The 251,928-nt window shown below is 38.4% G+C and overlaps 3 protein-coding genes and 1 long non-coding RNA gene across 9 annotated transcripts; all 4 read left to right on the top strand.

Annotated features, from left to right (window-relative positions):
• The first annotated feature begins 8,337 nt into the window (after nt 1–8,337).
• On the top strand, nt 8,338–175,090 carry LOC117435483 (growth factor receptor-bound protein 10-like). Of its 4 annotated transcripts, XM_059012780.1 has the most exons (18): nt 8,338–8,642; nt 16,801–16,931; nt 58,148–58,269; nt 79,184–79,277; nt 112,805–113,021; nt 114,609–114,750; nt 148,950–149,106; nt 153,657–153,772; nt 154,270–154,344; nt 157,799–157,936; nt 158,825–158,935; nt 159,503–159,601; nt 160,541–160,618; nt 161,340–161,456; nt 163,697–163,763; nt 168,156–168,243; nt 168,342–168,435; nt 173,414–175,090. In XM_059012780.1, exons 3-18 carry the CDS (start codon nt 58,210–58,212, stop codon nt 173,558–173,560), a joined length of 1,800 nt encoding a protein of 599 aa, XP_058868763.1. In that variant the 5' UTR covers nt 8,338–8,642; nt 16,801–16,931; nt 58,148–58,209; the 3' UTR covers nt 173,561–175,090. The 4 variants fall into 4 exon arrangements, with proteins under 4 accessions (XP_058868763.1, XP_033914572.1, XP_033914571.1 ...); XM_034058681.3 differs by lacking the exon at nt 16,801–16,931 and having other exon boundaries at nt 8,338–8,637; nt 58,148–58,260; XM_034058680.3 differs by lacking the exon at nt 16,801–16,931 and having other exon boundaries at nt 8,338–8,637.
• Nucleotides 33,518–38,189, top strand: LOC117973457 (uncharacterized protein K02A2.6-like). Its single transcript, XM_059012779.1, has one exon. The coding sequence runs from the start codon at nt 34,327–34,329 to the stop codon at nt 37,789–37,791; it is 3,465 nt and encodes a 1,154-aa protein (XP_058868762.1). The 5' UTR covers nt 33,518–34,326; the 3' UTR covers nt 37,792–38,189.
• An 847-nt stretch (nt 175,091–175,937) lies between the features above and the next one.
• Nucleotides 175,938–182,268, top strand: LOC131715709 (uncharacterized). Its single transcript, XR_009315365.1, has 2 exons — nt 175,938–177,659; nt 177,771–182,268. It is a non-coding gene; the product is annotated as an uncharacterized LOC131715709 (long non-coding RNA).
• A 12,760-nt stretch (nt 182,269–195,028) lies between these two features.
• Nucleotides 195,029–233,227, top strand: LOC117435476 (aromatic-L-amino-acid decarboxylase-like). Of its 3 annotated transcripts, none has more exons than XM_059012777.1 (14): nt 195,029–195,116; nt 197,092–197,332; nt 198,021–198,134; nt 201,053–201,172; nt 205,422–205,556; nt 212,590–212,733; nt 215,639–215,705; nt 216,363–216,457; nt 220,678–220,745; nt 223,244–223,320; nt 224,577–224,596; nt 229,079–229,177; nt 229,778–229,879; nt 231,926–233,227. In XM_059012777.1, the coding sequence occupies exons 2-14, from the start codon at nt 197,132–197,134 to the stop codon at nt 232,124–232,126; spliced, it is 1,443 nt and encodes a 480-aa protein (XP_058868760.1). In that variant the 5' UTR covers nt 195,029–195,116; nt 197,092–197,131; the 3' UTR covers nt 232,127–233,227. The 3 variants fall into 3 exon arrangements, with proteins under 3 accessions (XP_058868760.1, XP_058868759.1, XP_058868761.1); XM_059012776.1 differs by lacking the exon at nt 195,029–195,116 and adding an exon at nt 196,738–196,851; XM_059012778.1 differs by lacking the exons at nt 195,029–195,116; nt 229,079–229,177; nt 229,778–229,879; nt 231,926–233,227 and adding exons at nt 196,738–196,851; nt 225,087–229,072.
• Nucleotides 233,228–251,928: the final 18,701 nt, after the last annotated feature.

The raw sequence follows: 251,928 nt of genomic DNA, 5'->3' as shown, positions 1-251,928 counted from the left end.
AATAATAATAATACAAATAAACATAGGGGCAGGGAATACCCTGTTGTACATTTATAATAAAAAGTGTACTACCAAAAGCCTTAAGAATTTTCTTGGGACTACAAGACAGACTACTAGGCTTTTAGTTAGCTGTTTGTTTTAAACTATGTGATGCACACTGTTGATTATTGAGAAGAAATACTGGGGAATGGCAAAAAACAAAGTGTTCAATTTAATTTGAACCCTTCAGCGTAGTCATGTGAATTTCATTGGATAGCTTATCTCCAGACCAAAAATTACTGCAAAGCTGTCTTTTTTCCCCCACATACTTTATAGATGCTGGTAAATCTGAGAATCTTTTGTCATATTTTGTTTTTTGAGTCAACTGAATAATTAGTAAGGGAAGCTGGGAGTTTTGCACAAACTATCCCACATTGAATTGATAAACAATTGAGTGCTAGAGGATTTTTCAAGGAGACAATAATGGGTAAATGGAATACCACCCAATATTGCACAAAGTGTTCTTGTGATGAAGAGAGAAAGAATCAATGTTGTAAATCTCCCTCCCGACCAGAATGGACGCTGTGTATGGTTGGTAGTACACTTCCCTATAGGCAGACTCGAGGGTGGGCAGAAACAGGACGTCGGCCATCTTGGTGGAGGCACATAGCTGTCAGTACACGAAACGACTCACATACGATCAGCTGCGGGCCAAGCAGCTATTGGTAACACTGGGACTCCAAGCTGATTGCAGGGAGGAGTTGGGTAGTACAAAGGGGATGCAGCTACGCAGGTACGTTTCCTTACGCTGAGTGTTCAACACTAAGCAGCTGGAGCCTGCGCTTTGTTTTTGTTTGGAAACGCGTCATGAAAAGTGTCATTATATTTCTTATTTAAGGAATGTACCTTTGTTCCACCAAAACTCTTGGGAAAATGTTACTATTTGTAATTGTTATTCCAGTAATAGTTAATCTTGCCGCATTTCACAGGATTTTGAAAAGCAAGTATTTACAAATACGAGGTAAGGCAGGCTCAAATGTTTTTTTTTTTATTTAAATACTGAAAGAAATAATCAACTTTTTTTTTTTTTTATAAATTTAGTCGTTGCCAATTATTTTTATTATTTTCTCCCAATTTGGAATGGCCAATTATTTTATTATGCTCAGCTCACCGCTTCCACCCCTGCGCTGACTCGGGAGGGCGAAGACGAACACACACTGTCCTCCGAAGCGTGTGCCATCAGCCAACCGCTTTTTTTCACACTGCGGACTCACCATGCAGCCACCCAAGAGCTACAGCGTCAGAGGACAAAGCAGCTCTCGGGCAGCTTACAGGCAAGCCCGCAGGCGCCCGGCCAGACTACAGGGGTCGCTGGTGAGCCGAGGACTCCCTGGCCGACCTAACCCTCCCTCCCCCGGGCGACGCTCGGCCAATTGAGCGCCGCCCCCTGGGAGCTCCCGTCCTCGGTCGGCAAAGGAATAGCCTGGACTCGAACTCGCGACGTCCAGACTATAGGACGCATCCTGCACTCTACGCAAGTGCTTTTACTGGATGCGCCACTCGGGAGCCCCTAGAAATAATCAATCTTATGTTACTATGTTATGTTAATGAAGTAAAACTCTCCTAATCCATTCAAATCTTAGAATAATGGACTATACTGTAACTTTAATCTGGTTTATTATTAAATAGTATAAACCCAGATAGTTAAGCACATGTTTACATATATCTAGAAAATATTTGAAAGTACTGTTGTGGCAGGGCTGACGCTCTGCACTTGTAAATAGTATGTGTGGTGTTTTGTTATAAATAAAGTGTTGTATATTTTGAAGTTTGACAGGTTAAAATTGGTTAATTGATTGCCAATTTGGGAATGGCCATTTGTATAAAACAGTAGCCGGGAGACAGCTTCCTGGGTTAGTTAGTTGAGTGAATGGACTGTGAGCAGATTGTGCTCCCTGTCGCTGCACTGTGATAGCATCGCTTGGGGTGCTAGCTTATTTTGTTTAATAAAAGTGTGTGAAAGCGCTGAACTGTCTGCTGTCCCAGCCACTAACCAGCCTGGACTGAAACTGATTAGCCTGATCAAAATGGTTTAGAACTTGAGTCATATAATTAACAGTTGTGTTGAAGATAATGGGTTGCTTAGAGATTCTAGTCCAAGGATCAAAAGGACAACTCAATAAACATCCCTGATCAGTCCAAGTATGTACATGTTGTGTCAAGTTCTAGACGTCTGTGTCAAGGTATCGACCATCTTCAAATCAGAGCAAGGACCAAGAAACTTCAAACACATTTTCCTTAGTTTAAAAAAATGAGACTATGGGGGGAAGTTAATCCTAATAAATTAACAGCTGGAAAGTATAGAAACTTCCTGCTCCTGACTTCCTCGACTTCCCAGTAGTTGATCAATGTAAACATATATGTTACCATTCAAAAACGGTTCACTTTTATTTAACTGCTTAATATGGCCCTGTAATTTACCAATAGTATCTAGGTATGAAATACCGTACTGCTGGCCAACATTTAAAAATTATATCATTTATGAAATGAGTTGTGGTGACATTTTGCCATTTAAGTCATTTTCATGAAAGTTAGCGGAGGCATTACTGCTCATAAGTATAATTGTTGCCAAACCGCTTTCGAAGAATGTTTTTGTGCAAAATCACCTTGGCAACTTATACTAACCATTTGAAAAAGCCATTTACTTTAATTCTAAGGTGTTTTATTTAGCAACCTGTACAGTACAATAATTTGTTTGTGTACTCATGGAACCCACACATTTGCTTCAATTAGCAGGTGGGGGCAGCTACTTTTGCACCCAAGACTGCATAAATAATGATGTTTCATGAGGAACAGTATCAAAAGTGAAGACGTTTCTGCAGATTTCCACCCACCAAGGAAATACCTCCACTACGCTCCAATGCCTCCAGAGCCCGCTCCTTCTCCACCCTTGCTCCGCAGTGGTGGAATGACCTTCCTACAGATGTCAGGACTGCCCAGTCCCTGACCACATTCCGGTGCCTCCTTAAGACTCACCTCTTCAAACAGCACCTGTAGAACTCCTCTGTTTGTATCCTGGGACACTATCACCCTTCATTTAAATGTGCTTTATTTTGCTCTTATCTGCCCCCTATTTTACTGCATTTAATCCTGTACTTCAGAATACTGTAATCTGCCAAGTGTTTAACCTGTAGTATTTTGTATTTAATCATATCCTGATGTAACTATCACTATTATCTGCTGTATTATTGAATTGTGGTTTGTCACACTTGTACTTTGCTTGAACAAAAGTTATTGTATTTCTTGTTCTTATTGTATTACTTGTATTGTAACACTTAATGTATTTGCTTACGATTGTAAGTCGCCCTGGAAAAGGGTGTCTGCTAAGAAATAAATAATAATAATAATAATAATAATAAATACAGGCACTAAATGTACCAACCAGGCTCCAGATTATCTAACTGTTTCTTTACGTGTATTACACCTTTTCTCCCAACAATGTTCTCACGTTGAAAATGTTGTAAGATACACATATTTAGTCTGGTCTGCTTTTCTACACAACAGCGTTTCCATAGTAGCACATAGACACATTTATCTTAACCTTATCAGTAATTTAGCCTGTAACATTACACTAATTATTATTTGCTTTGCAAATGTTATCATTTAAAACTCTTTGAAAGAGGCTCTTGAAGTCATTCATCCATCAGAGTACATTTTTGTGACCCTGTTAGCTGAGTTGAAATCAGCACATAACAGTAATCAGCCCACAACAAAAATGGTATCATTTGAATTTCATTATGGGTCACTGAATTGTAAAAGTGTAAAATAAAACAGATTTTTGTATCTGATTATATGCTACAAAACAGATTTTTTACATACTTTAATTAAAGTTGAATTCCTCTTTTCTAAAATTCTACAGTATAAGAAGTTACACATGGAGGGTAGAAAATACAGTATAAGATTATTAATTGTTTTATTAGTCCCTGATCGATCTACATATATGGGTCCATTTGTCATAGAGCATTTACATTCCCAAGCTAGACAAGTTAATGTCTTGTCAACATTGTGGCGTCAAACAAGTTATTGTACGGTGGTATTCATAGAAGGAAGCAATAATTTAAACATTTAAACATTAACTACGAATCAATACCTTAAATCATCAATACATTTATCACTACCATGTAATGCAAACATGTTAAGTGGAATATATATATTGACATTTGCGTCCTGGACATGAGACAGACAGATCTGCAGGCAGATTTTATTGCAAGCTTCTTCACTATGGTAATCAATTTCTGCCAGTGAAGGTTGCAGCATTTCAGCTTTACCTTTTAGTGGCTGTCAAAGCAATAGGGAGTTGTGTAGGATCCAAGACACACTGTGCCCCTGCATCTGTGTAATGAATCACTTGTAGATAAATCCACACTTAAAAGCAGGCAGGCTAGGTTGATCAAGAAAAGAAAAGCCAAGGTGATTATTTAAAAAAAAAAAAAAAAAAAAACACTTTATTTGGGCAAACATTTAAAACGTACATGCATGTACAGGTGTTCCACAATCTAGATGTGAGTCAGGAAGTAATCCTAACACTGAAAATATCTTTGTTGTAGACAAGAGTTTGAACTTTTTTTTTTTTTTTTCAAAGATAGTACAGTAAGAACTTTTTTTTTCATTCTTTTTGTTACGTTACCAGTTACCATTAACGTCATATCTGGAAAAAAAAATGTTTTGTTCAGTTTTTAACAAAAGTGACGTTTAAATTATTTGAGCTAATCTGGCTCTCCTGAGGTAATGCTGATTGAACACGTGTTACATGAGAATTGAAGCTGACTACTGTGTTACAGCTTCAGATTTCAGAGACAATATTTGACCGTATATAGAATGTATTCTTGACTCGGTTAAAATCATTGAGAATCTGAGTTAAATTCTGGTACCCCTAAGGGATGGCTTGGAGCTCACCCTGAATATATCTTTACGGTATACAAAGTATCCTACAATTGAATTCTTTATTTATTTATTTTTTTCTCAAGGGTAAAGAGGCTAAATAATGACCAAGGCCAAGGCAGAATACATGGATTCACATTGTATTTTCCAAATGTTTTTTTTTTTTTTGAGTGGCCTTCAAAGTAAATTTTTAACAGTGTTTAACTTCCTGTTTTTTGTTGCATGGAGTTTGCAATACTTCTGAGTACAGTACATTAGGTTCCAATATTGAGTTTTATAAAAACGGATTTATAAACATTTATAAAAAAGAAAGGAGAAATCTATATAGTTTCTAAAGATTTATGAACATTTTTTTAGGTATAACCTTCCACAACACAAAATAGTCCCTATGAACTAAAAATAATATTCAAGTAAAACATTTTCTTTTTTTTTGTTTCAGTAAAAGCAATAACCTTTCTTAATTGTATATCTGTGAGCCCTTCCTGCATATTCTACTTAACATTGATGTAATTTTCAAGAAATGCGTTGCTGTGCTGTTCTGATTTAGGAAAATTTAGGGGAGGGGATATGTAAATGTCCATGTCTGCCGAGTAATTAGGAAAATAAATGACTCTGAATATCGTGAGGAGTGTTTCATGCGTTGCCATGGAGTTTTAAAAAACTTAACACGAAATAATAATTAACTTGTTGTTGCGCATGTTTTATTGTAGGAATGGACACGGAACAGTGTTTGTAATATAACCACGTTGCTGTTTTATTTATGCCGTCTACAGAGTCTAGAACACTGACCGCATGATCTCTCAACGTGCAGTCGCACAGTCACACTCACTTACGACCACACAGCAAGCACAACACTCTTTCAACAACATCCGGCAACACATATTTTAGCAACGACACAACATTGACTGATTTCCATAGTATAACAAACAGAACCGTCAACTAAACATCAAACAAACGTAACAACGCACATTCCGAATTATCACGCATTACTTGTTTGTGTCTTGTTACCTTTCCAACATACATATGCACACACACACGTATAAAATAAAACTTCTAAGTACAAATTTGTTCTACTTAAAAAATAGATATGTGTAACAACTAGAAGTTTTATTTAATTAAAGTAGTCTATAAATGTATGAGTTTATTAATCTATCTATAATGCTTCATACCAATATTGCTTAGATAATGAAGCTTCTACACACACAGTACGGTATATAACAAAACGAGAGAAATTAGCAATATTTTCAGAAGGGCTTGCAAAACTGGACTTTGTATGCAACATTCATTTACAAAACCTTGTAAAAATTACCTTTAACATGCAGTGGCAAATTGAATGTTCTGTAACTTCCAGGCTCCAAAATACTAAATATTGGTTAAGTAACAAAAACACCACTATAGGCATTTCCCAGTATGAACATTAACTCATTTACATTTTAAAATGTAAATTGGGGGAAGGGAAGACCCTTACTTCTTGCTCTTTCACTTCAGTTAAAGCTCTATATTCGTACCCACAATTCATAAGCACTAATGACTTACTTGTCCCAAATCTAGCAAAGAACCCTCCATAAGAAACTACCACTGAGGAGAGACTGAGAAATGTTGTTAGCAACTGTGTGATGATTACTCCTATCATAAAGAAACTGTTAAAAGTGTGTGTACAAAATGGCAATGTTGTGGACATTTAAATCCACTGGAAGGGCAACACCATAATTTATATCTATAATGTGCTCATTCCTAGCCATATATAACACCTCCAAAAGTATATATTATAATAATCAGATATTACTTATGATCAGATTATTATTAAGTACAAGCACTGGCATCTAGATTCACCTGATATACAATCATATCAGTTGCCTATTGGCTAGTGATTCAAAGACACCTGTTTTATTATACAGTACATAGTTTTAGGTTGGTTTACATAATATATATATATATATATATATATATATATATATATATATATATATATATATATATATATATACACATACGTATGTATTGTGCAACTTTTTTGCGCCAATTTTGTGAATGAAAAATAAACCTGTTGCAAAACTGGTAAATTTAACATACCATAACAGTATATTAAGTACCTGTGCTGTTTGATTCTAGTTTTGTAAAGTTCAGTTTTATTTTCCTTACAATGTCCGTAATTAGAAAGCTGAGCAAGCTGCTTTACAGGTGACAGCATTGGTTCTTGTCACGCTAGATATAAAACACAACACAGAGAAATGCCAGTTATATTTAGACTGCTAAACGTAAATCCTGCTGTCTGCAGATTACGCCTGTACTATAAATGTAGGATAAGGCAGTTGTTTATGTGTAGGGGAAATGGCCATGACAACTCAGACTTGTGTATGTGGCAGTTTTAAGGAGCAAAACATTGGATGGTATGTGAACCCATCATTAAACTGTGCTGTTACAGATTGTAAAACTGAACTGAAAATAATATATAAAAAGTACATTCTGTACAAACTGTTTGAAATCAGTGTCAAATAATAATAAAAAAAATACTTGTGTTTAAAATATGTGCATAATGTTTTGTAGTTATTGAATGGTATTATTATTATTATTATTATTATTATTATTATTATTATTAGTGTATTGCAGTGTAAACATTAAGTCTTTGATGGAGAGTCCATGTGGAATATTATTATATTAGTAGTAGTAGAAGTAGTATTAATTAGTACTATTTAATAATAGTACAGGGGCAGCAGTGTGGTGTAGTAGTTAGGGCTCTGGACTCTTGACCGGACGGTTGCGGGTTCAATCCCAGGTGGGGGACATTGCTGCTGTACCCTTGAGCAAGGTACTTTACCTAGATTGCTCCAGTTAAAACCCAACTGTATAAATGGCTAATTGTATGTAAAAATAATGTGATATCTTGTAACAACTGTAAGTTGCCCTGAATAAGGGCGTCTGCTAAGAAATAAATAATACTACTACTAATAATAACAGAATTGAGTTATGGTAACATTTACTGTAACTGATTTTGAACTGTACTTTGTATTTATGTAAATCATTTGGTCCCTGTATGCTGAAATAAGTGACTGATATTTTTTTGGGGCTTTAATAAGTGTAAAGTGCTGCAACAGGCATAAAATAAAAACAAACCATAATGGATGTGGTGCCACACCAACTCTTGGGTAACACATTGTAATGATCTGAATAATACCAAAACAACAAAACCACAAACAAAACCTGGAATTCTTACCCAAAGGGTTACCAAGCTACCTTTACAAACGTTTTAACATTTTCAACAAAACAATCTGCTGTTTAATCATTTTAACTGCACTTGAAAATGTCATATTCAAAACGTCACTACTGGTTGCGGTATCAATGGTTTCGCGCGAGAAAGAGCTGGAACAGTATTTCAGGGAGGGGAGAAAAGCGACGTGAAGGTTGTTTTCAGGCACTTTGGTTAACAGGTTAAGGAGTTTGAGCCTTTGGTGGGTGGAGTCTGCGATAGATCGTCAGTTATGCGTGAACAGGGGGAGGTGGCAGCGGTGTAGGTGGAGTTTCTCTTGTGTTGATTAGTCAGCTGAGCGGAGAGCTTGGAGCCTGCGTTTTGGACGGAGAATGTGCAGAGCAGGAACCTGAACGAAAGAGTTCAGCAAGAACGTTTAATTCTGTTCGGGGATTTCAGCTGGAGCCTTGCAGTGATACAAAATTACGTTTCATTAAGTGTGTTCTTTCCAGCAGACGTCGGACTGTGAGGTAAGGTTTTTTTTTTAGCTGAAGCGGCTGGCTTTGTTTGATTCAATGATAGTCTAATCCATGGAGTTGCACTAAATAATAATAATAATAATAATAACAAAAAGTTTGGTGAGGCAGGGGTTGTTTAGCTTGTTGTGTGGTGATGCAAGTTAATGTATATTGTATATGTATATCTTGTATACTAAATTAAAGGGGAATGCACGCTATCTAGGTACGTGCTGTGTGTGTACCTGTTACTTAAGGAAATGAAAGCTTATAGTATGATATTTTTGTTTAAAACTTTGAAGGATTGATAATAAACAAGGTTCAGTGCCGTAAGCAATATCTAAACACCATGTTTAAAATGTTTTTTTTTTTTATTATTATTTTTATTTTTTTAGCTGGATTTGTATGTTTTTCTGTTGGGGTAAGTTTATTTTGACAGAACGATATGCTGAACTTTAGAAGCTAACAGTGTTTAGAGCTTGCTGTGTTGTTGGGGAAACTACTGTGTCATTGGCTAGCTGCAGTCTACACACCTTCTTGGGTGCCCAAATGCTGTTCAGCAAGTGGCTATTTTGTTAGTCCATTATTTCCTGCATTTAAATTGGGTGGAATGTTTTTTTCCCCACATCTCTTTAATATTAGTCGTTAAAAAAAGTACGCATTTATTTATTTATTTAGGTATATACTCTATTACTAGGGTTGGTAATTAATGTGTACCGGTTCTCCATCTTGTCTGGTTCTTATGTGTCATTTATTTTTTAGAACTCTGCCACATTGTACTTATATTAAAGTATTGCATACAAGTGTGTGAATATCAGCTTCACCTGTGTATGACCTAGCTAGCTTTTTAAAAACGCACATATTTTTAAATTACACTTTATTTAAATCTTCGGATAAAATATTTGCTTGGGGTGGGGTAAGACGTTTTTTCTAGTGCTGCATGATTGTAAGTACTGAAGCCATAGCTTTTCCACATGGACTCTCAATCAAAGACTTAATGTTTACACTGCAATACACTCAATAATAATAATAATAATAATAATAATAATAATAATTGTTAAAATAGCGCACACTGTTATATGGGATTGTCAATTACGTTCCGAAATGAATCTTGGTGTATTACTGGTATCGCATTTAAAGTTATTGGAATTCTACTATTTTGTGGAAAACCAGTATGTTTGCATTGGTGTTGCTGAATCGGCTGTTTTGCACTAGCACTCTGCAGCAGACATCGTTCTGATTAATGAAGTGAAATCTATAGCATGGTGTACGTGGGGATATAGAAGTTAGAGATCTTGTCTTTAATTTTTTTGTAATACACTTCCAGAAGGACCATATCACCAGATTAGTTTTTAAGAAAAGATGCAGTATCTGACATGGATGCAGGACCTTGCTGTTTTTGAACTTCATCAAAACGATCAGAGGAATGATTGTCATTTTATAATAAAATCATTATTATTATTATTTATTTCTTAGCAGACGCCCTTATCCAGGGCGACTTACAATTGTTACAAGATATCACATTATACATTATTTCACACTATACAGATATCACATTATTTTACATACAATTACCCATTTTTACAGTTGGGTTTTTACTGGAGCAATCTAGGTAAAGTACCTTGCTCAAGGGTACAACAGCAGTGTCCACCACTGGGGATTGAACCCACAACCCTCCGGTCAAGAGTCCAGAGCCCTAACCACTACTCCACACTGCTGCCCTAAAAAAAATCATCTTTGTGCAGGTCACAGTGTAATGGCTAGGGTGAGTTGCAGTTTACAAACAACATACTGTCCCCACAGGGTACCCATGTGTAAGAAAGCAATGCAGATATGTTTTTGTTTGTGCATCATATCTTGCTAAAGTTAATGTTATATGTATGAATGGATCAATCCCTTTACCACACCCAGCCTGATAAAATATGCATACATTATTGTATTATTTATTTAAAATGGGTGAAAATGTAAAACTTACAAAAACTCTAACTGGTACCTCCTTCAAGATATTATAGCAGTAATACTGGATTCGGGGAGGGCCACATTCAGGAATGTCTACAGTCAACACTATCCAAGGTTTAAAATGAATGACTTTGCTCTTGCTATTGGCAACATAGACAGTTGAAATGCACTGCTTGAGTGATTTGAGACAAGGTTTTATGTCTTAGTGTATTTTTTTTTTTTAATCGTTTTTCAATTGCAGTATAAAAAATGTTGTTCTCCTTTCCAGTTACACACAGTACAGTTGGATAATATATTTTTCTTTATGGTAAATTGGATCGCTAACTATTGTATACACTAGTGCAACATTACATAAGCATTAACTTAAAGAAAGGCAACATTGCTGTTTGGAAAGCCTAATCGGGGTGATACATTTAATTTCAGATTAGAGTAATTGCTGCTTCAGTGTAGGAGTTCTGGACACCAGCTAGGTTTATCTTAGCAGCGCTGGAAATAAGACTACAGTTTTCAGCCATTTCAGGTTTTATTACACACCTCTGGGAATGCATTTCTCCAGCGACATGGTGTGCAGAGGCGCCTGTCTGTCTCAATTACATTTTTACTATACAATATTGAGAACGCTTGTCCCAGTAGTGATACTGAATGGTTTCATTTTGTATTACAGATGTAGTGGGGTGGAATAAGAGACTCACAGTTCAAGACTGCTGTAGGTCTTTCTGCTTCATGGTAAAAGCATTAGCAGGGGTTAGATATTTGACACCATGGATATCTTTGCTACGACCCCACACAGTCAGGCACAGTATTTGATGTGGTCAGAAACAAAGTATCTGACAAAGTATTCATGCTAGAAGGCACAATTAAGTTTCCAATTACAGCCAAGGCTACTGGAAAATAGTGTCAAAATAGACAATGCGAGTATTGGAAGAAGTAAATGAATGAACAGTCTACTGCAGATACTTTGCTTAAGTTCCCATTATGCTGAAAACGTTTTTGGAATAGAGTTCTAAATATAAACTTCATGTACTCTTGTACGGAATGTGCATACTTAGTAAACATTCTGGTGGTGTGTATTCAAGGATATGCAGTGTACTGTATGCTACTGCCTGTGCTTTTCTCTCTCTCCTCTATCTCATTAAAATAGAAGTGCAATGTGCATGAATGTTGGCTATAAATATCAAACTGCATTTAAGGGATTACTATCCAGTTAAACCATAGCATTATGGATTGGTAAAACTGTAAGATTGAAGCATCTTTGTGTATTATCTACAGCAATATGAGTTGTAAATGTCCTCTTAGTATTTTGGCAGGGGATCATATTATTATATTGACCCTCATTTAAAAAATCCTGGCACAAACCCCTACATGTTTAGAATATAGCCCCACTTTGCTTGTCTGGGGCTTTGCATTGCCCTCTTAAATGTCAGTTCTTTAACTCTTGGCCCAGTACCGAATGTGATTTTTTTTTTAAAAAACTATAACTAAAACAGTTTTGCAGGAATGCTGTTTTTTTTTTTTTTTATAATGTTGGTACTGGATTTTTTTTTTATTTTATTATTTTTTTTTTTTATAAATGTATTGCACAAAAGTTTAGAACAAAACTGGCACATTTCCAACAAAATCCCTTGTAATTCCAGCTAGGTGGTTTTCTTTCCTTTTTTTTTTTTTTTTTTTTAAACCATTATAAATATTCACGGACAAAGTCATCATGACTGATTGAGACTGTATTAATGTGTACACTAGAGGAAATCGATATGGATTACATAATGTATTTCTGATTAGTGCACAGACACTCATGGCTGTGTATCCCCCAGCAACAGATATGCAGTGCAGGCATCTGTATGTCTGTATGCAAGTCACACTTGGGACATTTTAAGTATATCTAAAACGGCAGATCCATTTGTGATAAAAGTTCTACTTTAAGAGTATCCAAATATGGGGATGTATGTGTCACCCCCTTGGGGTCCAAAAGTCACTAAGGCTAAGGCAAAGGTCGTTCGCATCTGATAAATGGGGCGTTAGGTGGGCGCAAACAAGTACTAACAGACTTTGCTCTGTAAAGTGATTTTGGTACCATGTTTTGCCCCAAGTTTTTATGCCTGCGCTACCACCAGGTGTCGGCCGAAAAATCTGAATTGCAGATTTCAATTTACCGAACACACGTTTTTATATGGATTTTGAGAATTTTTACGTACCTGGAAATATTTCAAATCATAAGGATAATGAATGAAAGTGAAATATGAAAATGAATGCATCTAGTGGCCTGTAGCATTACAGTTACGACAAACACGCATCCCCTGGTGGTTTCCTGGAAATGTTGCTATTAGATTAGCTAATTTAATACTAAATACTTTATTAAATAGAAACAAAGATGCCATCTCTGTTTAGATTACGTTTGTAGTTTTTACATAGATACCTTCATCCAGCATTTATTTATCATGTTTGATGTGCGATCACCCAGTATCGGACACAAACTTTCCATTGTTTTTCTGTTATACTTTACAAAAAATATGTTGAGTTTAGGAAAGGGAGGACATGCAGCTGCCATTTTGAAAGGGACGCAGTCCTGTACATTAACACTAGAACCATAATGTGGGTCATTTTTGACCCATACATTTTTAAACTGCTTCATTATGAAAATGAAAGACATACTATCGGATACAACTCCAAAAGTTTTATTCATGAACATCATATCTAACATTTGCATCACAGAACCACCATATTTAAATGGAAAATTAAACATAAAAGGCTTTATTTTCAAAATGAGCGCATATACAGCACAACTACAAACAGTGAAAAAATATAATCAAATATACATTTCAAAAGAAACAGGTATGTACATATACTCATTTACAGGTGTAAATGGGTATATGTACATTCAAAACTATAAAACTGAAATCATTGTTTCTAATACTACATAAAAAGAAAATATAACGCTACTTTCGGTATGACGGCTGCATTGTAGTCTATGGAGCGTACGTGTCTGCCTCCTGACTCTGCATCCAGGAGCTGTGTTGTAAACACAGACGCAGTTCCATTGAACACTATTGTGTAAACTGGTACATACAAACCTGTAAAACCAAAATATTTTTTTCTAAAAGTAATATAAAAAGAATATATAACATACGTTTTATATTTGGCACATAAGTTGTTATCCTACCTTTCATTTCATTTTGCTGTGTGCATCTGAGTGCAGCTTGCCGTATTACAATCAAAGTGAATACTTTCAAGATTAAATATTTCCTTCTGATATATTCCCAGTTGCATTTCTGGAACAAAACAAAGGATTGATGTCTCCCAGGTACATTGAGAAATAAAGCATAGTCTATTTTCACTGAGTTGGCATCTTGCAGTTGTACAAATCCACAATCCACTATCACTGTCTCGTAGTCAGTCTACAAACAAAGAAAGGCTTGAAATAAAAAAAAATTTAAAAAAACACCTGTGCTAGAGGAGGAGATGGTATGTCTTGTTTGCTGCATTTCCAAAAAAATAGAATGTCTCACGTTATATTAAAAAAAAAAAATATATATATATATATATATATATATATTGTAATGCATAGGTCAAATTGACCCACGTGGCGGTTCTAGGTAGAACTGTTGATAACTCAAAAATGGACACAGACTCACTTAACATTTTTTACATTCCATATCGTACAGATACAGAGCCCTAACCACTAGTCCATACTGCTGCCCTATATATATATATATATATATATATATAATATTTTTTTTAACATTCGTCAAAATTAGGCCCTTAGATTTTTACACTTACATTTTACATACAGTTTATGTAGGTCATGGTGATCTGCTTTTTCAATGTACTATGGCTCAACTCCTGTTTCTTACACCCGTGGTGGATGTATGTTAACACTATTTGTTTGAATAGTGTTTGCTCTGTCGGCATACGTGGATGGAAGCACATCATGCCATGAACAAAAGAAATTCCTGAAGACCTCCGGAAAAAAGTTGTTGATGCCTATCAGTCTGGAAAGGGTTACAAAGCCATTTCTAAGGCTCCAGGGCTCCACCGAACCAGTCGGAGCCATATTGTCCAAATGAAGAAAGTTTGGGACAGTAGTGAATCTTCCCAGGAGTGGCCGTCCTGCCAAAATCTCTCCAAGAGCAAGGCGAAAAATCGTCCAGGAAGTCACAAAGAACCATAGAACAACATCCTAGGATCTGCAGGCCTCTCTCGCCTCGGCTAAGGTCAGTGTTCATGACTCCACCATCAGAAAGACACTGGGCAAAAATGGGATTCATGGCAGAGGAGCAAGGTGGAAACCATTGCTCACCAAGAAGAACATGAATGCTCGTCTCAAGTTTGCCAGAAAGCACCTGGATGATCCTCAAGAGTTCTGGAACAATGTTCTATGGACAGATGAGTCAAAAGTGGAACTTCTTGGCCGACATTGGCCCTGTTATGTCTGGCAAAAACTAAACACTGCATTCCACAGTAAGAACCTCATACCAACGGTCAAGCATGGTGGTGGTAGTGTCATGGTTTGGGGATGCTTTGCTGCATCAGGACCTGGATGCCTTGCCGTCGTTGAAGGAACCATGAATTCTGCTCTGTATCAGAGAATTCTACAGGAGAATGTCAGGCCATCCGTCCATGAGCTGAAGCTGAAGTGCAGCTGGGTCATGCAGCAAGACAATGATCCAAAACACACAAGCAAGTCTATATCAGAATGGTTGAAGAACAAGAAATTTAAAGTTTTGGAATGTCCTAGTCAAAGTCCAGACCTAAACCCCAATGAGATGTTGTGGCAGGACCTGAAACGAGCAGTTCATGCTCAAACTCACAAATGTCACTGAGTTGAAGCAGTTCTGCATGGAGCAGTGGGCCAAAATTCCTCAACAGTGCTGTGAGAGACTAATCAATAACTACAGGAAGCGTTTGGTTGCAGTTATTGCTGCTAAAGGTGGCGTAACCAGTTATTGAGTCTAAGGGGGCGATTTACTTTTTCACACAGGGGCACTGGGTGTTGCATAACTTTCTTTAATAAATAAATGAAATATGTATGACATTTTTGTGTTATTTGTTCCCTCAGGATCCCTTTTTATCTAATATTAGGTTTTGGTTGAAGATCTCAATACATTCCGTGTCAAAAATATGCAAAAATGCAGAAAATCAGACAGGGGGAAAATACTTTTTCACGGCACTGATATATATATTAGTGCCATGAAAAAGTATTTGCCCGTCTGAATTTCTGCATTTTTGCATATTTTTGACACTGAATGTTATCAGATCTATATATAGTGTGTGTGTAATATCATAATTTTTTTAATCTTCAATTCAAGAATCCTCATGGTTCCTTCTGCAGATCTGTTTTATATATTTGTCTTTTTATCTACTATGAAATCTGCTGCCTTGAAACCTGACCTGAAATGCAACCCTTTACTGTAAGTTTGAGTAGGAATACATTAATGGAAAATCTTGAGTTGAATACAAGATTATATGTGGTTTTTGGATAACCTCAAAGCCAATTTGCAGTGGATATTGTTTTAGTGCTTTTTCTCCCTTGCTTGTTGTTATTTGAACTTCCTTGAAAGAATGTCCTACTGTACGTTTTCACTGGCTGAATCAGAAGTTTGCTAACCTGCTGACCTGGGTTGTTTGCTGCTTTGGCAGTGAAGCTTTGTTTTCAAGGCAAGGGGGATGGGTTTAAAAATGTGAAGAACTATTGAAAAGCTGCTTCTAGAGGAGAGTTTTTTTTTTTTTTTAATTCTCCCACCACACAGGAGTGATCCTTGTTCATTTAATTAAAAATAAAATAAAACATAAAATAAAATGTGCACAGCAGGGAGTTGAAAAGCAACATTGTTCTTAAAAGGGTGGATCTTTTTCTTCTTTCTCTCTTCCGTTTACACATTTTAACCCCCCAAAATTGCACCGACAATTTCTATTAATGGCTGAATTCCATCTCTCTGTCTGTGTGTGTGTGTGTGTGTGTGTGTGTGTGTGTTTTTTTGTAAATTGAAGACAAATCTGGCCTTTTAATGTGATGGTAATTTAAAACAGAAAACAAACACTGATTTCTTTTTATTTCATACAGGATGTGTATTATGCTTTGTCAAATTAATCTTGTGCATACTTGGCTTTGATAAATATCTGAATTTCTTTGAAATGCATGTTGTCATCTGACTGTAGACTACAGATTGTAAGTAATTGTTTTTTTTCCATTGAATGTATCTGTTGCTTCTCATTTAGGGAGAGAGTTGAGTGGTCCAGTGGTTAAAGAAAAAGGCTTGTAACCAGGAGGTCCCCGGTTCAAATCCCACCTCAGCCACTGACTCATTGTGTGACCCTGAGCAAGTCACTTAACCTCCTTGTGTTCCGTCTTTCAGGTGAGACGTAATTGTAAGTGACTCTGCAGCTGATGCATAATTCACACACCCTAGTCTCTGTAAGTTGCCTTGATAAAGGTGTCTGCTAAATAAACAAATAATTTGTAGATGCTTAAAACATTTAGACCCATATGCAGAAAAGATGGCTATAATTTCCGGTCATTAAAAATAAATAACAATTACTGGGCGGTATTTAGCATGCGATTCTATAGAACTACAGCCTGGTTATTTTCCAGTAATGGTTTTAGATGTGGTTTACCGTCGCAGATTTTTACAGAGATTGTATAAAACAAAATTGGTGCTTGCTGTTGGAATCGTTAAACGGGGCTTCTTTGTATAAGGTGTGTGTGTGTTGCACATTAACAAATACTTGAACATATACAATCGCAGCACAGAGATATTAAATGTAATCCTGGGATAACCTTCGCATGCATGTTGAATGTAAATGTAGGCATACTTTTGTGTAATCTGTGACCTAAAATATTGATTACTTATTTATCTCGAAGAAACTGTTTTCTCCTGGGGAAAAAAAAAATATATATATATATATATATATATATATATATATATTAATATAAATTGTGTGGACTGGTGCTTGTACGTGTAGAAAAATGTAATTGTATGTAAAAATAATTGTAAGTCACCCTGGATAAGGGCATCTGCTAATAAATAAATAATAATAAATAATGGTGAATAGTATCCATTCTTCTGTTTGCCTACCAGACAGCAAAACTAACATTACAAAGATCCAGGATTCCAGCCACCCGCAGTGTGCTTCAACTATAAATGGTATGCAATAACAATGTGACATCAACTTTTGAGCACCCTGGTACTACTTCCCAAAACCTGAATATATATTGAGTTTGACTTACTTGCTCCAGTGAAGCTGTCCTGCTGTGTTTTTATATACCTAGTTTTGCTAAACTAAATTCTTGGTACAATACTGTGACAGAAAGACAATGATTCTTGTTGGTAAATCTCCCTCCTGACCTGTGATGGCGCTATGTAACGGGAACAAAGTACTCTGGACTACTTGGCCTGACGCTTCGTTCCGAAGGTTTAAAAGGAAGTCGGTCATGTAGAAAAGAGACGGAGCTTCGGTACACTAACTCATTGACCTGGAGGGGAAATGATGTGGCAGCTGCAGTGACGGTATAAATAGGGGTCGAAGCAATGTTATCTGTTCCTTTTGTTTTGGTTATTGTAAAGAGACCCGGAAGGACCTGTGCTTGTTGTGGAAATAATCGTGAGTATTTTGTTTTGTTCTGTCTATTTGTTACTTGTATCACTAGACAGCTAACACGTTCCGGAGCAGTCGCCAGAGGCCAGAACAAACCCAGAACAGCACTTCACTTGTCTCGCAGTAACTTGTATTGTACCACAATCACTAATTCATGCACTAAAGGGACTTGTGTATGTGTTGTGTTTTACTGTGGGGATACAATAACGGGACTTATTTCGAGACCAGCTTGGGGATTATAAACGTAAGTAATACACGCCGCTGTATTACTTACCAGCATTATTATTTACTGTTTGTTTTGCCGTCAGGCACTGGACAAAAACAAATAAAAAACAAACCTTTGCACCTGGATTACAATTGTCTGTCTGTTCTTTAATCACCTGCACCTGCACACTATTAACCACTTTGCCACAGGTACACATACAGAAATTGAAATCTACTCATGAAAGTAGCACTGAAATTACATTTTTCAGGGAACAAATATCAATCTTGTAATGTAACTCTCTGAAGCTGAAAAGGGCTAAAAATGTTCCAATTCTTACACAGACAACATTTCACAATTGTGTCAGACCATAAGCAGCTGACAGACTTGTTCGGCGAAGACAAAACTATTCCACCTATAGCTTCAGCTAGAATCCAGCGTTGGGCCTTGATGTTCTCATCTCCCGTTGCCCGATTCTTCAACTAACACACCTGTGTCACAAGAGTTAGAGAGGGTACACCTCTTGGACAATGGAAATAACTATTGCCCAAAAATCACATTGATTTTATTAGAATTGTTAAAAATAAAGTAAGTGTGTGTGTGTGTGTTTGTCTCCAGGGGTGGCCAATTTAAAAAAAAAACAAAAAACAAAAAAAAACTTGCTGTTCAAGGTACAAAATGCTAGAAAAATCTACTTGTCCTTCTTAAAAATACTTCCCCCTCCCCGTCGCACAAAACACAAAAAAAAGTAGAATGTAACTTGTAGGAGGATTTTGGTTTAATTTAACAGTGAACACAATCACTTGGTGGTTAACAGGGGCGGATCTAGCCTTGTAGCTTGACTGGTTCACTAAATTCTTAGATACACAAAAGGTTCCCTGTGACGTGACGTGACCTCACCTCAACAAATTTATAACATACTTTAAGGAAATGTTTCTTTCAGTGCAGTTTGGAACACGTTTGCTAGTACAATTTAAGTAACATACTAAGGGTAAAACTGTAATAAGCAATAATTGGGAGTTATTCAAATATAAAAATAGCTTCTGTCTGTTTTTTCCACTCTTTATAAGCTGGATTCAACTCCTGATGTACAGGTGTTTTAGTTTGTTGCATCACAGACACACAGTCATTGCCAGCTATTACTGCTGCTTTGTGGAATTCTGATTTTCTTTATGTTCTTTCAGTTTTGTAACCCCAGATTTACAAAGAATGTGTGTTTTTCTACCAAAATACATGCAATATTTATAGTAGGCTCCGTCAAATGCTACAGACAATGTTTTCTTTTGTTTATTTCTATGATATATTTATTTTACTTAATAGTACTATACTTATAACGGATTGTTGAATGCTGCATGCTGATTTGATCCATTAGTGTTCCAAGCCATTACAATATCAGCACAATGTCACGATTAGGAACTACTTAGGAACAATGGCAAATCACTGTACCTGTGCTAACTATGTATCACAGCGCCACCAAAATCAAAGAAAACACCTGTCAAAATACGTGCTGTCATGGAAGATACTGAAGACATCAAGGTGTTTTGTCATATCTTCCAGTTTATATTAATTTGCACTATGAACCAGTTTGCTATTTTAAACCCCATGCTGTTTTGGCATTTTATTTGTAGTAGTTTGTTTTACCGGATTTATGGTTGAGATTATATATAACAAATTAATAAACAGGAGAGAAGACCGTATCCTCAGTGGCTATCACAGTGTTACCGAGATGCAGGGACACTGCAGCTCGTGCACAGTAGAACGTTTACTGAACAAGTATTGTGAGGGAGCCCCCTCACATGGTAATGTCTTTATAAAGTGTGCAATGCATTTGTACTATTTTAAATATATTCCCTGACGTTGTTGTTTTTATTAAGTCAGCAGAAAGCCGTGCTCATGTTTGTATTCTGTGTACACATTTTATAATAATAATACGTCTTGAAAACAAATGCAATACTTGCAGTATTTAGTTACTGATCATGCGCAGTGGATACTGTGAGTGTGAGTGCACAGGGTAAAAAAAATTAACTCAATTTTTATATGTGTGCTTTATAGATATTTGTATGAATATTTAAAAATATAAAAGTAAAAAGTACAAAATTATTTCCACTTATTTAGGGCGGGCTCATTTTGGAAAAGACAAATCAGTTAGCTTGTATTCTCTATTTTACTTCACTGTGATGACAATAAACAAATAAATACATAAATAAATCATATGACAGTGCAATATTATGAACTATCCACACAGCACGAATTAGCACAGCTCTTTCCAGATTTTTTTTTCTTTTAAATTAGGGGTGGGCAACGATATGAAAATTGTACATCGATATCGTGCCAGTATTTCGATATCGATAATATCATAGTCTTCCAAAAACACAGAAAAATATAACCACAATTGCAATATGAAATGTATATATACTTTAACAGATATTTACATATGAAAATAAATAACTTAACTTACTGTAACTTCATGGTGCTTTGCTTCACAATATCCGTAGGGAAAAACAAGGTATTATTGTTGTTTTACTATTCCATCATCAGCCACCTCAAAAACGAAATATCTCTATACTTCACTGCGCAGACTTTAGAGTTGTTTATCTTTTAGTTAATCCAGAAGTAATTGAATCTTTACTCACAACACCTCTAAAATATTAAGCACGTGTATGTAATGCTGAATTTCACATTATTATGAGATGTTTTGAAGTTTTAAAAGTACATCTCATTTAGAATACCAAAAGTTCCAATTTTAAAAATACATTAATAGAGTAAGTAATCACACAAACAAATGCAATGAACCATTGACTCATGCACATATCTCAAAATAGTGGAATATATATATATATATATATATATATATATATATATATATATATACACACACTACAAGTCAAAAGTTTTAGAACACCCCCATTTTTCCAGTTTTTATTGAAATTTAAGCAGTTCAAGTCCAGTGAATATCCTGAAATGGTACAAAGGTAAGCGGTAAACTGCCAGAGGTTAAAGTTTAGGTTACCAAAAACTGAAAAATAATGTACATTTCAGAGTTATACAAAAAGGCCTTTTTCAGGGAACAAGTAATGGGTTAACAACTTACAGTTGTTCTGCAGCAATGGAAGTAAATTAAGCCTTGAAAGTTGATGCTAACAATTCCTACAGGTGTCCCAACTTTTGTTGATTACTTACAAACCCTCTGTCTGTATAAAAGCAGTGTTGGAACAGACTGTGTTACTACACCCTCTTAAGCATTATTTGGACAGTATTGTACTGCAGGAAGTAGTATAGTGCTCTCATAATGGTGAGAAAAAGGCAATTAACAAAGGAAAACAGACAGACCATTATAACCCTTAAAAGTGTAGGTCTTTCCTTTAGAGAAATTGCAAAGAAAGCCAAGGTGTCAGTGAGTACAGTTTCCTACACCATCAAAAGGCACTTGGAAACTGGAGGAAACTCTGACAGGAAGAGGTCTGGCAGACCCAAAGCCACAACAGAATCAGAAGACAAGTTTCTGAGAGTCAACAGCTTGCGTGATAGGCGGCTCACATGACAACAGCTTCAAGCACAGCTTAACACTGGTCGAAGTAAGCAAGTCTCAGTTTCAACTGTGAAGAGAAGACTTCGAGCTGCAGGTTTGACAGGTCGAGTGGCAGTAAGAAAGCCATTGCTAAGATGGCAAAACAAGAAAAATTCCATGATTTCTTTTTTATCTCCAATTGTTTATTTGTTCTATGCTTTAATTTCAGAGTACATTGAGACATTAAACTGTGTAAATTTCAATAAAAACTGGAAAAATAGAGGTGTTCTAAAACTTTTGACCAGTAGTGTATGTATGTATGTATGTGTATATGTATGTATATATATATATATATATATATATATATATATATATATATATTGTAACACGATTCGCACTCACTTGGGTTCGTGCCCCTTTAAAAATACGACCCAGCACACAGAAATGGATTTTCTTGCGCGGTTGCGCTAATTTTTTAATAAAGACAAAAATAAAACAAATACACAAAATAAACACCTAGCTCCTCTTGGAGCACTAACTAACACACGGGAACACCCTGACTAACACGGGACAGCTACGCTGTTTTCCCGTCCTTCCAAAACCTCAAACTTAAACACACTGGTTTGACACCGCACTTACTTTTTCTCTGGCTACTCGGAGACAGAGCACCTCTTCTGCCTCCTTCTACTCAGCAGCCTCGAGCAGACTGCTTGCTCTCCTTTTAAACTCCCGCACCTGGACCTAATTTTTTAATAACGCCCAGGTGCGGATGATAATTAACAATAAAACAATTAAACTAAACCATAAGCAAATTAAATGAAACAATAAAGCAATCAATACGGTGCATTCTCACATGTTTTTCTTTCTTTGCAGGGAGGTTTTAACCCCCTCCCTGCCGTCTCTCACAACCCGCTATATTACAATATATATATAATAGATATATCTATCTATCTCTATCTATCTATCTCTATCAAATTATTTAAGCCGATTTTCCTGTTATGTGTTTGTTTTTAGGTGCGTATCCCTTTTTTAAAAAAGAGGTTGTGGATTTGTTGTTTTTCTTGATTTATAGCTGTTGATGTTTGAAATACATTTGCTTATTGGGTTCTTAGAAAAATAAATACCAATCAATGGAATAAAACGGTTAAATAATACTTGGTTTTTGCCTACGAGACTAACAAGGTATGCATGGGGTTTGTTGTATCTTAATTAAAAATAAACTTGATTATACCGAGTTTGTCTCTATAATTATGAATGAGCACACTGAAAGAAATGGAACCGAATGGTCTGTATTTTCCAGAGAAGTGCCTAATTGTATGAACAGGATATGATTGCTGTAGGTATTGTGCCTAACCTGCTGACTGTGTTTGTTTTTACATGACTGGTTGTACATCCAGAGCAAATAAGTTTAATTCCCATTTCACATGAGCAGAACCCAAGTTTGTTTTAGCTTGCTTAAAATAGTTGTGATAATTGAGTAGTATGCTTGACTTGCTCTTTCAGTGGGGCTTAAGATAAGATCACTTGAAAGGAAGGAGGGGCTTCTTCAAGTGAGAACCTCTTGCAGTCCTGTATGAGTGATACAGTATGTGAACATCAAGGCTCTCTGGTATGCAGGTACCCGTGTCCTTTATGCACGCATGCTTTATCAAGACTCTCGGGTTTACAGTTGTCTGTCACAGGCAGCCCCACCATGGATTTTTTTTATTTAAAAATAAATCAATTAAAAAAAAAGAAATAGAATAATCATGCAGGTGATGTCTTCTTGCTGACTGCTTCCCAAGCATAAGCAACTATGTTTGCAAGACGTTAGCGGTTGTCTATTTGGCAGGACTTCACTTCTCGCTTTCATAGAGTTTAGGCTTCTGGTCCGGAGAGCAGAGCATGCATAGTTTGCAATATTGAATAAGCAAGTTAGTTCGAGGAACTCGGTAGAAAAACTAAATGCATTCTGATTTATGAATTCAAAACCCTGATGTTTTTTGCAGGGTAGCCTTTCTTTTAAAGTTACTCGATGTTGAAAGCGTTAAAGCAAGCTTGAGTACACGCCGAGAGGTTGACAAATCGACTTTTTTGATTGTCAGTATGTACAACAACTTTATTTCCCTCTTCCATATTCCCCTTTGAGGCAATTCATACTTGTCTTCACTTTACACAGCTGTTGTGACAATCCTGTCGAGTCAGGTCAACTTATTGGATTACATTCATTTTAAAGTTTGTCCCTCTCATGGAAAGCATGTACTTACCAAATTTAAGTTGTTGTTCAACTGTTTAGTTTGGCTTGGTTCAGAGGAAATTTGTGTGTATATATGTGCACATGCATGCATGCATACATACCTACCTACATACATATGAAGTTTAAACACATACTGTAAAGTGGTCAAACATTTAATAATATACTATTCGTATAACCGGTTACGTGACAAATTTCACTAAACGCATATTTTAATGTGTTACCTTTAGTAAATTATCATATACAGTAGTCAGTTGCGTATTCGACTGCAGTGGTGCCAGAATAAGGCAGATGATAATATAAAAAAGAAGGGGTTTGGCAATTGCCTCCCAAGCAGTTTTTCTAATTGGTGCAACAGAAAGATTAACACTAGGGCGGGTTTTATCCTTGGTTGATCTGGCGCTTCAGTGGCGCACTCTGTGTTCATGCTGTAGTTGGCGTGGTATAGTACCCAGTCCACGTGGTAAGAGTTATTGACAAGCATTTTTTTCTGACATTTGTTATATTTAGGGCTTCTGATTTTCGGTTTTAACCGATACAAAAAAAAATGAAATCGGTGGGTAGTCAATAAACACCGGAAAGCACCAGAAAAACTGTGGAAATGGTTAATCAATTCATGTTGACTTTACCGTATTCCCATTAAAAGATAAAACCGACTACAAAAATAATAATAAAAACATTTCCCAGTGCTGCTGGACAATGTCCCGCCTTCCTGACTTGCATCTATCATTCAGTGCGTTTACATGAGCATAAGAATTCCGATATTTTTCGGAAAACTAATTCCGATATCAAAAGTCATGTAAACACAGTGTTCGGAAAATGTATCGGAATATTCCTTAGGTCAGTTTTCGGAAAACAGCTCCTAGAAATTTCCGATTTCAATTCCGAAAACGAACCAATTGTATATCATATAAACGCACTTTTCGGAAAACTTCTTCTGATAGCGTACTGCATATGTGCAAACTTTGACCTGTCCGACATCATCAAAAAGACATAAAAACAGGCCTCTAGTTGTTTTTTCTCTGGAAAAAGGCAAGAAAACCATTCAATTGCTGAGAGAAGCCGGATAAAAAAGGGTCTGTATCTGGGCAAAACACATAGCCCTGGCACCTCGGAGATAACACGGACATAAACAAACAAGATAGCTGCTTCTGCATCCAGCGCTCAAAGAATATCAAAGACATTTGCAGAGCTTTTTGAGATGTTATAGTAATAAAATAATGACTTGGATCGCATTATTTAGGAGTTTGGTGATAAAACGAGTGATCAGGAGATTATTTATCAGTATGCACGACTGTGAAGAGGTATGTGAAAAATACAGCAAACAATGGGTGGGGCGAGGCTGGAGATGCAGTGCCTTTTTAAACCTGTTTTACTGTGAAAAAAATATTTTTAAACGTCTAAAATAAACTGGACCGCAAAGGGTTAAGGGGCTGAATACTTCTGCAACCAGTACATTTTAATTTTGTACATTTTACGGCACCTGGCAGCCATCAATTCCTTTGTTTTGTACAAGGAATGCACCAGGGAAAATATCAGTAGGAGAGGTTTCATCTTGAAGCTAGCCACAGTGCTTCAGCAGAAACATTTCGATCAGAAAACTGCAAAGCTGCAGGCTGCAGCAGCTCAACCTGGACTCTTTGCTGCACCAAATGACACACGCAAGTGCTAACGCATGTTACTTTTGTTTTTACAGTTGTGTATGTACATATATCTGTTTGCACACTACTTTGTTTATTTTTTTTTCATTTTTTGAAGTGGTGCTTTATATGTGGCAAGTTAGAAAATAAATCATTTTATGTTTAATAGTTAATTTTAAATACGGCGTTTCGGCTGTGCAGATGTTTAATATGATGTGCTTGAATAAAACTTTTGAGTTGAATTGGATAATTTGTCTTTCATTTTAGCATTGATGTTGTTTAAAATGTACCGTCATAATGACTGCTGGCGGCGGCTTCAGGTATGTGTATAACTGCGGCGGTTCTAGTGTTAACATGGTCATTTTTGTGGTGCATATGTAGAATAATATTGTCTGGCATTAGGTTTGAGTACTCAAAATTAACACTCGAGTACTCAAGCACTAAATTACTCGAAATTCCCACCCCTACTCATCGTATTACTAACCCTTTTATATGCTCTAAGAATATTCACCTACAATCCCGCCTTTTCCAGACTTCTAGAATAAGGTTCTGCATTATCATTGAAATTTCTAGCACCTTGTAGACAATACTATCATAGCATCAAAGGGTATGAATACTTTTGAATTGGCATTTTTGGAGTTTTGCAAAAAAAATTATGAATTAACTGCAGACATCTATTTCTTGTAACTTTTTTTTCCCCTCATCCACAAAAGCAAAACTTGCCACAAAAGCAAAACTTGCTACAAAAGATTTTTCCTAAAATTCTTTGAGAAATTTCTAGAAATTACACATTTCCATTGGGGTATGTAAACTTATGTATGTACTGTATTTCAAACTTATTTTTTACATTCAAACTAGGTAATCGTAGGGTATATTTCATCAGAGTGAAAACGTTATTCTCAATTTATATATATATATACAGTACTGTGCAAAAGTTTTAGGCAGGTGTGAAAAAATGCTGTAAAGTAAGAATGCTTTCAAAAATAGACATGTTAATAGTTTATATTTATCAATTAACAAAATGCAAAGTGAGTGAACAGAAGAAAAATCTACATCAAATCAATATTTGGTGTGACCACCCTTTGCCTTCAAAACAGCATCAATTCTTCTAGGTATACTTGCACACAGTTTTTGAAGGAACTCGGCAGGTAGGTTGGCCCAAACACCACCTTCTGTGGATTTAGGCAGCCTCAGTTGCTTCTCTCTCTTCATGTAATCCCAGACAGACTCGATGATATTGAGATCAGGGCTCTGTGGGGGCCATAGCATCACTTCCAGGACTCCTTGTTCTTCTTTAAGCTGAAGATAGTTCTTAATGACTTTCGCTGTATGTTTGGGGTCGTTGTCATGCTGCAGAATAAATTTGGGGCCAATCAGATGCCTCCCTGATGGTATTGCATGATGGATAAGTATCTGCCTGTACTTCTCAGCATTGAGGAGACCATTAATTCTGACCAAATCCCCAACTCCATTTGCAGAAATGCAGCCCCAAACTTGCAAGGAACCTCCACCATGCTTCACTGTTGCCTGCAGACACTCATTCGTGTACCGCTCTCCAGCCCTTCGGCAAACAAACTGCCTTCTGCTACAGCCAAATATTTCAAATTTTGACTCATCAGTCCAGAGCACCTGCTGCCATTTTTCTGCACCCCAGTTCCTGTGTTTTCGTGCATAGTTGAGTCGCTTGGCCTTGTTTCCACGTCGGAGGTATGGCTTTTTGGCCGCAAGTCTTCCATGAAGGCCACTTCTGACCAGACTTCTCCGGACAGTAGATGGGTGTACCAGGGTCCCACTGTTTTCTGCCAATTCTGAGCTAATGGCACTGCTGGACATCTTCCGATTGCGAAGGGAAGTAAGCATGATGTGTCTTTCATCTGCTGCAGTAAGTTTCCTTGGCCGACCACTGCGTCTACGGTCCTCAACGTTGCCCGTTTCTTTGTGCTTCTTCAAAAGAGCTTGGACAGCACATCTGGAAACCCCTGTCTGCCTTGAAATTTCTGCCTGGGAGAGATCTTGCTGATGCAGTATAACTACCTTGTGTCTTGTTGCTGTGCTCAGTCTTGCCATGGTGTATGACTTTTGACAGTAAACTGTCTTCAGCAACCTCACCTTGTTAGCTGAGTTTGGCTGTTCCTCACCCAGTTTTATTCCTCCTACATAGCTGTTTCTGTTTCAGTTAATGATTGTGTTTCAACCTACATATTGAATTGATGATCATTAGCACCTGTTTGGTATAATTGTTTAATGATACACCTGACTATATGCCTACAAAATCCCTGACTGTGACTGTGCAAGTGTACCTAGAAGAATTGATGCTGTTTTGAAGGCAAAGGGTGGTCACACCAAATGTGGATTTGATTTAGATTTTTCTTCTGTTCACTCACTTTGCATTTAGTTAATTGATAAAAATAATCTATTAACATGTCTATTTTTGAGAGCATTCTTACTTTACAGCATTTTTTCACACCTGCCTAAAACATTTGCTCAGTACTGTGTGTATATATATATATATATATATCTATCTATCTATCTATCTATATATATATATATATATATATATATATATATATATATATATATATATATATATATATCAAATCTGTGTCTGTGTACCATTTTGAATGGTTTTAAGCATGTGCTAGACCAGTAGTGGTGTGCTTGTAGTGTCTGACAAAGTACTATATATATACATACACACACAATATACTTTTAATTATGTTTTACTGCTTTTTTATATATATTAAAGACCACTAAGGATGAAGCACCTACTATACTGTTTATCCCACTGGAGGACCAATTTACAGGGGATTTCAGTTTTGCAGGCTCAGTTTAATGCCTCGTAGTTTTATAATGTGTGACCTAAGAAAGCACAAGGCATATGACATTCTTGGAAGAGTGCAACATGTTGCAATCACATGCAGACCCAAAGCAGTATTGTAGGTTTTGTTTCAAAACATTATAGTACATTGGGATTGGCTAAAACTTGAGGTGGATAAAATGCACAAGTCCAGTTGTCTCCCTCGTGTACACACAATCTCCAGACTACTTCACAGAAAACACTGAAATGCTTAATCTTTATTCTTTAGCCTTTTAAGATGAAGTTTTTTTCCCCTGGTAAATTTGTTTCCCAAATCTATCCACAAGTGCCTGCTTAAAGTATTGCTGTAGTCGCTGCCCCTGACCTGTCATTTTTTTTACCTGTTTATTGTACCTCATTTGGTTCATTTTAAGTAGTCTTTGCCAGTCACTCCTGTTTCATCCAGATCGGTTTTCTGCCTCTCTCCAACTTCATGATCCAAAGTCTTTTAGACTGGATTGTATAAGTCTTGCAGAGTTCAGGTTCTCTCTGCAAATGTTTCCAAATATAATACTTGAGTAATATAGCCATGCTATCGTTGCAATACTCGGGCACAACCCTAACATAATGGCAGTACTGTATGTCTTTCATTGGGTTAGATAAGTGAATAAGTAATAATTATCCCCTGTGAAGGGGGATATAGTGGAGGTGGTCCATACATACTGTACATATATCTTGCATCAAATGTTTCCATATATCTGGAGAACAGCTTATCGAATTGTCATTATACTTGGTATTAACGTTATTGAGCATAAGTTATTCCGTATCAGATTCAGGGGGTATAGGGGGTGTTTGTCTATCAATATTACAACAAACGTCTGCATATATTTGGATCATTATACTTGGTTATTTCTTAAAAAAAAAATTCCATGATCCCATAAATGATCATTGGTTGCCTGAAATGTTTGATTAGTTTTCAGTGTGGCATGTTCCTATTATATATATATAATATCTCTCTCTTATATACAGTAGCTATTGCTTGCCAAAATGTTTGACAAATTGGGGAGGGGGAGACAAATACATATAATAAATACAAAGCTATACAATTTGCTTTAGGCTCTTAGAAGTAGAATATGTGTACAGTAAAATAAACACCTATTAATTTATTAATCATAATTTAAAGGAGTTGAGTTGTTTATGATGAATGTTGCCAGAATCAATAACACATTGACATCCAGCAATGGTATCTACAAAAAGCTGCTGCTCTGAATTTGTAAAGGCTATCTTTAGAAAGATTTAAGAACTCTTAGAGAGTGGATATAAAGGGACCTTGCAGCTAACCCTAAGCAAATCAGCACTGTTTCATACAGGTCAACATTGCTTTGTGCCAAGACATTCAAGCCAAGTCTGTGATGTGTACATTCGTGTCGATATTGGAATTGTGCAGCATGATGCGTAACATGTGTCGGCTTTCACTGTACACGTCACTGTTTTGATACTAGACGTTCCAAGCTATAAATAACTGTGCTATTTTAGACAAGGGTCCAATTAGGAAGAGATGGAAAATGTATAGCTCTCCAGAGGCTTTGCTGCAGTCTTGTGTGATTCACCTGGACCCTCAGGAGGAATTTAGAGTGCTAGGTACAGCTTGCAGTTGAATGATTTTGTGATCAGTGTCACCTCATGTATTTGCGTTTCTCAAACGCTGTTTAAGTTCAGTTGGTCAACAGAGTAATTTTATTGTTAAATGGAAGAATTTTAAGAAGCAGCTAAAATCGGTATGCAACCCATTTCGTTGATTACAGGGGTGTGCAATTAAAAAAAAATGTATTCTCGCCGGTCTCAAACAACAATGACGGACAGTTTGGTCCGCCCTCACAAATATATACAATGATAAGAACAACAATAAAAATAGAAATAAATCCATACATAATATAACACAGCGGAGAGGGGGTTAAACCTCCCTGCCAAAAAATAATAAAAAAATAACGTGTATTTTGTTTAGTTATTTGTATTGATTTATATTTGTTAATTGTTGTATTATTAATTATCCCCTGCACCTGGCTATCATTGTAAATTAGAGCCAGGTGCATGGTATTTAAAGAGAGAAGCCAGTCTCTTCAGGGCTGCTGTGTGAAGTCAGACTATGTGTCGTAGTACTGAAAGGTACTGTGTGAAGCCTGTTTGTGGATCATGTTTTTGTTTTGTTTGGTTTGCTTTAACAGGTAAACAGCTTATCTGTCCTGTTTTAGTTAGATTCCTTTGTTAGTAAGTGCTCCAAAAATGAGTTAGGTTTTTGTTTTGTTTTCATTGATTTTGTTTATTAAAAATAGCGTAACTGCGCTTTAAAAACTAAATTTCTGTGTGTTGGGTCTGTTTTTAAAGGGGCAATGAACCACCAAGAGTGCAGCCGGTTCACATTAAATAAATATCCACAAGGAGAGGGCACCTCGTCACAATGACACAAACAAAAATAATAATTAAACTAAAGATTCAAACTCTGTCAAACTTTTAGGTTGGGGATCACTAAATGACACTTATGGAGACATTGCTGAAAAAATGAATTGGAATACATTTTAAAACCTTTTTTTTTGCATTCAAACTAGGTAATCGTAGGGTATAGTTCATCAGAGTGAAAACGTTATTCTCTTAATCTTCAGATTCTCAGCTGTTTAGAAAGGTATAATACAGTATACTTTCAGTGGCTATTTGTCCTGATACACAAGCTGAAAGTCACGTTAGGTCAGTTAGAACTCAAACTGGTAGAAAGTTAACCGGAGCGGAAGGGTTAAAGGATTGGTTTCTAAACTAAACTATATTACCCAGAAGAACGGCAAGGACGCTTGTTTAATACATTTTGGTTTCCTTTATGGCCACTGGATAAAGAGAAATGAGGTATACCAGGGAGGAGTTGTTCTATTGAAATAATTACTGGTATACCTGGGACATTGAATTGTTGGGAATGTAGAATAGTGATTGCAGTGGGGGTGGGGGTCCCAATATTCTTTGTGCCCCAGGACCCCAAGGCCCCAAGAAGTCTTAATCTGCCTCTGCATACTGTATGGCTCTATATTTACATCTGAGATGGTGCCTTTTAAGCCACGGCCACTATAGTGCTTCAGTGCTGGCATAGCTCTTCACACAGGCCATTAAGACGGGTTCTGTCCCGTCTCTAAACTACCTTGTGAGGGTGGTTCAGAGGCGTCAAATATATACAGGCTCTGAGCCATAAAAACTAGTCTGTGAAAAGGGCTCTAGCCCCTATAGAAGTTTCTGAATGCATTTCATTCTAACCTTGTGCTTGTTATGGGATTATGAGGACCTTCTATGTGCCTGCACGGGTTGTTTTGGTACTGCAATTGCTGTAGTTTTAGACCACACATTTTCACTGATGTCAAAAGCACAGACATTAGAATAAAACAAGAAGATCTAAAATATACAAGTAAAGTACAATATCTGTCATTACATTTTTTTTTTAAATTACAAAGGCAGTTACTAGGAGCCTGGGGGTCCAGCTGGTTGGAAAGCAATGCTTCATAGAAGTTGAAGGTGCTTGTGTTTTAATCTCTGGGTCCCCAGCTTCACAAAACTGCACGCTGCAGATATCCCAGTTTTTTAAATAGCAAATAGCTTTGTGTCATTTAATTGTGTGAATGGCTTGCCTTTTTATCCCTTGTCATTTTATGATATATTGCAATTGTTCTGTTTTTTACTATAATTTCCCCAAAGATTTGACTAACTGGTATTCAGTTTTAGTTAGGCCTGCTGGGTTCAGAATCCATCTAAATAATAAGCACGCCTTCAACCACATGGCTGCCAGTGCACCCAAATACCAGTGCACACACAACGGTTCTCATAATAGTGTTAAAAAATAAATCTATTTTGATGCAGTAGTTGTATAAACCGTTCTTTACATATATGCAAAACATTAGTGTGGAAAATTAGGCTTTTTTTAAACTATGGTTAAACTATGTATGCATATCCTTTCCAATTACTAGCGTTGGTGCCAGCTTAAGGATTGCTACCTGCCCATATACTAAAGCAGAATTTCCAGCTTCAAAACAGAGCATGTTGGGAGGGCCTAATCACAAGAAAGTTACAGTTCTTTTTTAGGTATTTATTTAATTTTAAAGTTCATGTTGTTGTGACTGTGTGCTTATTTATTCCTTGAGAAAAATTGGTGCGAATTGATATAAATCACTATATATAAATGTACACACACACATGATTATATGTAGATAGAGTTTGAGATAGAGATAGGTAGGTAGGTGATTTCTGATGATCCTAGTTTTGTAAAAGCAAAGCATATGACTTTGGCTCCACTTGATCTGAGGAATTCTGAGGTCTATTGTTTAAAACTTAGTTCTACTGCGTTTAAAATTGGTGATGGGATTTTAAATACAGTGCACTCCATTTTTAAAAGAATCGCATAAAAACGATTGGATTTTTATAAGTGGTTGGTTCTTAAGTGGACCGATATGATTACAATTAACAAAAGTGTGCCTCCGCGCATCAGCAGTTTAAATACAATATACAAATGTCAACATTAAAAATAAGTCCTCGTGGGTAAGCAACTTGTTGTACAGTTACGTTTGCTCAAGGCTGCAAAATCCTATTTTACTATAGTATACTTGACGATCGTCATGTCAGGGTGCTTAGTTTAACTGCCATGCAGTGTTATGTGTAATGACCTTTGAATTAAAATGGCATTACAGTATTTTACTGTCTGGACTACCACTGCATTTAAGTATCTGTGGCTTACTTACTTATTTTCAGTTGCGATGCAAATCTCAGTTTTTCACTAAGCGGAGATGCAAAGCTTTTTCATTCTGTTTCACTGTACCACATCGCTTTCACAAGGTAACATTTCCATCCAGTTTCAAACCCAAGAATGTTAACTATAATGTATACATGTGCACAATAAAGTGCAACAGCAGCAGTAATTAAAACAAAAATAGCTGTTATGTATTGGATTTAAGAGTGTTAGTTATTTGCTGCCACCTACTGGTAGTATTAGCTTAGCTCACTGAGCAGGCGCAGTCTTCCGTGTATGTGATGCGGGAACAATAAAGAAACTTTTGTTGAACCAGAGCACCGTGTCCGTATATATATATAGATATATGTATAACTAAATAATAATATTAATGTTATTAGACATAACATAAAGTGGCGACGAGGATTCGTTTTAAGTTACTGGACAGCTGCCGGCAATAATTGATTCGCTACAGTTTGTCTAAATAACTTTCAATACCCAGACGAGTGACGACGGCTACATACAGAAGGAAGAAATGGCGGCAATCATAGGACGACTCGACTGCTTCGATGAAAATACAGAAGACTGGAACACTTACATCGAACGTTTTGAACACTTCCTCACAGCAAACGACATACCAGCAGAAAGGCGAGTAGCGGCTTTATTAAGTGTGATTGGGGGTAAGACATACAGCCTGTTAAGGAGTTTAATAGCGCCCGAAAAGCCTGGTGCTAAAAGCTATAATGAAATAGTACAAACACTGCAGGAACATTTTTCCCCTAAACCTCTGGTAATAGCCGAAAGGTTTCGTTTTCACAGACGTAATCAAGAAGAGGGTGAGTCTGTGGTGCAGTATATAGCAGTGCTAAAAAAATTAACAGAGCACTGTGAGTTTGGCACACATCTTAATGATACATTAAGAGATAGATTGGTATGTGGCTTGAGAAAGGAAGCGATCCAGAAACGTCTTTTATCTGAAGCTGAATTGACGTTCAAAAAAAGCAGCAGAGATTGCTGTATCAATGGAGACGGCTGCTAGAGAATCTCAACAACTAAACGCTCCGCCTAATATAAATAAGCTCACGTTGACACGGAGAAGCAAGTCGGTTAATAATTGCTGGCGTTGCGGGAAGGATACCCACAGCGAAATGGAGTGCTGGTTTAAAGAAAAGGATTGTCGTTGTTGTGGCAAGAAGGGTCACATAGAACGCGTTTGTAGAATGAAAAAGCATGAAAAGGGGAACGCGCATAGTAGCAAGCTGAGGAAGAAAAGTGTGCAGTACGTGGAAGTAAATGAGTCAAGTGATGATGCTGATACAGATACCGAATTGGCTTTGAATGTGCTTACTCTTAAAGGTGAAACGGCCAATATTTGGGTCACACCAGAAATTGAGGGAAACCCTTTGAAAATGGAACTGGATACTGGTGCTGCAGTGTCCTTGATATCAAAGAAAATGTATGTAGACAAGTTAAGTAATTTTCCCTTGCAACATACGAACCTAGTGTTGAAAACTTATACTGGAGAAGCAGTTTTGCCCAGTGGAAAAATTAATGTACAGGTGAAACTCAATGGTCAGATGGAGCTACTGCAGCTATATGTTGTTGAGGGTGATTACCCACCTTTGTTTGGTAGGGAATGGATTAAGAAAATGAATCTTAACTGGCAGGAAATAAAATCCTTAACTCAGCCAAGCAATTTGGAAGCAGTTCTGATTAAGCATAGCTCTGTATTCAGAAAGGAACTTGGCACAATGAAGGGAATTGAGGCAAAGATAATTGTGAAACCTGACAGCAAACCAAAGTTTTGCCAAAAACGCACGGTACCATATGCAATCAAACCCAAAGTGGATGCTGAATTGACCCGATTGCTAGAAAATGGAGTAGTGTCACCAGTGCAATTCAGTGATTGGGCAACACCGATTGTACCTGTTATCAAGAAGGATGGCACCGTGAGGCTATGTGGTGACTTCAAGGTTACGGTAAACCCTGCTCTGTGTATTGAACAGTACCCAATCCCACGCATCGAAGATTTGTTTGCTTCTCTAGCGGGAGGTCAGTGCTTCAGTAAGTTGGATTTGTCCAACGCCTACTTGCAAATGACGGTGGAAGAGCAATCTAGAAAGTACCTGACTATTACAACACAGAAAGGTCTGTACTGTTACAACCGCTTACCTTTTGGTATTGCTTCAGCTCCTGCATTGTTCCAGAGGGCCATGGACCAAATATTACAGGGACTGTCTGGTGTTCATTGCTACCTTGATGATATACTGGTCACAGGTAGAAATGAGATTGAACATCTTAACAATCTGGATGCTGTTTTGCAACACCTGGAAGAGTATGGCCTGCGTGTTCAGAAGGACAAGTGTGAGTTTTTTAAACAATCATTGGAGTATCTGGGACACATCATTGATGCTACGGGCTTACACAAGTCACCTGGAAAGGTTAAAGCTATCGTGGATGCGCCTGCACCAGAAAATGTAAGCCAGTTGCGATCATTTCTAGGACTGTTAAACTATTACAGTAGGTTTATACCTAACCTAGCAACCATTCTGAGTCCACTAAATGCGTTATTGTGTCAAGGAAAGCAATGGCAGTGGACTAAGGACTGTGAAAAGTCATTTAAGATGGCTAAGGAACAGTTAGTGTCATCAGAGGTTTTAACTCACTTTGATGGAAACCTTCCAATTACCCTTGCTTGCGATGCTTCACCATATGGAGTGGGGGCGGTTATTTCTCATGTCCTTCCTGGTGGAGAAGAAAGACCAATTGCGTTTGCATCCAGGACTCTCAGTAAGGCTGAGCAGAAGTATGCACAAATCGAGAAGGAGGCTCTTGGAATAGTATTCGGTGTACGGAAATTCCACCAATACTTATATGGCAGGAAGTTCACATTATTCACAGACCACCGACCCCTCACAACCATTTTTGGTCCAAAGAAGGGAATTCCATCATTAGCGGCAGCCAGACTGCAACGTTGGGCTTTACTGTTATCTGCCCATACATACGACATTGAATACAGGAAAGGCTCCGATATTGGGAATGCTGATGGACTGTCAAGATTACCATTGAAGGTGACACATAAAGACAAACCTGACACAGTCGACGTGTTTTATTGCAACCAAATGGAACAGCTACCAGTGAAATGTGCTGAAGTGAGAAAAGAAACTAGAACTGACCCTACACTGTCTCAGATTCTAGAGCAAGTCTTAAAAGGCGGGCTAGAAGCCAACCCTGCTGTAAAGACGCCATTCTACGCAAGGCGCCATGAACTGTCTGTGTACCAAGGGTGCTTAATGTGGGGTATCCGTGTTGTCATACCTGCAAAGTTAAGAAGCAGAGTATTGGATATGCTACATGAAGGACATTCTGGAGTAGTCAGAATGAAGGCCATAGCAAGGAGTTACATCTGGTGGCCTGGAATAGACACACAAATTGAGGAGAAGGCAAAATCTTGTACATCATGTCAACGTGTCCAGAATATGCCAAGTCGTGCACCACTCCACCCATGGGTATGGCCAGGTAGACCATGGCAACGTATTCACATTGATTTTGCAGGTCCTTTTAACGGACAAATGTTTCTCATCGTGGTGGATGCTCACTCGAAGTGGCCTGAAGTTTTCATACTGGAATCCACCACTGCGGCGAAGACTATTCAGGTGCTGAGAGGACTATTCAGTCACTACGGTATTCCAGAGCAGCTTGTAAGTGACAATGGCCCACAGTTCATCTCTAGCGAATTTGAAGCATTCTTGAAAACGAATGGCGTAAAACATATCAGGTCTACCCCATACCATCCAGCAACGAATGGTTTGGCTGAACGCTTTGTTCAAACCATGAAGCATGCACTCAAGTCAGCGAAGGAAAGTGCAACTACTAGTAAAAAACTAGATAATTTTTTACTTGTGTATAGAAATACTCCTCATGCAACAACAGATGAATCTCCAGCAATGTTGTTTTTGAAACGCAAGCTGCGCACACGATTGGATCTGCTAAAACCAGACATGTCTTTACATGTTGAAAAGAATCAGGGGTTGCAAATAGCACAACGACAAAACAGTGCGAAGGACAGACAATTTCAAGTCGGTCAGGCAGTGCTGGCACGGGAATATCGTAAGGGAGATAAATGGATTCCAGGAGTTGTTACTGCCAAAACTGGACCTGTCTCATACACTGTGGATGTTGGACCTGGAATGTCTTGGAGACGTCATGCTGACCAGCTACTGGATTGTGTTGGCACCCATCTGAATGAAGATCCTGCAGCAGAAATATTACCAACCCTGACAGAGCCTATTGAGGTTTACACAGCATGTTCACCAACTGCAAACACAACTTCCAAGGGGGTCATTGAGGCTGAAACCAATGCTAAAGAACCTTTGTTTCCACCTTCAACGAACCAAGATGTACACATGGCAGAACCGTCACCAAATGCTGTCGAGAGACGCTATCCTGTTCGGAGTAGGAAAGCTCCCAACCATTTGACTTTTTAATTATCGGTACAGCGTAAATAAATAAATAGTAAAACAACAAAGGCTTGCATGTTAAAATAGTTCAGTAGTGTATAGAGAGCAAGCCAGAAGAAGGGGGCAGAATAATCCCCTGGCTAGCTTGAGGCATGAGGCAGTCCACCCTCTACCTCTAGTTATGTAGATGATTCAATTTGTGACAACAACATTTAACAGGAAGGAAATGTTATGTATTGGATTTAAGAGTGTTAGTTATTTGCTGCCACCTACTGGTAGTATTAGCTTAGCTCACTGAGCAGGCGCAGTCTTCCGTGTATGTGATGCGGGAACAATAAAGAAACTTTTGTTGAACCAGAGCACCGTGTCCGTATATATATATAGATATATGTATAACTAAATAATAATATTAATGTTATTAGACATAACAATAGCATCTTCAATATAAGATATTAAAAGTGCTTAGTGACTTGCATACAAATCGTTCATCTTTGGTGGATCCCTAAGCCGTCAGAAGGACACACCGCCATGCTTTCTTCACAAAATCCTGAATGATATCTAGTCTGAACTCAATTTTGCGAGCACGTTCACACTTGATTGACAGTATGGCTGCATCTTCGTCCAGGCTGTTAGGCCTCCTGTTCAGTTCTTGTGAAAGGACATCGCTTTTGGCCTGATTTTCAGGAGTGAAAAAATAGTTGAATAGGCTGCTTGTTTCTCAGCCCCAATTCCCCCCCCCCCCCCCCCTTTTTTTTCTTCGTACGTGACGAATCATACGTTAGGTCTGTCGCAAGCACACGCATTGCAACTATTATCAACATTCAGCCAAAACAAAAAACTACGAGTTTTGAAGTTTAGGGTATGATTTGAATGCCAACAAAATCATAACGTAGAGTTAGAAATTGGTCAACAAATATTGTCATGACGTCATTCGAAGGATAAATGTTTTGACAATTACATTTTTAATTTAATTTATTAAGCTCTGTTCGCAACCCCCCCTCCTGTCAAGAGATTTAATCTTACATATTTAATTGATACAATTACCGCATCCGTCTCATTTTTAAGTTTGTTTTATTATTATCATTATCCAAAAAACAGCATAAAAATCCTGTTTTCCTATTTTTGTATTCTTTAAAGTTTTATATACAATCCTGCATTGTTGTTAAATTGTTTGAACCAACTGCTAAATGACAATGGAGTCAGTTTATTACTCGCCTTACTGCATTAACAATTATCAGTTTCCTTTACAATTTCGATTACTCAAACTTCTGTTTTTTCATTGCCATTTTAAATAATTGTAAATTCTCTTAATAACTCGAAATTGCCTAAATAAAACAAAACATTCACTGAGTAACGGTTATAGCCTCCATAATTGTAAAAATATAATTTTGCTTTATTTCATGGGTTTGCAGTACTCTGTCAAAATTGACATGTTGTTGTTGTTGTTGTTGTCGTTGTCGTTGTCGTTGTCGTTGTCGTTGTTGTTGTTGTTGTTGTCGTCGTCTAGCAGAAGAACTACTAGAAAGTGTATTTTGAGAAGTGAAAGCTTGTTTAGCATGCAGGTGGTACAGCAGACTAGATGCACTTCTGTGATACTGGAGCTCACTTTGACGGTAGGTACAAGTAACCCTCTTTCTAGCCAACGAACCGTCAAAAAGTTAAAATAAAATAAACGTCCCATTCACAAGTCCTTCAGTTTTAATGCTTTGCTACATAATGAGGTTCTGTGTCTAATTTTGTATTCAAACGATGACTACACTCATTCTATCCTGGCATGCACTAAAATGGTGCTGCAGGAACAGGACATTTAATTACGGTATGCTAAGAAGGACAAGACAGGAGTGTGATTAACGTGCGTTAAAAAAAAAAGAATCTCCCAAAAACTTAACACGTTAATCGCAGAAGTTATCAGTGATTTAATTGACAGCCCTAATATCAATCTTTTATTCTTTTGGCCATAGCTGTAAACATGGGTCCTGTAAAAATACTGGTCTGTGAAGCATAACAAATTTTTGTCTTGGATGTTTCACATTGCTCGGCAAGTACTCCGGGGGTGTGAATCACATGTCTGCAATGATACGTTTAGCTATGTGTGGCATGTATTATTTACTTTGCTGCACTGTACATGTGGTTCTGCTGGCTTTAATTTGATAGGTCAGGAAATGTCAAGGCTTGTCAATCAAGCTTTCCACAAATATAGGGATATCTACAGTCCTTCATTTGTAATGAGAAAAGTGCCAGGGCACAAGCAAAGATTTAATTTTGAAACTTGTGACTTTTGAACATGCGTTGGTATTATTGTCTTCATACACTCTCCTAAGTACTATGACTACGACTAATACTACTACTACGACTACTACTAGTGTTTACATCCACGTTCTAATCTATTCTATGTCATATACAATGTAGTAGGCCTAGCTTGTGGATTTGATTTTTTTTTTTTTTTTATTTTTTTTACTGATTTTATGTTAATTTTAATACTACAGAGTTTTATACTAGTTCAGGCTGCCGTACACAGTATATACAGGTGTCTGAGATAGATATGGTAAATAGAAAGATACTGGTAATGGTATACAATAAGGTTTCTTACCTTAGTCATGTTTTCAGCATATGTCCCTCTTAATTTGTTCCCAGATTGTTTTTCAATAATGACCAATTATGTTTTCTTTTTTTTCTTAAAATGAATATTACCACCATTTTCTCTCTCTTTTTATATATAAAAGAAATGTAATCCAAAAATTTCAGTCAGACTTGTTGCTGTAATAGTAAGTAAAGCACCTGAAGACACTTCAAACATGTCATGTTTATGAACATCAATTGGCTCATTGCTGGCATTAAAATAAACAGGAAAACCTAAGAAACACATACCGGTTTCTTATTGCTGGCATTACAATAACAATACAAAATATTAAATGGTTTAGTTACAATCCAGCAGTGTCACTTGAGAGTAATCCTATTTACAGTAGTCCACAAATTAACTTTAGCATTTTACTGGAATTACAGTAACCAGGATAAAATATTAACACTTTGATTTAAAAAAAAAAAAAAAAAAGTGTGTTGATGACTTGTTGCTCTACACAGGCTCATTGCTGTGTAATCACCCGATTTTTGGTCATTTTAAATTGTTCCCCTCCAGTACTATTGTCACGCAGTCTGTGAGGAATAGATTGCTTAAACCGGTGTTTCCCAAACATTGATTGGTGACCCAAATGAAGACAGGAATAATAAACCCACGACCCAAAACTGTTAGGTATTTTCACTTTAAATACTTAACCAATCAAAGCGACGGTTTTTATTTGTAACTACACTATATAAGCATTCAGGCTTTGATAGTTTTACAGGTTGCTAAAATGTTTGCTTTTATCAAATTCATTATTTAGTACAAAATGGTATTAAACTAACATAGCAATTTAAAATTGTGTTGCAACACACTGAATACCAGTTGTAATTTTCAATTCAACATCAAGCATTGCAAACGTACCGACAACCTGTCAAAGATTAGGCTAGCCACTACTGACAATTACTACACTACACGTTACCTACATGCAGTTTCTGTATTTTTGTTTAATAGTTGCAACTGAAAATGCTGCTTAACACAGATAGGTGGTGGTGAATGGCAGTAAAACTGAAATTGCCTTACCAGCGAGTTCTGGGTATTTGCCTACAGCAAGGAGCCACAACTTCAGAGGTAAATTGATAAATGTATGTACCTTTTTATTGAGAGGTCACATGACTGATCGATGAGCTGTGACTCCAGTTGGTATGGCAAAGAGAGATTTGCTACGTCCACGGCAAAAGGATCAGCAACCCAGCCGTACTCATCATGTGAGTTTCTAGGAATGCAGTCCGGAAACTTATCCTAAAGGGCTTTTAAATGCTGGTCAAATACCTGTTAGGTAATGGAGACATCAAACTCCTCGTTCTTTTCAATAAATTCAAAAAGTGGGAAAATTTCATAATGGCATTCTGTCATTTGTTTCTGCCACAGTTGCAACTTTACTTTTGAATGCCTCAATTTTGCAGTGCTGCTCAAAAATATTACCACCTTTTCTCTGCATTTCTAAATGTAATTCGTTTAGGTAACTGAATAAATCTGCAAGGTGTCCTAGCTAAAGAAGCCAATTTATTATCATCAATAAAATCAGCAAAGGGGTGCCTTTTTCAGTGAGGAAGGAGCGCACCTCTTCTTGAAACTCAAATAGAGGCTGCAGCATCTTCCCATGGGAAAGCCAATGTATCTCAGTGTGCGTTAATAACTTTTCATGATCGGCTCCTGATTCACAGTACAAAGCCTAAAAGCAACATGCATTTAAAGCACCGGTCTTAATGTAGTTCACAACCTTAACTGCTGCATTTAAAATATCATGAAGTTCAGACATGTCCTTACAGGCCAGAGCTCCACGGTGTAGAAAGCAGTGGAATTACTTAAGTTTTTTTCTGTAGCACTGGCGCCCAGGATTTCACTGCACATGTTGATTCCTGCTGGTAATATTAGATCCTCAGAAATTGTGTGCTGTTTTTTGTTTTTTGTTTTTTGCAATATGCATTGCAACCAGGTAGGATGCATTCATCGCCGCCTCTGAAACAGTGACCAATTTAAGAACATCTTGCTGTTAAGCTAATTAGTCAGCTTCTGGAAAAACTTGTGTCCGCAATCTGGATGCCGTGTCTCAAGATGCCACTTCAATTTGGATGGCTTTTGTGAGCCAATACTACACAACAAATGACACACTGAGTACGCGGCTCATCCTCGTTTCCGATGTAAGAAAAAACAAAGTTAATATAAGAAGGTAGGTAATTGCGAGAATTAGTTTCTTTGAGCTGCAAGTAGGATTAGATGTTCTTTGTTTTGCATCCATTTTAACAACGGGCTGTTTTCAAAATCACAACGCAAATAAAATGTCCTCATATGTTTTATTTTCCAGTTGATATTTAAAGCAGAAGACTGGTGATTTAAAAAAAACAAAACATTTTTTACATAATTACTGCTAATGATTTATGTTTTAATATTTATTTCCATTATGAGCACAAGAAGTTGTATAGTGAAACAAAATCTTAATAGTGAGCACTGAACGTCATATTTTGTAGATTGTTTGGCGACCCATCGAAAACATTGCTTTGACCCATTTTTGGGTCACGACCCCCATTTTGGGGAATGTTGGCTTAAACAAAAAATTGTACTGAGTGTGTGGGATGGTTTCATCTCTCGAAATATGAATTGTGTATCGGTTATGTCAAATGAATGGTGTATCGGTTAAACAGTGGATGATTGACGTCTAAACTAGCCTTTAGGGTTTCTCTGTGTTTTTTTCAGTCCGAAGTCCAATTAGTAAACTAAAGTCTGTATTATATTTCGGATCATACTTTAAAAAGCAACTCATGATGGCTACAACGTTTAGGGGATTTTGGCAATCTCGATCTTATTTTCAACAGTTATTTTCGCAGGCAGTAAATATTTTCATTTTTAAATATCATATGGGAGGTACTGAAATTGAAGAAGGAATCTATGAAAAAGATCTAGGAATTTGTTGTATTGACTTGTATACGATCAATCGAATGACTGCAACACTGAATAGGAGCCCACCATCCTCCATATTGATACAGAAAATGTTTTAGCTCTGTCTTTTGCTGAATTTTTTTTTTGGCCCTGTCCACACTATGCCTTTTAAACCGTATTAGTTACCTTTTAAACCGGCTTAACCGTGCCAAATGTGATTTGCATCCACACTACGCAGCGTTTTAATAACGTACTTGAGAACCAGACTCACTACCACCGCAGGAGGACTTGCTATCAGTGTACACTCCTCAATGGGTATTCATTTTAATGCCTAAAAAAAAGTCTGTTATACTAGTGGGGAAAATAACTAACTAACAAAAGCACAACGTTTAAATTAGGCAACTGCAAAAATGAATTGCAAGTTAAAAGTAGGATCAGGATGAACAATTCACGTGAATTGTCAGCTCTGTTTGTAATAATTATGGGGACCAGAATTAGATGTAGGCAAGATATGAAGGTAAAAACAAAGATTGTTTTGTAATTCACAGCTTTTTTTCTGAGTTTAATTATGAAAACAAAATCGGCTCAATTTGTTTTAAAGGGATTTCTTTTTAGCAATATGCACCATATTATTAATATGAAGCATACCACATTTATTTTAAAGTAAAATACAGTGCATGGTGGGATACTATCCTATTAATTTCCACTGTTCATTGTGCTGCTAGGAACTGCAACTGAACTATTCCATTAGTGTGTGGGTGCATTAAGCCTGACTAAACATGAAACAGTACTTTTTAGTGTGGACGCTTTGAGCTGGGTTGATTAGAACAGTCTTGAGTACGGTTCTCGATCGATTATGTAGTGTGGACAGGGCCTTTGTTGGTGCAGCTGCCATGTTGAGTTTCTGCTGAGAAGCGCGAGTGACGTCACATGATTAATGAACTCAACTTGGCTGGGTGCAGTGCAAAAAAATGTGTGTGTGTGTGTGTGTGCGCAACAACCAAGTTACTGTACCACTATGGATAGCAAACTGTTGGTCTTCCTTGTTGTCCTTTTGACTTTCTAAGCCACGTGCTTCTAAAATCACTCGTATTAAATAAGCAGGCTGCAACTGCTCCCCCAAATCAACTTGGCAGTGTTGAACTTGCTGTATTGCATGTACAGAGTCAAGGGTTGTGTTTACAGAGAAGATAGTTTGACATGATTCTTTTTGATTTATGACACTTCAATGTATTCCCCTGGAGTCTAAACAGCAGCCTTCTGTGGACTGGGCAGTGACTGCATGGAATTTTTTTGTTCCCGTAGAAGTTGAGCCTGTCAAATGATTTGAGAGCATGGCATAATTCAGCATATCAATGTTAGTTTTCAATTACAGGAAACCAGCAATTGCAAATTGAAAGATCATCGCAAAAGTAGATGTTTTGTTCTGCTCATTTGATTGTTTTACAGTATTCCTTGATACATTAGAATAATCTGTATTCTTGGAGATGGGTACCTGCTGTTTTGCTTACAGTATGCTTAAAGGAAACCTTAAGGCCTACGATTTTACTGTAGTGTTCAGGTTTATATTTAAAAGTTTTCTTGTTCTGGACTGTAATGTTCGAGTAATTTCTCACAGAATGGGAAGGGGAAATTAAAATAATTACAAATGTAAATTTCTCTTAACTGCTCATGGCTGATGAAATCGTGTTAGCTTTGTATAATTAGCACAGGTATAGCTTTGATTTGTAAATGCAGCAGGCATCACTTACAGTAAGGTGTGATCAGCCATATGATTCAGTGTTATTTAAAATGCATGTGAGCACATCCAGACTAAGGAAATTCCTAGATGACTTATTTTTAAAACTTCTTATATATTTCTGCCGACCCCTCCCCCCTGTCATTTTTATAGCCTTGTAAATGTGCCAGATGGAAACTTCAACAGGCGCCTGTGACCTGTTGGAACAGAATACTGTTCATGCTGCTGCCTTCCAGGAATAATATTCATAAGCCAGATGTCTAACGTGAACTGCAACAGTATCTATCCGTTAATTTCAAATTTAGTGTTTATACCAATAAGATGAAAATAAGTAGATGACAGTGATCACTCGGTTCGGTGAAGGATCAGTCATCTACAGATGAGCCTTAATAACCTTGCTGAAAATGCTGCAAGATTCCTGGGGGGGGGGGGGGCAGTTCTGGTAGATGAAGGTATTAAAGAATGGTCCAGGCCCTGGTACTCTCCCGCCTAGACTACTGCAACTCCCTCCTGGCTGGCCTCCCTGCGTCCGCCACCCGTCCGCTCCAGCTCATCCAGAACTCTGCTGCCCACCTGGTGTTCTCTCTGCCTCGCTTCGCCCACGCTACTCCACTACTCACACACCTCAAAACCTGGTTCCCTTACTTGTCATACGCACATAGTCTTACTTTTCAGTGTGTTTACTGACTGTTTTGGCTACATTCATCAGACACATGTTTGCAGTTAGGGATGCAAGGGTTCTTTTATTACTCTCAACCCGAAACTGATCCAGATACTAACATTTTCAGAAAATTAATAACAGAACTGATATGGACCTAAGAACTTCCGACTGCCCACACTCATTCGCGGTATCGCAGTGGGTGTGTTTTTTTGCAGAGCACATTCTGAGCAGAACTGTACAGCTTCGGCATCTGATTTTGCTAGTTTATTTCAAAGTGTGAATTTTGGTGCCATTCCTCCTCTCCCCTTCAAGTAGAAAGCATAGGCAATATTCCTAGAAAGCAGAAAGACGAGGATTGGTTTTATCCAGTAATTGTATTGCACAATATTCTCAGTGTGACTGATTTGTTTGAAAGGGTGATGTGTTCTCTCTTGTATAACCATAATTCAGCTTTATTAGACGTGATGTCTTGTGTGACAAGTCTGTAATTATTTGACCTGAGAGAACCTGTCATTCATCTACCATTTGGACTGACTTTTCCCTTTATCAGCAATATATATTATATCCAGAGTTGTAATGACTTGAGTCATCAAATGACTTGACTCGACTCGAGTTGTTGTCTTTGATAAAATCAATATCAAACTTTTCATTTTCAATATGTGCAGCCCCTCTCTAACACACACAGTCATCTTGTCATTTTGCACATAAACAGGTTCCTGACATGGTTGTTAAGACCATTGCTAAGGAAATAGAAAACACCTTTCTAGTCTACAGCACTGTTCTGTGATCATAACGTCACAAGTAGCAGGGAGCCCCGGAATCAAAATGTGTAGACGGGAAGCTAAGAAAGATTTCTGATCACTGATCACAGAAAATCCTGAAGAAAATTAGTGATTTTTGAGTTGCCACAGACATGAAAAAAACAAAACAAAAGCAACATGGAGAGTATAAAGTACCTGCGGCAGTGGAGTTTGCTTTTAATAATTATACAGTCGACCGGGAGAGAAACAAGCAGGCTGCATCCTGCCAGCACTGTAAATCGACAATATGAATAAACTGCATTAAAAACACAGCACAGGTAACTGCCACTAATTTATACCGGTAGGTTTTCTAGTTTTTTTTCAACGGCTAAAATGAGAATCTGAATTAATTAAAAACCCGGGCACAATGCAACAGCTGTATTTTACCAAAATGAGTAGTTAGTCAGTCAATATCTGATATTAAATATATATTGTAAACGGATTGCACTCACTTGGGTTCGTTGCCCCTTTAAGAATTTGACCCAGAGACGAGAAATGGATTTTTTCCAGCGCTCACGCGCTATTTTTTTAATAAACACAAAAGTAAATCAAAATACACAAAATAAACCCCTAGCTCTTTCTGAGCACTAACTACACACGCAGGAACCTAACTATCACAGGACGGCTACGCCGTTTCCCTGTACCACAAAACTTAAGCACACAAGTTTGCACTGTACCTTACTCGGGACTGCCAGGAAGCAGAGCACTCCTTCTGCCTCCTTCTCTTTAGCAGCCTCGAGCAGACTGCTTGCTCTCTTTTTAAACCCCCGCACCTGGGCTTAATTTCCAATAGCGCCCAGGTGCGGATGATAATTAACAATAAAACAATTAAACAATTGAACAAAACAATAAAGCAATCCAAATCAAAACAGAGCATTTCTATAGCAGGGAGGTTTTAACCCCCTCCCTGCTGTTTCTCATAACCCGCTACTTTACATATCCCCCCCCTTGTCTTTACAAGACACAGGCCACGAGACGGCCACCTCCTCCCCTAAAACATAACCACCCACCCTCAAGTCCACAAATGTCCCTTCTTGCCCTCTTCCACGGGCAGGCTTGAGGGTGGATCGGTCCACGTCCCGGCTCAGCCAGGTAAGGACCGCGCACCGGCGACAAGGGGACCCAACGGTTCAACAGGGGCGACCGGAGCGTAGACCGTGGCACTGGAGGATGCAGCAGTGGGCAGAGATCTTCCCCTGGGAACCGGCGCAGTGATGTCCGATCACCCAGGGGAAGCGAAGCAGCGAACAGGGGGAGCGACAGCGACGTCTGGCAGCAGCCCAGCGACGTCTGGGTGCTCGGGAAGAGCGGAGCAGGGACCCAGGGGAAAAGCTGTGGCCAGTGCTGCACACTCCTGGGCTCAAGGTCCAGCGCAGGAAGGTCCGGGAAGACCGGCCGGGTGTCCTGGAGCAAGGGGTGAGGGACTGGACGCAGCGGTGCCGGACTGGACCGTAGGGGCGGTGGTCGGGGCTGTGGTGGAGGTATACTTTTCACCTCCCCCCTGGGCTCCGGAAGCGGCAGCTCCTCCCCTCTAGGCTCCGGAAGCGGCGGCTCCTCCCCTCTGGGCTCTGGAAGCGGCGGCTCCTCCCCTCTGGGCTCCGGCAGCGGCGGCTCCTCCCCTCTGGGCTCCGGCAGCGGCGGCTCCTCCCCTCTGGACTCCGGAAGCGGCGGCTCCTCCCCTCTGGACTCCGGAAGCGGCGGCTCCTCCCCTCTGGACTCCGGAAGCGGCGGCTCCTCCCCTCTGGGCTCCGGAAGCGGCGGCTCCTCCCCTCTGGGCTCCGGAAGCGGCGGCTCCTCCCCCCTGGGCTCCGGAAGCGGCGGCTCCTCCCCTCTGGGCTCCGGAGGCGGCGGCTCCCACGCCTGGATCAACTGCTCTAACTCGGTTGGCTCCCGCTCTTGAGTCTTTGGCGGTGCCAACCCCATGTCTATCGCCCATCTCTCAAATTTTGCGGTCTGCTGTATTTGAGCAGCAGTATTGCGGCTGATCCTCGCAATTAATTCCTCAATGCTTTCCATTTCTAGGGTCGTAGGGGCGCCCACACACTCTGACACCAAATGTAAACGGATTGCACTCACTTGGGTTCGTTGCCCCTTTAAGAATTTGACCCAGAGACGAGAAATGGATTTTTTCCAGCGCTCACGCGCTATTTTTTTAATAAACACAAAAGTAAATCAAAATACACAAAATAAACCCCTAGCTCTTTCTGAGCACTAACTACACACGCAGGAACCTAACTATCACAGGACGGCTACGCCGTTTCCCTGTACCACAAAACTTAAGCACACAAGTTTGCACTGTACCTTACTCGGGACTGCCAGGAAGCAGAGCACTCCTTCTGCCTCCTTCTCTTTAGCAGCCTCGAGCAGACTGCTTGCTCTCTTTTTAAACCCCCGCACCTGGGCTTAATTTCCAATAGCGCCCAGGTGCGGATGATAATTAACAATAAAACAATTAAACAATTGAACAAAACAATAAAGCAATCCAAATCAAAACAGAGCATTTCTATAGCAGGGAGGTTTTAACCCCCTCCCTGCTGTTTCTCATAACCCGCTACTTTACAATATATATATACAAAAAATGCCAGGGCCAATTAAACACAGCAGAAAAAGCACTGTTTAGGAGTTTTTTTCATGTTTTGTTAACACACAAGTAAAGGTAATGAATGTATGGAAAACATTTCCAATAAAAGTAAATAATTTGGGAAGTATTTGGTGCTCACTATTCTCTTTTTATTTAGGCCGTGTGTGTGTGTGGCTGGATGTATGGATGTATGTATGTATGTATGTATGTATGTATGTATGTATGTATGTATGGCTGTGTATTTTATCTATTTATTTATGGACACCATATCTCCTTAAGGGAGTTGGTGCTTTGTAGCTATTTTTAATTTTCCATTTAAATCCAATTCTGAATAAAACATTGTTTACAGTACACATTTGTTAAGCTAATGCAAACTAATAAAAACTTCAAACATCTGGAAGTTTACCTAAACTAATATTAGGTAGTCCAAGGTCACTGCTAATCGGGGTCTGTGAAACTAGAGGTTGATGTTTAAAGTCTTACTAAGGCTTAACTTATTTTTTCTTTCTTTCTGGTCACGTCTTATACTTTAACATACATATAAATAAAACTTTAACTTGGTTTTATGTATATGTATGTTAAAGTATAAAACTTGCCCAGAGAGATAGTTTAAAAGATTAATTTGTTTTGTACTTTTTTTTTTCAGTACGGTATTATGTTTTGTTATGCCATTAGGACTCCAACAGACACCTTTTTATTACCTTTTGTGAAACGGTATCTGTTACTTTAAAAATAAACGTTATTTTATATAGCGCCTTTTAAAAGCAACATCTCAAAGCGCTTTTACAAACAAACAAAACAGAAAATAATAAGTCATAAAAATGCCCTTCTATAAAAGTAGGTCATTAAGCTAGATTTAAAAGCATTAAGAGTGGCAGAATCCCTGATCTCTTTAGGAATGGTGTTCCAAAGTTTTGGAGCATAACAACAAAAAGCCCTATCGCCCACAGAACGATCAGAACAGGAGTGATATGATCCCTTGCACGTGACCTTGTCAGGATACGAGCTGCTGAGTTCTGAACATGTTGTAATTTGGACAGTGTAATTTGGACGTTACAATAATCAATCCTCGAAAAAACAAATGCATGAACCAGCATTTCAGCTACAGAAGCAGAAAGCATTGGTCGCACCCTAGCGATGTTTCTAAGGTGGAAAAATGATGCCTTAACAGTATTCTGCACATGAAGTTCAAAAGTTAATCCAGGATCAAAAATAACTCCCAAATTTCTCATTTTGGATCTAAACTCAAGCATAGTACCATCAACTGACAAGTTTACAGCATTGGTTTTACGGAACTGGTGGGCAGTGCCTAGCAACATAACCTCTGTCTTGTCACAGTTAAGATGCAGAAAGTTTTGTGACATCCAATTCTTAATATCAGAAATGCAATCAGCAAGTACAGAGGCAGCAACATCAACATCGGATTTAGTATGCACATACATTTGGGTGTCATCTGCATAAAAATTATTATTCAGGCCATGTAATCTTTAGCATGTGACCAAGGGGAAACATGTAAATACTAAATACAGTAGACTACTAAACTTTATTTTTCTATTTGTCTCCTATGTGTTAAAACCTTGAAGTAATATCTCAACGTGAAATTAAATGCCACCAAATTACCTTTCATGTGGTTAATGTATCTGAAACAAAACTATAAGGGAGTGTCAGTGTTAAGAAATGAGAAAATATTTAGATATGTTCTTTGTTTTGTGGTATCATTCATTAAAACATCCAACCCAGTTGAGCACAGAGAAAGGGGTCTTTATACAGTGGCAAAATGTGCTTATAAATAGATCAAGGAATCTAATTCACTAAAATGGAAAGACGAAAACAAAGCAGAAACCGTGGACTTAATGGTGAACATAAGTGGGGCAAGTGTGACCACATTATTGTGCATCCTAATTTTGTATTGAACAGATTTTTTTATTTTTATTTTTATGTATAGATTGCTAATCTACTCTAAAACTAATTTCGGAACTCAAAGTAACTCGACTTGAGTCTTTACTCCCCAGTGACTCGACTCGAGTCCCAATTTTGGTGACTTGTTACAACTCTGATTATATCCTCTTGATAGCCTTTTGGCTTTAAAGTATGTGGCAAGAGTTGGTGAGTCAGCCTTCACTGCTCCTCCTACATCAAGTGCATGTTTTGAGACACGTCAACATGGGTGTCCTGGCACTGAGTCAGGCTTGCTGAATACAGAAAGCCTGTATTCGTCCGTTCGTTTTACTTTTTTTTAATTTGTCACATTACAACAAAATAAGATCAGTACTAGCTTGCATGGAGTGCTGTGGACAACCTGTTTAAACCAACGTGATGTAAATGCTCCCTCTTGATTACCAGAGCAGTGTGTTTTAGTGTAGGCTGTTAACCTTTTATTTCCCACCCTTTTTTAAATGGAGTTTGTTCCGCTTTGACCCCTTGTTCAGTTATATTTTATGACGCAAGAAGCAACTGACGTTTTTAGATTTCATCTTGGTACCATATTTTTTTTTTATTTTTTTTTTTATAATTGTTAGTTTCATTTTAGAAGGTTTGCCGATTTCCTGGCATGGAAGTTTTTTCAAATGCATCCATGCATGATCGTTAATTTCAGCCAATTTGAGAATCCTGTCCTAGCTATTTTTGTATAGATTCATACCTTGAAATGAAAGGAATCAAGAGTATTGCTGAGGGATCTTTATGAAACTGTGCATACTTGTGGGGAAATTATATGAACCAGGGAATGCCATAATTTAATATGGAAACTAGGGGCTGTAATGTAACATAATGCAAATTTGTGAGTTGAGGCAAGTTTTGATATGAATAGAATAATATGTAGGTCAGAATTGATTACCAAACAATATGTCTCAAGTTGGTTTGAGCTGTAATGCACAAGTGGCACAACCACGAGTGCATTGCTATCTCAAAACCAACAAGAGACTTATTTTTGTGTGGTAATATATTCTGACCAATATTATTTTTATATATGTTTCTTACCACCTTTCTTAAGCTGTTTTTGTTTGGCTGAGTTTTTTTTTTTTGTTTTTGTATAACTGTGATTGGGCTGCTGTATAAAATTCTGCATTCATAGTTATGTCTGAGATGACATTCGAAAAGTCTTTTTCAGGTATTTGGGGAAATGCTCTCATTTCTCCCACTGAACGCAACCACGACTTTGTGAGGTTTATGTGAGTAAGTGCTTTTCTTTATTTCATTTTCTTGCTCTTTTTTTTAAATTCTGTTATTGGCGTGAACCTCTTTTTTCCCCAAATTGTCCATATCTTTGTTTTGAATGTAGCCTATTGTCCACTTTTACACAGGGCTTGTTCTAATTAGTGATAAATGTACCGACTATTGACATTAGGTGGCACTGACTGCACACTGAAAAAGGTGATGACATAGGAAAGCATATAATATGAAAAAAATTGTAGTTGCGTTCATACATAAGAACGTATCATACCAACGGTCAAGCATGGTGGTGGTAGTGTCATGGTTTGGGATGCTTTGCTGCATCAGGACCTGGATGCCTTGCGATCATTGAAGGAACCATGAATTCTGCTCTGTATCAGAGAATTCTACAGAAGAATGTCAGGCCATCCGTCCGTGAGCTGAAGCTGAAGCACAGCTGGATCATGCAGCAAAACAATGATCTGAAACGCACAAGCAAGTCTACATCAGAATGGTTGAAGAACAAGAAATTTAAAGTTTTGGAAATGCCTAGTCAAAGTCCAGACCTAAACCCCATTGAGATGTTGTGGCAGGACCTGAAACGAGCAGTTCATGCTCTCAAACCCACAAATGTCACTGAGTTGAAGCAGTTCTGCATGGAGGAGTGGGCCAGAATTCCTCCATGGCGCTGTGAGAGACTAATCAATAACTACAGGAAGCGTTTGGTTGCAGTTATTGCTGTTAAAGGTGGCGTAACCAGTTATTGAGTCTAAGGGGGCATTGGGTGTTGCATAACTTTCTTTAATAAATAAATGAAGTATGTATCAATTTTTTGTGTTATTTGTTCACTCAGGGTTCCTTTTATCTAATATTAGGTTTTGGTTGAAGATCTGATAACATTCAGTGTCAAATATGCAAAAATGCAGAAAATCAAACGGGGGAAATACTTTTTCACGGCACTGTGTGTGTGTGTGTGTATGTATGTATGCATGTATGTATGTATGTATAATATATATATATATATATATATATATATATATATATATATATATATATATATATATATATATATATTAAAAATTGACTATTTTGACTTAATGTAATGGGGTGACGGTACCACCACCCACAATCGCTTTATTTTCTCAAGAAAACTGAGTTATTTAGAATGCAGGAAATACCAACTTGCTTGTGTTCACATGTATAAATATGTATTTTTGTACTGGATACTACACTCAGATTGCAAATGACTAACAGGTTGTACATACAAGGACTGACATTCACAAGACAAGCTCATGACTGACCACCTAATACTACTGCTCCCTGAATTATTCAATAACCGTTTACACCTGGAATCAATTTATACAAAAATACTTATTTAACATTGATTGCATTTACAATAAAGTCATATAATTTTACATGACACATGTTTATTCTCAGTTATACGTATGTGTTTAACCTGCATAAATACCGTCTTTGTTTACAAACACGATCGTTAAACTATTGTTTACTCATTATTATCATTGTCATTATTATTCTCTAGTCCCTAACCATTAAGTAGACTGAACATCAACATTACCCCTTCTCTTGGAAGATTACTGAACATATGGCTATAACAACAACATGCACCATGCATAAGCTGCTGTTCTATCGTCAGTTGAATAACATTAACAATAATCACAATAACAGGCTTTGCAATATTACAGTGAAAATAATTGTTTACACTTTCAAATTCTATGCAGGTCAAAAGCTTACCAGTGCCAACTCAGAGTGTCTTAATCATCCGGATGGCTATTGTAAAATAGAACTGCAGCATTCTCCAGCCAGATTGTGGAGAGACGCTGGCACTGTGCACAGAAAAGAATCCCAAGTTTGGTGTTTTATGTTTCCTTTCATTCAATTTATGTATAGTGCTTCCCATGTGTTATACAGTTGTCTGTCTTTGAGTGCAATCTACAGCCTTGCTGCTTGAAGTACAAAACAGCACATTACCATTGACATGAAATTCATCCTTGCCAGACTTGTTGATCTGAATTTTATGGGTGATTTGTTATTATTTTCAGCATTTTTGAACAGCTCTGGATACTGACTGAAGTAAACTGAAGCCTTATTCAACACTAAACAGTTTTATAGACGTGTATGTTTACGTAAATTTAAAGCAAAGTTGCCTGTGTTAATAATAATAATAATAATAATTATTATTATTATTATTATTATTATTATTATTATTATTATTATTATTATTATTATTATTTATTTCTTAGCAGACGCCCTTATCCAGGGCGACTTACAATTGTTACAAGATATCACATTATTTTTACATACAATTACCCATTTATAAGTTGGGTTTTTACTGGAGCAATCTAGGTAAAGTACCTTGCTCAAGGGTACAGCAGCAGTGTCCCCCACATGGGATTGAACCCATGACCCTCTCGTCAAGAGTCCAGAGCCGTAACCACTACTCCACACTGCTTCCCACTACTCCACACTGCTTCAGTTAATGTTTATATATGGTACTTGTATGGATTTGTATGGATCAAACAAACAAAAAAAAGCCTTGCATGTTTTTTTGCCCCTCCCCAAATGTGAAACAAAAAAAATCATAGAAAATCAGTTTTTCCGTGTAATCGTAGAAAATCAAATTGGTAATGTGATATGAAAAGGCAGCCTAAGTCTGCTTTGCGTTCATTGTGTAAAGGATGGCCCTGGTCTGGGATTGCAGGCCCTGGGCCACATCGAAATGGCGGCCTAAATCTAGGCCGGAGAAAAGGCGGCCCTGAAGCAGCCCTGGGCTGCCTTAAATTGCAAGTGTGAAATGGGGTCTATAGGGCTTCTGTAGAAATGGCTATGAAACACACAATCCTACATTCAGAGGGTGCATAGGGAGAGGATTGATGGCTGGGTTTGCAGACCCTGCTTATCACTAATCCTGGGCTACCTGAGTTACCTTAGGTCATCCAGATAAGATACTAGTTAAAGGGCATTAGCTGACCCTTGTTTGCCTACATGACTTGGTTATTAAACATCATAAAGAACTGTTAAGCCCTACAGTGTTTTATGCATTTGTGTGTTTGCATGTAATTTTTTGGGGGAGGGGAGGGAAAAGAAGGTGAGCTCAATCGCACACAGCTTCAGTGAGTCAGACCTGAGGCGAGCGGGGGAAACTGCGCTGAAATTCAATAAAATGATTGCTGATTTAAAAAAAAAAAAAAAAAATTAACTTTTGCTTATAACCTTCACACAGAAATGATGCACAGGCTTGACTATCAATAGTGTTCAGCCGATACGATGGATCGATGCATCGCCTCAGCCTTAGAAACTTTCATGTAGTTTGTTGAACTTTCTCAGTGCAGGGATTGTACTGTAACCCCCATACCCCATTTCAAAGCAGGCTTTTCCTCAAAGATTTATGTGCTGGTAATCTGTAAAATAAATACTGCAGGTGTCAGAACTGAACAAGATGAAGAAAAGGCATGTGTGCTCCTGTGGCCCATGATCTTGACATACAATTCAAGCATGACATTTTAAAATCCACATTTTTAATAGTGGATCCTGCATTAACTCATTATGTACCATGGTTTTAGGTTGGGATTTGTCTCCAATACTGTCCCCGAGCAAATTACCTCCTGGTGCTACGCTAAACTGTAACATGGCTTTACATGCATAGCCACATGAGGTGGACACTTACTGTATAGTGGAGGGCTCGATAAGCCGTCAGTATATTAAAGCCTGATTTCAGGTTTTTACAAAAGATTAGGGTTCATTCTCCACTGTAGCGCCTCATATAATTATGGTTTTTAAAAGCAGGTTTCCATACAATTAAGGACTTTCACATGGTCCTATTAAACTTTCGTATTGCAGAAAATGACCTGTAAAAAAATTAATAAATTGCCATTAGTAAGCAGGGGATGTTTATCATGCATTATATGTAAAGTGATATTGGGATTGGGATTAGGTGCACAGGAAGTACTCTCTGTCCAGACCGTCTACTTTTTGTTTAACTAAACATTCGGAAATCTGTGCCAGTGGTTAAAAAAAAAAAAGAAAACTGAACCACAGATACAAATGTGTGGTGGTTTTGGTGTTGTTGTTGTTGTATTATTATTATTATTATTATTATTATTATTATTATTATTATTATTAGGGGGACATGCTGGACACCTATTAAGATTATTAGGCTTTCCGGCCCAAGGATGGGAAGCCTGTTGCTGTTGCTGTCGCTGTCGCTGTCGTTGTCGTTGTCGCTGTTGCTGTTGTTGTATTATTTCTTTCCGGCCATGTTGGATAACCTAATTAACACACAAATGTCTTCTCCAAAACCTCTAATCTGATCGAAGCAAAACTTGGCATACATGATCCAAGTATGGTTCTTTTAAAGTTTGCCCAAATGAAGTTGCTACAGTAAAGAAACATGGCTGCCATGGGCCATTCAAATTTCAGCATTACGCTAATTGCATATACAGTACAACCTTGCCATAATGCCCTTCATTATAACGAACCTTCGGCTATAACAAACCTGCCCCCTTTACCTCAAATTAAAAAAAAAAAAGATAATAAACATACACTGTTTTTTGTACTGTGTTTTAAATTATTTAACAAATAAGATAAAGCAAAGGCAGAATACTGCACACATGAGACGAACAAGTACATGTAATTCTACATTTATTCACAATCTCATCTCATTAACTTACTCCAACAGTTTATCGTTCATCCTTTCGCTATAATAAACCCCTTGATATAACGAACAAAAGGATTGGACCCCAACAGGTTTGTTATAGCGAGGGTGTTCTGTATTGCGTATAAAATGAACACCGTTGAACAAAACCTCTTGAAACTCTTGAGGCCTATGGGAATTAATATATGCTCTATTAAAAAAAAAAAAAATAATACCTTGATATTGACCTTGACTTTTTTGACTTAAGGTCAAATGTAAAAACTAACTTAACTCCTTAGAGTGTAGATAGGATCATGGTTACTATGGAACACAGATAGGAACCCATATGGGCAATATTCAGAAATTACCTTGATTCGTGATCTTTGACCTCTCCTTAAGCTCAAATGCAAAACCAGCTTATAACTCCTTACAGATATAGGAAACCATATGGGCTCTATCCAAAAAATTGCCTTAACCCTTGACCTTTGACCTATGAAGTTTGTTAAAAGTAAAGTTGCTGCGTCAAAAAACATGGAGGCCACGAGCAAATCAAATTGTAGCATATATTGTATTGTTATTTATTTCTCAGCAGACACCCTTACCCAGGGCGACTTACAGTTGTATACAAAAAATACATATCAAGAATTACAGTACAATTAAGAGCAAGATACAAAATACATTGACTTTAGTCCTAATTAATCTATTAATCAATGCTACAATATAATATAGTCTTCAAAGTTCAAAGACTAGTAGAGGCCAATGGGATGCTATGTATGCCACAGGGGAAATACGGTCATAGGTCACATTGTCTGCACTTGGCCCCGGTCTTTTTTTTAAAAATTTTTTTTTTAATTATTATTATTATTATTATTATTATTATTATTATTATTATTATTATTATTATTATTATTTATGTATTTATTTGTATTTGTTAATGTTGTGTTACTCAAATAGCAATGCATTCTTAATGCCATTAGGTTGTAGGCTACTCACTGATGGTTTGTGTCTGGATAGCAAGATGCTTTGACAGGTACTAATTACAGTTCATATTGGTATGTCAGTTGGACAATAAGTGGTGTCTTGCGTTTGTCTACAAGAATGTGAAACAAAATACTGCAGTGTTAATATGTTACTATTGCTCTGTTTATTACTGTTGGCATTTAAAAAAAACAGAAAAAAACCCCCACTGACTTACTAATATACTTTGAGTCCTCCGATAACACTTTTATTTATGGTGTTTGTGTCCAGCATGAAGGCACGCTGTGTGAAACTAAAAATGTAATGCTGCTTTTCATCTGTTTGCAGGTTTTTGGTTGGTGTCTAAAAAGTGGATGTAATTTCTTACAAAGAATTCGTGAGAACACAAAATGGCTTTAGCTGGCTGTCCGGACTATTTTCTACACCATCCAAACTACCAGGTGTGCCAGGTATTTTCTTTTCATGAAGAGTTATGCAATAGTCTGTTTTTTATTTATTTATTGCCAAGTGGGATTATCTGTTGTCCGAACTTCGTTGTTAATCATAATAACTATGGTTTGCTTTATGTCCATATGTAAAATATTACATTTTTTTTATTGTGATTCAGGCATGGCATGAAGAGCAAGAAAAGCCTTTCTAAAAATGGTAAACAAGAAGAAAGTAAAAAAAAAAAAAAAAGAAAATTCTGGTAACCCCCTGTAACAGGGTGAGGAGCCCTGTACATTGATTTGTTTGTTTATTTTTAGAACGGGGTCTCCCCCTCCGCCCCTGTGCAGTGTTATTTTGTATTTGTTTGTTTTGATTTATTTGTATTTTATATGGCAGCGAGGCGCCGTGTGTTTTTGTATTTATTTAAAAATGTATAACGGCGAGAGACATGCGCTGTATGTTTTGTTATTGTTTATTTGTTTTATTGCATTTAAATAGGACAGCGTAGCAGAGTGGTGTGGTTTTGTTTTGTTTTATACTGTTTAGTAGAAATTTAAAAAACTCGTGCAGATTGTGGCCGAGGGGTAAAAGAATAATTGCCAGCTAGTTAAACCCCTCGACCACGGTATAAAAAGCCTGCAGCTCTTGGTGGGTGTTAGAGTGGAGAGAGCGAGTGAGAGGAGCGAGAGAAAAACAAAACTAAAAATTAAATATGGATCAGTGCAGGCTACAGCCCAGCCTGACCTGTATTGTTTAATATTTTGTGTTCGAGATTTGTTTTGTTTGAACATTTTTATTTCGCTCTGTGAGCAAGTCTTTTTGTGTTTAAACCTTTTATTTATTTTTGTATTTAAGTAAAACTGTGCCGCCTTTAACTGCAGTACTGTTGGTGTCAGTATTTCCCTTCCTGCTTCTGTCCTGACGTCACCGCCCAGCCACCCTGTCACACCCCCTTTTTGTATTGAGTAACAAACTTGCAAAATTAGAAGGAAAATGTCTTCTGCAAGTGAAATGTACCCAAGTAGTTTGAGGGTAAACAATTGGAATTGAAAACAAAGTTAACTGGTTGGAATATTCTGCGAGAGACTACGTACGTACGATAGACTGTGCATAGATCCAACCAAACAAGCGGAGTGTGGCTTCACTCTGAACTATGAATTGAAACCAGTAACACAAGTTCTCAAACATAGATTGAATACAAATCTAGCCAGCCAGTTCATCTGTTGCGATTTTTATAATTGTGGTTCATTCTAAAGAAATAAAATAAAATAGAAATTACTTCGTCCATCATTGTATGCAGGCTTCCAATGATGTGGCATCCCAAAGGGAATGTGGTTTACTTGGTGAAAAGGTTAGCGCTTCCCTTTTTTTATATAACTCCTATGTTCTCAAATCCCTATGTCCTCCTTTTTTAAACAGAACTTACCAGAGCCTCCTAGCCACCCTACTATTTCTTCTTTTTTTTCTTTAAACAAGCTGTGACCTTTTTGTAAATAAAAGGCAGAATTGGCCCCTTTTATACTCCTGTTATATAACTCTAGTTAATGTTATGGAACTCTGGGACTGTGTCCAACTCCTTGTAGCTTTTAAACTGGAAAGTCCAAGGGACATTTGCAAACTACTGTATTGACTAGTTTTAGAAAAATGTTCGCCTCTTCCTTCACATATGAACTTTGGAAAGTTAAAATATGTAATGGTAATCCAGTGTATTAAAATTCAACTGTTTGTTTGTTTGTTTGTTTGTTTGTTTGTTTTAATTGAATTGTTTAAGAAATACCATGCATGGTGAACTAAATCATGTTGTGCCCAGAAACATTTGGCGGGGTTTCAATTCAGTTTAGAAACTCCAAATTCTCTCTCCATTGTTGAGAAAGTGAACACTACAGGAAGTGTGCGGCCAAAACATGGTACAACTTAAAAGTGTGGTAAAATCTTCTTCTCACACTCAAAAGCTGCTCATATTTTTGCATGGAAACAATATAATTACCTTAACATGAAGACAGTCTACAAACAGAAAATAAGAAATGCACATTGCTTCAAGAAAATGCGGGTCATTCATAAAACAATAACATAACTTTTAACCATGTGTAAACCAATCATTTCACAACATTCTTCATAACATAGTATACAAAGATGTCAACCCTCTCCACAGGTTCTTAAGTTAACAGTCCATGGGGGTGGTATGTATGCTTAAGAGGCATATTGCTCCAAGTGTGCAGACAAAACAAAAACAAAAAAAAATAGGTAATGCTGGCAGGCAAGTTTTGCGACAGTCCGAATGAAATGTCCCACAATTTGATAAGTGCCAACAAGCCACATTCCGATTCTTGCTCAGTGTGCAACATTAAGGCATGGCACCCCACATTCCAATTAATGCATAACGTCTTTGAGAAAGTCCAAGAATTCTAGAAAAGTCCATCTCCTTGAAAAGAAAACTGTACAAGTTTCACAGTCCATGACCCAAAAAGGAAAAAAAAAATGTTCAACAGCAGATCCTTCTGCTGCCCAAAGATAGGATGCACCACTTGTCCATTGTAGTAAGGATAAGGGCGTCTGCTAAGAAATAAATAATAATAAATAATAATAGTAGGCAGTTGTACCTATTGAAAGCTTTTAGCATGTGGAAACAAGATCAAGTTATAACACACATACATTATGCTGTTTAGTTATAGGGCTGTGTTTGAAGGTTTGTTCACTAGCCAGGGATTCGAAGATTGTTTTAAACCTTCGAAGGTTCGTCAGACGCCACTGAAGCACTGTGTGTTTGTTTTTTTCCCCCGTTAACAGAAATTGCTTGACAATATGTGAATACCATAAATCACACATTAAATGTCACTCGCTTGCAAACTTCAATCTTTTGATTTGTATAATGTATATTACGTAAACAAAAGTTGTTGTATTATAATCCGCTACCAAATCATTATATGTAGTATAATAACTCTTTATGGTGCTGCTGCCGTGTATGGAGCAGGGTATAGTATCCAAAGCACTGGGTCGGAACGGTTGTAGTTCTTCAGTACAATATGTACTGAATATAGTGTACAAGACAGTGTAAGAGAAGTGCTATGATAGAATATGTTTGTAAAATACAAAATATACACTAATAATTTTAATTTCGAAAACTGAGCACAGTTTGTCCCTCCCCCCCTCCAGCTCTATGTTATCCAGAAGCAAATCTTTAATTTCTTAATTCTCCATTTCAACAGCAAAGCGTTGTATAGCGTAAGCTGTATTGAAAGAAATGTCTCGAAACCCCTCTGCTGTTTGGGATTTTTTTGTTAAATGCCCAGATGACCAAAAAAAAAGTTGAATGCAAACTGTGCAAGCGACTTGTATCATGGAGATAACCAAATCTCTGGGGTCACTTGACACGCGTAAGTTTATATTATTATTATTATTATTATTATTATTATTATTATTAGAAGTAGAAGAATGTGACTGATAACCTGCTTGAAAGCTTTGTTTTGCCTCAGTCTGCTGCAGTTGTACAATGCAAGCTTACTGTATGTATCGCAAACATCTTCAATTACATGTAAATAAACGTGTATTTTTTCAATTTAAATTATAAAAACATACTTTACTGTTCTAATATAATAATTTTTAAACTACATGTGAAATGTTTTATTCCATTTATATGGATTACCAGTAACATAATAGGATTTTCAATCAAATATAAAAAAGTAGCTATGGTGACGTCACCAGTAAATTATGCAAATGAGTACCATCGACGGTTCGAACCTTCCTTCGGTAATGTGTTCTGGACCTTCGAAGGTCAAAATGTACACTTCGTTGCAGCCCTAGTTAGTTACATACTTTTATACTGCCATTCTACCAAACCATTTGCATTAGTGCAAGCATTATTTATGCATTGTTAAGAACAGCAATACCATATTTGTACAATCCTTTGAAGTTTTTTTTTTTTTTTTTCTTGCTTTGTCACCTTCTCTTTTTATTATTTTTATGGCAAGCCTCAAGCATAACACTCATAATAACATCAGTATATTGTGATTTACTGTTTCTTTGGGGTCTCTTTGTCACAGTTGGCTCTCACTAATTTTCTTTTTACTCACTGACCCAAGGGATGGTGATTTATTTGATATACTATTAGGAGATATCATACTAACCCCACTAGCCTGATCTCTGGGAGGGCTCTTTGGAGTCTGTGGAGGGCTTTCAGGTTCTCCATTCTCTCTGTGACACCCCTGGTGGGTCAAACAAAGACGAAAGGTTCAGATCAGTGTCAGATGGGTCTGGATCAAGTACTGGTGGTGGAACTTCGATCAGGCTCCATGCCTCAGCATCTCTGAACACCCAGACAATATCCAATGGTGTTCGAGCCTTATAAGGTTTGAACTTGTCATGATGCACAACCTTTACTTTAGCCTTGAGAGCCTTTTTAATGCGGTAGACTAGGTCGTCTAAGTGACCCAGTACAAAATATGGCCCATCATAAGCTGGCAGGAATTTGCGAACCCCATTTTTGACACGTTTAGTGCCTTTTATCAAATACCAGAAAGCATCCCCTATTTGGTACATAAACTGATGGGCTCTCATCATATTGTTTCTTGGCTCGCTCTGAAGCTTGGCCGAGGTCCTCTCGAGCTATCTGGTGTGCTTGTTCAATTTGCTCCCGTAGCTGTATAACATACTCGGGTTCGGTCATGGAAGACTCATCATCTGATAGGTCTGTCACTAAATCAATGGGCTCTGTGATTTCATGTGCAAGGAACATCATGTTAGGTTCCATGCCTGTAGAGCTGTGCTTGGTGGCGCGATAGGCAAAAGGAATCATGATATCCCAGTCAGAGTGGCAACATTCAGCTGTAGTGGCCAGGATCTTCCGCAGGGTGGCGTTAAATCGTTCCACTTGGCCGTCGGATTGCGGTTGAAAGGGTGTGATCCACATCTTCTCAATTCCGAGTAGTGCACACTTGAAAAACATCGGACTCGAAATTGGAGCCTTGGTCACTGTGCAGTGTATAAAGTGTGCCAAACCTGCTGACTCACTTGAACAGTCCCCATTTGGTGCTTGTGGGAGTTTTAGGAGGCCTGGCTCTGGCTGCACAGCTGGCACAGGTCTGACACCATAGTGTGATGTCTTCACGCGTCTTATACGAGTAGTATTGGGTCTGTATGTGAGATAGGGTCCATTTCACACCAAAATGTCCCCCAACAGGACCATCATGTATGTACCATAACAGTTTCATGGAACACTTTGGGCAAAATGACCTGCGGCTGAAATTGGGAGCCATCTTGGAGTAGAAAAGGTGAACCATAATGTGCCATCTCTTAGTTGCAGTTTTTTCCATTGAGTGCAGTATGCCTTACTGGCTGGGCTAAATAGAGATGTAGTAGACCATTTAGGTCCCCCCCCCTTTGCTCTTTTAACTTCAACACTGGTCCAATATCTGGGTCAGTTTCCTGTGATTCTCTTGACTGTTCAATAGTCCATCCACTAAACCAGTGTTTGAGGGTTCACCAGTGGGTTAGAAACTTTTGGTTGTGCATATCAGTTGAATGTTTGCCTCCACAGCATGGTTACAGGAATCCATTACTGGACAGCTTGAAGACCCTGTGGAACTTGAATCCTCAGTAGTCGCTTCGCCAGGTCCTTCCACCCCCACTAGACATGGCACTGATGACCTGGAGATCATGTGTTCTTCAACCGGACAGTTTTCTGAGAAATTCAAGTCGCACTGAACCTCTTGGTCGTGGTACTGCTATGTTGTCTGGCACCATGCTTGGCAAAGTACAGGGACAGGACTTCAGACAGGGTCTACAAGACATGCTGTCGGCATTTCCGTGATGACATCCTGGGGGGTACTCGATTTCTGAAGTCGTACTCGCCAAGCTTCTCGAGTCAGTGAGCAAGCTGCCCTTCTGGTTCCGCCATGCACATTAGCCAGCGCAGGCTGCTATGATCAGTTCTTACTGTGAAAGACCTTCCTAGGAGGTACTGTCTAAACTGAGAGGTGAATGCTACAACTGCGAGAAGCTCCTTATGGGTTGTGCAGTAATTCTGTTATCCTACTACCGTATGCCAACACGTGTTCCTCTCCCTCCTGGACCTGGGAGAGAACATCTCCTATTCCATAGTTACTTGCATCTGTGCCCGGAATGAGGCCATCACCATCTTGGAGGTAACTTAAGATAGCGGCAGAAACTAGGCAGTATTTGAGCTTGTCAAATGCCCCCTGGCAGGCATAAGTCCAGACAAATCAGGCATATTTCTTAGTCCGTGCATGTAACTGCTGGGAAAAAAATCCCTTACAAATCTTTGATTTAATATGATAAGACCAACAAATTAGTGAACTTCTGAGACCTCTTTCAGGGTAGGCCATTCTTGGACTCTCTGAACCTTTTGGGTGTCAGTAGCAATTGCCATCTAAGTGACAACATGCCCCAAGTATGCGACCTGTGGGCAAAAGTATTTGGCAGGCTTGAGTTTTAGGTTAGAGCCGCAATGTCGATCAAACACTTGACGCAGCCTAGTTAACATCTTCTCCTCCACACTGCTCCCAAGCACGATGACGTCATCTAACTATACTAAACACATCGGTCCCGCTAAGACACTGTCCGTTAGACGTTGAATTCTCGCCGGCGCATTGCAGAGCCAAATGGCATGACATTCCATTCAAAGAGACCTTTCAAGCTACAGAAGGCGGCAGCTTTACATGCCTTGGGGGTCAGCTCCAACTGCCAGTACCCCGATGCCAAATCCAATGTGGAGAACCACCTGGCATTGGATAATGTATCCAAGGTGTCCTGGATCCGTGGCAGTGGGTACGCATCCTTAACTGTGCAATCATTTGTACGTACCATCACTATTGGTGAGGCCCAATCGCTATTGCTTTTACGTGACAGACCAGCTTCTAAGCTCTGTTCAATTTGGAAATCTGCATCCTGCTGTTTTTCTTTGGCCATGCGGCATGGCTGCTGCTTCACAGGTGGCCCCTCCACTGCCTGAATATCGTGTTGCACTAGGCTGGTGTGGCCCAAGTCTCTCAGCCCAGTGGAGAAAATGTCAGCATATGCTTGGAACAACTGAGCTAATTCTAGTCGTTCAGAGTCTTTTACCACTTCAGAAATGGGCAGACACACAGAACTCAAATGAGAGGAGGCCATTCGGCCCATCTTGGTCGTTTTTGTTGTTAGTAGCTTATTGATCCCAGAACCTCATCAAGCAGCTTCTTGAAGGATCCCAGGGTGTCAGCTTCAACAACATTACTAGGGAGTTGGTTCCAGACCCTCACAATTCTCAGTGTAAAAAAAGTGCTTCCTATTTTCTGTTCTGAATGCCCCTTTATCTAATCTCCATTTGTGACCCCTGGTCCTTTTGTTTTTTTTTTAGGTTGAAAAAGTCCCTTGGGTCGACATTGTCAGTACTTTGAATTTTGAATGTTTGAATCAGATCGCCGCGTAGTCTTCTCTGTTCAAGACTGAATAGATTTAAATTCTTTAAGCCTGTCTGCATACGACATGCCTTTTAAACCCAGAATAATTCTAGTTGCTCTTCTTTGCACTCTTTCTACAGCAGCAATATCCTTTTTGTAGCGAGGTGTACAGAACTGAGCACAATGTTCTAGATGAGGTCTTACTAATGCATTGTAAAGTTTTAACATTACTTCCCTTAATTTAAATTCAACACTTCTCACAATATATCCAAGCATCTTGTTGGCCTTTTTTATAGCTTCCCCACATTGTCTAGATGAAGACATTTCTGAGTCAACATAAACTCCTAGGTCTTTTTCATAGTTCCCTTCTTCAATTTCAGTATCTCCCATATGATATTTATAATGCACATTTTTATTGCCTGCGTGCAGTACCTTACACTTTTCTCTATTAAATGTCATTTGCCCTGTGTCTGCCCAGTTCTGAATGCTGTCTAGATCATTTTGAATTAACTTTTCTGCTGCAGTGTTGTTTGCCACTCCTCCTATTTTTGTGTCGTCTGCAAATTTAACAAGTTTGCTTACTATACCAGAATCTAAGTCATTAATGTAGATTAGGAATAGCAGAGGACCTAATACCTCGCTCCATTTTGAGGTTTCTCCTCTAATCGGTACTTTCTGTTTTCTACATGTTAACCACTCCCTACTCCATGTGCATGCATTTCTTTGAATCCCTACTGCGTTCAGTTTGAGGATTAATCTTTTATGCGGGACTTTGTCAAAAGCTTTCTGGAAATCTAAATAAGCCATGTCATATGCTTTGCACTTATCCATTGTTGATGTTGCATCCTCAAAAACATCAAGCAGGTTAGTTGCACGATCTCCCTTTCCTAAAACCATGCTGACTGTCTCCCAGGGTACTGTTACCATATAGGTAATTTTCCTTTTTGGATCTTATTATAGTTTCCATAAGTTTACATACAATGGGAGTCAGGCGTATTGGTCTGTAGTTACCTGGTTCGGTTTTGTCTCCCTTTGTGGATCGGTATTACGTTTTGCAGTTCTCCAGTCTGTCGGTACAACCCCTGTGTCAAGAGACTGTGTTGCATGATCTTGGTTAGCGGTTTGTAAATAATTGTATTTAATTTCTTTGAGTACTATTGGGAAGATCTCATCCGGCCCACTGGATTTGTTTATTTTAAGAGCTCCTAGTCCCTTTAACACTTCTGCCTCTGTTATGCTAAAGTTATTTAAAACTGGATGGGAACAGGTAGTCATGTGGGGCATGTCCGTATCTTCCTTTGTAAAACCTTGTGAAAAGTAATTATTTAATATATTTGCTATGATTTTGCCATTTGTATCTCTTAGACATTTTACCTCTTTTGAATGTTCTCGTGCTGTTATAATATTGGAAAAACTTTTTGGAATTGGTTTTAGCCCCCTAGCAATGCTCATTTCTATCTCTCTTTTGGCCTTTCTAACTTCCTATTTGATTTGTGTTTGCAGTTCCAAGTACTTTTTCTGTATACTTTGTTCTTGGTCCCTTTTTAAATGGTCTGTAAAGTGCCTTTTTTCTCTAAATATTTTTTTTATTTGATCTATTAAATAATTTTGTTTTAGATTTTGATTGGTCTACTTTTGGGATGTAATTGTTTTGCGCCTCTAGTACTACATTTTTAAAAAACAGCCATCCTTTTTCTGTGGATGTTTTCTCTGTTTTACTCCGATCTTCTTCTGTTAGTCTCTGTTTAATTCATTCATAGTTTGCCTTTCTAAAATTGTAAACCTTAGCTTTAGTCATTACCAGTTTTAAAAAGCACTTCAAATGTGACCACAGTTCGTGCAATGCGAACTACATGCACCCTAGGTTCATAGTTGGGAGCAAAGCAAGACACCATTTCTCCAAACAATTATTCTCTGGTCCCTAAAATCCAAGCATTCTCTAGACTGTTCTTAAAACGGGTGTCCTAATATTGCTTCAGTACTCTCTGCAACATCTGCTACCAGAAAATTGACACTTATTGACTGAGTTCCAACCTGAATAGGGAGATTTACTTCCCCCACCACTACAACCTTGGCATTACTGATGCCCTGCAGGACTCTCACTTGTGACTGTTCAAGGGGAGGCTGAAGATCAGTGGGTATCCTGTAGTAATATTGGAGGGACAGACTTTCTCCGTGCATCACTGTCTAAAAGAGCACAAACTTCCATGTCATAAATAAGTATGCGAATACACATTTTTCAGGCCCTTGACCTTTTAACTGTGAGGACAGTATCACTCATCCTATAATTTTGTTTTAGGCCACTGGGCACATTCACCCCATGCTGTGAATTACTGTGCGGTTTACCAGTTCTCCTTTGGTGAATGGCATTCACAGTACTTATGCCCCACCCCAGAGCAGTTGTGGCAGATAATCTCACTCCAGCCCTTTTTCTTGACTGTGAAATTTCTATTTTGGTATTTTGCATTCTTCTTCTCTGTCTCAGATTTCAAAAGCACAGATTTGTGTGTTTTACAATCCGACAAGGCACTCAAATCAGTTATATTGTGTTCACTGTTTTGTTTCTGTCAGAAAAGTCTCCTACATTGTCCTTGTTCTGCGCTCAGATTTGCCCCTTTTCCCCTAACTGAATAACACTTCTAGTAGCTCTTCTAGTTGCTTCGAACCTGTGCACTATTTCATAAGCCTTAGCCAAACTATGTGGCCGCTTTTCCAATAACTTTTGCACCAACTCCTCTCCCAGCGCGTTCATGAAATTCTCAACACTTATCGCATCCTGGTCAGTTTCAGAACGGTCTGCATACACTATAGAAACTTTCTCCATAAACCTCATCCCTGAGAACATGTAGTGCTATCCCAGGTTAACAGATTCTTTTGGCGTAATTCTATGCCAAGAGCAGCAGCATGATCAAAAAGGGGACCATAAGCAGATTCAGTCTCCAAAACCATTCGCTTGTAGCTCCACTGATCAGATCTGGGGTTTTTGTGCACAATAGAACAACATTACTAGGCTGCTGTAATCAAACAGTACTTAAGTTGCATAGCCATAGTTCGTTTGGATCAATAATTGGCCTTTGCACAATTTTCAACGATCCACTGCCGTCAAATTGACCAGGCCGAAGGGTAGGAATTCTCTCCTTTACATGACGAACATTCGCTATCGCTACTACTGGGTGATGTATCATAATGGACCCACCTGAGTTGCTTAGTGCATGATCGTGACCTTGGGTAATCAATGAAAGACTCCTCACGACAGCACTTGCCCACATCCTGCTCTGCCCCAACTGGCTGCAGGTACATCTGGCCATGACTATTTCCGGCAACTCTTTCAGTAAGTTGCTGACCGCCTGGCGTTTATGGTTGTGAATGTTTCAGGCACAGCAGGTGACAGTGTCCTGGTAATGTAGTGGTGTTGATCAACAACTGTACTGCTAAATGGCTTCTGCAGTAAAAATCTCACACAGATACAATTACCTGCGTAGTGTTCAGAGAAAGAAAAGGATTAGTATTAGCATTAAGATTTGCAACTGAACACTGCAATGATTCATAAACTCCTGCAAAGAGCACATTGCTTCCATACACATGGCTTCCAGCCATTTTGAAAAACGGTAAGACAGCCTGTACTGTGTGCAAAAACATTTTTTAAACAAAATTACAGTGCACAAATACTAACCAACCAATTTAAACGTGCATACTAATATCCTGGACGAACCTTTCCGTCCTATTACCTTTAATAAAACCGATTTAGGGACCTGATAACTCATGCAAGCCCCAAGGGCCAGAGCAGCAGTTATACGCGTACTGTTTAACCACTTGGGGGTAACCCCTAAACAGCAAAATTTATTAGCTGTGCACAAACATGGAACAAAAATCACTCCAAGGTTTATAACTAGATCAACAGTTTATTATTGTTGGTCAGGATAAATGCACCACAGCATTCACTACACTCTGGTTACAATGCACACGATAAGCTTTGCTGACACGTTTGGCAATCCCATTTAATTAAATCATCGTAGCTAAACATTCCAGTTTCAAAGACATGTCAGTAGCACACTACCAGCAATCCTTGCACAAAACAAGACAACAATTATGATTTTCCCATCACTTTAACTCTTTATAAGAGCTTAAAACCTGAGTGTCCTACCACAACCAGGTCTCCAGCAGAGAGCACATGCTTTTTATCAGCACTTCCCTAAATATCAGTATAATTTACCCAGAATGCACTTTCTTTTTTTTTTTTTATAAATTTAGTCATCGCCAATTATTTTACCCCGGTTTTCACCCCAGTTTAGCATGCCCAATTAGTATCTGTATCCCCGGCTCACCGCTCGCAACCCCCCCGCCGACTCGGGAAACGGAGGCTGGAACACGCGTCCTCCGAAACGTGCTCCTTCCAAGCCGTCATTTTTCGCACTGCAGATCCACAGCAATGCCACCAGACCTATAGTGCCGGAGGACAACACAGATCTGGCGGCTCCGCTGCAGAGCCACAGGCGCCCTATCGGCCACAGGGGTCGCTGATGCGCGGTGAGCCGTGGATTCCCCTGCCGACCTAAGCCCTCCCTACCCGGGCAGCGCTCAGCCAATTGTGCGCCGCCCCCTAGGAACTCTCGGTCACGGTCAGCTGTGACATAGCCTGGACTCGAACCTGCGATCTCCAGGCTATAGGGCACATCCTGCGAGGAGCGCCTTTACTGGATGCGCCACTCGGGAGCCCCTCAGAATGCACTTTCTTAAAGGCACAGTCTGGTAACAAAGGGAAGCCTTTTTTTCCCAATGTTTTAAATCTGAAACCAATCCTGTTTGCCAGAATGTACCGAGTTTAAGCTCAATGACACACATGCTTTTTATTTCTTCTCCAGTGATTTGTAGAAATGTAGTTTTATCATTAGTATTAATGTTGATTTTGCATTGTAATAGCCATCAGTTCTATGTAACATATCAAAGTTGTGCTTTTTGCTCGATTTTTTTTAAAGCTGTTTTTTGTGCAAATCCAGCAGTGATACTTGGCAGTATCTGTTTCCTGTTCCTGGAAGCTCAAGTCTGTGTTCTAGGATTTCTGAGAAATCAAAGTTCATACTGTGGTTTTACTATTTAGCAATCGTTGTAACAAGTTTGTAATTGCTTGGATGAAAAGTATTTTACATTTTTTTTAAACTTTTACTGCCTGCAGACTCTATTTATTGCCATGTATTTGAGGGATGTGTAGGTTTCGTGCAAACTTTTGAGAGATTTTATGGATCCAAATATTTTAATGTCTGGCTGATAAGTTTCACAATAGCTCATGCTGGCACTGGGAGAGGAGATTGGGGTAAAATGATACACATCTGACAAGACTGTTCTGCAAATCTGTGATAGTTTAGAGTTAACCCACAGATTCACATATTTTTAAACACTATATATAAGCTACTTGTCAAGTTTTCATATTTTCTTGCTGTTCTCTTTACTTGAACCTGGCTCCTGTAGTTTGTTTCCCTCTAAAAAAAAAAAAATGCAAAGACTGCGGACATCAAAGCGTCCACCAGAAACAGAAATATATATATATATATATATATATATATATATATATATATATACAGTGTATGTGTGTGTGTGTGTGTGTGTGTGTGTATATATATATATATATATATATATATATATATATATATATATATATATATATATATATATATATATATACACCATTTGAGCTAAATATATATATATATATATATATATATATATATATATATATATATATAATTTGCATCTCATCCCTCTAAAACTTACAGGTACCATTTAATTTGTTGTTATTATAAAAGCTGGTAACGTTTACTGTAGACTGATTTTCATCGCTGGTGACATCTTTGTATCCTGTATGCTTGTGGCTGTCGGGATGCACTAGTATAGCTGTAGCATTACCTGCTGACTGCGTGAGGTTTTTAAAACAGTTCTGTACATTTGCAGACTTAATTATGTCAAATCAATTGCGTTTGTTTGTTTGTTTGTTTGTTTGTTTGTTTGTTTGTTTGTTTGTTTGTTTTGCAGTACTGCTAGGTACAACTGAGAATTTCCAAGAAGGTTTTTGTGAAAATAGTCAAACAGTAGAGATACTTCAGGGATTAGCCTGAGAAGTATCCCAAATAGCTGGCAAGAAGGAGAACTGGTAGTCCATAAATTGTAGCAAAGTCCATTTTCTACAGGTATACTAATGCCATTATAAACCTGTGTTTTTCAGGTATGTTCTGTGCTGGAGCGTTTAGGCTGTTTGTACTTTTTGTTGCTGCTTAAACTTGATTTGGCTGAGATGATTCATGAAGTTAATACAGGTTTGACAGTGTGGGGATGTTAATAGTTTACAGTTTAAACTTTTCTAAGTTATTCAAAGTCTTCCACACGCATGAAGATTTTACACATTTCGTCTTGCACACATTAACCTTGTTTATCCGATAGTAATAGCACTCTAATGGTGAGTTTCTTGCCTCGTATGATGAACTCCACACACAGTGAACTCCCAGTCTCCAAGTTGATTGGATCCTTGATATAATCCTTTTTGGTGCAAAAGTAAGTGTCTTGCCTCTGTAAAACCCTCCTGTCATTTAGTATTTTTCAAATTTCTCCTGCTTATGCTTCGGTACGGACGTAGTTTATGCTTGCGCTTTTGATTAGTTTGAAAAAAAAATGGATACTAGTGGATGGCTAGTTTATTTTCCTTTTTTTATCAGTGTGTTTTCGTACACATGCCTTCTGTTTGTTCTCAGTGTGGTTCCCCTCTTTCACCATACTGTGTTAGACAGTTATGCCAAATGTGTGTTGACATGTTGGACACGCCTATTCGCCACCAGTTCCATGTTCTGACAAAACCTGCTCTTCATCTTCATCAAGAACAGCAACTTAAAGACCAAGCAGTTCCAGGGAGCAGCAGAGCACCGCCATGTCTCCCTTGAAGAAGAGAACTCGTAAATCCACACATTCCCATGACAGAAGGGAGAAAGACGTGCCAGCTAAAACAGTGGCGGCCATTGCTGAAATTCCAAACAGGACTGCTCAACAGACTCCTGCACAGGTAATGATGCCATCGGTAACCTCCCTGTAGCCCGGGCGGCGGTTTCTGGTACTGCAACATCATGGAGTGCACAGAAGCAGTATTACTCTACAGATGCACAGAACTTGGGAGACGATGACGTCATGGACTGATGATGACGCTTTAGTGGCTGTAGAAGGTACTTCGCATGTATATACAAATGCAGAGGAGGTGCTGAGAAGGATTTTATCCTCTGAACATTAACCCAGACCTGTACTGAAGAGGATGATTTCCTAAGCATAGATGCAAAGGATAGAAAAGCCTTTGAAGGTTTCTCCTTCCACGAGACAGTCTGGAGGCCCGTTGAGGCTATATGGGGTAAGCCAGCATTCACTGCACCACATCTCCCCAGAGTAGATGCATTCTACACAGTACCTGCAGGCCACAAAGATCACATTTTTAAGCTACCCAAGGCGGGCACCATCATGGCGATTTAGCTAGACGTTGTCTGCATATGAAAACATCTTCCTTAACCCCTGACACACAGTCAAAGGTACTGGAGCTACCTTTTCTGGAGAATTGCTGTACAGCACTGGCAGGGCCGGATTTTGGTATCATGGGCCCCTGGACAAGGAACCAGAACAGACCCCCCCCCCCCCCCCCCCCATTAATACTATTATAACAATGTCCAAAACAATGTTGAAGGAAAATATGACTTTGAAACCAGATTCAAATAACCACTCCATTGTTTGTTTTAACGTGGATACCAACCGTGCAATACATTCATGAAACAATTAGCTATAAAGACTTGGCATTGCACAGCGCCATCTAGTGACTTAAATACACAACTTTTTAATAACTGGATTAATATGAAAATAACATTTTAAAAGGCAATGTTAGTAATATTAAAATGTTAGTAAGTGCTCAATACCACAATCTATCTTGAAACTAAACAGCACGTTACTTAAATTTTCTTAATCACCTCTGTTCTAAGTAAACCTTACATTGCAGAGTAATTAAATCAGCCTTACCTTAAATTAATTTTCTTGATTTCATCAAAGGGCAAAGTCTCTAATGTCTGTAAAATCCAGTTTTCTGAGTACGTCACATTCCGTGGACATGATGGCAAGGCTGTTTAGGCGATCCTGGTTCATGGTGGCCCTCAGTTCATTCTTAATGAGTCCCATGCGCGAGAATGATCGTTCTCCAGAACAGTTAGTGCACATTAAGGATAGGTAAATGCGCAGAGCAGTGGTGACATTCGGAAACATGGAAATCTGTCTTCCTGACATTTTGCCCTGTCATCTAACACTGTCTTTCCATCCTCTCATATGTGTCAGTAGGGGGAAGTGTCAAGTTTTCTAACAAACTGGCAGAAAATCACATCAAATCCGAGGGTCCTGGGGCTCAGAACATGGCTACAAAATACCATTCCATGGACAACCATCGACCGGCATCATCTGTACGCTATTGGACTGGTCACACCCACAGGGGCTCTTTGTACAGGAGGAGATAAAATCTGAGTTCCTTTCCCTTGCCATAGAATGGGTCTCCTCATCTTCACAAGGGCAGGGCCACTACTCCAGGTGTTTCTTAATTTAAAAATAAATAAATAAATAAAATACAAAAGGGGAAGTTTTAAGACCCATTCCAGACCTTGGGTCTGAACAAATACATTTGGGCAGAAAGGTTCAAGATGGTATCAGTGGCCGCCATCATCAAATCCGTTCAACCAGGGGACTGGCTGTTTCTATAGACTTGAAGGATGCTTACTTCCATATCTCCATACACAAGGATTTCAAGAAATACCACCGGTTTCCCATCAAGGACTGTCGGTACCAGTTCAGGGTGTTTCGTTTCGGGATCTCCACAGTTACCTGGGTGTTCACCAAGGTGATGGACGAAGTAGCAGCACATCGCTGGAGCATGGGCATCTATGTTTTACCTGTACGTAAACGATTGGTTAGTACGGGCTTCATCCAGGGAAAAGGCTTTAGAACACAAACAGGACACCTTTCAGTGAAGAGGGACAAATCATTGCTCTTCCCAGCATAGTCCTTAACCTTCTTGGGGGCACAATTCAACACAATCTCAGGAAGAGTATCTCATGGAGAGGGTGACCACAATTCGTCAGGGTTGTGGTCACCCTCTCATCAAGGTTTTGCTGGGAGCTGCAACAGAAGCAAGATGGTGGCGACTCCCACCTTGGTTAAAAGTGGGGTTACAGCTGTCTCAAAGACCTCTGACACTCCTCCTGTATACTGACACCTCCCTACTATTGTGGGGAGCACACTTATTGGAAACTCGGGTCCAGGGCTCTTGGTCACCAAGACAGACACCTCCATATAAACCAGCTGGAGCTTTTAGCAATCTTCCTCGCACTGAAACAATTTGAACCACTTATATAGCAAAAGGAAGTAATAGTTATTACCAACAACACCACGGCTGTAAAATAAATAAACCACCAAGGTGGCACAAGATTGTGGGAACTGTGCCTTCTAGCCATAAGAATCTGGAACTGGTGCAGGACACAGAACATCACTATCCAGGCAACATACCTACCCGGACTTGACAACAGTCTTGCAGACCTACTGAGCAGAGAAACGGTGCCTCACAAATGACAAATTCGCCCAGAAGTTTTTTACACCTGGTATTCAGCAAATTAGGTCAAACGGAAATAGATCTATTTGCCACAACAGAAAACGCTTCAGTACAGAACATACCTGAAAAACACATTTAAAAAAAAAAATGTCTTCAATGTCTTCAATGTTTCAGTTTATAATGGCATTAGTATATCTGTAGAAAATGGACCTTGTTACAGTTTATGGACTACCAGTTCTCCTTCTTGCCACTTATTTAACTAAACAATAGTTAGGGTGACAGCTGTGTATTCGGGCTACTTCAGGGATTGGCTTGATAAGTATCTCTATCATTGTATGAAAAAAAACATATTACAGGTAATCTTTGTCTTATCATGATGGCTTTTTTTTTTATTGGCTACAGAAGTTCCCAATATGTTCGTTTAAACTTTAGGATTAGACAATTATAAATTAAATTTAAATGGAATGTAACATCCTTGGACTATAAATCTAAGGCTGTATTACAGTGGTTCTCAAATCAAAACGGCAAAGCTCCAAAATATGTGGCTTAACTTGCTGCACAGACTACATGATGATTTGATTGTAATGCAACCTTAAATCGACTTCTTCCTTTGGTTATCCTGGAGGGTTCGTGGCAATGGAAGGGTGGAATAGCTAGAAGTTGCTACAGAAATGTTGATTTTTATAATGGTGTGCCTGAGTTAAAGTTAATTTAAAAAACATTAAAGACCTTCTTTTAAAATTGGCAACAAACATTGAATCTGTGCTCAAAGAAAAATCTGTTGCTAAAATGTGTCCTTGCGCTGTCGCAATGGCCTGTTCTTGTGCTGTTGTAACATCTTGTTCCATTATGTTGGGTTTCGCTTCATTGGTGCCCAGGCACTTAAAATAAGACAGGACAAATGCATAAAGAGAACATTCAGTAAAGTGGAATTGTGCAAGCTACATTTCTCTGAATGGGGTAGAGTATATTTTGTATTGTACAGTATCAGGTTCAAGCTCAAATTGATCTGGCTGTGCTGCATGCAGATTTTTGGCTGATCACACACTAGAAGCAATCTGAAGTGCGTGTGTGTGTGTGTGTGTGTGTGTGTCATGCATATTTGTTGGTGACACTAGTTGGTATTAATCTTTTATATATAAAAAAAGGTTTCTGATAGAGTTGGGCAATTGGACATTATTTACAAGCTGCAATAATTGAATTCCAGTTTGTTGTTGTTGTTGTTTTTTATTATTTTTCGTGTAGAGTACATGTAAGCTTTGTCTTTGCAAACTTCAAAGGAAAGTCTGTGATGAACGGTATGGCTGTGGCTTTCAGGGCGCAGGACAATTACATTTATGTTGTACTTTCTTTTGTTTGCCCAAGACGGAGGACCAAGACCAGAAGTTTTGTTTACTGTTCTATTATAATATATGCATGTTTATTCTTTTATGTGCTGATGTGCGAGCATGTCCTAAAAACATTTGACCCCCTGGTGCGAATAGGAGAAATTGGGACATGGCAGTTACCTTGGCATGTGCTCAATGTTGCATGTATAAAAACTACACTGTTTTCTGAGAAGGAATCAGCTGATCCAGAAAGTATGCCCTAGTGTCTTAAATTATTTTCGGTCCGGGTGATTTTTTTTTTTCACCCCCTCCCCCATCATGCACATTCTTGATGTACGGCACTATCTGTAATCCAGCCTCTCCGATAAAGACCATAAGCAGTGATTGAACCCAGACCCTTTGCAGACAGCTCAGTTAGTAATAATTGTGCTTGAGTGATCAAAATGTCGTTTTGTGCGTTTGCTTTAAAGCCCTTGTTAAAGTTGTTCAGGTTGGGTATCTGTGGGATGTGGGTGTGGAAAAGGGATGAAAGGAAAGCTGTAAAAGCTTTTTATATATATATATATTATACAGTGCTGACCAAATACAATGTGAGAAAATCAGACGGGGTCAAATATACAGTATTTGACCCCGTCTGATTTTCTCACATTGTATTTGGTCAGATTTTTTTGTGGGTTGTAGTAGTATATAGAGGGAGTCCGAGAGAAAAAATGACACCGTTTGGTGCTTCTTTCATTTGTTTGGTGTGCAAGGTAATCAAACATGTAATCTTCAGGTGTGAAAGTTATTGCCCCCCCTAGTTAACTCAACCCAATTAAAGGGATAATTAGGGTCAGCTGTATGAGTACTTTGGTTAACAACCAGGCCTGATTTTGGGCCAGCCCTGCCCAATATAAATCTGACTAACTTTGGCCTTTACCACCAGAGTGAAGTTGTCAGCACACAGGTTCTAGAGGCACATCATGCCACGAACAAAAGAAATTCCTGAAGACCTCCGGAAAAAAGTTGCTGATGCCTATCAGTTGTTGATGCCTATCAGTCTGGAAAGGGTTACAAAGCCATTTCTAGGGCAGCTGTGTGGAGTAGTGTTTAGGGCTCTGGACTCTTGACCGGAAGGTCGTGGGTTCAATCCCAGGTGGGGGGACAATCCTGCTGTACTCTTGAGCAAGGTTCTTTACCTAGATTGCTCCAGTAAAAATCCAACTGTATAAATGGGTAATTGTATGTAAAAATAATGTGATATCTTGTAACAACTGTAAGTCGCCCTGGATAAGGGCGTCTGCTAAGAAATAATAATAATAATAATAATAATAATAATAATAATAATAATAATAATAATAATAATAATAAGGCTCTGGGGCTCCACCAAACCACAGTCAGAGCCATATTGTCCAAATGGACAAAGTTTGGGACAGTAGTGAATCTTCCCAGCAGTGGCCGTCCTGCCAAAATCTCTCCAAAAGCAAGGCATAAAATCGTCCAGGAAGTCACAAAGAACCCTAGGAAGACACTGGGCAAAAATGGGATTCATGGCAGAGTAGCAAGGCAGAAACCATTGCTCACTAACAAGAACATGAATGCTCGTCTCAAGTTTGCCAAAAAGCACCTGGATGATCCTCAAGAGTTCTGGAACAATGTTCTATGGACAGATGAGTCAAAAGTGTAACTTTTTGGCTGACATGGGCCCCGTTATGTCTGGTGAAAACCAAACACTGCATTCCACAGTAAGAACCTCATACCAACGGTCAAGCATGGTGGTGGTAGTGTCATGGTTTGGGGATGCTTTGCTCCATCAGGACCTGGACACACATTGAAGGAACCATGAATTCTGCTCTGTATCAAAGAATTCTACAGGAGAATGTCAGGTCATCCATCCGTGAGCTGAAGCTGAAGCGCAGCTGGGTCATGCAGCAAGACAATGATCCGAAACACACAAGCAAGTCTACATCAGAATGGTTGAAGAACACAAAATTTAAAGTTTTGGAATGGCTTAAGAGAAGTGTGTTTTTTAAAATAATTTCAGCTTCCAGTCACTTAAAATGTGCTGACGACAATAAAAACAACACCCAAACGCCCAATAAACTTTGTATCTCGCGCAGAGGAAGAACACAAACGTAAACGTCATTAAGTGGGTTGGCATTGCAGGGGAGAAGGGAGGTTTCAGTTCTGAGTTCTGTTTTGTAAGCATTATGAATGCTTATTCACCACTGCATACCCAGTTAAAAAAAAAAGACTTCTCCTGTGTTTAAAAAAAAAAAAAAAAAATGCAAGACTGAACATGAGAGTATTTGTGTACATTTGTTTTAAGTACTCGCCCATAGGACTACTGAGACACAGATGTCAAATAGTCCTCATCAGATTTAATTTGCTTCTGGCAAGCGTGAGTTTCTAACCCTGATTTTTAATAATGAATCAGTTGTATTATCTACAGCTGCATCTTAACTTTCAAAAGAGAATTTCCTTCAGTCATTATAACTGAAATTTTGTTTCAGCAATTGATCATGACAGCATGATACTCAGAACTGTTGAAGCGGTCTTAAGCTATAAAAGTATTCTATTGTGCTTTTATTAACATTTTCTTTCTTCTTCTGCCTTTTTGTTTCTACAGGACAATGTAGACCGGGCTTCAGATCACAGGCCAACAGATATGATTGGTCAAGGTTTCCAGCAGTCCTCTAATCAGAATTCTCAAAATCATCAAGGTAAAGTGTATTTTATAGATAATATTTTGTAAAACTGAGAAATAATGATGATGATTCCGGTTACATGAGACAGAAAAAAAGACTGCAGACTATACAAATGTTTTTTACTTTTATAATGTATAATCACATCATGAATATAGTATTGTTTTAGATCTCTCTCTTTTATAAAAAGTTAACATTTTATAAAAGTATTACATTTTGTTTCAAATAATGTACTCCTACCCCAAACAAGTTAAAAAAAAAAGTCAATATTCACACATTCATTTTAACACCAAAAAGTAGCCAGTGCAGCAGTCCCTTTCACTGTTTTTATACTTGTAGCGGTATCAAGGGAGACAGTCATCACTGATGAGCTTACAATGTGAAAACACCTCCATCTGCAAGTTGTTCAAATTTAGTTTTAACAAGAAAGGTGACGGAAAAATTAGCAAACTGTCCAATCTGGGGAAAGGGGACTGTTCTCCCATGTCCATTTTCTTGGGTTTCACAGCTTTTATACCAGTAATGTTTCATGACTGTTCATTCAAATACAGCAGATATAAAAACATGATTCAGTGTTGGTTGATTTCTAATACGCTGACCTGTGCATTTGACCTGTACATTTGACTACACAACCTAGTGTTAAATTAAGCAGCATGGGCTGTTTGTTATATTAGTCTCCTAGCAACAGTAACGTGATAAAGCAAATCAGAGCCTTGATGGAACAAGCTCCAATAAAATTAATTAATTAATTAATTCAAGTATTGTTTTTTGTTTTCTTTTTGAGGTGTCAAACGATCAGACTGTTATCTTTTAACATGCTGTAATCTAGTAAGATTATAATAGGTAAAAAAAAATGCTGTTTCTTCCTGTTCTGTGGTAACAGATATGTTAGTTTGCGTAAAAATGTAGCTATTTTGCAGACTTTGCCCCCATGTAGGAGTGCAATAAAACTGCCTGACAGGTAGATGTGCAATTTATTTCTGTAATGCTGTAGCTGAAATGAGCATATCAAATTTCTTGGGTGGCAGTTGTTAACCTTGCATACCATAGGTAGAAGTTGAGCACTGCCAGTTGTATGTTTTGAGATGACTTACTGCATTTTCCCCATGACAAAAGCAAATGCACTGTTTTTTTTGTTTGTTTTGTTGATCAGTAGGAAAAAAAAAACATTTTTTAAATATGAAGGCTTGCTAAGCACCGAAAAATTAAATTAATAAAAACGGAAAAACAGAAGCCCTAGATATATTATACAGTGGGAACCGCATGGTCCGATGCTAAGTCTTCCGGAAGAATTGAGGTTGCTGCGATAACCTGCCACTGTATATTTTGAACACTAGAGGGGGTTATATGGCAAGAAACTGGGGTCCGTTTCATAAAAGCGATTTGTGAGAAATTGCTGCCGCAGACCCCTCGCAGGTTGTAATTTGTGTTTTCTTAAAACTTTTGCAGGGCTGCGACGTCGCAGGTTTTCCCCTGAAACTTGCAAGTGCTAGAGGCCAACCGCAAGTCGTGATTTTCATCGCAAATCATTTTAGTAGCTATCCCAGCTGTTATACTACTACTAGCTCGTCATCGATATGGCAAAGGAATGAGAAGAGAGAGTATTTTTAGGGACCGGGCAAACCCTTTTGATGATATAGACTCAGAATTAGTATCAAAGTACCGATTGCCAAGAGCAGAGATAACGACAGCTTTGAGCGAATTGTGATGTCACAGATCACTTTAGTGACACTGGTGATAGATTGGCTTTGGGAGACAGCGGGTAAGTTATTAATAATATAATTTGTTTACCTTATAAATATTGCTCTACTTAAGTTAGATGGATAACAGAAGATGTGGTTACTTGCTCATATATACTTATAAAAAGCATTTTAAATTCCTGTTAAACAGCATTCACAGGGATGTAAGGGTTAAATAAATATCAGTAGCCATCTATAGCGTTCTGTTAATCTGCTAATACATATTTTGTAGTAATGGGATGAAGCTAAAGGTCTTACTATGGTCACAGAGAGGGTTATACAGCATTGTTGTCTATTCTTGAAGGATCCAATAGTCTCTGCTTCAACAACTCTGTCCGGTAGCCTGTTCCAATGATTCACCACCATTTCCATGAAAAAGCTCCTTCTCCCCATTTCTGAATATGCCCTGAATATACCCTTCAGCTTGACAATTTTTTTTAAAATACCTCCTATGAAGTCTTCTCTGGCTCGCCTTCTTTCTGGGTTATACAGATTCAGCTCTTTCAGTCTAATTCCAGGATTGAAGGGTATGACATATGAAGATAATCATCTTGCTCTCCTCTGTACTCTATCCAATGCCTCATTCTTTCTTATGATATGGTGACCAGAACTGTGCATACTATTCTAGGTGTGGTCGTACCAGTGCATTGTATAAATGTAATATAGCTTCTCTAGATTTGAATTCTACTGTCTTGGCTATATATCCCAACATTATCATTGGCTTTTTTTTTTTTATAGCTTCTCTGCACTGTCTAGTTGGTTGAAGAGATTCATCCACTACTACAAAGTCCTTTTCATACGTAGCCTCCTCTATTTCGTTAACTATTCATGTTGTACTTGCCTCTAATGTTATTGCGCCATATGTGCAAGACTTTGCATTTATTCACATTAAGTCTGCACATTTGCATAGTTAACTATTATTATTATTATTATTATTATTATTATTATTATTATTATTATTATTATTATTATTATTAATTTCTTAGCAGACGCCCTTATCCAGGGCGACATGCAATTGTTTTTACATACAATTACCCATTTATACAGTTGGGTAATTTTTTATTTAATTTTTTTTTCCGGCTCCTATCGGTCTCACTCGGCCATTGAATGGTTTTCTCGGCTTTTTCTGGAGAAAAAACGATTAGAGACCTGTGTTTTACGTCTTTATGATGTCGGACCGGAAAGGGAAAGTTGCAATGTTGGACCTGGTCAGACATAGGACCGCAAAGGGTTAATGTAACTCTTTGCTTTCTAGCTTGTAACCAGTTACGAATCCATGCTTTTACTTTACCATTTATTCTGATTTCATCTTTAGCTATAGTCTTTCGTGGGGTCTACCCTTCCTAAAGCCATGTTGGCTGTCTCCTACAATGGTGCTACTATATAAATATTCCTCCATTTTGGTCCTTATTATAGTCTATGATTTTGCATATGATTGATGTTAAACTTATAGGTCTGTAGTTCCCAGGGTCACATTTTCTAGCAGTAGGCATTGATCCAGACCACAAGACAATATCAGGTCGAAGGTTAGTGGTGGCAATTTCAGGTGGGGAAAATAAGCAGTTGTCCGACATCTACCAGCATTTTCCAGTCTCTAGCAGCTTCCAGTTGTCCTAGACAAGTTTTGGTTTTAATACCTTTTCTTGGAGGTTGCTCCCCTGAATGGAGGAATGTTGTTCTTCGTGTGTCCTATATTGCTGGAATTGATGGCAACCTGTTGGTCTTGTGCTGCGCTTGACTTCCAATGCAAAGGCCAAACATCACAGCACCTGGTCATGACGCCAACTAAACTGTCCTTGGCTAAGACCCACCTTACATCCTGTCAAAATGTGTCTTAACGTAGCTGCCGATGAACACAAAGGACACCACAGATCATCTCCTACCCATAGATTAAAAACTGGAAACTGATCCTACTCTGAAACTGATCCTACTTCCATTGTCCGTAGATCTCTGCAGCCAATCTTGTGGTGTTCTACACTCTTCCATCTCGTCCATTCTCCCTGCTTGGCCTGGGAAACCTGCTTTTACGCACCTCATCCTCTCCTCCTGCTTTTGCAGCTCGTTAACAACCAGTTTCCTCCGTTGAGTTGGGGCTGCCTTGTGCCATGTAGGAGGAGCTGAACTGAGACCAAGGCCTCCTCTTCCATGCCCCATGATATCACTGATACGAAGGGCAGTCTTTGCATCTTCCACAGCTTCCTTTGCCTCCCACTTTCTTCAAGTTTTCAACACAGGTGCTGCCTCCCTCACACATTCGTTGTGTGACTCTACCAATGTCATTTCCAATCTAACCTTGGCACACTTAAACTCCTCAGTTAGAGCTGAGACTGGTAGCTGTAGTAACCCTTTACCATACAGTCCCACTCTGCTGAAGCAGCGTGGAACTCCTAACCATTTCCTGACGTATGAAATGATTAACGCTTCCAGCTTCTCTACTGTGGTCAAGGAAACCTCATACACAGTGAGTGGCCACAGAAGTCTTGGCAGAAGACCAAACTGAAAGCACCAGAGTTTAAGTTTGCCCGGTAAAGCGCTGCTGTCTATGCTCTTTAATCCTTGCACTGCTTGTTGTCTCACTTCTCCCACACGAACTGTGTCCTTTAGGCCCCCATCATACTATCTCCCAAGACTTTTCACAGGCTTCTCAGACACTGTTGGTATTGCCTCACAGTAAATGTAGAACCACTTATCCACTACTCTTTACCTTTTAATTATAACAATGCTCCTTGACTTAGTGGGCATGAATTGCATTTGTGCCCATTCAGTGTTATTGATTAGTTTGCCCAATAACTGATTAGTGCAGGCTACTGTTGTAGTCACAATTGTCATGTCATCCATGTATGCTCTAATTGATGGCAGTCGCATTCCAGAAGCCAAGCGTTTTGAAATGCATAAACAGTTTGTATGCCTTCATAAAATGCAGATTTTAGTGCAGCACCATTTCTGAATACCACTGTTTAGTAAATTAACCCATCAGTGAATGTATACATTAAGTTCATTAAGCACGTCACATGTAAGCAGTAACACACAACAAGGTGTGCTCTCTGTCTTATCTTGCTTTGGTTTGTTAGGACCCACTGATTTTTTATTTTTCTTTCACATTTATACCGTGCTTCCTTTTTTAGTCATCCTCGTTGTCTCAAGTTTCCAGTGATCTTGCAGTACCTCAGTTGCTGTTGCCAAAGACCTGGACACTGCTCTCCCATTACTCTATTGAGTATGTATGAGTCTTGTGTACCTTAACTGGTTTCCATGTGGCAGCTTTGTCAAACAGATGGTGAAACACTGCTACAGTCTTCAGCTCAAGATAGCAAATAAACATAACTGGCAAGAATGAATTTGATTCAAGCGTATTTGCCTTTTTTTCTACATTTCTAGGTACCCGAGTATAGTGTGGTTTGCTACAGTAGGCTCACCTAAATTATTCTGTTTTTTTAAATGTATTGGTGTGGATGATTTTAGGAGCTTAAATATCTGTAATTTAAAAATGGACTAAGCTTGAGGTATGTAAAAGCTATATTAAGTCCTTACCATGACAAGCTTTAATGGTTTAAAATGCTCCAGTGGTGATTGAGTTTCCATTGTAAACCCAGCAGCAGCTTTCATGTAAGAAAGACTGAATAAATATTTGTACAGATTATGTAGCATACATTCTTTAGGACTTAAAAGTATTTTGCTTTTTTAAATCCCTTTTTTTGTGGTTCAGAAAATGGTTAAAATAATATCAGTAGCGTGATGTGCTCGTCAGTGGTCTCTGCTGTAAAGTAATTGGCTCGTCTGCAGGGAGTGCTTGAGTGTTAAGACCAGCTAGTGGGGTCTTGTGTAGTGTACAATGTTTTCTTTGGGGGCTCTTTTTTACAGGTGGGGCATGGTAAAGAATGGGTTCAAATTAAACTTCATCAATGAGAAGGCTGTGCTTTGAGCCTCACACTGTCACATCCATCAATACAATGGCGATCAGATACTGACGGATCTAACCATGTGTCCATTTGTTTTTTTTTTGTAAATTAAATACATTAAGTGGTGGCAGCTGGCAGATATTGTAGTTTTAGTTTTGAAAAAATGTAATGCTTTGCTGAATTGATCTCTGATGGCACTATTTCTGAAGCTCAGAAGTGTAACTTTGATGAAAATCTTGATAGATAATGTTGGACTAAACACTTAATTCAAATAATTAAAGATAAAATTCAGTACAGGTAACTTGTCATTTTAAGGATATACTGTTTGAGGTTTTGTGAATCTCTGTTTTGATAAGATTACTTGTTTAGAATAACTGACCTTACGCCGGGGCTCCGCCCACCCTAGTTACTGTTGCTAGGTCAGACAAACCACAAAATGACGCCAGAGAAGGCTTCTTTATTTGACATCCTGCCGACTTTCTCTCCCAGTTTTCTGCCTTATTGTTCGAATTTGAGACAGGAACAGAAAGCAAGGCAGTGTGTGTCATCTAGATACATAAAAAGCGTAAAGCTCAATAACATTTCTTGCACCGGTAAACAAGAAATTAGAATTGAAGCTGCAGTTTACCGCTCACAGTGGAAAAATGAGACTCCACACAAAATAATTGTGTGTGTGTGTGTGTGTGTGTGTGTAGTTCGACTTAAAAACGCAATATAGTTGTAAAGCCGGGTAAGAAATCTAACTGAGTTTTATAGAGTGATAAGTGAATAACATTTGAATTATTCCTGTTGTGTTGTAATCATTTTAATATGTGTTAGCTAAGGCATTTCTTTTTTTTTTATAACAGAAGTGAAATACAAATGTATTTGCCTGATATTTAAGCGACAACCTTGGGTAATTCTCTGAAGATAAAACGATAAGACAACAAAGCACTATGGTAGTAAATTAAGCGAATCCTAATGGAACCAAAAAAAAAAAAGTTAAGCAAAACGCTACAAACAAAACATGTCCCCGATTTCAATGTTTAATCATTCCATAACCTTGCAACACATGTTAATGAATAAATACCAAAACAGTTATCTCGCCTAACATACTGTAATTTACTGTGGTCGAAAAGTTAAAAAATGTATGCATGGTCTGCTATGGCTCAAGTCAGTGACGAAAATCATTAAGTATAATAAAATAAATATTTTACTAGAGTTAAGAAGTGTCATTTAAACCATAATTGTCATAATATTAAAAAAACAATATTGTCGAGCAAATATATATGAATAATGTAATCTTATTATTTGAGTTTGTAAACTCATAGCCCTTCCCGCGTTTTCATATGTATTACTGTAATCCTTATGGTCTTACTTTTTAAGTGTGTTCTTATCATATAGTGACAGTTTGTCATATTAAGAGATCACATTTTAATACATTATTTTAACATATCCATCTACCTAAATGAAACAAGGGACACCAGGAATATGTGCCTTGATTTATTTATTTAATTTCTTTAAGGACAATCTTTTTTTTTGAACTTTGGGGACTCGTAGTAATTTTATATTTCTGTAAAGTTTATAGACTTTAAAATAAATAATTAAAATATTTTTGGGTGTCTAATAAATACATATATTTGTACCTTAGTGCAGACAAATAAATGCTTGTTCCCATGAACTTTTATTTACGTTCAGCTGGTCATGAGGTTGGCTGCATAGCTTAATCCAAAGTTGCCATTTTTCTTTTTGAGTCCTTGGTTTCGGAAAAGGGATGAACTTCACCCCTTGAATCCTGTCAGGATACCTTGTGTCTGAGTTTCAGGTACCCCAGGCACATCTTTTTACCATTTTATATACACGATCAAAGATTTAATTGATAGTCTGATTGGCGTGTCAGTGTATTTCTGTGGCACTTCATTATTTGTTTGCCGGACCACGGATAATGTTCTTTGAGCTAGCGCTGTGATTGGTCAAGTGACGTCACCAGTATAAGGTACATTATAAACATTGAGCAGCTGACAATTAACTCCATTTTGTTTTTGTACTGCTTTGCAGCCGTATTCTGACTCTGTGACATTATAGTCCATAATCTGTGCTTTAGCATAATTTGACAAACAACTGGAAGTTGCCTTACTACTTATTGATACTAGTTTATACTTCTAGTTAAATGCCCATAGTTAAATTCAAGTTAGCTATGTGCTTTTCTGAATGCTGTGTACTAAATCACACAATCTTATTTAATATTGGTGTCGTTTATTGTGTACAGTTTACTACTAAATGTGAAGTACTGTTTTTAATTCCTTTTTTTATTGTATTGTTTTGCTTGAGAAAGCCCCGCCCATCATGTAAACATTTGTCATAGTTTGCTACAGATGGTTTAGATTTTTGCAATTTAAACTTGACAGCCTTTTTAGTTGTTAATGTCATAATTGGGCAGTCCTGAGTCCTGAAAAAAGTACAAAAGTAACAAATTGTTAAACTCTTTGTATTGGTGCTTCCTGTAAATCTGAAGAACTTAGTGAGTAGTTGCGTCTTGATGTGACCTAGATGCAAAGAAATGCACAGAGTCCTTTCCTTCAAATATTGGTTTGTTTTATTCAATATATGCAGTTTAATTCCGAAACAAAAAGAGAATCCTCAAAGCAAAACAGTACAGAGCACATAGATAGGCGCTGCACGGACCAAAACTTAAGTTCAAAACAAAAGCACAACAAGACAAAATATGTTAACAGTATTGTAGGCCCCCCTCCTTCCTTCTCTTTGTGGGTTTAATAACCCCGGGCACCCTGCGGAGGGTCTTCTGTACATGTCGTAAAAAAAACTGCCTCTGGCTCACACTGACGAAGAGTGTTATCTTGGTGTGGCCCTTTTGTTCTTTTGTGCTTAACCTATGTTATCTCTTGAGCGCATCGCTTCCTCCAGCAATGTGCGATTGTGTTTATTCCGGCAGTCAGACGGTCGCCGTCAGTGCAATTAAATGCAATCTTGCAATCTCACATTTACCAGTTACTATACCTCCTCTGATAATCTCCTTTTAAAACTAAGAGCGTACAAACCTGCAAACACGTATGTTATATTGCATTAAAATGTCTTTCCATGTTATCCAACAAAATCTATTGAGTCATTTTACAGTACAACTTAAAAAAACCAAAAAAAAAACGTTGCTAGAACAGATAGTTATGTTTTTAAAACTTTTCTGCATATGTTGTGGCAAATTATTTGGAAATTGCGTGACATAAGAACAGCAGGAATCAGCATCAGCTTATTGGAGGTATGAAGTACAGCTCTTGTTATGCTTGACCTGTGTCTATGCTGCAGCAAGCAGGACAGCCTAGTCTTCACAGGAATGAAGTAAGAGTCACTGTACATTTTAAGAACTGGAAAAATAAAAATTAGTAATTGGTGAAATAGAAGAAAACCACAAAAAAGGAATGGTTTTGTTTTGTCAGTGTGAAATTAAATATAGCTTAGTTAAGCTGTACTTCTAAAACAACCTTTTTAATTACTTGTTTTTTTGTTAATGTATCTTTACACTTTTTTTCCCCCCATTGAGGACTTTCCCACCGTCTGTTAAAAATCTGTACATGCATTATGTATTCATTCTCCCTTTTCATGGCCCAAGGCTGCAAAAACAGAAATTGATACTACTAATCCATTATTAATTACATTATATTGTACATCATTCAGACCATATTTCAGCATAGCCATATATATATATAGCTGTTTATGTTCTAAAATGACAATGATAAATGTAATTCAGCGATTGGTTTAATGAGGTCACATGAAAATGAGACGTAAGACCTTGCTTTTTGTTTTTAGTTCAGTTACAGAGGGGAGACATTCATGTGAGAAATTGAGGTTTACTGGGTGAAAAGCAACTATTCAATACGTATTATAAAATATGTGAGGTATTTCAGTGATTTTCAACAAGATTTGATGGTATTTAGGCCTCATTTCAAAAGGCTTGCTTCAACAGGCAAGCCATCTTTTTTTTTTTTCCATTCCCCTGAATGTAAGTTAAAAAATTTTTTGTTGTGTAAAATACAGTGTGCAAGCCATTTTTATTATTATTATTATTATTATTATTATTATTATTTGTTTATTTAGCAGACGCCTTTATCCAAGGCGACTTGCAGAGACTAGGGTGTGTGAACTACGCATCAGCTGCAGAGTCACTTACAGCTACGTCTCACCCGAAAGACGGAGCACAAGGAGGTTAAGTGACTTGCTCAGGGTCACACAATGAGTCAGTGGCCGAGGTGGGATTTGGACCGGGGACTTCCTGGTTTCAAGCCCTTTTCTTTAACCACTGGACCACACAGCCTCCTTATATATATATATATATATATATATATATATATATATATATATATATATATATATATATAATATAATATTATTTTTTTTATTTTTTTTTAATTACACCGGTACAAAAAATCATGGGTCGGGTCTGTAGTAAGACTTAGTCCATCAGCAGCTGGTGTAGTACATTGTGTTCAAGTCTGCTGTGTCTGGTGTGGTTCCAGACTTTTTTTTTTTTCTGTACACTCGCGCTCAAAGACAAGTCCACAGTGGTTAGAAACACATTTTTTTGTGGTTACACCATTGGGCATGTTCAAATACACTAGTATGATTGTTAATACTAGTCTTAAATTGCAATTAAACCTCATTTATTAAACACAATAGTGCTACATTTCGAAAAACTAAAACTTTAAGGTCTTTTAATTGAAGACATTGAAAGACTTCTGGTTGAAACGGTTATCCATTAAACTTAAGTTTTGTTTAGTGTTTGGAAACCTAATTATTAATGACAGTCATGAGACCACCAAAATGTGGCTTTTTAATAGGTGTACTGCTAAGGCTACATAAGTTATTTAGACACATTTCTACAGTTTTAGTATTTTAATAAATTAATAATCAAACACAAAAAAATGATAAGTTGTCAGTTTTATGTAACTGGATAACAGTTTATTTAACACCAATAGTCATTTTTACCAGGGGTTAACATTTTTTATCTGTTTAATTTTTTATCACTCATGTTTGTGAACTGTCTTAATTTACTGTAGTGACCAAAATAATTGTGTAAAGTGTTGCGGTGATGTACAACGCTTTAGCCTACTCCATTTTGGATTTTTTTTTCTTTCTTTCATAAGTCTGTGTTTGGCAACTGGAATTTAAAGAGTAGCTGAGCGTTTCCCGAAAAACAACGTGGGATTTATCTTTTTACAGAGCACTTTTTTGTGGAGAAATTAGGCATTACCATGTATTTTCATAGTCAGATTACACAAAAGTTTAATAAAATACAAAAGTGGACACAATGTAACATCTTGATGTAAGATTATTTTTATTGAATTAGTGGAACATATGAAGAAAAAAGTCCTCTGTGACATATTTAGTAAATTACCAAAAAGGTACTAAAGATAATTATAAAATAATATTGTTTATTTATTTATTTGTTTGTTTGTATGGAAATACATTGTGGTCTTTTTCTAAGACCATATTCAACATTTTAGTTTTTTGTTCTATCAAAGTAACTGACAACAATGTCTCCTGAAACCATTATTAAGTATATTTTGGATCATACATACATACATGCACACATACATACACTGTGTGCGTGTGTGTATATATAAGTAAAAATATAAATTCAATTAACAATTAATTGTTTTACCAAGTAACATCATATGGGTCATACTTATTTTATATCTAAACATATCAAATCACTAACTCATACTTTAAGAAAATGTTTGTTATGATTAACAGGAAGCCTGTCAATCCCAAACATTCAGAACAGATTTGGAACAACATGAATAAAGCATTCCTTGGGGGGGATGTGAACTTGGAACCCCTTCTATCCACAGAAGGCACAGGGAGCTTCTTGAATTTACCATTGAAGGTGTGCAAAACCCCTACATCACTGACCTCGAATGTGAATGGGTTTTACACCTTTGGGTTGAGGAGTCACGTACCCTACATAATGCCTCACAGATTCATTGCAAATGGCAATTGAACCAACATCCAGTGACCAGATCGGTTTCATAACTGTCAACTGTTGCTTGTGTCACTTCATTTGTGTCATCCAGGGCAGACTCCCTACATCTTCTGGAATTACTTCAGCAACCACACACTCATAATTGGTAGCTGATGCTTTTCCAGCAGAAGCTGGTAACGGGTAGATTGTGGTGGGGTTGAAGCATTTGCAATAACAAGACCGTTCTCTGTGTTGAATCACACCAGGAGATTCTGCAGTTATCTAAAAACAAACACAACATTTTTACTGAGAGAAATTTCCATCCCCCACGTTATCTTCCTTCACTTACCTGATAAATCTTCATTGTCCCAGGAACAGCTTTCAGATGTGTATCTGGTAAGTATTCTTCATACTTATTCACATCCTCTTGAGATGGACTTGTCAACTAAGATTTTAAAATTGTTTCAGAATCAGGTATGTCATCAGGTATGTGCAACTACAGAATTTGCTTGTGCTTTGAGAGACCCTCCAACACCATATTGTGGTCCTTGCCATCAGCTGTTTCTGTGAAATTCCAGAAGCATACATTTCATTGTCTTTTCCTAACTTTCCTTTACTTTGTGTTGTCCGTTCTTCCCAACTGCAAGTGTTTTCGATTGGATGTGTGAAGTGCTTCCAGCTTTAGATTACTGCATTGTTGAAATTCTCTGTACGTGCACTCTGAAGTGTCACAGACGGGTCTGGTGATTTGCATTATGAACATTGCAGACGTTCACTACGTTTAAGTTGATGGAGTCTTGCTATTTTTTAGCTCGGCATTTTCATGCTTCCTTTGCACAAGAAAAGAAAAAGATTTTAGAATCCTGAATCTAACTTCAAATGAGAGTTGGGGGTGTTCTTATTTTCTAATCTCTGATGCCTTTTCTTGTACTTCTCCACTTGCTGTTGCAACTTTTGTTCTCAACTTGTCTCCACTTTCTTTGATAATATGTGAGCCGCCTATCTACAGAAGTATCATTCCTAACTGGTCACCCAGCTGCACATAATTAGGTGAAGAGGATCTAGCTCTGGTGGAGGCAGGTGTACTACTTGACTTTTGGCTATCAGATTTTGTACTTCTACTCTTACTGGGAGTATGACCTTCAAGACTAGATTGTCTAGGGATTTCTGCTTCCTCATCTAACGATCTTAGAGATTCAGAGGGTGTCAGAATTTTGGAACTCTCACGCTTAGATAATCTCTGCTCTCTCTTGTTTCTCCTCCATTCTTTACACTTCTTTCTGTGAGTCCTCTGACATATCATTAACTAGTACCTTATTGGCATGGTACATGTGATGAAAAAGGGAAACTTACGATACTAACAGTGACATAAAAAGTAGAAAATAATAATATATTGCCAAATGTCATAGAGTCCCTGGTTATATCACATCTAATTCAAATAATAAATATCATATAGACCAGGGCTTCTCAAACTTGGTCCTGGGGACCCCCAGTGTCATCTGGTTTCCATTCCAACCAAGCTCTCAATTACTTACTAGACCTTTTTTTACTTGTTTTCAGCTCTTTTAACAGTTGCATATTTCAAGTTAGCTATAACATTTGATAAGTAACTTGAACTCTGCAACTGTAAGAGCTGAAAACGAGTAAAAATGTCTAATTAAGCAAATTATCAGTTTAATTAAGGGTCTAGTTAAGTAATTGAGAGCTCGGTTGGAATGAAAACCAGCAGGCACTGGGGGTCCCCAGGACCGAGTTTGAGAAGCCCTGATATAGACCATGTACATAAAAACTAAATGTATAATAATGCTTCAGGACAGGAACCCTACATTGCTGTTCTGGAATTGCTGAGCTCCTGAACTCATAGTAAAAGCACCTTAACACAGACTTGCCAAAAAAAATTAATAAAAAAAAAATTTGAGTAATTGCAGTAAGAACCACTAAGCCACCATTAAAAAGGTAAAGCAATCTGAAGCTATTCACTCTTGTTTATCTTTGAAATAATAATATAACGCTGTATTGTAAAATTAAGTTGAACTAGCATTTCTGCTTGTTTCAATTGCTTTTAAAATGAGTACTTTTGCTGGCTTTCAAAATTACTCTTAAATCACAAATGGTAAAAATGGTAAAAGAAGTACCACAGCATTGCCTGGTTAACATCATTAGCATTGTGTCCAAGGGCCATCAAGAAAAAAACGAAAGTCGATGATTTTTAGAAGTGTTACTTGCTTCTTGTTAGTTTGATTTTCTTTCCTTACTGTCTGTTAGAATCAAAAATCCAAGCAATGCCCCCATTATGTTTGTCTTGATAAATATACCATTTTTCATAATGAAATGCTGCCAACCTTGTTTCAAAAGAACACAATAAACACTACAGGTTTCATAAGGATGAATAAATGGTTTGATTTTTTTTTAAAACAAAAAAAAAATGTTTAAACGTACTGTACACCCTGGGCCATGCTGAAAGCAAGCATAAAGCACACTTTTTACTTCTGTCTGACCTCAGAAACTGAACTAAATGAAGCAAAGTTGTCTGTGCATGTCTTGGGCCTGTTTTTGCTTGTTGTCGTTCCAGGCATATTGGTGAAGATGTTTCTCATTAACCCACATGCCAAGCCACTGAGATTCAAATGCTATTCAGTGTGAATGAATTGCAGAATGATTGCCTGAAGAAACAGAGTACTGTTTTTCCTTCTCCCTTTGTTAAGTCTGCTGGCTTGGCTTTGCTAAGTCACTCAGAGGAACAGATAGAAAATTGCATAATACCCACTCAGAGCAGACAGGGGTGAGAAGTACAGGCCTCTGTAGCCTCAGTAAGTTGATTAATGTAAAAGTTCAATCAATCAGTCTTTGTTTAATATAGCTCCTTTCACAAAAGCAATGCCTCAAAGTGCTTTACATGGCTAAAACAGAAAATACAAGCAGGAAGTAAAATAGTCACAAAAGTTAACATATGGATTGGGTTTGACACTAATAAGACATGATGATTGAAAGCCAAACACAGTTGCCAAGGAACCGTTTTTGCTGAATTGCTGCGGGAATGTTCGGCGTCACCTGCCCCCTTTGGGTCCCGGGCACAGGTTGGTCCCAGGAGGAAATACTGTCCTAAGGAGGTGGGCGAACAGGAACTGGCATTCCTGTCCTTAGGACATGGAGTCTGAACGCACATCCCCTGTGGTTAAGCACTTTCTGTTGGCAGGGCTTATACCGCTAATCAAGATGGCCACCGCAATCTTGCAAGTGCCCTGCCCTACAGTAGGCGAAACGAGGCAGTCTATTTTTGACGATGAGCCTATCGCCTCTCCTATATCCACCTCAGTTCACCCAGATTTTCTCTTTGAGATCATCTTCCTGGGACCATCCAGCAACAGCTCTTGCTGTTTCTCGGTCGATGGATGCCCTATATAGGGTGCATGATACAGAATAGCTGGGCCTGGCCGCCTTGGTCCAGGCGCCTAATTTTAGCGCTCCTATCCAAGGGTGCTGCTTGCCCTAACAAGCAGTGCCGGGTATGAGGTGATCCTCAAGAGAGCCTATTCAGCCAGTGCGTTTGCCTCATGGGTAGGGAACTGCAATAGCATCCTGGTAGCCTACCAGTCGCTTTTGCTGAGGTCCCTTTCTGAGAACCACAGGCTGTCACCACAACAGCTGGATGAGCTGTGCCTGGTTAACAAGAACCTGCTCCATGTGGCCAAGCTCAACGGATCGGCTATTGGTAGAAATCTGGTTGCACGTAGGCAGATTTGGCTTTTCCAGGCACATGTGCCAGACGGGGACAAAGGGCATGTGTTTGGTCCCACGGTGGGCGAGATGCTGCAGCGTTCTCACTGCGAGCGGCAATCCACGAAGAAGCTGGTTTGCAAGCGACCACCTCCAGTACGTAAATTAGAAGCAAACTGGCACCCTAGGCCCTAGCAACCTCAGAGACCCAGAGGTGGTGAGCCTCATTTGGGCGTGGTTCAGGAGAGTAGAGATAGATCTCTTTGCCTCCCAGGAATCAAATACCCATACGGTAATGGTTACATTTTTATTTCAGGGAACCAGTGTTATGATAATAACCTAACGTCTTGGTGGATAATAAAATTATTATTATTATTATTATTATTATTATTATTATTATTATTATTATTATTTATTTCTTAGCAGACGCCCTTATCCGGGGCGACTTACAGTCGTAAACAAAGATACATTTCAAGAATCGCCGTACAAGTAATAATACAATTAAAAGCAAGATAAAAATACAATGACTTTGGTTCTAGCAAGTACAAGTATATGACAAAATACGATTCAATAACGGAGCAGATAACAGGACTACAGGACCCGACCCAAACCTGCAACCCGCTGCAACACCATCTTACCTGACCCGAACCCGCATGTTTGTCCTTTACCTACAGCCTGTGCCGACTGACTCTCTCACATTCACACACAGATATCTCTACCATTCTCCACAGATTGAGTTTATACAATAGGCTATAACAGCGTGGTAGCGCGCTCTAGTGGTCCTGGATATATTTTAACATAGTAACATATTAACTATCTATACTTACTTTACTCTAAAATACCTATCTATTCCTTTCATGCCACTAGTTATAAGGGAGCTACACCTGTGCTTTTGCAGAGATGATGTACCTACCAGTTTTGTGGCTGTCATACACAAAAACATACAAGCAATGTATCCAGTCACATGTTCATTATTTTCATTCACTATGATTCCAAAAGAATTCCACACTTCTGATTTACCTCTTGACTATTATCCACTACATGATATAAACCCAACGCTATCTTTTTGTTTCACCTCATCCACAGGCATTTTTAATATCACCAAGCAGACGTGATAAAAGGATCAAGGATCAAGAAGCAGCAAAACAAACCGAGAACACAGCTCAGTCAGCTGACTCCTCCCTAATCGCCTCCTGCTTTAGTGCAGGAAATACTTTGACCTTTTAATACATTATTTGGGAAAGGGTTACAGACGAGTATGCTGAAAGGACAGAAAAACGTTTTTGGTGATTCAAATTCAGACCTGAGCCTGACCCATTTATTTATTTATTTATTTATTTATTTACCCGAACCGCAAAAAAGTTCACATTCCGACCCAAACCCAACCATCCACAGGCACTGGACCCAATGCAGGACTAATACAGATCAATAAAACTAACCAGGTAAACCGTCCCTCTTTCACTCCCCACTGGCTGATTCTCAAACAAGCCAGTTCTCCTCCCCTGTAAAAGATCTCATTCAATCTATTCAACACTGCTTTCTTCAAATTAATGTGGTTTGGTTTAGGTACAGTACAGCACTGTACCAGACAGTTTTTTTTATATTATTCAAAACATTGAAACTTTTAAATGTTCCTGTCATCCCAAGGCTTATATAGGAAAAAAAAAGTTAGAAATGTTGACATGACATTTGAGGTTGTAGAGCTGTTTCATGTTTTAATGTGACACATACTTTATGGCAGACCTATCTTTTTTTGTCTCATTGTAAGCTTATGTGATGTAGAAACAAGCCAAACAAAAATAGTGAACATCAATGAATAATAATTGGATCATTATGTTTCTGAGGATAATAGCCCTATTGGGGAAATAGCTGAGTAAGACATGACCTGTTCACTTTTACTATACAAGTCAATGTAAAATACTTATGAAATACAGTAGTAAACCCACACCAAACAGTTGGTTCAGTCACCCCATATGAAAACATAAAGCTGAGGGAACACAGAGCCACTTTGTTGCTTGGATCATGGTTTCACGAGACTCGGTTTCAGGCCACTGCATGGCGCACCAGGGGAGACTTGGGGGGTTTAATACAACAAAGTTGCCTCAAACTCCCGGTCTACTGGAACCAGGTTTCAAGCCACTGTTCCTGAAAAGGTGTCTTTGTGTTCCCTCAGCTTAATGGTTTGATCTTTAACAGTACTGAGAAGAGAATAATGCTGTTTGGATGGATTACACAGTGATGACACAGTTGAGGCATGTTAGTTTTTATGAGTTTTACATTGTGACTTTCTAAGGGGTTGATTTGATAGGGGAGGGGGGAAATCAACCAGCTAGTCGTAGTTCTCTTTTGGAATACCCTTACAAATAAGTGACTGATGCAATCCAGGTACATTCCCAGGTATTGTCAAATGCTCCAACAAAAAAATCTATCTGGGGCTTATCCCAGATGGGAATAGGTTGATCAAATCAACCCCTTAGTGTTTTAAATTTTACCTTAATTATTTTTGTCTTTTTTTTTTTTATGTTATGGTTGCACAAGTTAGTCAGAGGTTGGTTACACTATGCAGAATAAAATAAGTGGTATGGCTGCTCACAAGAACAAAACCTAAAAAACAATTGCACTTAAAGGACAAAATGTCATTAATTTATTTTTTTGCAAGTCTATATCTAGTACTTTTTTAATTTTAATTTTTTTGGGTTATTTTTTAACAATTAGACATTTCGTTTTTTGCATGTCTTGTAACTATACATACCAAAACATATATTGAAGAAACAAGAAGGTTTCAATCAAAATAATATAAGCTGCATCCACCATTTGGAAACTTTTGACACCAAAAGCATTTAAAATAAATACTTTAAATGCTTTTGACACCAAAAGCATTTAAAATAAATACATGAGATTTAATTTAGCCAAGCAGCCTGCATTTGCAGTTTGCCCAGAAGAGGGCCTCAGACACACAAAAATAACCTTTTGGTTGCAATAATGCTGAGAATGGAATAAAAATGCCAGGATTTAACACCACTACTTACATGAACAGAAATACAGATTATACTGAGATGTAGTTAAAAAAAAACAAAAAAAAAAAAAAACTACTTTGTGACTTATGTTATTACAGTGTAACGGGCAGAGTTGTGTGATACACTGCTGTTACAGATCCTGCCCTGTGTCGGTGGGATGAGATGACGTTAAAAGCTCTAAAACCACGACTGCATACGAGTCTGGCTGTTTTGCATTGTGGTTCACACGGAGGCATCGAATCCAACTGATTTTTATGCTACACTGCGATATGTGACGATAATGGCAAATAAGTGACTTTTTTTTATATGCATTTGTGTTTAAGGTTTTATTTCAACATTGTATCAATGTGCGACATAAGTGGGCAGAAAGATAGAGACAGTTCGAAAGGCAACGAGCTTTTCAATACAGGAGAAAAAAGATGCTCAATCAATGTATTTGCCTTACAACAGCATTTCCCCTGTACTACCTGCAACCACATTTTTAACAAAATTAGAGAACTAGCAGAAACACTAGTTTTGTTATCAAAGAAATTGGCAGGTTTTGTTATGTTACATTGTCTGTAGATTTTTTTTTTTTTGCAATGCTTTTGTATAATTAGAACACGCAGTAATACAATGTAGCAATTATGTAAGAATACCATAGTTGAAAATTGCAACTTTGTATATAACTGTGTACCAAACCAGACTTTACAGCTGTGCTTTAAAATCAGTATGCTTAAACCCAATTCAAAATAATAATTCAAAATGTCAAATGAAGGACTGGGACTACTATTAGCATCAAATGTATTACCAAATGACTCAGTAGAATAGATCTGATTTCCAGAGCTAGCAGAAACTTCACAGTGTATGAAGACTAAAGTGTTTAAATAAATATGATCATAGATGCTGTGTGAGCCCTGGCCTGGTGTGATTACAAACAAACCACAACTAGCATTAACACAGGGTTAAAATTATAGATCCGCACCAGGGTCGATTACCCAAATGAGCTGAGATCACCTATTTTTTCGATATTGGATCATTTGTTTTAAGGCCCCATTCACATGGAAGCGATTGGACGCTCTCTTGAGGGGTGTGGGGTCGCCGGTTCGCACCCAGCCTTGGCCCTGTTACAACAGCACTTACTTCATACTGCACTGTAACACTTGTAAACTATGTTGGATAAAGGCGTCTGTTTATTATTATTATTATTATTATTATTATTAATAATAATAATAATAATAATAATAATAATAATAATAATAATAATAATAATAATCTACATTATATTCCACCATAATACTGATGTTTTGTGAGACGTATTGAAACATTGACACTATACATGCCCACACAGCGTGCAGTGTAGCCCCCTCACATTTTTGCCTAGACCCCCTCAGCTCCCTCACCAGGGAGAGTCTGGCACCGCCACTGCTGGTGTCCCTTCTGGTTTTTGTTCCAGCTGTACCCTAAATTTCTTAATTGAACTGATTTTAAGTGCTTTATTAAAAGCTTAATTGGTCCAATTAAGTAATTTTAGGGTACAGTTGAAACAAAAATCAAAAGGGACACCTGCCCTCCAGGACCAGGATTGGAGACCCCTGATCTAGACAGTTTAGTTGATTCAACTCCTATGCTTTTTAGGAATCAGCGTATTGAGTTTGCTTAGCCTATGCAAGCAACTGTGTAAATGTATTGTTCAATACATCTTAAAAGAAAAACTGCTCATTTTTTAAAGTTGCACCTTCAGGGTTAAGACAGAAAAGCTCACGTACTGTACATGAATCAGCAGGTCGTTTTAGCTTTACTCCTGCTTTATATATTGATGGGAATTCAGGTCAGTAGTCATGGTGACAGCATGGCAGCAGTTAAGCAGGAAACAATGCTTGGACAAGTAAAATTGCAGTGGCTTGTGAAATTCACTAGGGGGGGGCAAACTTGTTAGTTTTTAGTTGGACCTGCAGTTTGATAGTAATATAGCTCAATGAAGAAGAATGATGAAACACTAATCCAATTGCTGTTGAATGACTGAATGAATAAATAAATAAAATAAAATACTTTCTGTTTAGAAACTTTAACTTGCGATATCAAAGGAATTGTGGAAGATAATTGCATTTTGTGGATGAAAAGATTTGGATCAGATACAGTTGTTCAGATTTAATGGTTCATTACTGTCTGAGCTGTAACAATCAGTTAAGTGTGCAGCACAGTACATGTATTCTTTTTAATTGGTACTTCAGGATAAAAAAGGTAACTTATTATTTTTTTAATCTTTTTTATTTCAAAAGAGAACATTTGTGCTGCAGATGTAAGATTTGTTTAGTTGAAGTCAGTACAGTGCCTTGTGGAAAGGTATAATTACAACTCAGGGTCGAGAAAGTGCAAGATCTTAAGTCTGGACTATTTTTATTTAGTTATTTTTTAAATGTTATTCTTAAATTTTCTGTAATATATTTAAATAGTGTTTTTTTTTTTCTTCTGCCTAACAAAACTCTGGACTTGAGTTTAGGCTTGCTACATGTATATGAATACCATGACATATTATCTCTGATGTCATTTAATCGCTGAGATCCTAGAATGCCAGTGTCTATCATTTTTTCATTCTTGTAGTGAGTAAGCAGTTGCAGCAATTATAACTAAGACAAATAAACCATGTCCCAACAGAGCCCTACAAGGTTGGTAAACTGAACTGGAAGATTTCATTTAGATATAAAATCTGTAACATAGTGTGTTTTTCTTAAATCACTTTAATTTTGTTGGATGCAACCCCGTTTCCAGATGATGGTACTTTTTGCACATTTAGAATACATGCCGATTTCTGCAGAAAGTAACTTAAAATAAATTACAAGAAACAAAAATGGCATACAGCTTGCCTACTTTTGGGTGTTTTTTTATTATTTTTTTCTTCTTATCCAACCTTTAAAAAGAAACGAATACAAGGGAAGTTCGTATGATTGTAGCTGTCCTTGATCAAAGCAGCAGCGGCCATTGAAGAGTATCTAATTCCGGTATGTTGATGAATTGATGAGTTTTCTGAACAGGATCAACACCTTGTCATGTCATAGGTAAAACATGCAGATGGATGAACCTTTTTATTGGTTTATTTTGGTGCTGGAACAAAAGTGGAATTTTCATGTTCGGATATCCGTTCATTTATTGATTAGCCACAGTGTATAGGTAACAAGCTCAGGTATGTCTTATTAAACTCATAGTAAAACCAGGAATGGATGAAAGCAGCTATGCAATGGGAGTCTAATTTCCACCCTGGTGTATGGCATGTGCACTTTCTCTACAAGTAGGTCATGAATTTTAAGTCTGCTATTTCACAATTTTAATGGCTTTTTAATGACTGAAGTGCACAGTAAATAGAAACAAAATAAAACAAATCCGAAAGACCATTTGTTCCCATCTGTTATGTGAAACAAACAGTACATCTGTCAATTCCAGAAACACTGATGAATCTCATATTTTTTATTATATATATATATATATATATATATATATATATATATATATATATATATATATATAGAATACAATAAAAACCACATCCAAGTCTAAAAAAAAAAAAAAGTACAAAATGGAAAAATAGAAAATAGGAATGTATTCATAACAAAATGGCCCAGCTGGATGGAGGTGCCAAGTTAGCTGGCCGCAGTTTTCTTTTCTAGGTGTTTTCAAGGTCTTACCCGACACACTCCCGTATTTAGCTATGCTGTACCATGATCTTTATCTACACTCTGTATATAATTAACCTCCACAGTTGCATGCCCTCCTGGCTCAACCTGAAATGTAATAGAATTTTAAAGGCAGGCATACTATGTGTCGCTGAACTGCACTGTTCTTTATTGCCCAGTTTCTTCAAGTGTAGTCTCTTTTTCTATGCTGTTAAATTTTAATACAATTGCAGTTTGTTTCTTGTTAATTGAAGCCATCCGTGCAAGTGCCACTTGCCTACTTCTATCAAGACATTTTGGCAACTTGGTATCTAACTGAAGAGGAACTTCTAAACTCAGGTCAAAGCACCTTAGGTTTTTATATTGAAGTTTCTATAATTGCAATTCAGAATGATGTGAACATCATAAAATACCTTACACAGTGTGTGTATTTTCATCTTCTGTTTCACTGCTTACATCATTCTATGGCAGACTTAATAACTAATGTCCCTCTTCAGCCACTTCTTAAAGATGAATCTCAGTTGGTTTTAAAAGTGATTACTTGGAGAGACAAACTCATTTCTGCCCTCTCTGCGTCGATTGTAACTGAGTAAGTAATTTGCAAATCTCCCACGAAATATTAGAGGAGGGAGGGGGGACGGGGCACAGATATTACTGCTGCACCCATTTGTGACCATTGCTAGCCACTTCAGAAATTCATCCTGGTAAATAATCAAAGCACTACAGAATTACACCAAACACAAAAGGGTATTACATACGGCTGAGATAGGATAACTCAAATCAAAACAGCAAACAAGCAAATAATATTATCCTTGGGCAATGTATAATATACACTAACAAACTAAAATGTATTCCTGTATTGGATTAAATCAGTGTAAGTAGTTATGGTATAAAGTTCATTAGTATTGAGTGTAAAACGGAGATAAAGAATTCCTTTTAAGGTGTACCCTTTAATGCCGGAGTTTGCCGCTTTGAAATAAGCGCTCTGATGTTCACGATCCTGATAGCGACCTTTTTATAGCTGCAAAACTTTTTTTTTTTTTTAAACTAAGAAACACTGCACCTTCCTGCGAGTCATGTTTGTAAAGGATGTAAATATGTTACTGATGTCTTCAGTGCTTAACAGAGGAGGAGTAATATGCAGCTATTGGCATCTACACTTAATTTTCGAATGTGGTAAAGCCACAGTGGGGAGAATTATTTTTCCACTGGGCATTTGGGCCAGCCAAAACATTATTGTTTATTTGTTTACTGTAAGCTCTATGAATAAACATGTTGGGGTTTACTATAAGAAATGCATCTAAGATGTGCAGAGATGAAGCGTAAGCCTTACTTTTCAAAAAGGGAGTTCTCATTATTATAGGTTAGCTCTCGTTAATTACAGATATTCTCTCTCAAGTGCTGTGATTGCAAAAGTTTGTTTAAGCCAAATTGATTACAGCTGGAAACATTTTGTTTCGCACCAAAGAATGCCTTTGAACTTGGCCTTGAATCTGGCAGTGACCGTCTGTGGAGCTGCAATGCCTGGCGTCCTCTCTTCTTTTAATGAGCCCAAAAGGTTAAGGGGCTGAAGCAGGCCCCAAGAAAACAAGAGAAGGACCCTGATGGAAAATGCAATTAAGTTTTGGTTTGTACTGGTATTTAAAGACATTAAAAATAATATGGCTGGGCTGCAACATAACATCGAGCCATGACATTTATGTACTTGTCAAATACATAATACAAAATGTAATTGAAAATTATTTTAAAAATCTCATAAAAGCTGAATTTGTTGTGGTTTTTTTGAGCTGCCAAAAAAAAAATCTAATTGCTGATGTTTGTATCATTTGACAGTAACAAAATATGGACATTGCACAAACCCTGCAAATGTCATCTTTTAAAGTGAGATTTAGAGTAGTTTTATCCAATGTTTTAATGTTTATTGAAAACCTCAATGTGGCCAGTTTATGGTTTGTAAATGCATTTGGCATAACAACAATGCTCTGCACAGACCTGAAGCCCAGTCACAATGCCTATTATGAAATTCTGCCAGTCTATGGTTCGTCTTTAGCTGGCAAATTCACAACTCGACAAATATAAAAGCAAAAATGTATTCCCAACTACTTTTGGAAGGTGTTTTAAAGTGGAGTCGTTCTTGTTAAAGGGAGCCAAAGATTATTTCAGGCACGCCCTCCACTAGTAATAAACGAAAGTATGAGGCTTTAAACCAGACTGGAAGAAAGAGTTTGCTTTCACTGAAAACGGTGGTAAAACTGTGTCTCATCTGCAACAAATTGCTTACACACTGTAGCCTGTACAAGGCGAGCAACCTCAATATGGAACAAATCACAACACATTTTCATCTGAATATCCTCCTGGATCAGACTTAAGGCAGATGCTGCTTTCGGAGTCCAGTAAAGAAGCCAATTTAACGATTCAAGCAAGTTTTGTATGGAAATAATGGAATGTTGCTCATGGCAAACATCCTTATTCAGATGAACAAATCTTTTTATAAAACTGGAGTGTTGGCACTAGACAAGAGAATGCATGTTTACGTGTTATATTGCAGGTCTAAAATTAATATTATATTTACATATCTTACGTCTCGTCATGAGCAGGTACTGTAATCCCCAAAATAAATGCGGTGCATTTGTCATCCACAAAGCTCTCAACAGTATGTAATACACGCCGCAGTCATACAAAAAGTTTTTTTTTTTTTTTTTTAAACCCAGCATTCAGATCTTCAAGGAAGATTTTGTCAAAAAGAATCCTTACAAAAATGTCTCATTATGTTGTGCTTGTGGTAAAATCAGATCAGTAATTGTATTTTGCTTCATAATAACAGAATAAATTTAATATAAGGGCTATTCACACTATAGTGTTTATTCACTGTGTTTTTTAGGTTAAAATATTGAACCTATGGAATTGAATACCCATACTCTAACATGGGTTGCGCTTGTTTTGGGCTTGTTTAGAAAGGCAGTGCTGCATTTTTTTCTCGTGGTAACCTTCCCCGTGTGTCTCACAGGGAGCCTGATTCCTGAACACCTCATTTTGTTGTTGACAAGAGTTTGTTTTGTAGTTAATTCACTGTGGTAAAGTAAGTCCTACGCAACTTTACTTCTGGGATATTTTTCTATTTTAATGTGTTGCATATTGTAAGGTCTTGCTGTAAAATAAAGGCACACACACAGGTTCACAGCCATGCCCCCTGCCCCTGCTGCTATGCTGTCTCTGCAGTCAGAGCAATATAATGACTTTTATTACTTTTTGAAAAACAAACAAATAACCGAACGGATATTTAAAATGAGTGAATATCCAAACATGAAAATCCGGTGTTTTTTTTACATTATATATATATATATATATATATATATATATATATATATATATATATATATATATATATATATATATATAAATTACACACACACACACACACTGATATACTGATGCACAAAAGAAACACAACACTGGGGTCTAATGGATTTAATCAAATATTTTAAACATAGATATCAAACAAAATCACAGAAAATGTGAACAAAAATACAGATCAAAGAATCATGATACGTTTTCAGTATGAAACGTGACACACTGTCAAAATGAAAGCATTTTACAAAGTCAGTATCGGGTATGACCTCCCTGAGCATTAACACAATCATGGCAGCGTTGACGCATAGACCTGATCAGCCTCTGGATAGACTGCTGTGGGATGTTCCGCCACTCTTCCTCTGCAGCTGCAGCCAGCTGACGAAGGTTGGTTGGTCGTGGTTTTCTCCTGTGGATGGCACTAGCGATTTGGACCCATAGATGTTCTATTGGACTCGGGTCAGGAGAAAAAGCTGGCCATGGCAAGACCTTGACATTGTTTTCTTGAAGTCGTGCTATTGTAATCCTAGCACTGTGTGGTTTTGCATTGTCCTGCTGGAAAGTCAACACTTCCGGATTGGCTTGCAGGAATGGAAAAACTGTTGCCTCAAGGACTTCATCAATGTATCGCTGAGCAGTAAGGCTGCCCTCAATCTGCACCAAAGGCGTTCTTGTGTTAAAGGAGATTCCTCCCCACATCATCACACTGGTATATGTATGTATGTATGTACAGTACTGTGCAAAAGTTTTAGGCAGGTGTGAAAAAATGCTGTAAAGTAAGAATGCTTTCAAAAATAGACATGTTAATAGATTATATTTATCAATTAACTAAATGCAAAGTGAGTGAACAGAAGAAAAATCTAAATCAAATCCATATTTGGTGTGACCACCCTTTGCATTTTGTTAATTGATAAATATAAACTATTAACATGTCTATTTTTGAAAGCATTCTTACTTTACAGCATTTTTTCACACCTGCCTAAAACTTTTGCACAGTACTGATATATATATAAAATAAATAAATAAAACAAGGCTTGGAAAAATAACCTCTGATTGGTTAAACAGCATCACATGACAATGCGTGTATATATAGCGTATATCTTGGCTTGCATACTAACGAGCCGCTTCACAATGAATAAATCACTAACCACCACTGCATTCTAAATTCCATGACAAACTGCCATTGTTTTTGTTTAGTTGCAAAACCACTGCCAAAAATGACTGACATTCCACCTGTTTTCTTTTAATATATTTTGGGGATGGAACAACACCAACTGGTACAACACCAACTTTCTGAGTGAAGACAGCAGTCCACCTGAAAAAGAAAATACAAATAAAATAAGTACACCAGCAACTGTCAAGAGTAGACACAACAAGATGAGGAACAGCTAAATTAAATATAAGAAAACAAAGATTGAAAAAACATTACAGCATGGGTTATTAATGTACTTAGACTGGTTTAAAGAAAAAAAAATATGGACATTCATTTTAAGGAAAAAACAAACAAAAAAAAACTCATTAGGGAATTTTATGCCAGTGTAAGAAGTTCAGCTGAGGACCAGTATTCAGTCTCCATTTTTATAACGCTGAGATGGACTGAATAGATATTTTAATAGTAGAAGTTTTAACATCTCTGCTTACAGCAAGTTTAAAACCAACAAGAATGTATTCCTGTCAGTTTTAGAAAACTATTAGAAAAGCAGGTAAAGACAAGGCCAGACACCACCCCCCGAATTACTGGCCCCTGACACTGCGGTCGGATTGGTGTGTAAAGTTTGGTTTGATCTTCAACTCAATCTGGCACAATTTGAATGTGAGGGTGTCCGACAACTAACAAAAACATCCTTTGAGATCTGAAAGGATGAAAACGGACATGAATGTGTGCCTCGCATTAATGAGTACACAAACTCACCTGCAGATACAGCTTCAGCATCCATGGCTGCTTTTCCCCTTACTTCCTCAGTGTCATTTGCGCATCATTAGCGTGTGTTCAGTCCTCTAGTGAAATGCCACTTTCGATGCAGTAATTCACAATAAACGGACATGTGCAATTTATTTTTAATAAGCAAACAATAAATTTAAATTAAATTTGGGACTATATTACACTGTGGATGTATACACAATAAAAGTTTCTGGTTTTGTCTTAATTTAAAATGTGTTAATTATTTTAATTATTTTTCTCCCCCCTATGTTAAGTGGTATAAACCACTTCAGGCCGTGTGGTTCCGATGATACACGTGTACCACTTCTGGCGTGGTATACATCATAGGAACCGCACAGCCCGAAGTGGTTTATATATGGTTGGGTGTGTATGAAACTGTGTAGTGTTCTATCCCTTGTTCTTGTGTATTTTGCTGCCACCAAGTGATAGCCTAACAACTACTGCACAACAATGCTAGTATTTAAAATGTCTTGCTTTTTAAAAGATAACAAAGCATGGTGTCATTTTTTTACCCTGCATGCTGTGCACTCGCAAACAACACATGACCGTAGTAATGCAGCCTCGGTAATACAAGCTTTTTGCTATTTTGGTGCATTTTCTGTTTATTCATATTTTGGAAATTTCAGTTTTTATGATTCGAATGCCACGTCCAAGTTATCAGTGGGTGAAATACGATTATTGTAAAAAATAAAAAAAATGAAAAAAATGAGACGAGATGGTGGTTATTTGTTAAATGTGTTATACCTTTCTATATATTTGTTCCATTAAAAGTTCATTTATAAATACAGTATTTCAAATGTTTCCCACGATCAGCTTGTCTTATTAATTTGCTGCATAATGATAATTTAGACTCCCGTTTGTACTTCTCCCCACCATTTCAAACTTATAAGTGTTAATTTTATTCGACGTCATATTTACTTTAGATTCCCCTCAATACTTTCTGCATACAAGACAAAAAAAATGCTTGTGCAAACGTACATTTTAATTTTAGGCACACATGTGAGACTAGAAATTCCTAAAGGTTGTTGTGAATCCGTTGTGAGGGCACGGTATAACAGAAACAGTTAATTCCAGCCTTGTGTCGTTGATTTGGCTGTTGGTAAAGTGAGTACCCATGCATTAGTGGACTCCGGGTGTGGCCAGACCTTAATTCAGACAGCTCGGTGTGTTGTGGCAGCCACAAGGTCATGTGGAGATCTCTTGTATCCATGGAGATACGACAGCATACCACACTAATATATATATATATATATATATATATATATATATATATATATATATATATATATATATATATATATATATATAATCTATCAGCAGGACCAATGCAGCGTCCCCTCGTAGTGGGGGTGGTAGAAAGGCTACCAGACCCAGTAATTCTGCTCTGGAACTGGCCAGAGTATGTACAATTGCTTAAAAAGGCAGTGCCGACCATACACGTAAATAAGGCAGACAAGGGGAAATGATTGGTGAGATTTTTTCCTTACAAGCTGACTTGTTTTCTTCCCTTTTTTTTGTCCTAGTGCTGGGGCACTAGTATTTCCACATTTCATTATCAAGGGGCAATTATTATATAGGGTGAACCCTGCCACAGGCACAGGACAGTCTGTAACACAATTGATGGTTCCCCTGTCTTATCAGCCCGAGGTCATGAGGCTGTCACATGATATCCCTTTTGCAGGACACCTGGGAGCTGATAAAACTAGGGAACACATATTGGCTCGATTTTATTGGGTAGGACTTCATAAGGAAGTGTTGAAATATGTAGCCACATGCCCAGACTGCCAGCGAGTAGCGACAGGTCGAGTGCCCCCCGCCCCTTTGGTCACACTGTCAATAATTTCCACTCCCTTTGAATGCATTGCAATGGACATTGTAGGTCTTTTGCCACCTTCTGACTGGGTATACGCGTATATTAGTGGTGGTAGATTATGCAACGCGATACCTGGAGGCAGTTCCATTGAGGTCTACTAGTGCAGCTGCAAAGAACTAGTGTAGATTATGTCTAGAGTAGGGCTCCCCAAAGAGATACTGCTTGATTATGGAACTAACCTTTTGTCTCAAGCGTTACAGCAAGTATATCAAATATTAAAAGTACGTCCACTTGCTCTTGGAGCACTCACTTTTGGAATTGTGATCGTGTGTGTTTAAAAGCGTGTGTCTGCTTCTGTTATTATTTCAGGACTGAACCCCGTAACAAACCTGAGTGATACACATGGTTGTGTAGAGCCAGGTATTATTTATCAGCAAATAGAGCTGCTTTTTCACCATAAACTGTCTTGTGTCTATCCTTACTGCGCACTGCATCACCACTGCACCTGTGCACTACAAACCACTTTGCCACAGTTGTCTATAAAAAAATAAACATGATTATTTATTTATTTATTTTTCTTCATCTGAAAGGTTTAAAAAAAAAAAAAAAAAAAGTTTTTTTCACACTCAGTCGGATCTAAACTCTCATAGCTCAATCGTAATAATGCACTCTGGGAATGTAGTTTATTGGTATCCACTGCCCTCTGTTAATTACACATTAAAAATTACAACTTATATACCCAGACATGTCAACCAGTGAGACCCTTGCTGACAAACCTTGGGACTGATGAAACACTTCGACCACTAGATTTTGTTTTGTTTTTGTTTTTTGTTTTTTGTTTTTATTTTTGGGGGTGGGTGCTGGTGACAGATCAAGATTTTTGCACATGGTTGACAGCTATGCCACTGACCTAGACTTAAGGGCTATGCACACCGGGAGCGAAGCAAACAAACATGAATACAGCACGAGTACATTAAAAACACACACACACACACACACACACACACACAACTGTAGCTAGTCATGAAAAGGAAATACTGTCTGCTTTTGCTTCCTTTGTGGAGACAAAATAAAATAAATAAAACAAATAAATAGTCTGGGTACACCACACACTAAATTACATTTAACAATGAATGTTTATGTGATCTGGTTTAACATGTATATTTTTCAAAGAATACATCTACACATTTCTTTGTAAATACTGAGAATTTGTTTAACATACTTTTTTTTTTTGATTTTCAGTTTTAATAAAATTCAGTTAGTGTATGGTTGTTTATTATTATTATTATTATTATTATTATTATTATTATTGTTGTTCAACATTATTAAAACAAAGAAGCGCCATAGAGATAGACATACCATCAGTTTCCAATTGTTCTGTTATTTCTTACCATATGGCGTCTTTCTTTTTATTGTCTTTATAACCACTGACACTGGCATCATAAAGAACATTATAGTTTTTCACTTTAATAATTAAATTCTCATTGCTGTCCATTTCTCTTTTATTTCTGTGGTAATTTCTACGTGAACGAGACAGTGACAGTCTGACAACCTCTCCTTTGACACTGTCCGAGTAATAACGTGTTGTGTACAGAAACATAGAAGGCTTGCGCAGACAAACTGTCAGTTTGAGACAACAAATCAATTCTGTCTTTGGAGTAAGCGGGGAGTTTGTGTAGCAGCTACAGGAATTTAGAATGGTAATGTACACCTCTTCATGGTGACCAACAAATGAAATCATACACTTGGACAGTTGTATTGGATTTACCACTGTATCATGTATAAAGGGTTTCACAGTCTCGCAAACAATAACAAACTTATGTACAAACGTGAGAATCCATTGCATGGCCGTGAGGCTCTCAATTGTGAAAAACCGTGAGTTTCACGGGTAAACCTTGAGACTTGACATCCATGCATACCCTGCCAGTTTCACTGATTTATCAGTACGATGGCTACACATTTCAAGACAGTTTGAAAATGTGTAAAACCAAGATGAGGAAAATAAAAAATTATTTTCATGTGATTGGAGAGGTGTGAAAAGAAAACCGCGATGAACAAAATTCAGAAATGTCGGCGTCTTTACAAGAATTGAGCAATGAAGGTATGTCAGAAGATGAAAGCGAACAGGGAACTTCGAGAAGGGCTATGTTAGTTACAGCGTGTTCACAGTTGTAAGTAGCAAAAGAACATACAAGTTCAACCAACAGTGGCTTAAAGATTTTCCCTGGCTTAAGTTTGACAATGTTAAAAAAAAAAATAATAATAATAAATCCATGTTTTGCCATTTGTCAGGATGCAGGGGAACTGATGGCAGGCAAGACTGCATTTTTAACAGGGAACCTGATGTTCAAATGTGAAAATATATTAAACAAAGTGCTTCAAAACTACCCGCAATGTGCAGAGACGCATACATCCAGAAACTTCATCCAGACCATCCCGCTGCCATTACAGGCAAGTAGCACATTCTGAGGAAGATGCTACCAGGCAGTTAAAAATCATTTAAGTTGGGGGGGAAAAAAGTTGTCCATTTATGATTTTGTTGATGCAAAAGTATTGAACTGCACAAGTGTTATGTTAGAAAAGAAGGAAAAAAAAGATTTGTAGATATTCAACAATAAATTTGAGAATTTTTTTGTTTTTGTGCATGCCAAATTTTAGTTTTGTAGAGCCCTGCCTACACCAGGTTTTAAGACTCAAATGAAAAATGCTGGTAAGTTTCTGATTTATAACTACCTGTGCTTAATAATGCAATGATTGCGCGTTTTGTTACATTTTTTTTGTTGTGGTTATTTGTTTTATTATTGATATATTATATATTGGACATTATTATATTAAATCCCACTAATAATTGTTGGTCATAGCTTACTGGTGGATTGTGGAGCCCGTTGAGATCCACCAAAATGGATCGCAGTATTTGGTGTATTGGCCACCACTGGTCTATTCTATAACCCTAATATGTTTCAAATTTATAAATTAGGGCGTCTGATTTCTAGTGTTTTACCTCAACGTTTTATACTGTCCTTTTAAGAATTAAGTTGATACTTGCTAAGCCATTCGTGTATCTCACTCACAACTGAGAAATGTGCCAACAGCGAAATTGATGTCATTTTAGGTTTTTTTTTTTTTTTTCTGTGAAAAAAGTGTGATTGCACTCTGTCCTACAGTACACAATTCGACCGTGTGTATTCTACACGTCATTGTTTTGGTAAGTTACATTACTAATGCCAACTAAGATTAAAAAATAAAAACTTTCCCCTAAATTAGTACAAATATTTGCTGAAAAAAAACATCACTCCAAAAGAGAGGCATATTTTAAATGTTTCCAATAAACAAAGACATGTTTGTTTTAAAACAGTGCTGTAGATATCCACTTTAGAACCCACAATAATGCAAATGCAGGCTTTGTCTTCTTCCATCTTGACCTAGTGACCTGAAGGTTTGTAGATTTTGGACATTCTGCTACCATGGTGTTAATATTTTAAGCAGAAGTTTATCCTCTTGGTAACAACTCCTGTACATCCCTGACCAATTTTGATTAGTTTCCTTGACAGCAAAGAGGTTTGGTTAACTTGTTGCATCTTTAGTGAGTGGTGTCAGGCAGCACCTCAGTCCTTCAGTAAGTGGTAGATCCAGCTGCTGTTCCTGAGAAACACATCCACCTTCAGCTGGCTATCGCTTTAAAAAAAAAAAAAAAGTAGACTCCAGTTTACTTGCAGCCTATTTTATTTATTTTTGTGAATAATTTGGTTAAATAATGTATTTTAATGGCTCTTGAGAGAGTGCTTTTGATGAGCATCTCTGTCCTGACATGAACACCACCTGTTCAGGGTCTTTTAATAGGAAATGTGAATTGTAGTGAATAGTGTGGTGGTTTTGTGATGTTATAAACCAATGTCCACTCTGATAAAAACTAAAACTTGTTTTTCTTTATTTTGTAGCCAGGCTAATAAGCCTTAAGAATAATTTGTAGCAGTCTACGCAATAAAGTATGCTTTTGTAACTAAAGCTAGTGTTGTCACTGGTAGTCCGTTTTCCTTAGTAACAGAAAGGTGGATGATCAGCACATTTTGTGAATAAGTTCTAGTAAAGATGTACTTTTCCATTTATGTATTGGGATTTTAATTAGTCATTTCTTGATGTGCTCCATTTATTTCCTTGTCCTTGAACTTTCTTTTTTTAAGATGGTCAACACCGCTGTTGAATTTATGGAAGTTGTGACAGTCAAGTACTGGTTTCAAAGGCTTCATTTCATTATAGCTGCTTTTCTGATCAGTAATGTTTTGGAACATTAGATTCATTAAGCCTCTATATACTCTAAATGTTCCGCCGTACTTGTCTTGCAGGGAAATTAAATCATGCATATAAGTAACATCATTTGAGATCTGGAGCAAGTGTATGACCACTTGGTGACTGGGTACCGCTAATAAAAACAGAGCGATCAGAGTGTTTTTATTTTTGTATTTTTAGATGACGATGTTGACCTGGAAGCTTTGGTAAATGACATGAACTCATCCTTTGAAAGCCTGTACTCAACATGCAGCACCCAGTCAGAATCGGCACCACTTCTTCAAAATGGTCAGTTTATCCGCAGCCACATACAGACCTCAGGAATAGCCCCTATGCAGCCCACATCCCCGCAACAGAAGGTGCGGCGCTCCCAGCCAGTGCATATTCTTGCAGTCAGGTATGCATTTTGTTAGCTTTGTGTGTGTGTGTTTTGTTTGTTTGTTTGTTTTTTGCTTCCCCCCCCCCCCCCCCCTATCTAATTAAGATGTCCTAGAAGAGTATTTACTTTGATGTGGTGTTTATCTTCTCTATATACACTATACAATACTCTGTTCTTTTATCCTTTTTAGCTTATCGTTTATATTTCCTACTGTAACATTAGATAGTCCAAGCTTTGTGCTCATCAACGTTTGTGAAACCAGCCCAAAGTGTCAAATTCTGGTCATTTGCTTCTTGTCACCACATATTGAACAAAATAATCACCCATACACTCCATGAGAGAAGGCCTAACTTACAAGAAAGTAACAGCTGATTTCACAGACCATGAATGTTGATCCACCTTGTTACCTTGAGGTCTGTGAAACAAGTCATAAATAAGGGTGTCAAATCAGACGTCTGGCAGACAGACTGTTTGGTTAGTGCAATTAACTACACTGATGAAGGCACTAAAATGAAATGTTTGTCAATATTAAATATTTGCTCGAAGTGAGACTAAACGCTAATGTTACCCCAGCAGTGGCCTCCAGTTAATTGGTGATAATGGGAAGCTTTGGGATATACAGCCTTTGTAACATAGATATGCTATAGGCTTATACCCTTTGTGATGAATACAAGATTATAGCTCTGGGGATATCTCTACTTTTTTTAAATCATTGAACTGCTTTAGAGAATGTTTGGCTAATGTTCCACATTGCAAAAGCTGCTGTTCAGAACTATGTGGCAGTGATAGTGCCTCCAGAAAGCTTTTACATTTTTAGTTTTCTATTTTATATGTTAGACTGTACATTGATTCAGTTGTTTTAATGAGAAATGGACATAAGCTTTAAAGGGTGCTCCCTGGCAACTTTAAAATCTGTATTTTATCCGAGGACGGGAGCTTCCAGGGGGCGGCGCTCAATTGGCCAAGCGCCGCCCGGGGGGAGGGAGGGTTAGGTCGGCCAGGGTCTCCTCGGCTCACCGCACACCAGCGACCCCTGTAGTCTGGCCGGGCGCCTGCGGGCTTGCCTGTAAGCTGCCCGAGAGCTGTGTTGTCCTCCGACGCTGTAGCTCTTGGGTGGCTGCATGGTGAGTCTGCAGTGCGAAAAAAAGCGGTTGGCTGACGGCACACGCTTCGGAGGACAGCGTGTGTTCGTCTTCGCCCTCCCGAGTCAGCGCAGGGGTGGTAGCGGTGGTAGCGGTGAGCTGGGCCTAAAAATAATTGGCCATTTCCAAATTGGGGAGAAAATAAGAAGTAATTGGCAACAACTATATTTATATATAAAAAAAATATATATATCTATTTTATCTTATCTTTTTTTCCATCTTGGAAAGCTACAGTTACTTTCTACAAGTGATAACCTCAACTTTTACCGGTGTGGGCAAATCCACAAGTGTTGGAAAGTCGCAAGGTATATTCTTTTTTCACTCCATTGTTGCATTGGATAAGGTTATCCTCCAAGATGACTTATTACTGTTGTACAAAACTACAAATAATGGCTTTGTAAATTTTCCTCATGGTCTGACCTGCACTGTTTACTAACAACACCCCCACCCCCATTTTGTGCAGAAGACTTCAGGAAAAGGAACAGCAGCTCCGTACATCATCCCTGCCAGCCATCCCAAATCCCTTTCCTGAGCTGTGCAGTCCGGCCAGCTCACCTGTCCTGTCCCCTGGATCTTTACCTCAGGACCAGCCTTCCGACAAAAATGTGAGTACTACTGCTTCTCCCTGATCGATGCAATGTCTGTTCCTTTAGGATGTGCAGACACTTTAGAATTCTTCTTTTTTTTCTATTACTTGTTTTGTATATGTTATTGTTGCAATGCTCAAGAATTTTTGTGAAACAACACTGCGAGTAGCAGTTCGTCGTGGATGTATTTACAAAAAAAGCTATTTGTTTTGAAATTTTACAAATTCTCAGAAGATAAGACAAGCTTTACATAAGTACAGTTCAGTAGGCAAACGGTACATTTTATAATACTACGATGCTGCTCTATTGCTTGATGATTACCTGCATGCTGTGGTGGAGGCACATGCAAAATGTTCTGCCTTTTCAAGTGTTTTGATTTCAGACATTTACTAACAAAATAGAATGATATTGTGTTGGCTGTTGTGTTGTGTAGCTGATTTTATTATGGTCTCGCTACAGTACATTGTAGATGCTTTCATCTTGAGTTCGCTTCCTTTGCAGACAGGAAAGGGTTCTCCCATCCAGCGAATTTTTTTTTAGCGGTGTGGGCTTAAATTGTCAACCAAACTAGCAAGTCTTCAGCTTGTTAATTCTGTGCCATAAACTCCACTTCAGCTTTGCCTGCTTCAGGACCCATGGTCACTTGTCCTGCATCTAGATACACTGTGGGGAACAAGTAGCTCAGCTTGGAAGAGATGGGTGGGAAGAAATGGTCTGTGAAACAAGTACTGGATTCTGCCAAGTCAACATCCCAGTTTGAATGATGCCCCCCAACTTGTAGCTGAAAGTAAAAATGTCACCATTAATTTCCGTTTTTTAATAACCATGCGCAAATATCACGGCCCACTTAGAAAAAAAAAAAGTAGTTGCTCTGTACATTTAATGATTCAGATACAGACTCTGCACTCTGATTACGCTTTCCTGTTACACTACAATCCATAGTTCATATTTTTTAGACATTGCAAGAGCTTGCAACTCAGGCATTTTTTTGTATTGAACATTTTAATACTATAGTGCTACTTTAGATGTTAATGTATTTTGTGGTTTTTATTTTTATTTTATTTTATTTTTTTACACTGGACACTGCAATTTCTTACTTAAGCCCATTTTAAATGACAACAGTCGATGTACCACAGTTAACTTTGAATTGTATTTCATCAACTTTGTGCTCTACCATTTTTAATTAAGCATGCCTAATTGTAAACGTTACCTATCTAATGTTGAAAATACTCCCTCTGCAAAAGTGCCTGCAAGAAACCCCGCCCCCTCCACCCCAAAACACACTTTTGCCTTAATGACAGCTTTGCGACCCTGGGCGTTGACTCAGCAGAATCTGGTATTGCAATTGCGTACACTCCCTTTTGTTTTTCTATGTTTTTTCTAAAACTGTGAATTTTGGACCTATGTTTGTAGGCTTTTTTTTTTGTTGTTGCTATTTTTATTATTAGGGCTACAACATAATAATAGCTAGTGCTTTGACTGGTGTATATGTAGCCTAGACATTATCTTTTCTATTTTAGTTTGCCTATTTTTTATAATTTATTCCTGAATGCCTTGAAAACACACAACCTTAAGTAGTTTCCAAATGTTTATAACAAACTTGATTTTAAAGGGCTTTTACTATTCATTTTGAAAAATAGCTAACCCGAGTGCCATTTTCCTCCACTGACAAGGTGGCAGTCTAGTTTGCAAGCAGCTTCTTTTGAAAACAAGTCAGTGTTATTTCAAGTAGCACTTTGATAACTGGAATTTTATTTCCGGGATCTAAATTGAAAATGCATGGACGGGTTCGCTGAGGTAACCATAGCAACTGTGGGTTTCTCTGAAATGGGTAGGAAAAGATGAGAGAACGGCAAAACCCAGCACAAACTGGTGAAATTGTTTGATATTGAAAAATAGTGCATGTACAACTCCTATGAAGGTTAAAATATGATACTGGTTCTTTTTAAATGTGGTCCAAATGGCAAATTAGTGAAGCTTTGTGTATTGGGAAACATACAGTATTTGTGTTGGGAGGCTCATTGACATTCACTGTTTGCATAGCCCAGCATTCCAAAATAAAACATCCTGCAAAATAAAGGTCATAGAGAAGAGCATAGCCTCCAGATGGGTTATTCCAGAGAAATTAAATGTTCAAGGCTTCAACTCTTGGCATAAATCACCAAAGAGGGAACCAAGTTGGCCAAGTCTTAAAAATACATACTGGTGTATAACAGGAAATAAATATATTCTCCCAAGGAAACCAGAACATAATAGCAATCCTACAAATCCAAGAAGTGACTCATGTCTGAGGCAACATTCCTTCACAAGATGCAGAACTGAGGAAGTCAGTAAGTAACCTCTCCCTCCAACACTTCTTTCTTTAAAGGTACTGTAACCACATTCCTGAGCAACCAAATGTCGAAAATTGAGATCTTTTATTACTCTCTTCATAACAGAAAATAGGATCACAAAACGTTGATAACTATACATAACATTTACCTTACAAGTTGGGCCAGTGTCTGAAAACTTGAAGCATGCCTGCATCTTTACCCCCGATTTCAGACTCGCTTGCCTAATCTGAAGCACCACTTTGAGTTTGTGGTTGTTAATCCCACACATAACTTGCCGTTTTTAGAAATTCCTGTGGTAAATCAGTGCAAGGCAAAACACGTTGATATGTATTTCTAATATCTATCAAGTCACTAATTTATGGCGGGGACACAGACTGGGATTTTTGCCTTCGAATCAATGTGCAGCAATGTTTGTTCAAATATTGAGATGGTTTCTCTGCACTAAAAATAGCATTACTCCATACCGCTGTTTCACCTTGCGTCTCTCAACCAATAAGCACTTATACAAAGCGAAACGGACAGAGTTTTGAGATGCATGCCAAAATGAAGTCTTATCAGAATGGAAGCTCGGCCAAATATGCAGTGATTATACTGACGTTAATGCTAGCCAATAGCAGCTAACAGAAGCAGTATGAGGAATCAAAATGCAAGCAGCATGAAGTGTGGCGCTTTTAAGGTAAAGTTTGATTAAAGATAGGAGTTGCTGGGGGGCTGCTGTGGCTGCACAAAATCCCGCTGGTGGCCGCATTTGAGAAATGTTGATCTGGACTCGCTGGACTTGTGCTTGAAAAGTTTTTGCACTTTCCTGAGTTACAGTTGATCAGCACAATGAGCAACATTATTTTTAGGAATGCAGCCACCTCCACACATTTCTATAGGTTATTTTTTTAATTTTTTTTATTTTATAGTCCTTTTGGCTGTTGCTGGATTGGTTTTCTTGTAATTTGTTAATTCTTAAAGATTTAGTTTAAAATTGTATGGTATTTTCAATCATTCAGAGTCTTTCTGGGTTAAATTGCTCCAAAACTGAGTTATGGTGCTTTAAATGTGAATGCTGTTCAGTGCCAGCATTTTGTATCTCTAACTCATGTTCAAAGCCAAGTAAATTCAATATTGGAGCAGCATAAACTAGAACCTGTCTGAATGTGATTGAAAACACCCAAAATAGCAAGGGGAATGTAATGAATCAAATCAAATTACATTTCCAGTTAATTACTCTTTAAGAATCCCGATGCAAGAGTGCTTTCTCACAACCAACCCACAGAGAGCAACTGCTTTACTGCCCTTTCTATACATTATTTTCTTCTGAAAGGTGATTTTTTGGAAGAACAAAATGTTAGGTTACTTACTGTATCCCTGGTTCCCGTGAATGTGAGTAATGCGACCTCGCAAGGTTTGGTGGTCGTCTTCTCTTTCAAATGCTTTGTCACAATCACTGTGTGGGCCACTGCTCCTTCCTGGGACTGGGAACAGATCAACCAGTCGTCCAGGTAGTTAGTCACCCTGATCCCTTGCAGCCGAAAGGAAGCTAGGACGGCATCCATGCACTTTGAAAACGTGCAGGGTGCTAAGGAGAGGCTGAATGGTAGCACAGAAAACTCAAAAACGCTCCCCTGTAAGGCGAAGCGGAGATACTTTCTGTGCACTGGACGAATAGGGATGTAGAAATACGCGTCCTTTCGGTCCCAGTTGAGGCTGCCTGCCGAGACGCCTTGCATTCTTGGTGAGAGCACTGCAGCAATTCCTTTACCACTGTTCCAAAGGTGTGGTCAGGGGAGGTAGGAGCTGCTTCTGAAGGAAGGAGCCACCTTCCCATGAGGCCGCGATCGAAATCGCATCCTGGTCAACACACGCACACACCAATACTGCACAGGCAGTCACACTCGTATGACTGACAGCCAAGAAAAGACGACCTACGACACAAGCGAAGCAGGCTGTGAAAAAGAAAAAAAGACACTGAAATGGAGCCGCTGATTCCACGAGAGCGGCAAGCCAGCTCTCAGCACGAATGTACCTTTTTGTAAAATGGATCATCCTATTAACTGCACTCTTTTTTTAAATTGATAAACTGTTTGCAAAACACATGTTTCTCTGGCTGCACTTTTTTGTTTTTAATAAACAGTATATTATTAGCCAGTACATCACCACAGATGACACACTGAGGATGAGGTTCATCTGCAGTGCCACCAAAAGGAAATCCAGTTTCCAAAGAACTTTTTGATTTTTATGATACACCGGCACAATCACTGTCTTTTTTCTTCACGCACCACAAACCGATTTCATTATGTACTGAACAAGGGTACAATGCGGTGGGAGCAGAACTGTTATGACAACCGCTGTTCTGGGCTAACTCTGAAACCCCATCTGGATCGCTCTACTTTACAATTAATGTATTTTTTGCAGTTTTTTTTTTTTTTTTTATGTGTGCAATTCATGGCCAGACAGTACAGAGAGGACCATGAATGCAAAAACTATGAAAAATCTGAGTTGTTTTATAGTGATTATGTCATACAAATAGTTCAGCAGGTTGCAGTACTTTCAATTGCAATGGCCTGTTTCTGTTTATCCAATCCATTTGTATGTGGCAAGACTGATATTGAGCACATGGTTCTGCTTCTCCCAAGATAGCGTAGGTTGTGGAGAAAGCACAGTGCACTATCACTGGCAGAAATTTTAGTTCATCATTTGCAGAATTACCTTTTTTAAAATGCATTTCACAATCCTTCACTTACATCTGTGGAAATCCAGCATAAAAAGCCAGCTTTTTATGCTGGATTTCCTAGTAAGTACACAACACATGCATATGGCAGCCATAATAGTGTGATCTATTTCCTGGTGTTTTTTTTTTTTTTTAATTTACCATTGTATTTCAAAAACTGTTCTGACCTGATCTTTTATGGGTATTGTAAATTAAAGGACAGGAGAAAACAGGATACAGTACCAATAGTAAGTATTCACCCCCCTTGGACGTTTTCACAGTTTGTTGTGTTACAACCTGAAATCTTGATGCATTTAAATAGGATGTTTTTTCCTTTGATTTACACAACCTACTCAACACTTTGAAGAGGCAAGAGAATTTTTATTGTGAAACAACAGTTAATGAAAAATAAAAAAAAACTGAAATGTCTTGGTTAGATAAGTATTCACCCCCCTGAGTTAATACTTGGTAGAACTACATTTGGCAGCAATTACAGCTGTGAGTCTTTTGGGGTAAGTCTCCACCAGGTTTGCACATCTGGATCATGCAATATTCACCCATTCTCCTTGGCAAAATTGTTCAAGCTCTGTCAAGTTGGATGGGGATCATTGGTGGACAGCAATCTTCAAGTCTTGCCACAGATTCTCAATCGGATTCAAGTCCGAGCTTTGACTGGGCCACTCTAGGACATTCACTTTCTTGTTTTTAAGCCACTCCAGTGTCGCTTTGGCTGTGTGCTTGGGGTCATTGTCCTGCTGAATCTCCATCCCAGTCTTGGGTCTTTTGCAGACTGAAGCAGGTTTTCCTCAAGGATTTGCCTGTATTTAGCTCCATCCATTTTGCCCTCTACCCTGACAAGCTTCCCAGTCCCTGCCGATGAAAAGCATCCCCATAGCATGATGCTGCCACCACCATGCTTCACAGTAGGGATGGTGTTACCTGAGTGATGTGCTGTGTTGGGTCTGCACCAGACATAATGATTTGCATTTATTTTTTGTTTCATCAGACCACAGAATCTTTTGCCACATCTTTTCAGCGACTCCCACATGCCTTTTTGCAAATTGCAAGTGGGATTCTACATGGGCTTTTTTCAGAAATGGCTTCCTTCTTGCCACTCTTCCATACAGGCCAGATTTGTGGAGTACCTGAGCTATTGTTGACACATGGACAGTTTCTTCCATCTCAGCCATGGAACGCTGGCTTCTCTGACCAATGCCCTTCTTACCAGGCTGCTCAGTTTGGGAGGACGGCCTGCTCTAAGCAGATTCTGGGTGGTGCCGTATACCTTCCACTTCTTAATGATCGACTTGACTGTGCTCCAAGGGATATTCAATGCCTTTGAAATCTTTTTATACCCCTCCCCTGATCTGTGCCTTTCCACAACCTTATCCCGGAGTTGTTTTGAAAGCTGCTTGGTCTTCATGGTAGTATCTTTGCTTTGAATGCACTACCCAACTGTGGGACCTTACAGAGACAGGTGTATTTAATCTGAAATCATGTGAACCACTTTTATTGCACACAGATGGACTCCATTTAACTTATTGTGTGAATTCTGAAGGCAATTGGTTGCACCTGAGCTTATTTAGGAGTGTCATAGCAAAGGGGGTGAATACTTATCTAATGAAGACTTTTCAGTCTTTTGTTTAATTGATTTGTTTTTTCACCCCTCCCCCCCAATTTTTCACACATTGAAAGTGTTGAGTAGGTTGTGTAAATCAAAGGGAAAAAAATCAAATTTAAATGCATCAAGATTTCAGGTTGTAACACAACAAACTGTGAAAAAGTCCAAGGGGGTGAATACTTACTATAGGCACTGTATATTGATGTTGATAATCTGGGGGGAAAAAAAATTATTTAATCACACCCAGATGGAGTTCTCTGTTACTGTGTTACTGTAAGGGGTGTGGGGTATTTTCAGTGTTTACTGGAATATTTATTTATTTATTTATTTATTTATTTATTTATTTATTTATTTTATTATTTTTTTGTGTGTATTGGGCTTAATTTAACACTTTGGTTCAGATGTATTTATGGTTGATGATTTCATTGGTTTAAGATTCCACTTGGTATTTTATTTTCAATATATTTAAATAACATTTAGGAAAGGTATCACGTTCTGACAGGTCAAGGCAGGTGTTTTATTTATTTAATTATTTTTACGCAGTTATCAGACATTTTACTGGCAGCTCTGTTTAAAGGTTCTAGATTGTTGGGCATACAGTATAACTTCAAACTAAGAATGGCTTATTGTTGACAGCTTACTTCCTGTCCTCCCTAGAACCGATACATGCAAAGACCCTTATTTGCTTATAAAGAAATAAATCTATCAGTGTCAATAAATACCAAGAAGCTGAAAAGAAAGTGCAGGTGTGCTTACGTATAGAATCATTTCTTCTGTAATTCTATCTTGCATTTGAGCAGAGTTCTACTCCCTCATTTGTTAATGTTTTGTATGCGTGTATAAGGCGGGGGGTACATTTTGTGTGTGTTTTAACATTACACCTCTGCAAAATTAAACAGATATCCCTTTAACTTTAACCTGCAACATAATGTTGTCATGTGACCTTTTGGTTTGCATATGATGTAGAAAAAGTCGGTAGTCAAGCCATTAAGTGAACAAGACAAAGGAAGTACACTTGCATGGCCATCGTGTTTCTCAAATTGTTGTCCAAGCATTTGAAGGTCAATAGGTTACAATCAATTTTGAATTGAATACATTTGATTTGGTAACAAATAAACTACAAAATAGCTTGAGAGAATAGAAGCTTGTTGACTACAAATACTTTGTTTATATTGCTTGCGGTTCGATATTGAACTTATTTCAAGGTGATGGAGGAGTCTGTTAGTGTTGGGTACTACTTATTTTGGCCATTTCGGTGACACGTGTTGCCAAGTTTTCTGTTACGCATTCCTTTCTGTCCTTGGTTTAAATTTCTAGGCATTAGTGCCAAACATATGCAACATGACCTTTTTAAATGAATCACCATGCTGTGCTTGGCTGCATGTTGTTTGACTGCCTCTAAACATTAATCCTTTAATGTAGACCACAGTGTTTCAGAAATGAAATTACATTTTAGACCAAATAATGCCTTTTTTTAATTTTATTTTTTACTGACTTTGACTGCAATGTGTTTTGTAAATGAGTTTGCCAGACGGCTGTGGTTGCATGACTGTACTTAATCTCAATGCTTGACTAATTGTATTTTCTATATCAATAGTACTAGAAGCAAAACAGAGCGTAGCATCTTGCACAACAGTTGACAATGTGAATTATACTGTGTTTAGATTGGAAAGTGTTTATTTCCAAGAAGAGAGGGTTTTATTTAACTAACTCTTACCGAAATAGATAAGAAGATAACTTTATATTTATATTTAAATGGTGTGTTTACAGATTGTAGATGCTTGACAAATATTTGAATGCGTAATTTGTCATTATACAATATGGTGCCGCAGCAAATAATGAAGTGCCATGGTAATACGTTATTACTATGTTTCTGTTTTTCACATGTTGTTTAAGGCAAAAATACTCCCAATAATCAATTTGATTATGAAAATATCCAGTTTCTTGATTTGTTTTGAGGTATAAGCCAGTAAAATAAACAATAAAATACAGTATAGGGTACTGTAAGCAAGCAAACAAACCATTTCCATTTTTACTTGTACATTCCAGAAAAACAAATAGAGTAGACCTTTTTTGCTTGAGCCCACTCTTTTTATAAATTGGGAAGATTATTATTATTATTATTATTATTATTATTATTATTATTATTATTTATTTATTTCTTAGCAGACACCCTTATCCAGGGCGACTTGCAATTGTTACAAGATATCGCATTATTTTTACATACAATTACCCATTTATACAGTTGGGTTTTCTAATGGAGCAATCTAGGTAAAGTACCTTGCTCAAGGGTACAGCGGCAGTGTCCCCTACCTGGGATTGAACCCACGACCCTCCGATCAAGAGTCCAGAGCCCTAAACACTACTCCACACTGCTGCATAGTGTTTATATGTCATATAAACACTATGCAATCTTTCTTTTCCACCTCCTTGGCTTCTGTGTTGAATGATAAAATTCCATTCTACAGCTGTTACATAGCATACAGCTGCTTTATTTAATTTATTAATTAATTTATTTTTTTAAGTTGCTTTTCTCCTTATCGCCCTTTGGCCAGATAAAACAGAGCAAAGCCTCCCTACCCTTCCAACACCACAGATTTCTCTGTCAACTTCATGTCCTGAGTTCAAACATTCAAGCAAGGAAATTTGGATCCTGCTGATAACCTTGTATAAGTTCATCTACATACAGTATATTTGTTTTTGTTGTATCTGTATAAACTCTTTCTGATACACTGATAAATTTTCCACTGCTTGTTTCACCTGTTGGCATAGGTTTCCAAAAAAGACCTTTTCCTGCAATTTTAATATTGTAGTTGGCTATGGTTAGCCAACTACAGTACTAAACGCCAGTTTTGGCTTATTTGTTAAGTATTATGTAAGCCAATGTAAAATTAATATGTAACCTTCGAATTAAGCATTATTCCTTTTTAAGTAGTTTTATAAGTAGTAACAACCTTAATTCTCAAATACAACCCGCAACAACTAGAGATTGTCTTGTGTAAGTGTTTAGGGCTGTGCTGGTAGTAAGTTGAAAAACGAAACAGGTAATTTCTGTACAGCACTTGGCTACATGTAGGTCACTGAGACTGCACAGGATATTTGAATCTGAAGCATTCAGTAGGAAGCAAATGAGCCTTTCATGTGTAAAAGTAGGGCAGCATTGATTTTCTCATATCAAGCTACCCAAAGAGTGGGCAGGCTTCCAGACGAAAAAGTTCAAAGATGTTTCAAACTTCATTTTTACATAATATACTAGAACCTTTAGAATCGTGAAGGATTAGAATAGACAACCAGTCTATTATAAATTAGAAAATAAATATATACCAGTACTGAAATATGATCTTAAATGTTGATTTGATGGATGATTCCCTTGGCTACTCTCCAACAGTTTGAATCTCATTATTTGGTTTTATTGCAGTGAAAAGCAGAATTCAAAGTCCAGCAGAGAAAGAAATGGGTTGACCTTGAGTTCAGTGTGTAACTTTTAGCACACTGCTTGTCTTTATGGCAATGGGCGTTTTTAATCATGCAGTGCCTCTTGCTGATCCTGCATCTAAGGAGCTGCAGACAGATCACTATTGTTTTGTTTTTTGTATTTTTTTTCTATATATATATTTTAAAAACTAGAGCTGAGCATGAGCCAATTCACTGCATGGGCAAAATTGAAACCAAGAAAGAACTCTCTCCTTCATCTCTGTGAAAATGGGTGCATTTTCATATTTGCCACAGTTACTCGGCTCATAAGGAATGCAAAGCCCAAGATTGCAACATTTTTATAATGGCGGTTACTAAAATACCAGTTGGGAAATCGAACATAGATTATGGCAGTTACAAAGGAGTTAATATCATAGGAGAAACATCTGCCTGCTGTTTTATGAAGTGAATGGTGTGGTTACAGTTTACTTTTACAGTAATCGGAATGGTTCTCTTTATGACCTTGTTTTGCATTAGGGCTGTCAGTTGATCCTCAAAATAACAATCAATTATTGGGTACAGAAAACACATCGATAAATATCAATGATTTGTACTGCCACATACATTTTCGGTCCATTGCATTTTAAATCTCGCACACCCTTCCTCACAAGACATGCAACAGTATCAGATGAGAGTGCTGTTTTTATTGGTTTTGTTTTTTTAGTTTTTTTTTAAATTGTCCTTTTATCTGGGGTAGTAACAGAAGGTATCCATACCAGATTTGTGCTACCGTGTCACAGTGGCGAGAAAGACGTTATTTGCATTATGGAATACCCGGTTACATCTCAAACTGACTTTGCAGGTTACAGCTGGACAATGTGGAGAATTACTGGGCCAGTGTTAAGAAACAATTTAAAACAATGCAAGGCTCAGCAGAAGAGATGATACCATCATACTTGGACACATGGAGAGAAAGGTACTGCAGCAATTGTCGAGATGCATTTATAAATACAACAGGCAGGGCAGGAGATGAAACCGACCAGAGAAGAACACACAGACAATGGGGGGGAAGCGGCAACAAAACATCCATTAATCACCAAAGTCTCTTTTAAGAGCAATCCAAATAATTCTAATGGTCTATGGATATCTACCAGTGATCTGCCCCTTTTTGAAAAGTGCCGACCCACGGTGATATGCTGTAATATCAACACCCCTGTGTGACCTGTTTTGACCAATCAGGATAGAGTATTTAAAATACCCATTTTATAAAGAAAATATAAAAGTTTTAGATGACTTTGAAGAAACATTTTGTGTGCTTTTAGTACAAATGCAAGCATAGCGGTCTGTATCTCGTTACAGGCGTCTACTGTAGGCATGAGACAGGTTTGTTGACAGTGTAGAAAATCTCACATAGGCGAATATGGATGTATAACAAGGGAACCGAAGAAGACGACTTTAGGAGCTTTGGTTTGTTTAAATAGAATAATTATTAATCATTTACCAGACGCTTTTATCCAAAGCAATTTATAGAGATTAGGGTGGGGAACGATGCATCAACAACTGCTGCTGCTGAGTCACTAACAATATGACCTGGGTTTTCCATCTCATCCGAAGGACAGAGCACAAGGAGGTTAAGAGACTTGCTCATCAGGAACACACACAGTGAATTAGTGGTTGAGCCGGGATTTGAACCAATCTCCTGATGTAAAGCCCTTTTCTTAAAGCACTGTCCCTCAGTGTTACAGTATGTTTAACAAAATGTTGTATACCATGACATTGCAATATCAGATTGGAATGCAGCAAAGTAAAAAAAGTATAATTATTTGTACTTGCTGTACGACTGGCCCAATTGGTTCGGTGGGCCGTTCCTTGTTGAATTTGTGTGCAATTCAAAACTTTGCAAAGCTTGCATTAAGAATCAGTGATGAATTGTAATGTAATCCAATGGACAGATTGGTAATAGACTGAATGAAACAAGTATTTTCTTAAAATAGTTGGCGTTTTACATAAAATCCATCAAAACATAACAGTACAAAGAACTTTCATGTTATGTCTGGTAAACTGGCATTCTCAAGCACAGCTGGAGAAGTGAAATGCAGAAGCAATTAGCTGTTCTAACATGTTACTGATAATAACACACACATTACAGGAAATAGCAAAATTGTTCAACCTGTATCGAGGCAATGTATTGCCATTTGGATAGGGTAAATGTAAATAGTAGCCTAGTCTGTTGAAAGGGTTAAGATGCGAATCTGTGTAGCGTAGCGGTTATATAGTTGGAGTGAAAGTATGATTAGTTAGGTTTCAAATCCTGCCACATATATATGCACATTAGTTATGTGTGCAAAAGTATGTATGTTCAATGAAAGTGGCATTCATATCAACTACATTTTTTTTTCACATTTCTGGCAGTCACTTCTGCTAAGCGAGTAAGTGAGCTGCAGGCACTTTCCGTCGCAAAAGCCTGTTTATATTTTGCGAAAGGCCGGTCACGGGTGACACTCCGGATCAACCCTGCGTTTTTGCCAAAGACTGTTTCGGCTTTCCATGTCAATCAGTCGGTGGAGTTGGAGGCTTTTCACCCTCCTCCTTTTCAGTCTGACAGAGACAGAATGCTCCACACGCTATGCCCTGTCAGAGCGCTGGCGTATTATGTGGAGAGGACAACAAGTTTGCGCCAGTCGGAGCAACTCTTTGTTTGCTACGGTTCTCAGTCCCAAGGTCAGGCTCTGTCTAAACAGCGCCTGTCTAGGTGGCTAACGGAGACCGTGAAGATTGCGTATCAACTTGCAAAGTTGCCCCCGCCTGAGAAGATCACTGGCCATTCCACTAGAGGGCAGGCCACTTCTTGGGCAATGTTCCAGGGTGCATCTGTCATGGACATATGTAATGCAGCGGCGTGGGCGACCCCCCACACGTTCACGAGGTTCTACAGGATGAACATCGTGGATCCGCTGTGTCCTGGTTTTGGATCAACAGTGTTGAGGGCTGCCTCGGTGGTCGTCCCCTCAACTGCAGATTGATCGGTGAGTAACTTGTCACCTTGGACTGCTAGCGCGGTTAGCTCATAGAGTCTTGCGCCTGACCTCACGACAGATTGGGTATACTTACCCATTGGTGATGGTTAATATTTTGTACTTGAAAGAGAACATTAGGTTATTATCATAACCCTGGTTCTCTGAAATAGAAATATTAACCATCAGTCTTCGCGGTCGCTGCGGAGCCGCGAGACTCAAAAGTAAAAAGAGAATTTGCAAATGGCTGCAATGTGCTTTTGTCGGGGCAACTCACATTGCGTCATTCACTCTCGCGAGAGTTTGTTGGCATAATGCTTTTCAGTTCTTGGGTTCTTAAAGGGGAATAACCCATTGGTGATGGTTAATATTTCTATTTCAGAGAACCAGGGTTATGATAATAACCTAATGTTCTCCATACTCATGCAGCTATTGCGCCACCTGCCTTGGCAATTGCCTATGCGCCACGACCTGCTCAGCCAGGCGCAAGGGACATTGTGGCACCCCAACCCATCGAGTCTACAGCTCGGTCTGGCCCCTGAACGGCTCCGGTTCAGCCAGTTAGGCTTGTCGGAGAGAGTCATATTGACACTCCAGAATGTGAGAGCTGCTTCAACGCGCTATCAGTATGGATACAAGTGGGGCGTGTTCCAAACTTGGTGTTTGGCACGTCAGGTTGATCCCACGACTTGCCCCATGCCAGGCATTCTGCAGTTTTTGCAGGACCTTTTTGATGAGGGCAAGTCCCCCTCGACTCTGAAGGTTTACTTGGCAGCCATCTCGGTAGCATTGTTAAAACTGACTCAGTGTCACCAGGGGCTCACTTTGCTGGCTGGCCAGTTCTGAAAGGGGTGCGGAGGCTTCGGTCTCCTTTTGAAGGACAAAGTTCCTTGTGACAGGTAAATGTGGTGCTGCGTGCACTCATGAAACCACCCATTGAACTTCTGCATTCTACAGAGCTTAAATACCTGTCTCTGAAGGCAGCGTTTTTACTTGCCATCACATCTGTAGACGCGTGAGTGCGATGCAGGCATTTTCAGTGGCAAAAGCTTGTTTTGTTTAGGACTAAGGCCATGTCCGGTATGAATCCGGCCTTTGTGACCAGTCGGTGGAATTGGAGGCTTTTCATCCTCGCACCATTCCAGTCAGATGAGGAGCATGTGCTCCATACGCTTTGTCTGGTAATATGCTTTGGAGCTAAGAACCAAGGTCAAGCTTTGTCAAAGCAGAGGCTGGCCAATTGGATATTGGAGACAGTCAAGATTGCCTACGAGCAAGCCAACTTGCTCCCTCAGGAGAAGGTCACAGCTCATTCCCCCAGGGGTCTTGCTACCTCTTGGGCGTTTGTTTCAGGGTGCATCGGTTTCTGACATTTGCGATGCAATGTTGTGGGCCACTCCTCACACCTTCACAAGGTTTTACAGGCTTAATGTCCTGGATCCTCAGAACCCTGCCTTTGGAACCAGAGTGCTGACAGCGGCGTCTCAGCTGGATTCAGAAACGCATGCAGTCTCAGATTGGCTGTTCTGCAAGTCATGTCCTTGCGATGGCTTCGGTATACTTATCCATTGTGTAATGGAATAGACTTCATACTTGTAAGGGTGGTCGCAGCGTACATTCTATGCAGTAGGCTGAAGAAAATGTATGGTGCTGAGCGCTGTCCTGCACGCAGTTTTGTTTCCTGTGGGGGCGGAGACAGGCACGTTGACGTTGCGGGCGTAACACGCAGCTTTGGTAGAGGTGTTCAGTTGAATCGGGCATAATAGGTTAACCCATTGTGTAATGGATACATTTCCATTTCAGGGAACCAGGGTTATGATAATAACCTAACGTTATGCACATCATCATGTGGCTGTAGAACCACTTTAATGTATTTGCTGATAGAAAGAATGGATTGTGAAAAGTTAAAATATGATATATTGATTCTAATTAAACATCTACTGGTGATTTTAATTGTCCTGCTAGAACACACATATCCCAGATACATTTCCTGTAAATGAGGCAGGAAATACAATTTTAAATTATAATTATTTGATCAAAATCAAGAACTAATTTATGAAAGTTCAAAATGCATCTTTCCCTTAGATACTGAGCTGTGGAATATACAGTACTGGTATTATATGTCAATTGAAGGCACTATTGTGGGATTCTGTCATCAGTAATCTGGGTAGAAGAGACCCTGAAGGGTTAAGTCCATTACTACTGCACAGTGAAGCCTAGCAGAGCTCCTGTAATGATGTTGTAACTCTGCTCCCGCTGAGATGAAAATTCCCAGGAATAAATGCCAATTCAAGACATAAAGTTGGATGAATGGCTTGATCGTTAGCATGTGGGAGTCTGGTACTGATGAGTCAGTGTAGTGGTTTATGAAACCTCAAAGTGGTGTAGAGTGTCTCTGCATGCATTGCCTGTGGCGAGATAAAATAAATAAAAGCATTTTTGAAGCAGCACAGAGTCAAATCTATCTAAAAGTGCATTGCTCTATGGGTTCTGATCAACTTGAGCAGTTAATAACAAATAGCTGAATTGTTTTTATTTTCTTATGTTATTTATGACTTGTATCATTAACCATCAACCGTGCTGTTTCCCTGGATTTTTTTTCTTCTTTTTTGTGTTTGTACAAAATATAGAAGAATCATTATTCGTAGCAGATCGGTTCGGTTGCACCTGTATTGATGTCAAGGTGGTATTAATGTGTTGGGTTCCTGGCTGTGCATAATTTGCTTGGGTTTTCCAAGTTTAACCTTTTTCTCTACAGCAACTTTTGTTGACAGATACATTAATATAATCTGGGGTTTAGCAATCCATTTTCCAGTGTTTTCAATACCTTTTCATTGTGTGTCTGCTCATTCTGTGTCCACACCTGTATGCCTTGTAGAATTACAATTAAGTTGTGTTGATATTTAGACTAGAATGCCTTGCTGTTTGTGTTTGTGGTGTTTGTTTTATGTTTTTTTCTTGTACAACCATAAAATTCTTTGCAAAGTTATAATTTAGAGGTTGATAAGCAAATGCTGTAATTTATAGTACATTTGAATGGATTGGGTTATTAGTTGACTTTTTGATTGATGCTAGTGGTTGAATTTCTTTCATTTTCTATAAATTGCTCTGGGTTTTCTGCGGAATTGTGAAATCTGTACAATCTAGGTTCCAGCAAATGTTTTCATCAGCATGGTTAACATTTTGTGTTTCAAGTGTTCCCTTTTAATTGTTATACCTTGATCATTAAAGCAGTTACCCAACCTGGCCCCTTCCCATGAATGTAAAGTTTGTTTTTTTTTTGTTTGTTTTTTTACAAAGTTGGCTCTTAACACTGAAGCGAACGTGGTTTCAGGTACATCTTTCCATTCCATTTTGTACCCATCTACTGTACTTATGCATTATATAAAATAACTGTATAAAAGCTTCTAGCAATCACACCCATGCTGACAGAACTGTACCAGTTAGATACAAAAGAGATTCTGGGCTCAAATCTCATTGAGAATATGGCCCTCATCCTACCTTTTAAGGTAATTTTACTGTACCACTATGAGCTGCTGTGCATTCATTACAGATGTCAACATTTGCTTACACATTGCCTGAATCTCTTTAATATCCACAATTACCTTTCGTCTTGCTGTCAATTTATATTAGCTAATACACCTCAAACAATATATTTCTGTCCTGGAACATTTCTTATGTTTTTAAAAGTATACAATTGGTGTACTACAAAATACAAATAAATTCAGTAAAATAAAGTTGGATATCATTGAAAAGTTAAAGCAAACATATGGGGTGGCACATTTAATTTTGTCAACTGCATATTTCTTTCTGTTGGTTACATTTTAGAAGTGAGCCTAATAAATATTAACTTCAGTACTACAGTATTTCCTTGCTCTCACTGAAACCTGGCTGTCCCCTGATAACACTGTTACTCCTGCTGCCCTGTCCTCTCTCTACGTCCTGTCCCATACCCTGCGTCTCACTGGACGGGGAGGTGGGACGGGTCTTCTCCTCTCTCCCTCCTTAGTCTTTTCTGTCCCCTCCGATCTCACCTCCCTCTCTGTCAGTACCTTTGAATTTCATGCAGTCCAACTAACCTCTCCCTGTCAATTCCTGCTCATTGTTCTGTACCGCCCCCCTGGGCCTCTCACTCACTTTCTGGATGAACTCGACTATCTACTCTCCTCCCTCCCCTCTCTGTCTACCCCGACTGTCCTGTTGGGTGACTTCAACATCCATCTCTCCAACCCCAGCCACTCTGCTGGATTCCTCCCTCTCCTTCACTCCTTCGACTTCTGTCTCTCTCCATCCCCTCCTACCCACAAAGCTGGCCGTCAACTGGACCTCACCTTCTCCAGGGCATGCTGCCCCTCCACCCTCTCTGTCACCCCCCTGGACCTCTCTGATCACTATTTCATCTCTTTTTCTCTGTCTCTCCCCGCTCTCCCTGCTCCTCCTACCCCCACTGTCACCTCTCGCCGTAACCTCCGATCTCTCTCCCCCTCTGTCCTTGCCTCCACTGCTCTCTCTCACCTCCCTCTAATCGACCCCTTTTCACAACTCTCCATAGACTCTGCTACCTCCACCCTCTTCTCCTCACTCACCTCCTCCCTCGACTCCCTCTGTCCCCTCACCTCCCGACCTGCTCGCCCCTCCCCCCCCATCCCTGGCTCTCCTCTGCGCTCCGCTCGGCAAGAATCACACTGCGATCTGCTGAAAAGAAATGGAAGAGAACCAAACTCCCTGCTGCCCTAGACCTTTACCGCACTCTCCTCTCCTCTTTCTCCTCTACTCTCTCCTCTGCTAAATGTGCTTATTTCCAATCTATAATTGAAGCCTCCACTAACAACCCACGTAAACTATTCTCTACCTTCTCCTCCCTCCTAAACTCTCCCCCCTCCTCCTCCCTCCTCTATCTCCCCTGACGACTTTGCCTCCTTCTTCTCTTCTAAAACCTCAGATATCCGCAAACTCTTTAACACCTCTCCCTCCCCCGCACCCCCTCCTGCTCCAACCCCTACACCCACTACATCCCCTACTAACTCGCCCTCCTTCTCCACCTTCTTGCTCCTCTCAGACTCTGACCTCTCCTCCCTGATCCAGGGTCACAAACCCACCACGTGTGCCTTGGACCCCCTCCCCACTCACCTCTTTCAAGCTGCTGCTCCTGCTCTACTTCCCTTCATCTCCTCACTCCTCAACACCTCTCTACTTTCTGGTATCCTCAAAAAACCTACCCTCGACCCCACCTCCCTCCAGAGCTACCGTCCTGTCTCCCTCCTACCCTTCCTCTCCAAAACCCTCGAGCGGACTATACACCGCCAGCTCTCTGCTTTCCTGTCCAACCACTCTCTGCTTGACCCTCTCCAATCTGGCTTCCGCTCTGCTCACTCCACTGAAACCGCCCTCCTGTCTGTCACCAACTCACTTAAGTGTGCCTGAGCTGCCTCTCTCTCCTCTGTCCTAATTCTCCTCGACCTCTCTGCTGCCTTTGACACTGTTGATCACTCCATTCTACTATCATCTCTTGCTGACCTGGGGATCTCTGGCACTGCTCTGGCCTGGTTCTCCTCCTACCTCTCCAACCGCACTTACCAGGTAACCTGGCGTGGAGCAACCTCCACACCTCACCCTCTCTTAACTGGAGTCCCCCAAGGGTCAGTCTTGGGTCCTCTCCTCTTCTCTCTCTACATCCGCTCCCTGGGCCCCCTCATCGCATCCTATGGTTTCTCATACCATTTCTATGCTGATGATGCTCAGATTTTCCTCTCCTTCCCCACCTCTGACTCCACCATCTCCTCCTGTATCTCTACCTGTCTGTCTGCTATTTCCTCCTGGATGCACTCGCATCACCTCAAACTCAACCTCTCTAAATCTGACCTCCTTTTCTTTCCCTCCTCCTCCCCCTCCTCTGATCTCTCTATCTCTGTTCCTCTGGAATCTACCACACTCTCTCCCTCTTCCTCCGCTAAGAACCTTGGAGTCACCCTGGACCCCTGCCTCTCTTATTCCCAGCACATCTCCACTCTGGCACGCACTTGCCGATTTCTTCCTGAGCAACATACGAAGAATCCGACCCTTCCTCACCAACTATGCTACCCAGCTCCTGGTCCAGGCCCTGGTACTCTCCCGCCTAGACTACTGCAACTCCCTCCTGGCTGGCCTCCCTGCATCCGCCACCCATCCGCTCCAGCTCATCCAGAACTCTGCTGCCCGCCTGGTGTTCTCTCTGCCTCGCTTCGCCCACGCTACTCCACTACTCCGCTCGCTCCACTGGCTCCCGATCACCGCTCGCATCCAGTTCAAGACTCTTGTACTAGCCTACAGATGCCTTGACCAGACTGCACCCAGCTAGCTCCAGACCCTCATCTCTCCCTACACCCCCACTCGACCTCTCCGCTCCGCCTGCACTAGAAGACTGGCTCTACCTCCGCTACGCTCCCCTGTCTCCAGAGCCCGCTCCTTCTCCACCCTTGCTCCGCAGTGGTGGAACGACCTTCCTACAGATGTCAGGACTGCCCAGTCCCTGACCACATTCCGGCGCCTCCTTAAGACTCACCTCTTCAAACAGCACCTGTAGAACTCCTCTGTTGCATCCTGGGACACTATCACCCTTCATTTAAATGTGCTTTATTTTGCTCTTATCTGCCCCCTATTTTACTGCATTTAATCCTGTACTTCTTAATATTGTAATCTGCCAAGTGTTTAACCTGTAGTATTTTGTACTTAATCATATCCTGATGTAACTATAGCTATCTGCTGTATTATTGAATTGTGGTTTGTCACACTTGAACAAAAATTATTGTATTACTTGTATTGTAACACTTGAAATGTAATGCTTGCGATTGTAAGTCGCCCTGGATAAGGGCGTCTGCTAAGAAATAATAATAATAATGTTTAGTGCGGACCTTTTAAGCTTTTTCAGCACTGCATAGCTTTAAAGAAAGACTAGCTTTGGATAACTAATTAAATAGTGTAAGTAGTGTAATGAAAAAATAAATTAAAAAATGGGCCATAGTATACATAGTTATTTGACTAGTTTGCTCTGCTTTTTTTTTTTTTTTTTACTGCAGTTATCTTTCCTATACTAGGAGATTAGTCTGAAGTTTGAGTGGTTGGCTTTGCTTGACCTGTCCTACAGGTCAGCAGTGTGGAAGCAGTAAAATATGGAAGAATTAAAGAATGATTTACTATTATGCTGTACTTTAACCACAGGCATTTTTTAAAATTAAATATGAACCCCACAGTTAGGAACACTGTACAATAATGTAATCTTTTAGTGTGTTTTTTTTTTTTCCTCCATAAGGTCCAAACAATGAGGCATTCAGTGACAGTTCGATTTCCTGTATTCAGTAATGTAGTGTGATATGTTTCATTTTTTTTCTCTTACCTGGTAATTCACACCCTGTTTTACAGTAAAGTTAGAAACACAGGAGGAGTCTGATCTATCATGAACCATCGTCTGTCATTATTGTATGTAATGCTGTACATCCTACCCACCTCAGTAGCGTCTTGAGCTGGGTTGAATCTATCTGACGTTTGTTGAGTCTAACAGAAATATCAGTCAATCGCATGTTACCCATTGTTTGGGGACAATACATCGTTTCCAAAAGCACATTGAAACTTTCCTCTTTTTTTATTTTTTTTTGATGAATTGAGTATACAGATTGGCAACAAAAGCCTGTACAGTACATCAGAAGCAATTAGAAGGCTTAATCTTAGATTCTGTTAGGCGCATTAAAAAAATAAAAAACTTGGTATATTGGCAGAAAGAGAGCAGCAATCTTTTAGATAACGTATGTGTGTTCATTTTTTCCTGATGATCATTGTGCAAATGTGACTCTAATAAGGACTTTGATAACATATAATGGGGACAACAATTAGATCCAAAAGAGCAACTGGGGTTTGTAATGGAGTCAGCTAAGGTTATACAGTGCTCTCTCTTTAAAACAATTAAGATCTTAACTGCATTGCCAGTATACAGCGGTACTTTGAATGTGTCCCCCTAAAATTCATTTAGCTATATTCAGGTTTTGTCTCCCCATCTCATTAGTGTACGTGAAGCAACAGTAGATGACAGCAATGTCAGAAGTGAGATTAATTAAAGAAGTACTTGGTAAATGGTAGTGAGGGAAACTAACCGGGCGGTCCAGTGCCGAGAATGAATGGCTTTTTTATGCAGGAAATGATGACGCATCTTTTTACATTTGCATGAAGAAAAACTCATGAAGAAAAACTGTCGCTTCTGGGAACTTGAGACACAAAGCAATAATGTTCGGTCGATCCTCTAGGACAAAGGGGCTGCTGAACATATTTGTTCCTTTCTCTTGATAGACAAACCTCCCACCTCTCTGATTTGTGCTAATTGTTTTAAATTGGGCAGTTATGTTCCAAATCTCCACCCAGGCTTATACAGTATGGGGCCACCAGCACACTACCCCCTTCCCATTTTAATCCTGCATCACCCAATTTAACTAACTTCTTATCTTGACACTAACTATAACTAGATTTTTTTATTTATTTATTTTTTAACACTATTTTCATTTGTGGCAGAGGGTCTTGTTTTGCTTCGCCTTTGTCTATCCAGATATCCTTCTGTAATGAGTGTGGCACCAGTTGCAGTTACAGCCAGAGCATTCCCAGTAACTGGAAACTACAATATGGGCTGTGGACGTTATCAGACAAAAAAAAAACGGGTCATAGAAACAAGAAATGCCTAATTTTAACTTGTCTAATTTTAAAGTTAATTTGAATTAGTTGGTTGAGTTAAAGGCGGAAGATGTTTTAATACCGAGTTTCTACCAATAAGAATTAAAAAGCAGGCCCTGTACCCATATCTAGAGTAAAGTGAAGCCTAAAAATCCAAAAGTATATATGTCACGGTAAAAGTCTGAATCTGGTCAATCTTAAGTTTTTACCAGTAAATGTCAACATTTACCAAATAAGGTGGTAAATGTCCGAAATTATAAAGAGGTACATTTATTTTCTGACATATCCCGGTTAAACTTATGATTTACCAAAGTGTATTGGTAAAAGCAAGTGTACCATTGAATAAGTTATTTATTCCTGCATATAAATTGTTAATTAACAAAATAATCATTAATGTCGAAGAATATATGTATTCAACTCATTGTACAGTACAGAGGTAATTAATTGCAGTACAGCTTGGAATCGAGGAGATAAATATTCTGTTTTATTTTGGGGGGGGGGGGGGGGCATTAAATCTGCATCATATATATGATATATTTATATTTTTGCCATACGGTGATGCACGTATGCACTTTCCAAAGTATTGGTAATGCTTAGCCTATTTTCTTTTTTTAACTGTATGCAACTTACACAGCGCACATGCATATGATCTGTTAATCTCTAAAGAAGTTTGTCTTTGAATACGAGAAAGGTCTTTGCTATAGCAAGCATATGCCCAGGAAATAAACACACATCCAGAGTTTTTCTAAACATCAGATTGGCGGGTAGGATGGGGTTGCATTTGGAAAGATACATTGCACAATAACTTAGTGGTCTGATTTTGTTATTCTTATTAACTTCATTACATTAGGGGAAATGGTGTTTTATATTATGTTGACATATACCAGAGCACATTTTGTGGTCAAGTACAGATATTAAACAGCAATAACTTACAGATGTTATGGTTTTATGTTTTTTTTGTATAAAAAAATATAGGGTTGATTTTTTATATTTTATGTATCTTGTCCAAGGTTGTTGAAATGAAGGGGAATCGAGATTTATTATGTTCAATAAAGACTGCAGGACAATATTTCTGTATTTAGTATTTGCATTTTTATGGACCTACTGTACATCTCTTGTTTTTGTTTCTTTTTTTTTTATTTAGTCGTTGCCAATGATTTTGACCCCAGTTTTCAACCCAATTTGTAATCACCACGTGTTCCTGCCAAGGCATAATTTTTCGCACTGCGGATCCATAGCGAAGCCACCAGACCTATAGTGCCAGAGGACAACACAGATCTGAATGGCTCAATTTCACACCTGCAGGCGCCCTATCAGCCACAGGGTTCGCTGGTGTGCGATGAACCGTGGATTGCCCTGCCGACCTAAGCTCTCCCTACCCGGGCGGCGCTTGGCCAATTGTGCGCCGCACCCCAGGGAACCCCCGGTCACAGTCGGCAATGACATAGCCTGGATTCGAACCTGCGATCTCCAGGTTATAAGGTGCATATTGCACTCCACGCGGAGCGCCTTTACTGTATGCGCCACTCAGGAGCCCCTACATCTCTTGTTTTATAATCGATACAGACATATCTCCATGCAAGAGCAGAAGTGTCTGCTATGATTTACTGTAGTTTATGGAGAAAAACATGGAGGGGGTGCTTAATACATGTTAGCGTGTGAAATTTGTCTTCTAATTTATTCATTACATATAAGCTCATCCTACAGTTTTGTATGCATTTTTTTATTATTATTCCTGGAACATATTTAAACAGGTATATGTGGTACTGCGTATTTACATTCTGTCCTCCAGACATTTATACTCCTTGCAAATGGCAGATACAGTAGATACTGTAGTCAGTCTTTCTGTACTTCCATAATCTCTCATGCTGTCTGTGTCCCTTCCTGAGATTGCATCATAAAGCTCAAAGTATTTGCAATCAGCTCTTGAGTCACTAACCCAGGATGTGTGTGGGGGAGAAATTATTGGGCACCTTTCTGCAAAAGCAGCCCCATATAACCTCATCTGTCCTAATTTGCTTCTCATTTGCAGTCAGTATGAAACAGAGGGTCATGTGAAGTGACTTTGGTTTCAGCATTCCTCTTTAACTGCATGTGCGCCAGCATCAGTGTATTATTGTAATCAGTAGTTACTGGGACAAGTATAAGTATGGTGAGGATTCTGAAGGTCATTTTAAAATAAAAAAGAAATCAGGGGAGCAGGACGCCCATATATGAAGATGAAAGCATAGTGTGTGCATCATTCCGGATCAGATCTGTTACAAAGTGTCTTCTCCTTGGAAATGTAAAAATAAGTGTGGTATTGCCAGTCAGAAACTTTTTGTAGATCTTGAGATTACAAGATGATTTTGTATCATCGCCTTATATTGGTCCACATTGTATTTAAAGTATTGTGGATTTTCTTGCTGTTACTGCATCTTCTAAAGTGCTTTGTGATGGTGGTCCACTATGAAAGGTGCTATATGAAATAAAGATTCAGCACATTTTATACTTAAGCCCAGAATTAAATGGCTGGAGGTGTTGAGGTCAGGTCTGAGGTGCGCTGACAGAAACAATGCAAACTCATGCCTGTTCACAAGAACCAAATAAAAAAATACACATTCATAATAATACAGAGCAGCAGTGCAAAGTGGACACCTGCATTGTTTCTAAACTAGCATAGTTTTTTTAATGGGATTGGGTGGGGTGGGGTGGGGGAGGGGCTTGTTAAATAAAAAGTTGATTACATGGTTCAGAAAAATATTCTGTTTTTCCCTTTTACTGATTTTACTGTTCCTGTCTGCCATTACCATGGACTCAATGTCTCAGACTTAGCCACAGAACTGCACACCATTGAAAAACAAATGCAGGTTTACGTAATGCACGTATAACATCTTTATATCATTGTTTTTAACTATAAAGTTATTTTCATTCACACATAGATATATTTTAACGTTGAGTAATAGCACATAATGACGATCTACAGCTATGGCCAGAAGTTTTGTATCACCCGGTAAAATTAACTAATTTTGATTCATAAAGTTGAATGAAACCTGCTGAATAGTGTTGTTAACATATTGAATTACATACCACTGTGTAGTTTTCCATATACTTAACGAAAAACTGACAAATTGAAAAATGTGACATTTCAAAATCTAATATGAAATACTGTACTACTATTATGGCTTCCGGTAGACTTTTGTGATATCATTTTGTAGTTTATTTGATTTACATGACGTTAAATAAAAGATCTAAATTATATTCATGTGTTTTTTTTTTGTTTTTTTTTTGATTGTCTCAATCCTAAAATTCTAGGTGATGCAAAACTTTTGGCCATTGCTGTACAGCAAAAACTCCATTATTTTCCTCTTGCACAGTGAACAGAAAAATATGAGGGCTTGAAATGCAGCATTGTACCGAAACTGTACTAACACACATTTCCACTAGAGGGTTGACTGATTTGATAAAATTAATATACGCTATTGTAGGACATCATTATTCAAACTAATTGCTGAGAATTTAAATTTTTTTGCACCCCATTTATTTGCCACCTGAAACAGCCGCCTGTGTCGATTACCCCTAATACCAGGCCTGCCGCCACTCAGCTGCTCATAGGTAATACCGTGTGATATGCACTTATCAGTCAATCAATCAATCAATCTGTATTTTATATTGCACCTTTCATAGTGGACCACCATCACAAAGCACTTTACAAGATACAGTAAAAAATAATGCATATTACATTAAGTACAGTAAAAAAAACTAAAAAAAAGTTAGAAGTAGCGAAGACACAATGGTTAACAGATATCAGGCTTAAAGAGCATGGAAAGCAAGAGCGAACAAGTGGGTCTTGAGAGTTGGTTTTAAAGCGAGCGATGGTGGGAGCATCATGCACCAAGGCTGGGAGAGAGTGCCGGAAAGTCGGAGCCATTAAGCTAAATGTGTGTTCTCCAAGTGTGATGCACTTTTGCTTGGGGATAGCAAGCCGGCCAAAGTCGGAGGACCTCAGCTTGTAGGCAGGGACATAGCGGGTCAGCAGGTTGAAGAGGTACACAGGACCTGTGCGATGAAGAACATTGTAGGTGAGCAGAATTGTGAATGTAATCCTGAACTTTACAACAGCATCCTCTATGAGCATTTTTTTTTTTTATTGCATCATTCCGCCATCACTCTACATTGGCTAAAAAAGCAACAGCATGGATATATCCAAAGACTACCAACTTGATGACAGCCTTGTACAGGGTTCTCCCCATGAATTCTGTGTAGCTGGGTGGCAGAGCATTATAGCTGGGAGCACTTTTAATGGAAAAATAAAATTGCTTTACCTTAAATATATAGTAAGCCAAAGAATTTGAACAATAATAAGAAATTGAATACGTAATGGATAACGCATAACAGGGCATGCGTTCTGTTGCATTAACACACGGCTGTAGTTGGGTTGGAGGCAAGAAGCGAAGCCGTATGTTAGTGCTACACAATGCACAAGCCTTGGAGTGTGTTATCTCACTTTACAATTTAAGAAAAGAAAATAGTTTAATTTTTAAAAACGAACAATTTTATTACATATCCTTCTGCTTTGGAGAAAAAAATAGTCCCTCAAACAAGGTTCTGTTTGTTGTAAACGTTAACTGGAGGTTTTCAACGTTTCCATTTATTGTAATTAAAATGAATGAAGCCTCCGTGCTGGTCTCAATCGCTCCGTAAACAGAGCGGACATAACCCACAGTGTTAGCCTTGTTAGTGACCAAGCATTTATTTGTGTTTATAATGAAAAGATACAAAAAAGGAGGCAAAGACAAAGTTCACTATCCACAAATTACTACCACTGACCTGGAGAAGCCAATACAAAAATACGTTATTGACGTTTTTGAAATGCTTGGTCATTAAAAGGCGATCATTGCGGTTTATGTCAGCACTGTTTACGGAGTGATAGAGACCTGCACGGAGGCCAACAATAACATAACTAACCTAGAAATTGAGTACTCTTGACCAGCCAAATTAAGTTTCCATTTTCAAGACAAACTGTTTTCAAGTCAATTACCTTTTTTTTTTTTTTTTTTTAAACAGGTTTTGCTTCTTGTAATTCTTGCCACTTGTCTACTGTCATGTCTCTTAAAAGATCACATGACAAAAGGAATGTCACTCATTTTTAAAAACTTTAAAAAACCTCTCACAACAATGGCGGTGTTTACATGCAAGTTTTAATCGCGCTACTATAGTGCATTCATGACGTGTCACGCGCAAATTACACATGATTGTGCTCGTTCCAAAAGTGCACGGCAAAAAAAGTGTGCGACTTAAGTGTCATTACACTTTGGTAAAGCACGGTAAAGTGCACAAACTCCACAGTGTTTCTGCCCTCCTCTGTAGCGCAAGTAAGATTTTCCTTATGCCAGTCTTACTAATACAATCAGTTAAATATCCATCCATCCATCCATCCATCCATCCATCCATTATTATCAATCCGCTTCTCCTGATGAGGGTCGTGGCTGAATTATATATAAATTGCATATAGAGATGTTGATTTATACCATTATTTATTCATTTCAGTGTATTATGAACGATGCATGAGAACTACTAGATCGTTATGACCAGCATTATTATCATAATAATAATACTACGAATAATGTAGCTTTTTTCCCGCAGGATGTTTCAAGCTTCCACCCCTTCTGACAGCACGCAACACCAGGTCCGCTGGACGGATGAGGAAACTCATCCTCCAAATTTTTGCGGACCTGGGGGTTATGGATGAACTGGATCGACCTCGCCAAAGAAATGCCACAATTTTCACAAGTATTACCGGTTCTAAATAGAACGCTCCTGTAGGTACGAGATAAATTCAAGAAACTGAAATATCTGTACCTACAGGAGAGAAAACGCCTGCAGTCCTCCGGTCAAAGCTTGAGGTCCCAATTTCGGTTCTGGGAGGAAATGCACCGGTTAATGGGTGACCGGCCAGTGGCAATGGCATCGGACCATTTGCTGGAATCCTCATCCTCCCAGACGTCCTGTGAAATACCAGCCCCAACAATACAATATGGTAATTGTGCCAGTCATCATTTACTTTTCTAAACTAAAATATGCTACCACGGTAAAGTTAGCTTGACGTTTGATATTCGACTCAAGCTAACCCGACATGAATGAAAATGGCTGTATCTCGCCCACCACAGAAGCTAGAGTGCTCAAACCAACTTTAATTTAAAGGAGACCAATTGTGAATTGTTTCACAGTCTCTGTTTTACATGTGAATCCTAAGAATAATTTCTGGAAAATAATAACATACCGCACATACGCACACTTAGCCTCAGCCACGCTTAAAAGTGCTTTATCTCCCCAACCACAGTAGCTAGGGCGTCCAAACCAACTTTAATGTGAAGAAGACCTATTGTGAATTGTTTCACAAGCTCTACTTTACATGTGAATCAAACTAATAAATTGTGAAAAACAATAACATACCGCATATACACACACAGCCTACCTGACACGCGTAAAATGGCTTTATCTCCTCAACCACAGCAGCTACAGCGCTCAAACCAACTTTAATTTAAAGGATGCCAAATGTGAATTGTTTCACAGTCTGTGTTTTACCTGTGAAGCCTAAGAATCATTTGTGAATACAATAACATATCGAAAATACACACCACCGTCCCAGCTTCAATTAAAAGTGCTTGATATCCCCAACCACAGCAACCAACTTTAATTTAAAGAAGACCAGTTGTGAATTGTTTCACAGCTTCTGTTTTACATCTGAATCCTAATAATAATTTGTGAAAAAACAAATGGTTGGGGATATCAAGCCATTTTACGCATGTCAGGCTAAGTGTGTGCGCATATGCGATATGTTTTATTTTTCACATATTATTCTTAGGATTCACATGTAAAACAAAAGCTGTGAAGCAATTCACAACTGGTCTTCTTTAAATTAAAGTTGGTTTGAACTCTGTAGCTGCTGATTTCAGGAGCATTGTCTGATGCTCCTGGAATACAGAAGGATGTACCGTCTGATTGCACGCACCGCTGCCAGGCAGGATTGGCAATACAGCCACCTTATGGAAAGGCTGGACCATGTTGATCAACAGCACCAAGAGGTGGTTGCGCTGCATGCTGAATTTCTGCACACAATAACAAGAGAACTGTAGTTGCCTACCCCAGCTCCCGCTGAGGTGGGAACCCGTTCTGCTGTGCGCAGTCCTGCCGAATCAGCGGTCCGAAAAGTTTTTACAGAGCAATACACACTCGATTCTGCAGCGCACAGGTGTACGGATATGTATTGGTGACGGCTCCATGTCCACCCGTACATGTTCCACCAGTTGGTCAAACGTAGCTCAGATGACCCGAAATGTTTCAATCCATTGTTCGTCAGAGAAAGACTTGTGACGCACAACCTCCTCCCACCAAACAGAGGGACGATGATGTGCCCGCATTCGTCTTTCCTGCTGATACACAAGTAGAGGTCTGAACATAGGAAAGAAGTGGATGAGGATGTCTGCTGGAAAGAAAGCTCTAGATGAGAAAGCAATAAATGCACAATTCCTTTCCTGCAAACCCATTGCATGGGACTGAAGGAGTTCTTCCCATACAAGACTTAATCTAGCCAGTGTTTGTCTGCGTCTTCTCCATCCATCCATTTTTGTCGCAACTACGTTGTAAGTAGGCCAATGATTTTGTATACCCTTATAACTAACTAGCAAATACACACAAATTTTGTATGTATTACATTAACAGCATTTGTGTAAGTTTCCACATTTTCTGCATAATTAATTATAATATTTCAACAAAGTACCTGTGTTTGAAACCAACACATCGTGAGTTGTTTTTAATATATTTGTTCCACATTAATGCATATTTATGATTATTGAACGCATAAAAATTTTGTTTAGCACATTAACAGTTACGCAGTTGACTAAGACTAATATACAGTACTGTGCAAAAGTTTTAGGCAGGTGTGAAAAAATGCTGTAAAGTAAGAATGCTTTCAAAAATAGACATTTTAATAGATTATATTTATCAATTAACTAAATGCAAAGTGAGTGAACAAAAGAAAAATCTAAATCAAATCCATATTTGGTGTGACCACCCTTTGCCTTCAAAACAGCATCAATTCTTCTAGATACACTTGCACAAAGTCAGGGATTTTGTAGGCATATAGTCAGGTGTATCATTAAACAATTTTTCCAAACAGGTGCTAATGATCATCAATTCAATATGTAGGTTGAAACACAATCATTAACTGAAACAGAAACAGCTGTGTAGGAGGAATAAAACTGGGTGAGGAACAGCCAAACTCAGCTAACAAGGTGAGGTTGCTGAAGACAGTTTACTGTCAAAAGTCATACACCATGGCAAGACTGAGCACAGCAACAAGACACAAGGTAGTTATATTGAGAGGTTCCTTGCAAGTTTGGGGCTGCATTTCTGCAAATGGAGTTGGGGATTTGGTCAGAATTAATGGTCTGCTCAATGCTGAGAAGTACAGGCAGATACTTATCCATCATGCAATACCATCAGGGAGGCATCTGATTGACCCCAGATTTATTCTGCAGCATGACAACAACCCCAAACATACAGCGAAAGTCATTAAGAACTATCTTCAGCATAAAGAAGAACAAGGAGTCCTGGGAGTAATGGTATGGCCCCCACAGAGCCCTGATCTCAACATCATCGAGTCTGTCTGGGATTACATGAAGAGAGAAGCAACTGAGGCCGCCTAAATCCACAGAAGAACTGTGGTTAGTTCTCCAAGATGTTTGGGCCAACCTACCTGCCGAGTTCCTTCAAAAACTGTGTGCAAGTGTACCTAGAAGAATTGATGCTGTTTTGAAGGCAAAGGGTGGTCACAACAAATATTGATTTCATGTAGATTTTTCTTCTGTTCACTCACTTTGCATTTTGTTAATTGATAAATATAAACTATTAACATGTCTATTTTTGAAAGCATTCTTACTTTACAGCATTTTTTCACACCTGCCTAAAACTTTTGCACAGTACTGTATATGGGTGTGTGAAAGGACATCAGTAGCCTAAGAAGGATAAGAAAAGCAGTAATGGGAATTGGTGAGTGCTGTCGGTTTTTGTACACATGATACTTCTACCATTTCTAGAACAACTAATTCTAAACAATAATAGTAATAACTATTATTATTTTCTTCTTCTTGGCAGCATGAACCATTTTAACTGCAAGCCTTTTGCATTCTAGACAGATGGGGGGTAACTAGGTTCTGTTGTACTATAAAGTGTTATTTGAGTATTTTCTTTAACGTAAGGTGGCATTAGGATAGGGTTAAAACAAGAGTTTTCTGTGACTTTTTACTAGACAAAGGCAAGTCTGTGAAAAGTTACTGAGAAGGAGATACCCTATGTATGTGAAGGCCGTCTGGACTTTGTATTGAAATGTTTGTTAGCAGTGTAAGCCACAGCTTCAGACACCAGAAATGTGTAAAGATTTATAAATAACCTTGAGAGATTTAAACTTGCATAGCCTTTTTGTGTTTAATTCATATAGATAGATAGATAGATAGATAGATTTTATATGTTTTAGGAAGTCTGTGCACCTGCAAGGCCATGACGTCTAATGCTGGTGTGAACCAGAATTGTTTTGCCAGCTTAAAAAACAAAGGGTGTAACAAAGAAACGAATATGAGAGATATAAACATCAAGTCTGGCTTATTTAGAGCTCTTTGTTGAAATAAGGACTGCAGCCCGGCTCACTGGTATATAGGTAAATATTGCTTCCTTCTGTTTTTTTCATGCTGCTAATAAAGTTTATTAAACTTAACCCTTGTTGTATTTGAGCGAGTACTTTGGGTCAACCCACAAAATAACACTGACTTGTGAGGCAGTTAACCATTCTCAGAATTAAAGGTCAGCAAAGCACTCTGTCTAGGCTGAGTGAGCTCACAGGGCTCAAACAAGAAAAAAGACGTCATAGTCAAAGATTTTAAACCTCTGACCCAACAATGACACATGTCTGAAAATGTGCATTGTACCCTGATGATGACTATTTCCCACAGACTAACTAACAACTGAGTCTGTACTCTTTTGTGTGCACTGGAAAGCAATGCATCCCTGGTTGAAACAAAAACCTGGACTGTTAGGTTCTGAGGACTGGAGTTTGGAACCAGTAGCAGAAGATATATGACTGGAACTGTATGATGTTGGGGCCTCCTACAGCTACACCAGCTTTTCCCCACCTTAGACAACTTTTAATGTCAGCAGGTGGATGCCTATAATGACATATTTTAACAGCAGGCAAAACAACCTTCCACTCAGCAGCCTGTGTTGCAAGGTTCTTCAAAGTCATGTACCTGTAAATTGCTGCTGTTGTGTAGGGTGCGTAATGAGAAAATTGCCCGCCTGTTTTTAAAAGGGTTAAATAGAACATTCGGGGCATAAATTGTTAAAAACAAAACAAAAAAAAACAAAACATTGAAAACTTTTAAAAATATACTATGCATAGTATACAGTATCTCTTTATCATGTTAATGTATGGATTTTTTTTTTATTTTTTTTTTTTTACTTCAGCAAAACAGGTAGCTTGTATTCTTAGTTGTGGTTGTAGATAGAAAATGAGAAGGAAAAAAAAAAGTAAATAAACTGTGCCAGTGACTTTTTCCAATGTTGTCTTATGTCCTCAATCCAGGTTTGTAAAAAAAACTATATATATATATATATATATATATATATATATATATATATATATATATATATATATATATATATTTACAGGTTTCACCTCTAATAGTTTCATTGCTTCTTGCTACATACTGTATGTGCTAAGAATCAAGGGACCTCAATATTATATACATCTTTAAACTAATCCTGTATGGATTCTGTGTGTGTGTGTGTATGTTGCCCATGGTTCAGATCCTGTGCCGGGTTTTCTTGTGGCTCTGAATGTGAAATGGAGAAGGAGGCGGCTGCAGTGGATGCCGGTTCACAGCTGTAACACTATATAGGATGCATACCTTTGTCAGCTATAGCAACAGAGCTGCATTTCTCTTTTCTCTGTGAGCACAGTTTGTTGGATCATCCCTGCTGTCAGATGGAGCAGTTTCCTGAATACACAGACCTGCGTTATTTTAGATAGATTAAGCATTAACCTCTCCCTGCCAAGACTTTGTTGGGGGGGGGGGGGGGGGGGGTTGTAACTGAGAACAGGGATTTGCAGACAGAAGTTAGCAGGAGCTGCCTGGAGACAGTTCAGCCATCAGTTCCTTTAAAAAGTCAAAATGGAAGTGTGCTATGTAAATTAATGGGGTATGCCCCTATTAAATCCAACACTGCATACTTGCTAGACTACAAAAAAAGGTTGAACCAGAAGGTGCTGAATTCTCAGGGAGAGGATGTTGGTTTTGAAAGAAGAGCTTGGAGGAAGGCAATGCAGAAGTTCAAGAGCTTCGGTTATGTCCACTTGATGTCGGCAGTAATAAGGCTTGGCCTGACGTGAGAGAAGCTTTTTTTTCTTGTGGCAGAGAATTTAGAAGCTGGAGGAATAGACTCACTCCTCTCTCGCTCTCTCTCTCGCTCTCTCTCGCTCTCTCTCTCTCTCTCTCTCTCTCTCTCTCTCTCTCTCTCTCTCTCTGTAGTGATTTATTCAACAAGAAACTAGTATGATATGCGTAGCTCAATAAATACTGTAAATATTAAACAAAAAAAAAACAACTTTACTTTGGACTTGACCATTAAAATAAATTGGAGCGCTGCTTAATCCAGAAAAAAGTTGGATGTGTATATATGTGTGTTTGGGGGGGGGGAAGAGATGATTACATCAGCTCAAGCAAACCAAATGATTGGATAGAGGAGTGTGGTTTGATCCACTACCTAAAAGCCTCTGCTTGTAACCCTTTGTGAGTAGATCACTGAAGTTGTCTGCCTTTCTAGAAACCGTGCCGTCTGCTTGCTCTGCTCTGCAGTAGGCAGAGCAGAGACTGTGACAGGTACAGTACAGTAATCCATTGACACTGTAGAACGGTCGTGCAGTGGCTTTTGTTTTTCTAGCAAGTAAACAGCAGAGAACAAGCTCTCTAGAGGCAAGCTTAATTTTAAAATGCCATCGTGTTCTCCTGACTGCTGCCTATTACAGGCCGTAGAGGTAAGATTTTCCACATTTTTAAATATCTTAGCACTTAACATTTAGAGACTTCTGCCTTTTATAGGAGAAAGAGGGGGGGGGGGGGGGGCAACAGGTGGTGTTAAGGGGATTTTGAAATCTGGTCTGTTATGACTCTTGAGGAGAGATCTGAAGTGAAACCTGGGGTTAATATGGGAGAACTTGCTGTACGATAGACATTTCATCTGATAAATTAAGTCTCTTGACATTGACATAACTGGATCAAATTAAATAAATAATTGATATTTTACAAGGGGAAGTGTGATGTTACGTCAAGGACTGCGTTGTTGTTGTTGTTGTTGTTGTTTGCTTTGTGTAACGACCCCTGCTGCTATAGTGTTATATTTGTCTCTTGCAGATTATTAAAGTTTGTAGCGAAAACGGCACGAGCAAAGTAGTAGAGATTCCAGCAGACATGACTGCCCGAGACCTCTGCCAGCTGCTGGTGTATAAAAGCCATTGTGTGGATGACAGCAGCTGGTCACTTGTCGAATACCACCCTCATCTTGGGCTAGGTAAGTGACATGAATGTGTGCTTATTGTTTGCCAAGACACTGGGTAACTTCAGGCACTAATTATCCTGTAGATGCTGCAGGATCCTTTTCCTTTTGCTGTGAGAGCTGTAAATGTAGTCATTTGGACAGCCTGGGAAAAGAAGGCATAAATAAGGTTACTCATTTTCTTATATTAGATGTTTATGTATTTATACTGATCTAAGCTTTTATAAGTTGTGTCTAAAATATTTAGGTTTCCTTTTAAAAAGAACAAATAATTGTTTGTTATTTCTAGCCTTGTGGTTGATTCATTTTCTCTTAATGGCCTTTGACAAATAAAAAATAAATACAAAAAAACAAAGATAAATTTAAGTTTTAAATCCCGTCACATAGAAGAGATTAAGGATGACAAAGTGAATCCTGCATCTATTAAGCCTGTACAGCAGTATGCAGGCCAATAAAATGTGTCAGTTGTGAACAGCTGACTGACATGTCATGGGGTTCTAAATTGTACCTGTTAAACTTTAAAGAAATAGGAGACAGTTCTCTCTCTCTCTCTCTCTCTCTCTCTCTCTCTCTCTCTCTCTCTCTCTCTCTCTCTCTCTCCAAACTGTTATACATCAATAGCTATGACCTGTACAATGCTTATTAGTTCTCTATTTTATACTTAAAACATTATTTTTGTATTTCTTTTTTTAATGGTTTATGTTGGAAGTATTTTTGAATGACCAGGCTAGTTGGCAGTGCCTTGTCTTCAGAATTATCGGTTAATCCCAAGCAATCAATTAAAACACGTGTGCTTACTAATTTTGCTCATCTTATGGAACGCATTAGCATGCCACTCGCTGATTTAATTCAGTGGCAATAGTCACCTTAGGGCAAGTAAATGCAGTGCTAACATCCTGTTGCCTGAAGAACCACTAGCTTTAATCACTGCAAGATCATCTTCACAAAGCTTTGCTAGTAACAAAAGCACTGTAACATATAGGCCCAGTACATAACAATGCTTGCAGCTTTACATTCTTATACAGCAAACTCAACACTCAGATATTAAAATATTCTTACCAATAGCTTTTCCTCACAACAATATCTGAGGAACAAAAAAAAAAGATTAAAGACCAGCTAATCCACATTTTTCCAATGTTTTCATGTAGTGTTAATGCAGGATCAGTGCTCGGGGGATGTTTGGATCACTCGTCAGTGCGCTCGGCGTTAATGTAAATCTGCAACAGTGATCACCTGGGATTTATTAAAAATATTACACGCTGTCAATTTATAAATGACAGCGTGTAATATTTTTGTAGTGCAGGGGTCGCCTTTCAAATAATTCGACCTAATATCAACACTAATAATTTTCTAGTAAAACTATGTTTTTTTTAGCTCCCTTTCGATTTACAGAATGTAACCATTACCGTAATGGGTATTTACCTCCTAAAGACCAGGAAACCTGAATAAGATCTACCAAAGCTGCTCAGCGAGCCTGTGGCGCAGCTGCCCGCCCTCGAGGGCACATAAGGACTGCGCTCACAGATCTCTGCGTCATTTTTCCTTTCAAGACTGACCTGACCGGAGAGCCTTGTTCAGATAAGTACATTGCTACTTATATCTGCTATATATTTCACGTTTTATCGTGTTTTTACATTTATACGTGATATTCATAAAATCGCTGTAATAGTTTTTCTTAATTACGCTTAATTTGTGCACTGCAGCCTGTTGCTTGTTACGTCCCACTGCGGCCTTGTGCCCCGCATGAAGCCAGAGGAGAGTCACTCCTTCTGAGGGATCCAGCAACATAAGTCGGCTGACTTTGTGCTCTCCCCCCAGGCTGCAATAGCTCCGGCTGGAGTTATTTATTTCTCGTTGGCGTTCCCGTCCTGAGAACGTGGAGTCCGATAGCACATCCCCTGTGGTTCAGCTCACCCTGTCAGCAGACCTTCTACCATTAATCAAGAGGGCCACTGCAATATTGCAAGTGCCCTGGCCTACAGTAGGGGAAACAAGGCAGTTGTTTTTTTTGATGACGAACCTACCACCTCTCCCATATCCCCCCCAGTTCACCCAGATTTTCTTTTTGAAATCCAGTCTTCCTTGGACCGTCCAGGAACCACTCCTGCCGTTTCCCGATGGACGCCCCTATATAGGATGCATGATGTGGAGAATCTGGGTCTGGCCCATTTTCTGCCGGTCGACCTACCCAGTGAGGCACAGGGGATTTTATCCTGACCCATCAAGCCTGCAGCTCTGGCCCCTGAACAGCTGCATTTGAGCCATCTGGGACTTTCCAACAGGGTTATTGACACCCTGCAGAATACCAGAGCACTGTCCACGCGTTCCCAGTACAGGTACAAGTGGGGTGTTTTCCAGATGTGGTGTCTGCCTTGTGGGTTTGACCCCACGACTTGTCCCATGGCAGTAATACTGCAATTGTTGCAGGACCTATTTGACAAGGGGAAATCTACCTCCACATTAAAGGTCTATCTGGCAACTATTTCAGCTTGCCATGTCAAAACTGACTCTCCCTCCCCGAGAGCTCACTCCCTGGTGTGGCGATTTTTGAAAGGGGCTCAGCGACTTCAGCCGCCTATTAAGGACATTGTTCCTTGCTGCAGGCTAAACGTGGTGCCTGATGCACTCATGAGACCTCAATTTGAGCCCATGCATTCAGCTGAAATTATCACGCAAAGTGGCTTTTTTGCTTGCTATCAACTCTGCAAAACGGGTGAGTGAGATGCAGGCATTCTCCATAGTTCTCAAAGGTTACAGTCTGTACCAATCCTGCCTTTTTGCCAAAAATGATCTCAGCATTCCATGTCAACCAGTCTGTGGAACTGGAGGCGTTCCATCCACCTCCTTTCCTGTCTGACAGAGCAGCAGCTCCATACGCTCTACCTAGTGCAGGCCCTGGCGTATTACGTTGACAGGACGAAAAGTTGGAGGCAGTCCGAATAATGTTCTGTCTGTTATGGGGCCAAGTCCCATGGCCAAGCCCTGTCTAAGCAGCGGCTGTCCAAGTGGATAGCAGACATGGTCAGAACTACCTATGAACTGGCCAACTTTCCCCTTCCAGAAAAGCTCACTGCCCATTCCACAAGGGGCATGGCAACTTTGTGGGCTTTATTCCAGGGTACATCTGTCATGGACATTTGCAATGCAGTGGTGTGGGCTACTCCCTATACCTTTACTAGGTTCTACAGACTTAATGTTGTGAATCCTCAAAACCCTGGTTTAGAAACTAGAGTGTAAGGACGGCTTCTCATTCGACCCTTGCGACACAGGTTTAGAGGTGAGTTGTTCCGTATGGTAACGCACAAGGCAGCCTTTCAGCTTAGCCCTGCAGCATTCCAATTGTTCTGCAATGTTACCCTTGCGACAGCTTTGGTACACTCAACCATATGGCAATGCTTAAATTTTGTACTTGAAAGGGAACGTTAAGTTATTACCGAAACTCTGGTTCCATGAAATAGAAATGTAACTATTAACCTTCAAGGTCTCTGCATCCATGATTGGAGCAGGCTTGAAGGAAAAATGACGCTGAGATCTGTGAGTGTAGTACTTTTGTGCCCTCAGGGGCGGGCTTATTCAGGTTTCGGGTCTTTAGGAGGTAAATGCCCATATGGTAATGGTTACTTATCTATTTCAGGGAACCAGAGTTATGATAAAAGCTTAACATTTTTTTTTTTTTTTTTAATATTAAGTGTATTTTATGTATATTTATTATCGGACTGATCAGAGATGATATCTTTTAAAATAACTTTTCTTTAGGTTTTGTTTGAAATTGAATGCACATAATTTATTTAAAAAAATGTATTGCCAACGCATATTACAGTTTTTGATGAAATGATACGCTACCATGTGAAATCAGTGATCGAATAAAACAAACAGTAGAGCACTTTTATTATACATTACTTACTGCAGATGTTTCATTATTTTCCTAAACTTGGCCTCATTCAGTATTTCCTTAAGTCTTAAGTGCAACCATGTGTATCAACCTGTGGAAGGATGAACTGATATACTAAAACATTGAGCATAAAGTAAAAAAACTAGTATGTGTTTATTTTTATTTAAATCTCCAACTGTCAACCGTGTTTGCTGTTGCTTATTGTAAAATTGAAATCCGACCAACAAAATTTAATTAGATTGCTATTTCAATACCTTTTAGCATTTTAGTTTATCATGATTTTAGTGTGTGCCCTGGCTTGACCTCAAATAAATTGACTATTGGGTGATGGCAGCAGTATTTCAAAGAGCCCCTGTTCATGTTTAAATAATTTTTTATGAGGTAGACAAACCAGTTATTTAGTGGATGCATGCGGTCATACGTACGAAGATATAGAGAAATTAATAACATTTTGGTGAGGTTGTTTGAGAGATTGCCTGAGTCAATAGAACTGTTAAAGGTCAAAAGTAAGACCAATTTGTTAGCTTTAGGCACACTTTCTTCCTCTGTCCAGGATAAAACCCTTGATGCTTTTTCTCATTAAAAAGCACCCTTGATCATATAGTATGCTATTTTTGTATTTTTTTTCTTTTTTTCTGACAGGTTTCCTTTTTCTTGTTTCCTCTATTGCTAGATAGAAGTTTGGAAGACCATGAGCATGTGGTTCAAGTCCAGTCTACAATGGCAAGTGAGAGCAAATTTGTGTTCAGGAAGAACTATGCCAAATACGAATTTTTTAAAAATCCTGCGGTGAGTTTTTACATTTTGCCCTAAAATGATAGGGAGAAGAGGAAGGGGAGGATCTTAAACAATGCAAACGTAATCCTTAAGAACCAGTTCTTTCTGGTTTTTATTATGTCATTGCTGTGAATTGCAAGGTTTCTGTGCGCAGACCAATTAAAATGTTATCTGACCACTGTCTGCCAGTACAATACCTAATTTTTGTAAAGCTTGAAAAACAGCAAAAGTAACCACTGTCTTAATAAAATGTTCTGGTGTCCATCTGAAAATGAATAGGTGTTGGGGAATGCTGTTCATAACTCAGCCATTTTAAGACTGAAAGCATGGTAAAACATCCTTGAAAGCAGCAGTTTATCCTGTAAACTGAAAAAAAAATTGTTAAATGACTGAGGTATAGTTTTTAAAAAGAACATTGGTGTATAATAATCATAAGGGATCAGGTGAAACAGTTCCTTCAACATACATTCTTTTTCTTTCTTCTTTTTTTTTTTTTTTTATTTAAACAGAACTTTTTTCCAGAGCAGATGGTAGCATGGTGCCAAGAAACCAACAGCACTATTCCATCGTCACAGCTCTTACAGGTATGAAGAAATGTTGCTTTTAATAATTCATTATTGGCGATCCTGTCAGAAGTTAGTTTGCATATAGTAATTTAACTCTGCCTACCTCTTTCCTATTCCGTCTCTTGTTCCACATTGAGAGGAAAAATTCAGATGTTGACAGTGCATCATGATATACAGCAAGGCAATTTACACTCCACAGTTCAGCTTCTGAGTATTCATTTAGCAGGAAGTGGAGTCTGGTCAGGTATGTTATAGACTGTAGTTTCTTACCAAGCTAATTTTAATGCTGTCACACAATTATGTAAGAAATACATCACCGGACAGACTTTGCTTGGAAGAAAACTAGGTTGTTTAATAATGATCTGGAATGCCATTGCAGGGGTGCAAATCATTTTCAAATTTGGTGCTAAACTGTTTTGAAAGTTTTTAGCACCAGAGAGCCTACTGATGCTAAATTATCATGTATGTTATTTATGATAAAATGAAGAGGCTTGCAAATACGAAACATTCTTTTACAGTGTATTGTTACCTGTTAAGTCTACTATTGCCCACATACATTTTTGACTTGCTGAACAAAGATTTAATTGGTAACTGTGTAAAAGTGGTCTGCAACATGTTTGCTACCACTTTCCCACACGACACGAACCTTCTCTTCTGTGTGGATGAGTCATGTGAGTAGTCCAGACCCAATGGGAAACTATCATCTATGGTTGCTAAGGAGTAAAACCATTTTTTTTGTTTGTTTTTAAATTAAACATGTCTACTGGCGCCAGAATTTAATGTTGCTGGCACTAGAATCTAGTGCCATAGTGCCAAATTTGCACCCCTACATTGTCAGTATGTGATTTCAACATAATGCAAAAATACATGGGGGATAAAATGAAACAGACTTGTCTGCTACTTAATGTTAGGTTACAGTTTTATGGATTTTCTAAACTTGTATTACTAAATGGAGGCATTTACACATTTAAAGGTCTCAACCTTTTTTGTTTTTAATTGAAGCCATCCGACTGATTTAGTTAAGAGCTAGTGTCCGTTGATAAAGGCTCCACTGAGTGTTAGTACACCTCTAAAACCTAGATTTACCTTGAACCTGTTATGATTCGTCAGGTACACATCCACTGAGAAACATTTTGGGAAAATAGTACCAAAATGTTTCAAAAAGGATTACATACATAATTTTATATGGACAGAGCCAGATATCTGAGTGGAGCATTATTACTGAGTTGTTTGTTGTTGAAAGTTGCTGTCTGAACTCCAGTCAAGCCGACAGGCTATGATTGGATGACTCTGCAGTTGTGGGTACAGGATGGGTTACTTTTGTCGGTGCAGAGTTTTGATTGAATGGTTTTGGTGGATAATGAAATACCTTTGGACCAATTGTGTCTTTGTTTAGTATTTGCTTTCCAATAAATGTGAACTGAGCTTTCAATACCGTGTCAAAATTAAACAGCCAGTACTTGCGCGGATTGATTTTAAATTTGAGTCACAGGTGATGCAGTGACATCCCAGGGGGCATATACTATGTATAATGCCTGCTAGAGCTGGAAGCTGAGTGGCTGATTTTATAATGAATCGTTTTAATAAAGAATAGTTAAGTTGCTGAGCTAAACTGTAGTACCAAGTACAGTCTTTGGAGCAGATGCTGTACTACTTGGAATGCTACTGTACTTTAAGAATAATTCAAATTTGACATGTGCAGCATACAGGATTCTACACTCTTTTTTTTCTACTGTTTTCGACCGTCACATAACCGCCCTGATCAATTAACCACCTCACTAAATAAATAAATAAATATTATAAGTAGGCTATGAGAGTAATGACATTGGCAGCAAATGCAACTTCCGCGATGGAAACAGAAAGAAAGCGTTCTAGCAATCAGCCGTTTGGTGCGTTCCCCTTTGAGAGGCAGGATGTGTGTGTGTCGGTCAGCTGTAACAGTGACATTTCAATACACCAGTCGAGAGAGGTTTTTTTCGTGCAATGTGTTTATATGACGGAGCGCACGCTTGCAGATATTGGCAGCGCATTGTTGTAGTTTTTAAATGCATTTGAATATTAACCAAAGCAAGCTTCATAAATGCAGTGCTTACCAGCCGTTTCTGTTTAAAATAGCCAAAGCAATATTCAAACCGAGCTTCTTGTCGGCTGTTGGCAATATCAAGAAAGAGCTTAAAGTACCGTGACAGAGATGTTAAGAAAGCAGAAACAGGGAGACAGGGACTGAAGCCATCAGTTGCAGGTTACTGTACATTTACCGTTTTCGTTTAGTATTTTCTTTTTAAAAAAAAAAAAGCTTTGTGTGGAGATTGTTTCTAGCAAACCGCATAGCAACAGTATATTGTAGCCGAATTAATCTTGTTTAGGTTTGCTTACTTTTAAAGCAAAAAATGTCCCCATGTTTAAAGCAGTTTACGTGCTGTTTTTGTGCACTAACCTATATATGGATGTGTAAATGCTTTTTCTATAGATATTCGCAAAACTGACTTTTTCACATATCCGCCTATACCCTAGTCCACAGGGGGTCAGATATGTGATGTTGTACTGTACTTGCATTGTAATGTTGGAGGATTTTCCCAAACTCTGCCATAGGTTGCCATTGCCAGTCATATTTAATATTATCAATAAAAGAAAGTACTCTGTCTATATCAGTCGGAAAAGCATCACCCATCTTACCCTTGTTACAAGCTAATAGCACATCGTTTGTTTACTGTTGTGACACCAGTAAAACTGAAGCTCTGATTAGAAACATAAAACGCATTACTGTCCACTGTCCTTATCAAAACGAATGTCATTTTGTTGAGTGCTGCTGGGAAGACATTGAGAAAAACCTGTGGTTTTCAGCCTACGTTGCATCATAAACATTTAACCTCAATTATCTTTTTTTTTTTTTTTCTTTCCCAAAACTGGTGCTCCCACAAGTGAAACCTTTCTTGAACTTGTTTCTCGGAAAATTGTATATGATACGCCTACTGTGAGACAAGGGTTCATACCGTAATAGAAACCTTATTTATCACAGCATTCCAGTAGCATGTTGTTTTTTTTTTTTTTGATCTAGTGATCCATACCCAGGTGTATTTGTATTGGGTTTAATAATAGTTGTAGCCTACATTTGGACTTGCAAGCACAGGATCAGGCTTGTCAACATATAATTACCAGACTTGAAAGCCTCTGTGCTAGTGCAACTCCATCTGCAGTGTATCTCTATGATTTATTAATCTTGAATTTTACAGAGATCTTCTGTATCAGCATCAGATTGTAACTGTATTCTGAAACCTAATTCGAACTGGGAACACTCTGTGAACTCTTCAACATTGCCAGTAAAATGGTGGCAGTCAGTGTGGGGATGGTTTATTAATGTTCATGTCTGGCACAATACCTCGGCCCAAGACCCCCTCACCCAACTCCCCCTCTCCAAACACCATTTCGAAGGAGATGACTTAAAAGGCGTCTTTTCATTGTTTTTCCCCAGAACTTCTTAAACTCCAGCAGTTGTCCTGAAATTCAGGGTTTCTTGCATGTCAAAGAATTGGGAAGGAAATCCTGGAAGAAGCTATATGTGTTTTTAAGAAGGTCAGGGCTATATTGCTCTACAAAAGGAAACTCTAAGGTAAGTTCAGTCCAGTTTTTTAATAGTTAAGAAATGCAGTTGGTTTTAGTTTGCCTCTGGTAATTGTCTGAACACACAGCATAGAGCTCCATGATTTCTTAAAAATGTCTTCAACAAAAAAAGACCAGCTGCATCAAAGATCGGAAATATTTCTGCTATAGATTGCTCTGTCTAGTACAAGGGTACATTTCACGTGTCTTTTTTAATAAAATGTCTTTTTAAAAGGTGGACATTAAAAATAAGATATTCTACAATTTTAGCATTTACTGTTTTTAAGTTAAGCATTTAATTATTTAGGAGCATTTGTTGTATAATAACTAGCGAAAATGATCGATTTAGAATGTGGCTGAATTTAGAGTGCTTTAATAAATTATTATATTTAATCGTGAAATATCTTGAAATGCCTATTTTCTGACTGTGAAATGCTGTGGGAAAAAAAGCCTTAAGTGTAGGCTAATTTGGTGTTGCGCATTAACTTTAGTCAAACCAGTACTGAAGACAGTATAGAAGGAGCACCTGGCCATGGATGAGTCACAGATGATGTAAATAAATTAACCATGCTAAATAACTTCTGAATAGACCACAATTTGACAGGCCATTTAGCAGTTATCATAATCATGTTTGACTGTAAATTAACTTGCTAAGAAGGCATTGAATATCTGAACTACTCTTTCTGTGAGACCATAGTAGCATTTTAGTGCAGAGGAGCCATTGCTGTGGAGTGTCTGCTATGTTAAAAGATAGAAATCGAACTCAGCTTTACTTAAAGAAACTAGAAAAATCTAATCAAAGCACCCCATTACTAGTGATTTTAATGTTCTGATTTGCCCTTGCAAGGATAGATCTGCAAAATGTTTTGCTGTGATTATGAGTTTTCATGTCATACAGGAACCTAGGCATTTGCAGTTACTAGCTGATCTTGAGGACAGCAACATCTTCTCAGTTATTACCAGCAAGAAGCTGTACAATGCACCAACAGACTTTGGGTTCTGTATAAAGGTAGGTTCATTTTATTGGTGAAGCAGTATCTTACTATTTTAAGGTGAGCCAAGTACACAAGAAAAAGGTTTTGTTCAAACCTGTTAATCCTAATTAATTGAGACTACTAAATCCCAGCTGGAATAGTTCTTTTGAGGACGCAAATTCGTTTTTTTTTTTTTTATGTACACCAGTGACTAGCACCAACTAATAAAGTTACCATGGATTTAGTTCACCTATGTTGATCTACTGATCTGAACAGTCATATCTGGTTTAAATTCACAGTCATATTTGGTTTAAATTTGCCTGACAAGTGCCAATAGTAGACTATTTATTAGGACCCCTGTTCTAACCCAACAGTCACAGTTTGGTCACATTTAGAATGTAGGCATATTTTCTGACAGAGTGAATGAAAAAAGGAAACTGGGAGGTGGGGAACTAGCAGCCACATGTGACCCTTAGCCCAAATACAGTTAGAAGTAATACAGCATTAGATGTTGTAGAACTTTCATTCTCTGCACATTGAACACTAAACCATTTTGTGTGTGTGTGTGTGTGTGTGTTTTTTTTTTATTGTTTATGTTGTAGCCCAACAAAGCAAGGCATGAAACAAAAGAGCTGAGGTTGTTATGTGCTGAAGATGAGCAGAGCAGGACCTGCTGGATAACAGTATTCCGAGTCTTCAAAGTATGACACAGCCAGATATCTAGCATGCATATATACAAGTCTTTTATTTGAAGGATTTCAATGCACTGTTTTGTGTCCAATTTTTTCCCTTTGTCATATTTGAATTATTCTCTGGAAAGATATTTTTCTTTGGCTTGGTCACCGATTTAACTGCAGCAGGTTACACTAGGAGGGCCCCAGTATCTTCTGATTTCTGTTCCAACTGACCTCTCAGTTGCTTAACTAAACCCTTAATTTAACAGATAATTTGCTTAATTGTTTTCAGCTCCTAAACAGTTAGAGATTTCAAGTGAATTATAACATTTTATAAGTAACTCGACATCTGTAACTTTTTAGGAGCCGAGAACAATTAAAAAGGTCTTATTAAGCAAATTACTAGTTAAATTAAGGGTTTAGTTAAGTAACCGAGAGCTCAGTTGGAATTAATCTGGGGTCCCGAGGACTGAGTTGGAGAAGCCCTGCACTAGATGTGAAGGTATTGGATGCAGAGTTCTCTGTGCAGTGCTGGTAATAATATCCCCATTGTTACGGTTTGCATAGTTACTGTAAATCCAAACTAAAACCTTATGTGGCTCGAATTCCTCTTCAGCTGGAGTCTTTTCCTGCTGTGTATAAGCTTATATATATATATATATATATATATATATATATATATATATAGTTTACACTAGCCATTCATACCCATATATAACTGGTTGTAGCACGTCTTTGATGCTGGTCTAACTTTGCACAATATAAACAGAACTTGGAACTAGTAGAAAACTTGTATTTCATTCAAAAGGAATTATTTGTTCCACAAGCTCTTCAAGTGGACTCTTGCTTGCGTAGATTATGAACTGAAGGCTCTTTGCAAGAAAATTTGGACAGGGTAAATTTAAACCTTTAAAGCGTAACTTTTTTGCATTCTAACACTAAAACAAATCCTGTTTTCATCCACAGTATGGAATATTGCTGTATCAGAACTACAAAATTCCTCAACAGGGAAAATCTTTACTGTCACACTTCATAACGCCAGTGGTGAGAATCTATTTCAAAAGCATTTTAAATTGTGTATTTTGAGATGCATCATGCTATTGCAGTAGGGCTGGGCTTTAGCAGGTATTGTTTAGCAGGTATGCGAGACATGATGATTTCCAGCATCTTGGTTCTAAAATGGCCTTTGAGACAAAGTTAGCAAGATTTCAGAAGATTTTTTTTTTTTTATGTTCCGACTAGAAAAAAAGTATTAGGTGACAGAAGACAATGTTGTTTCAACAATATAAGATTACACCCTAAAATAAAATAGATTGGATTCCAGGAATCAAAATGGCAGAATTAACTTTGTTGCATTCTGCACCTTCACTGCAGAATACAAATGCCATGGTAATTCTGCACGACAGTTTGCTTTGTATGTTCATTACTGACTGCCTAGAGCAGCTGAGTAAATAGATTGCACTCATAATGACATTTTGCTAGCCCTGTTCTACCTGAATGACAGAACGCATGAAGTTGTGTTTAACATTTCAATTCAGGCTGCACTGGTTAACTGACAAGATTACTTGTTGTGTGTTTGTCTACTGTTATTTGGTAAATTTGCCCATTAACTGTAAAAGAAGATGGACGAGCTTTACAAAAAAAAAAGAAAAAAGTGTTGGCTGGGTGTAGTACATGAACATAGGAATGTAGCAGCTTTTAGTTTTTTTGTAGTATTTTTTACATATTGAGTGTTTTTATAGTTGTGTGTGCCATTTCTCTGTAGAGAAGTGTATCCGAAAACTCTCTGGTAGCCATGGACTTCTCAGGAAGAATAGGAAGAGTCATTGATAACCCAGTTGAAGCACAGAGCGCAGCCATGGAGGAGGGTCATGTCTGGCGGGTAAGAGAATCAAATGCATTAACCCTGTCAATAGCTTCATTTGAAGCTTGATTCCAACTTCCCGGTCCAGCAAGAATATTCGCTTGAAACAGTGTTTTCCAAAAATGTGTTTGTGTCGCCACTCAATCAACCGGCATGGATGACAATGCATGTGTTTTTTTTTTTATATCTGTCATGATCTAAAACACTGCATTGCTGGAAACATCCTCTCAGTCTGGATCTTGCCAGTATATGGTACATGCTTTCTATTGTACACTCTTTGAAAATTAGAGAATTTCAATTTAGAACTTAGAGAATAATAGAAGCGTGTGTGTGTGCGTGTGTGTCTGTGTGTTTTTATCTGTGATCTAAACATGCTTATCTTGTGGAAACACTGTAGTAATAAAAAGCAGACAAACCTGCTAAACCAATTTATTTTTGGCTGATTTTAGGCTCAAGTTATTTTCTTTGTAAATTGTGATTTGGTGAAGTTGCTGTACATGTTCTACTTAGCCAGTTACATATATACATGTATCAAGTCAACTTCTGCAATTGTGATCAAAACTGTTTTAGCTACATTTATCCGAGGGTGACTTGGAGACGTCTGTAGTTTATGGGGATCTACTTGGTTCACAATAGTGTTAGCTCTAATTTGGTAGCTGTGGCAAGTGTGTTACTGTCATATAGTTATCAAATCAAAGCAGTCCTGGTATGGGAAAAAGTTGCAAGTTTTTTAGATCCAACCCTCTTTTTTCCCTTTGAGTCAACTGCTGGATGAAACTAATTGAAATACATTGCCTTTCATACAGCTCAGTATCTGGTAAATTAATAAATATCAGCTGGCTTGTATTGAATGTGGTTCACAAATACTGCCTCTGTGTGCAACTTCTCACTTTTATGTGTAGATTGCCACATTTGAGCAGAATTTGGAGATACTGTTCATAAAAATTATATTTGTTCCTCAAAAAAAGGGGACATGCCCAATACTGTGCAGTTCAAGGATAAAATAAATTCACTGTGTCTTCAGGTAATTGCCCTTTTAATATGTGTTTAGGGCAGGTATTAAATGAGTCAAAACACACCTATTTATTAATGTCTTGATTTCAAAACAAGAAAAGCAGCCCATCCCTCATCTTTACAATTGAGTATCAATCAATGGCAATTGACTTCCACATTGAGTGCTAATTGGAAGCACTGAAATTTTTAATGCTGTACCAATAAAACTGTTGCAAAACTAGCAAATGCAACTGATTCGTCACTTAAACATGACCATTAAACCTAACTCGAGCTACTGCTCTGGAACTGGGCTACATAGTTCTGTCGAGGTTCTTTTCAGACATAACACCATGCAAAGGACTACAATCCCACTGCAGAGATATTACGCATTTCTAAGGAAACTAAGGGAATACATATGTTTATATACGGAACACAAATACATAACTATGGCTCCCCACTATAGCGTTATAAAGGGTAAACACTATATATATATATATATATATATATATATATATATATATATATATATATATATATATATATAATCTCTCAAAAGGACAAAAGAAAGCAAGACAAATCACTTAGAAAATGAGTTTTAGTTTCATTACAACAGGTTCTATATTAAATAACACTGCCAGGTTGTTCTTGATTGATACTCAATAATTGTCGAAACAAAGGGAAACGGAGGGACCGCATTTTGTGCTGAGCAATTAACACATTTTATTCTCTTTAATTAATACCTAAAAACTTCAGATTTCTTGAAGGCAATTATGCAGAAAACACCTGTATCGGCACACCCCTCGTAGTTATTGCAGCGAATACTGATATACTTGTCTGCATAGGCAAGTGTCACTCTGTACACACAGAACAATCACCCCAGACCTGTGTTTTTTTAACCTGGGGCAGTGGTCATGATACAGCTACTGTATGCTTTGCTGTTAAGAGGAATAGTTCCTAGTACAGAATAAAGTGATTGTCTTGGAGCTACAATGATTATGTATTCTGTTTGGATGGTGGTGTTTTGGATTTAATATTTAATTAATATAATACGTTTTCTGTCTATCAACCGAAAGGTTTCTTATATAAATTAGCGTTTGTAACTTTACTGTAGTAATCAGAGCTTTCCCTGCCCTGTGAGCATGTTTAAAGACTACCCTGTGGAGGAACCATACTGATGTGGTTTTTGAAGAGAATTGATCTGTAATGCAATTTAATGTAATGAATAAAACTCCATCACTGTCATAATTATTTTGTCTCTTCCTTAGAAACGAAGTCAGCGTATGAATATCCTTGGAAGCCCAAGCCCCCTACATCCCAATGCACTAAACACAGGTATTTCCCTTTCAAGCGTGAAATATAACCATTACCATATGGGTATTTATCTCCTAAAGACCCCAAACCTGAATAAGCTATATTTCACATTTATTGTGTTTTACACAATTTATATGTGATATCAAAAATAATCACTGTATTAGTTTTACTAATTATGCATATCTGTGCACTACAGCCTGTTTAAGTCCCACTGCGGCCTTGTGCCCAGTGTGAAGCCAGCAGCTTGAGTCGCTCCTTCCCAGGGATCAAGCAACATAAGTCTGCTGACTTTGTGTTCTCCCCCGAGGCTGCAATAGCTCCGGCTGGAGTTATTTATTTCTTGTTTTGGCTTAGGCTAAAATTACGAGACGGTTTTGCCAGTGGCTTGTACAGGTGGGCATCCCTGTATATTGCTACCCACGGAAACTGCAAACCGGTGGACCGGGGGTCACCGTCCCACTCCATTCTTGGCCCAGTACCAAAGAGGGACCGAGGGTACCACACCGGTGCTGACCCGGTACTGTGCCATACTGACCCAGTGCTCGAGTCATCATTCCGGTTCCGACCCAATACCATACTTTACTGACGTGGTGCTAAAGTCACTGGCCCGATGCTAAAATCATAGAACCATTACTGTACCGGCCCAGTGCTAAAGTCACCGAACCGTCCCGGTTCCGACTCTGTGAACCGACATGGTTTCTACCCGGTTCTACATGGCCTGCTGGCGATCGGTGCTCATGCCCCCCGTCCGGTATTAACCGGTTTTGTTCGGGTCTTGACCAGCCTGGTTGCAGTCTATGAGCAGATTGAGGCAGCACCTGTAAATCTGTATATGTACGCTTGCTTGCTTGCATCATGCATGGGTTTTATCCCTGAGACACATACAAAGCCAGTCTGCCTGTTGAGGACCAGCACGGCAGATATTCTTCCTGCCTGGGGCCAGAGCACTCCAAGGAGGTACTGGTGAACCACAGTTTCTGCAAATTTTGTGCATATTTTTCTAAGCACATCTCTACAGAGTGTTCTGCATCTCTTACTGCTGCACAGCGCTCTTCCCAGTCACCGTCTAGTGGCTGCATCCTCACCCTATGGCTCTGTGTTAAGGGAGACCAGGCGATGCACCAGGGAAAGTAGCCCCCATAGTAAAATGTCTTCACGGTCTTCCTCATCTTCATTTGCTTCTCCTTCTCCTCCCCCGAGGAAAAGTCATTGTCGCTGTTCCAAACGATCGGCAGGCTCAGCGCAGATTGAAGAAAAGCTCTGGGCAGCTGTTTCCCACCAAGGAAAAGGTACTCGCAGAGTTACTGCGTGAACGTTCAGCGTCTGTCCCTTGAGGACGTTCGGCACCTGCCCCCCGAGGAGCCTACCACCTCTCCCATGCAACCCCCCCCACCGCCCCCCCAGTGCATTCGGATTTTCTTTTTGAGATCCAGTCATCCTGGCACCATCTGGCTACAGCTCCTGCTGTTTCCCGGTCAATGGACGCCATATAAGATGCATGTTGCAGAGAATCTGGGCCTGGCCAAATTTGTGCCAGTGGAGGCTTCAGTTGCCGTTTTGGAACAGGTGCCTAATTTAGCGCTTCTGTACAAGGACACTACCTGCCCCAACAAGCAGTGCTGGGTCGCTGAGGTGATCCTCAAGTGTGCTTATTCAGCCATGGCATTTGCCGCATGGCTGGGCAACTTTTAATAGTATTCTGGTAGCCTATCAGTGCCATTTGCTGAGGTCCCTTTCTGAGAGCCACAGGATCCCACCACAACAGTTGGATGAGCTGCGCCTGGTTAACAAGAATTTGCTACGTGTGTCCAAGCTCAATGGCAGGCTGTGGGTAGGAACCTGGCTGTGCTGGTAGCTGCACGTAGGCAGCTTTGGCTTTCCCAGGCACACGTGCCTGACGGTGACAAAGCACTGCTGTTGAATGCCCTTATTACACAAGGGCATACTTTTGGTCCTGCAGTAGCTGGTTCACTTGCTTCCCAGGCGACTACCCCCAGTGCGCAAATCAGCGGCAAACTGGCCCCCTAGGCACCAGCAGCCTTAAAGACCGGCACAGCCAGCTGCGCCTGCTGCCAGAAGTGGTGTTCAAACTGGCCCGCGGCTGCAGACGCTATAATAGGTTCTGCCGCTTGGCGTAGAAACAAACGCCTCAGGCTAAGCGACTAACTGTGCAGCAGCCCTAGTGGTTTGCTGCCACACGTCCAGGGACCCTTTTCAGGGAGCTATCTGGAGTATTGGCGTCAGTGCACCATGGACATCTGAGTGCTTACTACCGCTCAGACCAGCAACTCACTGCAGTTCAACCACGGTCCCCTTCCCTTTTTATCGGGAAGTACTTGCGGTTCGCTTTTCAGGGAACAGTGTACAAGTTCCATGTCTTGCCATTTGGCCTCTCCCTAGCTCCCCATGCTTTCTCGAAGTGCCTGGAAGCTATCCTGCCTCATTTGACACTCAAAGGCATCAGAGTGCTCAATTATCTGGGAGACCTGGCTCATTTGCACCTGGACGACAGCACAAACAGAGCCAGCTCACGCCTTTTCAGACAGCCTCCTATTGGGTCTGCTGCGCATGCGCTCCCTGCAGGTCTGGTTCAACAGCAGGGTTTTTCAGCCCGCATTGAACCGCGGCTGCCTATTGACAGTGTCTCGTCACTGTGTAAAGGCGCTCTCTTGGTGGAAACATCCTGCCCATATACGCCTCGGTGTAGCGCTGGGCAGTGTCGCCAGAAGTGAGTGAATAACATGGGGGCGCAAGTTGTGTGGAACCCCCCTTGGCAGGGTCTCCACATCAATATTTTAGAGCTCCATGTAGTTTTACCTAGCCTTGCAGAATTTTGGCTACATATGGAGGACGTTGTTTCTCGCTGGAAGTTAAACATGGTGCTTAATGCACTCATGAACCCTCCATTAGAGCCACTGCATTCAGTTGAACTGAAATATTTGTCGATCAGAGAGGCTTTCTTACACGCCGTACCAATCCTATGTTTTTGCCGAAGACGATCTCGGCATTCCATGTCAGCCAGTTTGTGGAATTGGTGGCTTTCCATCCTCCTCTTTTCCAGTCTGACAGAGAGTGACCGCTCCATACGCTCTTCCCAGTTCAGGCCCTGGTGTACTACGTTGACAGGACAAAAAGTTGGAGGCAGTCTGAACAGTTTGTCTGCTATGGGGCCGAGTCCCATGGTCAAGTCGTGTCTAAGTAGAGGCTGTCGAAATGGATCAGGCATTGTCATGACTGCCTATGAGCTGGCCGATTTGCCCCCTCCAGAAAAGCTCACAACCCATTCAATGTATTGCATGGCAACTGTGTCTGCTTTATTAAGGCTCTCGGTTATAATGCGCCTCGGATATAACGCTCCTACAGCATGTCCCCCAATTCCCTATACTAGTGATTCATTCAATATTTCTACAGTAAATACAGTACTGGTGTTGTTCAAACTATAAACAACTTCTCAGTCTAACTTCCGTTTCTGTCTCTCCCTTTTTATACAGTATCTGAACTGAAGAAATGCTGTGCTGGCACTTTATAACACAGACATCTTATTCAGCATTAGTTTTATAACTAAATAAATATTAGGCATACTAAGTGGTTATCTTTCCTAATGTATTTACTTTTTTGCTGTGAGAGGAGCTGCGGCTTTCTCTGGGAGATGAGACGCTTCAGCTTCGCTTCGCTTCAGCCCCGCTCCGGCAGCTGAACCTGGGGCGAGCCCATTCCCTCTTCCCATCTCCCAACCTGCTCTCCTCGCACTTGGTTTGCTTGTCTGTCGCTTCGAACTGAACTCCCAACCGCCATTTAGCCAGGCTACATACAGTTTAAAAACTGCTAATTAAAATGATCCATGAGTAGGAATGTTACCTTTTTTTCTTTTCTTTTTTGTAAAAAAGATAGCGTTGATTACATGGCGCGTTATGCATGGTTAATTCACGAAAAGTTACATTTTTGCTTCACTGTATGTGCATTATAGAGAGGGAGTCATTTTATGTTTTAGTCAGATGTGTGGTATGTGTCGCACGGCGCTGCCCACCCCCTCTCCCGTTTTATAAGGCTCTTTGGTTATAACGCTTATATTGTGTGCCCCGACGCGGCCACTGTGAGCACTGTGTATATATGTGTATATATAGATATCTCTATAATCTCTATTTCTGTCTCTGTCTCTCTTACAATGGTAATGATCATAAGGCAAGGATTGCAATTTGATTTATAAAGGAAGTTATTGAAGATAAACCTGCCATGATAAGTCCGGGGCTTAACTGGTTTGAGTGCATCTCCATTTTGTCACCTTTATCCTGAAACTTGAGTCGGAAATATCCGAGATTTGTTAAAAGCTAAACCTATTGTGTGTCTCATATTATTAGAATTTGAGGTAAACTCCAAATATACAGTTTTTTAATAAGATGCATTCATCCTTAGTCATTCACAGAACACATCCATGGTTTCATGGGAGGATCGCTCGAGAAGACTCTCATAGAATGATCATACAACAAGGGCTAGTTGATGGGTAAGAACAAATATCTGCATTTTAATATCTAACAAAAAAAATAAAACTTACCTGCTGTGATTTGACTTGTTGTGTGTTTTTTTTTATTTTTTTTTTAGGATTTTCCTTTTGAGGGACAGTCAAAGTAATCCAAAGGCATTTGTACTTACTCTGTGCCATCATCAGAAAATTAAACATTTCCAGATCTTACCTGTAAGTATTTTTAGATAATATTACAGTATGCAATCAGCATTTGCACCTGATCTCTGGTGTGTAAATTCTGGTTTGATTTTCAACTTAATCTGGCACAATTTGGACGCGAGGGTGTCCGATAACTAACAAAAACATCTTTTGAGATCTGAAAGGATGAAAACAGACATGAATGTGTGCCTTGCATTAATGAGTACACAAACTCACCTGCAGATACAGCTTCAGCATCCATGGCTGTTTTTCCCCTTACTTCCTCTGTGTCATTTGAAACTCCACCCATCATCAGCGTGTGTTCAGTCCTCTAGTTTCTAGTGAGATGCCACTTTCGATGCAGAAATTCACAGTAAACTGACTTGCAATGTATTTTTAATAAGTGAACAATACATTTAATTAAATTTGGGACTATATTACACTGCACATGTATACACAATAAAAGTGTCTGGTTTTGTCTTAATTTAAAATGTGTTTTAATTATTTAAATTATTTTTCATCACCCATCTTATAAGCGGTATAAACCACTTTGGGCCGTGCGGTTCCCATACGTGGTATATATCATGGGAACTGCATGGCTCATCGTGGTTTATACCTTACATACATATATATCAATATATATAATGTCTTGCAATGAATGTTTGTATTTTGCTCCTTTTCCAGCGTTATTTATTTATCAATGTACACGTTATAAAAACACATTAATCACTTTTGCTTTGATTTTGTGATAAAATTGGTACTTGTATTGATTTTATTGTTAATCTTAAAACAGTTTGAAGCCTTTATGAGTGTGTTGTAGGCCAACAGTATGAACTTATTTTTCGATATTTACAGGGTTGCATTTTTTTCGTATTAACACAATATTTCATGTGGTTGTTTTGCAATGAAGATTCGTTGCTGGTTCATTTTTCATCGATTGTCCATGCTTACCAATGTACACGTTTTAAGGTGCAAGCCTACCTTAATACACGCTTGTGTTCCGATATTTACAGGGCTGTCTAGTGGATTATTATTATTATTATTATTATTATTATTATTATTATTATTATTATTATTATTATTATTATTATTATTATTATTATTATTAGTGGTAGATGCAGCTGTGTGGAGTAGTGGTTAGGGCTCTGGACCCTTGACCGGAGGGTCGTGGGTTCAATCCCTGCTGGGGGACACTGCTGCTGTACCCTTGAGCAAGGTACTTTACCTAGATTGCTCCAGTAAAAACCCAACTGTATAAATGGGTAATTGTATGTAAAAAAATAATGTGATATCTTGTAACAATTGTAAGTCGCCCTGGATAAGGGCGTCTGCTAAGAAATAAATAATAATAATAATAGATGCAATTGAGCTTTGCAATACAGATTAATTCTTCTGCTTGTTCATTTTCCAACGTTTAGCGTATCCTTGTTTTTTTATATATATATATATATATATATATATATATATATATATATACAGTGCCTTGCAAAAGTATTCAGACCCCTGACCAATTCTCTCATATTACTGAATTACAAATGGTACATTGAAATTTCGTTCTGTTTGATATTTTATTTTAAAACACTGAAACTCAAAATCAATTATTGTAAGGTGACGTTGGTTTTATGTTGGGAAATATTTTTAAGAAAAATAAAAAACTGAAATATCTTGCTTGCATAAGTATTCAACGGACTGTGCTGTGGAAGCTCCCAGTTTACACCGATGAAAGAAATTGCCCTAACGAGGACACAATTACCTTACCATTGGCCTCCACCTGTGAAGTTGCTGTCACATTTTCTGGATAAAAACCCCACTGTTGAAGGATCATTGGTCAGGCTGTGAATCTGAATCTGATCTCAATCCCATTGAGAATCTGTGGCACTATTTGAAAATTGCGGTTCACAAGCGTCATCCAACCAACCTGAACAACCTGGAGCAAATCTGCCAAGAAGAATGGGCCAAAATCACTCCGACACTGTGTGCAAAGCTGGTACATATTTACCCCAAAAGACTTAAAGCTGTTATTGCAGCGAAAGGTGGCTCTACCAAATATTAATGTGTGGGGGTTGAATACTTATGCAAGCAAGATATTTCAGTTTTTTATTTTTCTTAAAAATATTTCCCAACATAAAACCAATGTCACCTTACAATAATTGATTTTGAGTTTCAGTGTTTTAAAATAAAATATCAAACAGAACGAAATTTCAATGTACCATTTGTAATTCAGTAATATGAGAGAATTGGTCAGGGGTCTGAATACTTTTGCAAGGCACTGTATATATAATATATAATATTTTGTTTTACTTTAAAAACTTTAAAATTATTAAAGTAGTCATAAACATTGCTGAACACTTTGATTTCTTTCCAGTCGATGTTTACATTATGCACTAAAACAAACACATATCAATATATCAATGAATAAAGTGAATCCCCAATATTTATTTTAATTTGAGTACTATTGCCAAAAATGATAAACTCATCAAACTGCAGATCATTACCCAATCATATCATTATGAGTGAATTTGAACGTTTAGTTTTACGTTAAATAACCCCGTAGGTGGTGGTTTGCACTTACTGGAACGTGATCATAACTGAAACGTATTTCTAAGCTGTAAAAAAAAAAAAAAAAAAAAATGTAAATACTCTCTTAAATGCATTTTACTTAGATATTACTGGTTGAAAATCGAAATTTAACATAACTAGGGCCCTGTGAAACTCGCGGAAATTTTCTTTAAAATTCACGGCATTGTCACCGGTAAAGTATCGTATTTTGCAGAATGTGCACGGAAATATAAAATAAATGATGCGTACAGATTATTATTATTTTTTTTTTTAAAACAGCAAATATACAGATAAATGCACCGACATCAAAATTAACATCAAAGTTATTCAAGCACTTTACAATAGCTTGTGATACGGTGTTGTAATTATAACAGCCTGTAGGTAAAGTGTATCTGCAAGGACAGCTTTCAGTTCTAGTACGTCAGGTGCTTGTTCACCATTTAGGTCTTGCAAAACAAATACAATGTGTAACCCATACTGATCTTGTGCATCTGTCGACTCGTCAGTGTGTCCACTGACAAGCAACCAGACTGTTTTACCAATTCCATAATCTCCTGCTTGTGATACTCAGCAGCTTTAGTATTCACATCTCAGCTGGGCTGATGAAGGAATCACTCCACCATTTTTTGCACTCTGCCTGAAGAATTTCTGTAACTTTTGGTTGTCCAATTTTTCAAAAGGGATATTTGTGCAAACAAATGCCTCCGTCAGGTCAAAATTTAATAAGTGGACTTTTGGAATGTGGAAGTCACCATTTTTTGTTTCTTTGTAGTAAAGCAGCTGCAGTACTGCTCTGGATTTACGCCTTTCTCTTTTCGGTGAATCTAAATGCTTGTCAACAGACGAGTTTCGGTAGTGATCTACAGTAACGTTGCAGGATATTCAGAACAAAAGCTTACCTCCATCGCTGTGTAAAACTCCTGCTGGATACTGCTTTATGTGATCTGCTGCAGACACATTTTTTAGCCTTTTTAGAGACATACATTATCTTGTTTACAGTGTGTAGTGTTTTAATTTCCCACTTAGATTGTACATAGTGACATGACATAATCACTGCACAGCACTGTGTGCATGGCGAATATTACACACAGGCACAAAGCAGAGCTGTATAGTTTCATTAATGTGAATCCATTTTTTTTATTTTTTGTATGAAACACAAATAATTATGAAATGATTTTTATTTCTTAAGAATACTGTAAAAATCACAGTATTGGGCTATGTGGCAGGATGGCTAAGACGGTGACGTCAGACAGAAGCAGGGACGGGAAAAATACTGACACCAGGCAAGTTAGTTTTAAATAATAAAGACGCGGCGCGCCGTTTTATTTAAATACAAAAATAAATCAAAGATTTGAACAAAAAGAAACTTGCTCACAGAGCGAAAATAAATATTTTAGATAAAACATATCACGAACACAAAATCCACACAGGTCAGGCTGGGCAATAGCCTTCACTGTTCCTGTATGTTTTCTTTTTAAGTTTCGTTTTTCTCTCTCCTCGCTCTCTACGCTCCTCTTGTACACCCACCCCGAGCTGGAGAGCTGAGGCTTTTTATACCGTGGCCGAGGGGTTTAACTAGCTAGCAATTATTCTATTACCCCTCGGCCACAATCTGCACAAGTTTTTAAATTACTGTGGATGGGGCTACCCATCCACGCTACTAAACAAATATAATAAAACAAACACGGCTACGCCGTCACATCTGTAAAGAACAAAACAATAACAAAATACAAAAACAATACCCACGGCGCGTCGCCGTCATCTATACATAAATACATAATAATAATAATAATAATAATAATAATAATAATAATAATAATAATACAAAACAAATACAAAATAACACAGGGGCAGAGGGGGAAACCCTGTTCTAAAAATAAATAAATACATTTACATAACAGGGCTCTCTATCGCCCTGCTACAGGCTAATTTCACGATTTCCGCACAGCCCGTTAAAATTGCGATTTTCACAGGGCCTTAAGCATAACAAAGCTGAAAGCATAAATCATGTGCTAGTAAAGGCAATGAGTTTAAAGCATTACAGTTGAAACCATAATAAAGTGCTTTAATTGTACAACTCTAGGAATTGATCATGTTTTGTGTGGCTGATAACAAGTGCACAAACATTTTACAAGAAATCCAGTTTTATAGAACTGTATAATATGATGTTGCCAGAAACCATCTCCCATATTTAAAAGTCTAATCGAAGTAAATTGCAACTTGCTGTTAAAATCTTGTCTAAAAAGATAATTGTGTACTTTTGGGAAGAAATACAGTACTAAACCTCTGTCAGATGGTGGACACAATAGCCTTGGACTAATAGTTTGACATTGTAGTGATGTACGAGCAGTTGAAAGATCACTATAGTAAAGATAAGTAACACAAGATAATTGCTAATAAATATGTATATGTTTTATCTTCCATACCCCTGTGTCCCCACCCCCCACTCCAGTGTGAAGAGGATGGACAGATCTTCTTAAGCCTTGATGACGGAAGTACCAAATTCAGTGACCTTATTCAGCTTGTCGAGTTTTACCAGCTAAACCGAGGAGTTCTACCATGCAAACTCAAGCACCACTGCACAATAGTGGCCTTATGACCTTTGACTTGACTTTGCCTAAAGACTGGATTTATGAAACCATGATTATTATTTTTTTTTTGTGATAAGCTGTTGAAGAATCTGTGGATCAGAGGCCGATCTGAGACCTTCAGTAATCTGTGATTTAGGATACTAATGACCATGTCGTCATCATCAAAGATTGCTTTTTTTTTTTTTTTTTAACTTGACAATAATCGACTGGCAAATGGAGCACATTTTAATGATCATGGTTTGGAACTTCATTGTATGACCCAAGAGCTTGAGTGTTTTTTATTTTGTCACATTTTCTTGCACAATCAACTGGAAATGATCATCAGGCTGGGATACTAAAAATAAAATAAAAAAAGCATGAAGAGAGTTGTTTTTGAAATATATATTTTCCCCTGGAATATTCTTCACATTAGCAAATGTCTGTTTACTAAGACTTTTTTTTAGGGTTTTATTTTTTGCACTCCAGAACTAAACACAACCTTTATCAGCTAATGTAACAATGCAACTCCTCCAGCACCTTTTTTTTTTTTTCTAAACCTAAAGCTGCTGTGAGAAGGGCTTCAGATTATAAGAGAACCTGGCCATGAAAAGTTCCAGCCGGGACTAATCTGTGGGAAATGTTCTACAAACACCTAACATCATGCAGCCATATTAAGTGTTTAGTAAAGCAGTGGAATAACAAAAAGGAAATGCTCTGTGACAACAAATTGCAGTTTTTGTTTTTATTTACAAGCAACTCAAGAAGCACAAAACCAAGAGTAATGTCATGAAGCAAGCCATGACTCACTGCAGCTGTTAGCTTCCCGGTTCAGTGGCCATTCAGACAATGCAGAATTAAGCCCCTTTCACGCTGGCATGTTCTACCCGGGTCAGGACCCGGTGTCATGCGGGTCGGGTACGCGATTTCACACTGCTTTTGATAAAGCAGGGTTGATCTGGGGTGACAGATGCAAGTAAACAATGTGTTTATCAATGACCCGGAAACAGCTTGTTACTTACGCTTCCATCCAAGCATCTCCTGGATTGAACCGTCGGCCCAAATGTTGATTAGAGCAAATGTTTCTTCATCCCTGCTGCAATCTGGCTCATGGTGTGTCTCAAGCAACAAATATGGCTTAACAGAATAAACAAAAACATTCCTTGCGGAAGTGAAACTTTCACCTCAGGCATGGCTGTTTGTTATTGCGTCAGCTCACAAACGGTCGTCAAGCATTTTGTCTCGCTCAGGACGGGTCAAAGCGTGTCACTGGGTCCCGGGTACGTGGTTTCACACTACACGGGTGTGACCCGGTTAGACAGGACCCTGTTCCGGACCCGGGTAGGAGTGCCAGTGTGAAAGGGGCTTTAGTTACAAACCTACATATCCAAGCGTCCATCTGAGTATATTAATTCAGGGATCGTTCGGAAGGCTGGTATTGAGGTGACTGTTCCAAGTAAACCAGAAGACAGTTTCAGAAAGACAATGCACAGTATTCCAAATATGTTTGATACATTAACATTTTGGCTCCACAATCACTGTAATTAATATATATATATATATATATATATATATATATATATATATATATATATATATATATATATATATATATATATATACACACAGTACTGTGCAAAAGTTTTAGGCAGGTGTGAAAAAATGCTGTAAAGTAAGAATGCTTTCAAAAATAGACATGTTAATAGTTTATATTTATCAATTAACAAAATGCAAAGTGAGTGAACAGAAGGAAAATCTACATCAAATCAATATTTGGTGTGACCACCCTTTGCCTTCAAAACAGCATCAATTCTTCTAGGTACACTTGCACACAGTTTTTGAAGGAACTCGGCAGGTAGGTTGGCCCAAACATCTTGGAGAACTAACCACAGTTCTTCTGTGGATTTAGGCAGCCTCAGTGCTTCTTCAAAAGAGCTTGGACAGCACATCTGGAAACCCCTGTCTGCCTTGAAATTTCTGCCTGGGAGAGACCTTGCTGATGCAGTATAACTACCTTGTGTCTTGTTGCTGTGCGCAGTCTTGCCATGGTGTATGACTTTTGACAGTAAACTGTCTTCAGCAACCTCACCTTGTTAGCTGAGTTTGGCTGTTCCTCACCCAGTTTTATTCCTCCTACACAGCTGTTTCGGTTTCAGTTAATGATTGTGTTTCAACCTACATATTGAATTGATGATCATTAGCACCTGTATGGTATAATTGTTTAATCATACACCTGACTATATGCCTACAAAATCCCTGACTTTGTGCAAGTGTACCTAGAAGAATTGATGCTGTTTTGAAGGCAAAGGGTGGTCACACCAAATATGGATTTGATTTAGATTTTTCTTCTGTTCACTCACTTTGCATTTAGTTAATTGACAAATATAATCTATTAACATGTCTATTTTTGAGAGCATTCTTACTTTACAGCATTTTTTCACACCTGCCTAAAACTTTTGCACAGTACTGTGTGTGTGTATATATATATATATATATATATATGCGCGTATAGTACCTGAATCTATCAAGTAACAATGTATCACTAACTGAACCCCTAACTCCAGTAAGAGAATAAAATCCCTCTCCCTCTCCCCTCAAAAGACTATTTAATGTGAAATATCACTAGATGTTTGTTCAGTGGTGCATATTATCAACCATAATAGCTGTCTCGCAATGCTCTGCAAGACAGCTATTATTCCTTTTTCTGTGTATGTAGCTTAGGGCTAAAACAACTTTAGGTCAGACTCCAGGTGAGGGATCTGAATACTTACTGGTGCTACAATCATTTGTTCATTAAATGGTTCAAGAAAAAGCAGTGATATAGTGCTGCTTGGGTTGCATTAGTTACTTTAGTGTTATAAAGAAAATCTACATTGCAGGTAGAATCATGCATTTCACATGTATACATATACAAAACTATGGAAAACACGTAGAAGCAACACTATTTTAGTTTACAGACCAATGATTTACAGCATATGTGTTTATCAAAAACTGTCTGTATAAAATGAAGAAACTTGATTTTGTTATTAGTGCATTTTTTATTATTTGATAAATGTACATATTGAGTTGCTTATGTTTTTTTTGTTTGTTTGTTTGTTGTTGTTTATGCTTTATAATTTCACAAAAAAACTATCCTGTAAAAATGTTATGCTTAAATGGAGCAATTTGTTTAGGTATTACACTTGGCATGAATCTTTTCAAGTTCTCTAAGAACAATTGAAACTAAGAAAATGCAATATTTAAACTCCAATGGTTTGAAAGAAAAAAAGGTTATTTTTATATAAGGCTTTAAGATAATTAAATACTAACAGTCATTGCCATTGTATTTAAGTTAGTTGTAGTGATAATGTTTTATAAATACATATTCAAAATTATGTACAGTATGGCTCTGAACTCAGTACATCACCTATAAATGTTGATTTTATGCTTTCTTAGACAGTTTATGGATATATTCAGCTAGCAGGCAACTCAAAATTAAATTAACTTTTTTTGACATGAATGTAAATGGGAAGCTCAGGGTTGATTTGGAACCTATTGAATAAGGCCTTTTTAGGCCTGTGATTTTTATTCATTCTTTCTTTTTTTTTTTTTTTAACAGTACTTCATGTTGCAATCCTGATTTTGAATTGATAAGGATATACCAAGTAGTTTGCAAATAAGTTTGATCACAATACATGATAGCCTATAGGCATATTTCTGGGGATGAGATCCGGGGCTCCACCCTGCTTTCCCTGCCAATCTTCTCCTATTTCCTATTTAATTCTGAATCTCACAGAGCTTGCTGTCTAGCGTTTTCAGTTTGTTTTCATCTGTTGTTTTCGATTTCTAGCAATCTCTCAGACTCCATCAAACGTGCTTAAACTTTCTCTTTTTACTAATGTCTAAACTTCTTTTTCTCTCGTCCTTCAGCTTCTTTCTTTCTTTCTTTCTTTCTTTTTCTTTCTTTCTCGCTGCAGCAGCTGCAATTTAGCCTGCAACTATCTAATCTCCAGCCTTAACATCTATTGTGAAGCTTTGTTTGCAGAACCTGTCTATTCCTCTGCCTGCAAACAACTACAAGCAGGCGCACCTCCCCAACTTTTCTTTAAAGATTGGTACATCAACAAGATTCTGAAAGCTATTTGTGTAAAGGTATTTTTTCCACTGTAGCAGTTCAGTGTTAAAGTAGCAGTAGTGTCCCTTCCCTCCTGGTCATTCTATAACAGCATTGCACAATTCTGTTACTCTCTCGTCTCCTTGCAGACGCCATTGCAGCCTCTGCGCCCTCAACGCCCGCCTCCGCAGTTGATCTGGCAATCATCTTGCTTGCATCAGTTCCCCATGTGGGTTCATGGTTTAGCAATTCACTACTAAGTTCAGCAGCCGAGACAACAAATCACGATGGGTAAGGACATTAATTTGGTTTCAATTCCCAGTTCAACGCAGGAACCCCAGCATTGTTCTAGTTTCGTGCTTTTGTAACGTATTACGTGAAGCCTACTTTATCAACTGAATATGCATGCGTCCGCATCAGATTAATATTGTAATAATAATAAGAAATACTATATTTTAACAGAAGTAATTTCTGAACTATGGTTGTTCAATACTGTTTACATTTTATGTCCAAAAGCAAAACATTTGAATTAATCTCACAAACCCTGACTAATGTAACTATCGTACTAAATTCATCTTCTTTTTCTATAATATTGCCATGTAATCCAAGCACACCATGCTTTGAAACAAAAGGTAATTGGTAGATTTAATAAATAAAAAAAAGTGTTGCCTTAATTTTTTAATTAAAAAAAAACGTGAATACTTGGCCTGTCTTATCCAACGCGTAATGTAGGCTTGAAGTGTGTATCCTAGCAACGTGCCAATCTACTGTACTAGCACTAGAAGCAACGCACTCACACTCAAGGTTTTAATGCAAACTGGCAACAGGAGACTTGGTACTAATTTGATGCATCGATTCACCAAAATTTAATCGAAGCTTGGTAAAATTTAAGGACAGATGATCAATAATCAATGCATCGATTTAATTATTGCACCCCTAGTAATCAGGCAGTTTCATGAGGCCCTCTGAGCTCTGTGCCCCAGTACTGCAATCTTCCAGCTTCCTGCCCCTGCATTTTCATAACTGGAGAGAGTAAGTTCAACTCTCAGAATTCATGACATTTAAATCAACTGCAGGCGCGTCTCGTGGACCTATGTTAACTTGCTTATATACATGCTTAACTGTCCTAAAATATGTATTCAATATATATTTTAAATTAATAATAAATATATAGATAGTCAGATGGACAATGCTCAGCAGGCCATGTCTCACTTGCCTGTACTGACGAGCTGCCTGTGATTTCAACAGCCCCTTCTATCAGGCGTCACTATCCTAACATCAGAAAATAAATAATTGATGGTAAAGATATCAATGTTTCATTCAAGTCATACGACATTCAGTTCCACACCGCCATCGAGAGCTGGATCAATACTTTATTCTACATCGTGGAGCTCTCAGTTAGATACGGGGGTACTGTGTTCTACGAGTACCATGAAACATTCTCCACTAAAGCCACCGCCATCTTATCAGCAGATGTCCTCTTTTAACTGCAATTTCAGGAGTTTGTGAGCCAACGCCTGTGGACAACGCATGCACATACAAAGCCCATTCTACTTTCCTCTGTCCAAATACAATCGTGATACAGCATAAGAGCATTTAGGATAAACATTCCAGTCACATGGACTATTGATCACAATAATGAAATCTATTCTACCCAGCAACAATCTAAAGCCAACAGTTTTATTCTAATCATAACCTCTAGGTGGCAGTATAACACCACAATTTCTATATTTTAGCTGGTCCTTTCACTGCAAAGGTCATGTACTTTCAAATCAGAATCAGTTTTACTTTGGAAGGTTAATATTTCATTCGATGTGAGCTTCCAGTCAAGTACGGAAACCATGTCCTTTTGATTTAGCAGCATTTCAGTCAAAGCAGCCTCCTACCTTGTAATGGACAATACCCTGATATACCGCTACTGATCAAATTAATAGGTTTTGCAGCGGCCTCAAAGCAGTGCATTATGCATTCTACAGCTCTCCCGAAAGCAGCCTCATCGTTGGCTCCATCTAAATCGTCTTAACACTTAAAGACCAACATTGACATCCTATCAAAATTCTGGTTGGCAGAAAATTGTGCAACAACCTCCTGCAATCCCTAGGAGGCACTTCATGCAGCTTAAATTTGCTCATATCTCTCAATGAGTTTCTTTTCACTCACTTCAGCAGATCTCTGCTCTCTACAGCAGGCCACTGCCCACTTCTGACAGCAGTCCACTGCACACTGTTACAGATCACTGCTTCAGCAGATCTCTGCTCTCAGGCTCCCACTGCCATCCACCGTCATTCTCTTTCTACACAGATTCGCCGCAATAAAATCGCCAGATTTCAGCACTTTTGTTCCCGCAGCCGCTCCAGCACCTCTCCAAGTTCCGGAACACCAGCACCTAGTGTTCCTGTGAGCTCTCCTCTCTTCAGCCTTCTTCAATCAGCTAGAAATGACATGTCTGCTGCCCTAGCTCCATCAACAAGATCATCCTACTCTACAGGCTGGTCTTCTTTCTCCTCCTGCGTAAAAAAACAAAAACAAAATCAGTCAGCTCCATTTAATCAAGACTGGATCTTAGCCTTTATCGTCCACGCACAAGATATTCTACACCTCTCCGCTTCTCCAATCAAGTCTTACATCTCCAGAATCCAGTACATCTCCAGAAACCAGTCCCATTACCATCTCATGTCGGTATTCTCTCCGATTCTTCTGGCCATTCCAGCAATCCGCCTGACGCTCTGCAAAGCAAAGCAGGCCTTTCTCCTCGGTTCTACACTCCTCACTGCTTTAGAATCGGAGCAGCCACCTCAGCAGCAAAAGCCAACATCAATCAGCATCTAATTAAGAGCCTAGGGCGCTGGTCCTTTTCCGCAATAGAATCCTACATACGCACATCTTTTTCCAATATTGCAGCAGCTAACCAAATAATTGTTAGCATGCCCTGAGTGGGGCTACCTGATCTTCCGGGTCCACCAGAGGTTTTCCCCCCTAATAGGGCAGGGTTTTTTCCTCTCCACTGTGTGGCAGGTAAACACATAATTTCACTCTACCCAAATCTAATTCATCTTGTTTGTGTCGTATGTTTTTTTTTTTCCTCCTTCTTTCATATATGTTATGCATTGGAACATGAACTATTGTTTTGTCCCATGGATGTGGGGTTCTGCGGGGAGCCGGGTGTCCAACCTTTGGGGGTAAGTGAGGCTCACTTCCCTGACCTCTATGGCTGCTGCCATCCACGCCTCCGCTGAGGGGGGGAGGGCGGCTTCTCACCGCATGAGTCTTAGGGCGGACCCCCCTGGCACACACTCTATTCTTTAGCAGCTCCTGGTCTATATCTTCCCCAAATTGAGACTGGGCTCTATTTCCAGCTCCCTCTTCTGTCATTCCTTTTCCAGGTTCTTCAGCACGAGAGCCTATTCCTTCTACACTGCTGTTGCTCCGCAGAGCCTGTCGTGGGCCCCCGCTGATCCATCTATCTTATGTGTTTTCTGGTTCCGGAGGCTGCTGAACAGCCAGCCTTCGAGGTGGCTCACTCTCCTCTGGCCAAGAAGGCTCCCGCCGGTCGGGAACCTCTTTCCTAACCTGTCCCCTGAGGCCACTCCTCAGACTACCTCTCCAAGTAACAACCTTTCACTCCAGCCCTGGCTCTCACCCCGTGAAATATATAGCACAGAATTATTTTCTTCAATTAAGCCTAAAAAGCAGTGAGTGCCTGAGTTTAGATTACTTTTTTTCTCTTCACTAAACTAGCCTATACCTGACAATTTGACCAATTGATTTTTTCCCTTTTATCCAGAGATTACACTTGCTTTGCATATATTGGCACAATGCAAGGTTTAGTGACTGTAAAAAGGAGTACAAGAAATACTTCAGGGAATGCAAAAAGGTATTAATGACTCCTTTTTTCTTTAAGAGAAGAACCTGTATTCATCATGTGCTTTGTTTCATACTGTAAATAACTGAATGGCTTATGATTCTTAATTGTAACCTTTTCAGGTATTTTTGTACAAATAAGGGACTGATATATTCTCTTTATTGTAATTAGAATAAAATATTAATACATTGATATTCATTTAAAACAGTGATGTTTTATTGTTTGTCTTTTACACTACAGTAAATTGACTGACCGGAGGGTTGCTTACACATGTTAGCCTTACGGTTCAAACAAAAATGGTATAATAACTATTTTGAGGGGAAAAGGATATGTTATCGGAGAGAAACACTTACATGAGACCACTAATGGCATGCTTGGCAAACTACATGGTGGACTTACTGTAAATGTTTCCTTTCTACTTAAAAGAAAAAATCCTTTTAAATATACAGGAGAGTGCAATAAATTCAGCTTTGTAAAATGTAAGCACTCAAAAGTTATTTGTTAATAGTTTTGTAAAATTAAGTTTTATTTTCCTCTGACAAAAACTGCACTTTATCATCTGTTCTATTGCAGCAGTAAGCAATATTAGCAAGGTGTCAATTTTAGGATTATGATTTATCATCCATGTGATTTGGGTAATAAGCTTTTAATATAGTAATGTTTACGAACTTGTGTATAAATACAGGTGAAATGATCATAAATTATAAGAAAGTATTAAACCATCATACTGTGTTTTTCAAATGGTATTTATCATTTATCATTGCATTAAAAGGCAAAGGAATTTATTTGTTTGTTGTTATTCTCTTGTTAAATGTAATTTTTATGAAATCTACAAAAATCAAGTAATTAGTTTAATCAGCCAAAACAATTCTAAATGCTAATTCTGTTAAATACATTTATTAATATTATTATTATTATTATTATTATTATTATTATTATTATTATTATTATTATTATTATTATTATTATTTGAGATCCTTGTCTCACTCAGTTTTACTATAAATGCGGTGGGAGAGTTCCTGGGTCCAAATGGTATTTATTTGGGTGGTAAAGAGGACCACTATTATTCAACATTCACTAAGTTCTTGTCTGAAGGCTGGAAGCTTGAGACCTTTCAAAGACCCCTTGCCTTTTCCAACATCCAAGCAATGTCATTGATAAAAAATATTTGTAAGAAAGTATGTTCAACCTAAGTAGCGCACTATAGATGGACATCGTAGTATTATACTGAACATCAACTATGAAAATATCAAATAATTTGGTAAATATGTACACTTGCCATGTGAGGTATTCAGGCATAGATCACAAATAAATTGGTCTATTTATTTGAGTTCTGCAATATGTGTCCAGATGCTGTTGACCACCTGATTGTTCTGGCTGGCATTTTAAGGTCAGAAAAGCTGTGGCAAAAGAACCTCTGAGCAGACACCATTGAAAGACATCCAAGTTTGGTGAATAGCCGTGCTGTGAAGGAGAAGCCTGGTCAATAGTCATTTCCATCATGCAGCAGCATCAGCTGTTTTGTTTCATGGGCAAATATTACACACAGATCAATGTAGATGTACATATAAAACTGTCAGTCATGCTCTATGCAAATCTTCACGCTGGATTTAGGGCAAAGACGTCCGACCAAGAGAACGTTTTGGAGTAACTACAGCTAAGACTAAAATAGTGTCAGGCTACAAAATCTTAAGTAAAATTCTGTGTCAGAGATACTGAACAATTTGCATGAGTCATCTTCATAAATCTGTGATACTAACCTCACAGTTAACTTCTGTAAATGTTTGTTTATTTGTATCTTCTTTTTCTGTTTTTGTATTTGTTCAGGGACTGCCAATGAAAATGAGCTCATAGCTAAATCTTCTGACCTGTCATACATGTTAAAAATTGTACACTGTCCCTGTCAAATAAATAAATAAAATAAATAAATAAATAAATAAACTAAGCTATTGTTCATCTTGTTTAGAATAACCTTGAAAATAATTTTAGCTTCAGTCACCAAAACTGGTTACTCTTTTAAATTAACTGGACTTCTCTATGCATTGTAATAGTTAGAAATAAAAAAAAAAACCCTTTAAAACATCTCCAACATCTCAAATTGCAGTTGGTACACCAGTGTACCAAATACAACACTGCCCCCTAGTGGATGTAATAAACACATTGGTAAGAAATACCACATAGAATAATTAAAGCATTTTGTATTTGATCTTGGGGCAGAGTTCTGGTGTACCAGCTGTACCTGGAAGATATGTGTGAGCTATATTGAGGCCACAGCAGTGCTTTCAATGGCACTGCATAAGGGGCGGATTGACTAACTTTGTGCAGTGACACCCCCCCCCCCCCCCCCCCCAAATTGGTTTACGATTCACCCTGTATAATACCAGGTGATTATAACTTGGCAAAGGGTGGCATAAAACAATAAGCAACAAGGTTCTAGCACTCCCACTACATATCACAAGTCTTGTTTAGTTTTATTGGACTCCATCGTCACGGTAACATTAAAAACCGCAGTACCTCTTGACTGTGGCATTCTTCTCTGCAGTGAACAATGTGTTTGTTTCTACAGCAGCAGCAGTTTATACTGTAACTCAATAGCATTGAGTATTAAGAAAAGATGCTTTAACCATGTTGCAAACAAAATACACTAGAAACCAGCATGTACTGAATGTCTGGATTTAGAATTGCCTTAATGCAATCACAGTCTCATTCTAAGGCTGACAATTATATCAAGGAAATGTTTTTCCAATTTTCTTATAACTGCCTTGTCTTTTGTTTTTTGGCATGCTTACCAATACATTACATTTGTTCTTTGTTCTTTTGCTATATCATGGTATCAGATTTGTTAAACATCAATACAAAAAAGAAAGTGCTAATTTAACAGTGAGCTGAATAGCATTTATTCTGCGCATTAGAGTGAAAAACCATGTGTTCCCTTTTAACTGGTCAAAACATTGCTCTGTTTTTAACTTTCTTTTTAAATAATAAACAATAAAGAATGGAAATTTGATCTATGATCTATTATTATGGTGTTGCACCTCTACTTGCATTAATAATGGACAATATTGGGACCTATGGGAGACTGATCCCGGAGGCAGCATCCAAAAATGGAAATACTGCTAGTTTATATAAAATAGTCGGTGTGCGATAAAAGCTACATGTTTTGGACTTCCCTTTCAAGTACAAAATGGGTATTTACCTCCTAAAGACCCAAATCCTGAATATTGTATACCAAAGCTGCTCTTTGAGCCTGTGATACTGTCATGGCCTGCGGCTGATACTGTGATACTGTACTGGTTCGGAACCTGGTCGACATCAGGCCAGTTCGATGGCTTTTTCACTGTGTAGCATCAGGTCAAAACTGGGTCAATAAAAATAACCCTGGTTTTGTAACTAGAGTCTTAAGGGCGGCTTTTCAGTCAGCCCTTACAACACAGGCATAGTGGTGAAACTCTCCCTCAAATTTTTTCACCCTAGCTACTTGTTACTGGGGTTGTTACTGGGGTTCCAAATGGTACCCCAGTAACGGCTTAGTCTTGTAGCATTCCAGTTGTCTGCAATCTTGCCGTTGCGATGGCTTTGGTACACTCACCCATACAGTATTGGTTACATTTCATACTTGAAAGGGAAAGTTAGGTTATCATAACCCTGGTTCCCTGAAATAAAAATGTAACCATTAACTTTCAAGGTCGCTGCATCCATGATTGCAGCAGGCTTGGAGGAAAAATTATGCTGAGATCTGTGAGTGTAGTTATTTTTATTCATTGGGGGCGGGGTCACGACTGCGTCACAGGGTCAAAGAGCAGCTTTGGTATACATTATTCAGGATTCTGTTTTTTTGGAGGTAAATACCCATTCGATAATGGTTACATTTCTATTTCAGGTACCTATGACGTCACTAAACATATGTATATGTATAACATATAAAAACCTTTTATTTCCTGCTGCTGCAAAATCCCCTGCAAAACTATTTTTGTTCTGGGGTTTACTTGAGGGAACTAAACAATATAAAGTTAATTAAGTCCATTACTATTTGCGCGGATGTTCTGCTGAACAGTTTTCAAATGTTGATAAGTATGTTCTCTCAACTATAAAACATACATTTTATATTTCAGGTGCTCTATTTAACTAATAAAATATAAAGGTAAACAATGTATCAAGCTTGTTTATTATTATTGTACTGGTACCCTTTTTTTTTTTAACCATATACACATTTTTATAAACCAAAGCAGTGCACGCAGGTACTAATAGAAATACAGATGTGCTCAAATTTGTTGGTACCCTTACAGCTCATTGAATTAATTCTTCATTTCTCCTGAAAAGTGATGAAATTAAAAGCTATTTTATCATGTATACTTGCATGCCTTTGGTATGTCATAGAATAAAGCAAAGAAGCTGTGAAAAGAGATGAATTATTGCTTATTCTACAAAGATATTCTAAAATGGCCTGGACACATTTGTTGGTACCCCTTAGAAAAGATAATAAATAATTGGATTATAGTGATATTTCAAACTAATTAGTTTCTTTAATTAGTATCACACATGTCTCCAATCTTGTAATCAGTCATTCATCCTATTTAAATGGAGAAAAGTAGTCGCTGTGCTGTTTGGTATCATTGTGTGCACCACACTGAACATGGACCAGAGAAAGCAAAGGAGAGAGTTGTCTGAGGAGATCAGAAAGAACATAATAGACAAGCATGGTAAAGGTAAAGGCTACAAGACCATCTCCAAGCAGCTTGATGTTCCTGTGACAACAGTTGCAAATATTATAAAGAAGTTTAAGGTCCATGGAACTGTAGCCAACCTCCCTGGGCGCGGCCGCAAGAGGAAAATCGACCCCAGATTGAACAGAAGGATAGTGCGAATGGTAGAAAAAGAACCAAGGATAACTGCCAAAGAGATACAAGCTGAACTCCAAGGTGAAGGTACGTCAGTTTCTGATCGCACCATCCGTCGCTTTTTGAGCGAAAGTGGGCTCCATGGAAGAAGACCCAGGAGGACTCCACTTTTGAAAGAAAAACATAAAAAAGCCAGACTGGAATTTGTTAAAATGCATATTGACAAGCCACAATCCTTCTGGGAGAATGTCCTTTGGACAAATGAGTCAAAACTGGAGCTTTTTGGCAAGTCACATCAGCTCTATGTTCACAGACGAAAAAATAAAGCTTTCAAAGAAAAGAACACCATACCTACAGTGAAACATGGAGGAGGCTTGGTTATGTTTTGGGGCTGCTTTGCTGCGCCTGGCACAGGGTGCTTTGAGTGTGCAGGGCACAAAGAAATCTCAAGACTATCAAGGCATTCTGGAGCGAAATGTACTGCCCAGTGTCAGAAAGCTCTGTCTCAGTCGCAGGTCATGGGTCCTTCAACAGGATAATGACCCAAAACACACAGCTAAAAGCACCCAAAAATGGATAAGAACAAAACATTGGACTATTCTGAAGTGGCCTTCTATGAGTCCTGATCTGAATCCTATCGAACATCTATGGAAAGAGCTGAAACTTGCAGTCTGGAGAAGGCACCCATCAAACCTGAGACAGCTGGAGCAGTTTGCTCAGGAAGAGTGGGCCAAACTACCTGTTAACAGATGCAGAAGTCTCATTGAGAGCTACAGAAAACGTTTGATTGCAGTGATTGCCTCTAAAGGTTGTGCAACAAAATATTAGGTTAGCGGTTCCATCATTTTTGTCCATGCCATTTTCATTTGTTTTATTATTTACAATATTATGTTGAATAAAAAATCTAAAGCAAAGTCTGATTTCTATTAAATATGGAATAAACAATGGTGGATGCCAATTACTTTTGTCAGTTTCAAGTTATTTCAGAGAAAATTGTGCATTCTTCGTTTTTTGTGGAGGGGTACCAACAAATTTGAGCACGTCTGTATGTATTTCCATTTTTCCCCTTGGTGTGTTTCTAAGGATGATGCACTGCTGTTCTGTCCTGTGGATCTACGAAAAGTAAGGCCCTGTCCACACTTTGCCTTTAAACTGTATTAGTTGTCTTTAAACCGGCTTAAAAGTGCTAAATATGTTTAGCGTCCACACTACGCACCGTTTAAAACTGTACTTGAGAACCAGACTCAAGGCCGCCTCAGGAGATAGTCTCTAGTCCGGTTCTAAATGAGATCGCATCAGGTAGTACGGTTTGTCAGAAGTGTGGATACTGTAATATCAAACTGCATTTTTTGTGTATCCTCCAATATCCCCAAATGCTTTCTGATGTCTTGGAGCATGGACATTACAAATACAGTAATAACAGACGCCTGAAGGAGGTGAAGTGGATTACATACAAACATGTTTCAGTCCAACTGAACAATCATGAGCTTTTTTGTAAAAAAAAAAAACCCAAAAAACAGTTGTAACAGTTCTTTTATTTGTCATACAGTTCTGCTCTGGTACAAACTGGAAAAGCCTAATCGATTTACAGTGATTTCTCATTAGGATTAACCTAATTTCCTGATATTACGTATTCTCTACACTGTCCCAGCCAAATTTAGCAGTCGCTTATTGTAAATTAGTTATTATAATACAAATTCACTTAACACAAATTTCCTGTTGGTGTGAATTATTTTGGAGCCCTCCCTGGGAAGAATGATTTGAATAAAGCGAATTGCCTAGTACAAACAGCTGAGTGTAAAGGATCATGGGAAATGTATTAAATTGCATCCATATTAGTGCCTCTGTACTGTATTTTAGGGCTGTTTTGGGATTGTGATCCTATAAAGCATTTTGGGTTGCCATAGTGTTCATGTCAATGCTATTTCAATGAAGCACAACATGAGTGACCAGTGCAAAACAAAAAAAAAAGAATGTTGATATTTCAACATTACTGCGAACACTTTGTCAGCCATTCTGAAAAACTAATAATACAGGCCTATGAACAGCAAAACTGGATGCAAGTCGTCGAGGATTCTGATTTGCTCACTATGCTGAAGTTGAGGATGTCTTGCTTTTGTGTTTTGCCAGTGATTAGAATGGGACATGCAGATTTCAAGTGGAGTTCATTTATAATGTGTACTTTTTACTTACAACTGTATTTTCAATAAAATGTACAGTACTTTTACATTTATAATACGTTGCATTATACTGTAACTTCTATAAAAACTGTCAGTATGCATTTGTCTTAGACTCCTGATAATTGCTGATAAGACGATTAGTTTTTCCAGTCCCTTGAAAAACATATTAATGAGAGCTGACTGTATTTTGAATTGATTTCAAACATACACCTTCTTCACAATGCTGATAACTGATACTGCCAATAGCTGTCCTAAAGTAATACAATTCTGCCCCCTTGTGGAAAAAAAATATCAACATTAATGAAGGAACCATTTTTTGCAGTACCAACAGTAAAGGGATCAATATTGCATAAAGATACAGGTGAGGCTTCTGTGTGTAGGAAAAAGCATCGCATGTGGCTGTGCTGACTGCATGATACAGCTCTGATATCTCTCTGAGATTAAGGTGGCTCCATAATGGGTGATATAAATCACCCTTTCATCAGGAAACCATGGTTACTAAGTGTTCATGTAATGATTTGCCAAGTTGCCCTGGCTACCAAGCAATGAGTTTTGAAAAAAATGTGAGATGGCTTGAAGTGATATGCGTGTGGTTTTGTATGTACTGTAGCAGACCAATTTTAACAATGTTATTAGATCTTCTCTTTCTATATGCACTTGTTAATTTATTTACCAATGAAAGAGACTTAACCACAAGGGGGTGCTGTGAACTGTGATAATGGAGTACATTGATATGATCATTTTAACTAATAATAACAAATGTATTAACCACCCAATGAACAGTCTTCTGAAATAGGCTTTGAAAAGAAAGCAGAAACGAAATGCATCTTTATGGACCATCTGATTTACTTGCTCATGAGTGGACAAACCACAGTATGTAGGTAGCAATGAACAATTGTATTTCTACATACCATAAAGTTGATGCTTATCAAAACTGATAACAATCTGACTAGCTCAAGGAAAATACATACAGTACTTCAGACACATGTCATGTTTAAACACAACGTATTCCCCTCTGATGATATCAAAATCTCTAACAGATAGTCCTTCCCAGACTGCTCTTCCAGTGTTTGGCAGGCCACAATAATGGGAACATTTTTCTCAGAAACTGTGGGGAAGACTTCACAATTTATTTGTTCCTTATTTTGGTGGTTCATTCTAAACCTGATATACAGTAGCATTCAGCAGTTGTTGTTTTTTCTCAGTGAATAAAACACAATTATCTTGTTCTTGTTGGTGTGGCATGTTATATACAAAATGGATCAGTCCCGTAACAATCACAGTGTTTGCTGTGATTTCATTCATTTTAAGTTAGGAGTGGGTATGTTGGACAGTATCTTTAGTTATTTTATGGAGCTTGAAGCCAGCATTGGGCTTTCTGTATTGTCAGGTTTTCCAGCTCAATGAAGAAACCAAGAATGCAGTAAACAAGAAGAGACTGTATTTTGTCATCAATATCAGACATAAAGTACCCCTCATTTCAAATGTCACAGTTTTTTTTTAGAAAATGAACACATCGGATATTTTCTGTGCTGAACGTTTTTTTTTTGTTTGTTTGTTTTTTAATATTATATAAACAATATTTAGGTGTATTGCTTATCGAGTTCTAAAAATTACATTAATCACACAAATAGCATAGGGTAATGGACTTGTTAAATAAATACAAGAAAATCTTGACAAAATAATTTACAAATCAACATATTTTAACATTGCAAATACAAGGATTTTTTTTTCAATGAATATGTATGCTCATATTTTGCTAACACTATTTGTAACTGTATCCATAGCTTTCAACTAACAGTACTACATAACTGGCCACTGATTTATTCAATAATGCAAACATTATGTTTGAATCAAGGGAACTGAATCAACATCTGTGTCATATTTGTCCATAACAGTTTGTGGGCTCTGGCGTACTGTATGTACAATGTAAGTTTTCCATGGCACAGCTATAGTTAGCTAGCACTAAGAACCAGATTCAGGAGTACATTAATCTTGGCCTGATGCTGGCAGGGTCTTCATATTTCTCTAAAACCTAAACCCAATCCCATAGATGGATAAATGAGTTAACACAAGCAAGATAAAATTAACTAGAAATCATATTATTATTATTATTTATTTTTTTAGCAGACACCCTTATCCAGGGCGATTTACAATTGTTACAAGATATCACACTTTACATACAATTACACATTATACAGTTGGGTTTTTACGAGAGCAATCTAGGTAAAGTACCTTGCTCAAGGGTACAGCAGCAGTGTCACCCACCTGGGATTGAACCCACGACCCTGTGGTCAAGAGTCCAGAGCCCTAACCACTACTCCACACTGCTGCATATTAAAACAATCAAAGGTGCAGAAGGGACAAAGGGGGAGGAGGGTAAAAAATTAATAAAAACTGTACATTGCCTTCCAGACATCCACCACTACATGGCAACCTATCCAAGTCTTAAGTGCACATAAAAAACACTGTGTAAAATTCTGTGCATATTTACGAACACTTTGTCACTTAAATAAGTAAATAAATAAATGACCAATACATGCAGAAATACTTAAGATAAAGAACTAGTGCACAACAACTTTGAACAGCAAAAACACTTCTCCTTAGACAGCAAGTATTAAAACGGGAGGGGGGGGGGGGGGGGTGAAACCATGAAAATAAATTAAAATTGGATAAATAAACAAAACCTCCAGCCCAAATAATTGTCCTGATAACTTAAAATAAACAAAGTTCATACAGTCACTTAATCTTAACATCTGTGTCAACAAGTACATGTGTGTACATTGTGACGCATCAGTTTCTGTCAACAAGTACTGGTAATTATAATTATGTGTCACAAGACAAACATATCTACTTGTTGACACAGTTGCTGTGTCACCATATAGACACAGAAGCTGTCATAATAATCACCAGGTTAAACAGTTACTTTGTCATTAATGAAGCACATAGCCTTTTAACAATGCTGCTGCCATGCTGTTCAGGTAAAAGTGTTGTAACAGTGTAAAACAATGAGATATGCAACAGTGCCTTCTTCACAGTATTAATGTTTTGAAATGCACTTGTTACAATTATTACGGTATCATTGAACGCACTCTGCAGTGAACTCATCTCTTCAATAGGGGAGGGGGAAAGAAATCAGAAAGAAATTTTAATTGCATGTACAATTATAATCAGGACAAATACAGTAAAATAATAATTCTCTGAAAATAAAAATGTATTTGATCTATTTTATTTTTAAATCCCAGATCCCCGCTTCGGAATTCTGATTCCCAATGCCGATTTGCTAGACTAACTTCCACGCAGTACATCGGACCCTTGAAAGGGGGCAGATTTGATGGCATCACACAAAGGGGCACAACTCCAGAACTACTGATGATGTTCAGTACCACCAGAGAAAACAGGGAGCGGAAATGTATTTTCAGGCGCTGTTTGTATACAAGCGAAGATTAACATGCGAAAATTAAGTTTAATATGTGCTCCTCCAAGTGTGTTACTACGATAAACATCCTAAGATATGTTTCTATCGTGATTAGTGTGTTTTTTTTAGATAACTTTGTAACCGAAATCATGAAAGTTTATTATTGCATGCTTACCGTAAATATAATGTGCCTTGTTTATATAATTTTGTTCAGGAGAATGGCCTTAATGAATTTTTGTGAAACTGGTTAATTATTTTGATTTTAATGGCACTGTAACAGGGTGACGTGTTATATGTGTGGGTAGTCACTGGAAAATACAGACAGACACGGAGCATTGGTGTTGATACGCTGCTCAGACGCGCAGATTTAATTTTAACACAAAGCTGACACTAGGGTACCAGCAATGGTAGACCTAGTGTCACATTTAAAAAAGAAATAAAAACAAAAGCTAAAAATAAAAGTTTGCACACAAAAAGATGAGCGCTAGTCCCACTAAAAGGAACGTCCCGCTCCAGGAACCTTACAACTCTACGGTAACCCTCTCTATACTGGTTTGGGATCCACATCCCCTAAGCTGACCAACTTCTGTTCTGTTGCTTCTGAAGTCCTGACCTCCCAGCGACTCCGGGCCATTCCGACGGTCCTGGCTGGGCAATCGCTTTCACAGGCCCCGTCTTGCAGTTCAAGGGCTCCGTAGTAGTACTTCCCGCAGAGCGGATGTAAACAAACCCTCTCAGTGCCCGTCTGTACAGCAGTGGCTTTCCAGCAGCCCCGAGCTGTAGCGCAGCCGCTTTTTGAGCTCTTCGCAGCATCCCCAGGCACGCCCCCCAGCCAATCCAGACCTCCCGATCATCTTAGCTCAGGGGGAACCTGCCACTCAGCTGGTTGCTTGGCAACGTGTCTCCAGCTGATTTTTCACAGGCACACACTTGTGCAGGAACCAGCGACCTGGTTCCCTGTCACAGGTGCTGACAGAGTAGGATGTTGTTTTTCCCACAGTTTTAATATTTTTCAAACTTCAGACATGATATTTGTTAACGCATTATTACAAGTATATGTGCTTTTTTTGTGGGATTTACTTTGAAACCAATTTCTGCCGCCATGCATAGTGGTAGCGTCACCAAAGTAAGTTATTAGGCTACTAACGTCATAAACTAGTTTTGCAATTTGAGTCGTGTAAATATGAAAATTAGGTACCCTGTTAAATCCAGGATACTAACGTTAACTAGATACTAATTTGCACGTGAAGTTAGACGTCAGACCCATAGCTGCTGCTGTAATCAAGGTTAGAAACTAAGGCCCTGTCCACACTACATAACCGATCTCGAGAACCGTACTCAAAACCGTTCTAAATAATCCAGCTCAAAGCTTCCATACTGAAGTACCGTTTCATGTTTAGTCGGGCTTAATGCGTACACACAATATTAAAATAGTTTGGTTATGGTTCCTAAGAGTGCAATGAACAGTGGAAATGAATACGATAGTATCCCACCATGCATTGGATTTTATTTTAAAATAATGTGTTATGCCCCATATTAATAAAGTTCCATATTGCTAAAAAAAATACTGGTAAAACAAGTATTTTATTGAAAAGGTAACACGCACACACAGGGTTTGACGTTTTCGGGTTTTATTTTTAATCAGGTGAAGTCCCTTTAAACAAATTGAGCTGATTCTGTTTTATAATTAAACTCAGAAAAAGCTGTTAATTACAAAAACATCTTTATTTTTACCTTCATATCTTGCCCGAGCCTAATTCTGGTCCTCTTCATTTTATTTCAAACAGAGCTGACAAATTATGTAATTTGTTCATCCCCGATCCTACTTTTAACTCGCATTTCATTTTTGCAGTCGCCTAATTTAACGTTGTGTTTTTGTTATTTTCCCCACTAGTTTAACAGAGATGTCCTGACAGATTTTTTGAAGCATAAAAATGAATACGTAGTGCGGAGTGTACACTGATAGCAAATCCTTCAGGCGCCTGCTCTGAGTATTTAGCCAAACATACCATATAGCATTTTGGGATATTGGAAGATACACAAAAAAAATGTAGTTTGGTATTACAGCGTCCACACTTCTGATAAACCGCACTACCTGATGCGATCTAATTTAGAACCGGACTCGAGACTACCTCCTGAGGTGGTCTCGAGTCCGGTTCTCGAGTACGGTATTAAACGCTGCGTAGGGTAGACGCAAACCGTATTTAGCACTTTTAAGCCGGTTTAAAGCCAACTAAGGACAGGACCTAACAAAATTATGGTACTAGTCCTTTCGAAACTTGCTAGACCTTATGTAAACTTACTAGTCCTTATGTGACATTCCTGAGTCAGAATCAACAACAGCTTTTGAGGTCCCTAAATTATTAGGCTTCAATTTTATTTTCCTAAAAAATTAACACTTATAATTTTAGGTTTTTTTTTTAATTGTATTAAAAAAAACAACAAAAAAACAATAAACATTAATGCTCATTCCCAGATACATTGACTGGGTTTCTGCATGTACCTTACCCACATTCCAAACCCCAGTAAAGTCTGTGGACAACACTGTTGACAGCATTCTTCATGCAGCATATCATGACATGACAAGGGGAGATGATTGGAGGTTTCAGTTCTGACTGTGACTGCTTTAAAGCATTATGAATGTTTGTTCACCGCTGCTACGCCCCGTTAGAAAATTGGCTTTTTTTAAACGTGCCTGTGAACGTGAGAGTATGTCTGTACCCTTTTTTAAGGCACTCGCCTTAAACCCTTCTACACACTGTAAAAAAAATTGATATGATCGGATGCTCACAGCCAGCGCTACAGTGAGATTTATTTTAGGACGTGCACCATATGCCCCCTAGCACTTTGTGAGGAAATTTTTAGGGCGTACACCATACACCCCCTAGCACTGAAGGGGTTAAAAAAGAGTGCTATCTGTTTATTTCTTGAAGCATGTGTGAATAAGAACCTGAGTGTTGGGTGCTGACCCCCATCCTCCAATGAATGTATGAAGAGAGGCTGCTCTACCTCTTTGATGCTTGTGATATAATGGGGCTGCTGATATAGTCCTAATGATAACAGTGCTGTACTCTGATTGGCTATCTGAAGAGGGCATTCTACATGTAACTGCTGACTGTCTCTGCTCGCTACCACTACTGCTACTACTGAAGGCTGAAAGGAAAGACTGTCTCTCCATTGCACAGGGGATTCAAACTGTAAGTACGGCTGCCAGTCCATATCTCTTCAATAATAAAGCTAGTAAACTTGACAGGTAACTAAAGTAACATTTCTATTAGGATCACAAGATAATAAATCTAATTTAATTTTCTGGACTTTCTGTAACTGTACAGTACAGTGGTGAAATAGAGACAAGTGTGTGTAGTGTTACAAAGAGTTTCAGAATAAGATATTTTTTTTAAATACAATAAATATTTTGTGGCAAAAATCTTTTAAAGACAGGGTATTTTTCAATAGTTTTGTATGCCATTCTAGTAGTATTGTGCTTTTTATAGATGATATATTTGTGATTTATATCATAAAAACAGGTTTATCAGCAAATGTGTTTTTTCAAAAGTAGCCATTAACTCTGTTTGTAATAACCATTTTAGACTGTACGTAACATATTTTTTAAGTAATCATGTACTTTTACTGCTGCCTCCTATACATTTTAAGAAAAAAAATGTTATTTTGTACAGCAGATAGTTAAAAGGCACAGTGAGGCTCGTCCAGATTTTATATTGTATATAATCACGAAAAACAGCATTGGCAGAACTCAGCGCTCCCTGGTTAAAAATTCTACCTTGCACCTTTAATTGTGTTTGCATGTGCAGTAAATAATCTACTTGAGCACCACTTGCACAGAGTCGCAGATCATTTACAGCTGGATTATTCTGTATTAAAAGGGATTTGTAAAGGAAACAGTTTACTGTCTTTAATTAGGCCAACTAGTAAAGGTTCAGTGGTAGAACCAAATGTAAAAAAGCGCTACAGACAAACCAGACACCCAGAGAAGAGTTTAGAAAATAACACATTGTAATACCCAGGGCAACAGGTGCGTGTGTCTCAGAGCTTAAACCAAATACTGTTTGTGAAAAAAGACACATACATTATATGGTGTTTACTCAGCTTATTACCACAAATCAGTAACTGGTTAAGCACTGTTAAATGTTGGATTTATTTGTTTTATTTTTTTATCTGGAAAAAAGGTTTCTCAGTTATGATAGTTATTTACGTTAAAACTGATACATAACTGTGTTTTTAAACATTACTTCTGTCAGGGGGAATGTAATTAACCTTCCGTTTCTGTAGAATATATTATTAAGCAAGTGGTCATAACCAATGTTGTATTTAAATTGCCATTTCCTGAAGAAATTGATCAGGTTGTGTCTGGGGGCTGAGAGCAAACGTAGACCCCGTTCACACGCCTTTGCTCGTTCACATACTGTATATGACTGAAAAGCAGGCCTAAAATGTGGTGAATTGCTTTTTTCTATTTATTTTTATGGAATGATAGCTTCAGAATGGATGAGCTACCTGGATATACAGTAATCCTTGATTTGTAGCAGATGTTTCTTTTATATATATATATATATATATATATATATATATATATATATATATATATATATATATATATATATATATAATATATTTATATATTGTAAGGCAGCAGGTTGTGTGAGACAGCAGGGAGGGGGTTAAAGCCTCCCTGAAGAGAGAAATGCACCTTTTGTATTGTTTAATTGTTTTGCTTTTTCAGTTAATCAGTTTTGTTAATTGTTCTTTTGTTTAATTTAATTGTTTTATTGTTAATTATCCCCTTCACCTGGTATCTATTGTTAAATTGGGACCAGGTGCAGGGTATTTAAGAGGAGCAGTCAGTCTGCTCAAGTCTGCTGAGTAAAAGGAAGCAGAAGAGAGGTGCTCTGCTTCCGAGCAGTCCTAAAAGAAGTAAGTGCTGTGTTAAACCTGTGGTTTTGGTTTGTGTTCTGTGGTGCCAGGTAAACGGCTTAGCTGTCCTGCAAGTTAGTCAGGAAATAACCTGTGTAGTAAGTACTCCAAAACGGAGTTAGGTTTTGTTTTGTGTTTGTGTTTAAGTATTCGCATAAAAACATGTCGTTCTACAGTCATATCTTTCAGTGTTGTTTTTGAATCTGTATTTATGTACTGAAAATCTTCCTTTTGTTTTAGACTGTCGATTTCAGTGGGTATTGATTAATCTAGAGGCACAATGGACACTGCAGAATTCAGAAGACGGGGAAAGGAGATGGTCGACTACATCGCGGATTACCTGGAGAATATTGAAGGAAGACAGGTTTATCCAGATGTGGTACCAGGTTACCTGAGGAATCTGATTCCAGACGCAGCCCCAGAGCACCCGGAGGCATATGAAGAGATAGTTAAGGACATTGAGAGAGTCATTATGCCTGGGGTAAGTGCTAAGAGTGCAAGGTGACACAGTTGAAGTGGTTTTCTATTTATAACAATTTTTTCTATGTATTTATTTTTTTATATAGTAATTCACAGACATTTCTAGTCAGCAGTATGCTCTTTAGGAGGTGCTTTAATGCAGTTGCACCTCAAGTAGCCATGATTACTGTGATATACAGTACAAGCAAAGTTTATCATGTTTTCATGCTTTTGAACAAAAATTTTACAAGGGTATAATTTTCAAAACGTTGATAAGCCTGTACAATGTTCTGACTTGATAATGATAAGAGTAAACTGTGCTTTATGGAGGGCAAAGTCTTCTTTGTAAAACTAAACAACATTACTCATCAGTTTTTGAACCAGTATATAAGAAGATATATTTACCACAAGCTGGCTATCGGTGCCTACAAAACAAAATGTTAAAGAAAAAAATATAAAGTGCAAGATAAGACAAGTGCATGATTATAGTGAGTAAGTATAAGCCTAATGGCAATTAAAAACAGTTATTAAATTAATCATATATCAAACACATTGTGTACATGGGTGTTTGGGATGTCCAAGGTTACATTGAATATACCTACCATATACTGTACGAGGAGAAATGTTTTTGGATTATCTGGGTTTTAATAATCAAACTGGCAGCTGAATTTCAATCTTCACTTTAAAAAATGTGGTTTTGTGCCATGCAGGTGACCCACTGGCAAAGCCCATATTTCTATGCCTACTTCCCAACTGGCAGTTCATTCCCAGCAATGCTCGCAGATATGCTGTCTGGAGCCATTGGATGTATTGGATTTTCCTGGGTATGTTTTGGTTTTGTGTGATTATACATACTATTCATATTTTTTATTCTAATATACTAACCAAAATGGCTAGAAACAAGCAACAACCACAAACCAATCTACAATCTAAAAATGAGGAAAACAGCATTAAAATAGTGTTATATATAATATATATATATATATATAGTTGTCTCTTTGAGCAAAACAAAAAAAATATATACATATATTAATTAGTGGTGTGCCGAGTGGTGAATATGAACAAGTACCTATTACGAGTAGTTTTTAGGGCACTCTGGTTTGAGCCCTGCCCACCTCCTTTGGTACGAATACACATTATGACTTTTCTCATTCTGTTTGTACCATTCAGTGGTTTGATAACACTGATCATTTAAAAGACACATACAATTCTAAATGGGGAACTGAAAAGGGTACAGAACCGTATACAAATAAGCAGAATAAGCCTTTAAGCCACTGTGGGCAGGATTTTCAAAAGTTTATAAATGATAACCCAAGTGTTAATCAAGAAATCGGTATGTAGCATTGATTTTGGCAGTTTCCAGCGTCATCGTGCCTATTTCGTTATTAAATTATCACCCTAATGTGATTTAAAAAAAAAAAAAAAAAAAAAAGTTTATTAACAAAATAATACAAATCCGTGTTAATTGTCATCATTTATCGGGAGTTAATTTGCACTTGGAAAAGGAAGGATTTAATTAACAAGAGTATAAAACTCACCTTGAAACCAGGCATTTAATAGACCGTGTCTGTGACACCAACAATACAGAGAGTGTACAGGACCAGGGTTCATTTCTTACAGACTACCTTGATAATTCAGTATTTGTAGTTTAATTTTTTTGTGATCAATATTTTTTCTTTATTATTTTTACAATAAAAAGGAAATACGTGGATCACATTTACATACATAGAACAGTAACTTAAAAAAATAGTTCACACAGAAACAGGAACCGCTCGCACATATCAACAATAACTGTACAACTAAAATAAAACCTGTCATGCCTGGATAAATTTGGCAATGCTTGCAGAGACTATATTCCATGCCTCTACTGTAGCTGGCCGAGCCCTGTTTAATCTGGCTGTAGTGTGCTCTAGGTGCAGAATATCTCGGAAAGCAGCCAGCCAGTATCGGATCAAAGGTAAATTTTGGGTAATCCAGAGCTGCAGAATTGACGACTTCGCTGAAGTTAGACCTGCTAATAGAATTCTACGTTGAGGCAGTGTAAAATCAAATATTGAATCGTCATTTAACAAACATAAACAGGGATCAGGTCCAAATTGAACCCCTAACAGATTGGATAGCACAGAGTTCACATGACTCCAAAAGTTTGCAATCGCAGGGCAATCCCAGAACATGTGCATGAAGGTGCCTGCTGTGTTAATTTTGCAGATGTTACATGTAGAGTTTGGAATAATTTTCATCTTAAAATGTAAGGTGTTGCATAGGCTAGGTGGATGAGTTTGAAATGTATAAGTTGGTGAGCTGGATTTTTAGATGCTAAAGATATGTTTGACCATATTCTTTCCCAGACAGGTGTAAGTACAATCCACCCGAGCTCTCGGTCCCAAATGTTTGTAATTGCAGAGAATGGCATGTTTAGTTGAATAATAAATCCAAAAGAATTAGGATGAGAGAGGCAACACAGGCAGAATTTAGCAGGTTAGTGACAGACAGGAGAGCAGTTTCAGTGGAGTGAGCAGAGCGGAAACCAGATTAGAGAGGGTCGAGCAGAGGGAAAGCAGAGAGCTGGCGGTGTACTGCCCGCTCGAGGGTTTTAGAGAGGAAGGGTAAGAGGGAGACAGGATGGTAGTTCTGGAGGGAGGTGTGGTCGAGGGTAGAATTAAAATCAAATATTGTATTTATTTATTAAAAGTCGTAGTATTATACATACCCCTTCAACGTAGCGCCGAAGCAGTACCTCCAAAAAATAGTAGCTGCTTTGGCCAAATTGTAGCCTTTGACATTTCTGCATTATGATTTGCACATCCTTAATATACTGTACTTACAGTATGTATATAGACAGATATGTTAAATGCATGCCAGTAGCAATCCACAGTGTTCGGTTATTCTGGTAGTATCCATAATTCATAATGAAGTGTTACGTACATGATATACAAGTATAATAACTAACAACTACAAACACCAATGGCACTTGAAATGTATGCATTTATAGCCTACAATCGTACATACTAAAATACATATAAGAATACATTCTACATTTTTTTTTCTTTTTAACCAAAAAAAGATTGCAAAATGCACATTAAAAGATTTGTATATAGCAAGGTGTGGCAAAATATTCCCCCGAATGAGGGTAAATGGGGTTTAATTTATTTTTTTTGTTTAAATCCATGCCGTCTGATTTTTACCCACACCAGATCATAAATCAGCATTGTATATGTCAAGTGTTCTAAATAAATGTACAGTCTTCACAACAAAATGCACAATTTTAAATGAAGTTTACAAATTATACACAACATAGATATTCCCATTATTTTTTTATTTCCATGTGGCTGGTGGGAGAGCCACCTCCCTGTACACTAGTAGTAGTTTCCATAACAGCGAATTCTGCTTCCATTCATTTTTCTTGATCTCGTTAACATGCATTTTGATTAACGAGTTTCCCGTATCTAGTCGTTGAAACAATTAAGCTTTTTAACAAGAAATGCGTTCATTAACGACTTAATCGACTCAATTTCAAAGCATTAACGGATTGATTTATTAACACATTTCATTTGAAAATCACTTGCTACTAAAGCTCTCGTTACTATACCACGAGTTTGATACAATAACACTTTTTTGAAAATCTTGCCCTGTGTTCCTTATGTAACTCTTGGCATTTTACGCACAATACTGTATAAATAAAATGTCATTTTTGTTGAAATTTAAACAAACAAACGTTTCCAAATGTTCCTCTTTATGTCAGGCTGCCAGTCCTGCTTGTACAGAATTGGAGACTGTGATGCTCGACTGGCTGGGAAAGATGTTGAATTTACCAGAAGAATTCTTAGCTGGCACTGAAGGACAAGGTGGTGGTGTGATACAGGTAAGCCCCAGGTTATACTATAAGTAATTCAGATACATAGGTAAATACTGGGATACTGCTTTGTCATACCAAGTATATAAAGTAAACCTGACAAATTCCAGGCATTTCCACATGGTTGCCAACTGGAAAGGTTTAAACTAGGGGTGCACCGATAATCGGTAGCCTAACGGCATGGCACCGATATAAGGAAAAAAACCACAATCGACGATCGGCAGTTTTTGTGATTTTAGCCGATAATGTACACCGATATTCATGCTTGAATTTCTTCCAGCACAGAATGTAATGTTGAGGCATCTTTTTTTTTTTTTTTTGATTAAGTGAACTATTTAAGTTGTGTTGCATTTTTAAGCAGTGTATGCTTAAAATATGAATTTAACGAAGATTGCTGTAGTTGACATTGCGTAGGCTAAATTTCTTTTATACTGTACAGTATAGGTAGAAGTTATAACGCAATGTTTGACAGCAAGTAGCTCTGAAAGTTAACGTCACATTATATATTTTTTCTACATGACTGTTTACTAGTACAAATGCAAAATGTTGTTTTTGTGTGACTATGTTGTAAAACAAATGTATAAATTGCTGTCAAGTACACACTATAATACTAAGTTATTCTTTTGTATTCATTTTTTGAAGTAAACAATACCTGTTCATTTTTGTCATAAATACAACAAGTAAACGATATCTGTTAATTTGTTTACATTTATCATTCTAAAACAGTTTAAATACAGGCCCTATGTCTTGTTCTAATAGCTTACCTGCACCATCTGTTATTATCGGTATCCTATCAGTATCGGTCGATATGGGTAGATAACCATCGGCTATCGGTATCGGCCAAGAAAATCTTTATCGGTGCACCCCTAGTTTTAAAGGATAATAATTGGAATACTAATTGACATATTAATATGTGTACTTAATGAGTACATCAACAGCAAAATAAGAGAACAACAAGTAATTACTCATTGGAAGAGCAAAAGAGAAAACTGCTGATACAAGCCCTAGATTTGTGTCAACAAGTAGACATGCAGGGGCTCCTCGTGGTCAAAGCACAGCCGCTAGTGTGCAGGGTGTGTCATACAGTGTAGGTTCACGTGCGGGCTGTGCGGAGTCATGGTCTTCACTGGGGATTACGAAGGGAGCGTCGCATTGGCTCTGGTGCTGCCGTGGGTTAGGGAGGCAAAACCGACAGGGACTGCTTCTCCTCATCGCGCTACAGCCAATCGTGCTAGCCAGACGTCCAGTGAGCTCAGAGCGGACACTTGCAGGCCTGGCCTTTATCCTCCAGAGGCCGGTAGCTCACTGACATCTGCTTTCGAGTTCCTGGGTGTAAAAGAGGAAGCTGGCTTGGTCGTGGGATCGGAGGATGCCCACTGAACCTTCGGCTCTCCGGAGCTGTGTGGGGAATTGCTGTGGTGAGGGGAATAATAATTGGACATTCCAAATTGGGCAGAAAACCAGGGATAAAATAGTTATTACCAGATTTCTCCAACAAGATCTGGACTAACATACTGGGTAAGAATTATCATAAACGTCTGAAAGCCTTCATAAAAGCAAAAGGAGGACACACAACATATTAAAGCGGGGGTGCCAATACTTGCCATGAACGAATACTTAGTTAAATACATTTGTTTGTTCGTTGGTAAAGATTTAAATTACTAGAAATTGTGTATTTTACAAAATGCTTGTCCTTGATCTGTTAATTATGGTACAATAAACGTATGGTGCCAATACTTTTGTCTGTGACTGTGTGTGTATATATATATATATATAATAACGGATATATATTCAAACCTAATGAGAAGCAACTCAGGTGAACTGAAGTACATTATTTATAATTTTCATTGTTTTGCCCAGTTTAGCATTGGAACAAAAGGCCCAGCCTGTGTGTATTTTTTAATGAATATACAAAAGCAAAGAGAGAAATCAATAACAACGTAGAATGTCATGTCAGAGTCCTGACACCCAACAGGACAAGGCAAACACGTTATGATGATTTTCCTGTGCAGTAAATGTCAGACCAGTTTGACTGGCTCGTTGATTGCCTTTAGTTTTCCTGAATGCTGTGTTATTGTTGATAGAAACAATAATAAGGTGTTTTGTCTTCACTTTAGAGCAATTTGGGTGAATTGATTTCTTTATAAACACTTTGGAACTGCAGGAAATTGCCATTTACTGAGGCTATGTGTTGACAGTTTCAGTACAGGAGGTCTTCGTGTCTGGGAAAGTAATTTGGTCATTATTTTTTTGAATGTATTGGATATTACAGAGCAGCCGCTTATTGTATCAAACATGACACTTGAAAAGACCAGACCTATCCTCTGTGTACGATATGTTTTACTTCTTACCTTAAAGAATGACTTTCCATGGAAACAAGGTGTTAAAGAAATCGGTTTATTAAACTTTTCCTTTTTTTTCTTTTGTTGTGATCAATAGAAAGAGAAGTGAATACAATGGATTATATGTAATTTTCACACTAAAAGACACAATAATTCTACAGTTAGTTTACCTGTTAGCTTATCTGTTCACTTACACACAGTCCTTCCAAATCTAAGAAATACTAATCATACTTAATCTTAATCTACTAAACAGCCAACATGCAGTTTACTACACCATAAAGGCTTGGGCATTTACTGTGAATAAAGAAGCAAAATGCAAGCTGACATGTAATATATACAGTCGATTGTCGTTAATACTAATTTCAAGGGACCAGCAAAAAAAAGTTTGTATTATAAGTAAATTGTATTATCTGGAGTCTAAACCATACTGTCAGTTTTTATTGAAGTTATAGTAACACTAACATCAAATTTCAATGACCAGAACAATGAACAGGATTATACATGTAAAAGTATTGTGCATTTTATTTAAAATACAGTTGTAAGTGTATATACATTGCAAAAGAACTGCACTTGAAATCTGAATATCCCATTCTAATCACAGACATTTTTAAACCACAAAAGCAAGGCAACCTCAACATCAGGTATTGAGAAAATTGGAAACACTGACGACTTGCATCCACAGCTTGCTTCATAGGCCTGTATTATTGTACCCCAGTTTTTCAGAATGTTTGACAAAGCGTTCGCAGGAATGTTGAAATCTACAGCAACATCTTTCTTTTTCTTGTATGGTGGTGCATTATCTTTCAAATCCTCCAGTTTTATCTACAAGGATAGTGCAGATTTTGCATGAGCACTATGGCAACTTGAAATGTATCATAGGATCTTTAGTCCCAAAACAGCACTAGAATACAGAACACAGGAGCTAAGTTAATACATTTCCCAAAATCCTTTACACTCAGCTGTTCGAACTAGGGCAATTCATTTTATTGAAATGTTTCTTTCCTGGAGGGTTCCAAAATAATTTGCACTAACAGGAAATTTGTGTTAAGTGAATTCTAATTATAAGGATTAATTTAGAATAAGCGACTGCTAAATTTGGCCAGGACCATGTAGAAAATCAGTAGTATCAGGAAATTCATCTAATCCAAATTTAGTTTTTAATGATAATTGACTTTATATAACAAAAACTGTTTGTTGCATTAAGAGACACTTATTGACATGAAACCATCTTGTTTTCAAAATGTATGCTCGGAGACAGACCAGCCTATAAATACAGCAGCTAAAAAGAACACGTAAGAGGGGATTCAAGTAGCATATTGTTGCTCATTGACCATGTACCATATCTCAGTGAAAAGAGGGCTGTAAGAGCTGTAGCAGCACTGAAAAGATCATTAAAATTCATAAGTAGAGGTTCGGTTTCAAGGTAATAAACACACTTGAAAAGAAGGATTAGCATACTATACAGAAAAACAAGCCTTATCATTGAGTGTGTGTGTATGGAGAAGGGTTTTATTAGTAGGTGTATTAATAATTAGAGGCAATGGTCATGTTATCAGGGTCTTCACAGTTTTGTGAAAGTCTAATAATACAGTTCAGGGTCTTCACATAGTTTTGTGAAAGTCTAACAATAGTTCATGTAACAAAACCAGAACACAGGACATTGTAGAGATGTGCAAAGTTTTTATTCTCCGTGTTTTTAATTAAAACACAACGAGGTACAGAATAGTAATTGATATGCACTGAAAGCCATATCCACATAGTCCCCTGTTATTTACAATAGTTTCTCAGCCTAATCAATTACATATTTCATTTAATATATGAAATTTCAATATTTTGTTTTATCTTTTAATGGTTTGTTAAATGGTAATATTATCCATGTTAATATAGAGTTATGTTTATTTTTATTTGAACCGTAGAGCACTGCAAGTGAGGCTACGTTGGTTGCACTGCTGGCTGCTAGGGCAAAGATCCTGAAGAGATTGCAGGCTGAGAACCCCGGGCTTGCGGAACCAGAGATCTTGTCTAAACTGGTAGCCTATTCCTCTGACCAGGTGAGTGTGACACTGTCTTTATTTAAACAGAGCTTATGGGCTAAGTTGTGAAAGGATGATATCTGCAGTGCAAACACAATCTGTCTTACAAAGTTTACGTACCTGCAGCAGAACAATAGTCCAAACATGTATTTACTGCTTTGAGTACAATATAGTGTGTGTGTGTGTGTATATATAATTTTTTTAATAGTTTTGGTAGTGCAAATAATGAGCTCTAACAAATATACTGCTAGCTAGTGTTGACAATCAGCCATGCCTATAATATATGCTTGTCGCAGTGAGGGCTGCAGTGCTAACGTCAGACCAGGAAATTAAACCAAAATACAAAGGAAGGTACAGACAAATGGCGCTGCTGTGCTCGTATTTTTAATTAAATGCAAAATAAAGGTTTGAACAAAAATAAACACAAAGAGCAAATTAAAGAGTCAAATAAAAACAAATCCCGATCACTAAGGTCAGGCTGAGCAATTACCTTCACTGATCCTTATCTTTATCTTTAGCTTACTTTCTGTTTCGGACTCCTTCTCTCGCTCTCATTCTCTCACTACTCTCCACCCAGAGTGTAGAAAACTGCAGGCTTTCATGCAGGTGCCCATCTCCCGATTAGCAACAATTAATCAATGAATTAACTCGGGAGATGGTCACCTTCTGCACGTGGTTTTTATGATGGGGCTTTTAACCCCATCCATGCTGCCGAACAATAACAAAAAACTAATATTAATATAAGTTAATATTTATCAAAACGATGTCTCATTATTATTATTATTATTATTATTATTATTATTATTTGTTTATTTGGCAGACGCCTTTATCCAAGGCAACTTACAGAGACTAGGGTGTGTGAACTATGCATCAGCTGCAGAGTCACTTACAACAACGTCTCACCCGAAAGACAGAACACAAGGAGGTTAAGTGACTTGCTCAGGGTCACACAGTGAGTCAGTGAGTGAGCTGGGATTTGAACCGGGGACTTCATGGTTACAAGGCCTTTTCTTACTGCTATTCAGTACTATTCCCATTATTTTGATTTATAATAAGTTAATATGTTGTGCTTAGGGTGTCTCTTTTTTTTTTATACAGAAAAATCCTTCTCCACACACACACACACACACAATGATAAGGCTTGTTTTTCTGTATAAAACGAGACACCCTAAGCAATACATGTTAACTTATTATAAATCAGAATAATGGACATTGTACTCAAGACCTATTATTAAACATACAAAACATGTTTAGTGTACAGTATGTTCTGTGCACAGGGGATGACCAGTGCTCGAATTATGGGACCAATCAATGTTTTCCTCACAGACTTCACAAGCATATACGAACTCCAGGAAGTAATCACAATATTCCAGGACGCACTATTGATACAAAATCAACATATTTGTCATGTTTCATTTACTTTATGCTTGTGTTTTTTCTTTATGGAAACAAAGCGAGTCAATACAGTAAATATTGTATTACTAATTACCATTGACTTAAATTAATATATTATTATTTTTAGCTTGTATAACTGACTTTTGTCTTGGTCATATAAGATCCAACTTGTGATGTACAATGAAAAAGACAAACACAAAAAAGACTGGGAGAAATGAAAAATAAAATAAAATAAAAGCCTAATCCTGTTGAGCAGAGGTCCTTAAAAATCGCAAACTCCCAAACGAATGTATATCACGGAGACACACGGGTATAAAATCTTACAAAGGTAAGCTATAAGAACACTGTTATTGCCACTCGTTGTAGGAGTTTTATCTACTGTAGCCACCATAAGATGCTGTTACTTTCACTCGTTTGAACAATTAAGCTTAGCTTTGCTAAAGGGTGGGGTTTTCTCCTGAAAATTCAACGAAACTTTAATCTCAAATTAGTCTTTTAGTTATTATTTTGTTATTAATATCGTATAATATAAAAAAAAAAACGATGGAAACTTTATTTAGAAACAACTGGACTTGTATTAAAATGTGGTAAGAATGCCACATCCAGAGTGAAAAACGGGGAGTTGTTTTTTTCTATTGTCATCTGACCAAAACATACATTATATATATATATATATATATATATATATATATATATATATATATATATATATGCTATGATAGCAGTGTGTTTTTTTTTTTCCTATGCAGACAATAAATAACAGAATGAGAGCTACATTGCAACAGAGGAAAGCAATATAGACTCAATGCGTTCATTAGACAAAACCCCAAAACAGAGCTCAATAAATAACAAACCCAGTTGATCTTTTTTGTACTATCTGGAAGGAACAGTACACCACTTTCTTTTACCCCAATGTATTACAGTTCTTATAATTATTTCAACACATATATTTTATAATACCAGATGCCAGAATAAATCTGCATAATTGAAATGACACTCAGAGCCATTTCAGGTTTATGAGCTGCACTGCAAGCTCTGTACACATTGTACTGATGTAGCAGAAAAAAGAAAATGCCTGCAGCTTGTAAAAAATGAAATGGTTCAAACTCCTACGCAAGGAGAGTCTTATTGCCATCCTTGTAAAGTGCACCTTGGAAAAATGAATTTGTCAATACAGTTGTCTCCGGCTAAGAAAACACCCCTCGGAGTTGACCACCGGACACAATATGCCAAGGCCAATCACAATATGAATCAATAAATACAAATGTATTTATTACTTATGTCAAGACACATGTGCATCATCATATGAACAGAATAAGTATGAGAAAAGCAATAGGCAAGTATATGTTAATAAACTGACAAACTAAACTAACTGATAGCAAACTAAATTAACTAAGCACCCCATACATGCAGCAGCGGCTCTAACAGTAATTATGACTACAGGAGCACTATTCAAGACAAGCATACATTTTAACACATTAACACAGCACCTCTACTCACGTTAAAAATGCGGCAGAAGCTCTAGATTAATTGTGAATACAGGAGCAGTATTCATGACAATACAGAAATGGAAGATGAAGCGCTTCAGTTGTTTTTTACTTCTGCTTTTTTTAAGAAGACAACGTGGTAAACATGTTTATATGCGAGAAATCCACCTCAAAAGACTCAATTTCTGCAAAAATACTCGGGTTAATTGGACGCTGACAATGTGTTGATCGGGCGATAATCTAGCAACAGGTTTTCAGTCGAGCAACCGGCCTTTACCCAAGTATACTTGAAAATGAATGACGAAACAAGCATTGGTTTGTGATGTTAGTTACTTTAATTGTTAATTATATACAAGTAGGTATTTAACAAAAAAAACTTACTGATTTCTATCAGAGCTGTTTTTATCACTTGATGCAGTCCAATCCAGTCTTCACGAGAAATTAAACTCCTGCTCACTTGTACAGTCTCTTGCTGCACGCATTTCCATTCATACTGCAGTTTCATTGGTTGCATCTCCAGTCATTCATACTGCGCGTGGCCAAAACAGCAGTTTGATTGTAAGAGGATGTCCATGTACGCTGCAGAAAGCGCATTCTATTCTACACCAGCCTGCAAATATTTAAATGTACAGGTAATTCAGTGGAGTTGATAACTGTCTTGCTTATGTTGACAAAATATAAAAACAAGAAGTATCTGGCAAGATAGAAAATCTTCCTACAGCAAACACATTTCTAGCATCCGTGGTGAGAAGTAAGGGGGCCAAAACACCGCCCCCCGCCGCCTTTGAATAAAAAAAGTGAAGGGGCCATTAAAAGAAGGGGACCTGGCCACCCCATAATTCAAGCACTGGAGATGACACCTGTACACAGGACAAGATGTATATTGATTTATCAGATATATAGGTGCCGTGTATAACTGCCACCTGACTTCCTGTAATTACTGTAAAGCCATAAATATTTGCAAGCCTTTTATTATGTGTGTTTCGTGTATGAAAAAAGTCACGAATATCAAATTCATAACACACTTCATAAAAAACATTTCTGTACCCTTATAAAAAAAAAAAAGTAGTATACTGCAAGTATACCTGGGTCATAATATTATGGTATCCAACATACAACAGTGAAATAGTATGTGCAGTTAAACCAAAATCAGCCATGAATTCATACACGAAAGAAAAACACAACATTACCTGGTTTCTACACTGCTATCACTGTTCATAACTAACGAGAAGGATCTCCTTTCGTTGATTTGAACAACCTTTCAATTCTTGGGGCAATTTTGGACAGGCAGAGTCTGAGATCATTTTCAACAAGAAGTTTATTGTGGTGTTTGTTGCGTGGCTATCATCATGGAAAAGCTGGTGTTTGCATTTATTCTCTTTTAATAAAATGATCAATTTTAAAACGCATTAATCAATGATGATTCTTTACTTTAAGAGAAAACCTTTAAATAAGATACGTTGCTTGCAAGGAGCTGTCATATAGTCCAGAGGCACACGCGACCAGGCATAGTGTCTACACATGCTGAAATATGGTTATGAGCAAGTGCAGTAGCGCACATGATCCTAAAAGGCACAGTAGTCCCAGACTTTGGTATTCCCTTTTACTTTAAAACCAAATGTGTTATCAAAATACAATTCTGTCTGTTGGAGTAAAATGATACACACACTTTACCATCCATCTATCCTCTTGAGTAAAGTGATATATGCAGTGGCTCACATCAGTGATCCTTGGGTAATGGGGTTTAATCATAAAGTCCACTTGAGCAGCTGGGTTCAACTGAAGACCTCTTTAAATGTCGTCAGTATTGCAAACTGTAGAAACGTATCCTTTTGCATGCCATTTAAATTTCCCCCTTAAACGTTGACTGTTTAACAGCTGTAAAAGCATTACAACAAACAGTGAAATAAGAAATATAGTAAAGATTATTAAGCCCTTAGATTGAAACTTGCATGCCAATTGACTAATTAGGGGTCACATGTCCAAAAATTGTTTGTGGTCAACAGTGCCCTCTCACTCCACCCCACAATAAACAAAATGGCTGATCAGCCACAGCATCATATAGTTCTCTGGATGAATATTTTTTTATAAGAGTTTAATTAAACAGATTTTGACTGCAGTTTTCACCTTAACCCATAATCGCCCACTGTCTGTCACTGTTTCTGTCCTTGATGCAACAGTTCCTTTATAAGTTTAAACACTGTTTGTATACTGTTGGGATTATTACCCACCAATGTTGTCAATTGTTGTTAAATTAAACTACAGTATTTTATTATTATTTGTAATTTGCCATTTAAATAGGCAGATAATATACTTCATTCCATCGCCCCCCCCCCCCCCCCCCCCCCAGCCATCTATGTATTTCTCATCTACAACAATTATATTAACCATTCTAAAGTATATGGATCAAACATTATATTCTGGCACCAGTAGACATGTTTAATTTTTATTCATTTTCAAAATGATTTGCATCCCTGAAATTGTAGCCTTTATATCAAGTGAAATGTTTTGTCTGTTTAGTCCAGCCCAGTTCAGTGGTGGACATGTGCCTTCTTAAAACAGTCCTCTGATGTTGTGTGGAATGTGAGGTATTAAGATGCTTTGAGCTGTTCAATCCGTGGTGCACTAATTCGGTTTCCTTGAGCCATGACATCATCAGCATGTAGGGCTGATAAGAAATGGAAAGTGACAGCCCTCAACAAGTGGCGCAGGTTAGAGGGATTTGCTGTCAGGGCAGGATTCGCCCGAAGACACTGCTGACCTTTCCAGCAACAAAGATGTCCTTTTCCTTGCATGTGAACAGCAGCCTCTCTCTCCAGTTTACATATCATAGAGAGGGTGCTCTTTATGCTGTTTGAAACAGAAAATGTTAAAGTTAATTTCAGTATACAACACACAGCATCCCTAAATACATTGGTTTTGAGTTACATTTATTCTTTTCATTTTATTAAGGTAGATTTATTTCTGAAATATAACCAAAAAAAAAAAAAACACTTCAGTTTTTATCAGACAAACTTTTTAATAATTTTTTGTCATTATAACAAAGACTTATCTAAGTCCAAATCTATATCAGGTCTATATTTGTACATATATCTAGATAATCGCTTTTCAAGTTGCGATGAAACTTGTTAGGGCCTTCTTTAGTTGTTAAATTCGGACAAAACTTGCCAAAGACAAATTATTAGCACAAATTATATAATATGTGAGGATATATGGAGTCTGTCTGTCCAAATATCTGTCATTATATCACATATACATTTTTTTCATTTAAGAGAACTGATAATCCAACTATGATGAAACTTGAAAGACATTCTTTAGCACAAGTTATTGGGAGTATCAGAATCTGAGGATATATGTAGGCACACTGTTTGGCTCTCTCTCTGCCTGTATGTCACACTAAGTTTTTACATTTCTAGAGAAGTACTTAATCAGTTATGACAAATCTTGGTTTGGGAGTATATGGAGGAATCTATTCATTTTACAATAATTTAGTGGTTAGATAATAACTAAAATATACTGCAAGCTTAAAGTAAATGATCTGTATATTGTGGTATATACAAATCATTGACCCTAATTTGTCGATTTAATTAAGCATGGGTGCCTATCGATGAAGGTTCTACCGTGTAGTAGTTTACCGCCGCTGTAGTTATGCATCCTAAGCCGAAGGTGAGGGCGCTAACTTTCGGCTCAAAGCTCGGTGAAACCATTTCTTTATTACAAGTGAAATGATATGTACACTTCCTCTCAAGCGTAAAATGTGCATTTCTGAAATGCCAAGTAAAGATATTATATTGTACCTGCGACCTGATGATAAAAGGTCACCTGATGGAGCACCTGGATTATAGCAGGGGTCCTAAGTTCAGGAGTAAACAAGGCAATGGAAAATAACAGGCGGATGCCTGAGGGAATGAAGAAATTGTTTTGAACTTGCGTCATGATTGGAGTACAACACTGTGCAGACAGCCACCTTTATTGTAGTTTGTTGCTGGGTCCAGTTACATGCTATCAATTGGCAACATTCTTAGTTTAGTCATTAAACATGTTATTGTATTTTAATAGCACCATCGTTTGTGTAATTACTACAGCGGAAGTACAGTGTAGCACTTATTATAAAGTCTTGCACTAGCCATCCTCAAGTGACCGAATCCCAATATTTGTGTCTGTTACAGGCTCACTGCTCTGTGGAAAGAGCAGGACTGATAGGTGGGGTGAAAATGAAGAAGATTCCCTCAGACACCAAATTCTCTGTTGGAGGGGAAGCTCTGAGGAAAGTGATTGAAGAAGACAAGGCAGCTGGCCTCATTCCATTCTATGTAAGTGTTTTTTTTTTTAAATTAGTATTACTACTGTACTATAATATATGCATTTGTGACCACAGACTGATTGCAAGTCTTCACATTCTGTTTCACTTCATAATCTCAGACAAGATCAATTAAAGACAATCACATCACATCTGCCCTCCTTTGTAATATTTGCCTTGACTTATCAACAGCTGCTCAGGGAGCATGTATCCAAATAATGCTATGAAATTCTAAAGGGATGATACCTTGGTTGGATAAATGGTGTGGGGATATTAATGTCTCTATTAGAGTTGGTAGCTAGTTTGTGTTTCATTCTAAAATTGGCTCAATCAGTAAGTGTCTAAGTATAAATGGTAGAGTTTACTGCAGCTAGTGTACGCAATTTGTAAATGTGGAAGCCCTTTGAAGCTAATACCGTCCAAATAGAAGGCAAAACTGTGCTTTCGGTTTCTAACCCACCTGGCAACACTTTAATCACAATGGTGTCTGTGCCAGAGGCTTTGCTGCTGTACAATACAATATTCCATTAAGCATACAGGCAACCAAAAGATGTAACCAATTGCAATCCACACATCGTGTGAATATTCACAACCTTTCAGTACTTCCCTCTTAATAAGCTACAGGCTTTTATCAGATGGACATCTGAATTGCATTATCCAATTCTCTTTTATGTTTCCCTTTGGTCTACAGGGACTGCTAATTTAGTTTGTAAAGGCTGCGTGTGTTGTCATAGATTCATCTAAATCTCATTATCCACTTGCCTGATCCTGTGGAGAGCGCAATAAATTTGAGTAAATGTCTTGGTCATACAATGTTTCAGTAATACTTTCGCGGGGGACAAAGGCGTTAATGTGATTACAAGGTGTTCAGTGTGCCTGGCAGGGTGATTCTCTATATTGGAAATGTAAAAAATGGGATGACTTTCATTTTTTTGTACGAGAAATTGTACAATTTCCACCACTATTGAACCTATTTGAGATCTAGCATTTAACATTTGCACAGTATATCTGTTATACCAAGGCCCTTGTTTATCATTCTTCTACAACTTATTAACTTTCTTTAGCATGTAATAGTTATCGATTAATTTATCAGTAAAACCGTTTTATTAGGCTTTGGGGTAAAGTTAAAACTAAACTAAGATATATTTCTACATGCAATACATGTGGGTCACGGTGATGTTCTTTTTTTAGCATACTAATTTTATATTCACAGCTGTGTACTGAATGTACTATAAGTCACTGACCCAGGGGTTTATCAAGCCACAGTTTACTACAGTTCAATTCAAATTAGCATGAAAGACTCAGCATTAAGAACATAAAGTTTGCAAGCGAGAGGAGGCCATTCAGCCCATCTTGCTCGTTTGGTTGTTAGTAGCCTATTGATCCCAGAATCTCATCAAGCAGCTTCTTAAAGGATCCCAGGGTTTCAGCTTCAACAACATTACTGAGGAGTTGGTTCCAGACCCTCACAATTCTCTGAACTCTGCATTCTTTTCTCAGAACTCACAATGGCATATTACTAGCATTGGCCTACACAAAGAGTTTAAATGATTAAAACAAACTTTTATTTCAGGATGTTTCTGGGGGAATTTTATGCCAGTGTAGAAAAATAAAAATAGAAGAAAAAACATTAAAAAAGGTACAAAAACTAGTCTAAAAAATTTAGTTTATAATCTTTAAAAATACTGATGACTCAGCATCTCTAATATCAGACTACAATCTTTCTTCTTTCCTTTTTGTCTAAAACAGTAGAAGTTTTAACATCTCTGTTGACAGAGAGTTTAAAACCAGGAATAATGTCTTCCTGTCAGTCATGACAGAATAACCAGTAAAGACAAGTTCAAACACCACCCCCACATAACTGACCTGGATTTGAAGCGCCTGTGGGAATCTGAAGTACTTTCACTGGACACTGCGGTCGGATTGGTACACAAGATCTGGTTTGATCATCAGCTTAACCTGGCATGAAGTGGGCGCAAGTGGGTCCGCCAACTGACAAAAACCTCTTGTGAGATCCGAAAGGAAGAAAACGGACTTGAATATGTCTGCCTCGCATCTATAACAAATAAAACTTAACAAAATGGCTGATCCTGACAGTCACCCCCGTTGTCCAGTGCGGAGCTGCTTCACCTCCTTCCTCAGTTTCATTTGAAACTCTGCCTAGACTATTCACATCATCAGCTTGTGCTCAATTATACTTGAAAATTCATTAATTTTGATCAAGTATTTAGTTCAATGTGTCATGAGAGGATTATTGTATATGAATACATAGGGAATCATGTATTAATCGTTATATTTACATTTCTGTAACTTAGTATCATTTTTTAACTAAAATGAGGGGGGAACAATACCATTGTATTCCAAGAATAAATGGTGACAATTTTGGGTGGGGAGGGCAGGGGTAGCAGCTGTGTGTTTAAAGCTGTGAGTAAATCTGTTGTCCATACAGTTACAGTACCTTTACCCCAATACCAGCCGTAGAATCCATTATACAAAAGGCTCGGGAAAGTGGAGGTGTGCACTAGAAGAGAGTGATCATTTGCATCCAGGAAACCACAACACTATGAACTGCAGGATACTAAAGAGCGGCTCCCTCAATTTTGATTACTTTCACACAGCAGACCACCCATTCACAAAATACCACTGTTATAACAAAATAATGAAGACTAACCTATTTCCTCTGTAAAATACAAACCCTGTTTCAATTTAACTAGACCCATTCTTCTTGTTTTTATAGTCAAAACTAAACTTCATTCTGATCAAGATCATTAGTACTTCATAAACTTAATAACTGAAAATCTTTATGATACAATGCCAACTGTGATACATAAGAGAATTCATTAATCCAGTACAATGCATGCCAAGTTTTGTCCAATTGTAACGAATGTAATTTTTGTGTTTGTGCCTGCGATCCACAGTGCTGTGCAACACTTGGAACAACACCATCCTGTGCATTCGATAACATAATGGAAATAGGCCCTATCTGTAAGTACATATATATTTATATACACTTTATACATTATAAACAGACAAAAAACAGTATTATAGTCTATCTTTTCTTTCTAATTCTGTGCATTGTTACATGTATTATATGGAGTCTGACTGAGCATGTCATGCACACTAGTAGATTAAAAAGTCAAATCAAAGGCTTATTTGATTGCTGAAAAAAATATATTTATTAACAGATTGACAACAACAGGATAAAGTGCATCAGAGCTCAGTGCAACATAAACATAGTATAAAACAGACTTGCAGTCGCTGATGCATCTTTTTTCAGTGGTCAGGTATTTTGTAAATTGCATTGAATTGGTTCATTATTACTTTGGCAAATTTAGCGTGTTCTTAACTTCTTTGTTCCAGTAACTGCGTACAATATTTCCATGAACAAAACCAGAGACACTCAAGTTGGGCACACTTTTGTAATTTATATTACATTTTTCTCACAAGTTTCAGAACTTCTGTTTTAAATTCCTTTCACAAACAAGGTACAAATGAAATGTGGTTTAATACTATGGCAACTACTTGGATCTCAACATGACAATTCTAGCCCTTATGCATGTACAGAGCACTTCCTATTAAAGGCTTTTGATGTATCCAGCATTCAGGTCTGTAACCTTCTCATGCTGCTGTATTGTGTTTTAGGTAATTCCGAGAACATGTGGATGCACATTGATGCTGCCTATGCAGGAAGTTCTTTTATCTGCCCAGAGTTTAGACATCTTCTTAATGGAGTAGAGGTAAGAAACTGAAAACTCAATTTTAGCTCCAGAAATCTGTAATATATACAAATGTATTCCATGATGACTATAGGTACCAGATATAACACAGTAGCAAACAGTCTTCCATAAAAATAAAAGATTAATAAAAAAAAAAGTGTTATGTATCAAACTCGTGGTATAGTAACGAGAGCTTTAGTAGCAAGTGATTTTCAAACGGAATGTGTTACTTAATTAAATCTGTTAATGCTTTGAAATTGAGTCGATGAGGTCGTTAATGAACGCATTTCTCGTTAAAAAGCTTAATGGTCGCTGGTCACGTACATCACTTCCTGTCTCAACGACTAAATAAGGGCAACTCGTTAATCAAAATGCATGTTAACGAGATCAAGAAAAATGAATGGAAGCATAATTCACTGTTATGGAAACTACTACTAGTATAGCGCACAGCGAGACGGCTCTCCCACCTGCGTGCAGCAGCCAAATGGAAATGAAATAAAAAATAATGGCAATATCTATTTTGTGCATAATTTGTAAACTTCATTTACAATTCTGCATTTTGTCATCCAGAATGTACATTTATTTAGATAACTTCACATATACAATGCTGATTTACGATTATTTGGCATGTGGGTAAAAATTGGACGGCACAGATTTTATTTATATATATATATATATATATATAATATTTATTTATTTATTGGATGGGGCTGAGGTAAGCTATCTATCTATATTAGTTGAAATTTATTTAATAATAAATTAATCATGATTACAGCAGCAGTTTTTAATTATATCCTGTAAATATTTTGTCTAATACAGTGCTCCATCACTATAACGAGGGTCGCGGGGGACACAAAATATGAGCATTATACCCAAGGGGGAGGGGGTGGTGGGTGCCGCGGGACACAACACACATCTGACTAAAATACAAAATAAAATAACTCCCCCTCTATAATGCACATATAGTGAAGCAAAAATGTCACTTTCCATGAATTAACCATGCATAAAGCACCATGTAATCAATGCCATATTTTTTACAAAACAAAAAGGTAACATTCCCACTCGTGGATAATTTTAATTAGCAGTTTTTAAACTATAAATAGTCAGGCTAAAGGGCGGTCGGGAGCTTAGTTCAAAGCGACAGACAAGCAAACCAAGTGCGAGAAGGAGAGCGGGTCAGGTGAGGGGAAGAGGGAATTGGCTCGCCCCAGGTTCGGCTCCCTGAGCGGGGCTGAAGTGAAGCTGAAGCGTCTCGTCTGCCGGAGAAAGCTGCAGCTCCTCTCGCAGCAAAAAAGTAAATACATTAGGAAAAATAACCACGTAATAGGCCTAATATTTATTTAGTTAAAAAACAAATGCTCAGAAATATTGCATGAATCACTCGTATAGAATTGGGGGACGTGCTGTAGGAGCGTTATATCCAAGGCGCGTTATATTCGAGAGCTTTATAACGAGGAAGCACTGTAGTTAAAAAGTACAAGTACGGGCAGCAGTGTGGAGTAGTGGTTAGGGCTCTGGACTCTTGACCAGAGGGTTGTGGGTTCAATCCCCAGTGGGGGACACTGCTGTTGTACCCTTGAGCAAGGTACTTTACCTAGATTGCTCCAGTAAAAAACCCAACTGTATAAATGGGTAATTGTATGTAAAATAATGTGATATCTGTATAATGTGATATCTTGTAACAATTGTAAGTTGCCCTGGATAAGGGTGTCTGCTAATAAATAAATAATAATAAAATAATAATAATAATACAATGTAGAACTTTATATACAAACCAATGGAATACCGTGTGGATTTGTATGTAGGTAGGTAGGTAGGTATGTATTGTAACAATCTTGGTTCCCGCAGGCAGAGGTGGAACACGAACCCGGGACCTCCTGCACTGAAGCATAGTGCCGATACCGCAGTATAAAAGAGCTGGCTCCCTTGCAGGAGCTGGTGTTGGGCTTTTGTCTTCATATTTGATTGTGTCACCTACCAACCCTGACCCTTACTTCTGTGCATGCTACATGACTTATGTTTGTTTTTTGTAAAAAAGAAAACTGAAAAAGCTATAAACATATTTTAAAATAAATAAATAAATAAATGAGACAGCACACTTAAAAAGATAAAATGGACCTCTACAGCATGTACTGTATAAAGATACTCACACAAGCTCACATTGAACACAGTAAAAGACATGATAACAAAAGCTGTATGAAATGAATGTTATGAAACTGTGTCATTGAGAGGTGTTTTCATCTCCTGACCTGCATCATCACTGCCAGTTACCGGCTTCTTTAAATTGGATGTCACTTAATTGTAGAAGGCAATTACACTGGGTACGTTTTGTATGTATAACTGTAATAGGTTTGTTGCCAGGTTACCTAGGTTTGTTGCTACAAGTAAATATATCCAAGTATAGTTTACGATCTAGTCTTGCACTTATTTATCAAGTGCCTCGGAGAAGGTCCAGGGTTGGCCGATCAGCATTTAGCTACAGCACCCCTATGGCATGGAACAGTCTGGACAAGAGTATCCGGGATAGGTTCAAGCATCAGATAAATAACCCAAATGTATCAGCTAAACAAAGAATAAGACTAAGATTAAATATATTTTAATGAGCAGGTTCCAAGATTTATCGAAGTGTAAATGTTTCTGATCCCAGATTGAATGTATGATGAGATTGTCTTTTAGAGTAATGTTATTTTTACGGATGTGAAATTACTTCTGTCTGTTTCTGGTCATCTTGCTAGGACACTCTTGTAAAAACAGGCCTCTGTCTCTATGGGTTTTTTCCTGGTTAAAGAATGAATAAATAAATACAAATACATTTCATAAACAGGTCCCTTAAAGGTACAAACCAATATTCACCAAGTATTCAAAATGGTCAGAGCTATCACTGTGGAAATTAGCAAGCATTAAACTTTCTTTGAATTGCTCTGGCTTTTCAGCAAAGCCCAGTCTTAGGCACAGCGATAAGGACAAAGTAATTTCCTGAGGCACCAGCAAACCTTCAGATAAATCCCATACCTAAATGTCACTGTTGATTAAGAACAGACGTTCAAACAATAGTGAGAAAGTTAAGTAATAATAAAAGAAGTGGTTTTATCAGTAGGTAAATTACGTCGCTTTGGAGTTTCCTGCAGTTTTATTGGGTGCTGAGGAAATGAATCACCACCACAGCTTCACATTTGTCAGCATAGCAACTTTTCAACAGCGCTTAATAGATTTCAGACCTCAAACATTTTCCTTTCCTTTCATGGGCTTTCATTATATTTCAAATGGCAGACTGGGAGGATATTAGAAAAAGTAATACCAAGTAAATATCTTAGATCTGAGATATTTTTGTCATCCCAAAACAGGAGCTAGGATAATGAATCTTTCTTATATTATTTATTTAGTTATTTTGCTATGAAGGTGGTTCTATGGCACCTGGTTTTTAACAGGTCATGCTTGGTCAAATTGAAATGCTTTAAACAAAATGTTTACCAGGCTTAATTATTTTCCAAACGTATTTAGGAAGAGTTACCAAGCTTTGAAAATAAGCCCTCATTTGAAGTGCGTCACAGGAAACGTTTGACCTTGTTAAATCAATCATATTCAATTTTACAAACAAAAAGGGTGTTGGTGTTTGGTACTCTACAATCTTCCATAGCTTTGACTTGTTGACAGTCAGATTGTTTCCATTTCCACCTGTAGATTTAGCCACACAGACACAAGATAACTTCTCTTTTGACGGTTTACCAGCATATCAGTTTGTAAGTCAGACATGTCCCGGCTACTCCTTGCAGCAGCATGAGATTTAAAATTTTAATATTATCTATAACAGAAAACACTTTACAGAACCTGTTTTACTGTTTGTTTAGCAAAGAGGATCACCTACAGTATGTCTTCTGACTAGCAGTATTAATGGGAGCAAATGGTGAACGCTGTAACTTTTCTCATCAACTAGTATTAACAATTCCCAATGCAGGATGTGAGCCCACCCAGGGGTACTCAGCAATGACTTTGTTATTGCTGAGTATTGTTATTGTTAATGTATTTTGCTGCTAGGATATCTTTATGTGCCCTGACTGTGGCAGTAAACTGCATTATCAATTTGGAAAAGGGACAATTGACTCCTTAACATGTTTCCGTAACATTTGGAACTCACAGCTATACAGAGAGTTCCTCTGAGGAAACCAAAAAAAAAAAAAAAGGATTATCCATGGAAAAGTAAAGTACCTCTCAGAATAAATGTTCCTTTTATCTCTTATCAGTTTGCAGATTCATTCAACTTTAATCCTCACAAGTGGCTTCTGATTAACTTTGACTGCTCAGCAATGTGGTGAGTTTTACTGAGTGTTTTGTATATACAATAGCAAGATAAATGTGCTAAAATACTTAGTGTTTATAACCTACTGTTTTGGATATTTCAATATAAAACAAACTATGGGATTCTATAGCAAAAATAAATAAATACAACCAAATTATATATATATATATATATATATATATATATATATATATATATATATATATATATATATATATATATATATATATATATATATATACACACATTCAGTTTACTATAGAATATAACAGTATTTCATGTATAATATATCATAGTAACTACAATATTTTGGCCACCACTATAAAATACTATAGTATTTTTACATGGGTATAAAAAACAACTACTAGTGTAGCTGAATTCGACTATATAACAAACTATGGCAGTCTTGTCAAATTACTGGGGAGTTTTTCTTTCACAAAAATTGTGCCAATTGAACCATGGAGCGCACAGCTTTGATAAAGAGAATAACACAAGAGTCTTCTCTTCAGCATGTTTGCTCATCTTAGGAAAAAAAACACAAACAGTATATTGTGCGTAATTGTTTGCACAGCGTAATGTTACTGTTCTTAGATAGTTCAACCGGAATTTAGTCACAAAAGCAACCGGCTTCATTGAATAGTGCGGACAGGGCAAACGCCTCCCCACCTGCCCTTCAGTCATTAATGCGCTAACACAGTCGCTTTCAATAGAGAGAGCTTATCCTCGGTAAACACAGGAAGATCAGTCAACAACGCCTTGGCAGTCAGCCTTCTTTCATTATAATCAAGTGTATATTTGCCTTTATCAATAGGACACAGGCAACAGGGTTAGCAAATGGCTAATGAAATAAATCATTTAAATAAGATTCACTTTTGACGGATCATCACTGATGGGGCTAGGAATAGTTTCCTTCTAAAATCTATACACATGCTTGTGGGTGCCATAATTCTATTTAAAAGTATTATTCTTTTTTCTGTTATTTTTGCAGCGTCCACCTGTATGTTGTCTCAGATTATTTGGCCTAATTATAAATTGTTGATCTAAACTTTAGCATAGAACTGAAGTTTCCTGTGTGTCACAGGCCAGGGAAAGAAAATGATAAATTGTGTTACAATCACAAACTGTCAAACTTCTAACACACTAATAAATAAATAAAAAATTTTAAAAAACTGGGAATAATCAAGCCAAGCCAAGACTTTCTAAGCCGCATGGAAACCCTGGCATTGAAAGGAACCTGTTAATTGCATGATGTACTTTCCTGCGTATTCCATTTTTTACCAGTCGGTGAACATGAGAAAGCATCTTATGACAATCTAAATTAGATAACTATATATATTACGAAGGCTAATTTCTTAGCTGATCTTGGCTGGCGCTTATTTTTTGAGTCAACAGTATATAGGCTGAGACATGGATCAAGGTGTAATAAGATTAAATCATATTCCTTTTCTGATCAAATGAAATGCTGTCACTTCTTTACTTACGAAATGAATTCTATTTAATCTTCTTTAATATAAGCATAAGCATTAGCCTGTGTAAAATGTGCAGAGAAGTGTTCAGATTGTCAGGAGATGCTTTCTCATTATCATTGACTACTAAAAAACATATCATTGATTGGTACTGAAAAACTGCATAGACAAGGCAGGAAATGTCATCATACAATTTTAACATGTTCCTTTCTGTTTAAAGTGATGCCTGTCGGCTTAAAACATGTTAAAAAGGAAACTGGAAATAAAACCATTTGGAGAAGCTTAAAGGGATTGAACCCACTCCCAGCCCCTAGTAATTTGAGCCCTCACATATGTTTTTATCAATGTGTGGTTTTTCTTCTATTAAACTAATAGCTGTGAAAGTAAAATACTTATAAAATACCTTATCGCTACCACACGTCCGCAACAGATAGCATTAATCTTTGTCACTATTTTTTTCTTAAACTTTGCAGGATAAAATATACTTCTATAATACATTTAACACAGAAATAAAAATAAGGGGTCACCAAATTAAAAAGATATATATATATATATATATATATATATATATATATATATATATATATATATATATATATATATAATGTATCCTGCCTTGAAGGCAGCTTATTTAGATATTTTTTAAAGAAGGTAAATGAAACGAGGACGTGATTCTTTTTTTGTAATTGTTTTAACGTAGTTGCTTTCTTGCTGACAACCTGTATACATTCCATGCTAAACCGGTAAGCAGTTGTTTAGTTTGTGTACCCTTTCATGTGCAGGATAAATCAAGCACACTTTTACTCAATGACCCAAACTTCCTGATTTCCTGGCCATTGAATGTGGAATATTTCACAGGAAGGGCATATATGCCCTACCAATCATTGTGCTAATGCAGGGTGTTTCTGTAAAGCATTGAAGCATCAAGTTAATTAATTTTTTATTTTTTTTTAATTGCGGATGATCAGTTGCTTAAATGTTTTGTCAGTATGAATGACTGGCTTCACAGAACTAATCAACCCCCTCTGTTATTTTTGTGTACAGGGTAAAGAAACGATCGGAGATAATTGGGGCTTTCAAAATGGATCCTCTCTATCTACAGCACGATCACCAAGAATCAGGTACATATTTTCATGGTAGCTAATGCCTATTCACTGTGGTGTATTACTACTATTTATAAAATACAAGAACATAGTGTAGTAGTTTTCACTGTTTTTCAGTATACAATTTCAAGTTACATTTCATATGATACGACCTTTATTTGAACTCCCTTTCAACTTAATTTGTTTCCCCATAGCAGTTTGGATAAAGGGGTTCTACTGCATGTGCCTCCTACTGTCTACTGAATTTGAACAATGTTACAATAAATGTACTGTACAGACCTAATTGTGTAGGCAGATGTTTATTTAGCTTCCAGCCTTCTTCAGTGCAATACAGATAATGTAATAAACTGCAGCTTTTGTATAAAATGGATCTGTACTGTATACAGACATAATCATCGTAACCCTAGATTTAATAAAAAAAACTTTCATGGTAAACTGCAGGAGGTGTAACGTATAAAGTCCAGTCCGCTACCTTAAATGACAGCTAGATGTATGACAGGTAAAGTCATCCTGCCTCCATGCAGTCTATTTGAATTAACACTAAAAACTGGTAGTCACTAACATGCTCTCCTTATCATTGTGCATTTGAACTGCACTTTGAAAATACTTCAAAGGCTCACCACTAAATAAAGCCAGCTTCCGCATAAAAAAAAATCAATGAGGGAAAGTGATGAGGGGACTGAAGCAAATGACGTGAAGAAAATGAAGTTTAGGAAAATGGATTTTTAAAGGTTGGGCTTCATGTTATTTTAAGTTGGTCAACACTAATGAAATACGCTTGTCAGCCATTCTAGATGCAAACCACTCCACTGCGGTCCTGCTTGCTGCTACATACAGCTGTGCCTGTTGCAGTGCTATAATTAGAGTGACAAGAAAACAAAAGCCTTTTCCATTATCAGTTGAAGAGGTCTTGCTTTCCTCCCTCTGCATCATCTGACAGAGCTAGAAATACAGTGATAGTGAAATAAAATTATAGATAATTAATTACCAGCTGGTTTACCAGAGAAATAGAAACAATATGCACATACATGCAGCACTTGTTTGTGCTTAATAGACATTGGCATGTTAATTAAAACGTTTCCTCGTATTGAAGTATAATTATTCATAGGTAATATACTGTATGCAGATAGAGATTAAGTTCTTTGAAACAAAGTAAGGTACGTTCTTAAAAAGTACTACAGTACGCAATGAAAAATCTATCAAATATTTAGAAAAAAGCTGAGTAATGGACATTAACATGCGTTTTTAACAATTTATTTTCTGTCTGTTTTCAGGGCTTGTTACAGACTATAGGGTAAGTAAATGAGATTTGTTTAAATATATTCATATACTCAGGCCCAGAGGAAGGCTGAGGCAAACTATGCATCCATCTAGGGCGGCAAAAAAACTAAAAATAAAAGCAAGGAATCTGCATTATGTGCGAAGCACCGCTTTGGTGACGTTTAGCACCACGAATCCTATCCAAACACGCTCTTTCGCATGGTATGGAGTGATCAATAGTAAATTGCGTTCATTCTATCTAGTATGCCGTTCTTAACGTCATCCATAATGGATACACGATGTTTCAAGAAGTAAGACAAAAATTTGGTATGTTAATAATTTAAACTGAATTTACGGTATTTTGACAGTGAATATCAATGCTAATAAATTGTGTTCAATTCTGATTGAACCAATCGATAAAAAAATGTAAAACTGAATTTTGCATATCACACTGGCAATATTACTAACCTGTAAATGTAGATTGTGATTTTAAATTGAAAGATCTTTTTCTTTTTTTACACTAGAGCCTACCCCTAAAAACACATCTGTCACTCTGCCAAGACCGTCAGGAGGGCATGGCACCGTGACACATTCTGTACTGCAAAAAAATGTTTTTAAATGCACAGGTTTTGTTTATAATATACAGAAATGTAACGTATTATAGCACGCTTTTAATGCATTTTTTTTGTCTGTTACAAAATTATAATTATACCCATTATGCAATATTTTTTGTATTATTTCTTAGGGGTCAAAAAGTCATATTAACAACGTTTTACATATTAATCATTTTTAAAGAATGTTATTATACAACATTATACAACATTGGATTAATGAATTTGCCACTGAAAAAGCAGGCAATGTGAATATCTATAAATAATTAATATTTTCGGACAGCACTTTGGCGATAAAGAGCTCTTGTCAGGCCAAGTGAATACATCGATCATAGAAATAATAACACGTATGTGTTAAGGAGGGGTGTCTCTAAACAAATCCAGGTGAATCTTGCTAAAAAATGCAATTGTTTTCAAAAGAGAAAGCTTTAAATAGGAAATGAAGCAGACTTTACATTATAGAGATAGGAGAAAAGTCGCCACTGGAACTCTTTGGATTCCCATGATACACTGCATTGGTGGGGATGAAAAAAAAGGGGAGTTGACTATCTTGTGTATATAGAAGATCTTTGCTGAGACTGAGACTGTCCATCTGTTGGGTGACTTTGTGCCATATTCTTGCTTTGAAAATTCCTCCTACAAATTTCACCAACATGCAGCCACTCCTTCCCTTCTATCAGCAATGCAAGGTGTTGGACGCATGCGCTGTTAAATTCCCCCAATCAACAGCCTGTCCTGTGTCCTCTGTGACGTATTTTGACAGTGATTTCACGCTCTATCCAACCCGTAATTTTGTGAGTTGTACTCGTAACTTTTTGATTTGTAGCCGTAGCTTTTCTTGAGTCGTACTTGTATTTTTGATTTGTACTCGTAACTTTTTGATTTGTACTCGTAATTTTCTGATTTGTACTCATAATTCTTTTTGAGTTGTACTCGTATTTTTGATTTGTACTTGTATTTTTGATTTGTACTTGTATTTTTGATTTGTACCTATAATTACAAGTACAAATTATTTTTACGCTGTAGCAGAGCAGGGCTCTGCCCTTGTAAATATTGGCAGGGATGGGGTTAAATTCTCCTCCCTGCCCAGGTTTTATGTGTCTGGTGGGAGTAATTAGTAATCAATTAGCACCCAGCCACCTGATATAAAAGGAGGCCTCAGCGCCTCAGTAGGGAGAGGGAGCTGAGGAAGCAAGGGTGTTTTTCTTTGTGTGCTGTTTTTTGTTCTTTTTGCAATCCAGTGAAGGCAAAGCTAAGCCTGAATCCTGATTTTTTTGTAAGTTTTTACTTTGTGTTTATTGTCTTTGTGTTTAAGAACCTTTTTGTTTGGCCCTCGTGCCTGTTTATTTTGTGTCTTTTTTATTTATTAAAAGTCCTTTGTTTGAAATACAGTCTCTGGGCCTCATCCCTTGCACCATCCTGTCACATACGCATATGAATATTTTACAGTTTGTAGCGACTTTAGAGCTCTGTTAAACATAAAAGCACACAAACATACTTAAATATACTAGCACAAAGGTGTAGCAGACAGAAATTATATTAATATATGTATATGTTTTTCGATTGATGATTACTGAGATCATTTTACATCTGCTGCAGCACTCAGAGGCCTTCCCATAGGGGATGAACACGATCACGCTGTTTTCTTCCTAAGATGCTATTTGGCATAACACCGGGACAGGCTGAGACAGTTCAAGTTTACAGACTCCCATCATCACCAATGCATTTAACAGACAGGTGTGTAGGGTTAATCAATTGATCGGCGATAAGCCATTTGTGTATCTCAATTACAACTGAGACATGTATTATTATTATTAATAATAATAATAATAATAATAAACTTATTTTGTGTTTGTGTATTTGTTGCACATAGACAGTGTTTGCTGCCTTCATGTTTAATAATAGCCTACATGTTTACTCTTAAGAAAGGAAAAAAAGGTATGCATTGTGACTTGTGCAAGTATTCTAAAAGCATGAAGTTAGTTTAATTACAGTGCTGTGTGTAATTAGACTGACAGTATTGGAGAAGGTAGTTGGTGTGACAACCTCTGTTGCCCTTTCTGCTAAGTTTTTGTACAAGATTGTATTTTTAAAACGTATGGTACATTGAGAGTGTGTGTTTTTGATAATATTGTCATGTAAATAGTTCTGCTTTCACCTTAGATAAACTTTTGTTTGCTACGTAAGTTAAGAAGCTATATCTTTTCGGTCTGCTTAGCTTATTCTAACATTTGTATCTGCCCCACACCGTTTTAAAATGGTTGCTCCCTTTAGTGTTGTGTTCTTCTGTAGAATAGTTGTTGAGTAAGAAAAAGCTAATTTGCAATGTCAAAGGAACGTTAATGCTTTTGCCAAAACGTTAATTTTCAACTACTACATTTCGCTTTATATTACAGTTTAAGATTATGACGTTATTGAAGTTATGAAACAGTCCTCTCAAAATCCCATATACTGTACTGTGGAAACTCAATTTAAAATCTATACACGGTCAGTACAATTTTTCAAAACAGAAACCAGGTTATATACGAGCACATAGGGCGAATGCTCAATACAAGCCGAATAAAAAAACATGTTTATTTTAAAAAAGAAATAAAATAATCATTACCTGACTGATATATGGGGGATATGCTAGGCTTTGCCTAGAGCGGCAAGTTGTCAAGCACCGGCCCTGCATATACTGTATAGTGGGGTCTAATGAATTGGTTTAAAAATCCAGATAGCTACAGACACTGTTTAGATAATAATTGCTGGAGAAACATGCACTTTAAGAAACTATAGATTAAAAGATTAACTGTTTAGTTTTAGATTGAGTTAGTAAAAGACAATTTGGGTTTAATATTAATTACTGGAGCAGGAAGACAGATCATAAGGGGAAAGCTTTTAAAGTGCACCAAATGACAATTTAAAAGGGGGACTCTTTATAACATCAGGGTTTACTGAGTGGGACATCAAACAGGCTTTGATGTTACAATCACTTAAGGTAATAAAATGAAAGTGGACCCCATGTGGTCAATGATATTCTGATAGGTTCAGGAATAAGGAGTGATGTCTAAGAGAAGCTATATTAAATCCCAGCATTGTGTTGTCTGGTTCGTTCTGTTAAGACCTGTGCTTAGGGAAAATGGAATACCGAACTCTTCAACTGTATTGAATAAAATATCTTTGTTGAAATTTGCAACTAAGACTTGAATCTAACTAAGACTACAGTCATTTCTACTCATGGATGTATGAATAATAAAAATAACACTAACTAACTTACATATTTAAATCAATAATAATAATAATAATAATAATAATAATAAGAATAAGCAAGTGTAAGGCTAATACACAACATAGGTGCAATGCATTTGTTGTTTTGTAAATGGCTAGGGAAATGTCAGATCCTCTCTTGTCCAAAACCCCAGGCTAACAAATGTAATGTTGGTCATAATATAGAGGTGACAAGAATAAAGCTGAATTCTAATGCACATACACGTGTCTGAAATCGAAACAATGCAATTGATATGGGTGTATCCCTAAATAAGATACCCTAAAAAAACAAACACATCATTTGAAAGGCTCTGGACTCCATATTGCTCCATGTTTTGACCTAGACTCAGGTTTGTTATTGTAAGGAAACTTATTTACTGTGATACCTGCAAATGAGTGCACACAATACCAATGGCTATGTTAGTAAGTTTCCATTTATTGATTCCAATATCTACATGTATGTGTAATTGAACTTTGTGAACTCCACACGCAGAATATATGCAAGGTGAAGATGTACCCCAGTTTATCAATTCCTTGTTCCTGCATCGTCTGGGCTTGTTGAATAGGTAAACCTGTTACCACAACTGCAGCTGGGCTCCAGTGTGCTTAACCTTTGTTGATCCCTACATTAGAGTAACCAGAACTTTTCCCCACAGCATTGGCAGATACCACTGGGGCGGAGGTTTCGCTCTTTGAAGATGTGGTTTGTTTTTCGGACATACGGGCTGAAGGGGCTACAGGAATACATTCGAAAGGTATAGTCCATTTTCTAAAAATATAGATTTATATGCTCAGCACCTCAGAGAATACAATATAAATACAAGCCAGTTAATCTTCAAACTATATTATCAAAAAATAAAACAGGGAGGTATGGCCTACTGTGCTGCCATCTTGTGGCCATTATAAATATATTTAAAACAACACTGTAGCCTGGATTATCTGTCTATTTCCAGAATATGTAAACTCCACAAACAAATAAAACAAATAAACAAAGAGCCATGGGTTTAGAAGTAGCTAAATCAATAAGAAGTTTTATGAATACCAACTTGTATTTGAACAGCCTTTTAATAACTTGTGAGTTTGTGAATTGTTATTGTATGTGCTTGCACATCCAATAATGGGGGCTTTATTGACCACCCAGCTAATTATCTATGGTACATTTATTATAAGTTGTCTTCAGTTTTTTCCATTTGAAGTGCTTGCAGTCTAGAAAGATTTACATTACTCTAACTTAAATGCGTAAATACTTAAAACCCAGGGAGATAAACAAACATAGTAACCAGTAGTAAATGGCTTTAAATTAAAGTACAATATTAAAAATACTTAACGATTTAATCAAATATATTCATCTTCAGCATGTGAGCCTTGCCCATGAGTTTGAAAGCCTGGTACGTCAAGACAAACGCTTTGAGATCTGTGGTGATGTGGTCCTGGGACTCGTGTGCTTCAGACTGAAGGTAAACGTCACATTGCTGTTAAGTTTGTGGAAATATGAAGAGTTATTGAGAAATAACACACTTGAAGTCTGTGATTTTAAGGGGTGTGTCAGTAAAAGGGCAGCAGTGTGGAGTAGTGGTTAGGGCGCTGGACTCTTGACCGGTGGGTTGTGGGTTCAGTCCCTAGTGGGGGATACTGCTGTTGTACCCTTGAGCAAGGTACTTTACCTAGATTGCTCCAGTAAAAACCCAACTGTATAAATGGTTAATTGTATGTAAAAAAAAAATAAAAAAAATTGTGATATCTGTATAATGTGAAATAATGTATAATGCGATATCTTGTAACAATTGTAAGTCGCCCTGGATAAGGGCGTCTGCTAAGAAATAAAAGACACAGAACAGAAAGTACTGCTCTTAATAAGTGTAATTTTTGGAAAACAGTAATTACAATACCTAAACAGAAAGTACTGTTATTATTATTATTATTATTATTATTTATTTCTTAGCAGACGCCCTTATCCAGGGCGACTTACAATCGTAAGCAAAAACATTTCAAGCGTTACAATACAAGTAATACAATAAGAGCAAGAAATACAATAAAACAAGTAAAGTACAAGTTTGACAAACCACAATTCAATAATACAGCAGGTAATAGTGATAGTTACATCAGGATATGATTAAATAGTGATAGTTACATCAGGATGTGATTAAATACAAAGTACTACAGGTTAGAAACTTGGCAGATTACAGTATTCTGAAGTACAGGATTAAATGCAGTAAAATAGGGGCTGATAAGAGCAAAATAAAGCACATTTACATGAAGGGTGATAGTGTCCCAGGATACAAACAGAGGAGTTCTACAGGTGCTCTTTGAAGAGGTGAGTCTTAAGGAGGCGCCGGAATGTGGTCAGGGACTGGGCAGTCCTGACATCTGTAGGAAGGTCATTCCACCACTGCGGAGCAAGGGTGGAGAAGGAGCGGGCTTTGGAGGCAGGGGAGCGTAGCGGTGGTAGAGCTAGTCTTCTAGTGCAGGCGGAGCGGAGAGGTCGAGTGGGGGTGTAGGGAGAGATGAGGGTCTGGAGGTAGCTGGGTGCAGACTGGTCAAGGCATCTGTAGGCTAGTACAAGAGTCTTGAACTGGATGTGAGCGGTGATCGGGAGCCAGTGGAGCGAGTGGAGTAGCGTGGGCGAAGCGAGGCAGAGAGAACACTAGGCGGGCAGCAGAGTTCTGGATGAGCTGGAGCGGACGGGTGGCGGACGCAGGGAGGCCAGCCAGGAGGGAGTTGCAGTAGTCTAGGCGGGAGAGTACCAGGGCCTGGACCAGGAGCTGGGTAGCATAGTTGGTGAGGAAGGGTCGGATTCTTCGGATGTTGCTCAGGAAGAATCGGCAAGTGCGTGCCAGAGTGGAGATGTGCTGGGAATAAGAGAGGCAGGGGTCCAGGGTGACTCCAAGGTTCTTAGCTGAGGAAGAGGGAGAGAGTGTGGTAGATTCCAGAGGAACAGAGATGGAGAGATCAGAGGAGGGGGAGGAGGAGGGAAAGAAAAGGAGGTCAGATTTAGAGAGGTTGAGTTTGAGGTGATGCGAGTGCATCCAGGAGGAAATAGCAGACAGACAGGTAGAGATACGGGAGGAGATGGTGGAGTCAGAGGTGGGGAAGGAGAGGAAAATCTGAGCATCATCAGCATAGAAATGGTATGAGAAACCATAGGATGCGATGAGGGGGCCCAGGGAGCGGGTGTAGAGAGAGAACAGGAGAGGACCCAAGACTGACCCTTGGGGGACTCCAGTTAAGAGAGGGTGAGGTGTGGAGGTTGCTCCACGCCAGGTTACCTGGTAAGTGCGGTTGGAGAGGTAGGAGGAGAACCAGGCCAGAGCAGTGCCAGAGATCCCCAGGTCAGCAAGAGATGTTCTGAAAAGGTATGTATTGCAAACTATTCAAATTCCTGAAAGCTACCAGTAAGTATAGTGTTACTATAGACCAAAGGGTCTATATTTTACCAATGTGTCTCTTCGTGTGTATGTAACTATGTATGACAAAATATTTGTTTCTCTCTTTTTTCCAACTAGGGATCCAATGCATTGAATGAAAAACTCCTTAAAGCAATAAACAATGGCAGAAAGATCCACATGGTCCCATGTTACCTGGCAGACAGTTTCGTGCTGCGGTTTGCTGTGTGTGGCCGCACAACAGAGTCTAAGCATATCCAACTCGCCTGGGAGAACATCACTGAGATCGCCACAGAGATCCTGCAAGAGCTGCAACAGTGAGCACTCCCGGGATGCCATCACGTCATGGATTTTTCGGATCAAATCTGTGTGTGATTTTCTTCAAATCCTTAATATATCTTGAAAAATGATGGATTTTCATTTGTATTACAGCTGTGTGGAATATGTGGAAGTTATTTAAAGTGTATATTTGCAACATGTGTGAGTCTTTGTATGTAGGTGTATGGGGTATCTTGGGGGGACAGGCAATTGTAAATTGTTACAGCCTTTTTCATAGGCTATGGAAGGGTTTGTAAAGTTCACATGGTGAATCTGTAACTGATTTTTGTCTTTCTTTGTGGTCAATAAGGAATTCTCTACTGTGGAACCTAAAATCAGTGTTGGGGAAGTTACCATATGGGAGCAGTAGTTACCCAGTTATTACCATAGTATTACATGGTTATTTATGGCTTATAATCGGTGCATACACTTTCTGTTTAGAAAGACAAATAGCAAAGAAAACAAGATGAATTACTATTAGTATTAGCAGTAGTTTATTCATTGCATATGTGGTTTAAACATCCATTTGTTTAACAAATTATTTGGTAGGTAGATTAGTAACAAAATGACTCCCAGCACAATAAGTATTTCTATACAATAAGTCATTAAACAAATAGTTTTATAAAAACAAAACCTGGTTGCTTTACTTTCTCTCTCCCTGTCCAGTTACTGCTACAAGGGGCTGCCATTATTATTATTATTATTATTGTTTAGCATAGATTCAAGTAGAACCTATTTAAAGTTAGCCTTTCCACATGTGTTTGCTTTAAAACCAATCAGCTTTGACTCTTGATACAGCGTTCAGATTGTCTGCTGCAATATAAAAAGTCGATTTATTAGATGTAGCTTTAATGTAAAATTTGAATAGAAATTGTTCAGTATAAGCTTTTTAATTTATAATTATAATTGTCTGTTCTCTTTTTCTCTATGATGCAAATGAGTTGCACATGTGAACGCTGCCCAGTCATCATTCTCGTGCAGAGACCATACTGTTGAAATGTGTAATGTGGAGAATCATGGAATTGTGCCTTTGGTCAGCTCTGTGGTGAGCATGTATTCTGTATTTGAAATAATGTTTTTGGTTTAAACAAGTGAATGGATGTACACTGGTGTTGTGTTTTGCTCAAATGAAATAAATCTATTTACACTCAGCCCCACAAACAAAATGTTAAGGGAATATGTTGTGAAAAGAAAGAATCTCTGTAGTGTCTTAATTGGTGCAGTTTATCAGAATTTGCAAATTCCAGTAATCTGATTTTCCTTACTGCAAGTATAAATATACATTTCAATGTGTGAGCTTGCTCATATGAATATGTATGATACATTAAATATATATATATATATATATATATATATATATATATATATATATATAATAAACAAAAATGTTAAAAGCTACATCAACCACTTTTCAACAAAGGTAAAGTTGTGGGTAGACACAACTGTTGGGTGCATTATTATAAAGTAACAAACAATTAGGCATGCTGCTTGACTTGAGTTGAAATGAGTCAAAAAATGGAATTGGGCAGTGTGACAGGACAGCGTCACTGGCCAGGCTGTTAAGACCAGGAAGGAAGACAGACACAGAAGATGCAGTTTAAGCACTAATGAGCACTTTTACTAAACAAATAGACAAAAATAAAATGGTACAAACAATATAAGCCAAAACAAAAACGTAAACACAGGATGGGACACGCCCCTCCACCTCTAAAGGGGTGTTCACACCGGAAGCGGCGCACAGGCCGCCTCCTTGCACGTCGCTCTGCAGTCGCAGCAGACCACTGTTCACACCAAACACGGCAGGGGAGCAGCAGGGGAAAGTCAGTGGACGGTCTGTTGTTACTTCACGGCTGCATGTACAGTGACTTTTGGTTGCCAAGCAACAAACAGTAAATGCCAGCGGAAAGGGACAACTCTTTTTATACAGAAGACACAAAGCTTTCAAGTAATGAGAAGCGAAACATTATAATTTTTTTTATAAAACCTCATTTTAACCCCCCCCCCCCCCCCCCCACACACCATCATAATCCCCCCACAATTACCCAAAATATCAGGCAATTGTGTTGTTTAAAATAAAATAAAAACACGTTGCTTTTAAAAATTGAGATATTTTCTTTCTTTCTTTGTTAGTTTTGTCTGGTTTGCTGAGTATAGGCAAAGAGAGTATGAGTTAAAGACATTATTGAGCATTATCGTATACACATGATTAAAAAATGCAACTACTGCCATCCCATCATATCAAATTTTTGGAGGGGAAACTGTAAAAGCGGCAGCAATCAGTGGTACTATGCGTCTGACAACACAATACCTGGAACAATGAACAGCAAACAAAAAAGATAATTGCAATCACCCTGCTCTACCTGAGAAAGAAAAAAAATGTAAGATCACTGTGGGTCCATGACATCCTCAAGAAAAGAAAAAGGTACGGCGAATATCATCGGCTGATACAGGAGCCTTTTTATACACTTATTATAACCCCCTCCCTGCCAACCCATTATTCCCCATTTAACCCTGCCACACACCTCCCCCCTACGTGCGCAGCACACATGGCTGCTATCAGCCACCTCCCCGCCCCCCCAAAACACAACCCCCCTCCCTTCATGTCCCCATGGGATTCCTGGCGGGTGGGTTCGTGATCGAGGCTGTGGTGGAGGTCTCCTAACCTCTTTCTGCCAGGATGTCCTCACCGCTGACAGCAGGACGAGGCACTCCGGAAGTGAAAATGCTGGTAGTGGCAACGCTGACAGCAGAAAAACTGACAACAGAAATGCTGGCTCCTCCAGACGTGCAGGTAGCAGTGGCAACAGTGGCAGCGGAAATGCTGACAGCAATGCGGCGCACTCCAGCCCTGGCAATGCTGGCAGATGAACAATGATGAATAGCATTTCATGTGCACACCTAAGTGTACATTTAAAGAACATCACTGATTTACACCTCGAGACAAATGATCTGTTTAACATGTGATGCATGTTTAAATTGTGATACAAACCATACAAATCCAGGCACGTTATGTCAACGTCTATATCTACTGAATGTGGTAAAAAAAATAACCAGTGCAAAATAGTCTCAAAATTAACCACAAGAGGTCACTGTTTCTATAAGAATAGACTATGCTGCCTAAAGCATTATTTGTCCACCCTGTGCCTGACATTTTGCATATTCTGACTCATTTATCATGTTATATGATATAATACTCATCATCATACAGCAGATATTTATTATTATTATTTGTTTATTTAGCAGACACCTTTATCTAAGGTGATTTACAGAGACTAGGGTGTGTGAACTATGCATCAGCTGCAGAGTCACTTACAATTACATCTCACCCGAAAGACGGAGCACGAGGAGGTTAAGTAACTTGCTCAGGGTCACACAATGAGTTAGTGGCTGAGGTGGGATTTGAACCTGGACCTCATGGTTACAAGCCCTTTTCTTTAACCACTGGACCACACAGCCTACCTATATTTGTGTTTTATCCCTTGAAAGTTAATATTATACAGTATTGTGCAAATGTATTAGAACAAGATTTGTCATTTATATCCTTTATATACTGGTATCTACCTGCATGAAAACCTCTGGGTGTGAGAATTTCAGTTTTCGGTCAGTATTAAGTGATATAGACACACGTGTGAAAATGTTAGACCATGTTGTGCTTTAATTAGGAATCTTAAATAACTTCCAAAAAGCCTCATGCATTTCCCATTTGTGGCTATGTGTTCCCTTTCTTTTACTATTTTAAAATAATCCCATGTGTTGCATACTGAAGTCACCAATTAAATGAGACACTAATTTGTCTATTTTGACAATTTTCCAAGATGTTCAGAAGTAATGGAACGTTCTAATAAATTTGCACACTACTGTATGATAACATGTACTTTGTAATGATCTGTATATTATTCTATGATGTTTTTGATAGTGCATGTTACACACAGAGTGGTTGAAACAGAGAACAGTAGGGTTAGGCTGTGCTTGACCACAAAGGCAATCATCATTCAATATTTAAATTTAGGGTGACTCATATCAAAACATATCAACCAAAGTAACAGGGTCACTGGGGGTTAGTCAGGAGGACTAAGTTAGTAATGACTATAATGTCATGAAAAGAAAGAGAAGACACAAGTAGTATTTACAACATGTTTGCTTTTGTGTGAATAAAATATCTTATGTGACCTGCCTCTGTGTGAAATTGTTTTGGAATGACAATCAACCAGTGCCTGATGATGTGTTCAGTTAACTCTCTGCTGTCTCAGCGCTCAGCAATTGGCAGCTTGTTATCTCTCCCCAACGCTCACAAATAAACCCTCATGGCCTGGCAATACTGCCAACTCACCCCTCGGGTAGTCAGGCTGTACAGTGAGGAATGAAACACTACAGCATTGAAGTGTAGTATAAAAATAGTGAAAGTGTAGCAAAGCACAGAAAAGCATTGGTGAAAAAACACGAAGAGAGTAAAACGAACCCCTAATTCAGAGAAAGGAGCCTAATTCAGAGAAACAAGCCAGCGAAGGAAGAAGAAAACATTTCAGGATTAGAACAGATGGTACGTATAAGTGGTTCAGATTTTCTGGCAGCAATCTCTCCACCAGCAGGTATAAGCAGGGTCCGGTTTTTCAAAACTTTGGTAATCGGATTAACGTGTTTGATCTGGATTATATTGTGCAATTGGGTTTTTCAAAACATCAATGCTATCAGGATTACTGCGATCCGGATTTTGTTTTGGTAATCTGATTGCAATTTTAATCACGATTAAATGTTGCAATTGGGTTTTTCAGAATTTAAAGAGGAGATCAGGATTGCTTTGATCCAAAATACCAGGATTATTGTGATCCTACTGCGGCGGTGGATTTAGCTTTTAAATGATCATAGAACATCGATAGTTTGTTTGAACTGTCATAGAAACACACGCTAGAATATAATATTTAAGTTTTGTATCCATGCAAGCAAAAAGGAATACACGTATTTAGTGGTATAGCTTTAATAAAAAAAGCATATGCATATGCCTTCACATACGCCTCCTTAAAGCTCATCTGATAGAAGCTGGACTCCCGACTGACGATGAAGACAATGAAGATGTCTAAAAACACAGATCCTTCTTTTCAAAAGTTTTATTTTTATTCAATTTAGATAAAATAACCATTATTTTCATGTGTTATGTGCACTAACATTAAAAGAGATTTAGATTTTGTTAAAAAAAAGAATATAAAACAATATAAAGTTGTGTACTAATCATTATTACCACAATCTTATTTATTTTGTTAAAAGGTTATATCATAAATATATATATATATCATAAATAAGGCCTATATTTGTCCCAGGTCTGCTGCCTACATGCAGCTGTTAAAATAGGTAGTACAAGGACTTCAGAGGCTTTCTTCTTATCTGTACAATCATTTTAAACTCTTAAGATTTCATTTTAGGCCTGCTTCAAACGTTTGTATTGATTCTATCAATGGCCTCCATATGAGGTATGAACATCTACAAAAACTCTGACTGTCCAAAGAAGGGGTTGGATAGAACAGATATAACTGAACATATTGCTAAATGCCTAAGTTCAGTTGAGTGTTGTTTGCACCAGTAATGTACTTATTACAGTATACAGTATTTACAATATTTTTTCATTCTTTACAACAGTGGATATACTTTACTTTTTTTTTTTCTAAACTTACAAACTTATTTATGAATATAAACTTAAACCCAGTTATGAATGAACTCATACGGAACTATATATACAATGTATGATACACCACAAAAATGACGTGGTTCACATTAGCATGTATACCTTCTGCTGCACAATTTACCTGCAATATCATTTGACTTACACTCGCCTTTCAATTCAGCAGACTTAACTGTGGCCGTGGTCAGTTATCTGACGTGTAATGTCCACTGCGTTAGATGTTCCATGGAATTAATGCATTCCAAAGGAATAACAATTGCTTGGTTGATACTATGTACTGCTGAAATCCAAACTGCAACCATTTTTTGTAAGTGTTAATAAATAATAATAATATTTAATCTCCAATCATCTGTTCCGAGGGGAGCAGCCTCGAGGAAAATGGAGATGTCATGGCAAGTTCCGTCCTGTGTCAAATTTCACCCTGGGGCGTCAATTTATTTTCCTCCAGTAACAAATGTTGTCAGGGCCAGTCACACAATTAATATAACGTTATAGGTCCCCACGTGTTGCTACAACTGTTTAAATAATGTTCCTGTAATGTTTATTTTCATTGTTAAAATCCTGACAACTTTTTACACTTATAAGTTTAAAGTCTGTTTCAGAGGTCTTTTCAACATCAGTTCCAGTGCACTCAGGTTTGAGATCAGGGGTTATTATAATTATTATTATTATTATTATTATTATTATTATTATTATTATTATTATTATTATAGCTGACGGTGTAAGGATTATTGCCCACGTTGCCAAACAAGTAGCACAGCAATAACAACCCATGATGTCGTATGGAACACAAAAGCCAGAGCACTTGTAGTTACTGAACATTAAAACACGTTACACATTACAGTCTGCTGGGTTGTACAGATTCCTGCAATCTATTTTTTATAGATATCTTGACTGTTTTGTTATTGTTATTCATATGTTCTTGGTCATAAATCAGTTTTACCAATTATTTTCCCTTTTCTTCGAGGTCTGTTTGCACATTTTTATGTTAGATTTAAATATTCAATTACAAAGTATACCACCTTTTTTCACTACTAAACTTTATTTTCTTTGTGTGCAAAATCCTAACAATAGCCTGTCTGACTATTCCATTTGTGTGCAGTCCGCTAGTCTCCAGTTTAACTATTACAGCCACAACATTCAGCTTTTATTATTGCACTTTAGGTAAATTATTAATTATCCTTAATGCTTATTTTCATTTTAAGATTTAAAATGGTTAGCTAATTTGCAATAACAAAGTACAATCTTAATCTGTAATCTTATTTTTAATCAATCCAAAACGCCCACTAACTTTAATCTGTAGTCTTACTTTTACTCTTCTGTTATTGTTGAAAACTTAAGGTTGAAACCAATCTGATTAATAACACAGATGGGACAAGACTGGACATTTATTTAAATTATTAAAAAACATCACTATTTTATGGTGTTCAAAATGGTTCTGGGTTATGCTACTTCAATACTGGAAGGCTGTTCAGTCCCTGCACTGGATGCTTATAATATTTCATTTAATTATTATTATTATTATTATTATTATTATTATTATTGTTGTTGTTGTAACTGTGGCAGGGACAGGGTTAATGTATCTGCCAACAATCACAAATGTGGCCACTTTCCAATTAGTGCGAATTAGTGCTAATTGGGGAGTGGCCACCTGCATAAACAGCCAGGAATCCTCTGTCTAAAAGAGTAGGTGAGTGTTTGGTGTTCTATGAACAGTGTTGGTAGGATAGATAGATAGATACTTTTTTTGTTACTTTTTTAAAAAACATTTATTTACTTAAAAAAAAAAACTCAGTCAAACCAATTTAGAGATTTAAACAGAGTTCTTCCAGCTCATCTTTCACCTCCGAGTGCTCCATTTACACACCACAACATATCAAAACTAAGCAAGTCGTGCATCATCTTAAAAACTTAAACTCAAAAGTTATACCAGTAACCACCAATATCCTAAACGCTTTTACCAGATCTTGATAAACATTTTTAACTCGACTTTTCCTACTTTTTAAGATGGCCAATTTTGCCTGCCCTAGAATAAAATTGGCCAGCTGAATCAAATACTTTCTATTTTTGACACCAAAATATAAATAGACTTTGTAAACAATAAATTAAATATTGAAAAAAGGCTCCAGTCTTTTACAATTAATGTAGCAGTGGAAGACAGTTTCTCTCTCCTGGCAGAATGGGCATTGATCAGTCACCTTGGGGTTTATTACGCTTATGAAATGCATTATCAGCCAGGATTGTATGTAAGAGTCTCCATTGCAGGTCCCCTGATCTTGTACAGGGGGAGGGGGAGGGGGAGGGGGAGGGGGAGGGGGAGGTAGGGTTATACAAAGTCCTCCAGGCTGGCTTGTCCTCCTCTCCTGCCCCCAGCCACTCCCTCCAATAGCTATCTGGAAGTGCTTTAAGTAGTTACTGTTGTTTAACTTTCACACAAATTTGATAGACTTTTTCCCACTCTAATAATTTGAACTGATGTTTCCACAGATCCTTCACTTTTAAAATCTTGCCATTCTCTTCACCAAATTGACTTATCGCAGGAGAGTTTAGCAAAGAAGGAAACTGAGTTTGCTGAGGCATTCGATGTTTATCAAAAATGCTCTCCAGTACCACTCCAGAGACAGAGGACCACATGCACAGACTGCATGGCCAGGGCACCGGCTACACATTCAGGGCTTTTCCAGAAACACTGCTCTGTTTCTATCAGGTCACAAATCTTTACTATTTTAGCCGTTATGAGAGAATCATTAAACTATTCTGAACTATTAAAACAAATATTTAGTTGTGGATTAAAAACCAAAGGCTGCTCCAGAACCCAAAAGGGGTAAGAGGAATCATCATATTCAGCCTTTAGTAACATCCAAGCCCTCAGCACACTCTTTTTGTATTTTATTAAAATCTAAAAATAACAAATTAAAATCAAAACCAAGCCCCCCAGCCTGACGAAGAAACAAAAATGCCACTAACCCCCAAGGCAGCTTTACTGGAGAATAAAACAGTTTGTGCAGAGCTTGAATCCTAAAGGCAACTATCCTGCACTCAATATTCATAAGCCCTTGCCCACCCTCTTCTAGGTATAGATCCAGCACACACTGATTTAGCCAATAACACCCTGTGACAGACAACGAATGAATCCGAGTCAACAATCTCCCTCCCGACCTCTGAGGGCACGGTATAAAAGGAACAGTGTGCGCCAGACTGGATGGTTTGACAGTTCATTCAAAAAGGGGGCGAAGCCACAATACTAGAAGTCAGCGCCTTACTGTGGTAGGTGATGTGTCAGTCATGGATTGGAGGAGACGTGATTGCACTCACTACCAAAGGGGGCATGACTGAAGGTATATCAAAGCATGTGGTCGAGCGATCTGTTCCTTTGTTATGGTTACGAAAGGACCTGTAAAGGATTACAGCGAGAATAGAACCATGAGTGTTTTGTGTCGTTTTGTATTGTCTAATAACTGTTACGTTTGTCATTTGTAGACGGCTAACTAATCCGGGAGCTGTCGCTAAAAGCCAGCACCCACCCCGGACCACTCTACACCATTGTTGTCACCATTAACTGTATTGAATCACCACTTGCACAAGGAAAACCCACTATTGGACTTGTGAGCGCGTGTGTATAAAGTGTGTGTGAACAGCATTATTATTTCGGGACTGTACCCTGTGTTTTTACCTGCGCAATACACATTGTTATATAGAGCCACATACTATTATTTAAGATTGCCAAACCATCAACCCCACTGATTTAAACAGCTGCATTTTGGGCTCCCGAGTGGCGCATCCAGTAAAGGCGCTCCGCGCAGGATGTGCCCTATAGCCTGGAGATCGCAGGTTCGAATCCAGGCTATGTCACAGCCGACCGTGACCGGGAGTTCCTAGGGGGCGACACACAATTGGCTGAGCGCTGCCCGGGTAGGGAAGGCTTAGGTCGGCAGAGGAATCCACGGCTCACCGCGCATTAGCGACCCCTGTGGCCGATAGGGCGCCTGTGGTTCTGCAGTGGAGCTGCCAGATCTGTGTTGTCCTCCGGCACTATAGGTCTGGTGGCATTGCTGTGGATCTGCAGTGCGAAAAATGACGGCTTGGCAGGAGCACATTTCGGAGGACACGTGTTCCAGCCACCGTTTCCTGAGTTGGCAGGGGGGTTGTGAGCGGTGAGCCGAGGATACAGATAATAATTGGGTATACTAAATTGGGGAGAAAACCGGGGTAAAAAATTGGCGACGACTAAATTAAAAAAAAAAAAAAAAACAGCTGCATTTTGACCGTGAACTGTATTAGTGTCTATCATTCCTGAGCACCACATCACCACTGCACCTGCGGACTGCAAACCACTTTGCCACAGGCAGCCATTCCAGAAAAACTCTAAGAGCAGGAACTGAATCTGTTTAAACAAGAGTTGCGGGAGCTCCACACAGATCAATTTATGCCAGAGACTGGAGGCAACTAAATTATTTATAACCAATACTCTTCCACTAAAAGACTTCTGTGGAAGAAGCCATTTCCACCTCTGTAAACGACCTTTTACTTTTTTCTAGAACCCCTTCCCAGTTTAACTGTTCTTCTTTCTCATTGCACAAAAAGACCCCCAATTATGTAAACCCTTTCTGACTCCACTTCAGTCCATCTGATAATATCAGGGATTGTAGCAGGGCAGCATGAGAGAGCCCTGCACACTATAAAAGTGTATGTTTTGTATTCTTCTTCTTCTTCTTCTTCTTATTATTATTATTATTATCATTAATAATAATAATAATAATAATAATAATAATAATAATAATAATAATAATGGGAAGCTTACAGGCAAGCCTGCAGGCTGAAGGCCAGACCACAGGGGTCGCTGGTGCGCGGTGAGCCAAGGAGACCCTGGCCGACTTTGTGAAACCCGAAGAAAATCTGTGTGGGTGCGTCCATCTTTGTCAATCCAGGACCTCACCAGAGCTCCCTGTACTTTTGCATCTAAAATATCTGCTATTAAATGTTTCTTATATTTTAATTTTTCAATTAAACTATCATTTTGGTTGGAGTCCAGAGTTTCTTGAATCTCCAAGACATCCCGCTCCAGCTCTTGCAGAGACTCATTAGCCCTCTTTGTAACGTTTTCAGTGAATTGTTGACAAAAAGTTCTTATTTGAATCTTTCCCACATCCCACCATTGTCTGAGGTTGGAAAACGAATTTTTACCAGCTCTCCATTTTTTATCAAGACTGCTAGTTCCCTGGCAGATTGAGGTTGTGGCTCAGGGTGATTCCTGTCCTCTTTAAAATTCACAGTACAGTTAAAATCCCCTGCTAAAAATAATCTCTCTTCAGAAGCACAGTTTACTAAAACCTGGTCTAAAATCTTAAAAAAACTTTCCTTCATTAGGAGCATAAATATTAATAAAACAGTTATTTTACTTTAATCAAACTACCTTTGAAATCTTCTGTAATAAGGTTTAAAATGTTCTTTAAATAAAACTGCCACTCCAGCGCTGACATTGGACCCGTGGCTAAAAGCTATTTCCCCTTTCCATTCTTTTTCCCAATCTGATTTTTCAGATCACAATGTGTTTCCTGCAAGAATATTATATCAATGTTTTTTGTATCAAATATTCAAAATCAGATGTTCTTTAAGATTATCTTTACATCAATTTACCTTAAGATTCCCTAATAAAACATTCTTCATTGGGAAAAATAGAGAAAACAAACACAAACAACAAACAATATAAAAAAGTAATATCAAAAGTTTCTTATCATTATATTTGCTTTTTGTCAATTTTAGCAAAAACATTCTTTAGACGGCACCGTTTTTGCACCGTCAAATTAGACCCAGACGCTTTCTTTACTAAGAAAGCCGCAGAATTTAGAAACATTTTTACATTAGGGAAAACATTCTCTATATCAATTTTTCTTCTTCCTTTTGTGAGTTCTAAATACTCTCTTATATTTTGCTCACTATACCCGCTTTTTATCAAAGCAGACTCTGAGGTCTGAGATGAGTCAGTAAGATCTGCCTCGTCCTCACTCTGTGACTCTGAGGTCTGAGATGAGTGAGTAAGATCTGCCTCGTCCTCACTCTCTGACTCTGAGGTCTGAGATGAGTCAGTAAGATCTGACTCGTCCTCGCTTTCTGACTCTGAGGTCTGAGATGAGTCAGTAAGATCTGCCTCGGCCTCTCTCTCTGACTCTGAGGTCTGAGATGAGTCAGTAAGATCTGCCTCGTCCTCGCTCTCTGACTCTGAGGTCTGAGATGAGTCAGTAAGATCTGCCTCGTCCTTGCTCTCTGACACTGAGATGAGTGAGTAAGATCTGCCTTGTCCTCACTCTCTGACTCTGAGGTCTGAGATGAGTCAATAAGATCTGCCTCGTCCTCGCTCTCTGGCTCTGAGGTCTGAGATGAGTCAGTAAGATCTGCCTCGGCCTCTCTCTCTGACTCTGAGGTCTGAGATGAGTCAGTAAGATCTGCCTCGTCCTCACTCTGTGACTCTGAGGTCTGAGATGAGTGAGTAAGATCTGCCTCGTCCTCACTCTCTGACTCTGAGGTCTGAGATGAGTCAGTAAGATCTGACTCGTCCTCGCTTTCTGACTCTGAGGTCTGAGATGAGTCAGTAAGATCTGCCTCGGCCTCTCTCTCTGACTCTGAGGTCTGAGATGAGTCAGTAAGATCTGCCTCGTCCTCGCTCTCTGACTCTGAGGTCTGAGATGAGTCAGTAAGATCTGCCTCGTCCTCGCTCTCTGACACTGAGATGAGTGAGTAAGATCTGCCTTGTCCTCACTCTCTGACTCTGAGGTCTGAGATGAGTCAGTAAGATCTGCCTCATCCTCGCTCTCTGGCTCTGAGGTCTGAGATGAGTCAGTAAGATCTGCCTCGCCCCCACTCTCTGACTCTGAGGTCTGAGATGAGTGAGTAAGATCTGCCTTGTCCTCACTCTATGACTCTGAGGTCTGAGATGAGTCAGTAAGATCTGCCTCGTCCTCGCTCTCTGACACTGAGATGAGTGAGTGAGATCTGCCTCGTCCTCACTCTCTGACTCTGAGGTCTGAGATGAGTCAGTAAGATCTGACTCGTCCTCACTCTATGACTCTGAGGTCTGAGATGAGTCAGTAAGATCTGCCTCGTCCTCGCTCTCTGACACTGAGATGAGTGAGTAAGATCTGCCTCGTCCTCACTCTCTGACTCTGAGGTCTGAGATGAGTCAGTAAGATCTGCCTCGTCCTCGCTCTCTGACACTGAGATGAGTGAGTAAGATCTGCCTTGTCCTCACTCTCTGACTCTGAGGTCTGAGATGAGTCAATAAGATCTGCCTCGTCCTCGCTCTCTGGCTCTGAGGTCTGAGATGAGTCAGTAAGATCTGCCTCGGCCTCTCTCTCTGACTCTGAGGTCTGAGATGAGTCAGTAAGATCTGCCTCGTCCTCACTCTGTGACTCTGAGGTCTGAGATGAGTGAGTAAGATCTGCCTCGTCCTCACTCTCTGACTCTGAGGTCTGAGATGAGTCAGTAAGATCTGACTCGTCCTCGCTTTCTGACTCTGAGGTCTGAGATGAGTCAGTAAGATCTGCCTCGGCCTCTCTCTCTGACTCTGAGGTCTGAGATGAGTCAGTAAGATCTGCCTCGTCCTCGCTCTCTGACTCTGAGGTCTGAGATGAGTCAGTAAGATCTGCCTCGTCCTCGCTCTCTGACACTGAGATGAGTGAGTAAGATCTGCCTTGTCCTCACTCTCTGACTCTGAGGTCTGAGATGAGTCAGTAAGATCTGCCTTGTCCTCACTCTATGACTCTGAGGTCTGAGATGAGTCAGTAAGATCTGCCTCGTCCTCGCTCTCTGACACTGAGATGAGTGAGTGAGATCTGCCTCGTCCTCACTCTCTGACTCTGAGGTCTGAGATGAGTCAGTAAGATCTGACTCGTCCTCACTCTATGACTCTGAGGTCTGAGATGAGTCAGTAAGATCTGCCTCGTCCTCGCTCTCTGACACTGAGATGAGTGAGTAAGATCTGCCTCGTCCTCACTCTCTGACTCTGAGGTCTGAGATGAGTCAGTAAGATCTGCCTCGTCCTCGCTCTCTGACACTGAGATGAGTGAGTAAGATCTGCCTTGTCCTCACTCTCTGACTCTGAGGTCTGAGATGAGTCAATAAGATCTGCCTCGTCCTCGCTCTCTGGCTCTGAGGTCTGAGATGAGTCAGTAAGATCTGCCTCGGCCTCTCTCTCTGACTCTGAGGTCTGAGATGAGTCAGTAAGATCTGCCTCGTCCTCACTCTGTGACTCTGAGGTCTGAGATGAGTGAGTAAGATCTGCCTCGTCCTCACTCTCTGACTCTGAGGTCTGAGATGAGTCAGTAAGATCTGACTCGTCCTCGCTTTCTGACTCTGAGGTCTGAGATGAGTCAGTAAGATCTGCCTCGGCCTCTCTCTCTGACTCTGAGGTCTGAGATGAGTCAGTAAGATCTGCCTCGTCCTCGCTCTCTGACTCTGAGGTCTGAGATGAGTCAGTAAGATCTGCCTCGTCCTCGCTCTCTGACATTGAGATGAGTGAGTAAGATCTGCCTTGTCCTCACTCTCTGACTCTGAGGTCTGAGATGAGTCAGTAAGATCTGCCTCGTCCTCGCTCTCTGGCTCTGAGGTCTGAGATGAGTCAGTAAGATCTGCCTCGCCCCCACTCTCTGACTCTGAGGTCTGAGATGAGTGAGTAAGATCTGCCTTGTCCTCACTCTATGACTCTGAGGTCTGAGATGAGTCAGTAAGATCTGCCTCGTCCTCGCTCTCTGACACTGAGATGAGTGAGTGAGATCTGCCTCGTCCTCACTCTCTGACTCTGAGGTCTGAGATGAGTCAGTAAGATCTGACTCGTCCTCACTCTATGACTCTGAGGTCTGAGATGAGTCAGTAAGATCTGACTCGTCCTCGCTTTCTGACTCTGAGGTCTGAGATGAGTCAGTAAGATCTGCCTCGGCCTCTCTCTCTGACTCTGAGGTCTGAGATGAGTCAGTAAGATCTGCCTCGTCCTCGCTCTCTGACTCTGAGGTCTGAGATGAGTCAGTAAGATCTGCCTCGTCCTCGCTCTCTGACACTGAGATGAGTGAGTAAGATCTGCCTTGTCCTCACTCTCTGACTCTGAGGTCTGAGATGAGTCAGTAAGATCTGCCTTGTCCTCACTCTATGACTCTGAGGTCTGAGATGAGTCAGTAAGATCTGCCTCGTCCTCGCTCTCTGACACTGAGATGAGTGAGTGAGATCTGCCTCGTCCTCACTCTCTGACTCTGAGGTCTGAGATGAGTCAGTAAGATCTGACTCGTCCTCACTCTATGACTCTGAGGTCTGAGATGAGTCAGTAAGATCTGCCTCGTCCTCGCTCTCTGACACTGAGATGAGTGAGTAAGATCTGCCTCGTCCTCACTCTCTGACTCTGAGGTCTGAGATGAGTCAGTAAGATCTGCCTCGTCCTCGCTCTCTGACACTGAGATGAGTGAGTAAGATCTGCCTTGTCCTCACTCTCTGACTCTGAGGTCTGAGATGAGTCAATAAGATCTGCCTCGTCCTCGCTCTCTGGCTCTGAGGTCTGAGATGAGTCAGTAAGATCTGCCTCGGCCTCTCTCTCTGACTCTGAGGTCTGAGATGAGTCAGTAAGATCTGCCTCGTCCTCACTCTGTGACTCTGAGGTCTGAGATGAGTGAGTAAGATCTGCCTCGTCCTCACTCTCTGACTCTGAGGTCTGAGATGAGTCAGTAAGATCTGACTCGTCCTCGCTTTCTGACTCTGAGGTCTGAGATGAGTCAGTAAGATCTGCCTCGGCCTCTCTCTCTGACTCTGAGGTCTGAGATGAGTCAGTAAGATCTGCCTCGTCCTCGCTCTCTGACTCTGAGGTCTGAGATGAGTCAGTAAGATCTGCCTCGTCCTCGCTCTCTGACATTGAGATGAGTGAGTAAGATCTGCCTTGTCCTCACTCTCTGACTCTGAGGTCTGAGATGAGTCAGTAAGATCTGCCTCGTCCTCGCTCTCTGGCTCTGAGGTCTGAGATGAGTCAGTAAGATCTGCCTCGCCCCCACTCTCTGACTCTGAGGTCTGAGATGAGTGAGTAAGATCTGCCTTGTCCTCACTCTATGACTCTGAGGTCTGAGATGAGTCAGTAAGATCTGCCTCGTCCTCGCTCTCTGACACTGAGATGAGTGAGTGAGATCTGCCTCGTCCTCACTCTCTGACTCTGAGGTCTGAGATGAGTCAGTAAGATCTGACTCGTCCTCACTCTATGACTCTGAGGTCTGAGATGAGTCAGTAAGATCTGCCTCGTCCTCGCTCTCTGACACTGAGATGAGTGAGTAAGATCTGCCTCGTCCTCACTCTCTGACTCTGAGGTCTGAGATGAGTCAGTAAGATCTGCCTCATCCTCATTCTCTGACTCTGAGATCTGAGATGAGTCAGTAAGATCTGCCTCATCCTCACTCTCTAACTCTGAGCTGCTCTCCTTCACAGTGCTAGGCAATGGCTACACTCCAGGACTGCTCCCCGTCAACTCTGTCACTCTTACAAGCTTTCTTTGCCACTCCTACCCCTGCAGCATCTGCTTTCTTTTGCACTCATTTTTGGGGGGTTTTAAAGCCATCATTTTAATTTACAGGCTCACTCATCTCTACTTCTCCCCCCTACACTCGTTTCAGAATCTTGCACCAAAACAGTCTCCCTCCCCAAACTCTTATCTTCACTGCTAGTAATAAACTGAGAAGGACTCTTGCCCTCTGTTTTACCAGCCTCTGTCTCCTTTATTTTACTCACACCAGCAAAAACTTCACTTTTACTTTTTGTTTCAAGCTCCATAGATTTAATATTATTTCTGTTCACCCCAACATCACCACGCAGCTCCGCTACCTCTCCATCATTAATTTCAGCCCTCTCATTCTCTCTGTCATTGTTCTGATTTTCTGGTCTACCACCAGCACTACTTGGAACTGTAGATTCCCCGAGTCATAGAGACATCTCTTTCTGCCCCCTCACCATCTCCCTCCTGCTCTTTTGATTTTAGACAGTTTTTAACTAAATGTCCATCAACCCCACAATTAAAACATTTCATGGTGTCCGATGTTGCAAAAATCACATAATTAGTGCCTTCTACTTTAAACTTCAGGACAATGTTAAGTTCTTTGTTTGTTTTATTTAGGACCATAAACAGCTGCCTCCGAAAGGAGACTATGTGTTTTAACAATGGAGATTTACATCTCAGCGGAATTCTTTTTGGGGCTGACACAATCTGCCTGTGCCTTGATAAGTCATTCATGATTAAATCGTTTTTTAGAAAAGGTAGAACGTTTGATAGAATTGTTTTCTTTGCCGGTACCGCTGTCAGTGAAACGGCAACAAAAGAATCATTAATAATTACTGTTCTCAACAATTTTATTTACCAGGTCAGTTTGACTCAAAAAAAGCCACAACTGAACCATTCATTCTTGAAGCAGACTTATATTTTCACATCCAACTACTTTGCCAATCGCTAAAACACACTTCTCTAAAGAAACAAAGCTTTATGTAATTACTTTAACTCCATGCTTTCGAGTTAGTCTTTCAAAGGGAAAAAAAACCCTGAACCAGCTATGCTGGTTGCAAAAACTTTCAAACTTATCTAAATTACTTTAAATAAACAAAATGTTTACATAGACAAACAAACACATAAAAAACAAAAAAGGACACCTACCGACCCACTATACCTCACTCACTCCACTCTCCCACAATGCACCACACTAGACAGAACAGGTAGGTAGGTAAATAGATAGATAGATAGATATTATTTTATTTTTTAATATCCTTTATTTCAATCAATCAGAAACATATTAACATTACAAAACAAATAGCACAAATATCCATACAAACCTTCCATTACAACAATTACAAGCACATTTTTAAATTATCATCTTCCACCAAACACACCACCTCCCCAATTGCCCAAATTGCCTGAAACTTTTCTAGCTGGTGCACCAATTTATAAAAAGTAAAATCAACTTTAATTCTTGAGATTACCAACACTTTAAAAATAGGTATTACCGCATCAGTTAAAACTCCATTCATTTTATTCTTCCTACTTTTCAAAATTGCCATTTTTGCCTGACCCAGTAGAAAATTTGCCAATTGACAAAGATTTTTATTTCCTTTAGCATTCTTCACCCCAAAAATAAAAGTAGTTTGAGTAAAACTCAGACCCAATTCACTAAACAAATCATTCAATAACTCAAACAAAGGCTTTAACCGACCACAAAATAAATAACAATGAAAAACTGTTTCCCTTATTGAGCAGAACTGACATGTATCTCCTCTCCCCGGCTGAATGATGGAGAGAAATGAGTTGGTGGCCACAATGGTATGCAATATTCTCCACTGTAGATCCCCCACTCTCTTAGGAACTGGTGATCTATAGAGATTCCTCCATGCAGGGGTGATGGAGTCCTCTACCTGTAGCCTCTCTCGCCAATGTGTATCAGGCAAGTTCTTTAAATTTTGAAAATGCAACACTTTCACACACATCCGATACATTTCTTTTTTTTGTATCCCCCCGAACTGAACCTTATATCCTTCTGCAAACTTTAGGATCTGCCCCGGGGTATCAGTGCTCTGCCCTACTGCAGGTTCAACTTGCAGGTCCAACTCTGGCGGTTCTGTCTCCAGCTGGCTTTTTCCTAAGAACAACTGACTCATCTGTTTTAACATGTCTGCAGGCAAAACCGCTTTCAACTGCACTAAAAACCCCTCCATCACACGCACTGATCTCACACCCAGCTCACTTGCTAGCAATTCTGCAGTTTTCCAGGCTCGGTTATCAAAATTAATTAAATCACCGACCTTCACTACTCCTCTGGAAATTAAAAGTAAAACAAAACTCTTTGATTCTAAAAGATTGCATTTTAATGCTGAATTATAAATTAGAGGCTCTTCAAGCAACCAATACATCCCTACAGACTTCAAATCTCTGTTAATTCTAAAAACCTTCCAAGCATTCAGCATCCCCCTATAAAAAACAGGCAAGACCGAGAGATTTAACTTTCCACCATCTAATAAGAACAGATGCCTATCAAAATTCAACCTCCCTACTAAACGAAGAAAAGCAAAAGCCACTGTTCTCCAGGGTAGTGATTCTTGGCAGTACAGCAGCCTCTGAAGCGACTGGAGTCTAAAAGCTGTTATTCTGCTTTTTATATCCATCAATCCCTGTCCTCCTTCTTCTACAGGCAAGTATAGCACCCCCTGCTTTATCCAATGCAGCCCATCCCAAAAAAAACTCAGCAATACTCTCTGAATTTCCAACAGCAGAGAAGGAGGGGGATCCCCACACATTAATCTATGCCACAACATTGATGTGACCAGGTTATTAATAATTAAAACTCTTCCTCTATATGAAAGCTTAATTAGAAGCCACCGCCATTTATCCAATCGACCTTTCACCTGATCCAGTATTCCTTCCCAATTCTCTTTAGCCAGTCCCTGCTCTCCCAAGTGAACTCCCAAATATCTGAAAACCTCCCTGTTCCACTTAAGCCCTGATGGTAAATCCGGTGGTCTGCTGCCCTCCCACTCTCCCATTAAAAAGGCATTACTCTTGTCCCAATTTACCCGAGCTGAGGACACTCTTTCAAATACCCTCAAGCTCTCCTCTATTATCTGAATGTCTCTCTTATTTGTTACTAAAATAGCAAGATCATCAGCGTAAGCCACCACCTTAACAGGCTCCATTGTCACAGTAGGGATAGACAACCCAATCAATATCTTTCTCAATTTTACCATCAGGGGTTCAAATGACAGAGAATATAACATTCCCGATAAAGAACAACCCTGGCGAATTCCCCTTTGAACTTTAAAAGGAGCACATAATATACCATTTATTTTAAGTACACTAAAAATGCTACTATAGAGCAACTTAATTTTTCCCAAAAAATTGGGACCAAAGCCAAATGACCTAATAACATCAAAAAGATACCGGTGGTCTACCCGGTCAAAAGCCTTCTCTTGATCCAGAGAGAGCAATCCAGCTTTAAAACCAAAGAGCTTGGAGGCAACTATTAAATCCCGCACCAAAAATATATTATCAAATATTGTTCGGCCTGGTACGCAGTATGTTTGGTCTGAATGCACAATAGTGCTCATTACTCCGCTTAGTCTGTTTGCCAATGCCTTC

This window comes from Acipenser ruthenus, chromosome 3 (genome assembly GCF_902713425.1).
Source record: "Acipenser ruthenus chromosome 3, fAciRut3.2 maternal haplotype, whole genome shotgun sequence".
Taxonomy (NCBI): domain Eukaryota; kingdom Metazoa; phylum Chordata; class Actinopteri; order Acipenseriformes; family Acipenseridae; genus Acipenser; species Acipenser ruthenus.
Note: the sequence above shows the minus strand (reverse complement) of the source record. Positions and strands in the feature narration are given on the sequence as shown.

Coding starts and splice junctions, on each gene's coding strand:
- LOC117973457 (XM_059012779.1), top strand. CDS start 34,327: ATGGAGACGGCTGCTAGAGAATCTCAACAACTAAACGCTCCGCCTAAT.
- LOC117435483 (XM_034058680.3), top strand. CDS start 58,210: ATGGCTTTAGCTGGCTGTCCGGACTATTTTCTACACCATCCAAACTAC. Junction 58,270..79,183: donor CAAACTACCAGGTGTGCCAG/GTATTTTCTTTT, acceptor TTGTTTCTACAG/GACAATGTAGACCGGGCTTC. Junction 114,751..148,949: donor ACCAGCCTTCCGACAAAAAT/GTGAGTACTACT, acceptor TGTCTCTTGCAG/ATTATTAAAGTTTGTAGCGA.
- LOC117435476 (XM_059012777.1), top strand. CDS start 197,132: ATGGACACTGCAGAATTCAGAAGACGGGGAAAGGAGATGGTCGACTAC. Junction 198,135..201,052: donor GATGTATTGGATTTTCCTGG/GTATGTTTTGGT, acceptor TCTTTATGTCAG/GCTGCCAGTCCTGCTTGTAC. Junction 215,706..216,362: donor AATGGAAATAGGCCCTATCT/GTAAGTACATAT, acceptor ATTGTGTTTTAG/GTAATTCCGAGAACATGTGG.